The following is a 273,932-nucleotide window of genomic DNA, read 5'->3' as shown; positions in this document are numbered from 1 at the left end:
TGCCTGGAGAATCCCATGGCGGAGCCTGGCTGGCTACAGTCCATGGGGTCACAAAGAGTTGGACACGACTGAAGCGACGTAGCACACATGCACCCAAGACCACACTGCAATAAGTGACAGGGAGACAAGGAGCAGGGGACTCTCTTATCACCCCTGCCCCAGCCTGGGAACCTTCTCCTTCAAGGCCTTCTTCACCCACATGGAGACACAGAGGCACAGAGAGGGAATGTGACTGGTTCAAGGTCACACAGCAAGTCCTGGGCAGAGCTAAGAAAAGGACCCCAGCCCACGTCTCCCTCTCCCTGGGTTTCCCAGAAGGCGGCTGTCAGCCCACCATCCCGGATTCCCCAAGCCCGGGCCTCCCCGGCTGCAGCCACCCGTGGTTTATGACCCCCAGAAGTCCCTCCGAAGTGTCTCGGGCGGCGAGGCCCTGGGCCACAGGAGATGGGCTGCCCCGCTCGGGCCCCGGCGGCTGCAGATCGATTGTGCGTGCGCCGCCCTGGTACTCCATCTCATTAGGCTCTCGTTTTCATCTCCCGGCTTCCTGGCAGCCTTCAAATTATCCCATAAAATTTATTTACTATTTCATGAATACATAAGCAGCAGGCAGGCACAAGCTTTTTATATATTTACACTGTATATATTTCACGGGAGACTTATAGCTGTCTCTAAGGCAGAGCGGGGGAGCGGGGGAGAGGGGGAGCAGACGGAGCCGGCAGCTGGCGGCGGAGGGAGGGAGGCGGCGGGGAGGCGCGTGGAGGGCGGGCAGGGTTGAGGGTGGCCTCCGGTGCCCACGGCCATGCCGGACCACGCTGGGCTGGCCTGGGGCTGCCCCCGGGCAAGGGAGGGAAAGGAGTACCTCTCTGGGCCAGTCTTCTTGGGGAAGTGGAAGCAGGGCAGGGGGCCTGGGGCTGAGGGTTGGGCTAAGACCGATGCTCTGATCAGGGGTTCCTGGGGTGTGTGAGGCTCCAGCCTTGGATACTGGTAGGAACTGCTGGACTGCAGGGCAATTCAGACCCTAGTCAAGGGGTGGCCCCTCATCCTGGCCCCAGATTAAGCCCAGACTCTTGCTCCAGAATGTTCATTGGCAGGACTGATGCTGAAGCTCCAATCCTTTGGCCACCTGATGCGAAGAGCCGACTCACTGGAAAAGACCCCGATGCTGGGAAGGATTGAAGGCAAAAGGAGAAGAGGCAGGCAGATGAGATGGTTGGATGGCATCACTGACTTCATGGACATGAACTTGAGCAAACTCCGGGAGATGGTGGAGGATAGGGAAGCCTGGCGTGCCCGCAGGCCATAGGGTCACAAAGAGTTGGACACGACTTAGTAACTGAATAGCAACACAACTTGCTCCATACTGAGTCCTGACCCTGGTTGTAAGCTGAGCCCTGATCCGAGTCACAGACTGAGCCCTAAATACAGTCACAGATTTTTCCTGACTCCCCCCTCCATCCCAGTCACAAACTGAGCTTTGATCCCGGTCAAATACTCACTACTCCAAATCTAGTCCCAGACTGAGCCCTAACACTGGTCCGGGACAGAACCCTGACCCCAACCATAGGCTGAGCCCCACCCCAGCCTTGCACTCAGGCTCCGCCCCTTGGCCGGCCTCTCGCGGGAGCAGCACAGGAACAGCTCCTACCTGCAGCCACAGGCCCCTCCTCCTCCCTGTGGTCTGTACGGGGTCAGTAACCAGGATCATGGTGTAACCTGACTGATAACAGCCAGAAACCGCCTTCCCTCCGAAGGCAGCCACTCTGCACCGGCCCAGTCCTACCCACCAAGATTTTGCCCTCCAAAAGGGCCCCAGGGCCCAGGAGCCAGGCACCCTGAGCAGAAGGTGGATCAGCATATCAGAAACCCCCTCACATGGGGCCTGGTATTTACAGGGGAGGCACTCGACAAATGCCTGGTGAACTGAAAAATATGAGCTTTGCTCTCTACTGCCTCAGTCCTTTAGAAAGTTCCCATCATTCTGATACAATCAGAAGCCAGTTCGGACCCCTAAGGACAGAGCCTGTGCCCAGGGGGTTGCTCTGGAATTGAATCCTGCCTCCAGTATCAGCAGTGTGACCCTGGGAGAGTCCTTCCACTCTTACTGCCTCAGATTACCCATCTGTGCAACGGGGATAGAAATCCAAGCTTCTGGGTATCTCACGTGCTGACATCTCGCGAGATCTGGCTGGTCAGAGCCTCCAAATGCCCACGGCCGGTTCCCATTCGCTATCAAATGGGTATTTATCCGCTTACCATCCTGTCTTCATTGTCACCATCGTCACAACATCATCATCGTTGTTGACGTTTAACGAGCACGAACTATGTTCCAGTTCCAGCTTCTTCACTCATTTTAATCTTTACAGTAACTCTCTAAAGTCAGTTCTCACTCTTTCATCTCTCCATGGATTTATTGGCTATCCATCTAGTGATCTCATTTCTCTCTCTCTCTCCCCATCCTTCCTTCTTCCTTCCTTCAAGAGGCAGCCCAGTGCAGCGGTTATGAGCAGGGGCTCTGAGCCCAGAAATACTGGGTTCAGGTTCTAGCTCATCCCTCACTAACTGAATGATACTGAGTGATGGAAGCAATGCATCTGCTCAATGGAAACAGTAAAAGGCTTTCCCTCTAAGAACTGGTCCAAGATGAACGAGTGAATAGATGCAAACAGATGCTTAGAATAACGCTTGGCGAAAGTGAGCAGTTAGTGCATACCGGCTGTAATTATTCATAGAGCCACTGATTTACCTACTCTCCAAGCCCCTTCTCTGCACAGGACACCAGGCTTTCAGTGACAAACAAGACACAGGAAAGTAAACATCCACAGTGACCACTGGAGTGGTTACCGTATGCAAGACACTTTATACTTATTAGTTACATCCTCTCAAAAGCCCCATGAGATGGGTACTATTGCTGTCATCATTCTACAAAAGAGTGAACTGAGATTCAGAGAGGTTAAGTGACTCGTCTGAGGACACACAGCTCATGAGCCTAGACTGGAATGCAGAAGGCCCGGCTGTTGAGCTTGCACGCCTAACCATTGGGAGACACTGCCACCTTGTTATCATATGCGGACAGGCGAACCGAGTTCTCCCAGAGGGTGTGTGAAGGACTATGGGTGGGGGAAGGGACAATGGACTCTGCCCGGGGCCAGTGCAGGGCTGAGTTCCATTGAGCCAAACCATCCAACAGAATCTTCTGGACTCCCTTCATAAACAGTCAACCCCTAGGGATGTCTCCTGATCACTCTGCTTTCTTTGTGTATCCCTGACTCTTTCCTAACCTCCCAGGGAAGCTACGAATAAGCACACCATGGGGGCAGAGACTGTAAGAACAGACCCCTCCCCGTCTCTCCATGCAGAGCGGTGCTCTATAATTGCAAGGGGCTGAAATCAGAGGCAACATCGGGCTGCTTCACCGACACGCCTGCAACCTGGGCTCCAAGGCGCCCACTTCATTGTAGCTTCTTTGTCCAGACCATGTAGCATTTATTATTAATGGGAATAATAATTATAATTGCTTATTGATCTCCCCCAATGCAGTCGGCACTCTACCCAGCACTGAATTCGGGTCACTGCCCAGCAGACCCACAAATCTATGCCCAGTGCAATGCATCGCACAACGCTGGTGCTCAATAGATGTCCACTACTGTGACCACGTCTGCATGGAGGGTCCCTGCCTGCCACGTCTAGGCGCACACACTTAGCTGGCTCACAGCTAAGCAGATAGCATCCACTTCAACCGCACAGAACCTGAGTCTCCAACCCAGAGTCATTTATTACTTGCTTTATACTTTTAGCATTTCATTGGAATGAAAAAATGCTCTCCTGGAATATAAGAAAAATAAAAGGAGGGCACTCTGGTCTTTAAGGATTATCTAGGACCATGTGTCTTAACCTTTAAACTTCACTTCATCCTCAGAAAAAGTGCTGTTTGTTGAAATGCCTCCAATGACAGTGGGCAAGGCAGGGATGAGTATTCTTCCCATTTCTTAGATTAGGACACTGAGGCCTGTAAAGGTTTCATTCATTAAGGTGTCCATTCAGCAAGCATATGCTGGGTGCCTGCTATGCACCAGAGACTGTTAGGAAAGTGCCGTGCACAGGGTGGGGCTCGGGAGTTCATCGGGTGTTTTCTTAGCCATCACAGAGCTTCAGGATTCCTCAGGGAGCTTGTCAACACGCAGATTCCTAGGCCCTGCCCACAGAGATGGTGATTGAGTGGATATGGTTCAAGGTGGAGCCAGGAACCTGCGTTTAAAAAACAACCCCCTGCCCCAAATCCCAAAGGGGACAACAATTCAGAGGGAGACGAAGATTAGGGCCAGGAGAGAAGGGAAGAACAGGCCCAGGAATGAGTTTGAGTTGTACCCCAGGGTGAGGTTGGAGCTACCAGCCAGCAGCTTCTGGGCCAAAGGTCTGAACCTGCTCTCCTGGCTATCTGGTCTCCCAATGCCAAGATCCCCACCCGCTGTGTATCCTGGCTTAGAGCCACCCACATCACCCCGGTTGGGAGACGTTTCAGGAGTCTCAGGCCAGGCAGGGGCTGCAGCTCAGAGGTTTTAATTGGATAATGTACCTTTCCATCTGTAGCACACCCTCCAGTTTAAAAAGTACCTGTCCACACCACTGTGGAGCACTTCCCAGTTTGTAAAGGACTTTGCAGGGTGCTCTCACCCTCATCACTTTCCATCAGCTGCCTTTTAAGGGGGCTCCTCATCAGCCTTGGGCAGCTGAGAAGACTGAGTCTGGAGTAAATGGCCCAAGGGCCCCAGTGAGCTGGCCTTGGCTAGAACTCACGAATCTTTAGCTGAATTCCCATTCCTTGCTGATCAGGGAGCCATGGAGGATAAGACATTGCCCAGAGGTGCCTCCAACCTCAGAGGACCAAACCTGCCGCCCACTGATGGAAAAATTGCCCCAGTCCCAGGTGGGCACGTCTCCCCATGCCCCCCACTCCCATCTCTCCTGGCATCCTTGTGCCCCTGGCACTTGGGATGACAAGTCCTGGTTACTGCATGAGGCCATCTCCCTGCACCCTCCCTCCACTTTTCCAGAACCTCCCATCAGAATGGCAATCCTAGCCCTTTATTTCTCATTGTCACAGCCTTGCCCCATGGGCAGCTTTATACCTGTTTCACAGAAAAAGAAACAGAAGTTCCAGGAGGTCAGGTCGTTTGCCTGAACTCGCATCTACTAAGCAGATCTGGGTCCAATTCTTTTCAATTCCTATGTTCGGGTGCCTCATGCTAAGTCACAGTCTCTGCCCTGTCCAGGAAGGCCAGGATTCTGGCCACAGGTCTCAGAATCATCCTTACACAAGCAAGGATGCAGGCTGGCCCCTCCATCTGTATCTGTCCTCAGAGCTGAGGGAAGGGGGCTGCGATTCATCACTCAGACTGCCACCTGGTGGAGCCCACATCGCTGGGAGTTTGGGGAAGCTGTTATACTAGTGAAGACTCCAGCAATTAATGCCGAGGGAAACAGAGAGGCGAGGATGGAGAGACAGACAGAGAGAACTTTCTGGGCTGAGAGAGCCATTTTAAAGGTACCTCTGTTGGCAGTAGGCGGGACTAAGAACCAGCTCTCCCAATCAGTAGGCTTTTGCTTAGGAAATGATCAAAGGATGACCTAAGGAGATCAGGCTGGGATTCGGAAGATGTGGCAAGGTCACGGGTAGTTCAGAGCCTGTGAGCTTGAAACAAACCAGTCCTGGGGGGTCAGACAAGGCCACCGTGCAGAGCTGAGCAGATTGGTCCCTGCACAAAGGTCCTGAGCCAAGGAGAGAGATGCCTGGGGGTCCACTCACCAAACCGTTTCCCATGACCTAGGGCCATGCCCATCTGGGAGAAGGGAAATCTTTTTCTAGTTTTCACAAAAGTGCCATATGGGCTTGCGATGGTCCTGGCTCAGAGGCAGTGAGAACCTGGTGACTCACAGGAGCTGCCCCCAAGCTGTCAAAAGTCTAGAAGAAGAAGGCTCATTTTCAGGCCCACTGAATTATAAGGGAGAGAAGCAAAAATCGAGAAAATGGAGAGGGGGAAGATTATCAATTTGTTTTGACTTTAAATATCCTCAACTGCTTGAAGATGAGAGTCATCGGGCCAAGTAAATGTTTCTTCTTTATTTTGGTAAATTTTCTTCTTTCATAATGAAACTTAATTTCTTTCACTTCTTTCAGTTATAGCACTTGGGATTGTTTCTTCTTTCATTTTGATGGGAATAATATTTTAAAGTGGTTTTTATTGGAGACTTTGGTTTGATGGTTCAAAGTCTAAAATGGGAATGCTGAATCTTTCTCAAATCCTTTGGCTAAAATCCCTCTCCCCATCCATTCACTTATCCATCCATCCACCCACCTAATCATCTAACTACCATCTACCACCCATCCTTCCACACCCATTTACTCATCCACCTAACCATCCATCCACCCATCTGCCCATTCACACATCCATCCACCCATCCACCTAAGCATCCACCCATCCACTCATCCACCCACCCATCCACCTAACCGTCCACGCACCCATCCACCCATTCACCCACCCATCCACCCATCCACTTAACCATCCATCCATCCACTAATTCACCTACTGATTCACCCATCCACCCATTCACCCATCCACATAACCATCCATCCATCCACTCATTCACCTGCCCATTCACCCATGCACCCATCCACCCACTCACCCATCCACCCATCCATCCACTCATCCACATAACCATCCATCCATCCATCCATCCATCCATTCACCCATCCACCCACCCATCCACATAACCATCCATCCATCCACTCATTCACCTACCGATTCACTCATCCACCCATCCACCCATCCATCCACCCATCCACCCACTCACCCATCCTCCCATCCATCCACATAACCATTCATCCATCCACTCATTCACCTGCCCATTCACCCATCCACCCATCCACCCATCCACCCATCCACATAACCATCCACGCACCCATCCACCCATTCACCCACCCATCCACCCATCCACTTAACCATCCATCCATCCACTAATTCACCTACTGATTCACCCATCCACCCATCCACCCATCCACATAACCATCCATCCATCCACTCATTCACCTGCCCATTCACCCATCCACCCATCCACCCATCCACCCATCCACCCATCCACCCACCCATCCACCCATTCACCCACCCATCCACGTAACCATCCACGCACCCATCCACCCATTCACCCACCCATCCACCCATCCACTTAACCATCCATCCATCCACTAATTCACCTACTGATTCACCCATCCACCCATCCACCCATCCACATAACCATCCATCCATCCACTCATTCACCTACCCATTCACCCATCCACCCACCCATCCACATAACCATCCATCCATCCACCCATTCACCTACCTATTCATCCACCCACCCATCCAGCCTTTCACCCATCCACCCACCCATCCACATAACCATCCACCCATCCACTCATTCACCTACCGATTCACCCATCCACCCATCCAGCCTTTCACCCATCCATCCACTCATCCACATAACCATCCACCCATCCACCCACTCATCTACTCATTCATCCATCCAAACAATAATTCATCCATCTAAAAATGCATTCATTCATTCACTTACCAACTTAACAAATATCTGTTGAGCACCTACCATGTGCCAGGCCCTTTCTAGGCAATGGGGATCCAGTGTTGAACTGTGCAAATGGAATCTCTGCCCTTATGGGAGCTGATATTCCAGTGGGGAAAAGACAGATCATACAAAGTCAGTAAAAAAGCAAGATTATCTCACCCATGAGAAGGGCCACACTTAGAATTAGGGCACATCAATGTCCTAGAAAGGGATAGAGGCCTAACTTACCCCAAGGACAGCCTCCAGTGGCAGGCGGTGGGGGCGGGGGGGGACACGTACATGAGAACTACACGGCAAGCTGAGAGCTCTTCTTTGGAGAAAATCACCCGCTATTTGATCATTACAATATGGTCATCAACATCACCAACATTAAACCCTGCAGAACTTTTTTTTTAACCTGCAAATATTCACAGCTAGACCCATAATGGTTGACAAGGTCAGTCTCTCAAAGTGACAGGAGAAACACACTTGGTCTTTGGTGACTATCTTGAGCTGACATCAAAAACCATGTATTGATTATCACTGATGACAATGACATTCTCCATTTGAGGAGGGTGGAGGAGAGTGCAGTGGGGTGGGAAGATCACGGGGCTGGATCCCCCATCTCTTTCTTCTGCTGCTGCCACTTCTAATCCCCTCATGTCAAGCTGCTGACAGCATAGCCCTTGAGACCTGAGCTATAAATTCTGCCTCTGTCATCTATAAGCTGTGTGACCTTGGACAAGTTGCTTTGCCTCTCTGAGCCTCAACATACTCATCTGAAGTGGAAAACTTTCTACGTCCTTGTGTCTAAAACTTGTCCCACTCCCCCTTATTTTAAGGATTCTGAAACCAAGATCGGTTTTGGAATGCCCATAGATTGCCTGGTCATTGTTGTTAAATTGCAGATTTTGGTTCCGTAACTCTGAGGTGGGACCCAGATGCTATATTTCTAAACGAGTTCTCAGGTGACAATGGATGCTGCCAGCCTGTGGACCAGCTTCTGAGTAGCCAGGAAACCATCGCTTTATATATTTAACGTGCTTGTTATTAAATCGAGTTGATGGAATTTTTGATTTCAGGAAATGTATTAACCCTGTATTTCACTTTATTCCCCCAGTAACCCCAGAAAAATGTTTGTAAAGCACCAGCTTGGCCCGTTGAAAACATTAATAGATGTTCGCTTACTCATCTGAAAACCTTCAGTGCTGATGCAGGATGTAAAGGCGATCCCAGACTTGGAAGTCCATCTATAATTGGATGCGATCCCCATGGGGCCCAAGTGTAGGAGGAGATGGAACACTGGCGGGCTCTGCCAGGAGACAAATGTTAATTCCTCCCACTGTTCCCCACATCCCTCAGTTCAGGGACGTGTCTGATCAGGCCCACATTAAACAGCACATTTGCAAAAAGTCAAAACAGAGTGCAGGAGACTAGATCCTGTTTGAATTGGTCCCACTGTCAACCCAGCCACTTCCCCACCTCGACCTCCTTCAGGTAGATGCGTCCAAGCACTTGCTTCAAGCCATCCATGCTGAGAAGCACCTGGGCAATTTTCCCTGCTCCTAGGAGCTCGGAGAGGAGGGGCGAGGAAAAGCAGGAAGGGCAACCTGGGTTTTATTCGGGGACCAGGAACGTGGAGCAGAGAAACAGAGAGGGAGAGATGGGCTGGGAAGGGAATGGGGACACAGTGAGCTGTTTTATAATCTTGCAGACACTCATGATAAGAACGCCGCCTTGCAAGAAACATATTCAAGTTTGCACCTTCCAGTGCATTCTCTCGTCTGAGATAGGCAACAGCATTAGAAGGAGATGGTAAAGGGCCTTTTATATTTCAGCTGAGGAAACTGTGACTTGGAGATTTGGAGGAAATGATCCACAAGCAAGCGGTAAACTACAATCAGTGGATGCATGTGGTCCGGGTGGGGTCTGAGACTGCATTTCTAACAAGTTCTGAGGTGATGCTGACGGGACTGGTCCTTGGATCACATGCGGAGTAGCAAAGATGTACTGAGTGATATACTGAAGGGACACAAACCAGGAAATTGATCTGGTGTCACCCAGAATTTTATGTCTTTTAAAATTTCTTTTGGGCTGCACATGGGTTTTCTCCAGTAGTTGCAAGCGGGAGCAGCTCTCTAGTTTCGGTGCTTGAGCTTCTTATTGCAGTGTCTTCTCTTGCGGAGCACAGGCTCCAGGTTCAAAGGCTTCAGTAGTTGCAGCTCGTGGACTGAGTTGTTCCTCAGCATGCGGAGTCTTCCGGGACCAGGGATCGAACCCGTGCCCCTGCATTGGCAGGTGGAGTCTTAATCACTGGACCACCAGCGAGATGCAAAGCCTCACCATTTATCTATCTTGCCCATTAATATTAGGTGTTTCTCAACACCCGGGTGTTGTGTTGATACCAGAGAGGACAAAACAGGCCTGCTCCCTGGCCTGGTGGAATTTAGACAAGGTTAATTAAACCAGTAAGTTTAGAGCAGTAACTGAAACTCCTCTACGTTATAATAAGACAGGTTAGGCTTACATCACACTCTAGTACCAATATTTGGGAGAAGAATGTAATGTGCAGAGTGACCATTGCAGAGAGCCTCCAATCAGTGTATCAAAGCCAGGATGGTGACAGTCAGGTTCAAGTCCCAGGCCCCCTCCTCATCCTGGGTGTGTCTGAGTCTGTCATGCCGTGATACACCCATAAAAGTGGTGAGAAAATTAACCCAAACCACAGCCTAGATGTTGAAGCCCCGGCCCTTGGCACCATGAGACTTAGATCTTTGGATTTTTCATGTGGACAAGGAAGTCATCTGTCCCAGCGCTTCCCTATCTCCCTGGGCATATGGTTGCCAGATTTAGCAAATAAAATATTTCTGATAACAAATATATATATTTTTGGTTTAATTATATCCCACACAAAATTTGGATCATACTTATATTAAAAAGAATTTATTTGTTGTCTATCTGAAACTCACACTTTGCCAGGCAGCCTGTGTTTTACCTGACTACTGTACCTGGGCAGCCTTACAAAATACCATTGTTTGGGTCCCACACCATGATGTAGGTTTTCAAGTGGCATTAACGGTGTTTCAAAAGTCCCAAATGATTTTAACTAGCTAAGAGTCGTGATCCACTGACTGGAAACAGCAGAAGAGTCTACGCTGGTGGGAAGAACCAACTCCATATCGCAGCTGTCACCTGGTTTCACTGCGCCAACCCTTCAAGAGTCTGGAAGGTCCCTATATGCAATTTTAAAGGTGGTCTTGGGGTTGCATCAGATAATTTTCAGTGTTTTGCCAGTGCTAAATAAGAACTCTTTTGATGAATTAGCAGCTGTGAATGAGGGAAGCTGCTATGGTGAAAGAGCAACCAACTCCCTAGTTTAATATTTAATAATAATTTTAATAATTATTATTACAGTATTATGTATTGAGTCCTTACTTTGTGCCAAGTACTATGTTAAGCACTTTCAAAACACGCTGTTAGTATCATTTACAATAGTGAACACATGGAAGCAACCTCAAGGTCCATCAACAGATGAAGGGATAAAGAAGACGTGACATTTATATATATGTGTGTGTACGTGAAGCAGATTCAGTCGCGTCCAACTCTGTGCAACCCCATGGACTGTAGCCCGCCACGCTCCTCTGTCCACGGGGATTCTCCAGGCAAGAATACTGGAGGTGGCTGCCAGGCCCTCCTCCAGGGGTTTTCCCAACTTAGGGATGAACCCGGGTCTTCTATATCTACCTGCACTGGTAGGTGGGCTCTTTACTGCTAGTGCCACCTGGGAGGATACACACACACACACACACACACACACAATGGAATGTTACTCAGTCACAAAAATTATGAAATGTTGATATTTGTTTCAACGTGGATGGACTTGGAGGGCATTATGCTAAGTGAAATAAGTCAGAGACAAATAGTTTAAGATGTTGCTTATATGTGGAATCCAAAAAGTACAACAAACCAGTGGATATAACAAAAAAGCAGCAGACTCACAGGCACAGAGAAGAAAGAGTGGGAGCCAGTGGGAGGGGGAAGGGCCACATAAGGGCGGGGAGGTGGGTGGACAAACCATCGGGTACAAGATTGGCTGCAAGCGTGTGTTCTACAACACTAGGATCCACAGGAGCTAACAACTTTCCAGGGCTGAGTGAAAATGGAACAAGGTAATGTACGCAAATAGAGTTAAAGAGCTTAGAACAGGGTCCTGAAGATATGACGTGCCCAGTAAAGGCCAGCTATACTACATACCTGTAGAGGAGAGAGAGAAAAGAAGTGGAGGAGGAGGAGAGGGAGGAGGGGAGAGGAGGGGGAGGAGGGGAGAGGAGATGGGGAGGAGGGGGAGGAGATGGGGAGGAGGGGGGAGGAGGAGGAGGGAGGAGATGGGGGAGGAGGGGGAGGAGATGGGGAGGAGGGGGGAGGAGGAGGGAGGAGGAAGACAAGGAGGATAGGAGGTAAAGAAAGGGTAGAGAGAGACAGTGAAAGTGTTTCCCTCTCAGTTGAATCTGACTCTTCAGAACCCATGGACTGTAGCCCACTAGGCTCCCCCGTCCCTGGGATTCTCCAGGCAAGAATACTGGAGTGGGTAGCCATTCCCTTCTCCAGGGGATCTTCCCCATCCAGGGATCAAACCTGGGTCTTTCTTGCATTGCAGGTGGATTTTTTACTGTCATGCGGGAAGTCCGGGAGAGAGACAGGGTAAAGCCGAAACACAGACCAGAGAAAGAGAAAAGCAGGCAGACTGATCGGGAGACAGAAAGAGAGTCAAGGAGACACAGAAAGAGTGGCACCCAGGGCTCTCTGGTCCTCCCCTGAGAGTTGCCCCAGCTGTTCCAGCTTCCACGCTTTTCTCATCTTCCCCAACTCATCTCTAAAAATACACACCTTCCGCTTGCCCATACGTGGCTGCTGGTCCCATATCCATGGGTCTGAACTCTCTATGGTGGGAGCTGGCTGTCTCAGCGGTCATCTGCCTTGGACCCACCCAGATCCATTGGACCGAAGTACCATCGACTGCGCTGACCTTTCCCCTGGCCCCACCTGCCTCTGCCCCAGCCCCGTCAGAACTATAAACATACTACTGTCACCCTCTATCTGTCCATCACGCCTCCAGCTTGGGTCCAGGACAGCTGGGGCCACGGGAGGACGCTTATCCTTAAGTGATAGTCGCCTCCACCCTGCACCCATCTGCCAAGGGGATAACTGGGGGCAGGGGGCCCTGAGGGACCACCTTCGAGGGGCCCCACCATGGCCTCGCCCGAGGGCAGCAGTGACAGCAGCTCTGATGGACGAGCAGGCGTGCTACCCTCGTGACACCTGCCTCACTCCGCTCAATACGTTTCAGAGTGGATCCATTTATACTGGGTGATATATGGGCCCATCAAGGTGGCACTGGAGAGGATCCTGCCTCCACCTCCTCCTCCTCCTCACTGGCCCCTAGGGAGGGAGAGAGGGCATAAATTCAGCCAAATAGCTTCACTAGCCTTCTGCCCTTCTCTGGGCTTTGCCAGATGAAGGAGGCATGTGGGCAGTGGGAAGGTCAGGAAACATGCATGCCTGCTATGTGCCAAGTCACATCCTGTGATTCTGGGACCCAAGGATCCATGTTCCAGATCAATGGCCCATGCCCTCTGGGAGTTTCACAAGGAGGGGGACACATAGAAAAACAATTAAGGTCCAAAGGCAGCACGGGGTCACTGTCCCTTTGCGTTCTGCTATCGTGGTTGTCTATCGCTAATTGTGTCTGACTCTTCTGTGGCCCCATGGACTGCAGGCCACCAGGATCCTGTCTATGGGATTCTCCAGGCAAGAATATTGGAGTGGGTTGCATTTCCTTCTCCACAGAATCCTCCTGACGCAGAAACTGAACCCACGTCTCCTACATTGCCAAGCGGATTCTTTACCTCTGAGCCCTGTATTCTGCTATCATCTGCTTATGATTCAAATATTCCGTACGAAACAGTCATCACTGCTTCTGCACTTCCCTGGGGATGGCTGGGAGGATGCAACATGTAGAATGTCCACCCTGCTGCCTGGAACAAGCCTTCAATGAATAAGAAGCAGTTTCGCTGGAGAGGTGCTGCCTGGGTGCAAATTCCAGCCCCATCCTCAGCAAGAGCTGAATGTCTCCTTACCTCTGTTACCCCATTTGGTAAAATGGGACCAAACCATAGTAAGTTCCTTATCAGGTCACCCTGAGGGTGAAATGGGTTGACACATATGCAAAACTCTTAGGCTGTGAACAGGCACATCTGAGCATTGTGGAAGGGCCATCATTGTTGTCATTACATATGAGCTGTTGGTTTTATTTTCCTCAATGCAGTGATTCTTTGGGAGCTTGAGCATTTACCTGGAAAATGGGGATATTAACATATTTACCTTAGAGATTGATCAGTCGCTAAGGTGTGTCTGACTCTTTGCAACCCCATGGACTGCAGCAAGCCAGCCTCCCCTGTCCTTCACTATCTCCCGGAGTTTGCTCAAATGCATGTCCATTGAGTCGGTGACACTATCTAACCATCTCATCCTCTGCCCACCCTCTTCTCCTTTTGCCTTCAATCTTTCTCAGCATCAGAGTCTTTTCCAATGAGTCACATCAGGTGGCCAAGGTATTGGAACTTCAGCTTCAGCATGAGTCCTTCCAATGAGAGGTGAGGAGTCAAAGAGATCATGTATATAAAATGCTTGGCCTGCACATGGTGCTTAGAGAGCATGCAGTATACCGTTAGTAATTAACATAGGCTTCATTTGTTTTCATTAACCCAAAGCTTGCATTGGCATCTTTAAAGTATATGATGTCACTGTCCTCCAGAGTTCACAATCTAGTATTGAGACATATTAGGAAATTAACACATGTCTTAGTGCTTTAACCATATGAAACAAAGGTGTGTGCATCTGGGTAGCTCTGATGGGAACGTCCAGTCTTGTCCAAGGCAGTATATGCATCCCAGAACCTTCAGGCCTTTGTCCTGGCTGGTCCCCTGCCCCAAGTGCCTCTTTTCCCTGTATTGAATTCCTGGGGCTGCTGTAACAAACGATGACAAGGCGGGTGGCTTAAAAAAACAGAAGTTTACCTTGTATAGATCCTGAGGCCAGAAGTCTGAAATCAAGGTGTTGGCAAGTGTGGTGCCTTTTAGACAAGACACTCTGAATGAACGTGTGTTCTATGCCCCTCTCTAGCTTCGGGGAAAGCTGACAATCCTTAACTTGTAGATGCATGCCTCCAATCTCTGTCTCCATCGTCAAGTTGCGCCCCTTCTGTGTGTCTGTTTCAGGTCTTCCTCCCTCCCTACTTTTAAAAAATAAAGACATGAGGCATTGGATTGAGAGCCCACCCTAAATCCAGGATGACCTCTTCTTGAGATTCTTAAATACATCAGCAAAGGCCCTTTTCCAAATAAGGTCACATTCTGAGGTTCTGGATCGACACAAATCTGAGGGACTACAGTTCAACTAAGCTCACTCCCTGTCCCTTCTTGGCAAACCCACTGTTTCCCCTTCTTTTCCCCTCCTCTTCCAGCACTTGTCCTTCGATCTTAGCCCACGATTGTTCTGCCCCTTTAGCCTGGGAGGTACGGGGTCCTGCTCACAGAACAGCATAAGGTCTGACTCAGGAGAGGACCACTGGCCACTAACATCAGCAAGCTCAGAGGTAAGAATACAAAGGGAAGCTCACATACCATGGTGGTGGTGGTTTAGCTGCTAACTCATATCTGACTCTTTGTGACGCTATGCACTATAGCCCACCAGGCTCCTTTGGCCATAGGATTTTCCAGGGAAGAATACTGGAGTGGGTTGCATTTCCTTCTCCAGGGGATCTTCCCCACCTCAGGGATTGAACCTGGGTCTCCCTTTACCAACTGAGCCATATGTCTGAGTATTTAAAAGTTATAAGGCTTCCCTGGTGGTCCAGTGGTTAAGAACCCATCTGCCAATGCTGGGGATTCGATCCTCTGGTCTCAGAAGATCCCACAAGCTGTGGAGCAACTAAGCCTGTGTGCCACAATTACTGAAGCCCAAGCACTTGTAGCCCATGCTCCGCAAAAAGAGTGCTGTGCTTAATCGCTTAGTCGTCAACCCCATGGACTGTAGCCCTCCAGAGAAACCACCGCAATAAGAAGCTGGTGCAACAAACTCATAAATAAAATATGTTCTATCCTCCTGCCTGGACAAATATGTCATCATAACAAACCAGAAGGCTAGCTTTGAGTCTTGACAGTTCTGGGCCCACCTGTAGTGCCCCAGAAACAACCAGCTTCTGGCCTACAGCCTAACCCCAGACAAGTCAGGATTAGAGTGAAGCAAAAAAAAAAAAAAAAAAAGTACAGTTAGATGGTGTCTTTAGTTAAAATTGTGATATTTTGTACATCACGGATTCAAGCTAATGGCTTCATATTTATCATTTCATTTAATCTTCACAAGAGGCATAGGAGGGACTGTTATCATCCCCATTTCACAGATGGGAAAACTGAGGCTCACAGAGGTTATGAAAAAATATGCCCAAGGCTATACCACTACACAGTGGTAGGGCTGGGATTCACATTCATGTCTGGGTGATTCTCAATAGTCAATGCACTCAAACTTCCCCTGGACGCATCCTATGCAGAAAAAAAAAAAAAAACGTTTTCTACCTCCTCATCCCAGTTTGCCTCTTCCCCAGAGGGTGGGGTTTCCCATACCTCTCCCTTGCCACCACTGGCCTCTACCCTCTTTCTTTTTCCAGAAGCTGCCACAAAAGGTGTTTTCTCTCTTCATATGCCGTTTCATATAGCACAAATAAACTGGCATTTCTGAAAGGAACTTTGCTTTGGCTTTCCCTTAGCTTTGGAGAGAAGAAAATAGAAATTGCAAAAACATAGACAAGTTCTCAGACTGCAGATTACTGATCCTGAGAATTCCCTCCAGCCAGGACGGGTTGGCACTGCTGACTGGCACCATGCCTGGTTTCCCTTCCTCCCAGCTCCAGACCCCCACCTGCTGCGCAGCATCTTGTCTCCCAACCCTGGCAGAGGTTTGCCTAAAATTAACAGTACATGATGATCTCACTTGCTGAGGATGTCTGTGTTTTTCTTTTTACTTCTTACATTAAAAACACCCCAATTTCCTCACGGAAACTCAGCTTACTAGCTATCAGGCCAGGTGGCCTTGAAATGGCTTACCCTACCCCCGGTCCCGGGATAGGCAGGTGACCCCCCAGGCGGGCCAATGAGAGGGCCACATTCCCTCTGCCCATAGTGATTGGTTCAGGCATGGGCACATGACCCAAGATGAGCCAATCAGAGATAAGGAACAGGATATCTGATGTTTGCTGGTGCTCTTGGGTAAAAGTCACTTTCATTTTTCCTGTGGTTGGTGCCTGGAGCAGCTGGAGGACATCTTTGCCACAGTGTGAGGAGGGGCTGCCTGAGGATGAAGCTAACTCAGAGAAAAGAACAACTTTCAGAATGAAAAAAAGACAAAAAAATTTTTTTTGTTGAAGTATAGTTGCTTTACAATGTTGTGCCAGAGACAAATTCTTGATGACATTGTTTCAGGACCTGGATCCATCTGTACCTGAAGTCCTAGATATAACTGTAAACTTTTTAATGAGAAAAATAAATTGTTTTTGCTTAAGTCCGTTTGGGACTTAAGAATCTACCTCTCAATGCAAGAGACACAAGAGACTTGGGTTCAATATCTGGGTCAGGAAGATCCCCTGGAGGAGGACATGGCAACCCACTCCAATGTTCTTGCCTGGAGAGTCCCATGGACAGAGGAGCCTGGCGGGCTACAGTCCATGGGGCTGCAAAGAGTCGGACACGACTGAGCGACTGGGCATAGCACAGTACACAGTAAGCCACTTTGAACTGGGTGTCTATCACCTCCCTCCCCTTCCAGCTCAATCAAGGCAATAACTAACGTTTATTGAGCACTGTCTTAGCTTGGGTTCCCCTGAAAGCTGAGCTTAAGATGAGGACTGGGGTGCAGATGGTTTATTTGGCAGCTGATCTCTGGGAGCAGGAGTGAGGCACAGGGAGAGTGACTCAGGGAAGGAGGAGACTCGATATAAAGGCGCATTCCTGAGGTTGCTACTGCAGACAATTGGGATTTGGTTTCTCCAGGACATCCCGAGGAGTGCCGAGAATGCCTTCCAGAATTATCTACTGAACACCAGGAGGTAGGAGCATTATCCCCTGGCTTCTGTCCTCCACTGACGGGCTGACCCCATGAGAGATGTGATAGGCAGAATAATAGCCCCTAAAGCTGTCCACGTTGTAAACCCCAGAAACTGTGCAGTGTTGGGCTACATGGCAAAGGGGAATGAAGGTTGCAGATGGAATTAATGTTGCTAATCAGCTGACCTTAAAATAGGGAGACTATCCTAGATCATCCCGGTGGATCCAGTGTCATCGTAAGAATTCTTATAAATGGAAGAAAGAAAAACAAATAATGAATATGCATGCATAAACACGGTGCAGATGAACCTGTTTGCAGGGCAGGAATTGAGACGCAGACACAGAAAAGACGTGTGGACGCGGGGGTTGGATGAACTGGGAGAGTAGCGCTGCCGTGTATCCACTGCCATGTGCAAAACAGACAGGTAGTGGGAGTCTGCTGCACAGCACAGGAAGCTCAGCTCAGCGCTCTGTGACGACCTAGTTGGGTGGGAGGGAGGGGATATGTCTATACACATGGCTGATTCACTTTGTCGTACAGCAGAAACACAACATCATAAAGCAACTATGCCCCATTTAAATACATATATATTAATATGTGTGTGCGCGCGCGTGCGTAAGTCGCTTCAGTCATGTCCAACTCTTTGCAACCCTATGGACCATAGCCAGCCAGGCTCCTCTGTCCATGGGATTTTCTAGGGACGAATACTGGAGTGGGTTGCCATGCCCTCCTCCAAGAGACCTTTCCGACCCAGGGATCAAACCTTCATCTCCTACGTCTCCTGCATTGGCAGGCAGGTTCTTTACTGCTAGTGCCACCTGGGAAGCCCATATATACATGTGTACACACACACAGACATATATGCAGTGGAAGAGGGAGGCAAAAGATGGACAACCAGAGCAATGGCAGTGGGAGAAGGACTTGGCCTAATGTTGCTGAGTCTGAAGATGGAGGAAGGGGCCAGGAGCCAAGGAATGTGGAGTAGCTTCCAGAAGCTAGAAAAGGCAAGGAAGTGATCCTGCCCCTGGGCCTCCAGAAGGAATACGGCACTTGATTTTGGCTGGTGAGACCCATGTTGGACTCCTGCCCTCCAGAACCGTAAGATAATAAATGTGTGTTGTTTCTAGCCACTACGGCTGTATCTATCACCTCCAGCTCAACCACTGCAATAGCTACCATTTATTGAGCACCGTCTGAGCGTGGGTTCCCGTGAAAGCAGCACAGGAACTTGATATAGCAGTCACAGGAAGCTAATACAAAGCTATAACCTAAACGTCCAGGCTGCACTGAGTGGGAGTGGGTTTGCATGGCGTCAGACAAGATCTGGGGTGGGAGGAAAGACACAGAGAGATATGCTTAACATAGGATGCTGTCAGCACAGATGCGAATCTCAGCGTGCTTGCACAGACCCTGCACTTGATTAGAGGTGGGCTGAGGTGACAGGATGCCAGGACCCAGATGCAGAGGCCACAGCAGTCCCCACAGGGCCAGGCACTGTGCTAGGTGTACCACAAGCAACATTTTGATTTTGCTATTCCAGTCGAAAGGATATTCTGGGGGACTTCCCTGGTGGTCCAGTGGCTAAGATCCTGTGCTCCCAATGCAGGAGTCCCAGGTTCAATCCCTGGTTAGGGAACTAGATCCCACGTGCTGCAACTAAGAGTTCGCATGCTGCAAGTAAAGATCCCACATGCCGCAATGAAGAGCCAAGATCCCACGTGCCACAGCTAAGACCTGGTGCAGACAAATAAATAAACATTTTTTAATAGAAAGGATATGCAAATTCCCCAGGCCCCCAAGGGCCTCTCACCTAATGGGAGTTCCAGTTCAAGGTGTGCAGCTCACTGGAACGGCAATGTTGAATGACCCACCTACTCTCAGAAATGATCAGATGACATCTCCCTGCCTTCCAGGCTGTCAGCTCTGCCTGTCAGCCTTAGCTTTTCTGGGAGTCACCCTTTAGGTACCCATGTCTAGTCAGAGTCTAATCTCCCAGTAGTAAAAAAAAATATCCAGGAATAGCAAAATGTGGAGACAGAAACAGAAGAGGATTATCCTTTCCTATGGACCTGGAAATGAGTAAAATGTGGCTGGGTATAAGACGAAAGTGAGTGGTGGGGACTGTGGCAAACTGGAGACTGATGTTCTGCCTAAAAGCGGTGAGACTGCTACTGAGCTCTAGCAGGTTGCTGCCACGCAGAAGTGCAGGCCCAGCATGCTTAGACTTCTCTATTTTTTTTTAAAGAACCCAGAAATCCAAATATTTATATGAGGTCTCCTTGGCAACAAATGCAACTAAAAATCAAAACGAAATGAGACAGAACTCATTGGCCACGTGCTGATCTGACTCAGACTTCTCATTTTATAGATGAAGAGACTGAGGGTCTGAGCGGAGAAGTGATTGGCCTAAGATGTCGTGGGGAGGGTCAGCCTGACCTATTTTTCTGAGACCAGAAACAGGCAGTGCCTCTTCTGTGGGTCCCTATGCCCTGTCCAGGAATTTCAGGCCCAGGGAAATTCCCTGTCGGCGGGGGAAAGCAGAGTGGGAGGTGGAAGGGGAGCTTTTTCTAAGTGCTGAGCTCATCCCAGGGCCCCTACATTCAAGACGCATTTTATTTATCGAAGCTGGAGAGTGATTCCCAGATTGTGGATTCAGGAATCGTCTTTTTCACTTTGGCCTCGTCTCTCTGCCTCCGTGTCTCAGTATTTCTGTCTCTCGTGGCAACAAATGCTCTGGCCCCTTCCGCCTCTCTGTGTGCCTCTTTTCTCTTTCTGGGTCTCTCTGTCCCTCTTTGTTTCCCCCGTCGCTGCCCGCCGCTCGGTGCCTTCTGTCCGCGTCTCTCGGTCCATGTCTCGGTCTGTGGCCTTTCCGCCTCTCACATCTCTGCCCCTGCAGGTCCGTGTGTCTGTCTCTGTCTGTGTGTCTCTCCCGGTTTCCCTCGCCGTCTGTCTCTCTGCCACTCTCACTCACACCCCTCCCATGCCCCCTGTCCCCCCAGGCCTCCCCTCTCCTGCCCTCCAAGTCCCTCTGGCCACCACGGAAAGGTTACTGTAAGCGGGAATGAAGCCGAGGGCAAAAGTAATCAACCCCCTGGCTGACCTCCGCTCCCCGCTCCCCACGCCCAGGCTGGCGGAGCCGCAGCCTGCGGTCTCTGGCTGCACCCCCTCCCCCGCCCCCCCGCCCCCCCGTCCCCCTCCCTCCCCACCCCCAGGTCCCCTTGCTGACAAAAGGCCTATCTTCTCTCTGCCTAAATGATTTAAATTCTAATCAAACATCATTTATAGTACATCTCGGAGCCGTCTCCTGGGAGCTGCTCCCACATGAGACGTTGCCATGGCAACCGGGGGGTCTTGTTTCAGAAATGTCAGATTGTATTATTGTCTTCACACTTCTCTGATAACCTAGTGTCTCTCTCTCCCGCTCCCTCACTCACACCACCATCCCCTGGATTTTATTCCTCCTCTCTCTCTCCTTCTCCCTACCCCCATTCAGCCCCACCCCCGACACCCAGGCTCTTTCCAGGCACCCCCAGCCTTGCTCCAACCCCAGGAGAAAATGGTCTGATCAATTTCACCTCCCCAGCCTCTTACCAGGCCCGAGGCCCCCTCCTGTGTTTCTGGCCCTGGGGCCTCCCCGCTTTGGGAAAGGTGTCTCCCACCCCCACCCCTCGTCTTCGGCAGACACGCTTCCCCCTCTAGGGGTTTGCTAGAGTGTTCTGGTGTCATTTTATATTTCTAGATATGAAAATGTGACATAGATTTTTCCCAGCGATGCGTGTGTGAAGTTCTAATCTGGCTTTTCAGAATTTTTTTTTCTTTTGGGGGAGGGAGTAGCGGGGGAAGGAACCAGGCTCCTAAGAGGATGCACCCGGAGACGTAGAGCACAGGGCCAAAGTGCGGCGTGTGGGTGCACGCGGTGTGTCCATGGGCGTGCCTGTGTGTTTGTGATGCAGAAGGCACCTTGCACAGCCTGGCATGGGCACCTAATGCCTCTGAGGGTCTGGGCACTGCCTCTGCCTTCATGTGGTCCTTCTAGAACATAAATGGGCACCTCTGACCAAGATTCTCACATTCAGGTCAACTGCGTCACCATGTCTGCTGCTGAGATGTGTCAGCCCTGTGAATGGCCCTCAGATTTTCTACACCCATCAATCCCCATTCCACAGATGGGTACACTGAGGCCCCAGAAGGCGCAGCGGCATGATTAACGACTGAGATCATAGTAGGTGGCACTGGAGCCCACACTTCGACCTGTTAGGGCTCTGGAAGATGGGCAAAGTGGCCATGGCAGCTGGAGTATCACCTTCCTCGGAGCCGTGGCTCTTGGGAGGGGCCAGGCCAGCAGCTTGTGCAGCAGCTGCCCCTCGCAGGCCCTGTAGGGCTGGCAGTGATGCTCCTGAGGTGCCAGGCTCAGCCAGCACCTCTACGAGAATCATGTCCTTTAATCCTTGAAATAACTAATGGAAGGGTCTATCATTATCCCCCATTTTGCAGATGGAGAAACAGGCTCAGATAGGTGATGTGAAGCAGCCCTAGTTGGCTGAGGTGGGATTTGAACTTAGGACTCTGTGGCCTTAAAGCACACCTTTTCCATTCATGATGTTGCTTCCTGCGGTGGGGCCGGAAGGTGGGCAGAGAAAACCTTGCCCCTTTGAGCACTGAATACATGATGATGGAGCACTCTGGCTTTGTCTCAGACATCCAGAGGTCATGTCATGTGGCAGAACAGGGCTGGCGGGACGTGCAGGTGGAAGGGAGGGCAGGGGTAGGGGGTGGGAGGGAGAGCAGTGGTTCTCGGATGAGGCTGAGTGTGCCTGCCACCTGCAGTGACCAGGGGCTGCAGCATGCGGCGTAGGACCCGGTGTAGAGCGACCAAAAACCAGATGCCAAACGGCCCCCAAAAGCTTCTCCTCCCATTTTCCAGATGGGGAAACTGAGGCTCAGGGAGGGTCAGGAAGTTTCCTGAGGTCCCAGGGCTTATAAAAGCCACTGTGGCCCTCAGCCTGGTCTTAGTGACCTGGCAGTTTCTATTGTGTGCTTAGGAGTCAGAGGTTGTTGCTGCTCTTCAGTCGCTCAGTTGTGTCCGACTCTTTGTGACCCGATGAACTGCAGCACGCCAGGGTTCCCTGTCCTTCACCATCTCCTGGAATTTGCTCAAACTCATGTCCGTTGAGTCAGTGAAGCCAGCCAACCATCCCCTCTTCTGTCTCCCGATTCTCCTCCTGCCCTCAACCTTTCCAAGCAGCAGGGTCTTTTTCAATGAGCTGGCTCTTGGCATCAGGTGGCCAAAGGACCGGAGCTTCAGCTTCAGCACCATTGCTTACAAAGAATATTCTGGGTTGGTTTCCTTTAGGAGTCAGAGGACAAGGGTCAAATCCCAACTCTGCTTCTCACTGGCTCTGTGATCCTGGACTTGTACTGAACTTTCCCAAGCCTCAGTTTCCCCATCTGGAAATGGGGGTCGAATTGGTACCCACCTTGCAGGATGGAAGAGAGGATTCCATGAGTCAGTCCTTGGACAGCACTGAGGTGATGCCAGATCCGTGGGGAGCCTGGATAAAGTTTGCACTGTGTTGACAATTCTGCAGTCACCAGCACCCTCCTGGGGTGCAGACACCTTCCTCACCTGAAGGTTCCTTTCTTTGTAATGGCTGTATTTGGCCAGGGACCGCCTCCACCCCCAGCGCACACCTCCTATCCCGGAGCTTTGGGGAACCAAACACTTAAGAGATGCCAGTTTCCCCCTTTCCCTCTTTTTGGCCAATCTCCCAGTGAAGTGGAGGCCAGGAAGAGCAGTGAGTGGGGTCAGCGTGGGCCCTTGCTTTTCACCCCGGGGCGGGGGGCGACCGGCACCTCTGCCATCTGGGACCCAGCACACAGCTCCCTCTTGACAGACACCAGGGCGCCCCCTCCCGCCCCCTGCACCCAGTGCAGCCATGCAGGACCGTCTTCAAGGCCTTGACTTTGGACATTTTCATTTTTCACCGACCCCACAAAGTACCTGGTCCTGACTGAGTCACAGGGAGACACCGCGAAGAACGATACGTTGTGTCTCCGGTCCCTCACTTTTTCTGGGGGGGCTCTCTCTCTCTCCGTCTCCCTGGATGTCTCACCGTCTCCCTCCAGCCCTGTGTGTGTGCGGGGGGTCTCTCCCTGTCTCTCCGGCCCCTCGCTGACTCTCACGGCCCCTGGTCTCCGGCTGCAGCAGAGGCAGCGGTGGGAGCGGGGCAGACGCGCGCAGCCGGGCGGCGGGCGGAGCGGGTGTTTGTCCAAGAGGCGCATTGATCCCGCGGCCGCGCCGCCATCGGAGGAATCCCGGCCTCGGTAATGAACCTCCCCACACGCCGCTCGCAAAGCACACAGCAGCCCTGGCCCCAGCGGTTAATATTTAACTGAATAAGGGCCATAAATATGGAAAATGGGACTTTTAATTAAATAAGCAGCTTTTAAAAGGGCCCTTGGGCGGGAGAGGCTTTTGTTTAAATATGATTGATTTGACATGTCCTTCCGCTCGCACACTCTCCCGGCTCCCTTCCGACGTTAACTCTTGGCCTCGGCCGGGGGAGCAACTTGGCTGGAGGCAGGGGGCTCCCTGCTGGAGGAAACGGGTGCAATGGACAGGAGATACCCACCGAGGCTGGGATTAAACATCTGAGCTCATCAGAGACTGCTAGCATCGGACAGAGAGCGGGGGCTGGTGGTGGTGGCGGAAATGTATATTTCATCTTCTGGAAGGAATGAGCTAGTCGGGGTCAGGTTCCTCCAGATCCCCAGGGCGCCGGTTCCCAAAGACCTGGGTTTAAGCCACTAGTCAGCTGTGCGCCCTCTGGCGGCCCGCCTGGTGGTCCTTCCCTGTGTGCCTCAGTTTTCTCATCTGTAACATGGGATGATAGTATTAAATACTTTACAAGCCTGTATACTGATTAAGTGTGTTCCAGTCCGCGGTGGGAGCTGTAGAATGTTAATTTCCTTTCCAGGTGTTTAGCAGGAATATGACTGGAGGCTGGGTGATCTCTGAGAGGCCCAGAGAGGCAACTTGGAGGGCACATTTCTCCGCCCAGTGCCCACCTCATGGGTCCGTATTTTGTAATAGTACAGAGCACCGTGCTTAGGAGGGCCCCCTCCTTGTTTTCAAGCTCGGCTGTCCTTTTGAAGTCCTTAATAATTTTTAAACAAAGGACCCCATATTTTCATTTTGCACTGGGCCTTGCAAAATACCCGGTTCTGTCTATACCCATCAATATTGGTGGCTTGGGAGAAGGTAACTCATTTGAAGAGCTTGGGGCTCTCTAATTCCAGGGCTGGAAGGAGAATCAGCAGACAGGATGGCCTGTCTCCTGGCTCCATGCTGGTGGCCTTTAATTCCAAATCTCCCCCTTCATCCTATTTATTCTCAGATGAATGTTTATGAGGCACTTTCTGCATATCTGACTCTGTGCCTGTCTGACTTCAGAGCCCTGTTTGTCTCCCCACTTCCTGGGTGAGGTACTTGATGCTCAGAGAAGCCAAGTCATCAGCTAAGGAACCCAGGCTTCTTTGCCACCAGTGCTCAGGTACTGGGACTTCCCAGGTGACACAGTGGTAAAGAATCTGCCTGCCAACGCAGGAGATGCGGGTTCGATCCCTGAATCAGGAAGATCCCCTGGAGAAGGAAATGGCAACCCTCTCCAGTATTCTTGCCTGGAAAATTCCGTGGACAGAGGAGCCTGGCAGGCTACAGCCCATGGGGTTGACAGAGTCGGACAGGACTGAGCACACACGCCTGTGTATTTTCAGTTCAGTTCAGTCGCTCAGTCGTGTCCGACTCTTTGCGACCCCATGAATTGCAGCACGCCAGGCCTCCCTGTCCATCACCAACTCCCGGAGTTCACTCAAACCCATGTCCATTGAGTCAGTGATGCCTCCTTTTCTTTTTTGGTTGCTGTTTCTTTTAAACTTTTATTTATTGATTGATTTTGACTGTGCTGGGTCTTCACTGCTGCGCGTGGGCTTCTCTAGTTGCGGCAAGCGGGGGCTACTCTTTGTTGCGGTCCGCAGGCTTCTCATGGTATTGGCTTCTCTTGTTGCAGAGCATGGGCTCTAGGAGCATGGGCTCTAGGAGCATGGGCTTCAGTAGTTGTGGCTCACAGGCTTAGTTACCCCACGGCATGTGGAATCTTCCTGGACAAGGGATCAAACCCGTGTCCTCTGCATTGGCAGGTGGATTCTTAACTGCTGGACTAGCAGGGAAGTCCCCAATGTTGTTTAGCCTGATGCAGGCCCATATCCTGGGACTTGTGTCTGTTTTGGTCTTGACTCCTCTGGGCTGACATAGAAGTCACCTCCCTGGATAATTCTGCCATTTTCCATTGCCCAGAGAGGGGTACCAAGGGAGTGAGGTTGATAGTCACTTGGTTTCCTGATTTATCAAGATGTTCCTCCCCCACCATTTTCCTCTGCCTGCATGGGTAAGTTCTTGCTTGTTCCCACTCATGGGCCACTTCTTCCAGGCAGCCTTCCCAGATATGTTCTGTTCGTGATGGTATATCTCCTTCCTTAATCTTCCAGTATTGGTGATGCTTGGTATTTAACCATATGCCTTTGTATTGCTTTTGCAATCATTCATTCATTCATACAGGCAGTTACTATTGATTGTTGACCTATTACTTTATTTCCACAATTTTAAGATCAATTTCTTTTTTTTTTCTTTTTAGCATGTTGAAACTAGGCTGTATTACATATATAATACCCACATCTATTTGCAGAAAGTACTATAATTAAATGGATGCCTCTTACAATGATGGCATTTTCAGACTCTGAAAATAAGAGTTTGTGCCCTGTTCTGGGCTTTGGGAAGATTGGGATAAATCAAACAGACCTGCTTGTTACCTCATGAAAGCTTACAGTCTAGTGCAGTTAATATTTTATTTCGTTATTTTATTTTTTCAGATCATATTTTAAAAGCAGCCTTCTTTATATCTCTAAGAACACCTAGTTTTGACTTGTTTACTCTTTTACAATTTTATTAACGGTCTGAGTGTCCGTGGCTCTGTGACCAGCAATATGTGCTTCTCCTTCTGAGAACAAGCAATTTCAAAGAAGGAAAGAGTGATGAGAATTGAACACACTTATGCTGTGCCAGGCACTGTCCAGTATTATCTAACTTAATGCTCACTTCAATTCAATAAAATGAGTGCTAGAGTGAACACTCCCAGTTTGCCGATGAGAAAATGAGGCCCAGAGACGTTGAGTTACCAGCCCAAAGTCACATAGCTAGTGAATGACGGGGTCAGATCAAGCACACACAGAGACCAGAGCCCACACCCTTAATTTTAATTATTTTGACGTTCTTTCATCCCTGTCTACCCTCTGTGAGCACCAGACCCATCACAGAAAGGAGTTTCAGGTGAATGTCAGTCAGTCCAGGGCTTGGGGCATCATCTCCCATCAATACAGGAGGGGAGAGGTCCAAGGAGAAAATAGAAGCAGACTGTCTTCCAGAAGGGACCATAATCAAAGGCATCATAGAAAGATCTGGAAGGACCCAGAGACTATTTTTTGCCATGATGCAAGACATGTGGGATCTTAGTTCCCCAACCAGGCATTGAACCCATGCCCCCTGCAGTGGAAGCTCAGAGTCTTAACCACTGGACTGCCAGGGAAGCCCTGGAATGACTTAGAGAGCTCCATCAGCAGGGTGGCCTGATGCTTTTTGTCTAGTCACAACCACGGGCAATCCAGTCAAGTTCCCCAGTGCCAGCTCCAAGGAGAGTTGACAGTTCATGACTTCTGTCAACAGGGCAGCTAGTGGGCTGGGTATGGGTCAGTAAAACTCCCCGTTTTGCTGTGCCAGCATGCTTGTTGCCATGGAAATTCCTCCTGGGCATCACCAGATTCTGGGTCTGTTTCCTGGGCTCTCTGTCGGGGGTAGGCAGGGCTGAGGCCAGTGCTGGATTTGGGTGGAGACACAAGTCCATTTCTACTGGTGATTTCTAATTGCCAGTTTCGAGTCACTCGTGGTGGGCTGCAGTCCATGGGGTCGCAAAGAGCCAGACATGGCTGAGCGACTGAACAAGTCACTCATGGCAGGGACACGGGCAGTGAATGAGGTGCCTGATCTGTTTGGTGAGGAAAACATTACCTGTGTGTATGCACTTGGGAAGGGGCCTTGTTCCTAGACCATCCCTCCCAGTACTCCTCCATGAGCCCTAAGCGTCCACCTTCCCAGTTTCTGTCTTATCCACGCTTCACTTCCAACTAGCACCCAAATTCAGCCATCAGCATCTCCCCACAGGATGACTGCAGAGATCTGCTAACTGGGCTCCTTGGCTGGCAGTCTGCCTCCACGTAGCCATGTTCTACCCAGAAGCTAGCTAATTTCTCTTGCATCAAAGTGAAACTGTGCAACTCAGATTGGGGCTTGAATCCACGATCTTTTAACTGAGATCTCACCCCAGGTCTCAGGACGTAATGAAGCTCAGGTTCTTGATGCCTCATAGCAGAAAGAATTCAGTGAGAGACAAAGTGATAGGTGAAGTGAAGTGAAAGTCATTCAGTCGTGTCCAGCTGTTTGCAGCCCCATGGACTGTAGCCTGCCGGGCTCCTCTATGCGTGGAATTCTCCAGGCCAAAATACTGGAGTGGGTAGCCATTCCCTTCTCCAGGCGATCTTCCCAACCCAGGGATCGAACCCTGGTCTCCTGCATTGTAGGCAGATTCTTTACTGTTTGAGCTGCAGGGAAATTACTAAATGTCCATTAAAGTTCTAGCGGTTCTGACTGCAAAAAACAAAACAAAACAAAAAACCCTTTTGATTATGGGCAGCCTTGGATCTATCACGGTGCCTGTGGGTGTGTCACTTAGCTTGCTGATGTGTTACAACGAGCATATACTGAGGCTTAAGGGCCAGTGGAAGTCCACTCGTCTGCCATCTTGGACCTGTTTGATTCTAATCAGTTGATGTCATGTCCTATAGCTCTGTCATTCTTTTAAATGTTGTGCCCTGCTCCCTTAACCTCCTGTTTCAAAAGGTTTTCCCTTCTTCAGGCAGCAAACACTGGCTCTTGCAGCTCTGCCATCACTCGGCCCAGGCCACGTCTGTGCTGTGGGCAGTGTGAGTCCTGTCGGGAACGCTGGGATTCAGGGAGCCAGGGAGCAAAGGTCAGGGTGAGGCCGGCTCCTTTTGACGTCAAAGAAGATTACGAGTCCGGCTCTCAGAGCTGAGTGCCGGGTCCGGAATCAGCCTGTGATCCCAAGCGAGCTGAGTTCAGAGGCCACCAGCTGGCTCCTTTGTGTGTCAATATTAACACGAGAGCCACCTAATTGGGGTGGGTCAGCTGGTGGACACTGCGAGGATGCTCATCCGGAGAAGAGAAAGGGACCGACAGTCCCCCAGGCTCTGTGTTGTATGCTTGACATTATATTAATATTCCTACTAATAATACTAATATAGAAGTAGCAGAAAATAGCAGCAGCCACGTACATTGAGCACCTGTTAAATTCAGGCTTGGTTCCTAGCATTTGATTAATTGAACTGTCTCCTCTTTCCAGCCTCCCTGTGAGTTAGGTTTTGTTGCTACTGCTGAGGAAACTGAGGCACAAAATGGGAACATTAGGTGTCTGGAGTGGCGCAGCTTGAATGAAGAAGAGGGACTTGGATGCAGCCAATTTTCCTCCTCCTGACACTAGAAGGCAGGGATGACCCGCTCCATTTTACTGATGTGAAAGTAAGGATCAGAGAGGTATCAAGCTTGTCCAAAGCCACACAGCAAGCTGGTCATTGGCAGAGCTGAGTGGCAAACCCTCCTGAAGTATGACTGCTCCAGAGCCTGCAGTAGCACGGCGTCTCCTTATTTTAAGCTCGTTTCTCCCACAGATATTTTGGAGGCCTCTTCTGTTGGCCAGTGTTCCTGCCTTTCCTTTCTGGTCCTTAGGGGGTGCGTGCGTGCTAAGATGCTTCAGTCATACCCAACTCTTTGTGACCCCATGGACTGTAGCTCTCCAGGCTGGGGATTCTCAGGCAAGAATCCTGGAGTGGGTTGCCATGCCCTCCTCCAGGGGATCTTCCCAACCCAGGTATCGAACCCAAATCTCATGTCTTCTGCATTGGCAGACGACTTCTTTACCAGTATCGCCACCTGCGAAGCCCCCTTGGGGAAAGTGAGCTGCAGATCTGCAACCGTTATTTATTTATTTATTAAATTTTAGCTATTCTGCGTCTATGTTGCAGCCTGTAGACTTGGTTGCCCCGTAGCCTGTGGGATCTTAGTTCCCTGACCGGGGATCAAACCTTCATTCCTTGCATTGGAAGGTGGATTCTTAGTTACTGGACCACCAGGGAAGTCCCACTTTTAGCTTCCTTCCTTCCAGTTCATAGAATGAGGTGCCCCTATGCATACCTCATTTTATCATAATTATGATTGAAATATTCCTTAGACATCGATCCAGCTGCCCACTGGGAAGCAGAGGGAATGTAGGCATTATTAAAAGTTAATCATTTATTCTACGGCACAGTCTGTGAGAATCGGAATGGAGGAGTCCAGCAGCAGTCTGGGATGGGACCACAGGGCAGCTGTGGGAAGGAGACATCCCACCTCGGACACCTTCTCAGCAAAGCATATTAACATAATCTCATCAAATCCTCCAACAGCTCTGTGAAAGAGGGATGAGGAAATGTAGACTCAGGGAGGCAAGGTGACTTGACCGAGGTCACAGTTCCGATGTAACAGAACCAGGATTCAAACTCAGGTCTATCCGCAACCGACTCAAGGATCAATTTCAAAACCACGAACTTTCAGGGTGTTCCATGATTTACATAGCTGGTTTTTAAAAAATAATTATTTATTTATTGGGCTGTTTCAGGTCTTAGTTGAGTCATTTGGGATCTTTCCTGGCTGCCCATGGACTCTAGTTGTGCAGTGAGGACTCAGTATTGCAGTATGAGGGCTTAGATGCTCTGTGGAATGTGGACTGTTAGTTCCCCAACCAGGGATTGAACCTGTGTCCCCTGCATTGCAAGGCAGATTCTTAACCATTGGGCCACCAGGGAAGCACCCCGCCAGCTGACTATTGATGGATCAATGTATAATCGGTTTCCAGTTTTTTTTTAGCAGCACTGGGCATTTGCACAACTCTAGGAATGAGTGTGCCCTTTGTACACCCTAGACACCCTGCTTGCTTTGGAATAGCAAACAATACCTTGTTCAACAAGTCTTTATTGAACACTTATGGGCTTAAGTGACTCCCTTTTTAGGTAGAGCCTGGGATGGGGATTCACAGGAAGTGTTATCAAAGGGGGCGTTTGCAGAAGAAATCTGTAAGAGATGAGGGGAGCAAGATGGAGCAGGGGAATGTGCTGGGTGAAGAAGTGGTTTTAGCGAGAGTCCCGTGGGGAGCTCAGGATTGGGGATGTGAATGGTATCATAGGGTTGCCCCAGCTCCTGAAACGGTTGAGCTCTTGTGTTCCTGTATCAACTAAGCATTGGCTGCAGACTGCCCTGGGAGATGGGGTGACAAAACCAGCTACTCAAGGGCAGCTCTTGTTGGCTAAGGGCACGTTTCTGGACCTGGAAGCCTTTAGCAGCCACCTTGATAGTGGGGGACCGATGCTGGGGAAAGGGATCTGGGGTGGAGGGTGGTTGCCAGCTGCATCTGTTACACCTACGATGTGTAACTATCTGCCCCACAGTATTTACCAGCTTCTCAGAGAGTGACTGTCACATGACCCACATTCCAGACCCATAACCGCATCTAACTCTCCCCACAACTCTATGAGGCAGAAACAACCCATTTTACAGATAAAGTTGAGGCTCTGTTGGTCCCAGAGATGAGCAGATTGCATGGCTGCCCGCACTCGAGTCCCCAGGCCTGGCCAGCTCCCTGCCATGCTGTCCGCGGCCTTCGAGAAGGTCAGCGGCCAGGTGGAGACCCAGCCAGCGGCGGGCGGGAGCTGCAGTGGAGACCAGCTCTAATGGCCCTGGCATTGTCTGACATTTGGGTTTTACTCTCTGAGTGAAGTGCACTAATTACTCCTGTTCGCTTATGAGTCCCACTTAACTACCACTTGGATTTTATGCAGTTCTCTGGGGTTGCCATTTCTGCGTGACTTCTGGAGACCACGGTGCATGAGGCAGACGAGTCCTCTTTCCCATCTCCGGCTGGTGACTACTGTGAACTCGAACCAGGTAGCAGCCGCGTGTGGGGTTGCCTCCCTGACCTGCTGCCCTGTGCTGGGCACATACACACACACACAGCTCTGTCATCCTCTGATCACCCCAGGAGGTAGGTACAATGACTCATCCCCCTTTTACAGATGAGAAAACAGAGGTTCCGAGAGCATTGGTAGCCTGGCTCACACACCAGCTCTGTGAATTCAACCACCTCTCTGAACCTCAGTTTCCTCATCTGTAAAATGGGAGTAAAAATAGTACCTGCTTCCCAGGTTATTTGAAGGATGGAATATAAATGCTTAGGGTGGAATATGATGGTTGGAAAGTTCTGGGGACAAGCTGGTGACTATTATAAAGATGACTCCAGGGACTCTCCTGATGGTCCAGTGATTAAGAATCTGCCTTGCAATGCAGGGGAACATGGGTTCAATCCCACATTGGGGAACTAAGATCCTACATACCACAGAGGAACTGAGCCTGTGTGCCATAACTAGACAGTCCAGTGCCACAACGAAAGAGCCTGCAAGATGCAATGAAAATCTTCCATGCTGTAATTAAGACCCAATGCAGTCAAATAAATAGAAAAATAAGTAAATAAATGAAGGTGACTCCAGGGTCAGCTTGGGGAACTCGTGAAGGTCTTTGCCTCCCTGGGCTCTGCTTTTACCTCCCCATTCCCATCATGGGAACTTAATTCCTTTCTCTCAAATAGTAACTGCTCTTAAACACTCCCACCTTGGCAGGTGTCCTGAGTCTTCATGACTGGGAACCAGCAAGTCTTCTGCCTTTTGGGGGAATATTAGGCTATAGCTTAGGGAATCATATTCAGGGAAAAAGAGGAGTTCTAAGTCCCCCCAGCAAAACCACCACATGCTAGAGCAAAGAGGAACAGTCTTGTCGGATGACCCTGCCTCTGTTCCCACACCCCGTTTTATAGACAGGGGAATGGTATCAACCAGTATCTGCTGATGACTGAATGAATCAGTCACATGTGAAAAGCTGGGGCAACACCTGCCAGGCCCTGAGCCGAGCTTCCTGGTAAGTACTGAGCGTGCGCTCTGCACACCTTCCAGGGGTGTTGGTCACGAGTCACGAGGTGATAGGTGGCCTCGACGGAGCAGGGTAGGGGCCCTATGTCTAAGACACAGTCTTTGCTCCCAAGAGCCCAGAGGTAGGTAGGGGAGACAAAGGAACCGTTTGCTGTATGATCATAACTCTGGAAGGAAGCCCTGCACAGCATTTTCTGAGCACTCACTACATGCGAAGATGGATATTACCACCCCCATTGTACAGATGAAGAAATGGACGCTCAGAGAGGTTAAGCAATTTGCCCAAGGCCACACAGGAAATGGTTGACACAGAATCCAAACCTAAGCTCCTCTGGCCCAGGACTTTGTGTCCGGGACAGGGGAGTGTCCACCTCTTTAGAAGAGGAGGGAATGTGAGGCCAGAAGCTTTCCCCCTGGAATGTGCCGCACTGGATGGGCAGCGGCCACAGCAAAGTCCACTCATTGAGTCAGAAGCTTCTTAGCCAACTCCCTCCTTTGCCCCTCCTCAGGGGATAGAGTTGAAGCTGAGCTTTGCCCCTTTGTGTTGCGTCTGGAAAGCGGATGTTCTGCCCCCATGGGGGCTCTGGCTTCCGCTCCACCCCCTGCCAGTCCCCAAATTCCAGTGGCTTTCAGCTCCCCACCAGGCCTTCCAGACAGCTGACATTTTACACCGCCCCTGTGGTCGGCTCTGGGCAGTGATAACAGGATTAGCCCCGTGGAGGCAGATCACTTAATTAAACTTGGGGAGGAAGAACGCTGTCTCCTCTCCTCTTTTCAGCCCTGGGGGAGGGGAGCGGGGGCTCCTAACTATCCGGGCAGAGGAATTTTGCCCCAACCCCCGTAATTATGACCCAGCCAAAGGCCAAGAATATCCATCTGTCATTCCTTCACCTGTCTTGTTCATCCCACAAATATTGACCGAGATCCTCACCTATGCCTGGTGCTGTGCTATTGCGGACGTAGATAAATGGTGGACCAGACTGGCTTCCGTGCTTGGTTTGGCCAAGAGTTTATTGCAGAAGTTATGCTACACCAGCTCTGAGCCTAGACCTCAAGAGACCTTAAAGTTTCAGCTTTCTCTCATAGCCCTGCCTCCACCTGGAGAACGAGCCTAAGCAAACTTGCTGCTGGAGTGACCACATGGGAGAGACCTGAGTCCTCCCAGCAGAAGCCATTCTAGCTCAGCTGTCAGTCAGCTGATCCTCAAACATGTAAGAGACGCTAGTCTCCATCAGCAGAGCTACCTACCTGACCCGTGGCAGACAACAGAGGCTTGAGACAGCCCAGACAAAGCTAGAAATGTGACCCATAGACTCACAAAGCAATACTTACTACTTTTTGTTTCAAGCCACTGAATGTTGGGTTATTTGTTCTGCAGCATCATCATCATAGTAGCTGGCTAGTACAGCATCCCTTTGCCTTCTGTATTCATCCAACCTCCCCCTGCTCCTCATGTCTTCCTGCTCTTTCCTTCCCTCTTCACTTTGTTCCAGCCATGTTTGGCTTCTTGCACTTATTTTCTTGTAAGGATCTAGCTTTTTCCTGCTCCCTGTTCCTCCTCACCATGCAATCTGGCATATGGGAGGGTCTCAATCAGCATCTGTAAAATGCATGAATCAAGTTACATGGGTTTACCACCCAGTGGAGGAGGTGATGCTATCAAATCATAAACTCTCCATGCTCTGAGGGAGACTATCAGGGCAGGAGAGGCAGGCTGTCAAGAAAGGATTCTTGACACCTGAGCTGAGGGTGAGGAGGCATTGATTAGGTGAGGAGGCATTGATTAGGTGAAGAGGCATGGAAGAGCATTTTAGGCAGAGGGAAGAGTAGATGCTGAGACCCTGAGACAGGAGGAACATGATAAGCTCAAAGAAATGAGAAGTCAGAGTAGGGGTTTTGATTATTTTTTAATAAAAAAATCCTTTCTTCCTTCCTTCCATTTTTTTTTTTTTTAAATCAGAGAGGAGAGAGGGAGAGGAGTTGTGGGGAGGAGGAGAAGAGGAGGGAGAGGGAAAGAAATTCTATGAAATGATGAAGAGTTGGCACTTTTGGAGACCTGCAGTCATGATTAGACTAGGCATGCCTCACTCACTATTTATAATCTTTCCGGTGGCCCTGAGAGGTATCACAACCTGCTCTTTGCAGATGGGGAAACCAAGGCCCGTGGAAGTAAAGTTACTTGCCTGGGGTCACACAGTGTGTGGTAGAGCTAAGACTCAAACCAGTCTCTTTAAGTTTAGGAGCTATTTAAACACACTCACACACAGGAGACTTTGAGACTCTAAGGCATTACCCATCATGAATATGGGCGACTGTTCGTCACTCCCTTGTGATTTTTTTAACTTGATATTTTACTGAAGTTTAGTTGCTTTGCAATGTTGTGTTAGTTTCTGCTATGCAGCTAAGTGAATCAGCTATACATGTACATATATCTTCTTTTGTGGATTTCCTTCCCATTTCCCTTGTAATTTTTTACCATTTCTGTCGTTACTACGACTTCTTGGTGTTTAGTTGCTAGGTCTGATTCTCTTGTGACCCCACGGACTATATGCAGCCCACCAGGCTCCTCTGCCTATGGGATTTCCCAGGCAAAAATTCTGAAGTGGGTTGCCATTTCCTTCTCCACAGGTTCTTTCCCACCCAGGGATTGAACCCTGGTCTCCTGCATCAGCAGGCAGATTCTTTACTGTTAAGCCACCAGGGAAACATATTATTATAATTGAGAGATTACTATATGCCAAAGGCATTATTTATAGTTCTCTCTTCGTCCTCTCAATAACCCAGTGAGATGGCTTGTGTCATTATCCCCAGTTTAAGTAGGTGCCCTGGGGTATGTGGGATCTTAGTTTGGTGATCAGATTCAAACCTGCTTCCCCTGCATTGCAAAGTGGATTCTTAACCACTGGACCACCAGGAAAGTCCCTGGACTTTGTATTCTTATGGTCCACATTCTCCAGAACATTCCCATCTGTTATCTGTGGTGTGGGTGAGAGGCGCAGGTGGTAAGCGGAGGAGGGGGTTCTTGATGGGGAAACTGAGGCCCCACGAGGGGGACGTGGGTGGCTGTCCGGCTGGGGCAGTGGGCCTGCCCTCCCTCCGGCCCTCTGCAGCTCTCCCTCTACTCCTGGCCCCTTGATCAGAGCCCAAAGCCCTATCCCTCCCTCACGCCCTCCCCCAGGCTCATCCTCCCAGGGAGCGCCAAGGCGGACAGTGATGGATCTGGGCCAGCCTTCATTTTCATCCTCTGCTCTCGCATCCCGGCTGGTTCCCCCACCCTCCGCTTCTCCTCTTGCAGACGGATGACAAGTGAGAATGCCTGTGACCCAGAGAAATTATCTTCCCTTCTCTTTCACTGCATAATTTTCTGCCCTCTCGTCTGGACAAGCCTGGGTGATTTTTAGCTACAAAAAAAAAGGGGGGGAAATTATCATTCAGGAAAAAAAAATAGGAGGCTCCTAGCGCTCCGATAGACAGGCTGTCTTCTGGGTGAAAATGAGAATTTCCTGCCTTGTGAACTCTGGGGGGACTCGGGGGAGGGGTGTTCACACTCGCAGGTGACTGTGGTCCCCCTGGAGGGCGAGGCCCATGGCTCCAGCAAGTTCCAGTGGCTTGTGGCCGCCACAGGTTTTTCTGGGGAGACCCCCAAGGCCTACTCCCCAGTGTAAGCACACACCTTGAGGACATCAGGGGAAGATAGCATGGCCCTCAGTCACCTGTGAGCACAGATACACACACACACACACACACACACACACACACAGAACTCCCTGAGTTCCTCACCTAGCAAGGCCACTTCCTGTGTGACCTTCGATAAGTTACCCAACATCTCTGAATCTGTTTCCTCTTCTGCAAAATGGGTATCACTTTGTAATCCAGCCTCACGGTGCCTGGCGCTTGGGCAACTTTCCCCCGAGCTTGTGACTTTCTGGAAGTTTCTCTCTCTACCCCAACACACAGACACACACACCAGCACACATAGAGTCACACACTCAGGACCTGCTCCATGGGTCAGCAAGAAAAGTATTATTGACTTTCTTTTTAAAAATCTCTGTGCTGTCTTTCTGATTGAAAATTTCAAACATTTCGGGTAAAGAAAGGCTCATCTTTGTTCTCAAATTTGTATGTGATCACTGCCTATGATTTGTGTGTGTGCATGCTAAGTCGCTTCAGTCTGTCCGACTCTTTTGTGACCCCCTGGACTGTAGCCCACCAGGCTCCTCTGTCCGTGGGATTCTCCGGGCAAGAATACTGTAGTGGTTGCCATGCCCTTCTCCAGGGGATCTTTCCAATCCATGGATGGAACCCAGGTCTCTTATGTCTTCTGCATTGGCTAGCAACTTCTTTGCCTCCTGGAAAGTGCCCATTTTTTCAGACTTTTCCATCAAACATGATGATTATAGACCATGGGTTAGGAAGATACCCTAGAGAAGGGTATGGCAACCCACTCCAGTATTCTTGCCTGGAGAATTCCTTGGACAGAGGAGCCTGGCGGGCTACCGTCCGTGGGATCACGAAGACTCGGACATGACTGAAGCGACTTAGCACATGCAGGCACACAGACACACACCCACACACAGAACTCCCTGAGTTCTTCATCTGACATGGCCCCTTACTGTGTGGCCTTATATGAGTGACCTCTCTGAATCTGTTTCCTCATCAGGAAGATGGGCACAGATATGAACTGTACATGGGAGGGAAAATTTAATGAAGTAATACACGTCAAGCGCTCAGAACAGCACCATGCTTCTAAGATATGTTCCATAGACATTAACTGTTACTTCGGTTTTCAGATCGTGCACCTGGAGCCCTGGGACTCTATGGGCGTATTATTTTTTACTCTTTTTATGGAGATAATCTTACTCTATTTATGAAGCACAAACACACACACAGCACATAGAAACAGATCTACAGTGTATCTGTGGTATTACAGTCTCAATGATGGGAGAGGATAAGAAGGGATTGGGGGAAAATGTTTAAAAAGTCTTCTGAGAAGGATGACGATGGAAGAAGAGAAAACCGCTGAGAAACCTTGCTGGTGGAGCCTGGTGGGCTGTAACTGATGGAGAGAAGTGTCGGTCAGAGGCTGTGACCTCTGGCAGAAGGATACAGTGCTGGTGACCCCACAGCACGGGGAGCTGATGAATCCGTACCTAGTCACTTTCTCCTCCTGGCTCTTGTCTTCTTCCAGAGCTTCACACGCACCTGGGGGCCTGAAAGGGGTCCACTGATGCAGTGCCTCTGGCCCAGCCTCCCGGGCTCATAGCAGGTGGATGGTAGCTCTGGGCAAAAGGATGGTGTCCAGCAACTGATCCTGAGCTAACCTCCACCACGTACAAGCTGAGCCGTTTGGGGTCAGATCTATTTGACACCATCTTCAGCCTGACTTCCCATTGGAAACTTTATCCCTTTCTTCCTGCTGACCCAAGAAATGGGGTCAGAAGGTGTGGGGTTCAAAAGAAGATATGTCAATGATGGTATTTGGGGCAGCTTATGGTTTAATAAGGAGCCAGGCTTGCAGAATGGACAGTCTACCGCTGGAGGGAGGTAAGTTGAGGGATGTACAAAGATCATGTGAGGTGAGGAGGAGGAGGAGGAGAGTCCAGGGAGAGATTCCGGCTGGGTTAGGCACTAAGAGACGGGTAGTGCCCTTCACAGTGAGGCTGGTCTGCTTCTGTGCTTCTGTTCATGCCATTCCACCCTGGAATGCTTATCCTTCCACTCTCCCTCTGCTTTCATTTGACCCGTTTAACTTGAGATCTGTCTTGTCCACAAAGCCTTTTTTCCCCCTGAGGTCTGTGCCAACCTCTCGCTTGAGATTCTTTGGAGCTAGAGGCCACCATCCCAGCTTTCAGTCACTTCTGATATCTTTGGGACAGATGGAACCACCTGGAGGGCGGAGGATAGGGCTGTTCTTGAGACAGAAGCCCCAGGTTGGAAGCTCCATGCGTGGCTGTGGATTGGCTCATCAGAACAGCGGTTCTCAACCCTGGCTGCTCATCAGCATTACCTGGAGAGCCTTGAAACATCACCCATGTCCCAGATGAGTTATTCCAGAACCCCTGGGAATGGGATCAAGGCATGTGCTTTTATTTTTAATTTTTATTTATATATGTTTTTAACATGTGCGCTCTCTCAAAAAATATTTAATATTTTAAATATTTTAAAAATATTTAATATTTATTTTAAAATATTTAATATTTTAATATTTATTTTAAAATATTTAATATTTTAATATTTATTTTAAAATATTTAATATTTTAATATTTATTTTTAAAATATTTAATATTTTAATATTTATTTAAAAATATTTAATATTTTAATATTTATTTTAAAAATATTTAATATTTTAATATTTATTTTAAAAATATTTAATATTTTTAATATTTATTTTAAAAATATTTGGCTGCCCTGGGTCTTCGTTGAGTTGTCAGACTCTTGCGACCCCCTGGACTGTAGCCCGCCAGGCTTCTCTGTCCATGGATTCTCCAGGTGAGAATACAAGCGTGGGTTGCCATTCCCTTCTCCAGGGGATCTTCCTGACCCAGGGATCGAACCTGGGTCTCCTGCATTGCAGGCAGATTCCTTACCATCTGAACCACCAGGAAGCCCAATTTTTATTTATTTACTTATGCTTTTAAAATATACTTTATTTTTAAAAATATTTATTTCATATGTTTAATATTTATTTTAAAAATATTTATTTGGCTGTGCTGAGTCTTAGTTGAGGCATACAGGATCGTTAGTTGTGACACGTGGGATCTAGTTCTGTGACCAGGGATTGAACCCAGGCCCCCTGCACTGGAAGTGCGGAGTCTTATCCACTGGGCCACCAGTGAAGTCCTAAGGGCTGTGTTTTATAAAAATATTTATTTATTTATTTTCGGTCGCATTGGGTATCAGTTACGGTATATGTGATCTTTCAGTGCTGCTTGAGGGCTCTTCATTGTGGCATGCAGATTTCTCTCTAGTTGAGGCGTGTGGGCTTAGTTGCCCTGCAGCATGTGGGATCTTCCCGGACCAGGGATCAAACCTGTGTCCCCTGCATTGGAAGTCGAATTCTTAACCACGGGACCACCAGGCAAGTCCCAGGGATGCATTTTAAAGAAACTCCAGGGTATCCTAATATGCAGGAGAAGGAAATAGCAGCCCACTCCAGTACTCTTGCCTGGAAAATCCCATGGACGGAGGAGCCTGGTAGGCTGTAGTCCATGGGGTTGCTAAGAGTCAGATACGACTGAGCAACTTCACTTTCACTTTTCACTCTCATGCACTGGAGAGGGAAATGGCAACCCACTCCAGTATTCTTGCCTGGAGAATCCCAGGGACGGGGGAGCGTGGTGGGCTGCCATCCATTGGGTCGCACAGAGTCGGGCACGACTGAAGTGACTTAGCAGCAGCAGTAGCAGATGAATCACATAACAGGTTTTATAATTGGATGACACAGATGTGATTAACTATGTATTTCTTTTTTTAAAAAATGGAGACATAAATTAAAATGCACATCTATGAATTTTTAACCTGTGTAAATACCCACATAACCACAACCCAGACCAAGATATTGAACATCTCCAGTCCATGGTCTGCTTCCCAGGTGGCTCAGTGGTAGAGAATCTGCCAGTCTGTGGAGGAGATGTGGAGACTCGGGTTCAATCCCTGGGTGGTAAAGATCCCCTGGCATAGGAAATGGCAACCCGCTCCAGTATCCTTGCCTGGAGAATCGCATGGACAGAGGAGCCCGGCGGGCTACAGTCGATGGGGTCGCGAAGAGTCGGACACAACTCAGCATGCATGCACACACGACCAGCCACGGCAACCTCCCTGAAGCGCCTCCGCCACTTTCAGTCCACAGGGAGACCTACTCTTCTGACGTCCATCAGCAGCTGTGAGTTTGGCCTCTCTTTGAACTCTGGACCAAGTGGAATCGCAGTGGTTTTGTGTGTGGCCTCTGTCACTCTGTCATGCACTATCTGTGAGATTCACCCGTGCCGTTGGGTACGTCATTTGTTTCATTTTCATCGCTGACAAGTATTCAGTTGTGTGAACACGCCCCAGATTATTTACCCATTGTACTGCCGGTCGACATTTGGGTGGTTTCCAGCCTTTAGCCCCTGCACCCTGAGCTGCATTAACATTCTGATACAGATGTTTTTGTGTCTGTGCCCTGATTTCAACGCTATTTTATTCTTTTCCTCCTTCATCTTGCTGTTTGTTGTTCACTCACTAAGTCGTGTCCAGCTCTGCGACATGACAGGACACAACTAACCCCAAATCTGATTTTTGATGATAAATTTGTTTGCACTAGGGAAAAAGGAAGTTAGAATACTATGTGGCCACATTCCTCCAGCAGTGGAAAGGGCTGAGCTGTAGCAGAGCAGGGCAGAAAGCAGAGCCGAGTCCAAGGTACGTGGGGTTTCTGCATTTCTCCTAGCTTCTCTCCTGAAATCTTTGTATTTTCAATAACAGCAAGACCCTGGGATACTTCCTCCAAACTGCTGTACCTTAAAACATTCCAGAGGATGCTAATATCAACATTAGTTTGATTGTCAGCGCTTATGCCACTTCTGGCGTTTTCCAGGCGTGGAATGATCACGTCCTGGTTGCGTGCTCAGTTGCTCAGCCGTGTCTGACTCTGTGTGACCCCATGGACTGTGGCCCACCAGGCTCCTCTGTCTGTGGGACTTCTCAGGCAGGAATACTGGAGTGGGTTGTCATTTCGTCCTCCAGGGGCATCCTGGTTGAGAGGCAGCTAGAAGCACACTTTCTTGCAGAGAATGTAGCCGTCATGATGTTCTCAATTCTCAGTCCTGGCAACTACCTTGACAGCCACCTTTTATGTTAATAATCCTTTGCACCTAGATGACTTCAACACTCCAGTCAGTATGGACATAGTAGGTCTTCAACACGTTTGTTGATGGAATGTCAATGTGCCACAAGCTTAGGCAAAGAGCGGTGGGTTCAGCATCTGAGCTGCAGCGTTGGCCCCTTCCTGAGGCATGATGGCTTCTCTTGGTCTACCTGGACCTTGGTTTCGGCTGGAACCGGCTTAAGAGGGCAGAATCAGAATGGCCCTGATGCCAGGTTCCAGGAACCAGTGCTCTGTGCTCATCCCATCCTTGTCTGTGCTTTCAACCATCACATTTCTGAGGCCTCAACTCTAGGAACTCTGAAGTTTGTGGCCATCATATGACTTCTATTTTGAGGCATACCTTCACTTATCAAGGATTTACTGGGCCTCTTGAGAACACAGAACAGTGAATAGTTTTTGTTTTTTGTTCCACAACAGTGTTTATTGTCACAATGTCCCTCAAACCCCACAAATCCAGGAAATAGCTTGAGGGCCTCTGGGGGCTTGTGCAGAAAAATCTTCTTCCTCTCATTCTCATTCACCCTTCATCTCCTTTGGCTTTTTCTCCATCAAAGTTCAATAAATACATGAATTAAAACCCAAAAAGCAGTCTTTCTGAAAGAGTGATGTCTGTCCACAGACAGTTTGCTTTTGGATGAAATAAGGATCACATGTAAATAAAGGGTGTGTATCGATCTTGATTCATCTCCTCTTAGCCTTTTCTGATAAATATGGCACTTGAAGCAGAGAGATTCAAGTAAACAGTAGGTTCATTTGTCAAAGATGGCTCTTCCACACTTGGTGCTCCATGTTAGAATCTCAAGGCTGATGTTTCAAAAAATATATTTTTATTTATTTATTTGGATGTGACAGGTCTTTAGTTGTGGCATGAGAACTCAGCTGTGGCATGTGGGATATAGTTCCCGGACCAACGATCGAATCCAGGCATTGGGAGTGTGGAGTCTTAGCCACTGGGCCACCAGGGAGGACCCAAGTCTGACGCTTTTGAATTCAGACTCATCCATATTGTTATTCACTTCTATTCAGTTCCAATTCCCTACTCTGTGTACCAGCCCAGAAAGGCTTGTGACAACATGTAACAGAAAAACCAGCTAACTGTGTCTTAAATGAACGACACGGCGGGGAGGGGCATTCTTCTCATATAATAAAAAAATCTAGAGGGAAGTGTGGATTATAAATGGTTTGTCTGTCTTTATGATTCTCTTGACCTTGCCCTCAAAGCTGCAAAATGGATGCTGCAGCACCAACCATCACATCCAAGTTAAAGGCAAAAAGAGAGATGCTGCAGTTTCACTCTCTCTTTGTCAGGAAAATACAGACTTTCTATTAAGCTTCTAGCAGATTTCTGCTTATGTCTGATTGCCTAGAATTGTCTCTCAGATGCTTCCAGCTGCCATGGGGAAAAGGGAGTTGGGAAAGCAAGTGGAGGGCAGCACAGGTGAAGGAGATTGGAAGCAACTGTTTATCCCCCAGCATCTGCCTCATCTTGTCTCTACCCCACCTCCCACATGTCACTGTTGAAACCTTCATGTCTTTCCTATTTGAGAGAATGGCGAGTCCTCGACAGTTGCCTCTAATTATCTCCCATGTCCATTCTTTATATCATCCACTCTATTCCAGGAACCCTGGCCAACTTTCTGTCGTCAAAGAAAGGCTCCCCTGCTTCTTTGGATTCGATTGTCTCTCTGCCCGAGACCCTGCATCCCACCTCCACTTTCATCATGCACGAGTTGTTTCTTTTCAATCTTCAAGTCTTGGCTTAAATGTCACTTTTTCAGCATGCCCTTCCCAGACCAAAGTCGGCCCTTTCACTAACTCTCATCCCTACGTGAAATCATCCATGTATTTGTATGATTTGCCTTATCATCTGTCTCCTCACAAGACTTAGGGAGAGCAGGATGTTCTGCTCGAGCAGTATGTCTCTCCCCAAAATATTTGCTGAATGAATAAATGAAAAGGTAGAGGGGAAAAATGTCAATAGTCTCAGAACTGTTGGCAGATACGGGCAAGTGGAGACTTTGGTTCAGATAAAATCAGACCTTCAAATGAGAGCACTTTTGTTAGGAGTAAAATGCGTGCACACACACACACACACACACACACACACTCTGAAATAAGACAGAAGGAGAAAAAAGCAGAGGAATTTTGAGTCATAATAAAGGCACCCTCATACTTGCCATCAGCCTTTTTTGCTTCACTCTTGTCTTGAGGACCACAAGTGGGATGACGGGTAGCATCCATGGGCAGATAAACAGAACTAATCATTTGCAGAGCTCTCTTATTTTTAGGCATTTCTTTTTTTAAAAGGCATTTCATTTATGCATTTCTTTTCACATGGTCCCAGCGTTGCTGCTGCTGCTGCTGCTGCTAAGTCACTTCAGTCGTGTCCGACTCTGTGTGACCCCATAGACGGCAGCCTACCAGGCTCTGCCGTCCCTGGGATTATCCAGGCAAGAACACTGGAGTGGGTTGCCATTTCCTTCTCCAATGCATGAAAGTGAAGAGTGAAAGTGAAGTCACTCAGTCGTGTCTGACTCTTCGCAACCCCATGGACTGCAGTCGACCAGGCTTCTCCATCCATGGAATTTTCCAGGCAAGAGTATTGGAGGGGGTGCCATTGCCTTCTGCCCAGTGTTGCTAGCTTGTGCTAACTGGACCACGGCATGGAGGGACCTGGCTTTATTTCATGCAAAATGCACGTGGGGCACCTTTGTTTGAAAAAGGCTTGCCTGAAAACCACCCAGCCCAGGCTTAGCAGGGTCTCAAGGCATGAGTGGTTCCTGGCCCACAAAGACCACTGTATCTGCCCCGGCTTCCACCTGGCAACCTGCTACCTGATGCCCCCCTTCTAAAGGACCATCTGCACACAGAGGTCATGCCCAGTATACTTTAACCCCTTGAGGCCTGGAACACGTCTATCATCTTTGCCACCTTGGTGTCTGGTGCCGAGTGGGTGCTTATTGAATGCTGGTTGTCTTCCTGTTAGAAACCCATTTTCTTCCTACCTTTGGAATTCTCTGTCCCTCCAGTAACCCCACACCCCACTGGAAGCTCTGTTTAGCACAGTGTCTGTGGCTCTGCCCCTTGGTACCCAGCCTGCTGAAACTGCAGAAACAGACCCTTGGGAGCAGCTCTCAAGATGCTAGATTCAGGGACTTCCCTGGTGGTCCAGTGGCTAAGATTTCACACTCCCAATACAGAGGGCCCGGGTTTGATCTCTGGTTGGGGAACTAAAATCCCACATGCCACCCGGCATGGCCAAAAAAAAAAAAGTAACTGAACTTGCACTATGGCATATTAAACAATATTAAAAAAAAAAAATGCTGGGTGCAAGTCCCCGGTCCCATGAACGCAGAGCAAAGGGAGCTGGAGCGTTTTGTAAAAGGAGGTTAGAAAGAAGCCTGGGGATGTCTCCCTCAGCCCCTGCTTTGGCCTCTGGAATGTTCTGGGTTTGAGAACATCAGTGAAGGGAGACGTGAGAGAAGCAAGTGGGCAGAGGGGAGCAGGGATCAGGGTCTGCAGTATGGCTTCACATCCCTTCGAGGGCCTCTGTGGGTGGGACTCCCGGACCGTTCTTCAATCTCCTTCCTTCCTGGACAACCTCTGCTGGCCGTGACATCCTCGTCCCTGCGGACAAGGTTCAGCTCCTTCAGTTGCTGGGTCCCCTCTGGTCCAGCCAACCTTGCCACCCGACTCTGCTCTTGCCCCAGTGTTTGGGGGTCATCCAGGAAGGGGGACCTGGGGCACTGAACAGCCACAGCTGGGGCAGAGCTGACTTTGCTGCGTGTCTGGGTGGTCCCGGGGGATGTCCAGGGGAGGGGGCTGTAGCCAGGCAGGGAGTGGGCGGGGCTGGGACAGCAGCTCTCCTTCCAAGGACGAGAAGGACAGGTGGGAACACCTGGGCCTTGCCCAGAGCCCACGGAGGAGGCTCAGGGCTATTCTCTCCAGCAGTGGCCGTCCTCAGAAGCAGAGGAAGGAATCGGAATAAAAAGGAGCCGCAAGGAGAGAGTTGCCCACACCCCTCCCCCCCACTGTTTCCAGGCGACACGCGGTCTGTCGCGGTCGCTGTCACACAAACCCTCTTCCCGTAAGACAGCGGGTCCCATGGGGAGAAGGGGTGAAGTGGAATATTTTATCAGCCGTGTACATATGTAACCAGAAGTGGGGCTGAAAAGCAAAACCTCATTTCCTTGAATAGGGGGAGGGGGCGCGGGGGTGGAGAGGGCTGGCGGGGTGGCTGGAAGGGACTTATCTCCAAGAGGTCAACAACCAGAACACGGCTGCGACCGTGGTCTTCACTCTCCGTGTTGTCAACTCGAAAAACCTTACCACTGTGGGCTGTTCTGGGGGCGAAGTTTAAAAGGCATCTTGTTTTTGTATTGAAAATAAGAATCTGATATAGATAGAAAAGGTGAAAGAAAAAAAAAACAGTAATATTCGAAAACTGAGCCACGAAAGGAGGACGATTCTCTGGGAGAGAATGGAGTCGGGTTTCCTGTTCACTGGCCACTTCTCACCCGTGGTTTGACAATAGTTTTGCTCCTGTGGGGAGCAAGCTCTAAATGCTGGCTTCTTGGCGGTTGACATTCCAAGTTCATCCTGCAGCACCGGTGGGTCAGTGTGGTGCTTGGGTGCAGAAAATTGGGCATCCTTTGGGGGTCGGAGGAGCCAGGAGGTTGTCTGGGTACACGGAGTGGAAGGTACAACCTCTCCTCTGCTCCGGAAAAAAGGCAGCTTCTCTCCCCTGCCTCGGTGAGTGCCATCATTCAAGGGCCTAAAGAACAAGGGGGGACAAATTAAATAATGTCTTGAAATCTTGCTTTGCCAAGGATTTAGCGTGAAAGTAACCAACCTCAGAAAGAGTTACCAGCCCCTCTGCTTGGGGTAAGTGACCACTCGCACAGCGTGTCGTGAAGGAGGCTCGTTTACTTTGTAGCTTAGTCTTTTGTGCTAGTTGGGGCCATGGAGCGGGAGAGGGCAGAGACCCACAAGCCGGCTGGGGGGCAGGAACGAAGTGTTCTTCTGAGGACCAGTCGTATGGCCATTTCCGAAGAACAGAGCAGAGACAGATCAGATGGGCAGACAGCACAGCCTCCAACAGCTCTGCCCCGACTCAGGCTGGGGTCCGGCTGCCAGCTCATCCAGAAGTTTGTGAGATTATTAACGTTAAGTGAGGAGGGGTGGAGAGTGGGCACGAGAGAGAGGCAGGGAGAGAGGGGAGAGGGGAGAAGCACAGGAACCCATCTGGGCAACGCACCACATTGAAATTGCCCCGCATTAAAAATTCACCAGCCAGTGAATTTTCAAGGGATTTGTAGTAATTAGATGACAAAATGCTGGCAAATCTCAGGCTTGCCAAAGATGTTACTCAGGGGTCAAAGACTCGACACTTTCGGCTGGGTAATTTGTAAGTGTCAATCACTTGCTGCCATCAGAGAGAAGGGAGCGATCTAACGGCTGCATTCTAACTAAGTGGAGGCGCGAGCCTTCAGCCGGCCGTCTGCCAGCAAACCCCAAGACCCCGTGGCCGCTCCGGCTCCGGAGCAGACAGCGGCTGCAGCCCCGCCCGGAGCCCCTCTGGCCAACTCAACTTTCCAACTTCTTGTCTGATTGTATTCCCCTTTGTCACTTTCAGAAAGCAGCTTGCCAAGAGTTGGATGGACATCCCTCCTTCACAGAGGGGAAATGGTCCTGTGACTGGCTGCCACTGGAGGGCGAAACAACAGGGGGCTCTCTGTGCCTGGGCAGGCCCCAGAGCCTCAGTCTTCTCATCCGTGAAGTGGGGGTAAGACTCGCCTGGCAGAGCCGTCCCGACTGAAGGAGAAGGAACCTACTGGCTACTTGCAGAAATGATTCCTTTGCTGGGTATCCGTACGCCAGGTGATGTGCTGGGCTCTGATGACTTACCAGTGCCCAAGAGGACACATCTGCTCTCCGGGAACATTCTAGTTGATAGGGAGGAGGGACGAATAATAAATCATCAAAAAGGATGTCTGCGGGTGCTAAATGCTAGGAAGAAAATGAAACAGAGTCAGAGCATAGAGCGGTTGGGTAGTGCTGCTACTTTATACGGTGGAAGGAAAGGCCTCCTGAAGGAAGCGAGGGCAGGGAATGCTCACTGGAGGGGCTGCAAGGCGAAGCCTCAAGGCCCCAGCTGGATGATTCTGTTCTGAGAAATATCGCAAGGCTGGAGACTGGGACAGGCAAGGATGCAGCAGGGCCAGACTCCTCAAGACTTTGATACTTCGAGGTTCCATGAGGCCAGCCTCAGTGCAACCAAGCTTGGACAGTCCCTGGTTAAATCTGATTCCGGTTCTAACAGGGAGGAACAGTGTTTGGAGATGCCCATCCATGGCTGGCGGGTCTGGGCCAACACTTGCTGGGGGATCTCATTTCAGCTGCTCTGGCTGATTGAAAGTGAGTTGCAAAGGGACCCAGGGAGCCGGAAGGTAAGATGATGCTGTCAGGACTGTGGCTGGCCTGAGACTGCCTGGACCCAACATGCGGGACCCTTTTCAAGATAATGGGCCCAGAAAGACCCCTCTCTCCCTCACTGCTCCCGCCCACCAGGGTATTTTTTGAAAAGAGCACTGGCCATGGAGTCAGATAGACCCTGGGCTCTGAAGGCTGACACTGCTGTGTCTGAATTGTGTAATCCTGGGAAAGGTACTCCATGTCTCTCAGAGCCTCAGTTTCTACATCTGGACAATGGGTACATGACCTCCACTCACACGGTACAGATGGGCATTATTCATAAGAACCTGGCTCAGGGGAGGTTCTCAATAGATGTGCTTTCGACTCCAACACAGCTCTGATACACAAAATGATCAGACTCTGGTGGGCCACCTAAAGAGTATCTCTATGAGCAAAAGAAGTCGGCAGCTGAACCACACTTAGGGGGATGAACCAGCAGACAAACCTCTGCTTTCAAAGAGCTGGAACAGGGTGTCTTTGTACTGTTTGCCGCCTGGTTGGCAAAATAAATGTCCAAAGCGGAATCTATAGGCTGGGAATATTTATGTATTTGGCAAATACTCATAGTGGGTCCCGGGAGGGGCCAGGGCCAGTGTCTGTAAATCACTTTCTCCCTTGAGCTCTTCCTGGTTATTTCACATTTGTTGTTGGTGGGGGCAGGGCGCCGTGCTGGGCGTATTTATTCCCTCACCCTCCTCCTTACCCGGGCCTGGGTCTCCATCCCATCGAGCCTTCACCGCAGGTTTAACTGGGCTGTGAAACTGCTCAAGGGGAAAATGAGAAACTACCCAGTGTTTCATGGGAGGCAGTGGGCTGGGCTTCCCAAGCCCCGATGGCCGACCCTCACCCTGCCCTCTCCCCAAGGAATGGGGGAAAAACTGGAAGCGCTGGGACCAGGAGGCAGGTGCCCGGGCACCCGCCACCTCCACGTGGAGCTCCCCTGCAGCTTGGAGGCCTGGAGACTCACTTGAGATGCAAATGAAAACCAGCAGCAGCAGCAAGTCGTCTCAGCTATTCCCCAGGGCCCCGTGTGAATATTGCCCGGCTTTGCATTTTCAGCTGGGGAATTTGAAGCTGACCTGGCGTCTCCTTAAGAATCGATGGAACCGAGAACCGTGAAGTGAACAATGCTGATCGCCTCCCACGGCCCTGCCGTTTACTGAGCACTTACTGTATGCCGGCCACTGAGCTGAGGTCCCCGGTGGACTTCGGTTCAGCCGGGCCTCACAAGGACCCGGGGATGGTGGGTGGCTGTCGCCTCAGCAGTGAGCCGGCCCCCGAGCCCGTGTGAAGGCGTCCCACCTGCCCACTTCTGGTGTCCTCTCCTTGCTTTGATCTCCAGCCCTTCCCTCTGCCTGATCTTATATTACAGGCCCTTCAGGGATGGACCCAGACTTTGTTTGTGACAAAGGCATCTGACCTCTTCACCTCCTTGGGTCACAGAGGCTGTGGTCTGTAAACCACCGGTTTGTTGTCCTGAATCAGAGAAACAGCCTCAATCAGAGTGGTGGGGAGGGGCCCAGAGGATGCTGGAAACATGTCCTGCTTGCTGTCTGGGCAGCAGAGGTGGCGGCTTGTGCAGGGCACACAAATTTCTGAAGCCAAAGCTAAGCTCTGGACGAGGCAGAGTGTGTGTGCCTGGCTTCCCTGTCCTGTGCACACTGGACGCACAGACACACACACACACCTCCTCAGAACCGGGAAGATCCCCAGTGTCCCCAGGGCATCCCCCTGCTCAGCAGTCTCAGCTGCCACAGTCCGACTGTCAGCTCCTGCCCAGCCCGCGGGCCCCGAGTGAGGCTGTGTCTGCCCTCTTCTCCGTGGACCCTGGGACCCGGCCTGGGGAAAGTGCCAGTCAACCTTTTTTCTCAAAGGCCTTGGCTAGTGGTCTGGGGCTCATGGATGAATGTCAAGAAGACCCGGCAGGAACACCCCAGCCTCTAAGGAGCCAGGAGACTCAGGGGACGTCCCTGACATAGCTCCGGGCCTCAGTTTTCCCATCTGCAAAATGGGGGGAAAGAGCAGTGCCCATGGGCCGCAGGGCTGTGGTGAGGATTCAGTCATTGATCACTGGACTGAACTGTATCATTGAATCCCCAGGTCCAGGACTGAGCTCTTAAAGAAAGACAGCTGAGTCATTAGGACCCAAACCTCAGTCCTGAGACTCTCACAGGTGTGCCCGGGAGGCTCAGGGTCTTCTAATGTGGGCTGCTAATCACTCAAGCCCTTACTCTGGGCCGACCACCATCCCTGATGGAACTGACTGCCTTTGGAGACAGAGCGCAGGTTCTCGGTGGGAGTCTGAACACGGATGCCACCCCCAGAGCCATGCTGAAGAGGGGGCGGGAGGGCAGGTGCTGCTTCTTGAACAGATTGCATCCTAACAGTTAGGGACTGTGGCACCAAGGTGGCAGGACCCCAGGGAAGTGAAGGATGTAGTCTCTGCAGGCCTCCCCGAGCTCTGGTTAAAAATTCAAACACTCGGACTTCCCTGGTGGTCCAGTGGCTAGGACTGTGTGTGCGAAGTCGCTCCAGTCCTGTCCAGCTGTTGTGACCCTCTGGATCATGTAGCACGCGAGGCTCCTCTGCCCCAGGCAGGAACACTGGAGTGGGTTGCCATGCCCTCCTCCAGGGGATCCTCCCGATCTAAGGATTGAACCTGCATCTCTTGAGTCTCCTGCCTTCGCAAGCAGGTTCTTTACCACTAGCACCACCTGGGAAGCCCCAGTGGCTAAGACTCTGCACTCCCAATGGAGGGAGCCTGGGTTTGATCCCTGATCAGGGAATTAGATCCTGCATGCCATAACTTAGACCTGGCGTAGCCAAAAAATATATATATATAAAATCTAAACACTCCAGGTGCAAGAGGAAAAGGGACGGGCTCTGGTTGCCATCAGCCTGGCTGGAGGGAAGATTCCAGCTCACAGGAACAAGCAGGAAGCGAGGCTCAGAGCCTCACCAGGGCTTTCTCAGATGGCTGGGCCTGTGTTCCCATGTTTGAGAGACAGCAGGCAGAGGCAGACACGGAGGATCAAGGCTGGGTGCGGAACAGCACATCTTGGAGTCGGCTGTCTGCTTCCAATTCCGACTCACCTTGGAGCTGTGTGGTCTTGGGCACGGCAATTAACCTCTCTGGGTCTCTGATTCCTCAACTGGAGATGAGGATGGTGATCATGGTGCCTATCTTGCGAGGCGGTGAAGGATTAATAGATCTATTGTTAGAGCAGTGCTGCTGCTGATGGCCACTTACAACGGTGGATGAGCCAAGACCACAGTAGGGGAGGCCGAGGGAAGGAAGGAAGAATCTTCTCCCAAGGCCCACTGTGTGCCAGGGGCTTTATATCTCTTTCAGCCTACAAATGGGGTCAGTGCTCAGAGAGGTTCAGTGTCCTGCCCGAGTCACACAGCGGGGCGATCACCCACCAAGGCCCGCTCACTGAATCCTCCAAGGTGGGTGCTCCTGTCATTCCCATTTTACAGAAGAGGAGACGGAGGCATGAAAAGACCAGGCTCACAGAGTTCACGGTCAGCTGTCGGGCTGGGGTCCAGCAGTCTGGCCCTTCCCGCTCAGCTGTGCCCGATTCTGAGCCACAGAACTCGGGCTGTGGGGAGGGTGGGGGAGCCGGGCGCTCGCGGGACGTGCCCACAGCTCTCAGGACCAGGCCTTCCTCACTTGGTGCCCCTGGCAACATGTCTCTCCTGCGGTCTCTGGTTGGTCCCCGTGACCGTGGTCAGGACATCCCCAAGAGAGGCTGACCCGGCTCTCATTTGGGGTCCCACACCCTCCATGCCTGCCAGCCACCCTCAGTGACAGCAGCATGGGTGCCATCATCTTCAAAAGAACGGTCCCCTCTCTCCAGCCCCTTTCACGTGCTCTGGGTCCAGGGCCTCCCCCCAGCTCCCCCAGGGTGCTGGCTGCTGTGTAAGGGGACCCCCCCACTCCCCAAGCCATCTGGCAGCCCCTCCAGGGTGTGAGTGGCCACGCGTGGACCGCCTTACCGTCTGCAGCCCTGCCGTCAGGTTTCCCGATTCTGGTCACATTGTGACCACACCTGCCTGCCGCCTCACGCCTTTGCCACTCTCCTTCCCCGGGCCCCGGTTTGGGGTGAAATCCTTGCTTATTAGTCAATCTGGAGCCCACTTACTGTGAATTACCAGGCCTGATTGATATTCATGAGTGGATATGTCTGAAACCTCAGTCAGCTGCCATGTGACTCTGCCTTGGGGAGGCAGCTGCTCTGAGGACGCGGGGACCTGAGCTGCCCCGCACGCAGCAGCGGCCCACGACTCACAGCTGTCCATCCCCGGCCGTGGATGGACCCGGAGGTGAAGCAGGGCTTTCCAGGCTGGATGGTGGCAGAGAGGAGGGGCCGGGCAGACGGTGGGGAGCAGCCGGATGGTTTCCAGACACTAGGAAGTTCAAGTCTGGCCTCTCTGAGCAGGAACCAGGAGGAATCACTTTGCAACACTCCTTCTCTCCCCCCACCACCCCCCACTCAGATTGCCAGCTTCCAGAGGCCAGGGCAGGTGACCTAGGGATCGGACAGGAGCCAGGCTGCAGAGGCTAAACCCCAAACTCAGATTTTAAAATTCAAATGTTTCCCAGAGAAAATGGGCTTTGAACGGACTGAGTCTTGGGAACTGGAATGAACTGGATCTGGGTGTTGAAAGAACCTGGGGGCTTTTTTAAAAATGAGGGGATGGGAACCATGTCCCACACACAGGACGCTCAGGTCGCTGTGGGGAAAGGTCAGCTCCCCTTTGAGGAGGATTGGGATTGAGCTTCCCCCAGCTGGAGGGAATCTCCCAGTGACCCTGGGCAGTGCTGGGGCCAGCTGTAACGATCAGAGGGCAAAGAGCACAGACTCTTCCAGCAGGAGGCTATAAACTCGCTGGTCCACCGACACCTGGGGGCTTGATGAGCTCCATCTGGGTCCCTTGGCAGTGCAAACGCTCCTCCAATGAGAAGACACATCAAGGAGGCCAGACTCACCTACCTGGCTAGAATTTTTCTGGTTTTGGCAATTTAAAGAGTCTCTGAATGGCCTGCTTCTCCAGAGGCTGCACTAAGGATGACCTTTTTTTTTTTCAAATATGAAAACGGATATTTATTATAGAACAATTTTTAAAGATTAATTAAAGGCTTTAAACAAAAAACAAGCAAAAACATAATTCCACACACTGACAGTGACTTGGTAGCATGGAAATACTTCAACCTGAAGAGGCATGTTCGTCTTTGATGAATTTACACATAATAAATTCTCATGACATGATTCCCAAATATATGTATGAACCAACGTGATGTGATTATAAACATAAGCGAATTTAAACCCTGGTATTAGTTTACATGAGTTCAATTTAAGGTCAGTGACTTGGTGGGAACCCCACACTTGCGGACAAGCTCTCGAAGGCTTCCTTTTTCCTTTTTTTTTCCCAACAAAAGCTCTCACGTGTTCATCACAAAGCCAGAGCCCTCATTGAGCAACAGCCGACAAGAGAAACAGCCTTCCCATCTGCCCCATGACACACGTGCCCGTTCAGACAGCGGTGACGTTCTCTCTACGGCGATGTGGTCAGACACAGGTGGCCTTGACCCACATGCATGGGTGTCACTTCATATGCGAGGCTCCTCATAGACCCAGCCTGGTTCTTCTCCAAGGTCTTCTCTTGGGGTGGTACCTGATTTGATTACCAGTTTTCATTCGAATGCACTGGAGAATGGGATGATTCTGCTTCTGTTTGCTGGCCAGGAATTGCCTGAGAGTCTTGTGAGAAGACACGGTGAGGAGCAAATTCAGCCACACATGGGAGGGCTGGGAGGCTTCCCCAGCGGCCAAGTGGTAATCCACCTGCTGACACGGGAGATCCTGGTTCGATCCCTGGGTTGGGAAGATCCCCTGGAGGAGGAAATGGCAACCCACTCCAGTATTCTTGCCTGGAGAATCCCATGGATAGAGAGGAGCTTGGCGGGCTACAGTCCACGGGGTTGCAAAGAGTTGGACTCAGCTGAGCGATTGAGCACAGCATGGCGGAGACCAGAAGACAGCTTCCTTGAGTCAGCCTCCATCTGCTTTAAAACCGTGGGTTTTGGGGTTTGTCACAAGGGGACATATACCCTAACTGCTGCACCGCCTGTCTCAAGGTCACCACAGCTGGCTGTATTCCTCGCTGGCTCCTGTTCTTCGATTGAGCACCCGAAGAAGCAGGCTAAGCATCTCAGGGTCTACAGAAGGTCTCCCATCTCAAAACTGTGGCGCCATGTTTATTCCACAAGGGCTGGGCATGGAACTCAAGAGTAAAAACCCTGGGGCGGGAGGAGCCCCACATCCTAGCTCCTCTGGGGAATACAGTTTGAGAATCATTAAAGGCACCAGTGTTTTAGGCTGTGTCTTCTGTGGCCCACCACTTCTCAAGTGTCCTTCCTTCTCCCAAGGAGTCAAAGCTTTGACTGTGGGGCGGTGGCCAGTGTAGATGCCTGGAGGGAAGGAGGCCTGCCTTGTTCCAGCACCTTCCTGGAGTATTAGGGGTGGGAGGCTCCCTTCAGTCCTCAAGCCTCAGTTTCCTCATCTGCCTCGTCTCAGACGAAACTCAGCCCTGCGAGAGCGACTTGTAAACTGCGGGCGGCACCCATGTGCACGGTGGTGGCAGCATCGTGGCCTGAAATCTTCTGGGGGTGGGGGGACCAGGAGAAGGGAAGGGCTCGTGACAGTTCCCAGGGAAGGAAGGAGCAGCTGCCATCCAGAAATCTGCACAACTACTGAGAAATGCGTGCTGCTGGCCTGAGCCCAAGGATGGGGCACCGCAGCCCCAGCGGATCGTTTTCATGAAAGCTGCAATTAAGGGGAAATGGGGGCTATTAAGGAAGCTGGAGGGGATGTAGCCCTGGCTTCCGGCGATGCTCTAATTAGATCTCAAGGCTCCTATGATTTTGCCGCTGAGCCAGAAGGTCCTGGGCTCGGGGCTTGTGCTGGGTGGTGGGTGATGGTGAGAGCCTGCCCGGGCTCAGAGGGGCACGTCTGCTCCTAGGGGAATGGGGTAACTACAGTGCCTGCTTGTCTATTGCGCGCCGCGTGGCAGGGATCACACTGTACCCGTTTGATTCTCTCAACCTCGGGAGTCGCCGGGCTGTCGTTCTCAGTTCGTGGATGAGAAGACTGAGGTTCAGAGAGGTTGAGGAGCAAGCTCAAGGTTGTGCTGTAGGTAAGCAGCAGAGCTGGGGTTCCAGCCTGGGGAGCCTGGCGGGGTCTGGGCAGAGGCGGCAGGGTGAGGAAGGCACAGAATCGGGGGCAATGCTGCGGTGTGACCTTGGGGAAGCCACCCACCCTCTCTGGTGCTGGCTTGCTGAGCTGTAAGATCGGAAGGGCTTGCTTTAGATCAGACAAACTTGATGTAGAGGGCCAGACAGTAAATATTTTGGGCTCTGCAGGTCATACAGTCTCTGTTGTATTAATAACTACTCGGTTCTACTGAATCAGCAGGAAGGCAGTCTAGACCATCAGGAAGCCAATGGGTGTGGCTGTGTGACAATAAAACTTTATTTACAGAAACAGGCAGCAGCTTGACCTGGTCCACGGCTGCAGCGTACGAACTCCCGCTTTAGGTCATTCACGTTCCTTCTCTACCACTTCTTTATATCACATTCATGTTCTTAAGAATTTTCTTTATACAAATTCACTTCTTTTTTTAACCTGCTCCTTACAGTTAAGCAAAACCATCGGCTTGATCAGCTAGCTGTATATTCCTAATTGTAACATACATGTGAAAATAAATCCATAAGTTTAAAAAATAAAAGCTCATGGACTGCCTAAAATCATCTCGTGTACCATGGAAGGGGTTTTCCGGTGGTTCAGTGGTAAAGAATCCACTTTCAAGGCAGGAGCCACGGAAGACGTGGGTTCGATCTCTGGGTCAGAAAGATCCCCTGGAGGAGGGCATGGAAACCCACTCCTGTATTTTTGCCTGGAGAATCCCATGGAGAGAGGAGCCTGGTGGGCTACAGTCCTTAGGGTCGCATAGAGTTGGTCATGACTGAAGCACTCAGAACTCAGGCCACGGCAGCCTGTATTCCATGCTTCATGAAGGTGAGAATGTTAGTCGCTCAGTCGTGTATGACTCCTTGCAACCCCATGGATTATAGCCCGCCAAACTCCTCCATATGGGATTTTCCAAGCAAGAATACTGGACTGGGTTGCCATTTCCTTCTCCAGGGGATCTTCCCGGCCCAGGGACTGAACCCCGGTCTCCCACCTTGCAGGCAGACGCTTTACCATCTGAGCCACCAGGGAAGCCAGGGCCTCATGAGACATATATATCAGTAGTTTCCTACCCACTCAGGTACCGAGGGGAAGGGTGAGCACATGGGAGCCAGACCCTGTATCCTGCCTGACTTTGAATACAGCGGTTCTGTTTTCTCCATTGGGGTTCTGCCTGAGGCTTTTGCTTGGGAAAAGGGGTCCTATGATCCAAAGAGTTTAGAACCCTATAAAAGTAGCTTCAAAATGAACTGGAAACTGGTGAGCTCCAAGCGAGGATATCCCAGCTCTTCCTGCATGGGGCTCTGAGTACCACGCTGCTTTTTGGATTTCTTAAAGGGAAAAACAGATGATTTCCCATTATGCCTTTGACCCAGTCCTCTCTCCCGAGCTGGAGATACACACCCACCAGGAAGCTATTCATCTCCACCTGATGGCTGTCTCCAACCGAACGTATCAGAAACCCAACTCCTGGTTTCCCTCTGGGCCAGCTCCTGTACTGGGCCTGTCTCAGCACACACTGCCTTCTTTCTTCCAGTTGCTAAAGTCCCCAAGCATGGCTCCACAGAGCCTACAGGCAGACTTCTAGTCTGTCCCCTGGGCTCCACCTTCTTGGACCCTGCCACCTCTTTTGCTGGTCAAAGCTTCCACATCTCCCCTGGATTACTGCAAGGGCCGTACTCCACTCCCCAAACCAAAATGAGCCTGTGCAGTGGGCTCTCCCGCCCCAGGGACCTTGCTTCCACTGCCCTGCCACTTACCCCCTCCGCTCTCACACCACCTCCTCGGGGAAGCGCCCCTCGACCCCTCCAGACACCTCCACATGGATAGCAGCCTCAGGGGCACCAAAGGAGAAAACATTTGCTTGCTGTCTCTCCATATTCCACTGACAGCTCCTCAGGACCCTGGAGGGTTGCCCCCAGCACCCAGGGCTGGGCCTAGTACACAGACGCCTCAGGAAACATCTGTGGGATGCACGCACCCAGTTGTTTCAGGTTCAGCCCTCTCCTTGGCTCTGCAGCAACAGGAGCTACCAGGGATGAGGCCACGGGCTCTGCCTTCGGGAGCCATCCTCCGGGAGTCTCAGGGGTTGCCCCATCACCCCGATTCTCTACCTGGTGCCCTCTGCAGCCACACTGAGCCCCCAAGAGGCTCTCGTGTACTGGGGATCAATGGTGTTTGATGGTGTTAAAAACAAACTCAAAAAGCCTGTTGGGGTTCATGGCAAGTAGATGCTGAGCAAGAAGAGCCTCACTGGGGGGAAAGTGATTTGATGGCTTTCATTCCAGCTGCCCTGAGATTGGGTTTTGAGTTCCAGCACACGTTGCCCTTCCTTCCCGTGTCTCAAGCTCCTCGCCTGTAAAATGGGGACAGGAGTGCCGTCCACCCCAGACACAGGGCAAGGAGAGGAGGGCGTGCATTCACATCCTGCACAGGGCCAGGCTCTCTGGCGAGCATGTGCTATCCTGGGCAGAAAAGTGCAGAGCTGGGCGTGTGTCCCACGGGCAGCCCCTCGTGTGGTGTCACCTGGGGCTACATCGCCTGCCCCTCTGATGCTCCCTTTCTGTACATCTCATAAATTTCCCTTCCACAGTGGCTGGGAGGATCAAGCAGCATCCATTCCTTCATCAGATATTTACAAGCACCTCCAGTACTCTGGCCTGGAAAATGCCATGGATGGAGGAGCCTGGTAGGCTGCAGTCCATGGGGACACTAAGAATTGAACACGACTGAGCGACTTCACTTTCACTTTTCACTCTCATGCACTGGAGAAGGAAATGGCAACCCACTCGTGTTTTTGCCTGGAGAATCCCAGGGTCAGAGGAGACTGGTGGGCTGCTGTCTATGGGGTCGTACAGGGTCGGACACGACTGAAGTGACTTAGCAGCAGCCGCCGCCATGGCGCTGGGGGTAAAGAACTTGTTTGTCAGTGCAAGAGACTTAAGAGATGCGGGTTTGATCTCTGGATCAGGAAGATCCCTGGAGAAGGAAATGGCAACCCCCTCCAGTATCCTTGCCTGGAGAATCCCAAGGAGAGAGGAGCTATGGTTCAGTGTTGCAGTCGGACACGACTGAAGCGCCGTAGCGCACACGTACTCACCCGCCAGGCACAGAGTATTCAGTGGGCACAGAACAGGTGCGGACCCTGCCCTCCGGGGGCTGACAATTCAGGAGGGAGGACAGAGAGGAAACCTGTCACAGACAACCATTTATAGCTGTGACAGGGGCCAGGATCTGCCTGCAATGCCGAGGATCTGGGTTTGATCCCTGGGTCAGGAAGATCCCCTGGAGAAGAAATGGCAATCCACTCCAGTATTCTTGCCTGGATAATCCCCATGGACAGAGGAGCCTGGTGGGCTACAGTCCATGGGGCCGCAGAGTCAGACACAACTGAGCAGCTAAGCCCAGCACAGGTGCCAGGAGGGCGCTCAGGTGTTATGACGGCCGTTCTAACAGGGGAGCCTGGACTGTCCAGCGTAGGGTTTGGAAAAGTCAGCTTGGGGAAGGTGCTTATTTCAACAGCTGAGGCAACACGGGAGAACAGATTATTATTAAGCCAGGATCCTATTAATCCGCTATTATTAATACTGCTTTAAAAAAAAATGATCGCTTATTATTAACGAAGCTCAGCAGAGAGAACCCGAGAGACTTATTTTTTTTTTGGTGTGTGTGGGATGGGAGCACGTGTTCCATTTCTGCGAGGAGTACCAAAGGGTTAAAGTCATTTTCATTAAAATTTAAATTTCAGCAGGCGCTCACTCTCCCTTCGCCGTCCTTTGAACGTTTGATTGGCAACCATTTCATATTTCAATCTCGGCAGAACAAATTGAATTAGATGTTGAAACCAAACTCGGCTCTGTTCACCAAAGCCTGCATGCTCAGCTTGCACTAATCCCCTCCTAGAGGCTGCGGAGCTCGGGCGGGTGCTGGGAGGGACGGGTCCTGCCACAAAAGACAAAAGAACCCAAGGAAGGCCGTGAAAGGAAAGGAGGAAAAACCATGGGGGCAAAGGCCGCTGGAGATTTGCCTTCTGCCTTGTTCGTGGGTCCCAGCCTGGGAGACAGACCCTTGTCTGGATCCAGACCATCCTGGGCACCCAGCACAGAGCTGAGCCCACAGGGACGCCCAGTGTGCAGTGGATGGATGAATGATGGGTGAAGACCGGCGGTTGGCTTTGAGGACTTCTGCCCCAGCCTCTCTCTGCCTCTGTTCTCTGCCCTCCCTCCCACCCCCATACTCTCCTTTCTGAGACTCCACAAGATGCCTGGCGTCCTCCCCAGGGTCAAGGTGCTTCCGTTCGGACCTGGGTTCTCTCTGGTCTCGTGATCCTCCATGCCAGCCCCTGCCTGCTGTGCAAACCTGCTGCAGGATGTCAGTTCGGCTCTCCCGGGAGGAAACAGGCAGGCCTCACACCCTGGCATCACCCCAAGGCTGAGGGCCTTTGCCGGCAGGATGCTGACCAGGGCTTCTTTAAACGGCTCAGGTCTGTGCAGTGGCCCAGAAGTGCTGACACAAGGACCTGAGCCTGGCTTACAGGCGACAGTGGTAGGGGTGCTGCTGCCCACGGTGACCCCGGATCGCAAGGGTTAGGAGCACAGCAACACCTAGGCAGTGGTTCCTGGGGAGGGGCAACTGTGGGCCCCTCCCGCGTCTGCTGTAGGCTTTGCATGAGGAGTGACTGCCTAAGTGCATGTCAGCTGGGCAGAGGCTGCCTTCCAGGATACCGGGGCTCCTTGCCATCATGCCCTGCCTCCTGTTGACTCCCACCCAGTCCTGCCTGTGCTGCCAGCGTGGGCCCAGATGGCCTGGCATGTACACGTGAGGTACTGACTTCCTTGGGCATTTCCTGGGTGTAGCCCCGTAAGTTTTTTCTTTGTTGAATAATAAGGATCATGATTGCTACTACTACTACCGTTACTTATGGAAAAGGGAATGGCAACCCACTTCAGTATTCTTGCCTGGAGAATGCCCATGGACAGAGGAGCCTGGCGGGCTACAGTCCCTGGGGTCGCAGTCGGACACGACTGCGTGACTATGCTCACTCACTCACCATCACTTGTGGTTCACTAGGTATGAAAAATGAGTGTTAGTTGCTCAGTCGTGTCCGACTCTTTATGACCCCATGGACTATAGCCTGCCAGGCTCCTCTGTCCATGGAATTCTCCAGGCACGAATACTGGAGTGGGCAGTCATTCCTTCTCCAGGGGATCTTCCTGATCCAGGGATTGAACCTGGGTCTCCTGTATTGCAGGCAGATTCTTTACCACCTGAACCACCAGGGAAGTCCAATAGTCTGCTAAATCCTTTCCATCCATGATTTTTTTTTTCCCCTTTGGTTGCATCACGTGTCTTGCAGGATCTCAGTTCCCCTACCAGGGACTGAACTGGGCCACGGCAGTCAAAGCACCAGGGAATCTCCCATCGAAGATCTTCTAGTTAGTCTTTACAAAAATCCTGCAGGGCTGGTTCTCTTTAGATCCATTTTAAAGACATGAGAATCAAGGCAAGAGGTGCTGAGGTCACACAGGCAGTGGGTGGCATTGCCGAGGCCCCAGACCAGGCCTTCCTGGACTCAGGGCCCATGTGCTCTGCATCCCTGCCCGACTCCTGCAGGCTGACCCCCTGTGCTCTGCAGCAGGGCTGGGACCCTCCTCATCCATCGGAGGTGTCTGTCCCGCCAGGCTCAGGGGCCTCAGCTGCCTCTCCTTCTCCCGTCCAGGCCCCAGGTGTCGACACCCCGAGCCCACAGGCCTTGTCCAGATACAGATGGCCCCACTGCCCTCACACTCCCCAGGATTTTGGCATCACCTGCCCTCTCTTGGGCACCTACTCTAGTCCGGCCCCCATCAGGGGCTCTTCCTAGCTCTCCTTGGACCATCTAGGGGGACACAGCCCTTTGGGAAGGGGTGAGCCTGTCTCCTGTCTCCATGAAGATCAGAAGGCGCATCCTTCTTCAGCCATGATCTCTGTGCTTTATTTCTGGAGTCTCTCTCCGAGATCTTCAGCGGTTTGGGACCAGTGAAGTCCCATGATCATTCAAGCTCACCTTCCAGGTGAACCCAGTGACCATCAGTCTCCCCACTGCCTTGGTTCAAAGGCAAGAAGTCTCCCAGTTCACCCAGCACACGCTGGATGGATTCCTTTTCCCTAAAATGCTTTCACTTGGTCCCTTGTTCTCAAGGGGAAAAAGGTGCGCCACCTCTGGGCCGGCTAGGGCTGTATTATTACCTAGTAACACTTCATTCCACAATCCACAATAATAATGACGATGATTACGGTAATAAAAATGATGAGAGCTTTAGTAGTTCCTGTTTAAAAAGCTACTTTCAGGGACCTCCCCGGTGGTCCAGTGGTTAAGAACTCGCCTTCCAGTGCAGGGGACATCGGTTTGATCTCTGGTCAGGGAACTAACACCCCACTAAGTCTGCACACTGCAACTAGAGGAGCCTGCGTGCCACAGCAAAGACCCAGTGCAGGGGTGGGGATGGGGCTCAGTATTCCTGAGACGCCTGTTCAAACTCCAGGCCCTCCCCTGTGCCTTTCAGGGACAAGATGGGCTGAGAAGGGACGTGGGGGCAGGGGCTGGGCAGAGGGACCAGCTGTGTGTGCTGCTTGCGATAAGGTGGTCGGGGCTGACTCTGTGAGTGAGGGAGGGAAGCTTAGACTAAGATCTGAAAGTGGCAGGTTGGATGGGGATGGGGAAGGACACAGTCTGGAAAAAAGTGGGGGAAGGGCGATGTCCCAGGCAGAGGATAGAGGAAGTGCAAAGGCCCTGGGGAAGACTGTGCTGTGAGGGCCAGAGGGCCGTGAGTCAGGGGCAGGGCAGATGAGACAGGGCCTTCTTGTCTTGGTGAAGAGGGTGATTTTATTCTAAGTGTGGTGTGGGGGTTGCCAAAGGGTTTTAAACTATACCTATTATGATCCGGTTTATGGCTGTGTGTGGAGAATACAGTGCTTCTGGGTAAGGGTGGTGTCTGCTGTTGGCGTCTATGAGAGCCAGGAGTGGCACGAAGGTGGGGTGATGGGGTGCCCTGAAATCTCTAGGGGTGTGGAAGCAACTGCTCCTATTTGTTTATGGTGGGGGTACCCTTCCACTCCAGACTGGGAGCCCCCAGAGTGGGAGGCAGAGAGGCTAGGCTGGGGCAGGTAGGCAGGCAGGCAGGGAGGGGCCGTGGTCTCCCTGTGCGCGGCTGGCTGAGAGGCTGCAGCTTCTTCCCTTGCGCTCCCTCAGACCATCAGCTTCCTGACCCCCCTGCTCCCATGCTGTTCCTCAGCTTTCTTGGGCTGGGTCTGTGGATTGCAAGCTTTTTCTCTTGGACACAGGGAAGGCAGTAAGGCATGAAGGTCAAAGAAAGACTTGAGGCCCGGGCATCAGACGGAGTCTCATCATGTGGACCCCGAAGCTCTCTGGGTCTCACAGCACACCTGCGACGGAGGCGCTGTCAGCACCAGCCCACTTTAAAGATGAGGAGCCACACTCACGCGGTTGGTGAGTGGTGAATGTCACTAGGAATTCAGAATGGTCTGAATGCAGAGCCCAAGCCGGCAGAGCAAAACAAGGAGGTGGCAAAACCCTCTCTGGGGACATTCTGGTACCTTCATCTGGGTCAGGGAGATCAGTGCCAAAGTGCCTCCTTCCATGTCAGGCCTGCAATCTTATTTCAGGAGAATCCACATGGCCCCTAAGAGGACGAGCAGTGGGAGGGAGGGTATGGGCCCCAGCCCTGTCGTTCCTGGGACCCATGGCAACTCGGGAGCCTGGCCACCGAGGGTCCCTACCCAGACGCTGTGGTCTGATGTTGGGGTTGGGGGGACACCCCACTGTAAAGACTCGGTGAGACACACTGGGGCTGTGTCTTTCACTTCTGCTACACTCCTGGTATGGGCTAGGATGGGTTAGGAGGCACCTGCCTCCCGGGGAACCAGGGACACGCTCAGCCTCGCAGGGTGGTCAGTGTTGCGTGGTGTTGCCTGGATTCCAGGCCACTCTGGAAATTGCCAAATGTGGATCAGAAAGTCCTCCCAGGAAAACACACAGAGCAAATTTTACACAGCCAGTCAGAAGACCCCAGGGCTCTGACTCGGAGCCCCCCAGCCCCGCAAATGAAAAGGGAATGAAAATGCTGATGACTGCTTGCTCTGGGCTTTACTTGGATTGACTGATGTGGTCCCAGCACCGTCTGTGAGGTAGGCACAAGATCACGCCCATTTTACAGAAAGAGAAGCCTCGGCTCAGATGGAACCTTTCTAGTCTACAATCACAAAGCTGGGGGCGGCTGGGCTGAGATTCAGGCCCAGGGCAGATGGGCTACTGCTCTTTCCTGTCCATCACCCCCATCTTGGCATGTGCTGGGCTGGGATCTCCAATAGGTGTGGGCATGTGGGCGCCCCAAATCTGGGATGAGCCTTGGGACCCCGCTGGCCAGGGCTGGGGACCTGCTCGCATTTCGCGGGGTCCCCGGCCGTTGAGTAGAGAGTGTCCGCTATTAGTGGATGCGGCTGAGCTCCACCAATGAAGCTGTGTCTGGGCTTGGAGCCTGGTGCTTCGTGAGTGGCCCATGGTCAGCGTGGATGGACGGAGGATGCTCTGGTGACTAAACCACGGCTCGCAGTCCCGAGTGGCGAGGAAGGGGCAGGACAGAGGCCATGTCCCGGACTCTGAGCTGTCCATCCCTTGATGAGACGGAGAACTCCAGCTCAGTAGCCCTAGAAGGGGACAAGAAGAGAAGCTTCTGGAGCTGCCTTACATGCTTGGCACCGTGTCTGCGTTCTTTTTGATGAATTTGATTCTTTCGTGCTAAAGCCCTATGTGGTGGGAACCAGTTAGTGAAGCGGAGGCTGGGCCCAGGGAGGCGAGCTGCCTCGGCTGGGGTCCCTGGTCTGTGCTGGCCGGAGTGGGGTGGGGGGCTTCACTCCCAGACGGCCCAGCTCCACATAGTGGCCATCACCCTGGGGATTGTTCTGGGCTTGTGGACAGTGAGGCCTGAAGGTCCTTGCTGCCACGCCGTTGCCCAACCTGGAGTGAGCACCCCAAAGTCCCTCTGTGCTCTGAGCTTCACACCAGGCGGATGGGGCCCTGCCTGCATCGCGGGGTTGCTGGGAGGAGGAGTGAGTCGGGGGACTCGGGGCTGGGAGGGCTGGCCGCTTCTGGGTCCCTGTGCTGCCGTGCGGGACGCCCCAACACGGCAGTGCCCCGCCTGCTCTCCGGGCCTCCAGTGCCAGGCACAGGGCAGGCACAGTTAGTGCCCGCGATGCCCGGGGCTGTGAGCTGAGACGCTCGTCCCCTCTGACCTTGGACCAGTGGAGCGTGGGGCTCCCTCCCCGCCGCCCCAGCCCTCGTGGGAGGGGGTGCGGAAGCCGGCGCGGCTGCGCCCCTGTCCCCAGGGCCCCGTCGCCACGTACCCTCGGTGCCAGCTCACAGCTGAAGGGTCTGCTCCTCGCCGTCGTCCTCACTGTCTTCCAGCTGCTCCAGGATCTCGTCCAACACCACAGACCGCTTTTTCTTTGGGGGCTCTGTGGGAGCCCAGATGGCAGGAGAGGAGGAAAGAACAGCCGACGGGGTTGGGGGACCGAGAGGAGGAGGGAGGCGGGGGAGAGCCGGGGGTGGGGATGGGGAGGAGGGGGAAGAAAGTGAGAAAGACAGGGACGTGGCGGGAGATGGGAGCGCGGGTGCAGACACGAGGAGGAGAAGAGACAGAAGGAATAAGGCCGGACGAGAAATGGGGGCATGGGAAGGAGGAGGATCAAAGTGGGCATGAGAAGGGGGAAGAGAACACAGGGAGGAAGACGGAGAAACGGGGAGGGTTAGTCTCCGCTTCGCCAGGGTTGGCCCCTCTCCTAGCCCTGCCAGCCATCCCCGCCCAACATCCAAACACCCAGGAAAGAGAGGCAGGAAGGCCCTTCCCAGCGGGGGCAGAGGTTAGAGCATCTCTGCGGGGTGTAGAGGGAGCCAGAGGGGCTGAGTCAAGTGAGGGCGGAGGTTAGGGAACAAGTAGGAACTACTGTTTTCTTGGAGGTCATGGACTCTCAAGGGTAGGCAGCTGGCATACAGCAGGCGTTCAGGAAATGCAGGGTGACTAGATGCTTAAGGACTCCAGAGGAGACATGGAGGGAATAACAATTACAGGTGGCTTTAGAGAAGAGGGGTTATTTGACTTGGGCTTTGAAGAATGTGGAGGAGTTCTCTGTGAGAAGACGGGGAAGGGGACAGAGATGCACAGTGTGGAAGGACGGATGTGGTAGGCTCAGCAAAATGTATGTCTTCTGGGTCCCAAACACTTTTGATGACCTCCTATGTGCTACGGCTCTTATCTTCTCCACAATTCCACAGTTCAGTTCAGTTCAGTTCAGTCACTCAGTCGTGTCCGACTCTTTGTGACCCCATGAATCACAGCACGCCAGGCCTCCCTGTCCATCACCAGCTCCTGGAGTTCACTCAAACTCATGTCCATTGAGTCGGTGATGCCATCCAGCCATCTCATCCTCTGTCATTCCCTTCTCCTCCTGCCCCCAATCCCTCCCAGCATCAGAATCTTTTCCAGTGAGTCAACTCTTCACATGAGGCAGCCAAAGTATTGGAGTTTCAGGTTTAGCATCAGTCCTTCCAATGAACACCCAGGATTGATCTCCTTTAGAATGGACTGGTTGGATCTCCTCGCAGTCCAAGGGACTCTCAAGAGTCTTCTCCAGCACCACAGTTCAAAAGCATCAATTCTTCAGCGATCAGCTTTCTTCACAGTCCAACTCTCACATCCATACATGACCACGGGAAAAACCACAGCCTTGACTAGACGGACCTTTGTTGGCAAAGTAATGTCTTGGTCATAACTTTCCTTCCGAGGAGTAAGCGTCTTTTAATTTCATGGCTGCATTCAGCATTCGCAGTGATTTTGGAGCCCAAAAATAAAGTCTGACACTGTTTCCACTGTTTCCCCATCTGGCTCCCATGCAGTGATGGGCCCGGAGGCCACAGTTCCACAGGTAGCTATTATTATCACCCTGCACAAGTGAGGGAACTGAGTGCAGACAGCTAAGTCTAAGGTCGCTCAGCTAGGAAGTGGTGAAGCCAGGACCCGAGACACATCAAAGCCCATGGTCTTTCCTATTTTTATAAAAGTCTCTGGTGCTGCCGAGAGATTGCCAGGGAGACAAAGGGTAGGGGGAGAGAATGTGCTGGTCCCCTTGGCCCTCCATGGGGGAATTGCAGGGATGGGGGAACATTAGGCTCTGAACTTAGATCGACGCTGTCTGTCTCCTGCTAATCTAACCACTCATTCATGGTGAGCTTGTTTAGAGGCAGTTGTTAGAGGCTGTCCCAATCCCCCCTCCTCCTCTGGCTCAAACAACACCTCCTCTTTGAAGTCGTCCGGGTAGAACGAATCGCCCCCGTGACCCTTAGCGGCCATCTCCCCCGCTGGGTCAGGGGCTCCTGCAGGCGGTGGGTCTCCCCCGGGCCCAGCCCAACGCTTGCCCTGGAGATGGAGCATCTTGGGTCTCTTCCAGGTGGTCCTGGGAGAGTGACTCGGCCTCTGAGGTTATTTCTTCATCTCACTCCTACGAATCTGACGCCATCACTGGCCCTTCCCTTCTCCATGGCTACCTGCCTGACCCGAGCACCCCCACTTCTCAGCGGACTCCTGGCCTCTGCGCTCACCCTTGCGGCCATCTACCCTGTCCCCAACGGCTGTCCAACGGATCCTTCCACTTCTGCTCTGCTCCAGGAGCTCTGCTGAGTGCAGAAAGGCCATCCTAGGGTATCACCTGGACTGGCCCCTTCCTGGGCCTGCCAGGTGTGCTCCTACCCCGAGACTCCCACTCCCACGTCTCCTCCCCAGTGAGGACCCCCTGGGCCACCGTCTACAGGACCCCCACTCTCCAAGGCCCTTACTTCGAAGCGCTTCTCACCACCGATGGCATGCGTTTCTTCGTTTGGGGATAGAACTGTCCTGTTTATAGCTGTGTCCCTGCCTCAGCACACTGCTGGGCACTGAGTGGGGGCCCATGAGCAGCTGTCATATGGGAGGCTGAGTGAATGGGGCAGGAAGGGGTGACGCGGTGGAGCTGGCCCCTCGGGGAAGATGAAGAAAGGGTTGGGGGCCGGCATGGCCCACTCCAGCATCACCAGCATCGTTAGTCGTGAGGAGGAGGAGGGAGCGGGGACCAGACGGGCTAGGAGCTGAGGTGGCCACCTGCAGGGCAGTCAGCCCCTTCCTCTCCTCACCCTGGGTTTCCTCATAATCACCAGAGGTGCACAATGGCCTCCGGAAATTGAATTTGTGGGCAGGTAATAGGAGCCGGGAAATGGAAGCAGAGAGCCTGCAGGCCTGTCACTGACACCCCCTCCCAGAGACTAACAATGGGGTGGGCATGAGCTCTGGGAGCAGTGGGTCCCTGCTCTCCTGGGCTGGCCTGGGGTCCGAGGGGGTAGCTAGTGGCGGCCAGCGGTGGTCCTGATGGTGGCAGCTACCGTCTTCACTTTAGCAGAATTGTTTCTTCTTTCCCACGGCCTGACCCATGATTCTAAGACTGATACGGGGGCAGTGCCAGGCACCTGGTGCCTCTTATCCAGCTGGCCCAGGGGTGCCCTGCAGGTGGTGACTGTCGCTTAAATTCCCGGTGCCCCAGTGGCCAGCACAGGGCATCCCCAAGGGCACCGGCCCACCTGGGGGACCTTTCAGAGAAGCATGGCCCACTGTCCAGGGGCCTGGGGGCTCTGAGGGCCCTCTGCCACCTGTGTCCCCAGCACCACGCTGGCCTAGCCTTGCCAGGCTGAGCCTGGTGAGATGGGAACTGGGGTGATCTTGTCCCAGGGCTCAGCACACAGTAGGTCGTCATCTGGAGAACACAAGAATGGACAAATGAACGGGCAAATGAATGAGTAAGTCCTTCTTGGGCACTGAGGTGGGGAACTTTTAAATAATAAAACAGCAGTTGTCAGGACAATAATTAAACAGGTGGGAGAAAAGGTGCTGATCCTGGGGAAACTGAGGCCCGGTGGGGCATGGCTGGAAGAGGAAACACACGGGACAGGTCCTTTAGAAACAGGGTCGCACCCATGTCTTACACAGCTCCCCCGCCCCCGGTGTGAGGTCACTGCCCCCATTTCACAGATGGGAAAACAGAGGTGCAGCGAAGTATGCACCCCCGAGGCCCCCCAGCTAACACATGGTAACCCCTGGCTTCCACCTCAGACAGTCCAGTTTGTAACACGCATGCTCTGTGTTGGGAGGGGAGGGGTGTCTCCCGACGGGCCCCCCGGGGAGCGGGGATGTGTGGAGGGGCCCAGGTCACCCAGGACTCTGTGACAGGGCAGGTGGTCACAGTCTGGATTGAGGATTGGCTGCATTGGCCTTGGCTCTTCCCGAGCTGGGTGACCCTGGGCAGGGCACATGCCTGGTCTGGGATTGAACCCCTCACGTATAAAATGGGGGGACATGGCTGTTCTCCTACCCCTCTTCTCTGCAGCTGCCTTCCACTGTCTTCCTGACCTCCCTTGCGGGTGAGGGCTCCTCCTTCCTTTGAAAACCTCTCAAAGCCCCTGGACTTGTCCCCAGCACCTGCCATACCTGAGCTCAGGAATCGCGGGCACTGACCCCGCAGCCCCAAGCACTGACTGGAGGCTGGAGGCTGTGTGCCGCAGACTGAGCCCTTCCGGGCCTCAGTAGCCTCATCTGTAATATGGGCCACTAGAACTGCCTACCTCGGGGCTGCGGTGAGGACTGAAGGAGAGAAGAGAGGGCTCCACGGCAGCGCCGAGGCCACCACCTTTGTTACTATTACTCACATCAGAGGTGCTGATTTAACACGTCCCTCTACCATCAGGCCAGGGAGCGCCACTGATGGCGGGGGGCGGTGTGCTGTCATAGGAAGGCCAGTACATAGCAGGTGATCAATAAAAGGGAAATGAACGAAGTGATCTGGTTCATCAAGGCCAAAGTAAGCACAATCCAATCCCCCCTCCTCCAGTCAGAAACTGGAGGCACAGGGGTTTCCCCTGGGGGCTGTGGGGTGAGGGGTGGGGGAAGTCGTTAGCAACCAGCTGACTTCACAGCCCGGAAGTGAGACGGTCTGAGGGCACAGCACTGCAGATGCGCACTTGGTGACCTTGGGCAGGTCACTTGCGCTCCCTGGGTCTTGGCTGCCTTGTCGGTCCACTGGGGGTGGGCACAGGACTCATCTACCTCTTGGGGTGGTGGTGAGGATTAGCAAGTTTATGGGAGCTTGCCACCCCGAGGGCTCGGCACCTGGGGGGCCTGGTGTATCTGGCTCAGGTTGGGCCCGCAGCACTGCCCCCCCGGAGGACGTGTCAGGCCCCAAGTCCCCACCGAGCGACACCCAGCACCCTCTGCCGGCCTTGCCCACACGCGGAGCGCCCTGCTTGCCGGGAACAGCTGCTCAAATCCTATTTCCCTGACATCAAAAGCCTCAGTGGGTTTTCACCAAACAAACATAATGCAGAGCCGGAGAAAGGTGTAAAATAAATAAACGAAACAAGCTGTGCGTTTTCTTTCCGTATTACAGCTGCACCCGAAGATAAACAACAAATGAATGTCACCAAACATCAATACCCGAGAAATTAACTTGACAAAGAGCTCAGCCGTCCCCCAACAACCCCCCAGTCCTGCCCCCGTCCCCCCCACCGCCCCCCAACCACCCTCCAACCACCATTTTGCATTTCTGGAGTTCCCCATCTAATGATTTTATTTTTCAATTAATTCCTTGACAGAATGCCAGCCCGCGTCTCTCTCCCATCCCTGGCTGGCGCTGTCGCCCCGCGTGCGAGGCGGGGGGCAGGCAGGGGGAAGGGTGCGAGCGGGTGTGCGGGGGCGGGGGGCTATTGGGAGGAGGAGAGGAAGCTTCATGGCTGGTCAGGGAGGAGGGGGTTCTGGAAGGGACCCCGGTGTGGCCGGCTGGAGCCAGGCCGCCCGGATCACAGGTGAGGCTGCTGTCCCCGCTGGGCCACTGGGGGCCGGGGACTCCCTGCTCTGCGCTCCGTCTCGGCAGGTAGTGAAGAGCACCCGGCAGAGGCTCTGAAGGCCTTTACAACAGAGCCCAGCAGCCACGAGGCATACGGCAACGGTGAGCCCACCCCGACTGTCACTAGCGGATGCGGTGACCGAGAACCTGTGGCCCAGTCACCTCCCTCCCGCATGCGATGGATGAGAGCGGCGGTGCCAGCCCTCAACAGACAACAGTGGCCGTGGCGGCTACCCGTTCCTGGGGGTCACCCACGGCGTCAGTGGGCAACTTGAGGACATATTAATGGCTCCCTACTCACATGGAGGGCCAGGGGCCTTCTCTGGCTACGAGGGCACCCCCGGCCCCGGCATGGGGCAGGCTGGCAGTGTTGGGGACTGAAGCACCCTGAAGAGATGTCCCGGCTCCTTTGACTTCTGGGGGACGGTTCAGAGTGGCACAGCTCTGGGGGGTCCCCCGGGCTGTATACTGCACACACACTGCTCACCGGCTCCCCTCGCAGCTGCTCTGCTGGGAGCCTTGCCCACATGTCGGGGGCTGCTTCGGGAACCCAAACTAAGGCTCGCAAATGGCAGACATTGTGTCTACAGGTGACCAAACGGCACGAAGCAGGGCCTCACGGGGCCGGCACACTGAAGAGTGTCTGGATTGCTGACATCACTGAACATTAAAAAAAAAGTTACTAACACGGAAAAATGGGAAAGGCTACACAAGAGTCTCCATTTCTAGTTTCTCTTGAAACTGGCTAACCTGGCCACACTGGGCCCACATCCCCACCTAAGGGTAACTGATGGGCTGTGTGCTGGTTGCCCCTGGAGATGGAGGCCTCACTCATTTGGGTGTTTTCTGTCTGTTCCAGGAGGCCCCAGGCTCGCTGCTCCCCGAGACAAAGGGCAGGTGAGGCAAACTGTAAGGTGCAGGCCCGTGTAGCAGGTTTCCCCCATTAAACCCGAAACACAGGCGACTCCAGCAGGCTGGGGGCGGCGGGGGAAAGGGCAGCACGTTTCGCCTCTCTCCCATCTGTCCCTCGAGGGGAGGAGGGAAAGGGGCTGGGGTGGGGGGTGGAGGGTGGCATTCCAGGTGGGGACAGGGCACCATTGCCCTCAGATGGCCTGCTGCCCCAGGCCATCGAGGACATGTGGGTGCTGGGGAAGCAGGGTGGGGTCCTGTCAGTGGGGGTGCGGGTGATTCGGGCACCCCGAAGGCTGGCCTAGCGTCTGAGGCTGCCTGCTCCTGGAGAGCCCTGCCTCCCACGCTCCAGACTGGCTGACCCCATGGGCCAAATCCTCAGATTCCCAGACAGGTCTGCATCCCAGGGCTCTGTTCACAGTAGGCGCACACTAGATGCTCACAGAATAATGGGCACTGTGTACAGACAGGACCAGCCTGGCTCCCACGACCACACCAGCGGCACTTTATTGGTACAAGGAGGCTGTTTCAAGGAGGCACCTTTTCAAAGCACAACTGGTCCCCAAAGAACCACATGTGATCTGAAAGAATCTTCTCTGAGCCAGCAGGTGGGAGACTGGGCCCCAGGCCCACCTCTGCCACCTCAAGGATTTAAGGGAGCCGCTTAACTCCATTCCTCAGTGTTCCTATCTGTTAAATGGGGATAGTGCCTGCTCTCTCTGATCTCAGGCCTTGAAGGTTCCAGCCTTTAGTCATTCATAGCAAGTAGTCGTTGAACACACACACACACACACACACACACACACACACACACACACACACTAGTAGTCATTGAATACACACACACAGTATTCACTGAATACACACACACTAAAAGTCATTCAACACACATACACAATAGTAGTCACTGAATACACACACACACACTGTATCAGGCCTGGTGTTGGGGTACAGCTGCCAAGAAAACCGCAAATGACAAACCAAACCAGCAGCCACAGGGGCCATGCTGGGGTACCGGGGCTGGCAGAGCTGGGCTGTCAACTCTGTCACTCACAGGTCCCCAGTCACCTCTGATCTACTCAAGTCTCACGCTCCTATCTATCGAAAGGGCGTGACCGAAGTGGCCACTGCAGAGGAGTCAACAAATAAGGTGTGGACACACACAGCCCAGTGCCAGGGACACAGAGGTGTAAAAACACAGGTATCTTCGAAGAACACCTGGAGGGCGGGCAGTGCTCAGGAAACGGGGAAGCCAGTGGGCTGAGATGGAGTCCAGAGAACGCTGCATCCTTGGGCCTTGAGCCCAGCTCTCTGGGCTGCGGGCAGCAGGTTGGGCGTGGACTCACAGGCCTCCCACGAGCCGGGAGATATCACTGCCCCATTTTTCAGACGTGGTAGCAGCCGTTCTAGGGCATTGGGGAAGACGCGCCCATGTGGGGCTCTGAGCTCAGATAGGGCTGGTCCCAGGGCCTTCCTGTCATGCCCCAGAGACACCTGTGTCCCCTGGCTCTGCTGCCTGCCCTGCAGGAGGAGCCAGCGGCCCAGACTCCTCAGAAGGCACTCTTAGACAGGAAGGGCGTGAAACAGACGCAGGCCACGTGGCAGCAGCCCCTTGCCTGCATCAGCTGTTTTTCTTCTCCAGGGGCTACTGAGGACTTTCTTGGTGGTCTAGCGGCTAAGACTCTGAGTTCTCAATGCAGGGGGCCTAAGCTTGATCCCTGCTCAGGGAACTAGATGCCCACATGACGCAACTAAGAGTTCGCAGGCTGCAACTAAAGACTGTACATGCTGCAACTAAGATGGTGCAAATAAATACATAAACAACAAAAAAAGAAGCTGCTATTGATTCCCAACCCACAGCCTGATAGAATCATCTAGAAAAGCTCTGATACCTGGACCCTACCCCCAGAGGTTAAGATGCAAATGGCCTGGGGCTATGCAAATCATAGCCACACTATGATTACTCACAGTGCTTAGGACTCTGGCTCCCGGTGAAGCCCAGCAGGTCGACCTTGCTATGCTCTGAGCAATCTGGGGGCCTAGGAGTTACAGGTAGCTGGGCTAGTGGGTTCCCATCCACGGGGGTTGGTGAAGCTACCTGGCCTGGATTATTGTGGATTAGTCCCTGGCAGGGCCTTGGGGCTGGGCTAAGCCTGGGGACTTTGGGGCTTGGTCCAGCACGTGTTTGCATTAGTTACAGATGCTGGAGAGGCCTGTATAGGCTGGGGAGGCAGTGGAGAGGCCAAAAGAAGGTAACTCACTGCAGAGGACAAAAAAAAAAAAAGAAACCAGGAGAGGCAGAAGGTGCCTCCCACTTTCCTGTCTCGGGCCTGGAGGGATCTTCCCATTTCTGGGGGCTTGGTCAGCATTAGATCCCTGTCCCTTTCCTCTTGGCAAAGTCCCTGGATTGGGAGTAGAGGCTCAAAAGAATCAGTAATGTCACCTCAAGGGGCCAAGGTGGGATGCTGTATGCACCAGGATCTGCAAGTGCAAAGGCTTAAAGGGGCCACGGAGGAATGTGATGGAGTTAATCGGTCTGAGTGGTGACCACAGGGACGGATGCGAACTGTGGCAAAAGGGGGAAAAACAACAATAAAACAAACAGTCTATTTGTTAATCCGGCCCCAGCGACCCTATGGGAATCAGGACCAGGAGTGGTCAGATCTTATTTTTCAAGAGAGGCCAGCAAGAAGAGAAGCTACTGTAATGAGAAGCCCAAGCACTGCAACGGGAGAGGAGATCCACGAGTCCCAACTAGAGAAAGGCCCGGGGATGGCAACGAAGACCCAGCACAGACAAAACTAAGTAAAATTAATAACAATATTAATTCAAAAAACCCACCTTATTTTCTTTTTTATCTTCTAGGCAAAATAAAGACCCACGATCTTAGTCAGTGACTCACCAGTGCGGCCTGATTTACCCTTTCTCTCCCCTCTGCCTATGGAACCCCAGAGTCTCACTTGTGGTCCTGAAGCAGTAATGGCAACCTCCTTGTCTGTATGTTTTCCTTGGGTTTCTCAGGCCTGGGCCAGCCGACGGTTCAGAAACAAACCCGGCCACCCCCTGCTACCAGCCACAGACCTGGAGGCAAGTCCATCCTCCTCCAGCCCCTATTTCTAGCACTTTGGTCCCCAGGTCCCTGAACCTTCATCCAATCTGGGCTTGGCCCCTTCCCCTCCCAAGTTGCTCTGAAATTCTCCTTCTGTCAGTTTAATTCTGTGATCGATGAGGAAGAGCAGGAGAAATGGCCCGGCACAGCTGGTTTCCCCGTTAGCCCTAGCAGGGATTCCTGGCCTCGCTGGCGATGGCTGAGTGAAATGTTTGCCGAACGCAGAGAACACAAGTCAATAACAATTTAGCTGGATTGGGAGCAAGTACCTTCTCCGCACGGACAGCCACTCCCGGGGGAAGGCGGAGACAGTGTGCAAGATATTGCCGGAGCGCTTGGAAATATTTCCAAAACACCACTCAAAGAAGATCGGGGCATAGGGGGGTGGGAGGAAGGGGGAGGGGGTGCCCAGGGAGACACCTGCTCTGGCTTGCTCCAGGCCCCCTCCAGCCTCCCCAGTGCCTCTGCAGGGAGGAAACACTCAGCTCTCGGAACCTGGATCCCTCCCCACGGCCCAGCCACTTGTACCCTCGCTAGCAGATGTCACCCCGGAGCCACCGTGACCAAAACAACTCCTGCTTTCTGATTTTTGTTCTCTCGATTCTGCCTCCATCAGCTGGGGTGGCCAGGGGCGTCTGAGGAAGAGTGTGTTTTCTGGTCAGTTTCAACCTCTCCTGCTGTAGCCCGTCAACATGGCTGGGAGCAGAAGGAACTAAATTCAGCACCCTGGACAGGGGTGGGCAGCCACTTCCAAGGGGCAGGGGTGAAACACCTCCTGTAAAGCGCCCCGGGGCCCATGGTGGCCTTTACTCCACTGGGACCCTTGGTGGCAATCTAGGACAGTCTTCTCTCACCTCCTGGGTCCTTCGAGACCTCTGGAACAAGGGCTGCCAACCACGAAGCCTTAAGGCGGGAATGAGAGGCACCCAAATGGAAGAATAAAAACGAGGTGAGGAGAGTTAATGGGAACCTTCTGTCTCCAGGTAGCTGACAAGATCCATGGCAGAGGGATATTTTGAATAATAAATTCTGTGACTCCACATACTTGCTCGAACTTTCCTGACTGTGATTTTTAAAGCCTGAAGATTATGTTTTCATGGCCAAGATCAAGGAGGCCATTTGCAAGGGCTGGCGTGGGGATAACAGGCTCTCCTGGTCCCCGATCTTTTGAAAATGTGCCGTCCTGTGAATGATTAAGTTACAGAAGGGGAGGGTTCGGTGAACTGTTGCGGGCTTTAAATATCATCTGTATGCTGATGACTTCCAAATTTATATCTCTGCCTGGACTTCGCCCCTGAGCTCCGAACTCATATATCTATCTGCTTGACATCCCACGGTGAGTCCTAATAGGTGTCTCAAACCCGACGTGTCCAGATCACCCCCCACCCCCACCCGCTCTTCCCAGCTTCATCATCACGTGGCACCATCATCCTCTGAGAGGCTTGCTTTGAGCAAATATCTCCATTCTGGCCTTAATTTCCCCTCTGCCTTTCAGAGGCAAGTCTGGCCAGCTCTATCTTTATCGCATATGCTCAAACCACTGCCTTCTGTCCACCCCCTGGTCTCCATCCCTGCTCAGACCACCACCCTGGCTAGCTGAGATGACTACATCGGGACTCCTATTCCATATTCTTGCCCGTGTAGCAGAGAGCATGCAGTATGAAGTGTGATGCGACAGGCCACGGCACTCTCCAGTTTAAATCTTCCAGGGACTTCCCATGTAACTTGACGAAAAGTCACCAGCCCGTAAGATCCCACCCGACAAGATCCCACAAGGGAGCCCTGCTGGCCTCTGTGGCTTTGTTTCCCACCACTTTCCACCCGGGACTTCTTCTCCAGCCACAATCGCCTGCTATGAGCAACCTTCTGCCCTGGGACCTTTGGACCTGAGGCTCCCTCTGCCTGGAAGGATGTCCCCCCAGTTCTTGGGCTGGCCGGCTTCTTTCCCTCACACAAAAACAACAACTCCTGGGAAAGACTTTCTGCATCTGTTAGGGGAAACGCTGACTGAAGCGGCCCACCCCAGCCAGGCACTGTAGTAGCCATTGCATGAATTATTTTACAACAGAAGGTCCCGGTAAGGAACACAGAACTAACAAACCACTACCAGACACAAGAATTTGGGAAAAGTCAAAAGGAGAGAGGAGACGCCAGTCCATATGTCTGACCCACCTTCTCAGGATCCTCCTCACTGGAATCCATCTTGGCTGAGCAATGCATGTGCCACCAGGAACAGTGAGTCAGAATGATTGGCCAGAGACAACCCGGAAACTAACCCCATCGCCATAAAACCCGAGACTACATGGTAGAGCCACACGGCAGAGCAGTCCTGCTGGGTTCCCTTACCCTCCTGCTCCCCACCTAGGCGTCCCTTCCCAATAAAATGTCTTGCTTTGTCAGCACATGTGCCTTCTTGGACAATTTCCGAGTGTTAGACAGGAGCCCACTCTTGGGCCTTGGAAAGGGTCCCCCTTCCTGCAATAAAGCCACCACATTTGGAATCTGTCCTCCCTCTTCCCACCCTTGAGGAGAATAAATTAGCCTTCTGCATTTCCTGCACAGAGCTTGCGATCATCAGAGCTTTCCTGTTATTACTTTTTAAGTCAGTAGTCTCTCCCACTCAAACACCAGCTCCATGAGGGCAGGGACTGTCTCTTCTGGTGGCTGCTTTGTCCTTGCTGCCAAGTTAAGGCTGGACAATTAGAGGATCAATGGGGAACTGAGGGTGTGAATGACTAGAATGGGAAGCAAGGCTCTGGAGCTTCTGCTCCAGGAAAAGCTGGGGGATTCCCAGGCAGAGGACTCGAGGTGGGAGGATGAGACTGTGATTATGATGCCTCTAAAATAGCACACTCTCTGAGAAAGGGGACTATGTGGGAGGAATTAGCCACCCACATGGCCTCAGATATAAATGAAGGGCAGCCTTTTCACAAGCCCTAGGGGCTGTAAGCTTTTTCTGTAAAAGGGGAGACAGTAAATATTTTAGGGCTTTGAGGGCCGAAGAGCCTCTGTCATAACTACTCAACTCTGTCCTTACAGTGTGAAGACACAGCTAGAGACTTCATGTGAAAAATGGGCATGGCTGTGGGCCAAAAAACAGCTGTATTTACAAAAATGGGCTTGAGGCTGGATCTGGCTGTGGGCTATAGTTTGTAACCATGGTCCTACCTGGACCATGGAACCCAGATCTGATAAAAGGTAGGGGGATAATTAGGGATTTAGGAACTGCTGGGGTCTAGGCAGTGGTGATAGGGTGAGCTGTCCTATAGTGTGCAAAGATGAGTGTCCTCAGGAAAAGTCACTTGACCCTTCTGGGGCTGTTTCACCTCAGAAAAGCAGGAACAGCACCTCTCTCTAGGGACTCTTGAGGCTACAAGTGAGACGGTGCATGAAGCCTCGCACTGCCCCTTGCACATGGTACATCTTCAACAGAGCTCTCTCCTCTTTCTCTGACTTCATCTGTAACAAGGTGGCACTTGACTGCCTCTCTTCTGACCGGTGGGGTTTCAAGGGTCAAGGTTAGGGCTCCCTGGCAGCATACCACACAGGGCTGCTCTTGCAGAGTCCAGGACATTTTAGACGCTCCAATGAAAGGGGCCCTTCTGATGATCAGTGTTTTTCTGTTCACTTATTCACCCCACAGGTTGTTAGTGAGCACCTGCTCTGGGCTAGATGCTAAGACCAGGTAGGGGATGGGGAGAGGACCACGTCCCCTGGGGGATCAAGTCTCTGGGGAACAGCCAGGTTAAACCGCAGAGGTGAACACACAGCAACAGAGCAGGACCCGAGGGGCCTTCCTAGGACGGGCCCTGCCCCATATCCTCTGCTTCAGCGCTTCTCTGAAGGGTCCAGACAGCAAGATTCGATGCAAATTTCTCCAGCTGTTTTGCAGATGTGAACACCCACCCCATCACACGGAGGATGTTAACTACTTGATGAGATGAGAGACAGCATCAGCGACCCAATGGGCATGAGTCTGAGCAACCTCCCGGAGACAGTGGAGGACCAGGGAAGCCTGGCGTCCTGCAGTCCATAAGATCACGAGTCAGACGACAGAGCAACTGAACAACAACAACCTGGTTACCATGAGCTCACAGCCCCAGGCTTCCTGGAGCCCAGGGACCGATAAACTGAACCCTGTGACACCGCCCTGTTACCTCACCATCAGCCAGAAAGTTACACATGATCTGATCACGGATCCGGTGATCCCCTCCTCCTACCAGGCTTTTAAAAACGCTTTGCTGGAACCCTTAGGGGAGCTGGAGGGTTTTGGGGTCAGAAGCCACCTTGTCTCTTTGCATGGCCCTGCAATGAACCTTTCTCACGTTTCAGTCTGGCCTCACTGTGCGTCGGGCACGGGAACCTGTGTTCATTAAAGTGTCAGGGAGATGAGGTGTGGGGTGTGACACGGGAACTCCCAGGATGGCAGGTGTCGGGGAGAAGTCCAATCTCTGATACTTGGGCTGAGATCTCAAGTTACGGGTGGGTGGGCCAGGCCGAGGGAGCCAGGGGCCCTGGAATCGGGCTCCTTACTTCTCAGATGGCAGCTCTCGCATCCCAGGCTGGCCTGGCTTAGCCAGGCGGGGGGAGGGCGGCGCTGCCAGCCACTTGCCATGCTGGTCATGTCTGCGCTCCTAGCTCCAGAGGTGAAAGGTGCAGCCGCTAACCACAGCCCATCAGTCTCCCAGCTGGAATAAGACAACGCTGGGAAGCAGAGCCACGCTCCCGACCAAATAAAAGCCTGTTTGCCCCGGCCTCCCTGGCTGTGCGTGCTTGAAAACAGAGGGTTCTGCGGGCGGATTGCTTCCGTACCATTATATTCTGTCGGCGGCGCTTGCAGGTACCGCAGCCTGCCGGGCCCTGAAAGCTTCTCAATGCCCTGACCCTGCTGCTTTGTAACACGCTCGGGAAGAAAGGGACACAGCCAGTGGCCGCCTTTCCTCTTTCTTCCCTCCGTGCTCTCTCTTTTCACCTTCCCGCACACAAGGCACCAAAGAATAGCACTTCACCTGCCGGGGGCCTGAGGAGCTGTGGATGAGATGGCTGATTCCGGCCAGGAAGGGAGGCAGGGAGACGACGGGGAGGCGGGACTGAGGAACGGGGTGGTCGTGTCCGTCTCTAGGCATGAGCGTCGCTGTCTGGGGTCAAGGGCTTTGCCTGCTCAGGGCAGCTTTTCCAATGACTTTCAAAGACCTGCTCTTGGCCGGTCCATTTGATGGGTGTTTTGTTAAGTGTCAATTCACCAGGGACTATCTAATGCCCCACATGATCAGGGACACCAGTGGATGAAATGAAGACTGCCCACCCCTGCCTTGGGGAAGGGGCACTGGGGGGTTTGCTCAGAGCTTTTGTGGCTGCCGATAAGGGACCCTAGGTAAGTGGCGAGGTTGAGACAGAGGGGCTGAGGGCATTTAGTTCCCACGATCGCATTGGATGGCAAGACAGCACGAATTTTTATCAGTGAGGAGTCCGTCTCCTCCTCCCTGTTGTTGCCGTGCACTGAGAAGCACCTTCTGCGTGCCAGGCATGGGGACCAGGTGGCATCCAGGATCAGATGCAAACGCACCATCCCATGCCCCGCCCAACTGACGGGCATTTTCATCCTCATCCCCTCTCCCTCCCTCCCTCCCTCTCACACATTCCCTGCTGTCCGCGCTTCTAAAAACTGGGATTCCTCTTTACATCTCTTTCCTTCCAGAGAGCATCCTCCTTTGGCCTGGCTCCAAGGGAACGCAAGGAAAACACGACGCGTAAGCGCCTGGCAGGGGAGGGGAGAAAACAGTATCTGCTGCCTTCTCACTGGGCACCCACAGATTCAGAATCATCATCTCCTGTAAGCTCCGCCCCCCTGATTCCCCTATGAAGTAGCACCCGAGTCCCACTGTACAGATGGCAAACCGAGGTGGAGCAACCTGCCTGAGGTCACCACACAGACTGGGGTGGAACCTAAGGGGCCATGTGCACAGCTGCTCATGTGCAGCTGGCAGGATGGCTAGAGGCCCAGCTCTGACCCCTGACTCGGCCACTAGTGGCTGTGCGCCCCTGGGGAAGTCACTGGCCCTCTCTGGGCCTGTTTCCTCATCTGGGAAATGGGACATAATGATGGTATTTACCTGCCAGGATTCTGCAGGATTAATACCTGTGAAAGCCCACGGACAGTACCTGGCATGGAGTGAGGCTTAACAGGTGAAGGTTGTCATGGGAATAATAACAGTAATGAGCATTACTTGGCCTGAACTGCTCGTGGAGCTGTGCGCCTTGACCTCGGCTTTTCAGGGACCGACGGGGGAGAGAAGGGCTGGTCACAGGGCCTGGGGAGCCCTCGGCCCAGCAGCACCCTGTCCCCACGGTCTCCCCCAGGGGAGCGGCGGGCCTGGTGGAGGAGCTGAGCCCCGGAGGTGAGGGTGAACTTGGGGTGACGCACGCTGACTGCACCAGCCATAATGGCGGGCCTCCATCACTCTGGCCACCTCGGAGGCCACGGTGTCACCAGCGAGCTCCCTGCCAGGTCCCCCCAAATGGTGAAGATGCTGGCCTTTCATTCCGAGGCCCGCCTTCCCCAGGGAGCCTTTGTCATGGCCTCGGTGCTCGGGTTGGGCAAATGGGGCTCGGGGCCTCCACCTGAGATCTGAGTGCCTTCCTGGCACAGATCGGGGACCGGGAGGAGGAACTGGGCATGGATCCCACCTGCCCTCGAAGTCTGCCAGGGCCCTGGAAGCTCTGAACAATGCGGATTTTGACACAAACGAGCTGGGTATTTTTCACCATGGGGAAGGGGCAGAGCCAGGAAAAGGGTGCAGCCACCAGGGCTGGAGGCCAGCAGCCCTCTTCTGAGTATTTAGGGCCGCTGCAGGTACCCCCTGTTCCCAAGGAGATCCAGCAGACAATGGGAGGTGGGGTGAGAGGGCTGACATTTTCAGAGCACCGGCTTTTGGCTGACGTGTCTGCCCTGCTTCCCCCACAGCGTTCTGCCTACTGGGGAGGGACGGAGGGGGTGTCACTCCAAGGATGGGGTACTACAGCCAGGCTGTCCGAGAGTGCAAACTCTGTTTCCACCCCCTACTATCTGCGTGACCCTGGGCAAGTTCTGTCATCTATGTGAGCCTCAGTCCCTTCATCTGTAAAATGGGGTGATTGAGGGCATCTACTCCTGGTGGCTCAGAGGTAAAGCATCCACCTGCCAATGCAGGGGACAAGGATTCGATCCCTGGGTCGGGAAGATCCCCTGGAATAGGAGATGGCAACCCATTCCAGTATTCTTGTCTGGGAAATCCCATGGACAGAGGAGCCTGGTGGGCTACAGTCCATGGGGTCGCAAGAGTCAGACACGACTGAACCACTAAACAACAACAACGTTCTGAGGGTGCTGTGTGGGTGGGAAAAAAGGCAGCTGGTGCTGTTCTTGTTATCACTGATCATTTCATGACTCCATACAGGGGAACTATTCATATCCTCATTTGTGGAATGGCAAACAGAAGCCCCAGGGGGCGCAGTGACTTGTCCCAGGACGCCCAGCGAGGGGACGCTCAGCAGGACCTCTCCATGCCTCAGTTTCTTTATCTGTAAGATGAATACTCTGGCTACCCGATGTGAAGAACTGACTCACTGGAAAAGACCCTGATGCTGGGAAAGACTGAGGGCAAGAGGAGAAGGGGGTGCATCAGAGGATGAGAAGGTTGGATGGCATCGCTGACTCAATGGACATGAGTTTGAGCAAGCTCCAGGTGAAGGACAGGGAAGCCTGGCGTGCTGGCGTCCATGTGGTCGACACGACTTAGTGACTGAACAACAAGCTGGGGACAGCAGTGCCCACAGCAGCAGGGTTGCTGTGAGGATGAGCGACGACGTGCATCACATACAGACGACGCCCCGGCACAGAAGAAGTCCTCATTATTAACACACAGCAGCTGCCACGAGCCCCTCTACGCTCAGCTGGTCTCAGTTCCGTCATCTGCACGATGGGGCTGATCACACCCACTGCACAGCGCTGAGAGCACACACGGGAAGGTGATGCAAATCCACTGCTGTTTTTCCCGCTAGTTGCATTAGGTTGACCAGAAGGTTCATTTGGTTTTTTCCCATATCATCTTTTCCAAACCACCGTCAGGTTTTTTCAAAAGATAGCTCGTGAATGAACTGTTTAAAACAATGTGTTTTTGGCTGCGCTGGGTCTTGGGGGCTGCACAAGGCCTTTTCCTCTAGTTGCGGCGGGCGGGGGCTACTCTCTAGTTGCAGTACTCAGGCTTTCCATCGAGGTGGCTTCTCTTGTTGCGGAGCACAGCTTCTAGGGCACGGGCTCAGCAGCTGTGGTGAGTGGGTCTAGTTGCCCCGGGGCATGTGGGACCTTAGTTCCCAGACCACGGATCGAACCCGTGTCCTCTGCATTGGCAGGTGGATTCTTAACCACTGGACCACCGGGCAAGTCCCCCAAACTAACTTTCTGGCCAACCTAATACCTGCCCCTGTCTGGGCCTTGGCCTGCAGTTGACCTGGGGAGATGGCCAATCTCACAGAAGCGCTTCCGGCTGCAGCTTTCTTCTGGGGGGAGGCAATAACGCTGTCTTTGGAGATCAATCTATTGAAGGGGGCCGCTCTCCAAGGCAGGGCAGGACTGCTGAGCCTGCACTCGCCCTCTGGCCCCAGGGAGGGGAGGTAGGGGGGACGGAAGAGTCCCTTACACAAACATTTGCCGATGGGTGCATTTGGGCCTGTCAGTGGCTGTCGATAAAGACAGGATTTGGGGACTTATTGAGTTGTGTGCTTGTGGCTGTGTACTTAGCCCTAACGTCTCTGGTTCCTCGTTTGACTTTACTTATGGATTCCCCAGTCTTGGACGGGCCCCGGCTGGCATGGGGGCTCGGAGACCAACCCATCAGTGACAAAGGTGAGCCCGGTGGTACAGTCTCCACCATGGGAAAGGCGCTGATCCAGTGCGGAGAAGAATCGTAAAGAAATACGTGACGATACGGCAAGGAGATACAGGAACACAGGTGGAAACAGCAGAGGACAGAGGCATTACTGATAACCTGGGGAGTGGGGAAACGGAAGGCTTCCTGGAGGAGGTGTCCTTTGCACTGTGCCTTAAAGGCTAGATAGGCACTGACCAGGTTGAAAAAAAAAGTTGAGGCAAGGCTTTGTGAGCAGAGGGAAGAGCATATGCAAAGTCAGTGTCCTGCTGGGAATTCGGGGATGGTGACCTCCGAGGGAGGTGTGGTAGGGAAGGATTAGGCGGGAGAGGCCCCTGGGGTGGGCAGGGGGGTGTGTTCTAAAGAGTCTGGTGGGCAGAGTTACAGTCACAGGGCTTCCATTCCACTTCTGGACACTGTGCTGGAGAAGGCAAGGCTTGTGTAAGCCCCTCCGGCCACCCTTTCCGACTCCACCTGCTCCCGCCACACTGGTCAGCTTGTTTCTCCATAAGTCACACTCCTAACAACCTTGGGGAGCCCTTCTGTGGGCACAAGCGTCACCTCTGCTGGGAGGCCTTTCTGGATCCAGCGCCTTCCACCTGGACCCAACCCCTCACCACCCGCCCGGGTCAGTGCTGCACTGCTGGCGGGGGACACGGCAGGGGCTCACTAATAATTAGTGGGGGGTGGGCTGAGTCATTGGTGAAGCCGGGTGATACCACCAAGGTTTGTGAGAGGCGGGGCTTGGTCCTGGCAGCAAGTACATGGTGCTCTAACAGGGTAACTGAGGATGGACAAGCGGCTGGTAGCGGGCGCAGGGAAATCGGGGCAAGGGGCCCCTGGCTTGGCCACTGGACCCCGGACAGAGAGCACTCGCTGGGTGGAGAGGGCCACTGGACGGCAGCTGTGGCTTTTGGTGACAGTGACAGCCAGCTGGCAGCACCCGGACAGGTAGGGAGGTGGCGGGGGTGCGGGTGGGGTAGTGAGGATGACCACCCTGACCCGGGCTCCCCTGCTCCCTGACTTCCTGCCAGGCCTCCCAATGACCGGACTCGACGGGCAAACACCAAGGGTGTGGAGGCCACTGATGCCACCCACAGAGGTCAGCACCCCGCACCGGCTCGGAGAAAGCAGAAGGAATACAGAGAGTAGGTACAGAAGAGACGGCGGGGCGGGGGGGACCAGGCGCCTGGCTCCCCGCAGTCCTCTTACCGTGGAAGTGCTCGGCCGTCTTGCGCCGCAGGGCCTGCAGGCTCACCTCCGAGTCAGCCCACTCCAGCACCAGCCTCCGGCCGTACAGGTGGGTGCTGTGACACAGGGCGTTGAAGGCTCTCTGGAGAGAGACACAGCGCATGAACAGACACCTCCCTGCAGTCTGGCGGCCTGCTCCGCACACCTAAAGGCCAGCTCTGGCCCCGGGACACCCGCTCCCTGGTTGGGGGGTGAGGAGGCACTGCACACTTCTCTTCCACTAGGGGGTTAGGTGACCAGGGACAGAGCTACAAGTGGCTGGGTGGTCACAACAGCCGCTGTCCTGGCCTGTGATTGGTGCCTGGGCCTGGCGGCCGGATCCCCTCCTGGGTCATAGCCCATCTGGAGATGACGAACCTGTTAGTCGGCCCCTCAATGACAAGCACATGGGCCCCTTGCTTACACTGGGTGGCAGATACGTCCTCTGCCGACCCTGGGGGTTCCGTCCCCCGGCTCTCTGCTGCCCTCTGCAGAACCATGCTCAGGGCCGCCAGCATCCACCCGGCTCTTCCCCTCTCCTGCTTTCCACTCTTCCCGACCCTCCCCCGCATGCTGCCTACTTCCCTCTTTTTGATTTTTGTTTTGTAACAGCTTTATTCAGAGAAGGCAATGGCACCCCACTCCAGTACTCTTGCCTGGAAAATCCCATGGATGGAGGAGCCTGGTAGGCTGCAGACCATGGGGTTGCTAAGAGTCGGACACGACTGAGTGACTTCACTTTCACTTTTCACTCTCATGCACTGGAGAAGGAAATGGCAACCCACTCCAGTGTTCCTGCCTGGAGAATCCCAGGGACGGGGGAGCCTGGTGGGCTTCCGTCTATGGGGTCGCACAGAGTTGGACACGACTGAAGTGACTTAGCAGCAGCTACAGCTTTACTGAGATATAACTCATCTACCACCCTAGTCACCCATCTACAATGCAACGGCTTTTAGTCTATTCACAGTCACGTGACCATCCCTACACCCGTTTCAGAATAGTGATAGACATGGACATTTAGAGCTCGTTGAACGATCATCACCCCAAAAGGAACTGTAGACCCACCGGTAGCCACTCCCCATCCCCCCGGACCCCCAGCAAGCACTAGTCTGCTTTCCAGGTCTGCAGATTTGCTTTTTCTTCATATAAATGGAATTGTATGGCACCGGCGGGTTCCGTCTTCAGTATCACCAGGTCCAGAGCTAAACGGCTCTGGGCTGAGGCCCTTCCCAAAATACCCCTGACGTATACAGAGGCTGGTGGCGCTTGATGGCCAGGAGTCTGGGCTCTGAGGCCACTCTGCCTGGGCAGGGCGGGTCCTGCACTTCCTAGTCTCTGGGTCTTGGGCTAGTTAAAGAAACCTCCCCAGCCTCAGTTTCCTCATCTGTAAAATGGGTGTTTTAACAGCACCCTCCTCTAGGGTTCTAGAGTAGCGTTAACACGCAAAGTGCTCAAAATAGCCTGGGGGCACAGAGCAAGCGCTCAATAGATGTTAGCTCTCCTGGTTGTGGTGTTGCCACCACAGACAGCTCTGATTTTTTTTTTTCTCTTGGCAGAAGGGCCTTGGGTTAGCGCTGAGTTTGAAGAGGGCAGGTTCCTGGGCGCTGTCAGCACCGGGGAGCAGCAGTGGCTGGCAGCAATGCCTTGCTTTTTGCTTCTGGGTAGCAGTCAGCGCCATCTGCTACGAGAAGAGACACTGTGGGGGTTTGTCCCTCTGGCTTCTCTGATGCTGTGAGGAGGCAGCGTGTACCCAGGAGTGGTCTGGACCGGAACCAAGCCCTCTCTAACCTCATCTGTACTGTGATGGTTATGGGTTGGATTGGGTCCCTGTCTCAAAAGAGATACATGGAAATCCTAACCCTGACATGGGCGCCCCCACCCACCCCGACGCCCCAACAGGTTGTGACTTTATTTGCAAAGAGGGTCTTTGCAGCTGCAGTTAAATTAAGACAAGGACATGTTAGGGCAGGGTGGACCCCTGATCCAGTGTGACTGGCATTCTTACAAGAGATGGCCACGAGAAGACACAGAATATGCCCATGAGGACCAAGGCTGGAGTGATGTCCATAAGCCAAGGAATGCTGGCTGTTACCAGAAGCTAGGAGAGGCCGTGGAACACAGATTTCCTGAGAAGAAACCAACACTTGTGCACCCTGATCTTGGATTTCTGGCCTCGACACTAAGGGCTTCCCAGGTGGCGCTAGTGATCAAGAACCCTCCTGCCAATGTAGGAGACATAAAAGATGAGGGTTCGATCTCTGAGTCGGGAAGATCCCTGGAGGAGGGCATGGCAATCCACTCCAGTATTTCTGCCTGGGGGATCTAATGGACAGAGAAGCCTGGCGGGCTATACAGTCCATGGGGTTGCAAAGACTTGGACACGACTGAAGCGACTTAGCAAGCATGCACCATGAAAGAAGACATTTCTGCTGTTTTAAGCCATGGCAGCCTAGGAAGACAAGCGTGACCCTGGGTAAGCCAAATGCCCCACTATAAGCCTCAGTTTCCTTACCTGTAAAATGGGGTTACTTGTGTGACTTACATAGTACAAGTGCCGAGTGGCACAGGGTAGGTATTTGATAGACAGCTGCATCTGAAAAGTACCTGGGAAAGGTGGGTGGGACACGCTATCTCTTAAAAATTAAATGTGGGTGGGGCCAAATTAAACAAATGCTTTTGTTCTTCTCTGTGCTTTTCTGAGTGGGGCCAGGTGCGGGAAACTTTCTTTCCGTTTTTTTTAAAAACGTTAATTTAAAAACTCTTTCTGACTGCCAGCCGAGCCTCTGCATTTTTTTTCCCACACAGATATAAAAATGCATCTGGACTCCGAGCCGAAATGGCCCATTCAGAGCTTTAAAACACACGCGTTCTCAGCTGGCAAGGCAGAGAAACAGCCTGACTGGGGGAGCTTGGGTTTTATGAGGGGGGAGAGAAACTGGTCGGGAGTCTGGCATGGTGGGTACTCCATCCTGGTGCCAGGGTCCCTGAGGAGCGGTGGTCCTGGGGGCATGGTCGGGTGGGGGTGGCCGAACGGTGGCCTCTAGGAAGGGCTAAGTCAGTGTCCGAAGAAGTGATAATGGAGCCTGGAAGAAGGGTCCAGGCGTGATGCTCCAACCCCAGCCTCTTTCTGGCTCCAGTCGCCACATCTGTGATTCTTTCTTGCCCGCTCTCCATTCCAGCGCCGCACAAAGCCTGGAGCAGTCTCTGTTCACTGTGATGGTGGTAAAGTCATTAAGTCGTGTCTGACTCTTCGCGACTCTATGAACTGACTGTAGCCCACCAGGCTCCTCTGTCCATGGGATTCTCCAGGCAAGAATACTGGAGTGAGTTGCCATTTTCTCCTCCAGGGGATCTTCCCGACCCAGGGATTGAACCTGTGTCTCCTGCATTACAGGCAGATTCTTTACAGCTGAGCCACCAGGGAAGCCCTGTTCACTGAGGGAATTGCTAAAAATTCCATCTCCCGGCCTCCCGTCACCCCTTTCAAATTTTCATCCCCTCCTCTTTGGAAGGGCTTTTCACTTTAAGACATGAGGGTGCATGGCAGTTGAGGCTGGGGGCTTGGACCTGGGTTGTGTCTGTGTGTTAGTTGCTCAGTCGTGTCTGAATCCTATGACCCCATGAACTGTAGCCCCTCAGGCTCCTCTGTCCATGGGATTCTCCAGGCAAGACTGCTGGAGTGGGTTACCATTCCCTTCTCCAGTGGATCTTCCCGAACAAGGGATCGAACACGAGTCTACTGCATTGCAGGCAGATTCTTTACCGTCTAAACCTACTTATGGTTCAAATCCCTGCTTCATCACTTGTACGCTGTGTGATCTTGGGGCAAGCTGCTTAACCTCTCTGAGATTCAGATTTCCCATGTGTAAATCTAGAGGTAGCAGAGAAGAATGGCTGATTCAATGAACTATTAAGTCTAACACTGCACTGCCTGGCGCACGGTAATTCTCACTAAAGGCTGTCTGCTGTCTATTATGACGTGTGCCCCCTGACTTCCCACTGCCACGCTGAAGAGCAGGAACAATAATTAAGTAGGCTATGAAAGCTCTTTTGTATTTGAGGTTAGAGCACAATATGTGAGTCTCTAAAAATAGCAGAACCACCCCTTCCTGGTTCTAATCCCCTCAGGTGAGTAGGAAATCAGGTTGTGTTTCCAGCTCCACTGCTGCGCCGGTTGGAATGTGGTGGCCTCAAACTGTCCCGGGCAGGAAGGACAGTGATTCCTGGCTAAAACTGGCCTTGGATAATCCTGAGTAATTTGGGCTTCCTTAAAAGAGCCCGTGGACTTCCCTGGTGGTCCAGTGGTTAAGATTTCACCTTCCACTGTAGGGGGTGCAGGTTTGATCCCTGGTCAAGAGGCTAAGATCCTACAAGCCTTGGGGCCAAAAACAAAACAAAAACGAAACATAAAACAGAAATGACACTGCTAACAAATTCAGTAAGGACTTAAAAAAACAAAATGATTAAGACTTCCCTGGTGGTCCACTGGTTAAGAATCTGCACACTAACGCAAGGCACGTGGGTTTGATCCCTGGCCTGGGACATACCATGTGCCGCGGAGCAACTAGGCCCACACACCGCAACTACTGAGCCTGTGCTCTAGAGCCTGGGAGCTGAAGCTCCTGAGCCCTCGAGTCTAGAGCCTGTGTTCCACAAGAGAAGCTGCTGTAATGAGAAACTTGCGCACGAGGAAGAGTAGGCCCTGCTCACGGCAACTAGAGAAAGCCTGCACACAGCAAGAAAGACCAGTGCAGATAGAAATAATTAAGCCCAGAGGAGCCTGTTATATGTGAGACAGGGGAATGGTGAGGGGGAGACCCAGCCCCAGACCTTGGAGCTTTTGGGACAGTGCAGGGGAAGGGTCCAGGCACAGCTTCAGCCTCTCTGGACTGCTGTCTGATAGCAACTGCCTCCCAACCCACACCACCTTCTCCCCAGAGAAAAGCCTCCCAGACCTCAGCTCCAGGCACGGCGTGCCTGCAGGGCCTGTCATGGTGGGCTGCCCAGGGCTCCGTGCAGGACTGGGTGTCCCAACGGAGGAGGAAGTGGAAAGTCAGCTGTTCCCAGCTCCCTGCTTCTCGCCAAATCCTGCTTCTGGTGCCCGTGTTCTTCCCTTGCCATCCAAGGGGCTGCAAACCCAGGATTACAGATCTCCTGGGCTCCAGAGAACTCTAAGTACGTGACCTCAGCCTACTCATCAGGAGACAGGTCATGCTCCCATTTCAAGGAGAAGAAAACTGAGGCCAAGGTTTGTATGCATGTCAAGGTCCTTCTAGGGCTTCCCTGGTAGCTCAGCTGGTAAAGAATCCGCCTGCAATGCAGGAGACCCCGGTTCTATTCCTGGGTCGGGAAGTTCTCTTGGAGCAGGAACAGGCTACCCACTCCAGTATTCTTGGGCTTCCTTTGTGGTTCAGACTGTAAAGGGAGACCTGGGTATGATCCCTGGGTCAGGAAGATCCCCTGAAGGAGGGCACGGCAACCTGCTCCAGTATTCTTGCCTGGAGAATCCCCATGGACAGAGGAGCCTGGTGGGCTACAGTCCATGGGATTGCAGAGTCGAACATGACTGAACGACTAAGCACAGCAGAGCACAAGGTCCTTCTTATTTATCCTTTCCGCCTCTACGGTTCCATCCCTGAGCCTTCACAACATCCTCCTCAGCCTCAGAAGGGCTCCCCTCGTCAGAGCCGACTTGCTGCTGGCCCCCTGCTCCTGTCCTACAGACTGCAGCCCCCCGCCCCATGCTGTGCGCTGTGCCCCCAGCTGTCTTCCAGCACTTGCTTGTGTGCTAGGCTCCCCAGCGTGACCTGGACCTCCAAGGGAGGTCTCTATCCATACTATCCCCTGCACACTGCTCAGGGCAACACGTGCTCAGCAGACACAGAGCAAATCTCGGAGTCTTCTCTACCGAGGATCTCAAAAACATCTCCAGACCGGGAGGGACGCTGAGATTGGTCCCAGCTGGAGATAGAGGGCTGCTGAGACTTAGGAGTCCTGCCCCAGCTCCCCCAGCCCCTGGATTCAGTCTGTGTAGGTGGCAGAAAAAGGAGCACGTCTGGTCCATCAGGCCCGAGGCTCCGCCTTTGGTTAGGCCAAGACCACACACACATACACACACAATCTCCTGGGTGTGGCACCGAGATGGACAGGAGACCCTGCTCCCAACATGCGTGACTTTGGGACCTTGGGCCGGGAAGTCACCCGGGCCACTAGGACTTGGCCGAACACCTGATCGATCCCCTGGTTGGGTAACCGCCAAAGCCCGAAGGTGCAGACCAGAACTCTAAGGATGCAGTGGTTTGGCAAAGAGGAGGAGGCCACAGAAGACAAGACGCCCAGCCCTCACTGGGCCACTTCGGGGCCACTTCCTGTCATGACCCCATGTGCCCCTGCTGGCTATTTCTGCTCCTCCTCCGTGCCCCCTTCTCCGGGGTGACTCTCCTGTAGGGGATAACCAGGGCTCATGGGCCCTGGGTTCAATTTAGGACAAGCATATGGGAGGCTGGAGGGAGGGGTCAGAGAGGTCGGGGGACTTTCTCCCTCGCTCCCTCCTCTGAGGATGACAGCTCCTGCCGGTGGCTCCCCCTTGACAGCTCAAGCCCTCACCTGTCCCTTCATGGTCCCTTAGCCTGAGGTGGTGGCAGCTTCCACTGTCACTGGCCCTGGGAGGAGGGTGGGTTGCATGGTCCCTGGCGAGCCCCTGAGCCCTTCTTATCCCTTCACGAATCTCTCTTCCTTTGAACCATCTGGGGTTGGGTTCTGTTTGCTGACGCAGATGGCTGCCTGAAGTCCCTCTGCCTTGACCCGGGCAGATGGACGGCCCGCTTCAGACAGCAGGTCTCAGGCCTGGGTCCGGAGCTGTCCCCATCACCCGGCTCTCTGCCCTGGCCGTCCCAGAAGCATGCCTCTTTCACCTCCTCTGACCTAAGCCACCAACTGCGGGCCCCGAGAGCCCTGGCCTCCAGCGCCGGCTAGGAGGTCTTTCCCTGGCTCTCCCTGAAGACAGGCTTCTGCCTCCTGGCAACAAAGGCCCATTCGATGCCCTTGGCAGGACTCCCGTCTCAGGGACACAGGCCAGGCCTCCTGTCCCGAGAAGACCAGGGCATCTCTCGGCCCCTCTGCTGTCTCCTGCCGAGAGGGAGGGCAGCATCTCTCAGCACATGCCAGATCCACCTGAACGTGGATGCCGCCAACCTGTCCCAAACCATCTGTGCCCCCGATGCCTGGAGGAAGCACGGCCCGTGCCAGCCAAGAACGACCACGTGAGCTTGGAGTGCCAGCCCCGCTGGGACCGTGGCTCCTTCTCGGCCGAGGGCGTCGGACACCAGGGGCCGGTGGCTCCTGGGAGGAGGGGCTGCCGCCCTGGAACATTCGGTATTGTCTCCTTGTGGACCGCACTCCTGAGGGACCCATCATTTCTGTCCCTAGGCCAACACTCCCGGACTCCTGTAAGCGAGCTCTTGGCAAATCTTCCAGCTGCTTCTGGCCTCCACGGGGGAGGAGCTGGCCCCCTGAATAAGTGGGGTTCTTTGTACAACACTGGTGACTCCGACTGGGGGCCCCCCCACTTAGCACCTAGGGCCATTCCAAGGTCCGATATCGTGAAGCTGAGGGCAGTTTTCTAAGGAACGCCCAGGGACCCATTTTCTAGGCTGTTGTGTCTAAATCTTTCAGAAGACTAGATGTCTCTACCTGGTATCCATCCACCCACACAGCTCAACTCTACTCAATATCACTGGAGGACCTACTAAGAGCCCAAATGAAGGTTTGGAACCAGGGAGGTGACACACGACCTCTGACCTCAGAGACGGAGAAAAGAGCCACCAGAAAAAGAGGGGCCCCCCTGGCACCCGAGGGCCCAGGGTGGCCAGGCAGTGGGGTGCGGAGCCTGGCGACGGCCACGGGTTTCGAGCGGCGTGGAGAGCTTGGCCTTGGTGCTTTCCCGCCTTTGACCTGATGAGAAACGTCTCAGTGTTCACTTTCTCGATTACAAAGCGGTGGAGCATCAGGATTCCTGAGGCTGAGAATACACAACTAGGCATCTAATCCAGCGCCTGGCACACACTCAGGGCCTGTGATTCCCGGGACCTGTGATGCTGCCTTGGTAGTTTCGTTTCATCATTACTTTTTTGGGCTGTGCCACAACAGCTTGCAGGACCTTAGTTCCCCGACCAGGGACTGAACCCTGGGCCCTCAGCAGAAAAGCCTGAAGCCCTAAGCACAGAATTGCTAGGCAATTCCTGGTAATCTGATTTTAAGATGATGATGACTTTGTGCTGCTGGGAGGGAGAAAGGCCGTTCAGCTAGGCTGGGCTGGCTACCTTTCCTTGGAAACTGGTCTAGATCCTGAGTAAATCTGAGATGAGGCCATCTGAACCCGAGCCCTTCTCAGAGCGGTGGAACCCTGTGGCCTCCACTCTGACCCCACGGGGGTGGGGCAGCTTCAGGACACACGGAGGGACAGAGGGATGCAGGCAGCACACGGGCATGCTTTGGGCCACTCATACCCGGTGATGATGGGTGAACATTTGCTAGCTGGAGGAGGGTGGCTTGTCCTGATCCCGGGTTTTCAGCCCATAAATGTGTTGGCTGAGTCCAAATCCTTGCTCTGAAGTGCAAGGCTCAGGATTCAAAGGTATTTTCTTTTAGCCCCGGGCCCTGATGATAGGAACTAGGCAAAACTTGCAATTAAAGTACAAGCATGAGGATGTCCCTGTTGGTCCAGGCAGCGGTTTAGAGTCCACCTGCCAATGCAGGCGACACGGGTTCGATCCCTGGTCCAGGAAGATCCCAGATGCTGTGGGGCAATCAAGCCTGAGGGCCACAACTACTGAAGCCCACGCGCCTAGAGCCCGTGCTCCACAACAAGAGACAAGAAAAGCCACAACCATGAGAAACTCTGGAACCACAACTGGACAGTAGCCCCCGCTGGACACAGCTAGAGAAAAGCCCACGCAGCGATGAAGACTCAGTGCAGTCAAAGCTAAAGATAAATAAAAAACCCACAAGCACGAATACACACCCTTAACACACATGCTTCAACAGACCATGGGGACAGCACCCTCATTCCTGGATTTGCATCCAGTTTAGGAAACAAAGGCAACTGACACCCAGGCTCCAAGGTGCAGCGTGCCCACCCCACAGGGGGCCCAGGGCACACCACTGCCTCTCTTTCTCTGGTGCCCTCTGCCAAAGCCTATGGCAGTCGCTTGGCCCGCCTCCTTCCACTTAACCTTCATAGCTGACTCAAGTGGCAGTACTATTATTTCTGGTTGTGGGAATGCGTAACCTGGGGTGCGGGGACATGAAATCCCTTGCGCACATTCACACAGATGGAAGGAGGCGGCTCTGATCTCACAGGCCACGCTGCTAACCACCATGCCACCCTGCCATTCTAGAACATGCCCCGCCCGGGGGAGGACACAGCCTGGATTCCTCATCCCCATGGGACCACGGCCCCTTCAGTCCCTGGCTGCACTCCCTTGGAGGCTCGGGGCAGGCTGTACTCTCTGCAGTCCTTGCACTCGGATAAGCAAATGTGTGCAGACCGCGTACCGTCACTAGCGACGGCGGTCGCTGCTGATGGCACTTGCACTGCAGCCAGGCACCCAGCGAGGAGGCAGCTGTCTCCGCCTTGAGAAGCTCTGCCTGGCTCACTCGCCATCACCTCTTCCCACCACCGGCCTTGTTTTGGTGGGATTTGCAAGGCGAGGTCCATAGGTGCGGAGAGGCCCGATGGGACTCCCCCTACGAGACGCTCAACATCACCCCAACTGGAGTGGGCCTGGGGCCATGTGCACACATCACCCCTCCCTGCCCTCTCCCCCACCCCGGCAGCATGTGAAAAGTGAGAAGTGGGAAAGGAGACGTCAACTGGCGCGACCCCCCAATTAAAGCTGCGGCTGTTTACCAGTGAGAAGAACGCTGCCTGCCAACCCGCCTGCCATCCCATCTCCCTACTGCCGGCTCCCCCCAAGTGTTTATTTAAGCCAACACATTGCTCTGCTAATTGGATAACATTCCATGTGAAAATAGACCTTTTAAAACAACAGCAGCAGCGGCAAATAAAAACAGCTGCAACTGCAAAAGTACAAAGGCTCGGTGGGCTCGGGGAAGGGAGAAATTAAAGGCGCATGCATGGGGAGGAAAAGAAAAAGGAAAAAAAAAAGAATGTTCTGGTTGCTGAGCCTCAAGTCTGCTCTTCTTCCTCAGTGACTGACCAGCGGTCCAGGTAAAGACGGAGAAGGTGGCGGCTTCTACATGGAATCCCAATGGCTATTGGTAGCCTCTCGGCCAATGGGTGGGGACACAGCTGGTCTGGAATCCCAGGTCGCCTGCCCAGGTAGAAAGCTGCTTTGTCCGAGGCTTGGGAGGGCTGGATGCAGACTGGGGCTATGAAGGCTGCTATAGGGATGCCCGCTACTTCTCTGGGGCCCCCGGAGGAGCTGATTCCATCCTGGGCCTGTTCCCAAGAGACGTTTTAAGGCCCAGCCTTTTGGCCTTCCTCCAAATGTCTAACTGGTGAGTCCTTTTCTTTGGGAAGGGGTTGGGGCTGGCTGGGGGTGTGAGGCAGAGGGGCTGGGCACACTGTCTGGTCTCAGCCAACATGCGCTCTGAGTGAATATGAGCATGAAGGGAGGCAGTGCTAACACGTGGCTTTTGGAATCAGATGGACATGCGGGGTTTCTCAGCTCTGCCCAAGGGGCCCCATCCCTTTGAACCTCAGTTTTTCCATCTGTCAAACGGTTTCCTTAAGCCTATGCGTGCGAACGCCCAGATGGGCTTTTAGAAGCGGATGTGCTTTTTAAATCGGTGCCAAGGGGCTCCCCTTCCAGAAACATCATCAGGGCCCAGAGCACTGCGTGGGCCTGTGATGCTGCAAACACCCCTACCCCTGAGGGCAGACCCAGGCCGCGGGAGGAGACTGCTGAATGTGGGACTTCCCATCTGCCCTCACCAACCTTTATCCCTGCTTCCTTCCAGCACGTGGGAGAAAGTTCTTTGAGACAGGCAGGCTCATTGCACCTGGAGGCTCAGATAATAAGCAGCCCTTTCAGAGGGACTGACATTTATGCCTGGGGCATCAGGGGGCTGGTGAAACGCCCCAGGTTTGGGAGAACCTGCCAGTTCTGGGAGCCTGTGACCAGGGCTGACAGCCAGGTCCCACCCCCAGTTTAGCATCTCAGCAGGAGCCAGGTCCCGGCTTCCCACGGCCCTGTATGCACAGAGCTCAGCCAGTACTTGGAGAAACCGGGGAGTGAGTTAATGCAAACCTCTCTCACATTCCGGGGTTGCCGCAGGTTGGGAGGAGACAATGCGTGTGCCGAGTACGTGTCACACACAAAGCCTGCCCGGCTGTTGCTGGAGCCTCCGACTATTGTCCTCAGTTGCTTGGTTACCCTGAGCTCTCTGTGGAGCCTCGTGCTAGCATTATCTTTCCTGTTTGGGGGTGTGTGCTTGACCCTGGGGGTGGGGGGCAGACAGATGATGGAGTTCCCCAGGATATGCTGGGTTGGAACACGGACGGGGTCATGGAGCAAGGTCAGAAGACTGAGAATCCCTGGGTGTGGGGAGGACGCATGTGGCCCGTGCTCGGGGCCCAAAGAGAGACCTGGGTGCTGTGGGGATACCTCCGGGGACGGACCGGGAAGCCTAACTCTCTCCTCTGCCAGCTGGTGTCAGGGAGGAGCCCTGTGCCCGGAGTCACACACTTGGTTTCACAGCCCTCATCTCTCACTGCTCCCCAGACCCAAGGTGCTGCAAGAGGCCTTTTCCTCCCTGCCTCCGCCCCTCAGAGGAATCCCCCTCCCCCTTCTTTCCTCCTCTTTGCCTTTTCTCCTGTCTGAGGACTTCTTGGGGCCCCCATGGGGGGCTTACATCTCCAGGTTCAGACGTTGCTGATGCTAAGACAGTGCCTGACTGCTCATCTTCACATGGGGGAGGAAAACAGGGATGAAATGAAGCCTGTGGTGAGGGAGCCGAATGGTTAGGGTTCAGTCAAGACCTGGACAGGTTTTCTAAAGCAGGTCTTCAAAGAGAGAACCGCTGGGGGTCGGGAGGGTGCTTGCCCTGAGAAATGGGGGAGGGGGAGAGGTCCTGAAGGCCCCTCTGCCAGCCCTGGGATTCCCGTGAGTGCTGTCTTTGGAGAAGAAAAAAAGAGGATCTCTGGGGTTTTCTAACTCAACGTCTCCTTCCAGCGTTGCTTTGCCTCTTCAAACTCACGCCCACCCTTGAGCTAACCAGGTATTTACAATATTCAGAATCCTATTCACCGATATGCAGTGCGCACGGCACTGTGGGTCAGCGGAGAGCGCTAAATGTTCCACTCGGGAGACAATAAAGTTCTTCAGACAGACGGGGAGAAGGAGAGGCAGAAGGCACGGCGGCTTCTCTGGGAAGCAAAAAGAGCAAAGGGATCTTTGCAGGAGAGGTGCGCTCCTGGTGGGTTCAGACTTCATAGGAGACCAGATCACTCCTCGGCGGCACAAAGGGCCTGCCGTCCCGACACTGAGTGGGGCCAGGACAGCTCTGGAGCCCAGCTGCCGCCTGTCTGAGGTGAGGGGCAGCGAGAGCCAGTCCCGGAGGGGTTTGGGGTTGCGTCCTCGCTGTCCTCAGCCGCCCTTTCTCCTCCTGGAGCTCAGGATGGAAGGGAGGGAAGGGGCGGGGGCGGGGGTGGGCGGGGGAGGAGGAGCCACCTCCATGAATTGGCAGAGGGCTGTGCTGGGCTTGGCAGAGAACATTTGTAGCTTGGCCTCTGGTGCGGGGCACTGGCACTGCCCTGGCCCACCTGCGGACCCCCACCCCCCTGCCCCGTTCTAATGATCCCAGGGAACAAGGCGATACTGACTGTGTCCTGGGGACAGGGGCACGTGGAATTTCAAGGCTGGGAGCTCACATCTGGTCCCACCCTTTGGGCCCTGAGAGCCACGTTAATTCTGCCGTCAAGCTCTGGGGAGAGGCCTCGGCTTCCAGCTGGAGGAGTGCTGACAACTTTTCTCTTTGCTCCTTCTATGCCTTCTTCTCAAATCATCACCACCACCACCCTCACCATCCTCCTCCTCATTGCAGCTAACACACAGAGCTCATGGAGGCCAAATCCCGCTCTGACACTATCACTTCATCCAAACCTCACGACCACAGAATGAGGGAAACCCCATTCTTGTTTTATACGGGGGGGTAACTGAGGCATGTAGGACCCCCCTCAAGGTCACACACACTGCAGGTAAGTGCTAGGATCCTGGCTGTAGAGTCTGTGCCCTGACACCCAGCCCTGGCTATGCTGTGTCATGCTAAGTAGCTTCAGCTGTGTCCGACTCTTTGCGACAGCATGGACTGTAGCTCACCAGGATCCTCTGTCTATGGAATTCTCCAGGCAAGAATATTGGAGTGGGTTACCATGCCCTCCTCCAGGGGAATTTCCTGATCCAAGAATTGAACCTGTGTCTCTTGCATCTCCTACGTTGGCAGGCAGATTCTTTACCACTGAGCAACCTGGGAAACCCAACTGTCCCTGAATAAAAGATGTGATTTAGGGACCAGGAGTGAAGCCCCTTCATTTCTCCTCCACAGTCTCCCTGACATCGAGCAGATGACGGTGGTTCTGCACAAACACGGAAGCTCAGGGCTTGACGGACGCAGAGAAGAAAGCACTACCTTGCAGGCCTCTCCTCTCCTGTCTGCGGACGGAGGGCTGGTGGCCCTGAAGGACCGGGGCTGGTGCGAATGAGCACCGCCTGCCAGGACCTTGTTACCATCCGCCTTCACTCCGTGACCACGGGACCTGGCATCGTCCCGCTTTGTACAGACGAGGAGACTGAGGAACAGGGCAGAGCTGGGAAAGCAGAGCGGCCAGCTGTTAAGAGCTGTGCTCTGGACTTGCTGTTCCTGGCTTCCCGCCCAGCCAGCATGGGGACCCCCACAGGCGCACCCCTTGCTGGTGCGTGTCAAGGCCGTGCATGGGCCGGCTGCATGCAGCCGGTGCGGTCTCTCCTGCCACGAGGACGGGAGGCGAGGGAAGGGCTGCTGGGGGAGAAGAAAGAGGAGCAGATGTCTGGACAAACATGGCCACGTGTCAACAAAGCAGGCACTTGAGTTCAAGACGCTGACAGACAAAGGTGGCTGGCTGGCAGGCTTGCCGGGGTCCCGGGGCACCCTCTCTGCCTGTGCGTGTTTCCCAAGGCCCACAAAGGCCGCAGCTGTGTCCCTGAGCTGCCACCTCCAGCTCCACCCCTGGAGCAAGCCAATGGGTGTTCTCCCAACCAACACCCTGTTTCTCCGAAGACGCCTCGTTGCAGGCGGGGTGCGTGCCAGCCCTCAGTGTGAGCTGCTCTTCCCCGCTGCACTGAGCCCCCAAGGGAAGACAGGCCGGGGTGGGGGCGGGCAGGCTGTGGCACAAACACAGCTGAATGAACCCCAGGCCACAGAGCCTCTGCCTCTCTCTGTGGCTGGGGAGAGAGGACGAGGACTCAGGACCCCTGTGTGACGAGCCCCAAACCTGGAGAGGCCGCCTTGCTTCAAAAATAAAAGCTCTCTCCAAGCAGCTCTAAACCCGTGCTTACACACAGCAGCACCTGCCTTGCCTGATCTCCCCTGAAAGCAGCACAAAACAGAACCCCCAGGCACCAATGGGAAGAAGTGGGGAAAGAGGTGACCCTGGGGTTCCCACTGGGCTGCCTGGTGGCCTCCTCACTGACACCACCCACCGGCTCCCCTCCACAGCCTCCACTGTGTCTTCCAGGCTTGCTGTCTGCACTGCAGTAGCCTGGACCCTGAGCTGCCCCTTCCTCCAACACGAAACCCAGGGTCTTCTCTTCCAAGGACGTCATACAAATTAGCAGGGTTGCAGGGAGGAGGGGAGAGGAAACCCACATCGGCGGGGGGTGGAGAGGGGCACCCACATCTGTTAAGAGGCCTTGTTGCTTCTTTGGCAAAACAGCCCACAAAGGAGAGGCTGGGTGGGAGGGACCCCGGTCTCACCTTTGCGTCCTGCTTGGTGAGGAAGTCGACAAAGCCGAAACCTCTGTGCGTGCCCGTCCCGGTCATCTTCTTCGGCAAGCGGACGGTCTTCAGCTCCCCGAAGGTGCTGGAACAAAAACATGCGAGTTTTAGAACTGCCTGTACTGGAGCCGGGTGGGGGGTGGATATGAGGGTGGGCCAGGACTGATGCCCACTCGCTGATCCTTGCCAGTCAGAAGAGCGGGGTGCTTACAGACCGCACACGCTCGTGTCAGTGCCAGCTCCTCACTGGCCAGCACGTGCCCTGGCGGGGGCACGTGGCTGTCCTCCTCCCTTCGGGCCGTGGTCATCACGCCGGGCAGCAAGAGGACGACCCGGCTGATGGAGACTTCTCCCTTCCTTTCTAATGGGCGGACACACTCATTCTCCCTTTGCCTCTGGGCAGTTGAGGGGGCAGGGGTAAATATTCAGGAAGTAGGGGGTGGGGATCCAGCCTCCTGCACACCTGACTGGGCTGGGGGAGGCACTGGCCAGGGCCAGGGCCTGCTCATGTGTGTGCGCTGGGGGCCCCCGGGCTCGGGGTCAGCACGGTCTCCTGTGCTGAAACCAGCCCCACGGCTGTGCTGTGTAAGCAGGATGAGCCCCTGATCCCAGACATGGGACCTGAGATGCTTCTTCAGCGCTTGGCGCTTGAATGACACACAGCCACACCCTCTGAACTCCACTTCTCCTGCCTGCTTCTGGGTTTTGATATGTGGAAGATCCCCTGGAGAAGGAAATGGTAACCCACTCCAGTATTCTTGCCTGGAGAATCCCATGGACAGAGAAGCCTGGTAGGCTACAGTCCACGGGGTCGCAAAGAGTCGGACACAACTGAGCGACTGGACAGACGGACGGAAGCGAAGTCAGGCCAAGCTCTGCAGGAGAAAAGGGCTCGTCCCCCCGCCCCCTCCCGACAGGGGTCAGACAGGTAAACACGGTCCCTGGCCATCCCCCAGCCCCTCCCCTGCTTTCTACCCCCTGCCCCCCAAGGATAAACCTTTAAGAAATTCCAGGACAAAAGGATGAGGCCTCCCTTGCTTTTACCCTGTCCCACTCCCCCCGGCCCCACCCCGTCCTCAGGTCCATTTATCAAACATACACACAAGATTGCCGCCGATAAATATTTAATGCACGCGGCATCTGAAGAGAGGTGTTATTTTATTTGAAAATCTACACACACTTGCGGGTGCCGGGGCATACGCACCTACCCACAACGGTCTAGGATGCCTTGGGGCCAGAGACAGATTGGGCGAAAAAAACACAGTAAAGGCTGTAAGCTCTCATGAAATGATCTAAGCTAAATCCGAGGAGTTAACCCGCGGCCCTGCCAGCATGACCAGGCATCGGCCAGCCCAATTTCTGGAGGCAGGATGGTGTGTAAATGCGGCATTATGAGGCCTCAAAATGAATCTGCACGTCTCCCTGGTGCGCGCCCGGCCGCTCCGCTCCCCCTCCTGGCCTCTCTCTGAGCAGGGGGTGGGGGTGGGGGTGCTGCTGGTGAGGAGGCTGGCCTGCCCGAGAGGGGAGGGGCTGGGGAGCACCCAGTCTTCCCAACACCCCCCCAACCCCACCCCTAGTTGGGGCTCATGGCCGACTTCGAAGGGCCCAGAGGCTGGGCAGGTGGGGATGAGCAGGAAGGTGAAGTGGGAGAGAGCCCAGCAGAGCCCAGTCCACAAACCCTGCTTTATTCTGCCATCTAAAGGCCGACGTGCCCCACGACAGACAAGCCGCCTCTTTCTCCAGCGAAGCCCCAGCGCCTCCTCCAGGGCTGGCCTTGGACATGGAAGGCAGGGGATACACACACTTTCTGGTAGGACCCTTTGGGTAAATATAAGCGGCCCTCTGGCCCCAAGTTCTTCCGAAAGCCACGAGGGCTGCAGGGGCAGTAGCATCGGATGGATCCAAACCTAATCTGAGGAGGCTCCTGGGCACGGGGGGGTGGGGGCAGGCTTGGCAAGCACCCATATGTGTCCAGGCCATGCTGGGTGTTGGACAGACACAACTTATGGGTGTGCTGGTCTCTCCGCCCGGCCCTCCACTCCTGCCCCAGCTCCCAGGCTCTTTCAGGCCTTGACTTAAGGCAGCAGCCTGGGCTGATCTACTTGGGGTTCGAGGGCCCACTGTGCTTCAGGGTGCTGCCATGTGGACACCCGAGTAATTCTCTGCCTCCTCCTGGGGCTGGAACCCAGCTCTGCAAAAGTGGAAACCACATCTTTCTATCTTGCTCATCACTGGATCTGTGGCGAGGCACCCTGGGCCTGGCCCAGAGTGGATGTCTGAAGGTAGTTTTGGAATGAAGAAACAGTACCTCTAGTGGAAGGGGGACATGACCACTGGGACATCACACCCACACCTGGAGGGTGAAGGAACCAGGCCACGGGGTACACACACCCCCAGCACAAATGTTCATTATCATTGGTCTCCCCATGCCCATCTTACAGATGAGGAAACTGAGGTTCGGGAAGGCAAGTGGTGGCAGGGCTGGAGAATGAGCTGGGGAGTGTCTGATGTGAACCCGGAGCTCTCTCCACTGCCCAATGTTTCACCCCCTTTAGTTATCTGGAGGTGACCACTTTCAGGAGTGGGGACTTTCTTTCTGTCCCCGGGGCATGGCCCCACCTGGCATGAAGCAGGAAGGCCAAGTGTAGGGGGCGGCAAGGTTTGACCCATGTAGGCTCTGAGGGGTCCAGTGACTTGCCCGAGATCGCAGTGAGGGCGGCTGACTGAGTTCCAGTTCCTTCCACCTTCGCACTGTGTGCAAACCCCCTGCCTCTGCCCGTGGGGGCTCCAACCTCCTGTGCCTGGCTCCTTTCAGGGGAGCTCGCGCGCGCGCGCGTGTGTGTGTGTATGTGTGTGCATGAGACAGATGAGGGAGAGACTGGTGAGGTTAATTCCTTCCTCTCCGCAGAGCACTGCAAGCTGTGGACGCCCCATGCATGGTAAGCAGCTGAGGGTCCGGAGAAAGCCGAGGAAAATAATTAAAAGGTGGAGAATAAAGCTGATGGGGAGAAGCTGAAGGAGCCACGCTCACGTGGCCTGGAGAGGTGGGATATGAGAGCTCGGCGGGGAAAGCCTGGATGGAAGGGCAGCCTCAATCCATAAAGGATGAGGGCGGGGACCAGGGAGCTGGGTCCTGTCCCAGGGAGACGGTGAGCCGAGGAGGTGGTCACAGCCTGTCTGGGCTGTCCAGACAGACATTGGCACGGCCAAGGAAACGCTGTGTCCCAGGACCCGAGGAGCTTAAAAAAACAAAACCAATACTATTCTTTGCGGGGTGGGGGCTTCCGCGGTGGTTCAGATGGTAAAGAACGTGCCTGCAATGCGGGAGACATAGGTTTGATCCCTGGGCCATCAAGATCCCCTGGAGGAGGAAATGGCAATCCACTCCAGTATTCTTGCCTGGAGAATCCCATGGACAGAGGAGCCTAGTGGGCTACAGCCCATGGGTCATAAAAGATTCAGACCTGACTGAGAGACTGGACAACAGCATCCTTTGGGGACTGGGAAAGGGTGATGGTGGGCCCATCTGTTCCTTCCTTCTGAGAATGCGACAAGAGAGAGGGCAGGCTTCTGAAACAGCTGAAAGATTAGGGTTAGATCTTAGAACCGCTACCTGTGAAACCCCAGAATGAATGGCTGGAGTGTCAAGACACTGTCATTGTGTCTGTCACCCCAGCGACCGACAGAGTGCCTGCGACGTGCTAGGGCTTTTAAACATACTGTTTCCAGGTACAACAACTGTGGGTTAAGAGTGGCTGCCTCCTGTCTTCATAGATGAGAAAACTTAAAGCACCAAAGAGGCCAAGTGGCCCGCCTAAGCCCCATGGCCCAGGACATGAAACCCAAGCCAGTTTTTGCTCCTGGTGGAGAAAGGATGCTCGGGACATGGATGGCTTTGGTTGAAACTACTGTGTGGGAGAAAATAGAGCCAACACTAATGATCTCAGAGAGATACTTAAAGAGAATTAAAACAGAGAAAGAAAAAAGGTTGGTGTGGTGGGACAGGGGTTGGGGGGGGCAGCGGAGAAAATCAATGAAGTACCTTTAGCTCTTTGGAGATAAGCGATATATAAATACCAACCATTATTAAGGTTCTTATCTGACAGCAAAGCCCAGGGAGCCATGTTTAAGAGTGGCTTTTGCAGGAAGTTGTATGTGTCTCCTGGGAGCAGAGGCTTGGGTGAGGCTGGGCAGGGCCACCAGGGAACCAGAGAGGGAAAAGATGACAGGGCACCCAGGAACCCCATCCTCCCACCCGCCCCTATCCAAGTCCAGACTCTACTGCTTGGGAAGGAGACAAGGATGCTCCCCACTGTGTAGATAATAGAAACCACAAAATAGCAATTACTGTATCAGAAGCTGTGAATAAAGAGGACATACCAGGCTTTTAAACATGGCCCGCCTTCCCTCCCCCACCACGCTCACACTTCAGTAACAAACTCACACCTCACTTTTCCAATTATTTCATTCACCTCGGGTTCACCGATCACTCCCCCCACGCCGCAGCCCCACCCCCGTCCATGCCACGCTGGGGAAGCACGTGACTGGTAGGGGATTCGGGGGCTTTCGACAACTGGAGTTTGTTGTCACGTTTCTCGTTTCTTTCGAGGTGCGGTGGGGGTGGGGGGTGGGAGGGGGCGCAGAGGTGTGGAGCGAGGCAAGCCAATTATGCCTGGGCCTCATAAACAAGTCCAGGCATGCAAATTGTGTTTGCACACAAGGTCTGAATGTAGACACAACGTGTGTGTGTGTGTGTGTGTGTGTGTGTGTGTGTGAGCACACGTGCGTGTGCGTAGGGATCCCCTCCGTTGAGGCTCTGTGACCAGACCTGCTGCAGTTCTGGATGGCAACTTTGCTCGGCGGTGGGGAGTGGGGGGTATTTTTGGCTCTGCTACTGAAAGGGATGAAGCAGCCTCTTCTCCACCGAAGTGATGGGATGGGTTGGGGAGGGGAAGGAAGTGAGGGGCAGACTGAAAGGGAGAAAGCCCTCCAGAGATGCCGAGCCTGATGATTTGGTAGCTACTCTGATGCCTGGCTTTGGGGGCTTCATGCGCAGGCTAACCTTCTGGCCCACACGCTGACACCAAGTGAAGGTCAGGCACGCCCTAGGGGGCCTCGGCCCTTCTGCTCCCAGGACACAAGTCCTTATCGCTGTCCTATTTGGATCCACTGGAGGAACCGGGGTCCCAGCAGAAGTGCTGAGTCACGTGGGGGAAGTCTGACATCTCTCCACCTGTGCTCAAGGCATTACTGGGGGGAGGGGGTGGAAATCAGCTGCCACCCAAGGCATCCAGAATTGGAACAACACTGTGGTCTGAACGAGAATGAGATGAAGGGCTGGTTGTGTGGTAAGAATAAACTGCAGGCTTCTTTCTGTTCCTTCTAGAGCAAGAAAAAAAGGGCTAAATCTCTTGGCATTAGAAGCCTTTCCAGTATATCGCTGCCACCACCAATTTTCTAACACACATGACATATCCATCCATTCCTATGGTCTTTCTCAGTGCTACATGCCCTGCAGTGTGTTAAACATGGGCTGCACATGATCTCACAATAGCCTCATGACCTAGGCACTGTTGTGCCCATTTTATAGATGGAAAAAACTGAGGCTCAAATTATGTGATTTCTCCAAGGTCACCCCCTGAGTCATTACCTGTGACAGGAGGTGAAGTGACCTGTCGTCCCACAGGTGGTCATGAGCCAGGCTGAACTCCAAGTGGGCAGTCTGTCCCTGAACCTTTGCTCACCGGGCGTTTGCGTGGTCTGTCTTGTCTATCAATAATTGGCCAAAGGGCTCTTTGTGCAAGGTGCCAGGTGAGAGGTGAGGGTGGGCCATACATCAACTTTGTTTTTAGGGATCCTGGGCTGGCAGGGAAGAGCTACAGGCAGGTGGTGAGCTCCCCCACCACTGCCCAAGGGTCCAAAAAGAGGACTCTGGGATCAATCACCTCCCCATCTCAACTGCTTAGTGTCCACAGCTTGGGGCTTCTGATCTCTGCTCACTGCTCTCCCTCTGTTCCCGCATGCTGGTGAAGAGTCCGTCTGTGAATTCACGGACCCACGGAGTAGTTCCCACCAGGTAAGTGAACGTGGCAGGTTGGCAGTTGCTTCACCCGGCATCCCGACTCATGGCTCCTCTCCTTACTGAGTTGCCATGTGGCTAAGGGCCCCAGCTTAAGCAGGATGGGGGGACAAATGGGCTGAATGGACACCTAAGGACAAACCCATCTCTCCATCTAGGACAGGTGGGTTTCTGCAGCCAAGGGAGCCTGGGCAACATGACCCATCACTGAAACCTCCAGTTTCTGGAATGTGTACAGAGCAAAGCCTCTACCTGAGGCTGCCTCGTCCAATCCTCCGGCCTCATAAACTAGGAAACAGAGGCTAATCTGACCACTCTGGCTCTCCTCCTGCTCCCGAAGCCAAGTTTGGCCTAGCCTCAGAACCTATGACCCTGCTTTTCCCATAACCCAGAACTCTCCGTGCCGAGCTGTTCCCACGATAGACCCTCTTGTCATCCAGTCTCAGCTTGAATGCCACCTTCTCAATGAGGCCTTCTGCGTTCCAGGCAGAACCCAGACTCTAATGCTGCTCCTCCGCTGCACCAGCCACGCTCTGTCACCTCTGAGCACTGTCTGGAATGGCTTGTTTACCTGTCTTTCCCTTGCCGTTCAGAAAGAACCACAAGAGACAGAAAGAACACTCTAAGACAGCAGGGTCTAGTCTCTGCTGCGTCTGCGGAAACTTGGCCTGCGCCTAGCCCACAGGAAACACCCTGGGAACATTCACAAAAACACGCACTTGACATTGACTGAGTCCTCGGTGAGCGCCAGGTCCCCCTCCTTCGCTCTGATCATCTCACACAAGGCATATGCTATTGTGACAGACACCGGTGTGTCTGGGGCCAGGCCAGGACAAGCAGTCCTTCTGTCCTCAGGATGCTCTCTCATGTTCCACAACCACACAGTATTACAGGCAGTGTTTGACCCCTGGAGGTCCATGCTCCTTCAAAAGTAGCCACAGGAATTCCTTCAACTGCAGGGAGTGAGTAACAGCCGGCAAAACGGGGGTGGGGGGAGGGGGGGCTGGATTACTTACCAAGGGACCAGAGCCCAGACAACGGGGTTCAGAATTCTGCCCTGCTGGGTCGGAGAGCAATGACATCGTTCCCTCCAGACAACCCTGGCCAAGCTGCAGCCAGCAGCAGGGGGTCTCGATGCGAGGCTCCACCTGCAGTGACCACTCCCCCAGAAGGTTATAAAGGTGTGTGTTGCCCCCCAGTCGGGCCTCTACTCTGTCATGGGGGATGGTGGTGGTGGGGAGGGGGTGGGCAATGGGTTTGGGAGTCAGTTCGTGGAGGCATATTTAAGCTCAGAGTTGTTCCTCCTTCTTTTGTTCTCGCTCGCTTTTTAAAGAGTGCCTTTTAGAGTGAACTTTTCCAATTACTCACCACTCATCACAGTGAGAGCTGGATGTAGAAAGGTTGCCTTATCGCCATCGGCGCACTAGTCCTTTCATTCTTGCCTCTTGGAGGCTGAAGAATGGCCTGGTTTCCAAGAAAGGGAGAAAGGAGGTGTGGAGGATAGCGCTTAGCTTTTCTCAATAGCCTTTCACAGGGTCCTCTGCAGGCAGGCGTGACCCTCTCGGGGATGAGCAGTTAAATGGTATCTCTGAATCAGATTCAGGGCCTGCATTCCAGGCAGAGCCCAGACTCTCCCGAGAGGCTCTGGTGCAGAGGCCCTGGCCCGGCTCTGCCCTCGCCACCGGTGTGACCCTGGCTGAGTCGTTTCCAGGCTGGACTGATAATCAGGGGAGAGAGAGAGAGAAAGGGAGGAAGGTGTATAAGAACATCTTGAGATGTGCCAGGGCCAGGACAATTAGGGACAGAATGCTGGCCCTCGAGTCAAAAACCTCTGGGGCCAGACGGACGACAGGAGGCGGCCAAGAGCAGGGGCAAACTGGCAAAGTCCCAACTCTGGGTCAATCTTGGACCAGCAGCATCAGTGTCATCTGGGAGGCGTGTCAGAAAGTCTCAGCCCATCCCTCTCTTTCTGAAACCGGAAACTCTGGGGGAGATCCGGCAGTCCAGGTGGTAACAAGCCCTCCAGGTGAGGGTGCGCCTGCCCAGGTTGAGGACCACTGCTCCATCAGAGTGGGCAGGGACTCCTCAGCCCCATCTCAAACAGCCAGCTGGGAGATCTTTTTTCTAAAGAGGTCTGCAGTCCAGACTCTTTGAAGAAATGGAGTTTTCAAATACTGGTAAAAAAGTCAAAACATTTTCAGCGCTGAGTTGCCAAACATACACAACTCCCCGTTTTTAGCATCCCCACATGTAAGTTCAGTTCTGATCCCATCCTAAGTGATCAGAAGGGCTGGTGTACTTCCCAAGTGATTGAGTTTCCTCCCCTCTTTATTACCCCAGATTGGGCCCCTACCCTACCCTTCCTGGCCCCCTTGGGCTCCCTGAGGACAGAGAGGGTTTTCCCAACGCGTTTGCCATGCAGCACCTAACCAGGCATGGACACCTTTGTGGGTGGCTACACATGCAGCCAATGAACTGCCCCTTACCATTCTTCAGGACGCAGCCCCAGAATGAACATTGTCTGTTGGATCCAAGTACAGGCCTCAGGCAGAAAATGCCATTAAAAAAAGACATTTTTGAAATATCAGGTAACTTTTTAAAAAAACAACATTTTTCAAATTTGGCCTAAAAGTCCTAAAATTCAAAGTCCCAAAAGATGTTTATAAGTATTTTGTGTAAGAAGACTTCTGAAATTAAATACATGTAGGAGAGATCTGGCTAAACAGAACTCAGCAAGCTTCTCGGCTGCAGACCTTGTCAGTGCCTTTAAAATATCTCAAGCAGGGATGATTTATAGGAAGAGCGAGAGAGAAAACACAGCATTTCTCAAGCTCATCCAGCCATTGAATCTCTCCTCCCTTCAAACGAGCATCTCCCAAGACACTGGTATTCCACGGAACACAGTTGGGAAGTCCAATTTGGAAGAGAAAGAGAAGACCGTCACACACCTCCAGGTGAAAGGCCTTTGTCTTGAACACTTGCGTGAAACCTCAAATTCACCCAGGACTATGCAAAGTGGGGGAATGCTCAGAATGAGTTTAGTTTTGACCACAAGGGGCCAAGTCACAGCATCGCTGAAAGAATCTAAGTCTGGAGTCAGATGTGGCTTCAGATTCCAGCCCTGCATGTGATATCAGCTTTCTGAGGCTCGGTTTCCTTATCTGTAAAATGGGAATAATTAGCCCGCCATACAGGGGCTGCTGATGCCATGGTTCCCGCATATAAGGAAGAAAGGAAAGCTGTCTTATCAGTAACACCCCTGTCTTCCACACAGATCTGTACTGGGGCCAAGAGAGTGACCCTTCCCAAGCTCTTATGATGTGTCAGGTCAAAGCTGAGAAGGAGTAGGCGGGGCGGGTCAGGGCCCCTCCTGAGGGGAACCTGGGCGTTTCCTGCAAGGAGAAGAGGTTAAGAGGGCCAGATGTGACTGTGTGATTCTTGGAGCCCTGAAAAAAGCAGCAGTGCTCCATCTTCTCCATGTGTCCTATCGGTGTTACAAGATAATCAGAACTGTCCCCAAGGAGGCATCCTTCAGCCAGACCCAGGCTCCTCCGTCTTCCTTGGGCCGAGCGAGCCTACTGGGACAGCCTGTGTCCCCTCTTCCTCTCGGAAGGAGAGCTCCTAGACACGCCCGCTGGCCTGGAGCGTGCACTCTGGTGGGTTGCACGCCTCTGCCGGGCTGAGCTAATGGAATACGTGGCGGACACTCTCCCCACCACCTTTCTTCCCCTCTGGTCTTCAGCTGCCTCAAGTACAGCTAATCCCATTACAAGAAAATAAAGTGGATAATTCAGGCTAATGAAATCGTTACAAGAATGTGGGCAGCTGGAGCTGGACATTCAGAACCAATTTAACACCCTTTGGTGTTAAGTCTCAGTACAGAAAACATTCGAGAGGGAGGAAAACAAAAATCAGAAAAAAAAAACCACCTTCCTCTAAAACCGAGCCTCTTCCTGGTGGGCTTACATCTGATTAAAGAGTGAATTTGCTGCGTATCTGACTTCCTGCAACGGTCTCTGTGGCACCCGATATTTCCACGGTAGCTGCAGAAAACAGGAAATGAGGGTGAGAGCATCCAGGAGTCCGAAGTCAGGGTTAAACGTGGGTACAACTTGATGCCTTTTGATACCTGGTGCCTCTGCCCATCGCTCCTGCTGCTCGCTCAGAGAAGGACCACTCCCAGGCCCCCCTCGCATCACCAGACTCTGAGCCCTCTGATACTGGATTAGAATTGTACCCTCCTGGGGTCTCTATGAGGCAGGAAAGGGTACAGTTAGTTCCCATGCTAAACAGGGCAGGCAGCTGGACCCACCTATCCAGGGTGGGCATGGCATGCTGGGCAGAGAGACACCCCTTGCCCCTTGGCCCAAAGCCCTCATGATGCCCGCTGCCAGGTCACTGCCAGGCCTCCGGAGCAGGCTGAATGAAGTGTGGCCACCCCGCTTCTCAGCCCCTGGCTCTACTGAGTGCCCACCCTCTGCTCTGCCACAGCCACACCCACATAGAAGGGTACCCGCAACGTCATTTCTTTTGGATCCATCCTAACGCTCAGAACCCTAGGAAGGACTGCATGTCATGAAGCCAGATGACCTCCGGTTGATTGCCATCAGGCCCACACCACTCTCCTGCACTAACATGGCCTGTTCTGACGCCTCAAGCTAAGGGCACAGGTCTCCCAGTGATCCACAGGATCCTAACTGGGGACTGTGGACGGCGGGTGGACGAAGATAAGGAGGACGAGAAGGAAAAAAAAAAGAGAAACCAGATCTTACAAACATGGGGAGAGCTTCCGCTGAGCTTGTAAGGTTTGGAAGGGATCTTAAGGGGCACACGTGGTTAAGCACAAAAGTTCTAGTCACTGGGGTGGATTACAAACTCTCCACTGATGGTCCCCCCACTGCAGTGCCAATCAGCAGCCCACAGCTGCCAACAGCATCTCCCACTTCCTGATGCATCAAGAGGAAGGCATCCCAGGGAGACTGAACATGGACCACAGAGCAACTCGGGGCTGCCGGGGCGCACCAATGAGCATGCCTGCCTCACGGCTGCAGGGTCCCGTCTCTTCTCATCTCTCTGGAGAAGCATAAGGTGGCAACTCAGCATCCAGACAAGCCTTGAGTGTCCCGAAAGCACCTCCAGGAAAAGGGGCGGAAAGGTGAGAGCAGCATCCTGCACGGGTTCAGGAATCGGAGCTCCTATGGGACGCAGGTCAACGCCACCACTTAGAGGCCGAGGACAGAGACGCGGGGAGCAGGGGGCTCAGAGCATGGCAAGTCGCACACCATCCACACCACGCAGCTCCTGCGTCCTGCAGGAGATGCTGCCACGTGTTCGTGCAGACTCCAGAAGGAAGCAAAGAGTCCCACGGGCAAAAGAGAATGACGCCAGGAAGCCCACGCACTAAGCTTCCGCCGGTCACCCATGGGAGGGCCCTGGACCCTGCCCCCTCCCACTAAAAGCCTGTTTGCTTTTACTTGGCAAACTCGTTAATCTAATTTCTTGTCCCAGAGCAGCTGAGAAGGGCCAAGAGGTTAATAAAAGGCCTCAAGAAGTGAGGGCTGACCAGGGGTACACGCGCTTCCTCGGCACAGAGTCAGACAGTCTACAGTTTTGCCTTTACAGCCTCTCAGCGCTGCCCCTGCAGTGTGTCAACAATCAGCTATGTGCCAGTGAGGCTTTATTAGCGAAGGCAGGGGCTGTGCTAGGCTGCTTCGGTGTGTCTGACTCTTTGCGACCCCAGGGACTATAGCCTGCCAGGCTCCTCCACGGGATTCTCCAGGCAAGGACACTGGAAAGGGTTGCCATGCCCTCCTCCAGGGGACCTTTCTGACCCAGGGATCGAACCCGTGTGTCTTGCATCTCCTGCATTGGCAGGCAGGCTCTTTACCACTAGCCCCACCTAGGAAGTCCCAGGGGGCCGGCATGTGACCCTTAGTTTGCTGACCCGTGTGAATCCAAAAAAACCAAAACATGGTATTACAATAACTGGCCAAGCACAGCAGCCCGGGGCTATCAGGTGCAGGGGCAAACGGCAGACGTATCTACACAGCCCTGACACGCCTTCTGTAATGTGTCCTGGGCTCAGCGACTTGGGAGGTCAACACAGACCCATAAGCCTGGCTGTTGCCCCACAAAACGGTGAGTGGGACAGACTGTCAGGTGGAGGATCCTGAAGGCTTCCCACCTGGCCCGCTGACATACACCAGCTTTGCCTCTGCCGTCACCTGATGCACGCCTCTCCCTGGACCTCACCGACTTCCACCCATCCATGTATCCTGCTCTCTCTTTGCTTAAGGTCCTTCTTCCCTGCTGGACTACTGCATGGCCAGGGCCCGGGCCGGGGCTAGTGGCGCCCGGTGTGTGGCAGAACAAACCACGTGCGGTCCCTCTTATGACCCAGGTCCTTGATGCCAGAAACAGGAAACACAGCTCAGGGAGGTAAACAGGTGCCCGGGGCCTTGTGGGATGCTCTCATCCAGGGGTCCCCAGTCTCTGGGCCGTGGACCCCTACCTCCTGTCAGATCAGTGGCAGCATTAGATTAAAGTGCACAATGAAAGCAATGTGCTTGAATCATCCTGAAACAACTCCCACTCCCCCAGCTCCGGTCCAGGGGAAAACTGTCTGCCAGGAAATTGGTCCCTGGCGCCAAAAAGGGTGGAGACTGCTGCTCTCATTCACTGCTGGGAGCAAGGTTCATGGAGGCTGGGCTCCCAGAGTGTATGTGACCTCAGGGGGCCGTCTGTCTGAACCCACAGGGCGATGTCCAGGGCTGTCTGACCGTGGAGTTCCCCGACTTCTTCCTCTGCTGTACTACGTCCCCAGGCCACCGCAGTAACCCACTTCTGTTCCTGCACCCCCTCCTCGGGTTCTCGCTGGAGCCTGCCAGCCACTGGAAGGCCATCAGGCGAGTCATGGGAAGCAGCCGAAAAAGAGGCTAAGGAGATGCTGACAGATACGGAAAGCAGCTCCTGAAGAGCTCAGCATCCTAAAAGCTTCTGACACCTGCCGTTAGAAGGAATGCTCCAGGACCCCCACAGCGTCAGGAAGCTCTCCATCCCCTTAGCAAGCGTCCTGAGCATCCGTCAAGCCCTACTCACGGCTGGGAAGAGGCAGACAGTGTGGTTGCCAGGTCTGCCGGGCAGGCCCCCAGACTGACACCTCACACCCGGAAAGGACCCCCTTCTCTGGTCCAGAGGGTTCAGACTGGATTGTGCCTCAGATAACCGAGCAGCCTCAATATCTGAGCTTTCCAAGAAAAGCTGGCAGGTTGTCACCAGGGGGAAGAGAGTTGACACACCCTCACAGACGATGCGGGAGGCAAATCCACAGTGTGAGCCTTTGATCGAAGGCCTGGGAGGCCCTTCCAGGGCCGGCGGGAGACAGGGAGTGGACGGTCCCCTGCTGGCGCCGAGAGGGAGGGTGACACTCACCCCGACTGACTGGGACAAATAGGATTTTTAAAAGCCTGGGAAAGAAAATGACAATAAAACAAACCAAGCTTGGGCTGGCTGGTGAGTTCTCAGAGGCGGGAGAGGTGGAAATGGATTGGTGTGGGGGAGCCATCTGTCTGGGGCCGAATAAACCAGCGCAGAGCTTGGTTCAATTACAGGAGGGAAGAGGAAGTTTAGGAGCGAGGGTCCAGTGGGAGCCGAGAGCTGGAGGGGTCTGGCATCGGGGACGGAGAGAAATGGCCTCCGGAGAGCGGGTTCCAGTGGCTCTGGGGGAGGAGAGGGAGAGAGTCTGGACGTGAGGGCCACGATGGGTCCCGCTGTGGGGTGTATCTTGGTGTGTACAGGTGTCTTGGGTTGAGGCGGGGAGGTCTTTCTGTGATAAGAAACCCAATTAGGGCCAGATAGCATTCGGGGTGTAAGAAAACCGATGCGCCCCAGGCAGAGGCGATGGGGAAGGGAAGAAGAGTCAGTCGTCAGTAGGGACAGGTCCCCTCCGCAACAAACACTGTTTATCTCCCCAGCGAGTTAAAGAGCGTCCTTTGCAAAGTTGGAGAGGAGGGAAGAGTAAATTATCCTGTCTCTGGCAACGTACAAAGCCCTGGACGTGCTTTATCTCCCGGCTGCCTCTCGGCACATGGGGTGTGGATCTTGGCTGCGTCTCCCACCCCCCCCGGCTGCCCCCATTTCATTTGGAAGACAGGGAGTGTGGCTGCAGCTTCTTCAGAAGCAGCAGAGCTGGGGCGACGCGCACCCTGGGGTGGGCATGGGGAATTATTGGGAAAGAAAAACAGTCAAAGGTTTTCACGCCCTCGTGGGGCAAGATGGGAGAGAAAAGAAAACCAGGCTTGGCTTCTCTGGCTCCATTCTAGCCACCCCCCACCCTCCAGTGAGACAGAAATTCTAAACAGATCAGATGTCTGGTTTCCCAATCCCTGGTGGGGAGCTGTTCCTCCAAAGACAAGGATGAGTTCGCACCCCATGTTTGGGGTGGTCCCCATTCAAACCAGGGCTTCCCAGGTGGCTCAGTGGTAAAGAACCTGCCTGCCAATGCAGGAGACATAAGAGTCGAGGCTTCGATCCCTGGGTTGGGAAGATCCCCTGGCGGAGGAAATCGCAACCCACTCCAGTATTCTTGTCTGGGAAATCCCGTGCACAGAGAAGCCTGGCCGGCTACAGCACATGACGGGGTCACGAAGAGGTGGACGTGACTGAGCGACTGAACAACAACGGCCACTCGACGTGGGGCTCAGGGCTCGGGAGGCACAGGCGGCGCTGCAAGGGGTACACGGGGTCACGGTACAAGCCTGGGGGTCCGGCTGCCTCCCCATCTGCAAAAATGGGGATACAACCCCCCACACTCAATAGAGCTGTGGTGGGGCTTAAAGGAGACATGATGTCTAAGGGACAAATGAAGGGGAGGATGACAGAGTCAACACAGGGGACCAGGTGAGGCGGGTAAGGGTGCCCCTCTCTGGCAAGTTCTGACGTTCTGTTCTCTCCAGTCCTGAGCCAACGCAGAGCAGTCCTGGGACTGCAACCCACCTTACAGATGAGGAAGCGGGGGCAGGCCCCAGCCCCACCTCCCTTCTATAGGTCAAGTGGCAGAGGTGCTCTGCCATCACCCACAGACTGATGACGCTCAGCATCCACAGACTGATGGATGTTCACCGGACGGCTGCCCCAGGGCCCGGGGATGCTAGAGTTCACCCTCTCCACTTGAAACAGCGTAGCTGCGCACAGGTGCGGTTTGGACCCTCGGATTCTGCAGGGGTGTGTGTGTGACTTCCCTGGTGGGGAGCAGCTCTGCCAGTGATCATTACTATGCGTTCTGGGGACACTGACTGATGGTGTATGGGCTGGACTGGGGGGTGGGGTGGAGGTCAGGTACTGCAGCAGAGGCATCACCTGCTTTCCGGTATCCCTGTCTATTCTGACGAGGAAAAAGCAACTGGTTCTTTTAAACCAGGAGTTGGCAATCTACCACCCACGGGCCAAATCTGGCCTATTACCTCTCTGGGTTGGTAAGGTTTCAATGGAGCACTGCTCTGCCTGTCTGCTTACAGTCTGTTTAGGCCTGCTGGAGAGTCAGACAGAGCTGAGTATCTGTGATGGAGACCACACAGCCGTGAGGCCGAACATACCTACTCTCTGGCTCAGGGTTCTCCAGAGAAACAGAGCCAACAGGTTATCTACCTAACTATGTATATATCGTGCGTTGGCCAAAAAGTTTATCTGGGTTTTTCTACAACATTGTAGGGAAAACGTGAATAAAGTTTTTGGCTGATTCAAAACAGAGAGAAAGACATTTACCAAGACAGACTGGCCCCCACAATCTGCCACCTGCAAGCTGGGGGCCCAGGAAAGCTAGCTCTGGTCCAAGTCCAAGGGTCAGAGAACGAGGGGAGCGATGGTGTTTAAGTCCCAGGTTCAAGAACCAGGGGCCTCTGGCGTGAGTCTGGTCTGAGTTCCAAGGCCTGAGAACAAGTAGCAGCAATGTTTGGGGGCAGAAGAGCAGTGTCCCAGCTCCGGCCAAGAGCAGAGTCCCGCTTCCAGTACTGCTTTGTTCTATTCGGGCTCTGGCGGAAGGCCATGGATGGTGCCCGCCCCCCGACTGGTGAGGTTCCTGCCCTTTACTTAGTTTACCAAGTCAAACGCTCACCTCTGCCAGAAAGGCCCTCACAGACAGAAATGACACTTCACCAGCTTTCTGGGCACCTGGTGACCCTGTCAAGTTGATGGTTAAAGTTAACCATCACAGGCTCTTTATAGAAGTTTGACAACCCCAGTTCCAGACCAATCTCATCCTCTGGCCCAATCCCATTACCCTCGGTCATCACACCGTCACTGCCCGCCCTCACCCCCCCTCACCCCAGCTCAGAACCTTCCCCCTGCACAGCCGTGTCCTCCTAACATCACCTTGAAAACCAGGTGTCTTTACCTCCTGGCTTCTTCCTGGGTTAGTTGTTTTCCCTGATCAGATATTTACAAGCAGACCTCGTTTTCCTGTGGTTTGTAAATATAACAGCACTTTGTTTCAAAACAAATTGAAGATCTGCGGTAACCCTGCGTCAGCAAGTCTACTGGCACCGTTTTTTCCAGCAGTATCTAGTTACTTTGTGTCTCTGCATCACATTCTAGTAATTCCTGAAACACTGAAAACTTTTGCACCACTGTTATATGGGTTGTGGTGGTCCGTGATCAGTGATCTTGGATGTGATGACTGTAATCATTTTGGTATTTTTAAGCAATCAGGTACTATCTATTTATTTATTTAGGCCACGACGAGTAGCTTGTGGGATCTTAGTTCCCTGATCAGGAATTGAACCCGGACCCTCACCAGTGAAAGCACTGAGTCATACCCCTTGGACTGCCAGGGATTTCTCAGTAAGGTACTTTTCAATTAAGGTAAGTACATTATTGTTTTAGATACAATGTGTTGCACACTTCATAGACTTTCTTAATAGCAGAGTGAACACATAACTTTTACACGTGCTGGGAAACCAAAGAGAATATGTGTGCCTCGCTTTATTGTGCATCTCTTGATTGATGTGGTCTGGATCTGAATCACAGTATCTCTGAGGTCTGCCTGTATGATCAGGGGGCACTATCAGAGGCTGTGAGAAAATTCATGTTGGCTGGTAATTAGGGAGGTTTGCAGAAAGTATCATTAGGCCTCCCCACCTTGCCCTCCCAAGGCGACATCCACTGGAGGAGACCCTAATAGGGGATGGTTTCCCGGGAGCTTGCCACTGCAGGTGGCTGGGCCTGGAGACACTCCATCAGCGCCCAACTCAGCTTTTCTAGGACTATGAGAAGAGAATATCCGCCTGAACACTCTGTCCTTGGAGGGGAGGACGCTGTGTTCAGAAGAACAGGGCACTCCCCTCTCCCCACCGGGCACACACCCTGACCCTCCCCTAGCCTGCAGCACCATGGACAGCGACCTCACAGCGGAGGAAGGCCATCCAGGGTCACCTATTCCGGGGTGCAGTTAGAAAACTGCTCCCAAAGCAGACTTAGCCAAGATAGTCGATTAAGTGGAAGACAATATAAAAGAAGACAAAACCGAGAAACAGGTGCCAGGGAGTTAAAAAAAGAAAACAAAACCCAGCAGGGAGAGGGCAGGACACCGGAGGGTATATGCTCACAGTACTATTTCTGGAGAGAAGCACAAGCCACCAGCTACAGTGGCTGCCCGTGTGGAGAAGCACAAGGGACCAGACTCTGGGTCACACACCCCCTCCCCAGCGCTGGCGTCTGGCTGCAGCTGTGGCGGCCGGTCCCCCGAGGACTCCGACACCCCCTCCCTGCCAGCACCCCGCTCCGGTGGCCCCTACTCTGCTCCCGGTGCCTGCTCAATCCCAAGTGCAGGGCAGCCCTGGCCCCGGGGGGCAGTCCAGCAGGCAGGTCGTGGGCTCTCGGGCGGACTGTTCTGAAAAGGCCGTCTGTACCCATCTCAGGAGTCTCCGTGGGATCAGGCCCTGGTGACACAGTGGCCTCGGCCGCCCCCCTGTGTATGACTGCTCCTTCCTGACCTCCCCTCAATGATCCTGGGTCACCTGCTGATCTCCCTATACCTATATCCTTTCTCCAAGCTTCTGGTGTGGGGAGAACCAAATGAAGATCTCTGTGGCTGTGTGCTCAGTCACTTAGTCATGTCTGACTCTTTGCCGCCCCATGGACCTCATCAAACGTCACTTGGTCGGACTTCCCTGGAAGTCCAGTGGTTAAGAATCTGCCTGCCAATGCAGTGCACATGGGTTCCATCTCTGGCTCAGGAAGACCCCACAGGAAACCGGCAACTAAGCCCATGTGCCCTAACTAGTGAGTCCACGCACCCGAGACGCTGTGCTCTGCAACGAGAGAAGCCACTGCAATGAGAAGCCAGAGCACCACAACTACAGAGGGCGTGTCTGCTCAGTCGCTTCAGTCGCGGCGGACTCTGCGACCCTGTGGACTGTAGCCCACCAGGCTCCTCTGTTCATGGGGATTCTCCAGGCAAGGATACTGGACTGCGTTGTCATTTCCTCCTCCTGGGGCATCGTCCCGACCCAGGGATCAAACCCATAGCTCTTCTGTCTCCTGAATTGACAGGCGGGTTCTTTATCACTAGCGTCACCTGGGAAGCCCAGAGAGTAGCTCGCTGCAACTAGAGCAATCCTGCATGCACTGACGAAGACCCAGCATAGCACCACCCTCAAATAATAATAAAAAATAAAAATTAAAAAAAATTTTTTTTCACTTAGTCTGTAACGCTCTTTAGTTTTTGGCCTGCCAACCTAAGCACCTACATCACCTTCCAAATGCCCATCCCCCCAATCTGCTTCGTTACTTGGGCAAGCTTTGCCCTAACTGGGGCATTGCTCTAAAGGGTGTGTGGACATGGGAGGGAGCTTTGGAACACTCACTGTCTTGGATTTCCTGCCCGGCCCTGAAAATGACTTTTCTCAACCAAGTTTCTCGGCAACCGCGGCTGCAGAAGAAAATGATAGAACCGGAGGCAAGTACAGTTGCCATGATACGGCTGCTGCGGTCATTTAGCCTGAGCACTGGCTCCCATGGAATAATTTAACGATCTGTCATGGGAACGGAGGAAGGAGGACGAGTGTCGTGTGGCCTGATGTCCCCACCTCCAAAAAATAATCGAAGCGCCCGCAGCGAGAGAAGGCTCCCGACTGGAGAGATGGGAGGCTGAGAACATTTCTTCCCAGGACCCAGGAGGGCATGCCTTCCCTATCTACCTTTGCAGCAGAGAAACAAGTGAATTAGAAAAGCTGTAGGGACATCCACTCCCAACTGTGCCTTTCTCTGGCTATCAGCTACGTTCCTTTTATATCCAGAGCCTCAAGGGTCTTTCTTTAAAGCTGTGCATGCGTATCCCACTCTTTGTGACCCCATGGACTGAAGCCCACCAGGCTCCTCTGTCCAAGGGATTTCCCAGACAAGAATACTGGAGTGGGTTGCCATTTCCCCCTACAGGGGATCTTCCCGACTCAGGGATCGAACCCATGTGTCTTGCATTGGCAGGCAGATTCCATACCACTGTGCCACCTGGGAAGCTTTCTTTAAAGCCACTGCCTGTCAAAGCTTTTGAGTGGCTTCCTCCCTCCTTTGGGGGCCCACGGATGGAGGAGGAAGTTCGGGACGGGGGAGGACAGGATGGTCAGGATGCTAGGTGGCAGTGTGGACGGAGGGTGTGGATGAGAAATGGAGCCACATTGTGGCATTGTGACCTCCTGTCTCCCTGACTTGAGTGGAGCTTGCTTCTAGGCGCTGGAGAAACCCTTCATTCTACAAACCACCGTTGTTCCTTACACCATTGACTTTGGAAATAACAGTAACTCTGGGGGTGGTGAATGGCTCTTTTAGGTGACCAATCCATCTGGATGGAAGCCAACCCAGCCCACACGGGTGATGCAGACACCCTCCACCCGAGGGTGTGTCCAGGACCACACCCGGTGGCCAGCACCCCAGCTGCTATGTCTCTCATAACTGCAACTCCCGCTGTGAAATCACCAGGGCCCATCAGCGGGCAGGGGTCCTGCGAAGTCCATCCTGGAGCTGTGTGGGGATGTGTCGGGGGAGGAAGCGCTGAAGCTGGGGGGCCAGACACCAAATGGCAGTAATACAGGAGGAGATACAGTGCTGCGGGGGGGTGGGTCTCCTGGCTTGTGGTGAAAAGGAAAACCTCTGGACTTCCCTGGTGGTCCAGTGGCTAGGACTCCCGGCTCCCAAGGCAGGGGGCCTGGGCTCAATCCCTGGTCAGTGGTCAGGGAACTTGATCCACCATGCTGTAACTGAGACTGCACATGCCACAAGGGAAGATCCCCCAGTGCAGCCAAATAAGTAAATATTTTTAAAAAAGAAAAAGAAAATCTTCACTCCTCTTGGAATGGACACACTAACAGGCTGCCTGGTTCTTCACGTTTTAACAGCTTGTTCATCAGAGACATCGGCAACCTGGCCTGTGGGACTCTGGGCGATGAACACGGCGCTGATCCATGTGTGAACTGGCCTGGAAGGCCCAGTCACCTCCACAGGGGTTCACAGAAGGGCTCTGCAGACTGTGAAGCCTTATCCCAATTCGCCATGGCTCTGTGTTCTAGCATCACCCTCTGCCTCAGAGGTAAAGGAACCAGGACCAGCACACTTTATTTTAAATAAGGTCATACTAAAAAAGAGTTGCAAGACAGAGCCTGCTGGGTACCAGGAGGGATGTGAGCAGGCACTGGGGTTGGGGTGAATTTAAAATGAGAGCTCTAGGCAGAGGGAGATGAGAAGGCTTGGAGAGTTTTGGGGAGGGGAGCTGGGCTAAGACCACGGACGGCTCCAAGGAGTGACTTGGGGGTACCTTAGCCCTCAGAACTTTCAACTGTCCCCATGCCACCTGCTCTCTAAGTAAGACATATGCTTCATTACCGTGTGCAGACAGCTCCCACATGAGTCCCTGCAGACACCCTGTCTCTCCCACTGGAGAAATTCTGTAACTGCCACTGCTTCCAGACAGTAAAATTCCAACATCTAGCACTAAAGGTCAGGGATGCTGTTAAATGTCCCACATCATGTAGGACAGCCTCTATCACAGAAAATTATCCTGCCCTAAAAGAGCTAAAATCCTGGTCCAGAGGCCGTGAGAACCCTGAGCACACCCAGCATCCAGATCGTGGTATCTAAATACCACCACCCACTGAAAAGGACTAGGCTCCTTGGAGACTGGCTGGTTCCAGGGCTGGAGCTGAAAAAGTACAAGATGAATCTGCAATATCTTGTTACACCAGAAGATAAGGAAGTACTCAAAGAGGAAAAAAAAAAAAGAGACATGTTAAAAGGATACACCCCAGCCTGAAGGGGTTCCCACTGGCCAAACTGGGAACAATTTCAATAACATAATACATAATGATGACCATGGGTTATGACTCACTGAATAATCCTTAAGCCTACACTGAAAAAAATTTTAAAAATAAATATGCGTGGGGGTGGGGGAGAGGGCAGAGAGGCTCTTCCCAGGAGATTACCAAACAATAAACGTGGGCAATGAATGAATTACAAAATCACCATTTGTTAGCCAGCACAGCAATGAATAATTCAGGCACCATCAATGGATGCTAACCGCAGTATGGCGAGCCCAGACACAGGATATTTGCAGAGCCCCAAAGCACCTCCCGAGATGAGATATTTACTATTAACATTGATAATTGCAAAGGGAACAGTAATAGGTTATCAGTGCACAAACTTGGCAGAAACTACTTTAATCAAGTGATCAAAGAGAACATCACCTGGTGTCCAGTGGTTAAGAACCTGCCTTCTAATGCAGAGGGACGAGGGTCTGGGAACTAAGATTCTACATGCCACGGGGCAACTAAGCCCTTGCAACGCAACTAGACAGACACCTGAGCACTGCAACCACTGAGCCCTTGAACCCTCGAGCCCTTGAAGCCTCGAGCCCTCGAGCCACAGTTAAGATCCTGTGCAGCCAATCAAATAATTAAAAAGAAAGATAACATCATCCGCAGTGGGACAAAGCGGAGATGCCTCCTGACACTGGGCACCTCAGAGGACGCCACTTCTGGGGTTATCGCCACCAAAGAGCCTCGATCCAATCTAATCCCGAGGAAGCAGCCTGCAGACACAACTGGGAACATCTACAGGACAACTGGCTGGCTGCTCCAAAATTGTCATGGTCATGGAAGGCAAAGAAATGCCAGGTAATGTCTCCAAAATTAAAGGAAACTGAGTTTCTCTAGTGGCGCAGATGGTAAGGACTTTGCCAGCAATGTGGGAGACTCAGGTTTGATCCCTCAGTTTGGCAACCCACTCCTGTATTCTTGCCTGGAGAATCCCATGGACAGAGAAGCCTGGTGGGCTACAGTCTGTGGGGTAGCAAAGAGTCAAGACACAACTGAGCTACAAATACTAAAGACATGAGTAAACTAAATGCAACATGTGATCCTGGATTGAATTTTGAATCAGACCTGGCCCCTCCGCCCCCTCCCCAAATAAAGGACATTATTAGGACAACTGACAAAATGTGAATAAGGTCTGTAGATTAGATAAGATGACTGTATCCAAGATAATTTCATGACTTTTGAGAAATGCACTGCAATGATAAAAACAACACTGTTTTTGAAGAAATACATTCTTACTTAATTGTTAAAAAAGAAAAAAAGCCAGTACCCAGAGGTTCCACTTTAATAGGTCTGGGATGAAGCTCTGGCTTCCCTACTTTTAAAAGCCCCTAAGGTGATCTGGATGTGCAGCCCACTCTGCCGTTGGTTCTCCGACTTACTGCCCACTCCCATCCCCCCATCACCCCCCCAAGCTGGGGACAGAGAGACGGCACAGAACCTCGCTCTATTGAGATTCTGGGTTGGGGGGACTTAACCACTACACCCATGATGCTTTTTGTATAAACTCAATGTTTTAAAAAATGTCCCCCTTGAAATACCATTATACAACCAGTATGTTTAATGACACAACATGTAACAGTCCTGAAGAAGCCAGCATCCGATCACCCAAAGGGTATTTGAGACAGCCATGTGGCCACTGTGCATGTTTGAGCCCCAACTTCGTCGAGCTTTAAAGGTGATCTTCCAAGCTCAGATTCCAGGGGCCACTGACTCAGCTGATGACATGGGTTCACAAAAAACACTTTTCACTGTTCAGACGGCTTTAGATTCTTGGCAGGCAAATAATCACTACAATTTCCTTACATCTGTACCCTGTACTTTTCCAAAGGCCCTTTGCATGTTTTCTCTCTTAAGATTCTCAGGAAAACATCTGAGATGGGAGGATGGGTATCACTTCCATCCATTTAACAGGTGAGGAGACTGAGGCTCCGAAAGGATCGGTGAACAGAGTGATTGAGACTCTGGCCTCTGACAGGTCTGGGTTTTAACCCTGTCTTCCCTGCTTCTTGGCTGCAGGTAAGGGCTGTCACCTCTCTAGTCTTCATTTTTCTTCCCTATCCTTACAATGGAGGCAAAACATCGACCTCTTGGGACTGCGGTAAAGACTAAATATAAAAAGGGATGTGAAAAGGGACTTCTCTGGCGGTCCAGTGGTTACGACTCCTCGCTTCCAATGCAGTGGTCTCTGGCTTGATCCCAAGTCAGGGGAACTAAGATCCCACATGCAGTATGGTGCAGCCAAGAAAATGAAACATTTAAAAAAAAAAAAAAAGGACACATAGGACATTAGCTTGCCACTGGGCACACAGTCATGACTAAAAACAAAGCTGAAGTAGGGTTTTTTACAAATTTTACTTTTGGCTGCTCTGGGTCTTCCTTGCCCCGCTCAGGCTTTCTCGAGCTGCAGTGAGCGGGGCACACTGTCCAGCTGGTGCAAAGGCCTCTCACTGTGGTGGCTTCTCTGGCTGTGGAATACTGGTTCTAGGGCATGTGGGCTTCAGGAGCTGCGGCTCTTAGGCTCTAGAGCATTGGCTCAGCAGTGGTGGTGCATGGGCTTAACTGCTCCAAGGCATGTGGGATGTTCCCGGACCAGGGATCAAACCCATGTCTCCTGCACTGGCAGGCAGATTCTTTACCACCGAGCTACCAGGGAAGCTCCCAAGGCAGGGATTCGTAAGGAAAGAGGCACCCCTTGCCCGGAAGGGGGCTGCTTTTGGTTGTCACAGTGAAGGCGGGGGCATCAGTGGCACTGCTTGAGTGGCAGCTTTACAGATGAAACACCCCTCAGACTCGCCTCATCCCATGCCGACAGCAGCCCTGTTTACAAACACTGGCACACTCACAGCTCCCCTGCTGTTTCCTCTGCAAATAAGGTCCCTTTCCCTACAGTCCAGGGATTCTCCACCCCGGCACCACCCTCGTCTTAGGCGGGATACTCTGCTGTTGTGGGGGGGCCGTCCTGCGCCCTGGAGGATGTCTGGCCTACACCTGAGACCACTAGCACCCTGCACGCTGCGATGACCAAAAACGACTGCAGACCCTGCCGAGTGTCCCCGCTGGGCACAGACGCCCCGGCGAACACTCACTGCTGATGCTGTTCTAGTTCAGTCGCTCAGTCATGTCAGACTCTTTTGCGACGCCATGGACTGCAGCCCGCCAGGCTCCTCCATCCATGGGATTCTCTGGGCAAGAATACCGGAGCGCGTTGCCATTTCCTTCTCCCGGGGATCTTCCCGACCCAGGGATCGAATCCCTATCTCCTGCATTGGTAGGAGGGTTCTTTACCGCTAAGCCACCAGCGAAGCCCCGGTGAGGCATCCTGAGGATGTACCCCTTTTCAGTTCTCTGGGTACCAATGGGTGAGGGAACTCTGCAGGGAGGAGGTGGGCACCCAGCTATAACGCCCAAACCATCTCAGCCCCGAGTCTGACTGCTGCGGCAGAAACCCAAAGTAAGAGACCCCCATCGTGGAAGTCTGAGTTGACTGGGAATTTTTTTTGGCGGGGGAGGAAACAAGAGTGACACATGGGCTCCCTTGCCTGGTACATAAAGATTACATTCTCCTGCGGTCACTGCGTCTTTGCGACTATCCCACGGACCCTCGATTTAAGGCAGAAGTGAGCTCGCTTCCTGATCACGAAACAGCTGCTCTCTGGTGTTGCTCACATTTTTCTCTCTTCCCCCCACACCGCACCCCAGTACTTAAAGAAAAAGAAGAGGAAAGAATGAATTTTAAACTGCTTAGGTAAAAGGCAGTGAATACAAAGCATTATTTATTCCCTGCTTGGATGCACGGCGCTTAGAAACAAACACGTGGAACGACTGATATTACAGAGAGAAGGAAGCTCTTCAAGGGAGAAGGGAACACACACACACACACATTCCTCTGCACTTCAGTTGAGCAGAGGGAGGAAGGAAAAGAAAAAAAGCCACCGTAATTGACTGGAGCGCCTGGTTCTCTGCTCGGTGCCGCCCTCCCCAGCTCCAGGCTCGAGGCTGCATCCAGCCCAGCTTTGCGGGCTGGCAGCTGGGAGCCCGGGAGTGGTAACCTCGCTAATTCAATAAATGAACTCTGACAAGCCTAAATGGTTGTTTGGATGGATCCTCTCTCATCCTCCCCACCCTCGCTGCCCAAAAACCTCCAATAAAATAAATTACACAAAATGCGAGACACAATCTGAGTCTTTTATGGCTGTCTTCTCTAGCGGGAGTCGGAAAACATGCTATGGGTTCTGGATGCTGCCGGGCTGAGAGCCGGGCTGGCTGCCTTGGGGCCTTGAGTGGCCAGGGAGGTCCCCCTTCTCTGCTCTTCTGTTTGCGTTTTCTCCTCTTGGCGCTCTGGTCCCCCCGGGTCCCTGGCTGGGGCGGGGGCGAGATGGGCTGGGATATTACTCGGCACTCTGCCATAGGTGTCTTCAGCCAATCGGAGGCGATGGCAGCTGCCTGCACCTTGCTGACAGCTGCTGTCAAAACACTCTCACGACCGGCGGCTCGATAATAACTCGAAAATGAGATACAAATGAGTGACTTCATGAGCGGGACGCACCGTGGTCCTCCCCCACCCTGCGGGTTTCTGGGTGCGGCGAGGAATGGTCAGGGATGCTACAGATAAGAGCGCTGGCCCGGGCGGAGGAGAGACGGGTTAAGGAAAAAACCCCAAACCACCAGGACGTGGAAGACGGTCCCCATTCCATTCCCCTTAGAGGGGGTCCCACGGGATTTCAGAACGGGGCCACCATCCTTCCCCAAAGGGAATGCTGCCCACTCCGAGATGTGGCTGGATGTGCCGATGGAATCTCTGAGTGCAAACAACCCACAGGGGTGGAGGGGGGTTCTTTTCTGTCCACCCATCCAGGGAGGCTGAGTCAGAAGCCCCAGGGAGAGAACAGGGGAGGGGGAGTCTCCTTCCCGGGATGCCTCACACCCACCCCCTGCCCCCTCGCATCGCCATCTGCTGGGCTGTGTTTTTATTTATCAAGCCAACTCTTTCCTTCAAACTTAGGCTGTTACTCCCCTGGGGAAGCCAACATGAGCACAGCTTGTACAGAAAAGCACAAATAAGCCCTGGGGAATACAAAGTGTGTGGTCAGCACTTCCCTGTGTTCCCTAGGATGGAGGAGGCTTAGAAAGGATCTGAAACTCCCTTCTCATTGGCTGGGACCAGTCCTCGCCTGGGATCTAAGGCAGGGCTGGGATCCTCCAGGTGGGAGAGGAGGCAGAGGTGGTAGCATTCATTCACTTGAGGACACGGAATGCCTCTGAAAATTCCAGAGTACACGCCACACTCTGGAGGCCCTTAGAAATCCACTGTGATTTTTTTTTATTAAACCATTCTGAGTTGAGCTTGTCTATATTCAGAGAAGTGGAGGTGACGGCTCAGGCTGGGGTGAAATTAACAAAAAAAAGCACTTTTGCGAACAAGCCGTGGAAGGGACTTTATTTAAATTCAAGGTAGGCAGAGTATAACTGTCCCAGGGAAGTGCAATCATGCTGCCTGGATTAAAACCTCTTCCACATGACTCGCTCCCTTTCTTCCCACTCATTTCTCTGCAGAAAGCCTTTATTCCCCTGTCTGTGTGTCGGGTAAACATTTAGCTTACACCGTTGTGTGTGCGACAATGCATGTCTTGAATAACCCCGTCTGTATATCACCCGTGCCTAGTTTAAAGAGTAAACTCCCATAAAGAAAGGATCAGCCCGGTGTGACTTACTCTGTGAGCTGAGCCATTATAGGAAGCTTTTAAGTGCCGCACTCGGAAGGACAAGAGGCTCTCAACGTCCCGTGAATAGGTGAGGAGCCTGTTTGGGGGCCACGTCAAACCTCACCTACAGAGCCGGGGAAAGGACTCAGACTAGAACTCGGGCTTGGGCTTGGTTCTGCCACTTAACCAGCCATGAGACCCCAGGCGAGGCACTAAACCCTCGCTGACCTGCTCTCTCCTCATGTGTGAGACGGTGATATTAATACCTGCCCTGACTGCAGAGCTGTAGGAAAGGACGCGGGAAGGCACCCGCCAAGCCAACTGCTGTGTCTTGTGGTGGGGAGGGAGGCGGTTTTCTTTGGCTTGTGCTCGGTTTTCCAAAGGCTCTGGAATGAGGTGACTTTTCTAATCAGAAGAGAGAATTTTAAAAAGCGTAAAACTCTGCCTTGGGACTTTCCCTGGTGGTCCAGCGGTTGAGACTCCGCGTTTCCCGTGCAGGGGGCCCCGGTTTGATCCCTGGTGGGGGAACTAGGATTCCCCACGTGTAACTAAAGACCCTGCATACCGCAACTAGGACCCGGCGCAGCCAAAACAACTCTGCCTCACTCATAACAGAGAGACAGCAACAGAGTTTTGAGTATGAGAGAGTTTTGAAATTCTATAAAGTGCTGAGCAAAAAAAAAGAAAGCCCCACTAAAGTGGTATATTATCCTGGCTCTACTGAATGCAAATAGATTAAAAAAAAAAAACTGTTGACTTTGGAGTTCAAGGGCAATACGGAACAGAGATGGGGAAGAGAGAAAGCTAGGAGCCACTCAGAGGATCTATTCCAAGTGAACGGGGTCTTGAGTTTGACCAGAATATTTCAAGAAACATCTTCCACCCTCCTGGCCCCTGAAACCCACAGCAATAGATAGCCATCTTCTTCTGTCTTATTTTGAAGAACTACTTTTTCTTCTGAATCTAAAGCGACCTTCACGTTCATGTACGCAATCTGCCGAACGCACAGTACTGCAGAGATGGAAATAAGAAGTGACAAAAACCCACCAATAGTGACTGTTATTCTGGAGCACTTTCTTCCTGTCTTTTTTCTACCCATGCTTACTTGGAGATTACACTGTGCCCTATCTGGATTCTTGCTTCTTTCACTTAATTGCTGGACAAAAGCATCTCCCCTCTGGCCTGTGTTCTTTGTGAACGCTGTTGATGTCTCCCTGGCACTCCGTTCAAAAAGTTACGCAACCAACCCTCTCTCACTGCTGAGTGTTAACAGTGTTTCCAGCTTTCACTGCCATGAAAGATCCTTCACGGCAGATCCCTGTGTAGCAAGTTCGTCCCTACCTCTGATCATTTCTTTAGGATAAAACTCTAGAAACACAATCACCAGATCAAAAGGTATGAACGTTTTCATACTGCGCTGTCCGGTATGGCAGCCACCACCACATGTGACTACTTCAAACTGAGAGGAGAAACATTTGCTATTTCAGGGTCAACTAAACAACACTGAGATTCAGTTCCTCAGCTGCACAGGCCGTGTTTCAAGCGCTCAATGGCCACATGGAGCTGATGGTCACCAGAGTGGACACATTTCCACGGTCGCGGAGAGTGCTACAGGACCGTGCTGCCCTCAGAATGCACCACACGTTCACAGCATGGCTGGGGCACTAACACGAGCTTGGTGTGAGGCTGTCACTGGGTCTCCTCCTGACCTGGCACCGTCTTCCTTCTTTCATGCCCCTCTTTCTAGCCCTTTCTCTCCACTTACACCTGAGACTTCTCAAGACTCCTCAGTGATGCCCGTAATCCCAAAGGGCAGACAAGACAAGACTCCATGTATATAACTCAAAGTTGTCTTGTGCTCGTTTTAACGTTTTGTGTAAACTTTGTATTCTGTTTCAGAACAGGGCTATATATTTGTGCAAAAACATAAATAAATTAAAAAAAAATTCATCTTGCCAGTCCTGTGGGAGCCCTCCATGGGAGCAGTGGTCTGAACGTTAGCTTAAGAATTAGCAGGCACTGGTGCTTTTCCCCCTTCTTGCTTTGACTGCTAGGGAGCTCAGACTTGAGTACCCCTTTACTGAAGGACTCCCCAGTATGGGAAGTGTAGTTTAATTTTCTTCCAGTTGACAGTTTTCTTACATTTCTGCAGTGACTGAGCTGAGGTCTTACTCCTTCTGCAAGTGGGAGAGGAATCTACTTGTAAGCAGAAAAAGACAAGGTCCCTTTACAGATTCCTAGGCAAGCTGCCGGCACTTTGAAGCTCCCTCAGCTCTGAGATTCCTTTTCCCAAAAAAGGAAGAAACTGCACATCTATTCCTTCAAATGAGTGAAGGTCTGGGCTGTGACAAAGGCCAGCGGGGTCTGACTGCAGAGTCCAGACTGGCTGAAAGTGCTCTACAGAAGCTCAAGTGGGACACACCCAGTGGGACGATGTTAAAGGCTAAGCTGGGGAAGCCATCCCCCCCCCCCAGGTGTCCCTGAGCTTTCCAATGCTGGACAAGGACTCTTTCTCTAAGCCTGCTTTTCTGGCCAGAGGACAAGGCCTGTCACAGGGGACGGGCACACCATGAGAGTCGCTCAGGCCAGCAGCCAGGACGCCCTGTGAACTAAGGTTTCTACCAGCGCTCAGTGATAACTGAGATCTGCAATGATGGCCCAGGGTCCTGCAGGCCCCAATCATCAAACATTCAATTACGCTCCACGGAGTTCCAACATGATTCTGCTCTAATTCCTTGGAAAGTGGCCATCTATGCTATCAGTTGTAACTCTCCATTTACCTGAATGATGGGAGTGCCAGGCAGCCCCGTTGGGTTGGAGGGAGTTATACATCAGTCTGTAAACAATGACCGGGAAGGCTGCTGGCGGGGAGAAAATTCAGCCTGGGCTGGGGAGTCAGAAGTGGCTTTGCCACCTCCTGGCTCTGTGACTGTCTCTAAACTCCACTTTCCTCATCTGTAAAATGGGCTGCGTGACTCCCACGGAGTAAAGCGACGACGTAGGACATTGGCAAGAACGAGGCAGAGCTACAGGGACTAAGTTAGAAAGATCGCCGAGATCCATTTCAGGAGGGAAAACCTCTTCATGATACATGAAACACGGCACCGTTTTTGTCTAAACGGACCAGAGCAATTGTGTATGCTGTCTTTAGGTTCAAACATATATAGAATGCACAAGAAAAGACCTAGAAGAGGGGATGGGGGTAGGGGTGGGTGGGTGGCCAAATGGATCATATAAATTTCTCTGGGGTGGCAGTGGTTAAATGTTTGGCTTTCAAGCTTTCTGTCAACAAGGAAAACATATTTCTGTTTTAGCTGTGCAACTAATTTTTACTTGTTTTTTAAAGGAAAAAAATTTAATAAAAAGGGAGATCACGAACATGTGTGCATGGAACCGACAGTTGCATGGAAGGTATTCAATTAAGGATGAACAATTACTTAGGCTGAACTAAGTAAAAATGTTGTTTTTTGCCAGTCAAAACTGACATATTGGCATGCTCATAGAGTTTAACCCTATATCTGCACACTAAGGCGTACTCCCAGTCCTGCCAGATGATCAGAGGTGGCTAGGAGGAAGAGAATTAAAACAAACCACAGCAAACCAATTCAGTGGAAGCACTGATGCTGAAGATGAAACTCCAATACTCTGGCCACCTGATGCGAAGGGCTGACTCATCAGAAAAGACTGTGATGCTAGAAAAGATTGAGGGCAGGAGGAGAACCGGGCGACAGAGGATGAGATGGTTGGATGGCATCACTGACTCAATGCACAGGAGTTTGAGCAAACTCCGGGAGATAGTGAAGGACAGGGAAGCCTGGCCTGCTACAGTCCATGGGGTCGCAAAGAGTCGGACACAACTTAGTGACTGAACAGCAACACCACCACCTCCAAACCACACACACAAAATGCTGGGCCCTGGGTTCACATGCCTTCCCTGCAGTGTGCTGTGTTCGCCTGTCCCAGGGCAGGGAAAGCCCAGTAAATCCTACCCCTACCCCTGCCCGCCCAGGAAAGTGGTCCCCTCACATATGCTGCTGTGGGAGCTCTGGGGATTCCACAACCAGGGGGAGCATGTCCGATTCAAAGGCTTAGGGTGTCAAGGCCATCCTCTGCACAAATCAGGTGGTCAAGGTCACTGCCTCTCCCCCACCCTGGAGTTGAGACCTTGGGTACCAGCCTTCGCCAAGAACCCTGTAAGGCACATGGATGCTCAAGTGAATTCATTTCCTTCTAAAGACTTTTATGTTTCAGACACTTCACAATACCCCTTTGAGATGACTGCGGGCAGCCCAGGGTTTTTCACAAAATCTCAGCTGGGAAGTCAGTGTTCTGAAACGCATTTCACAAGCGAGCAGAGGTGGAGCGAAGGGAGGCAGGGAGGGAAGCTCAGGCATCGAGGCACCGCTCCCACACGTGCAATGCACGAAGAGCTGAGAAGAAATGGAAGCGTGGGGCTGGCACGGCCTTTCTGGTTAAATTGTAATAAAACTGTCTCCTTTCTTTATCAAGCTGTGACTTGTACCAAACAGTAGGCCACAGATTCCCAAACGTTCTTGGTTCATGCTTGGTGTCCATGACACTTCAGTAATTTTCTCATGGTGTTCCTAGGTCAAAAGAGACACCTAATAGCTTGGTTATAACAGCTTGGGCTTCCCCAATGGCTCAAAGAATCTACCTCCAATGCAGAAGACACAGGAGATGCAGGTTCGATCCCTGGGTCGGGAAGATCCCCTGGAGGAGGAAATGGCAACCACTCCAGTGTTCTTGCATGGGAAATCCCATGGACAGAGGAGCCTGGCGAGCTATAGTCCACAGGATCACAAAGAGTCAGATATGACTGAGCACTGAGAGAGATGGGAATACCAGACCACCTGACCTGCCTCTTACAGAAACCTGTATGCAGTTCCGGAAGCAACAGTTAGAACTGGACATGGAACAACAGACTGGTTCCAAATAGGAAAAGGAGTACATCGAGGCTGTATATTGTTACCCTTCTTATTTAACTTCTATACAGAGTAGATCATAAGAAACGCTGGGCTGGATGAAGCACAAGTTGGAATCAAGATTTCTGGGAGAAATATCAATAACCTCAGATATGCAGAGGACACCACCCTTATGGCAGAAAGTGAAGAAGAACTAAAGAGCATCTTGATGAAAGCGAAAGAGGAGAGTGAAAAAGTTGGCTTAAAGCGCAACATTCAGAAAACTAAGCTCATGGCATCTGGTCCCATCACTTCAAATAGATGGGGAAATAGATGGGGAAACAGTGGAAACAGTGTCAGACTTTATTTTTCTGGGCTCCAAAATCACTGCAGATGGTGACTGAAGCCATGAAATTAGAAGACGCTTACTCCTTGGAAGGAAAGTTATGACCAACCTAGATAGCATATTAAAAAGCAGAGACATTACTTTGCCAACAAAGGTCCGTCTAGTCAAGGCTATGGTTTTTCCAGTGGTCATGTATGGATGTGAGAGTTGGACTGTGAAGAAAGCTGCTCGCCGAAGAATTGACACTTTTGAACTGTGGTGTTGGAGAAGACTCTTGAGAGTCCCTTGGACTGCAAGGAGATCCAACCAGTCCATTCTCAAGGAGATCAGTCCTGGGTGTTCACTGGAAGGACTGATGCTAAAGCTGAAGCTCCAATACTTTGGCCATCTCATACAAAGAGTTGATTCACTGGAAAAGACTCTGATGCTGGGAGGGATTGGGGGCAGGAGAAGAAGGGGACGACAGAGAATGAGATGGCTGGATGGCATCACCGACTCGATGGAGATGAGTTTGGGTGAACTCCGGGATTTGGTGATGGACAGGGAGGCCTGGCGTGCTGTGATTCATGGGGTCGCAAAGAGTCGGACACGACTGATCGACTGAGCTGAACTGAACTGAACTGAAAGAATTGATGCTTTGAACTGTGGTGTTGGAGAAGACTCTTGAAAGTCACTTGGACTGTGAGGAGATCCAACCAGTTCATTCTAAAGGAGATCAGTCCTGGGTGTTCATTGGAAGTATTGATGTTGAAGCTGAAACTCCAATACTTGGCCACCTGATGAGAACAGCTGACTCACTGGAAAAGACCCTGATGCTGGGAAAGATTGAGGGCAGGAGGAGAAGGGGACGACAGAGGATAAGATGGTTGGATGGCATCACCGACTCAATGGACATGGGTTTGGGTGTGCTCCGGGAGTTGGTGATGGACAGGGAGGCCTGGTGTGCTGTGGTTCATGGGGTCGCAAAGAGTCGGACACGACTGAGTGACTGAACTGAACTAAAATGAGGACGTTGTAACAGCTTAACAGTCTAACCCGTTAATGTGCCTTTTGCTTAGTCACTCAGTCGTGTCCGACTCTTTCTGACCCCATGGACTGTAGCCTGCCAAGCTCCTCTGTCCATGGGGTTCTCCAGGCAAGAATACTGGAGTGAGTCGCCATTTCCTCCTCCAGGGGATCTTCCCAACCGAGGGATCGAACCCAGGTCTCTCACACTGCAGGTGGATTCTTAACTGTCTGAGCCACCAGGGAAGCCCATAAACCATTAATAGGTATAAACAACCGAAGCTGCAGTTGGCGCCATGACTGATGATGTCGCTGTGTTTTTCTTGAAAAACCCACAGTGCACCTCTGAGTTCACTGAGGCACCCTGAAGAGCTTCGGTGCCGTTTGGGAAGCACGTCACTTTCACCTTCACCCCCTCACTGAATCCATAGTACATAAGGGTGTACTATGGTCTCCATTCTACAGATGCAGACCCTGAGATGTGGGGCATTTAAATGACCTGTTCAAGTCTGACAGCTGGTGAGGAAGGGGCCAACAGCGAAAGTGCAATCTGATGGACTCCCAGGGTTGCCACACACAGTGGTACAGGTTGAATACTGCACAATTCTGGAAGTGCCACTGACTACAGTGTGTGGTGCTGTGAATTATGAAGCTAATGGGTGGTGATGGATTCAGCACCGGCCTCCAGCTCTGGCAGCCCCTGCGCTGAGCAGCCTCTTTAACATCTCCAATTGTCTTGGCCCCCATCTTTCCCCAACACATTCGGAGCAGGGAGGGCAAGCTCCAGAGCTCCAAAAGCTCCACCGAACTCTGCGTGACCAGGTAAGTGACTCCTATTGCACGAATTGCATAAAAACACTGCAGCATTTCAACTGCAAGCAGGCTCGCTAGAGAAAAAGATCTACAGGGCTAAGTGGACCCCATAAGTGCCTTGGACCTGAAATCTGTACTATGGTCAGAACCTACTCAACAGAACTGGGTTTCTCATTGTAAGGTCTGCTGCCTCTTTGTTCGACTTGGGGACATGTATGAGGGTAGGGGCAGGGATGTGGACAAGTTAGCTCCTTTTGTAGGACAATTAAAAAATCTTCTGTCTGTATTCAGAAAATGTAATTTGTCTTAAATTAACTTTTATTGGGGTATACTTGCTTTCCAACGTTGTGTTCGTTTCCGCTGTACAGCAAAGTGAACCAGCTATATGTTTGTATACATATCCCCTCTTTTTTGGATTTCCTTCCCACTAAGGTTGCCATCCAGTGCTGAGCAGAGTTCCCTGTGCTGTACAGCAGGTTCTCAATAGTTACCTATTTCATACGCATGTATCTGTGTCAATCCCAATCTCCCAATCCATCCCACTCTGTAATTTTTAATACACGCACACATAAGTGAATTGTAACAGTGCTATGCAGGGTCCCGTTACAAGAGTGCTAACCTCAAAAGACCTGTACCGGGGTAGACAGCACTTGGGTAAGCACAGATGCTGCTTCATGCTGAACTTATCTTCACACGCCCCAACTTGCAACAAGAAAACGTTTAGCCGGAAGGAACAATGAAACACTTCTCTGTCCTCAAGTCAACAAGAAACTGGTTGTCCTATTCATTGATATTTTCAGTGACATTATAATGCTAACTTTTATTTTTAAGTGATGGAGATAGCTTTACAGAACCACTGAGCGACGCTGCCTGAAAAGGGACGTCTGATGACTGGCTGAGATTCTGGAAAGAGAGAGGTCTGATTATGCTACACCGGCAAATAAATCCTTCCCCTCCTGCCCGTACTTACTTATGCAAACAAGCATCCTCCACATTAGTATGACTGACGGCAAAGTAGGGAAACCGACTACAGATCTGGACCTGCGGCAACATCTTCCTAATATTAAAACCCACATTCTGAATTTGGTTTCCATAAAACAACATCATCCATCACACTAAAAAAAAATGTTGTTAATTTGAATGTTATTGATTTTGAATTTTGTTTGTATTTAATGTGAAAATGTGTTTGGTTATATGGTCCTAAGAGAACCGTAAGTGTTCAGTTGTTGGTTGATGCTGGGGTTCACATTTGTACACAGTTAAATAACATCATAATAAAAATATTTGCATCACTGCTGTGCGGGGAAGGGCCATGAGATTTTTCTTTTAAAAGAAGGGCTGTTTATATATTTCTCAAGTTTGAGAAACATGGCCATGGCCCATGACTTTACAAAATGCTCTTTAGAATGTAAAATCTTTCTGGAGACCTTCGTGCTGTTAAGCTCCCTCATTTCTGAGTATCCTTGGGAAGGAGCAGAAAGACAAGGTAAGTCTTCTAAGAGAGTGCGGCTAGTTAGCAGGAGGGCTAGGAAGAAGCAGTGCCCTCCCAGTGTACTGTGGGAGTTCTGGGTACCAGATACAGCATTCTCTGGACTGGAGAAGGGCCAAGCGCTTCACCAATAGCATTGACCTTGTCCTTATGGCAAACTGGAAACAGCTGTTAATCCTGCCATTCTACAGAGATGAATGGACTTCCCTGGTGGCTCAGCAGTAAGGAATCTGCCTGCGATGCGGGAGACAATGCAAGAGATGTGGGTTCAATCCCTGGATCAGGAAGATCCCCTGGAGAAGGGCATGGCAACCCACTCCAGTATTCTTGCCTGGAGAATCCCATGGACAGAGGAGCCTGGTGGGCTACAGCCCGTAGGGTCGCAAGAGAATTGGACATGACTGAAGCGACTTAGCACGCACCCACGCACAGAGATGAGCACTGAGCCCTGGAGAAGCTGAGTCCCCAGACCAACCACGTGTATGAGCTGCCCTCTGCCCTGAGGGCTCTAATGGAGGGAACCCTGGATGCACTTCTCCCTAAACCAAGACAGTCCCTTCCCTTTCGGGAATTCACGTTGGTTTCTGTAACCGGGCACCTGGCACAGTCCCTGCCTCATGAGAGACGCTTTGTAAGTATTTGCTGAACCCACGAGGTATTTCTTAACTAAAAAGCAGTGTGGCAGGACCCCCTTTCCATGGAAAGCTCCAAGACGGGAGAGGACTCAGAAGCGGCTCTTACTCTTACTCTGAGGCGTCCCGAGGTTTCCTGGGGCTCCCTCCCCGCTGCCGTTCACGTCAGGGCATGGGAGACGAGGACACAATTACCCACGGCAACAATGAGCCGACTGCCGCCCTCCTGCAAACCCAGACAAAGCATGCGACCTTGTAACTGAAAAGGCACGGGATGCGGAGCCAGGCGGCGGGGGCAGGCTGCTGTGGGCGGGAGCCAGCGCCAGAGCCTCCTCCCACCCCCCACTGCGAAGCACACGGTTCCCCCCGGGTGTCCCATTCCACCGGGGCCTCCTCACCCTATGCCAGAATGAGTCTGGGCATGGAGCGATAAGAAATATCGGCTGTGCTGGAAAACCAGATCACAGAATCACAAAGGAAGGTAGAGAACACCCACCAGAAGAAACAGCCTCTCAACTTCTCAGCTCACTCTTATTTTTTTAGAGAGGAGAGCGAAGTAGGCTTTCACACAGGCCAGGGCTTGAAACTGCACTACCACTCAGTCGGGCAGATGGAAATGTAAGAGCTCCAGCGATGGGTGATAAATACCATATTCTTTGGCGGATACCTCCAGTTGCTTGCCTATCACAGACGCCGCGCCCGCGTCCGGGGCAGACATCGCTAGTCAATTACAGTGCCATTTCCTGCAGAGCCCAGGCAGCCTCACAATCCTCTCAGACCAAACTCCAGCAGCCATGACCAATGGGTTTGCGCTGGCTCATGAGAGGAGGAAGCCCTCTGCTCTGGCTGGTCTCACCCAACCCCAACACTGAGTCATTCAATAAACAGATTCTCTGAGAAGTCACCAAGTGCCCAAGTTATGGAGCGGGTGCTGGTGGAGCTGAGCCAGAATTCGCCTGACTCCCTGGCCAGGCATTCTCACTTGGAAAATCACACTGGCTCCTTTCCAAGCTCACGGCCAACTTCTGATGACTGGGGGACAAGGACGGTGTGGAAAAGGAGAACTCAGGTGACCTGAGTACCTCTTGTGGGCAAGCACCGCAGTCACTTTTACAGCCTCTGACTGCCCCTGACTAGATGCACTGGTAGAGAGGGAGAAGGGTCATTACAAAAAAAAACAAAAAACAGAAGCAGAGTCTGGCATGGATTTTCTGCAGAGCAGCCCTCAGCTCACATGCCAACCAGATCCCTTGGGCTCCCTGCCTAGCCTGCAGGACTGACGACCTGGACGTGGATCTGCAGATGGACAAGAGCCTAAGGAACTTACCTGCTGGTTCCCTAGCTCTCCAAAAAGGGTGCAAAAACAGTCAAAATATTCACTCACACGGCAAACAACTGAAGCTTACTATTTTTCCATAGCTAAGTTTATGCATAAACCCGGTGGCTCGGATGGTAAAGAACCCGCCTACAATACATGAGACCTGGGTTCGATTCCTGGGCTGGGAAGATACCCTGGAAAAGAGCATGGCCATCCCCTCATGTTTTTTTGCCTGGAGAATCTCATGGACAGAGGAGCCTGGCGGCCTACAGTCCATAGGGTCGCAGAGAGTCAGACATAACTGAAGCAAATTAGCACATCACAAAGGACTTCCCTGGTGAAGTAGGGGAAGTATTAGTCCAGAGGCTAATACTCTGTGCTCCCCAATGCTCCCAAACACCAGTTTTGCGTGTATCCATGTGTGTGAATATTCCGTCCCATGCAATTTTATCACACATAGACTCGTTTGCCCACACAAGACACAGAACCAGCCCATCACAGGATCCTTTCCTTCTTGCCTACCCAACTCCAGGCAACCAGCCATCTGCTCTCCACCTCTGTCATCCTGTCATTTGAAGAACGTTACAGCAATGGAATCATGCAGTATGTAACCTCTTGGGATAAGCTTTTCCACTCAGTAGAGATTCATCTGGATTGCTGCCTGTGTCGATAGTCTGTTTATTTGTTTTTGGCTGCTCTGGGTCTTCAACGCTGCATGGGCTTTTCTCCGAGTTGTTGTGTGTGGGCTTTTCATTGCGGTGGTTTCTGCTGCAGAACATGAGCTCCAGGGCACGCAGGCTTCAGTAGCTGCAGCTCCTGGGCTCCAGTAGCTGTGGCGTACGGGCTTAGTTGCTCCACGGCATGTACAATCTTCCCGGACTAGGGATCAAACCCGTGTCTCCTGTATTAGCAGGCAGATTCTTTACCACTGAGTTACCAGGGAAGCCCAATCTGTTCTTTTTTTAAAAAAACATTTACTAATTAATTTGGGGGCAGTGGCGGCACTGGGTCTCCGTGGCTGTGCACAGGCCTTCTCTAGTTGTGGGGACCGGGGGCTACTCTCTAGTCGCGGTGTGTGGGCTTCTCTTGTTGCGGAGCACGGGCTCTAGAGCTCAGGCGCAGCTGCCCAGAGGCATGTGGAATCCTCCCGGACCAAGGGTTGAACTCGTGTCCCCTGCCTTGGCAGGCAGATTCTTAACCTCTGGGACAGCAGGGCGTCTTGGTTTGTCCTTTTTATTGCTGAGTTGTATTCCATCGTCCAAATGCATCACAGTTTAACCACGCGCCCACTGAAGGACACTATGAATGAAGCAGGTGTGAGTTTGTGTGTGCCTCCTCCTCCCTTCCTTCCAACAGCTTATTGAGATGCGATTCACACACCATACAATTTGCCCAAAGTGTACAGTTCCAGTTTTTAGTGTGTTCAGAGTTGTGTAACCATCAACATAGCCATTTTAGAAAATTTCATCAGCTTTCACATCCCTTAGCTGTCACCCGCAATCTCTGCCCCATCCCTAAACCACCATTAATTTACTTCCTTTCTCCGTTTGCCTATTCTGGACGTTGCATATAAATGAAATCGTGTGATATGGGGTCTTTCGTGTCTGGCTTCTTTCACTTAACATATTGTTTTTGATTTCACCCATGTTGTCGCAGCCAACAGTACTTCATTCCTATTTATGGCAGAATAACACTTCAGTGTGGAGACAGACTACATTTGGTTTATCCACTCATCAGTGGTTAGACATGTGTAAACTTTTTTTCTTTTTTGGCGGTGCTGTGTGGCTTGCGGGATTTTAGTTCCCTGATTGGGGATGGAACCCGGGCCCTCGGCAGTGAAAGTGCGAATTCATAAGCACTGGACCACCAGGGGAGTCTTGCGTATAGGTTTCTGTATGAACACACATTTCCATTTCTCTGGTACAGATGCTCGAGAGTGCAGTTGCTGAGTCACGAGATAAGTGTCTGTTTCATTTGTCTAAAACTGTCCACACACTTTCCCAGGATAGCTGGACCATTTTATATCCCACCAGCAATGTGCTTGATTCAGTTTCTCTGCATCCTCGCTGGCATTTTGTGTTACTCTTATTTTGTTCTTTTAGCCATGCTGACAGCTGTGTGTATTTGCTTGGTTTTCCCCCGAGCAGAAATAAGATGCCCAGTAACATCTGCTGAGAGTCTTGCCCTGCGGTCTCCTCTAATCAGCTATAGCCTGGTTAGTTCATGCCTCTCCCTTCTAAACCAAGAGGCCCTTGCATTAAAAGCCTGAACTGAGATGTGGTCACCCCATAGGCTGGGCTGGGAGGGACCTCTGGGATTGGACCATGTAAGGCTGTTGAGCTGTGTTCTACAGCTGGTTCGTGGAGTCCACTCAGAACCCTGGATCTTTTTCAAAATAAAGAGAGGTCAGGCAAGGACTCCTTCATTCTGTCTTTGGGACAGTCCCTTAGTGGAAGAACAGATTCCTTTGTATTTTTTGTTGTTGTTACTGCCTTAAACTATAATCACCTTCCCAGGTGGGGCCATCATGTCCTTAGAATGTAGTGATCCCAGGGACAGAAGCAGGCTCTTTGAATGAAATGGGCACAGTACCCAGCTTGCAGTGAGCACATGTTAAGTATTTGTAGACTGGCCTTGACAAGCATCATGGACATGGAAAATCACGGGCATAGTATAAGGACTAAATAGATATAAGCTACATGAATATGTGGGGGCTTCCCTGGTGTCTCAGTGGTAAAGAACCCACCTGCCAATGCAGGAGATGAGGGTTTAATCTCTGGGTCGGGAAGATTCCCTGGAGAAGGAAATGGTAACCCACTCCAGTATTCTTCCCTGGGAAATCTCATGGACAGAGGAGCCTGGCGGGCTGTAGTCCATGGGGTCGCAAAGAGTCGGACACGACTGAGCGACTGAGATGAGCACATGAGGCAAGGCGCGTCTCTTCCCCAACTCCGTAATGGGAAAGGTGGCAGAGAAAGAGAGTGACTGGGAGCACGGATCCGACGCTGCCACTTGCTTGGGGTTTTATGGCCGCACGGCCATCTGCCTCATCAGCAGCCGTTCCCCAGGCTTGTGGGGGGAGGAACAGATGAAATCGTGAGCACAAAGGCACTTCAGGCCCCGGCAGGGCCTGCTGGTAAAGGCTGTGCGAACACCCGACTGTCAACAGCCCTCCCTCTCACGGCAGAGAGCATGCCCGTGAGGGATATTGACACAGCGATGCTGCTGCTACAGCTGACACCACACAGCTAACGGGCGGCCCTGAACCCCCAAACACATGCACGTGAGTGGACAGGTCAACTGAGCAGTGCTCTCTGGCCCCTGTTACATGTGCTGTATCACGGGCGAGGAAGCGGTGGGTGTGTGGAGTGGGGCTCATCCTCCCTTGGACTGCCCTGCCCCTGGATCATCTGGTTCATTGCTTAGGACCTAAATACAGGGGCCATCCTTGACTCCCGTTGGCATTGCAGTCCTCATTAAAGCCATCAGCAGGACTCTGAAAACGCACCCCCGTACACATCTGGCACCCCACTTCCACGGCTGACACCTGGTCCCAGCCACTGTCACCTCTAGCCAAGGGGACTACAGAAACCTCTCAAGTCTCCTTACAAGATCGTTCACAGATCTAAGTCAGATCCCACCACTCCCTCTGCGCAGAACCTCCAGCTGCTGAGGAATAAAACATACAGACCCGAGGAGCTCGGGGGCCGAGAACAGCCGAGGCTGTCACGAGGAGCAAAGACACTGCGGAGCAAGCTATTACAAAGCCACAGTAATTAAGACTGGGGGTATTGGCACAAGGGGAGACAAATAGACCCATGAAACAGATTAGAGAGTCCAGAAGCAGACCCTCGCATACGCGGTCACCTGATTTATGACAAAATCAATACTGCAGAGCAGAGGGGAAAGAATGGCCTTTGCAATAAATGATGCTGGGCCGACTGAATATCCATGTGGGGGAAAAAATGTCCCTTGATCTCTACCTCACGCCATACACAAAAATCAATTCCAGATGGATTGCATAACTACAAAGGGTCAAAGATTTCAGAGGAAAACATAGGAGACCGTCTTCGTGAGCTTGGAGGCGGCACCGATTTCTTAAACAGGACCCAGAAAGTTCTAACTAAGAAGGGGAAGAAATGACAAATTGACAGTGTTTAAAATTAAGAAACTCAGTTCATCCAGGGACACCACTAAGCTACCCACAGAATGGGAGATGAAGGGCATGCAATCCTACATCCACCAAAGGACTCGAATCCAGAATATGCGTAATTATGTAAAAAGTAACTAAGAAAATCAATAATTAAAAAAAGCAGACAACCCAATTAAAAAAAAGTGGGCAAAAGATTTGAACAGACATTCCACAAGGGTATATTCAAGCTGGAGTTCCAATGCTTTGGCCACCTGAAGTGAAGAGCCAACTCACAAGAAAAGACTCTGATGCTGGGAAAGATTCAAGGCAGGAGGAGAAGAGGGAGGCAGAGGATGAGATGGTTGGATGGTGTCACCAAGTCGATGGACATGAGTGTGAGCAAACTTTGGGAGATGGTGAAGGACAGGGAAGCCTGGTGTACTGCAGTCCATGGGGTCACAGAATCAGACGTGACTTAGCGACTGAAGAACAACATATTCAAATCACCATAAAAATATGAAAAGGGATTTGATTTCCTTAGCCATCAGGGAAGCACAAATTAAAATCATGTGATGATGCTACTATATACACACCAGATATGCCTAAAAAGACAGACACTACCAAGTGTTGACGAGGTCAGTGGGCAACTGGAAGTGGAAACTGATAGAACTGATTTGGAAACCATCTGAGTAATGTTTACTGAAGCTGACAAATGCTTACCCATGAGCCAGCAATTCCACTCCTATGGGTACACCCTACGGAAAAACATGCACGTGGCTACAGACAAACGCAAGAATGTTCCCAGGAGCATTTGTTATTCAAAAAAGACAAAACACCGCAGTCAACAGACACTGAGTCCAAATGTCCCACTCTGGTGGGGACGCTGCTAGTTCAGGAGGCTGCGTATATACAGGTGGGGCTAGGGGTACGTGGGAAACGTCTAAACCTTCCTCTCGATTTGGCTGTAAACCAAAAACTGCTCATAAATAAAAAATCAGTCCTACAACCAAGCAAGCACACAAACAAACAAAAAAACTCAGCAGAGTTGGAGGAGCAGAGATACCCTGATGAAAAAAACGGCATGGGTGCAGTGTGCAGAAATGGACACTGCAATTCCTAAAGCTGAGACCTCACATCCTGTCTTCAGAGGGGTCAGCGGGGCTCTAGCATTACCTGTCACGTTTGTATTTTTTGTAAGAGGGGGAAGAAAAAGCTACTTTCCGCGTATAATAAAAACTAGAAGACAGAAACAAAGCTCCTTAGGGCATGCCCCGTCTCCCCGCAGGCCCCACGATCTTTCGTCCGGGGGTCAGCCAACTTTTCCCATGAAGGGCTGGACTGTTAGTATTCCATAACCTTGTGGATCTTATCATGCTCATCACCACCCAACTCTGACGCTGCTGCAGGAGAGAGCAGCCGTGGACAAAACAATGAACGAGCATGGCCAGGTCTGATCAGCGGATGCAGAGCCTTCTTTTCAGGGTCGCTCTGTGGGGATGGCACTTGGCAGGAGATGACGGGGATGGGGGAGGGGCGACCTGGGGACAGCTGTGCCCTCCTCACCCCACCAGCTTCGGAACCTGGCTGAGAGTTTTCTCTCCCCCTGCCTTCAGGACTGGTCCAGGCTGGCTCTCTTGAACGGCCTGAGCTGTTTTTTGCAGGGCTTCTCCCTGGTGAAGGGGAAGTGGCCCCAGGCATCTTCCTGGGCCTCTGTGGAGAGCAGATGACAGGGCTTGAAGCTTCTGGAAAAGTACTGCGGATGACCAGGAGTTAAACCGGCAGTGACCCCGCCCCTGGCCAAGGGGAGACGGGGTTGGGGGGAGCATGACAGAGGAACTCGGCGGGACCTTCCCTCCACGGTCCCGGTCGCGGTAACCGCGTCACTGCGAGAGGAAATGAGGAGAGGGGGCCGGGAACGGATGGACGCTGTCCACAAAGCGGGCACAACAGGTGCGCTGGGGACGGGAGATGCCAGCCGAGTCATTAAGGCCTCTAGACACCTGTTGTCAGCTCACCCATTCACGTACCTGGCAGGTGGTTCGCACCTCTGAGGAAGGGGAAAAAAACGCTCAGATGGGAAAGCGTCCATCTGCAGCCTGGGGCCGAAGGCCCAGCCTGCCCGAGGTGGCTGCGTTTCTGCCACCTGACATCCTGACAGGGGAGGTGAAGGAGGGGGCGTCTAGAGTGAAAGCCACCCGGCTGTGCCGCTGCAGAGCTCTGTGATCCTGGGCAAACTCCTTAACACGTCTGTGTCTCATGCCCTGTCTTTATCAGATCCCATGCAGGAAGGCTTTGCAGTTAAATCCAGGTGCTCAACACACATTTACTGGGAACCATCTATGCACCAGGGGCCTGTGGCCTCCACAGTGAACCACAGATCAACCCCAGAGCCAACCCTGAGAGCAGCGGGGAGGCCCGCTTGACAGGAGACAGGGGTTCGATCCCTGGTCCGGGACCGACTCACGTGCCACGTAGCAATGAAGCCCACTGGCCATAACTATCGACCCGGTGTGCTAGAGCCCAGAAACCGCAACTACTGAGTCCACACGGCCTAGAGCTCGTGATCCACAACAAGAGAAGTCACCGCAGTGAGAAGCCCACACACCGCAACTCGAGAAGAGCCCCTGGCTCGCCATAATCAGAGAAAATCCTGTGCAGCAACGAACACCCGGCACAGTCAAAAAAAAAAAAAAAAAATGGACATACTGCAGAAAACTTCCAAGGATTCGGCACTGCTGTCAAAGACACAGGCTCTGTCTTGAGTCGGTCCTGCTCTGGGTTCCCAGCCCAAAGCCACCCTCTTTGTGCTGTTTAATAACCACAGCGAACGCTGATTAACTACCCACTCCGTACCCGGCACTGTATTAAGTGCCCCACATGCATAATCTCACTTAATCCTTTTAACAGCCCTTAAGGCAGGCACGTGGTGAGGGAGCCGGGTGCCAGCCCGAGCCGTCTTGACGACCCGGTGGTAGGACTCTGGGCTCCAGAGCTGGTTTTTTTACTGGAGATGATGATGACAAGCACTCTGCAGGGCTGTAAAGAGCCAAAGCACTTTAGCCCATGGTGCCTGGCGCAGAGGTCGGGCTCCAAAAGTCTGCTTCGTGATAGGGATAAACACTAGTGATTATTACCGCGGCATCGTTATCAAAATTCGCAGCACACGTTACCAGCAGTATGAGGACTGTTATTTTATGTCAGAGGAACCTGAGGTCCAGAAAGGGGGCAGCAGAGAGGGAACTGGTGTGTTCTACTCCACTGCTACTCCATTTACTCTTTAAAAAAAGAAATTTTTTTTTTTGATGTGAACCATTTTAAAAATCTCTATTGAACTTGTTACAATATTGCTTCTGTTGTTTATTTGATGGTTTTCTGGCCGTGAGGCATGTGGGATCTCAGCTCCCTGATTGAACCACACCCCCCTGCACTGGAAGGGGAAGTCTTAACCACTGAACCATCAGGGAGGTCCCACCTCCCTGACTTTTCTAAAGGGCAAGCCTTGAATTGGCCCAGAGGACAATTCTGCGGAGGCGTGGATCTGCAGGGTCTTTGGGCACGCGTCAGGCTGGGTTTCAGAGGCTGGGGTCTGGGGCAGTGAAGCCCAGATGGAAGGCTGGTGGCCTCCAGGAAAGGCCCAGGACAACACTGCCTCAGTGGAGAAGCTGCTGCCCCCAGCTCACGGGCAGGGTACCCCCAGGGACTAGGGAGGGCAGGGGAGTTGCCGCCTCTCAACAAGTGGTCTCAAGAACCAGACTGCACTCTCCCACGGCCCTGCACTTCAGTTTTCACCCCTGAGTGTGTCACTGTCACTTTCCTCCCTGGTCCTTCATGAACAGGAGCCCGTCTCTCTTGACACGGCTCTGTGCCCAGCACCTAGCGCAATGCCTGGTACAGACACACCCTCCAGGGTGGCGGTTCTACTAAAATGATCTGGGGGACGGTAACTTCTTCAAGACCCAAGAGAAGGATTAACAGGCCAGGCCCAGAGAGGCGCGGTTCCAAGCCAGGGCTCTGGGTCAGACCGAGGACACCCCACTTCCAGCTCAGCCGTGTGGTCCTGGGCTGGAAACCTCGTCTCTCCACGTCTCCAGTGTCCCTCTGGGTACAGAAGGGATAACAGCACTCCTCCTTTGCAGTGCTGCTCTGCTGCTTAAAAGAAAGATACAGCACAGGAAAGCATGGTACAGAGCCCAACACACAGTGAGCTGTGCTCACGCCTGGTAGGATAAGCCCATGAAACTTGCCCAGCAAAACGGACTGGACTGGTTCCCCTGAACCTTGACATCTTCCCCTGCCTCTGACCCTTGCGGGCTGCTGGCTTTGTCTGAAACTGGGTCTGGTTTCCTGGCCCAGCTTGTCTCTCCGAGAAGACTCACAGTGACCCCTGCTGCCCACGCTCGGAATGGTCTCAAACTCCCAGCTGGGACAGACAACAAAGCCAGGCTCCGGCTTTCAGGGGCTGATGAAAACTACTGCCAGGAGTGGCAGGAAGAAGAGACGCCGTGTGGAATGAGGTTTGGGGAGGGACACTAATTCCCTGTCTTCTCAAAACAATCAAAACCGCGAGACCAGACAGTGCTCTTCCTTCTCCATCCCGGTCTTTGGTTTCCCTGGATCAGCGTCATTCTCAGACGGCAGAACCAAGCGAAGCTGTCATTTCGGCGAGATGCGACTCTCGGTCCACATGTGCGATCCTGGTTTGATCTGGCAGTTTGTAAACTGGATTCCTCAAAAAGCGGGAGCTCATCGAAACCAGCAGCCACGAGGCTCAGGGTACATACCTTCTCAGGATGGCAAGCTCACTCCTCTTGACTCGTCTCCCCAGATACCGGGCGATGGAAAACAGCCTCCCCGTTGTGACTTCACCTTACCTTACCAGAAATTATAGCTAAGACCCTACTACTCAGAAACCAACAGCACCGGCACCTTCTCATCGGCACCGCGCTGACCATGTCTGTTAACAAACGGCACGCCAGCGTGTGATTCAGATCATGGGGAGGAGGACAGAAGGTTTTAAAGCAAATCCCTCAAGAGGCTTCCCATTCTTTAAACCACTGAGTAAGAGCAAAGAGGGGAGATTTCACGCAATGATGATACATCCTTTCTAGTCTCCAAAATCTAGGACTTCTATCTTCCATCCACAGCTTACCTGGCAAGAAGCTAATGGGTAACCCTAACGGGGACTTAGCTCTACTGATCCTCGTGCCAGAACTGGACAAATGCGGGATCAACAAACAAGGTCTAATACACAGAATCCTAAATGCCCCACCCCCACCCTCCACGTGCAGGCCAAGGAGCTCCAGGTTCCCAGAACACTCTAAGCTTGCATCCAGGCTTCCACGGTCTGCTGGGCTGGGGCCAATGTCACCTGCCCTTAGGTTCTGAGAGCTTGGTGGCTGCTTCTCTGTGCTACGTGGCACACACCAGGAGAGCATGCTTGCTTTAAACATTTCCCCCTTAGGCTCTTTCCCTAAAGACACTTCATCCAGGGCTTGGTACTGGGTGATAGCTAACTTACCTGAACCAACTGGTGCAATGTACCAGCACAGGGTTGCAAACCTGTGGCCCCGGGCTCTAGCTAGCCCACGCATAGACTTTGTTCCACACGAACTGTTTTTAGAAAGTGAATTAGTTGCCAACTTATTCTCCGTAAGAATCCAGATTGCCAGTTTCTCTTTCAAAACCTGAGAGAAGAACCTAAGACACCTAGATTTCTGCTGGCCCTCCAGCCCGTCAGTCCCCACCTGGCCAGCTCTCCCAGGCTGTTTCCTTCCTGGCCTTTGAGAGACCTCTGAGTTTTGATTCCTGTGTTAGCAGCTGCCGATGGACTACATAATGTAGGTACGCGATTTCCCCTCATTTCAAAAGGGGATTTCCACAGACAGCAATGTAGACCAGGGGTCCCCAGCCCCAGCAGGTTATTGGAATCCCCTGGGGCACTCTGATCCCAAGACCAACATCTGGGCTCCACCCCCAACAAAAGGAATGTAACTTTCTGGGGGCGGAGTCTGAGCAAAGATGCGTTTATCAAAGTCACTAGGTGATTCGCATGTGCAGAGACGGCAGTGGACTGCCGGCTTAAACCAAAGGGTGACTTGGGTGGCAGGATTTTGGGCCCATCAAGGGAGGCGCTGGGCTTCAGTCCGCCTGGTTCCTGCCCCTCCTGCAGGTCACCGGTGGGGATGGAGAAAAACTGATCTTCCCATTTGCACACCTTTCTGCCCAGTGCTCTGAGACAGCAGTGTCTGAGATTAAGGAAGACACATCATTGGCGGCGGGAACATGACCTTTGAGAGGCCACTGTGACGGCCTTCGGCACACCATCGAGGACCCGAAGGCCCAACCAGCTCCCACCCAGACGCAGCCTTGCCTCTTACCTGAAGAGTTCTCGGATCTCGCGGCTGTCAGCCTGGAAGGGGATGTTCCGCACCAGGATCTTGGAGGTTGTCTGCTTTCTGGGCGCTTGTTTCTTCCGGGCTGATGTTAGGGCTGGCCTGGAGCGTCAGGGAAGGCTTTGGGTTATTTGGGACCTCGGCACAGCTGTTGCCCTCCGTTGATTCCACCACCACCACCCGCCACCAGGACTGATGCTTTCGTCCCCTGCTCAGGTGAGGGGCTCACGGAGTCAGCGTGGATAAGGCTGAGAGGAAGGGTAAGGGAAGGAAGGCTCCCCTGGGTGGCACGCAGCCTAATTCTCATCTCCCTGCTGCAGCTGTGGATGTCCAGGTGACACATCCTACCCGGGGGGTGTCTGCTGCCCTTCATCTGGGACTAGCAGACCCTTGAGAAAAGAACTCTGATGGGGGCAGCTTCTCCCCAAACCCAGTCTCCTCGGCATCTCTGCAGGTTCCCAGAGACTCTGGCTGCTCCCCAGGTCTTGCTGGAGACGTTTCATCACTGACGGGAAGCAGAGCATACAGGGGCCTGGTGGTGGTGGTGGTGTAGTCGCTAAGTCGCGTCCGACTCGTACAACCTCATGGACTGTAGCCTGCCAGGCTCCTCTGTCCATAGGATTTTCCAGGCCAGAATACTGGAGTGGGTTGCCATTTCCTTCTTCAGGGAATCTTCTGGGCTCAGGAATCAAACCCAGGTCTCCTGCATTGCAGGCAGATTCTTTACCAACTGAGCAACGAGGGGTCTGAGGCAGCTTCTAACCACGGAGGCCGGTCAGGGCCGTGAGAGGAAACTCTCCACTGAGGTTCAAGGCCACCTGGAACCTGTCCCCCTGCTCTCCTGCTCCGTGGCAGCACGGGAGGTCATGAGCAGGGGCGCGACTCAAGGATCTGAGTATGAGACTCTCGTGGCCGCTTAGAATCTGTGTGACCGGCCTCTCCGGGTCTCAGTTTTCTCGGCTTATCACAGGCCTAATCACAGTGCCAACCTTGTCAGATCGTTTGAGGTTTTAATGAGAGGAAGGTGTGTCAAAACACTCTGCACTGCGCCTAGCACAGGGCAAGCCCTCCATAAACAGCAGCCGGTATTAAAATGACTTGTTCTGACTCATCTGAAGTCTGATCCACATCACCTGCTCCCCATCACCACTAGAAGAGCAACCCACTCCCATCCCCCGGCTCTGTTCTTCTTCCTGGCACTCGTTACTGTCAAAAAAATTCATTTGGGGTTTTTTGGTTTTTAAACTTCCTTTATTTTCACTTGGCTGAGCCAGGTCTTGGCCGCAGCACACGGGATTTTCTATCTTCCTTGCGGCATGCAGGGTTTTCAGTTGCAGCACATGGGATCTTTAGCTGCAGCGTGTGGAATCTAGTTTCCTGACTGGGGATTGAACCTGGGCCTCCTGCATTGGGAGCATGGAGTCTTAAGTCCCTTTACATACTTAGTTGTGTCTCTTTGCTCTCTGTCCTTTAGGGCTGTGCTGTCCAACACGGTAGCCACCAGCCGCATGTGGCAAGCAAGTAAACCGCAATTAACATGACACACGCAAAAAATTCAACTCCTCAGCTGCTGGGTCACCCAGCCTCCATGGTGGTCCCCAGCGGCCGCTGCCTCTTGGTATTCATGCTCCTCGTATGTACTCCCCTCCTGCTCGCCTGTGAAGCCAGGTCATAACAGACACTGCCACTTCCTCTCTTGGGTCACTTGCTCTGGAGGTAAACCAGAGGCTGTGCCGTGAGGACACTCGGGCAGGCCTAGGGAAGAGGCCAACGTGGTGAGGAACTGAGGCCTCCTGGCAACAGCCGTATGAGGGCATCATTTTGGAAGTGAAACCATCAACCTCAGCTGAGCCCTCACATGAGACTGCAGCCCTGCCCAGTATCTTGACTGTGACCTCCTGAGAGACCCCAAGGCAGAACTTTGCAGCTAAGCTGCTCCTGAATTCCTGACCTCCAGGAACTGTGAGATAACAATAAACGTCTATTGCTTTGGTCTGTCAAGTTTGGGGATGCTCAGTTATAGTGGGACAGGCAACTAACACGGCAGTACCCGTCACATCTCAAGTGTTCAAACGCCATGCGTAGCAACAGTGCAGAGAACATCACAGGATGCTTCCACCCTTGCAGAAGGTTCTATCAAACAGCACCACTGTAGAATGAAAACCCCACAAAGATTCTCCCTCCCCAGCTCCGGGGAAGACTGTCTGGTGCCCAGCAGACTTTCTGTAATTTTTGGTTGAATGAAAGAAAGACTAAATAAACACGGCCTAGGAGTTGAGAGCCTGCAAGATGACTTCAGCCTGACTCCTGGAGTCCTAAAGAAAAGACCAGCACCACTAGCTGAGTGATCAGGCGCAGGGCATGTGCTAAATGCTTCATGCATAATCTCATTTTCGCATTTTACGTGATGGGCAAAGTCACTCACCCAAGGTCATGGAGGCCCCTGGATTGGAACCCAAAGCTGTGGGGCTCAAAGCGTGGACTCTCTCTCTTAAGTCATGGCTCAGGAGCCTCTGTTAGCTTCTGGGGTCTCCCGCACCAAGCCTGCTTCTGGCTGAAGATGCTCAGCACGGCATGGACCAGGATGGGTGGAGACCACCAGATGTGGCCTAGGCAGGCTTCACAGGGAGCATCAGAAAAACAGAGTAGGAAGAAACAGCAGCAGCTTCAGGAGAGCTCACCAGCAACCAATCTGCTCAACGACCACAGTGAGGCGGGGCGGGTGGCTCTGACAATGACAACGATGATAACGTCTGATCCCTTACATGCCGGCCGCTGTTCAAAGCACGCCTGGTGTACGAGTTCACCAACGAGGCTGTGCGAGCGGGTTCAGACGCAGGGACAACACTAACCCCCCCAGAAGACCTCCACTATGTCACGAAACTGGTCCTTGGGTGCGGTGGTCTGCTTCCCTCTCTAACACCTACTGAACCTCTTTTTGAATTAAGCAGAGGCTGTCTCTGGGCACTGTTGTCCGGCTCCAAGAAGGAAAGCCCCGTAAAGACGTAAAGAATAAGACTTCTAGGTCTTACTGCTGCTTTTGGTTCATCAAAGCGCCAACAACTCGCGACTGACTCTGCCTTGACTCACTGATACCAGCAAGAACAAGCAGGCTTTGCTTGCTTCTCTGGCCCGTGTTCCTTGTGTATTATGTTTCTACTCTGGGGACTGGCACCATCCCAGTTCACCAGGGGAAAGGGCATCGAAGCTGGCACATGGGGCATTCCCTCGATCAGGAAGGGGCCCCAGGGGTGAGAGGGGTCGGGTCGGGGAGGATGTTAAAGGGCCATGAGACGCCCTCTGCAGCACCAGCATCAGGGCTAGAGGGACGGATTCAGATCCGAGGGACGGGGCGGGGGGTGCGGAGGGAGAGATGGAGACTTACTTGGTGGCTCGTTCCGAGATCCTCACTTCCAGCTTGTGGCCGTCCACGACATGACCCTGCGAGGGGAGACAACAGAGCCTGTCCTTCTGTCTTAGAAACACGCGCCCATAGCCCTATCCTTTGCTGGAGTGGGCTTTGGCTGAGCGAGGGGAATGGCAACGCCAGGGGCGGGGGCGGGGGGCTGGCTGTTTTGGGGCAGAGAAGCCCGCTGGGGTCAAGGACCAAGAAGGGTTTCTCCTGGAAGTGGCTCCTGCCAAGCATGGGCAGCAGCTGCTGGTGATGGAGACCCAGCCCTCCGAGTCCTCTCGAGCCAAGAACGGCCTTGACCTTTAAGCCATTCGAGGGGCACAGAATTTTCCATCGTTTATAAGCATTTTCAGGCCAAGTAAGCCCCTTCGGTCTGGCTTCCAGAGAGAGACTTCGGTTTGAATTGTAGGCTCTTGGAAAAAAAAAAAAAAAGAATTCTAAATCACAGCAGAGACGCCTCTAAAGCGAGGCTCTAACATGGGTCCCTTAGGCAAAACTGGTGTATTAGCAAAATTACCCTTGAAAATCCTTTAAATCTCCCATAAAATACAGCACACTTAGCCTTGTAGAAATGGTTCTGGGTGGCAACATGCCCATATGTAGCACACAGCAAGGAACAGAACGTAACTCCAAATGTGCAGGGGGAAATCTGAGACTCCTGGATTACACGGACGAGAAAACATGGACCACTGGGCGCGCCCAGCTGAAATCCACTTACAGGAGTACATGGCATCTAACGGCACAGCTGGATTCCCAGTGTCTCTTGAAAAAAACCACAAACAAAACAAAAACCAGAGAAGGTGTGGTATGGCTGGAGCCCACGTGCCCGTGAGGCAGTAACTGGCTGAGGCCAAGACGTGGCCCCTTTGGATTCTGCTCTGGGTGATGCCAGGCCCTGGGCTAGTTTACACAGCCACCCTGGCCCTGTGGGCACCTGAGGAGGAGAACAGAGAGCCTTTCCCGGTGGAAGCAGAGGCCACCCCCACCCCAACCCCCACCCAAACCCAATTCAGCTCTTTTGGGAGTCACCTCGGGCCAAGGAGAGAGTCATCAAAATTCTACAAAAATGTCTACAAAAACAATCAAATGGGCTAAGCGCCCAGTTACATTTCCTTTAACCCGTAAGGCCTTTCTCTTGACCAGCAAGCTCTACCGGGACAGACTCCGTTGCCTGGAGGGTCCCTATGATGAAGCCTGGCTCCCCAGAGAGGCGGCCTCGTATGGGTGCCCTTACCACCCAGAGTCCAGCCAGCACACGTCTCAGAACGAGGAGCCGGGAGCGCGCGGCCCTGGCTTGTAAACTCCGCCCTGGTCAGCTCCATCTCATACTGCCTGCCCGGCCTGGACAGACACAGGCCGTTCCAAAGACTGGTTGAAGGGATCCCAGACCCCGTGGGTTCCTCCCATGGTTGAAGGGATCCCGGACCCTGTGGGTCCCTCCCATGGTTGAAGGGATCCCGGACCCCCGTGGGTCCCTCCTATGCCCCCTGCATTTAGAAGCCTAGTCAAGAGGCATAAGCACGAGCACCCAGCCTGTCCACAGTGCCCCCCCGACCCGTCACCGCCGCACATGGCAGAGGGGATGGCAGGCGACAGCGGGGAGCAAGGGCGTCTTCAGAAAGAAGAGGTGCACAGGAAAGCACTGGCCCTCGTCCCCTTCCTGCCAGCCAACCCCAGCCCTTCTCACGACCTGGTCTTGGCGCTACTTCTTCAGAGGGCTGCTTCACCGGTCTCCCCGAGGCCTGGCACAAACCAGACTCTTGATCAAGATAGTGAATGAGAGCACTGCAGGGACTGGGGGAGCTGAGGAGGCTGCAGGGCCTCGGCCCGCTGTCCCCTAGGGCTTCGGAAGATGTGGACTTGCCTGCATTCCTGCTCCATCTTGGAGGCTGGACATGACACCCGCCCCACCGCCTGCCCAGCGCCGCCTCTGGGGGACCTCGGCCGAGACTCCCCGCTTACCTGGAGCTGCTTGAGAGCTTTCTGGGCCTGTTCCGGCTTCCTGTATTCCACGAAACCAAATCCCATGGATAGCAGCGCTCCTGAAAGAGACAGAGCCGGGAATCGCACCAGGGTGCCGGGTGGGGAGGAAAACGAAGAAGCTGGGACAGACCAAGTTCAAGGGCTTCCAGGGCCCCCTAGATGTCCCCTCAACCCTTTTATTTCTTCATGCCCCTCTTGGTTCCCAGAAAGACCCCAGCCCCTGGTCTGCCGTTTGTCACTGGTCGTCTTGAAGAATTAGCCAATGCGGTTACAGAGCCGCCACCTGAGGCCTGGCGGACTATTAATTAACAGATGATAGACACGATAATTAACTTCGTGATAGAATCCCGTCTTTCAGAGGGAGGGATGACCGCCTTTGGGCCAAGCAGCAAAAAACTCTAACCAGGCAGTCCCCTGCTTCCATACATAACACACAGAATGGACACATGCGACAGAGTCAAGTGCGCCAGGGGCTTACTCTCCAAAGTGCTGACCGTAGATGACCTCCGGTTCCCAGGTTTCAGACATCAGCTTGGGACAGGGAGGGTGACTGTGTTACGAGAACCCCTCTGGCTCCCTACTGCTGGGGCGTGAGTAGCAAGAGTTCAGAAAGCTAGGGATAGTGCAACCATTTATAGGGAACTTGGCTTCCTGTACATAAACGTGTATAACAGCGGGCACGTACGAATAAGCTCTCTCTTGACATCTTGCCTTTTTGACACAAAATGGGATGCCGGTTACTGACTTTATTCTGTATTCTTTTTCACAGCTGCATTCAGAGAGGGCTGGCTCAAGGCTGATGGACTCAAAGGAGGTTCAAACGTGTATCATTACTGACTCAGTGGTCCTCATCTCTGCATCTCTTCTTTGTGAGACTGCGCCTCTGCCACATGTGCCTGCTTGTTTGCATTTCTGCTCACCACCATGTGTCATCACAACAGGGGGGCCCAAGGCAGGAAGGCATTCCACAAACAGCCCAGATGTGCCTGGCTCTCTGGGCAACGCCAGGGAGGCTCAGATGGAACTTCTGGCTGACAGGCCGCACTGCCCTGTGGGGACCTCCAGTATTTGTGTCAGAGGATCTGTGCGAGCTCTGTTATCAGGGCCAAGGGTGTGGGTGGTAGGCGAGGGGTGTCTGTGCACACAGGCTATTTAAAAAGTGCATCGAGACGGTGCAAAAGGCAAATACACGAAGTCAAGTTCATCACCAAGTCACTGACACTGTGCAGATCCTTTCTGCCCTTCTCCTGCCCTGGGAGGCTGACACCCACAGACAGCACAACCGGGGCTCCCTGGCCTTCTGGTTTCCTGTTGGGTTTAGCCGATCGGAAGCCCTGATTCGAGATGGGTGGGTGGAGGAGAGAGTTGAGGGTCCTGGTTCTTTCCAAGCACTCCACTGTCTTTGTGCTCTGGTGTGTTCTGGCAGCACCACACCCTTGGCTCCGCTGGTGGCTCTTCTTCTTGTTTGAGTATTTATTTGGCTGCATGTGGGATCTAGTTCCCTGACCAGGGTCGAGCCCCGGCCCCCTGCACTGGAAGCATGGAGTCTCAGCCCTCTGCCCGCCCTCCATCCCCAGGGAAGTCCCTGGGGGCCCCTCTTCTATGGCTCTAGTCACACGACTCCTTCCCCCACAGCCTCTGGGCTCAGCAGGGGCGGGGTGCTCTCCCACAGGACCCACTGCCTCGGCATCCCCTGTGGGTCTCAGCCCAGCCCACACTCAGGCACTTGGCTCCTTCATTACAACTGGCCCCTTGATGACCCCAGCTGAGCCAGCTTTCTGGTTCCTCTGGAGCCCCTCGCTGGTAACAGACACCGATGGATGAGCCCCAGAGAGCAGGGCCCTCAAACAGAGGCTCTTGAAAGACAGTGTGGCTTCTGAGAGCTGCTCACGATGCCAGAAGACCAGATAACTGCTCTAAAGCTCAAGAGTGTTATGGGGGGCCGGGAGGCAGGCTCCAGAGGGGCAAAGTGACCCCAAAACCCGCAGGAACAGCCTCAGGTGGAGCGGGCAACCCCTCTGCCAGCATGACTCACGCCCTAGACTTCAGGGATCACCTCTTTCCCTGAGCCCCGCACCAGAGCCTTCATGATGTTCACCTGATGCTTACGTTGCAGCCTTTCCTTGTAGCCTAAACTATGTATGCAGTTCCTGGGGGAACAGGGATGTCATGGTTTGAACTGTGTCCCACCCTCCACCCCACAATGTGTATGCTGAAGTCCTAATCCCTGCCTCTCTGAATGTGACCTTATTTGGAGACAGGTTCCTTACAGAGACAATCAAGTTAAAGACAAGGTCATTAGACTTCCCAAGTGGTGTTAGGGGTAAAGAACTCTCCTGTGCAAGAGACGTGAGAGATGAGGGTTCAATCCTTGGGTCAGGAAGATCTCCTAGTGGAGGGCATGGCAACCCACTTCAGTATTTTACCCTGGAGAATACCCATGGTCAGAGGAGCCTGGTGGGCTACAGACAATGGGGTCTCAAAGAGTCAGACCCGACTGAAGTGACTGAGCAGCATCAGGCTAAGCCCTAATCCAACTAAGACTGGTGTCCTTATGAGAAAGAAAATGGGTGGTGGGAGCGGGTGGGATCTGAGCACAGGGCAGGTGTACATGAAGACCTTCACCTGCAAGCCGAGCAGGGAGGCTAGAACACATCCTCCCTGACAGCCCTCAGAATGAAGCAACCCTGCCTGTACCTTTAACCTGGACTTCCGGCTCCCAGAACCATGGGAGGGTGAACTTCTGCAGTGGAATCCACCTGGTTCCTGGGGCTTTGTGACGGCAGCCCAAACCGATAAGAGGGGGAATGGCCCAAAGTCTACGCCACGGGTCTGCTTCAACCCCTCCAAGGTGCCTCTGGGAAAAAGCCCAGACCCCTCTCCCCAGGAGGAAGCCCTTCTGTGATGTGGAATCCACCTACCTTTCCAGGAGCATCTTCTGCCCCTTCGGTACATTCCCGGCCTGCTACCACAGCCCTCTGCCCCCTCCTTCAGCCACACACCCCGCTAACTGCTCCGCCTCCCTCCTCTGAGTCTTGATCTGACGTGGAGAACCCTGGGCTGGGCTCCTGTCCAGCCAGGCCCTCAGGGCTCTCATCACTAGTTCATTTATTTCTCAGGACACAGTCGTGGGCTGACCCACATGGCATCCCTACAAATACCCCAAATTGAAGGGATGGGGACTCTGTGGCTGTAATTTAAAAAAAAAAAAAAAAGCAAGGGCTGAGGGCCTGTCCATCATCTGTAAGAAGCCAGGGCTGGAAAAGAAAAACAGATCAGAGGCCAAGGGACTCGTGAGAATGCCCAAGGTGGACTGGAGGGATGAGGGTGGTGTCTGCCCAGCCCAGGCACCCCAAGGCCAGTGAGGGGCGTGGCTGATGACTCGGTGGAGAGTTTCAGGTGCCCCATATCTGGGTCGTTGGTCTTGGGAGGGAAGCAGGAAAGCCTAAGATGGGTCAGTTCCTGCTCCTCCCTGGAGGGAAGATCCTCCAGGAGCACAGAGATGCTGGGAGGATGGAGAGGTGTCTGCCGCTGAACAGGGTCAACCCTGCCAGCCCCCTAACAGCCCTGCTCCGAAACCAACCCTGACAATCCAGGGTGGCAAAGGGTCTCGATTCAGGAGAAGGTGATGTGCATGGCTGCTCCCACTGGAAACCGCGCGTCTCCAGGGACTCAGAAAGGAGGACCATTTTGGATGAGCCAGACGGGAGAGTGTGGGGCTGGCAATGCTCCAAAATGAAAGGAGACCTTCAGAATGAGTGGGCGAGAGGCAACCTCACCCCCTACCCAGAATAACACCATTTCTTTCACAATTGTTTCTCTCTGACTGAGCTTTCATGTGGAATACCTGCTTTGTTCTTCTTCTTGGAAATGGAGCAGCTCTTCACCGCACCCACTTTGGAAAACACCTGGAAGAGAAGGTTGCCATGTGTCACCAGCTAATCCTGCAACTGGTGCAGGCGTGTCTTGAAACAGGGGTCCTCAACCTCCAGACTGTGGACCGGTATCTCCAGTCAGATCAGCGGTGGTGTTAAATCAGAAATAAAAGTACCCAAGAAATAAAATGTGTTTGAACCATCCCGAAACCATGGCCCCTGTCCTGATCTATGGAAAAACTGTCTTTCACAAAATCGGTTGTTAGTGTCAAAAAGGTTGGGCCCACTGTCTTGAAAGCCAGAGGGGACCCAGGCCACCGCAGGCGTGGGCGGGACAAGAGCAAGAGCAGAGGCTACTGAGTTCCCCATTGTCTTCCCCTCTGCCCCCTCCGATGAATGCAACACTCTCGGCCATCAGGGTCTCCTGGCAGGGCTGCCCCAGACGTGCTCACTGCTGTGCCCCTGCTTGGCTCTGCCAAGGCAGGAGACTGCGCTGGCCTTACGTCAGCCTCGCAGACACCACGTGGGGAGGGGCGTGGTCTTCTGACTACAGCTTCCACACCGCATGCGCCTCCGAGGCACCCGACAGGCCCTCTTGTGTGTCTCCGGCGCACGCGGACGCCCCGCCCAGCCCCCAGACTGCTCTGGCCATGGCTCAGATCTCTGGGTGAGACGTCTACCACACAGCCTAGCAAAAGAGTCAAGCGGGTGGCTGTAGGTTATTCATCTACACGCTGCCGCAGGTCTCGTTTTCTGCCGAGGGGGTGGGGAGTGGGAAATAGATGCAGGGACCACAGGGATAGATCAGCAGATCGGAAGTCCCGCCCCCACCCATTCCCTCTGGGCCAAGAAGTCACTCACTCCCTTCAGCGTCTCCTCGGTGGTGTCGAAGTTGAGATTTTTTATAAACAGAGTGCACCCGGGAAGGCTCTCTTCCTCCTCCTCTTCCTCTTCTTCCTCCTCCTCTTCCATCTTTGCTGAAGCTTCGTGTGCTGCTCCGTCTGTCGGCTGTTCACCTTCTGGGGTCTCACAGTCTACACAGGGCAACACCCCCCACAAAAGAAATCCATTAAATGATGTCTTATCTGCCTAAGCACCAGGACCTAAAGCACAGAAACTGCTAGACCAAGGGGGATCAAGAGGGTTCTGTCTCTGAGTTGCCAGCATCAGGAAGGGATAGGACTCTGTGACTCCGGCTCATGCTGGGTTTTAGCAACTCTTGGGGGGCCAAGTAGGGGAGGAGGAGAAACCATCCTGCCCCTGTCTTCAAGAGAAAGGAGTATGCAGCACAGACCAAAAACCAGGAGCCCTAACTTAGATGAATCAACATTCGTCTGAAGGAACAGCACTGCAAGAGAAGGGAAGGGCAAATGTGAGGTTGTGAGTTATAGGGTGGGCGTATGGCTGCAACTCGGGCCACCGGTCAGCCCTGGTGGCGAGTGTGGAAGCCTTTTGAGGCTGGGAATCGCATCAAGAAGTTATGCTGCTGGGAAATGTGTTCTATTTGGGTCAACGTCCCTAGTTTCTCTCATGATCAGGGTCTGGGGACAATCACCCTTCCCCCACATACAGATTTTGGAAGCTCCTCCCATACCGACCCCCACCCCCACCAACCACCACCAACCCGGGGAACTCAAACCTCATCTCAGCCATTCTCCAAGGCTGTTCATCACCACCTCGCCAAGGCTCCCTCCCCCACCCAAGTCTGAGCCCTGCACACAACGGGGACCCTCCGTTCTCTTTCGAACACTTGCATTCAAGTAGTTCAAGCCCAAGGGAGCTGCTGGGGTTTCAAATCCGTCCCCTGCATCCTCATGCTGAGCACCAGAGCCATTCCCGTACCCCTGGCCCTTTCTGATGCAAGCCCACTGCCAGCCAGTCCTAATTAAACTTCAACCACTTTGTCATGAAACAACCCTTTCAAGTCCTAATGGAAATAGCAACAGTGAGGACTTTGCCGTTCCACATCAGTTGAACGGGCAGCCTCTGCTGTTGGCACTCCCTTGGAGGTGAACCTAGAATCTAGACTCTCGCTCCAGAACAAAAAGGAAGAAATCTACATGAAGGCTCCCTCCCCAACCCGAGAAACTCACATAATTTACCCAACAAGTGACTCCGTGGGGTGGCCATTTGTCCTCAAAACTCAACTTTCAAAGCAAAGTGAGGTGGAAAAAAAGTATTGTTAATGATGGGGAAGAAAGCTATGCAGAGAGGCTGAGACTCCCGGTTCTGAATGGGAACTTCCATCAGGAAGAAGACCGTGACCTTCAGCTTTGAAGGTCATCTGCCCCACTGGCTCTCCTTGTGCCTGATGGAGATGAAAGGAGAAAGGGAGAGATGCTGATCAGATGCCCCACTGCGTGCATGGGCTGAGCCAGGCACTGTGAAGACGCTATCCCATTGCTGACCACAGTGGCCACATCACCATAAATGGGAGGGGCCCGAAGAAAATCCTGGAAATCGCTGCATCTGAACCCTAAACCCTGGGCATCTTCAGGTTGGGAGAGAGGTTCATGGGAGACTAACTGAAAAGAAATTTTTTCTGCAGAAAAGACTGGTGGGATTGACGGTGACTAGGAGAGCTCACGGCCATTTAAATGGCAGCCTGTTCGTGGCACCAGCCAATGGCTACCACGTGGGAAGATGGACCCAAGTTATGGACAGGTGCTCAGAGTTTTCACAAGAAGCTGTGGGGTCATGGCTAAGGGCACAGACCGGCTCTTTACAGATGTGAGACTTTGCAGAAGTCACTCAACCTGTTTGGGCTTCCTTCTTTCCATTCAGAAAAGAGGAAGGGCAAGCACAGTTATTAGAATTAATGCACAGAAGCCCAGTTAGAACAGTGTCTGGGCCAGGGGAAAACGCTGTGAATCCCTAACTCCAAAGGCCCATGGTCGTGAGAGGCAGGCTGGCCCGTGAGAGGCAGGCTGGCCTGTGGCAGGCTTTAGAGAACAGCGGGTGCCACAGCTCTGAGTCCCTGGGAAGGGCTTCCTCCCCGGGTGGCCAGGCCCTGCAGTGGCCCATGCCCGCGTCTAGAGAGGCACGCAAATGGCCGAGGACGAAGCCAGAGGTCGTTGGGAAGTGCGCTTCCACCCCTGACCTCCAGTGGGCAGAGGACAGGAAGACTGGGAAGGAGAAAGGATGTGTCATGAACCAAATAGAGGCTTGCCAATGACCTCACTAGGATCGAGGAAAAGAGGGAAGAAGCAGGAGCAGGATGGGGCCGGGGGTGGGGGTGGGGGTGCTGGGACCGGGGGAAGGCTTGGAAAGCAAGGTGGGGTGGAAGGGGGCTGGGAAAGGCGGGGGCTGAGGGGTATGCTTCCATCTGTGGTTGGCACAATAAAATCCAGTCACGCGTCGCCACATGGGGCTTTATTATAATCGGGCCGCAGAATTTACGGTGGCTCCCTCCCCTTCCCGGCTCTGGGCGCGGAAGGCTGACAGCACAGACTGTTATCAGTTGCAAGCAGCTTTTCAGGACATCCCCCCATTCGGAGTCCTTTATCTGGAGGTGAGGGTCTTGGTTGTGGAGAGATAAAACACACTGTCCCCCTCCCTCGAGACGGGTACAGAGAATGGAGGGCTTTGCAGAAAAGAAGGCGGGGGCAGGGGGAGGGGGGATAGGGGCAGTGAACAAAAAACTCCTCCATCCATTCCCCTCCTGCGTGCCTTCCTGGGGAGCCTGGGAAAATCCAGGGCTGGGGGCTGGCTGAGTCCCTGGGGCCAAGGGGACAGGGAGCTGGGGAAGCTTCGCGGACAGTGTGTAGAGGGCGGGCGTGGGGGAGGAGCGGGTGAAAACGAACAGCTCGGGGACCGTGTATGTGATACGAGTAAGAAAGGGAACAAAAAAGGGTGAGCGGAGGCCGGGAGATGAGCTCTGTGGGGATCTGCCTGCCAATGATGCGGGACTCAGTGGGGCCTGAAATCAGCACAGGCGTGCACAACTTCTTGGCCCCAAATCCCCTGTATTTGCCACAACTACAGGCTTCCTCCTCCCTGCTCCAAGGCCGCCTCTGTGTGAGTGGCGGCAGGACCTTGGACAGCAGCCCCTTGGAGCGGGCAGGGCCTGGTCTGGGATGCTCAACCCTGCACTCTGGGGGTGGGCGGGCAGTCCTCTACCTTCTGACCAGCGTCCACTATTTCCGCAAAGCCTCCCCTTGCAGGGCTCCAGAACATTCTGCATCCAGGGCCCACGTCTATGACTGTGACATCTCGGCTACCCCCTAAAAGCTCCCCCTGTCCCCCGACCAGCCCGGGAGCTTCTGGGGAAAGTGGTATGTGTTGGGCCCATCCTGATCACCCCAGCTCAGCAGCTGGCATCTGGCTGATGCTCAGGGCTGAGTTCAAGACCATCCACTTCAGCTGACGGTGATGAATTAGGCAGGACGTGGGTCAGAGTAACGGTGATGGATGGGCGGCTTCTCACCGCACTCTCACAAACGCTTCCTGCCCGATGTACAGATGCAGAAGCAGCTGGTGGCCTGCCCGGCCACAGGGCTAGGAAAGGACAAGGAAGACAGAGGCTTCCCTAGGAGCCGTAAACGCTCACATCCGGAGGACCCAGCGTGCTTAGGGCAGGGCCTGGCAGGCAGGAAATGTGGCTTTGGCCTGTGGACTTGCTCAGCAACCACTTCCTGCTCTCCCACCAGACACTGGGCACTGCTTTCCCAGGGGCTGGGGTACAGCAGTGTGCAAGCAGAAGCGGCGCCCGCCCTGCGGGATGGACGGCTAGTGAGGGAGTGGGACGGACAGGAAGTGAAGCCGTACGGATGCACATCTGGAAGTGACAACCGTTCGCAACAAAGTTAAGAATGAGGTGAGGACTTCCGCGGTGGTCCCGTGGTTAAGAATCTGCCCGCCGATGCTCATTCCCAGGTCAGGAGAGACTCCACATACTGCCTCAGGGCAACTAAGCCCATGAGCCCCAACTACCAGCCCATAGGTCCTAAAGCCTGTGCTCTGCAACAAGAGAAACCAACGCAGTGAGAAGCCCGAGCACCACGATGAACAGGAGCCCCATCCGCCGCAGCTAGAGAAAGCCCGCAGCAGCCAACACCCGGCACAGCCAAAACTCAATTAATTTTAAACGAAGAGGGAGGTGAGGGGTGGGGGCAAACCGGCACCCCTGGGGGGCCACGGCGAGGACTGCCACAGGTAGCGGCACATGCTGAGGCGGAGCTAATGACGGCGGACCAACCTGCCAATTTCACCAAGCTCCACGACGTGCCGGGGCTCGGGCACAAGGGCAAGGGTGGCCCAGCCCCTGCTTTTCACAGGGGGAGACAGAGAAGCACAGAAACCCTCTCCTGCATTCATTCACTCCTTCGACTCACCTTCATCGAGCCACCCTATGCCTGGGGCCCCACGGGGTGCTTGGCACCCCGCAGCGAGTGAGATGGCGGCTCGACGCCCTCGTGGCTCACTCTCCAGCAGCGATGGATGTTAAGCAAGTGAAACGAATGAACAGACAGGACAAATACAAACTGTGACGAGTGCCACAGAAGAGGAGGATGGCGTGACAGGAGGGGAGCACCAGGGCAGGGCCAGAAGGGGCGGCCACCACGCTCAGCGGTCCCACCAGGGCAGGGAGAGGCCTCCGCTGGGTCTGTTCCCAGGACCCTCGCTCCTGGCAAATCCGTGCTCTATAGGAGGACTTGCTTTTGGCCAAAAAACAAGAGTCACGTCCAAGTTTAATAACTTAAGTGAATATCAAAGTTGACGATAATTTGAGGCTGACGGCTGATTAAGAAGAAACCGTGATTACATAAAGAAAATTGCTTTTGAAGACAGCATAAGCAGGTTGGAAGAGAAGGCTAATCCAATCTGTAGACAAAAATAACTCAGACGGGGGCTAGTGAGGGACTTCTGAAAGAGCTATATCCATGGTCAGTAACTCCAACGGGGAGGGGTGCTTTGGGGGCCCTAGAAAGCAGAGACTGAGGAATTTTCCTTCCTAACAGAAACGAGGCTTCTTGTCCAGGGGTTCCCGTTGCCGTGCAGTGACTGGGCTAGTCCTGAAGGAGGTTTTACCAATCCAAGATGAACTGGGAAATGCAGACAGCTTAGGGAGGTTTGTGAACAGTGAGGTCTATTCAATTAAAGGGCTGTTCTTTCATCTGAGAATTTTGTTTCCCACCACTCACTTCTCCCACTCCTATAACACCCATTCTTTTATTAGGGGTAGATGGGAGATGCAGTTCTTTAATCCTTATTTGAATAAACTGGCAACCTGATTGTATGATGGGGATAAGGAGGAGGAATATTACCAACGGGAGAGATCTTTTTTAAAAAATTGTTTCTGGTTTTTATCTATTTTTGGCCAAACCGTGTAGATATGGGATCTTAGTTCCCTGACCAGGGACAGAATCTGTGCCATGCCCCCTGCAGTGGAAGCCTGGAGTCTTAACCATTGGATCACCAGGGAGGTCCCTGGGCAAGATCTTACTGTCTGGTTAAGGGGCTGCCGGGTCCTCTCTAAAGATCTCAGATTCTAGTACGGAATCATGGAACTCTGACCAAGTGGTTCTCAATCGCGGGCTGCACTGTCCCCTAGAGGACACCTGGCATGCAGGGGACATTAAAATTACAGGGGACACTCCTGACATTCAAGGAGCAGGGTCAGCAAGATGTCTTACAATTCAATTTGCACAACAGGGCTGACAAGGAAGAGCTGGGCTGCGGAGTGCCAGTAGTACCCCCCTCCCCACCCAAGCATGAAGCGGGTGGGGTCTCAGGTCCCTCCCCTTTCCTGCCTTTGCAGTCATTGGACACCAGAGGGCACCATACCATCCCAAGGACCCAGAGACTGAGTATCTCTTCAAAACGCGACTCACCTATCCTGGCAGATGTATGAACTAGAAGGCTTTTTTCTCTTGCCCTGTTCTGAATTGCTCCTAAAAGATTCTAGCTGCCTTTTTCCCCCTTTCACAATCTTTATTTGACAAATCAAAAAACATCAGCCTACCTTAACCATACCCATCGTTCTGTTTTTTAAGGACATTTTTCGTGCCTATAAAATCCAAGAGTTGGGCACCCACCAGACTCAGGATGAAAAACACTTTCAACCAAATACCTGACACACAATCTGGTGCTGCCCCCAGCCCTCCGTCCTTCCCCTGCCTGCTGCCTCAGGACACCCTGATCTCAGACCTGGCTCTCACCTGTCTCTGGCTCCATCCTGTCCGTTCCCGCTGGTTCTGCTGGTGCGTCTCGGGGTTCTTCTTTCTGGGGGGTTGGGCTGGAAAAGACGCCCATTGGAGCCCACTCCAAGTAAAGGGGGACGTGGTGGAACTGCAGAGAAGCGGGGAGAGGGACTCAGTCCACAACAGAGACCAAGAGCCTGAGGCTCAGAGTATGGGGGACCCTCTCCCCCCACCCCGGGACTGCAGTCAGGAGGAGGGGCACAGCCTACAGCCCTACGTGCCGCCTGAGCCCTGAGAACAGGGGGCCGTTGCTGCACCTCGGGGCTCAGGGGAGAGGTCAGAGCATCTGCTGTCACTGGACACATCTGTGTCCCCTCAACCCTCTCTAGCGGGGTGTGCATGGGAAGCGGAATTGGGGGCAGAACCGTGGATACAGGGCAGCCCCCTGGAGGAAGCACGGCACGCCGTGGGACACCCGGCTTTCTCCCCTTCCACAGACACACACTCACAGACAGTGCTTGCGTACACATGTGTGTGCAGAGGGTTTTTTTTTTTTAAGGATAAACAAGACAAACAGTCTGCAAAGCACTGAAGTGCTTGATAGAAGTAGCTACTTGCAGTGGGTTGAATGGTGGCCCTCCCAGTGATAAGTCCATGTCCCAACTCCCAGAACCTCTGAATGTGGAAAAATGTTTGCTAACTACATGATTCTGAGATGAGGTCACTCTGGATTATTTGGGAGGGCCCTAAATCCAATGACAAGAGTTCGTGTAAGAGAAAAGGAGAGGGAAGATCTGAGCCAAAGAAAAGAAGAAAGCTGTGTGGACAAAGACTGGAGTGATGCAGCCACAAGCCAAGGGATGCCTGGAGCCACCAAATGCCAGAAGCGGCCAGGAAAGATTCCTGCCCCCACCTCCAAGAGCCTTCAGAGGGAGCATGGCCCTTGGCCCCTGAACAGCTTGATTTCAGAGTTCAGACTCCCAGAACTGTGAAAGAAAACATTTCTGTTCCTTTAAGCCACTAAATTGGTGGTATCATGGCAACCACAGAAAGGAATACACTAATATATATATTTTTTTCTGTAATTACCAAAGGGCTTCCCAGGTGGCATTAGTGATAAAGAACCTGCTTGCCAATGCAGCAGACATGAGACATGGGTTCAATCCTTGGGTCGGGAAGATCCCCTGGAGGAGGGCATGGTAACCCACTCCAGTATTCCTGCCTGGAGAATCCTATGGACACAGGAGCCTGGTGGGCTGCAGTCCATGGGGTCACAAAGAGTTGGACACAACTGCAGTGACTTAGCATACACCAAAAAACAGGACGTAGCCTGCCTTTCGGCTTTCAACTAATTGTAGGTACAAGCCATCCAAAGCACCATGATGGTTCAAAATCAAGGGGCACTAGAAAGCTGAGGGACCCAGGGTCGTCAGGGAACCAAGGCAGGCTTCCTGGGGGATGTTTGGAGCCTGCCTTTCACATTTTGCATCCAAAGGTGTTCCCAGGGGCAGGGACAGTTGTAGCCTCGACAGAGACGGGTGGTTTCTAGCACATGGCGGGTCTAAGGTCTATGCCAAGACGGCCCATCCATCAGCTCCCTCTGTCCTCTCCTGGAAGCGGGGCTCGGGAAAGGCGGGGCCCTACCTTGGAGTAGGCCAGGTGTCGGAAGGCCTTGCGGGCCTCCAGCGGCTCCAGGAACTCCACGATGGCTGTGACACCGCCCTCCGGCAGGAGCACGCGGCCCAGGCTGCCGAAACGGCTGAAGATCTCCTGCAGCTCAGCCACCAGGGTGCCCGCGGGGAGGTTCTTCACCAGGATAACGGTCTTGCTTCGCTCGGCGGCAGCCTACAGGGAGGGGACAGCTCAGGTAGGATGATGGAAGGGAGTCACTGGCCCTCCAACAGCAGCAAGTGATTGGTGGGTGAATCGGATCAGGCACCCATGTGAGACCTTGGTTACCAGGCCTTTAGGAAGCTGGCCCAGGAGACCCTTTCCTCTCTGGAGGGGGATGAGGGGCAGGGATGAATGTGAGGGCGGGGTTGGACGCCCCTGCCCCCGGTCAAATTCCAGCCCCTCCACTTCTGAGGCGTGTAAGATTCTGACACTGCCCGACCACAGCCCTCGCTGGACCTTCCGGAACACTCCAGTCATGGCCGGGACCTGCATCCCTGCACTCAGGGTCTCTGCCAGGAACTGCAGACTGCCTGTCGCCACACGAGTGAGGAGTTAACACCAGGTGGGAGCAGCCCATGGTCCTCTGGAGTTGGTGCGTCCCCAGTCCCTTGGGTGGGACAACTCCGATGTGAGTTGGGTGGGTGTCCCCCCGGGAAAGCCTTAGCCTGCCGCCCCAGCAGCATGGCCTGTACTGGGCTCAATCCCCCCTCACCCTTCTCGCCTGCGTGTTCTGTCCAATGAACTACCTGCGCTTGAATCTGTCTCTGAACTGGCTTTTGGAAGAACCCAAACCAAGACACCAGGTGTCTGATCTTGAGACACGCACTCAGCTATGGCTCAGCCGATCACCCTTCATGGGGCCACTGCACCCATTTCATGGATTATTCCGGGAAAGGAGTCTAGCAAGTTGACATAAGCAAACTGATTCAGTATGAGCCGGCTAATGTTAGCAATTATTTTCTTAAAAATGAATGGCAGATGGAGTATAAGAGCTGAAAAAATTAACGGGAAGAATTCCAGGCATGGGGTCTATCTGGGTGCAAGTCTCAACTCAGCCACTGGTCTAATTTGAAACCTCTGATCAAGTGTTTTTCCTCTAGGCCTATTTTCTTTTCCTTTGTTTTATACTGGAGTATATACTTTGGCCACCTCATGCGACGAGTTGACTCACTGGAAAAGACTCTGATGCTGGGAAAGGTTGGGGGCGGGAGAAGGGGACGACAGAGAATGAGATGGCTGGATGGCATCACCGACTCTGTGGACATGAGTTTGAGTGAACTCCGGGAGTTGGTGATGGACAGGGAGGCCTGGCGTGTTGTGATTCATGGGGTCACGGAGAGTCGGACACGACTGAGTGACTGAACTGAACTGATACTTGGTAAAGAATCTGGACAGAGGAGCCTGGGGGGTCACTAAGAGTCGGACGTGACTGTACAGCTAAACAACACAGCTGACTTACAACGTTGTGTTAGTTTTCAGGTTATAGTGAAGCGATTCATTTATACATACATTCGTTCTATTTCAGTCTTTTCCCATATAGGTAATTACAGAATATTGAGTCGAGTTTCCTGTGCTCTTCAGTAGGTCCTTCTTTTTTAAAAAAACGTGTGCTTATTCTCTGGTCATGTGGCTTGTGGGATCTTAGTTTCCAGACCAGGTATCAAATCCATGCACCTTGCAGTGAAAGTATGGAGCCCTAACCACTGGACCACCAGGGAAGTCCCTAGTAGGTACTTTTTGGCATTTTTTTGGCCACACCACTTGGGTACTTAGTTCCCCAACCAGGGATCAAAACCACTCCTGCTGCAGTGGACATACAGTCTTAACCACTCTGGACCACCAGGGAAGTCCCACAGTAGAAGATCCTTGTTGATTATCTATTTTATATACAGTGGTGTGTATTTATCAATCCCCAAACCTCATTTATCCCTCCCCACCACATTTCCCCCCTGGGAACTGTAAGCTTTTCTTTGAAGTTTGTGAATCTGTTTCTGTTTTGTAAGTCAATTCACGTAATTTTTTAAAGATTCCACATGTAGGAGATACCATGTGATGTTTGTCTCTCTGAATTAATAATCTCGAGGTCCCTTCATGTTGCTCTAAATAGCATTACTTCTTCTGGCTGAGTAATATTCCATTGTAGGTATGGACATCTTCTTTATCCATTTATCTGCTGATGGACATTTTGGTTGCTTCCATGTCCTGGCTATTGCAAATATTGCTTCACTTAATATTAACATGAATCTTTTCAAATTAGGGAAGACAAAAGGAGAAGGGGGACCCAGAGGATGAGATGGTTGGATAGCATCAACTCAATGGACATGAATCTGAGCAAACTCCAGGAGACAGTGGAGGACAGGCGGCTGGCGTGCTGCAGTCCGTGGGGTCAGAGTTGGACACAACTTGGACTGAACAACAGTAACCAGATACACACCCAGGAGTGGGACTGCTGGGTCATGTGATAGCTCTGTTTGGTTTTTAAAAGAACGACCATACCGTTCTTCATAGTGGCTGTGCCGATTTACATTCCCGCCAGTGGTGTAGGAGGGTTCCCTTTTCGCCACAGCCTCTCCAGCATTTATTGTTTGCAGATTTTTTTGATAATGGCCATTCTGACTAATGTCAAGTGATACCTCATTGTAGTTTTAATTTGCATTTACCTTCTAAAGGAGATCAGTCCTGGGTGTTCATTGGAAGGACTGATGCTAAAGCTGAAACTCCAATACTTTGGCCACCTCGTGATGAGTTGACTCACTGGAAAAGAGTCTGATGCTGGGAAGGATTGGGGGTGGGAGGAGATGGGGACGACAGAGAATGAGATGGCTGGATGGCATCACCGACTCTATGGACATGAATCTGAGTGAACTCCGGGAGTTGGTGATGGACAGGGAGGCCTGGCATGCTGTGATTCGTGGGGTCGCAGAGTCGGTCATGACTGAGCGACTGAACTGAACTGAACTGAATAATTAGCAATGCTGAGTATCTTTTCAAGTGCCTTTGAATATACAGTTGAAGAAATGTCAACTGAGATTTTCTGCCCATTTTCTGATGGGGCTGATACTGACACTGATTTTTGACATTGCGCTGCATGAGCTATTTGTTTATTTTGAAGGTTAATCCCGTTGATCACATCAGCTGCAAACGTTTCCCCCCCATTCTGTGGCTTGTCTTTTTGTTTTGATCATGGTTTCCTCTTCTGTGCAAAAGCTCTTGGGTAATTAGATCTCATTTTTATTTTCATAGCTCTAGGAGGTAGATCCAAAAAGATACCGCTGTTATTTATGTCAAAGAGTGTTCTGCTTACGTTTTCTTCTAAAGGTCTCAGTTTGTGCATCTCCAAATTGGGCTAATGGCAACACCCACCTTTTAGCTATAGGCCTCCCGTGGTTGCTGTGAGGGCTGAGTGAGGAGAAGGGGATAGAAGCCACCGGCAGTGGGGGAAAGGCTGGGCACCACAGGGTGTTTAGGTGTAACTCAGGTCGCAGAGTGCCCCTGTTAAAAGGCATGGACTCTCGGGCCTGCATTCAAATCCAGCTCCACCATGACCCAAGACGAGTGAGTCTGTGATTGTGGGCCTTTCTGCACAACCGGAGCACAACGGTGCTGCCTCTCTGGGGTTGCAATGAGGGTGAAAGAATTAATAAAGCACATTAACGTAAAAGAGTGCTTTGGGAAGCCCTAGTGAACGTTAGATACAAGCACATTTTCTTAATTCATCCATCTGCTCACCCTCGAGATGCCCCTACCCATCATTCCCACTTCCGATGCGCCCACTTACCATCCAACCATGTAAGTATCCTTCCACTAGCTACCTGTCCTTCCACCTGAACCATTCTTTTATGGTGAAACGCTAAGCTTTGGTGAAGCTGAGAAAACTGCAGATTGGGGGTGTAAAGCCCTGAGACTGAGTCCAGGCTCCTGCAACAGACTCACTGTCTGACCTTTTGGTCCTCCCCTCTCTGCCCCCAGACCTCAGGCTCCTAGTCTGCAAAATGAAGTGTGTGTGGGGGGGGGGTGGGGGTGGGGGGGTGGCGATGTCAGGTGTTTCAGCAGGCCCTCGAAGACTTCACTGTCCAGACACCTAAGAACCTCTACCAAGTGGTGCAGAAGCACGTGGAGGAACCTCCCCCAACGTGGCTCAAGAAAGGTCTCAGCCCCCAAACACAGCACAGGTGCTCTTAGTAAGGTACTGGCAGGGCCAGGGAGAGACAGGATGAAGGACGCTTAGGGCTCCCCGCAACCTGTGTAAGGGCCTCCCTGCTAGCTCAGTTGGTAAAGAATCCGCCTTGCGATGCAGGAGACCCTGGTTTGATTCCTGGGTCAGGAAGATCTGCTGGAGAAGGGGTAGGCTACCCACTCCAGTATTCTTGGGCTTCCCCTGTGGCTCAGCTGGTAAAGAATCCGCCAGCAATGCAGGAGACCTGGGTTCGATCCCTGGGATGGTGAGATCCCTTGAAGAAGGGAAAGGCTACTACCCACTCCAGTATTCTGGCCTAGAGAATTCCATGGACTATATAGTCCAAAGGGTCGCAAAAAGTCAGATATGACTGAGCGACTTTCACACACACACCCAACCTGTGTGCAGAAACTCTTGCCTGCCAGCCCTCAAGAGACACCATCCAGCACTGACAGGCCAGGAATCTGAGCCAATGATCCTTCTTACTTTAATTGACAGCTGCAAAGTCAACGATGATCGTCTTTGACAGACTCGACCCTCCAACCCTTGCTCACATCCCTTGATGTTGAGACTCCCACCCCCGAGGGCACCCACCTGACTGAAGGAGTCCAGACAGACCCCGTTGTCGAGGAGGAAACGCCGCACTTCCTGGACGAGCTGGGTCTCCCCCAGGGCCACGCGCACAGCCACGCTGCCCTTGGTCTCCTGCAGGAAGGAAAGGGAAGATGCCCTGTCGGCTGTCGGGCAGGTAACAGGTCAGCTGTCACACCTCCTAACAGTCCAAGAAGGAGGCATGGATAGAGCGAGACCCTATGGATGCTCCCCGTGAATGCCCGCTCTGACTTGATGGTTCTGGATTCCACGTCTGTCGGGGTGAATCAAGGACCCCACGTTCACCCCTCCACTTGTACGTAAGGGTCTCATGTCAAGCTCATTCTCTCTTCGGGGATTCTATACAGACTCAGCTCCACCCTCTGTTCAATTTCTGCTAGAATCTCTCAACCATGAGCAGCCCACTCACTCACTCTGTCCCCCTACTTGGCTGAAGCTTTCTTCAAGTCATCACGCCAATGCACGGCGCCTGAGTTAATGACCTCATCTCCTCCTCTGCTGGAAGGGTCAAGAAGAGCTGGACTGTTTCCCCTTATGGCCCTGCTGCCTTCCGCCCAGAACCACTCCCCAAGAGCAGGTCCAGAGTGCACCCTCCCCTGCCCAGAGCAGGGGACACGTCAGACGGGGAGCCCACTCACATGGTCGAACACTTGACTCTTGGTGGCGCTGTACTTCTGGGCGATGGCGTCGGCTACGGCGTTGGGGCCCATGAACAGCGTGTTCCAGTTGTGAGAGCTGGGGCAGGACAGAGGTCAGATGGACGGTGAATGGGGGAGGCTCTTTTCAGATGCAAAGCCTGTAAGAAAGGAGCTCCTGGGCCTGCCTCCGTAAGTCCCCAAGGCCTTCTCCTGCTCCATCTTGCCTGGTGTGGGCCAAACCCCCAGGGCCCACAGACAAGAGAGCCACGATGATATTAACACCCCCTCAGGTCCATCAAGCGCTCAATCTGCACCAGGGACCAAGTGCTTTGCTTACGTTAACTCACTTGGTCCTTACAATACCATGGAAGTGAGGCCCCACTGATTCTGATTCTCCCCATCTTGCAGATGGGGAAACTTAGGTGCAAAAGGTTACGGATGAGGGGCTAAGGTCACCACGAGGAGCCGGGACTGCAGGGGGCAGGGAGAGGAGGGACGAGGGCAGGGGAGCCCGGGTAGGAGGCGGGTACGGACCTGGAGCTGTTGGCTTTGTCCTTGGACTCTTTCTTCTTCTTGTAGGACGAGGATCCCGGGGTGTCGGCATCCTCACTGGCCTCCTTCTTGACGGTGGATGGTAACACGTGGAGCATCCTGCCCTGGAGGGGGGACAAGAGGAAGGAGGTGAGGACAGGCAGGGGGCTAGTGCTTCTATATCCTGCCCGGGGACGCTGGCCTCTCCACGCAGGGGCTGGACCAGTGCTGAGACTTCTGTCTTAAGACGGGGGCCTCAGGCAGAACACCCACGAGGTTAGCACAGGGGTCTGACACCGCCCCACAGAGTATGCTGAGCAGTTTGTAAGCAACACCTGGAGGGCTCTCCACCCCACCCTGTCCCTGTGAGCACGTGTGCTCCATGTGGGCGAGGATCTGGTCCGGCCTGGCACCCACAGGGGATCAACAGATCACTGACGAACGAATGAGTGACAGGAAAGGGAGGCGCGTGTGCCCAGCACGTTCCTTGGAAAGAGGAGCTTCTTACGTGCTATACTGTGGCCATTTCAGCGCCCGGTTCAAAACTCCTTCCTTCTTTACGCCTCCTCCAAGTGGCATTTCTCAAGCCAGAGAGCATGTTCATTTAATCCACAAACACTTTTTAAAGGCCAACCACATGCCAGGCGCTCCTCTAGGCGCTCAATCAGGGAGCAGAACTGAGCAGACCCTGCCCTCGGGGGGGACCCTCCCAGCAGCTCGGATCAGGAGGTGTCTTCATGGGCACTGGGTGTGCGTCCCGAGAAGCTGGGCTGCACGTCCGTGCCTGTGCACGTGATGTGCACACACTCGCGGCCTCCTCCCACCGCCAGGGCCCACCAGTCACCCGCCAGCCCACGGGCCATCACCTGGAACACCTGCCCGTCCACCTCCGCATAGGCCTTCACAGCGTGCTCCGGGAACATGAAGGTGATGAAGGCAAAGCCTTTGGGCTTCTTGGTCAGGCTGTCAATGGGGTAATGCAGCTCCGACAGGGGGCCTGAGGGCAGGAAGGGCGTCAGTGTCCTGTGGGCCGGGGCCAGGTCTGAACAACGGGCAAGAAAACTCTGGGCACTAGTCAGGGGAGGGGTTTTAACCAGTGAGAGCATGAAGCTAAGGCGGCTGCTGGGCCCAAGAAAGACAGCGGCAGGGGGCTGCTGTGAGACCCCCACCTGACAGGTCAGGGCGTCCTTCCACAATCCTTCGTGCGTCTACCCTGAAAGCAAAGGGTCTGGGCTGGGCCCTGCCTCCACCACCCACTCCCTGTGTGGCCACACAGCCATAGTCTGCTGGCCAGCCACCAGTCTTTACGGGGCTCAGTCTTCTCATCTGTAAAATGGTGTCATGAGTCCTCAGCTCAGAGGGCAGCGGGGAGGATTAAATGCTCTAATACATGTCATACACTAAACAGGGTCTGGGGTCACACAGGGTCTCAGAAGCATCCGCTGGGACAGTATTACAATGCTCGTGTTAAAGTACACCCTCTCCACTGTGCACACCAGGGTGCAGCCACGTCCTCCTTTCCAGATGGATCACAAGAGTCTACTGAGCACCCTCTCTTCTGCGCTGGCCCCGCCGTGTAAACCAGGGCCCTGGCCTGTGTGGGAGGATCTGGCAAGCAGGACACAGGCTGGAACGTGACACCCAATTTGCCAGATGGCTGAATCCTACTCAGGGTTCCCTTCTCCTTCAGACAGGGCCTCAGCCAAGCTCCTATCCTTCTCAATCCACAGCTGATCTCCAAACAGAAGTGGAGATCCCCCTCTGGGGGATCTTAAAAGCATCTCGACCTGGCCCCTACCCACCGTTTTGTATCCCTACTTCTTTCCTTCTCTTCAACAACCATGACCTTACAAACAAGCACAGCCCCGTGTGCCAAGCTCAACTACAGTCCGTGTCCGGCAAAATAATGCTAGCAGCCACAAGGAAAAGAGCCCTCGCTGGCAAACCTATCTGGATGCTTGGTCTGAGAGCAGGACTATTTAGACAGCAGATTTCAGACTGGAGAGCACTTCATATCCACACACAGTGAATGGGCTTCCAAGACCAAAGTCAGGATTTGGACACCAGGGATATCTCAGAAAACCATACCCAACCCTGTAAATTCTGAGTTTTAATGAGTGAGAGCTAAGGGAGTCTGGGTTCAGATCATGAAAGGTGGCTGTGATGCTGTCTAGGACTTCAAGCTCCACTATCTACATCCTGTCTGACTGATAGCAGCTCAGAGATCGTGAAGCCCATTTTGTGGATGAGAAAACTGAGACCAGCGAGGGAAGTCATCAGGCCAAGGTTAAGCCTCGGCAGACAGGGACTCAGACCACTTGCCCTGGGTGCGTGCGGTGAGCTGGAGGCCACTCCCCTACCGTATCTGGAGAAGAGCTTCTCCAGGTCCTCCTCGGAGCTGGTGTAGGGCAGGTTTCGAACAAAGAGTCTCCCGGAGTCGGCCAGGTCCTCCTCCTCTTCGTGCTCCCCGAGCGTCCGGCCTTGCCAGGGTTTGGCACCATTCTTCAGGGGCGCCTTGGCCGCGGGGACATTCCTTTCCCTGAACACCTCGATGTAGCGTCCGCCTGGGTGAGGGAAGGCCGTCAGGGCCCGGCTGGGGGGAGGCCTGGAACCTGCCAGCTTCCAGACTCATCGCTGCTGCTGCCTCCCAGAGGCCATGACGAGGGCGGCTGGGGACGGCACTGTACGCCAGGCTCTGCTCACCAGGGTGGCAGCCCCAGCTGAAGTCGGGCCTGAACGTCACTCAGCCTGCAAGCTCGGCTTCAGCCCTGGGGGAGCTGGCCTGGGTCACGGGGCTGCATCTTCCTGATTCCAGGACCCGGTCCCTGGCGCTGCCCCTGGGAATCATCTCGGGTGACAGCCCCATCCTGGTGCTGCCACTCAGCTGTGTCTGCATTGCTCTGAGCACCTGACTAGACCGCAACCACCACCTTCCCTCTACACGCACATAGTAGCTGCTCAGTAAATCCTACCACCTGGCCTGCGAGCAAGACTCCTTAGGTTACTCCCTTCTCTAAGAGAACTCGTGTCCTCACATGAGTTCTCACATGATGGCTGGATTTGAGTCACCTATCCAGGGATGGGTCAGAGATCACGTCCTTGTATAAAGTCCAGAGACCTCCCAAGTCTGGACCTTGCACTTGCTGTTCCCTGTACCAGAATGGCCCCGCCCCACAAAGCCAGAGCTGGTTCCCTCGATTCCTCCAGCTTTTGCTCCAACGTCACCAGCTCAACATAGTCCAAGCAGATAAGATTCTGCTTCAATGCTCCAATCCCGACCCTTGCCTGCATCTGTCCACAGCATGGCCCCTCTGGTTACCGCCCCTCTCCCCCCTCTCAATGTAAGTTTCCTCTACAGGAAACTCAGCCTCATCTCTGGCCTAGGAGGGCAGGGGCCTTATCCTCAGTGCCCCGGGCAGTGCCCGGCAGCGCACAGCAGACCCCCGACGTGACCTTACGGAGCAAGTGAATGAAAGAAGCCCTGCCGCCACGCGGCCATCCTTACCCATGTACTCCCTGTCGCATTTCAGGGCCTTCCTCACTTCCTCTTCACTGCTGAAATCCACAAAGACGTACCCTGCGAAAGGATCAGGACAAACGTAAGGTCGGGAGGCTGCAGACGCTCATGGGAGCCACGAAGGAACACTCACCCTGTGCTAGGTGTTTGGGGAAACCTACAGTTTTTGCCAAATCTCACAGATTCTTCCTTCCACTCCCCTCTCCCCAGGGCAAATTTCCCTCTGCAGGAAGTGTTCTGACCCTGTGGCTGGCTTTCGGGAATGAAAATGCTGGACTGTGGGAGTCACAAACACGGGCGATCTTGGCCTCCCTCCTGGCCTCACCCCATGCTGACCAGTGCCTGCTCCTTGGCCTTCTCCAGACAAGTGTCTGAGGTGGCAGGGCTGTGCCCAGCTTGGCACCAGAGGGGCCACCTGCACAGTGACTGCCCGTGGCTCTGACTGGCACAGACAAGGAGGTGCCTTTCCAAGAACCAGGTGCCTTTCCAAGGAATCTTTCCGAGAACGAGAGGCCTCGACTTCACTGGGCCTCAACCCCAAGAGCCGCAGAGGGGCCTCCCCTCCCCACTTTTCTAGAGGCGTGCTAAGACCGAGGTCTCCGACCTTTTGGGCCCCAGGGGCTGGTTTTGTGGAAGACAACTTTTCCACAGACTGGGAGTGGGGATGGTTTCAGGATGATTCAAGTGCATTGCATTTATTGTGCACTTTATTTCTAATATTATATTGTGATAATGTGGTAATTTGAGTGATGGGAGTGGCTGTGAATACAGACGAAGCTTCCCTTGCTCATCGGCTGCTCAGCTCCTGCTGTGCAGTTCCTAACAGGCTTTGCATGTGTACCAATCCATGGTCCAGGGTTAGGGAACCTGAGTTAAGTGATGTGCCCACGGACACATGGCTAGCAGGTGGCAGGGCCGTAATTTGTGCCAAAGGCCAGTGTTTTGGTGTGTATCCCAAGATCATCCCCTTGGGGACTGCAAAAGCCCCCACCCCAGCCTACCTGCCTCCTCAAGCCCTGCCCCGGACCCTCCTGTCACCAGCCAGGGGACCATCCTGAGTCTGATCGTGGCCTCTTCTTGCTTTCAGTCCCCGGGGGTCCCCAGCCCCTGGGCTGAAGGCCGCAGTCATTACTGAGACCCCAGGCCTGGGAGCCGGGCCCTACTTCCACAGCTGAAAACCTCATACCAGGATGCCCGCGGCAGGGGACAGGCGGCAGACCCTGTCCTGAGGACTGTCACATTCACTGAGGTGGGGACCACAAAGAGGATACGCAATCACTGTTCCCAAAGCATCGCCACAGTTCAACTGCCCCAACCTTCCAGCCCAGGCACCTGTCTAGCCAGTCCCCCCGGAAACAGCCCCGGCCTCACCTGTTTTGTTCCCATGAGCATTTCTCACTATTCGAATGGCCACGGGTTTCAGAGGTGCCAGGAATTCCATGACATTTTTCTGGAGGAGAAGAAAAAGTTTTCGTTCCCCATTTCAATACAGATTCGGTCTGTATCTCGTTAATTACCAGTGAACTCAAGCATCTTTCTGGGCCATTGAACTCTTTCTCTTAGAAGATATCCTCGCTTCCATCTACTTTTCTGTTGGGTCATCCACAGCTTCCGATTTCTACTTACCTGTTTGTAAGTTAAAGAAATGAGTTCTGTCTGTTGTTTGTGTTATAAATGCCTGCTGTTTGCCTTTTGACTTTATGATACAAAGCTGCCTTCAGTTCAGTTCAGTTCAGTTGCTCAGTCGTGTCCGATTCTCCGCGACCCCATGAATCACAGCACGCCAGGCCTCCCTGTCCATCACCAACTCCCGGAGTTCACTCAAACTCATGTTCACAGAGTCGGTGATGCCATCCAGCCATGTCATTCTCTGTCGTCCCCTTCTCCTCCCGCCCCCAACCTTTCCCAGCATCAGAGTCTTTTCCAGTGAGTCAACTCATCGCAAGAGGTGGCCAAAGTATTGCAGTTTCAGCTTTAGCATCAGTCCTTCCAATGAACACCCAGGATTAATCTCCTTTAGAATGGACTGGTTGGATCTCCTTTAGAGAAGTTTTAAATGTTATCTAGTCAATTAATCCATCTTCTTCTTATGACTACTGACTTCTGCAAATTACTTAGATGAGATGTCATTTTGACCTGTCGCACTGATAAAGAGGGATGCCCAGGGTTCACAGGCATTCTCATACACTGCTGAAGGGAGCATAAACTGGCCAAGCTTCCAGAAAGCAACTGTCCTTCTGTATCCAAGCCTTAAAAATGTATGTGCAGGAGCTTGTATAAAATACTTATACAAGCCAGGGCTGGCAAACCATAGCCCACAGGTCAAATACTGCCCACAGCCTACAAGCTAAGAATGGTTTTTACATTTTCAAAGGATTATAAGAAAAAAAAAATAAAAGCACAACAGAGATCATGTGCCCACAAAAACCTAAAATGTGCACCAACTGATGTCGATAGAGAAAAGCCTGCTGACCTCTGATCTCAAGAAATGTGCTGACTGCATCATTATTCAAAACAGCAGAAGACTGGAAACAACACCCACGTCTCAGTTTAGGGGGCTGGGTATAAGAGACATACGAGATGTGGGGTTCGATCCCTGGGCCCAGAAGATCCTGAGGGAGGGCATGGCAACACAACCCAGTATTCTTGTCTGGAGAATCCCCAGGGAAAGAGAAGCCTAGCAGGCTACAGTCCACAGGGCTGCAAAGAGTCAGACATGACCGAAGTGACTTAGCAGCAGCAGCAACAGCAGTGAATATAACACAGTGCATCCAGGGTAAGGAATAGCACACAGGGGACGTCGCTGGTGATCCAGTGGTTAAGAATTGGCCGTGCAATGCAGGGGTTCGATCCCTGGTCAGGAACTAAGATGCCACTTGCCCCAGAGCAACTAAGCCCACATGCCACAACTACTGAGCCTTCGTGCTGCAACTAAGACGTGATGCAGCCAAGTAAAGAAGAGCATGCAACGTGAAAAACGGTGTTGCAGCAGAATATTCAACATTCAGAAATATTTATGACGTAATATGATGGGGGGGAAGTTTCAAAACAGTTCCTGCTGTAGGACTGCATTTTAAAAAGGAAAGGCATAGGTCAGTGTCTGTATACAAAGAAAAAAAAATCTCTAAGAAGATACACCCAGAATTTATTAGTGGTTGTCAGGGAATGGGAAAGAGATGTGGGGCTTGGAAGAGCCTGCTCCAATCTGCCTGGGAAGGTCAGTCTTTCCACCGATAGGACTAGACCTCTAAGTCATTAGTCCTGCATCCTAGTATCCTCTCTACTTACCACTCCCCTCTCTCAAGGCAGTTGGGTTGGCAGTTTCTATAGTCATTCCAGCAATAGGCCATTTTTGTTTTTTTGTTTAGCTCCACTAACAAAATTTCCTACACTGAATTATACTACTTTCGTAAGGAGAGAAACTTACAGAGTGTTCTCTCTTGTATAGATTCAGAGCCAGCAAACTATAGGATGCAGGCCAAATGCGGCCCGCTGCCTGTTTTTGTAAATAAAGTTTTACTGGCACACAGCCATGCCTACTGGATTACCTGTCATCTAGGGCTGCCTCTGCTACAACAACAGGGTTGAACAGTGGTGACAGAGATCAGATTGATCACAAAGCCTTAGGTATTTACTAGCTGGCCCCATTTTAAAAGTTTTTAGCAGAGATAAGCTTGCCCCCCCCTAGTATAGATGATCAAGGAGGGAGCTCAGTCTTTCTCTGTCTCGGTATAGCCATCTCTGTTTTCTGACCTTGACAATGCCCAAGACTCTATGTCTCAGTCTTTCTGGCCCCCAGTTCCCTCCAGCTCAAGTCCTCAACTGACCCCGAAGCCCCTGTGCAACAGAGGCTCCAGGCACCCTCAGCTTTGTCTCCCCCTCCCCAGGGGCTCGCTGCCTCGCCCGGTTCCTGGCACTCACCTCTGTGACGTTGAATGGGGCTCCCCGCAGTTTCACAGTGTGGGGGGTGGTGGGTTCCTTCTGGCTGGCTGGTTTCTCGGTCTGAGTGATGGCAGAGAGCAGAAATGATTGCACTGAGCTCCCAGGTGCGCCTGCAAGAGGAGCCGGCCTGGGCATCCCAGTGAGCGTGCTAAAACCCCTGCCACTAGGCAAACGGGCGATGCCCGAAGCACTGTGTCTGCCACGGATGCGGAGTCTGGTCAGGGCCTGGTAGGAGATTCCAAGCCTCCATGTGGCCCCAAGATGAGGGTCGGAACCACAGCCTGGCTCACGAGCAGGGGCCACAGGCCACACGGAGGGGCAAGAGACTTGGAAGGAGCCCTCAGGTGACATTTGCCACCACGGATTCAGGGCTTACTCTATGCCAGACATCGTACAAAGCACTGTGCAGACACAGCCGTCCTCCTGAATCTGTAAAACAATCTTACAGAGGTTACAGGTTTGGGATGTCTTCTGTAATTTTAGAATGGAAACAGCTCTGAAAAAAACTTAATTTGGGGGTTAATTCCTTTGGTAATAAAACTTTCCCTGATTTGGACTCATTTGCTGGTAAAATCTGCTCTGAGATGTTCCGGCACAATTTAGGGTTTACAATTATCCCAAGTAGATGAGCGATCAGGTCTAACATCACTGCAGAAAGAGTCATGTGCTTTTGTGGGGTGCTGCCCTGCATGAGTTATGGGATTCCTCCCTGAAGCCTGCAACTTCTGAGTTCCAGTGCACACTCAGGCACGGGAATTGACCTTCATCTAAGATGAGGCTCAGCGAGTCCTGGGAATCAGACACAGGGACCAGGGCTCGCTGAGCCTCATCTCAGGTTAAGGTCAGAGGCCGGAGGAGAAGCACTTCACCTCGGGACCCATGGCTGCTCCAGGTCAGAGCTTGGAGTTGAACACACAGTTCCCTGACTTAGCCACACCTGACTATCTCTTTTGAATATGTATTTTTAGGAAAAGAGAACAGGAGACAGAAATTATGAGAGGCAGAGAAAGAAAGGAGGGAGAAGAGAAAGAGAAGGAAGGAGAAGAGGGAATGAAGACCCACAGGATGCGGGACGCTGTCCTGAGCAAAGAGAAGCCTCATGTGGGAGACGGGATGGCCGTCCTGGAAGGCAGCGCCCACGTTCTAATCTAGACTCCAGAGCCTGGCAGACCTGGATCTGGGTCCTGACTCCCACCACTACCCAGGCATGACTGTGGGCAAGTCCCTTCCTTTCTCTGGGCCTCAGTCTCCTCACCTGTAAAATGGGACAAGAAACTCCAATCCCCCATGACTACCATGAGATTCAGTGACAAAACAACATGCCTGGTATTGAACTTCACATGTAGTCAAAGCTCAATTAATTTCATCTACTCTTGCAGATCGTGGGCTCACACCTGCCTCCTTTCCTACTGAATACTAAGTATAGTATATTCAAGATCCGTTTTCAGCTTGTTTACATCCCCCCAACTCTGGAGTGGCAGGTAGCCTCTCTCTTAGCGATAGGAACCAAATTCAGAGAGGGAGTGTGCTTGCGTGGGGTCATACAGAAAGCTAGCAGCTGGGCTGAGAGCTAAAGACAGGTCTCCAGGGTGCTGAACTATTCTTCCTTAATGTTAAACTACCCACAAAGGGGCTGCAGGGAAGGTAGCCGAGGTTCAGGTCTCCCTCCCCAGACTCCTCACAGATCCACACACCTTGGCTGGGGCTGCCTCCCTGTCCTGCTGTACGGGGGCAGCAGAGGAACCCTCTTCCTCTGACTCACTCCCCTCTTCACAGTTCACAGCTTCATCTTCACTCTCCTCTGAGGATGGTGACTCAGCCGCCACCACCTTGGACTTCAGGTAATCCATGTCGGACAGCTCCTTCTGCACGGCTGCCTTGGGTTCCTTGGGTTTGAGGCCATCCTCCTCTGGAAAGATGGAAAGACTGGGAGTTGGTGATGGTTGTGAGCAAATCAGACGGCTGGGGTGGCAGACAGCGTGGTGGTGTGACAGATTAGGTGCCAAGCTCACAGTAACCAGGGGCCCCCGCCAAGTCGCCCTGGTGCCCAGCAAGCCCTTGGATAAATAACTAAAATGACCGTGTTCTGACAGTTTCCATGCTCCATGTGGAGAACTTCAGGGCTCTCTCACCAGCCTCTCTCACCGGCCAAGTGTGAGGCTGCATGACTTTTTGAGACCCTAGAGAGGATTTTTACTCCTTGAGCCAGACCTGCCGGTGGCTCCCAGGCCTAACAAGGAGCTCGGGTTTTACCCCAGCTGCTCTTTCAGGGGAAATCCAAACTCCTCGTGGGGTCTGGTGAGCTCACTGGCTTCTCTGCCGGCCCCCTCTGCTGCAGCCGCCCTGAGCACGTGGACACCCCCTGGCTCCTGCTCTTCCCACTCATTTGCCATGCCTTTCCCTCTGCCTGGAACCCCTCCTCACCCTGCACCCGCTCTGAGTCCCCCCAACTCCCACTGAGTCCTTTGGATCCCAGCTTTGCACAGAGACTTTACCAGTCACAAAACTCACCTTAAATTCACTCCTTTGCCTTTCAACCAAAGTTGATTCCTGCCTCTCGATCACCGCACTCGCCACGCTGAGCCCCTCATGGCCCCTTCTAAGGACAGAGGCTCATCCCTCACCGCCTCTGTTCAAGGACCACCCTTCTCCGGGGCCTCTCCCACCCCCCACTTCCTGCTTTCTCTGCAGCACTCATGTTCACATCATATACTGAATCCTGAATAAAGCAATCAGCCTGATTCCTTTACTGTTTCTTTCCCCACCAGAACGACAGCTCCACGGGAGCAGACTCTCTTGTCTTTTGCTCACTGCTACATCCACTGCCTGGCGCACAGCAGGTGCTCAATCTGAGTAATCCACCGACTGAATAAGGGACCAGGATCGATCAAGTCCGACGTACCCATGGTCGGGATAATCAACCCTTATGGGGCAGCATCTGATTTGCTGACTCTCAGGTCCAGCCCGGAGGGGTCCCAGGTCACTCGTGCTCAGGTGCGGGCAGGTGCAGGGCGCACACTATAGCGGGGAGCACACCCTCACCTTCCGAGTTCTCCCCATCTTTCTCCTCCTCGCTCTCTTGCCCTGAGTCGGAGTCAAAGTTCAGGTAATCATCGGCTGGCTTGCTCTTCCCCTTCGAGGGCTCAGCATCCAGGGCATCGTTCGCCCAGGTGGCCACCTGTGTCCGCTTCTGGTGAACCGACAGGAACTCCTGGAACTCATTATCATCTTTCAGCTGTGGGCGCCGGAGAAGCGGCAAGAAGACAGAACAGACAAAGGTCAGGGAGGGCTCACCCTTGCTAACTCTTTGGAGAGTAAGCACGTTCTCTGAGGCCATGTTCCGCCAATCTCCAGAGGACTCCCGGGGGCTGGGCTGGTCCTAGGGAGGGTGGCACTGGACAGAAAGACGAAGAAGCCACAGAGATGTGGCAAGGGGAGACGGGCGGCAAGGGTCGTCTCTGCTGCCCACCCTCTGTGTGGTCACCAAGACAGACCCACCTTCTCCAGTTCACCTGCGACCTTCTTCTTCTTGTCATCCTATAAACAGAAGGCACAGGTGCGAGGGTCAGAGATGAAAGGAGCTGGAACCCCACTGCCCTGGGAGGGCTGCTTTCGGGAACCATCCAAGAGGGATTCCCAGATCCCTCTACCTCCCACTACCCTGCCTTCCCGGGGTGACCGGTCTGCTGACACCCGGGCTACGGCCGGGAGTGACTGTCCACGCACTTTCTTAGCTTCCGTGGAGACGGTGTCTTTGTCTTTTGGGGGTGGCTTGGACTGGCTCGGTTTCTGAGCATGCTTGCTCCAGGCTCGGGGCTTTGTTGGGTCCCCAAAGGACTTGCAGAGCTCCACCTGCGAGAGACAGAGAGGGTGATGGCGACACCGGCCACTACGCCCAGCACAGGTGGGCGCTGACCAGGGGCAGCGGATGGGTAACGTAGACCAGTGCTTCTCATTCGGGGACCAGTGGCAACACCATCCCCTGTGAGCTTGTGAGACACACAAATTCTTGGCTCCTCTCCCCCAACACAGGGGATCAGAGACCCTGGGGAAAACTGCTTCACAAATGCTGCAGGGGATTAACAAGCACAAGGATCTGAGAACAGTGAGGAAGACCAAAGGCATCATGGTCTGGGAGGGGCCAGGCACTGGTCTCGCACATGGACAGAAAGAGCCAGGGCGGCCCTGGTGACAGGCAGGTGGGGGTGAGGTCCACGCCCGCTCACCGTGATCCGGGACGTGTCGATAAAACTCTTGTTGAGATGGTTCAGCGCTGTCTGGGCCTCTTCCTCGGACTTGAAGCCGATGAAGCCAAACTTGCGGAACTTGCCATCTTTGGTGAACTTGAGGCTGCAGTCTGTCAGCGTGCCGAAGGCAGTGAAGAGCTGCCGGAAACGCTCCTCCTTCATCTAGGACAGGACAGGAATGGTGAGGGAGGAGCCGGGAGGCCTCAGAACCAAAGGGACAAAATGGGCTGGGAACCCGAGACCTCGGGATTCCTCCCCTTAGGCGGGGCAGTGGCAGAGCATGCTTTGTGGTTGGACCTGGTTCTAACTCTGGCTCCAACACTTATCTGCTGTGTGGCCTTAACCAAGTCCCTTCATCAATGAGGAAGTCAAGACTCAGAATAGCTGCACTGAAATCCTTCAGGCCTGTGGGCTGCTAGGAAGTTAATGAGACCTGCTATGCCAGGAGCCCAGCATCATAGCTGCTACAATGTAAGCATCTAATAAACACCTGTCACAGTAGATGTGTGAAATAAGGAATATGGCAAACTACACAGTGTTCGCTGACTGTGGTAGACAGGAGTAAGCATCTTTACAGCTTGCTTTCAGGACTCCTCATAAGCACCGTTCTATGTCCCAGCAATAAGCTCTCAACTTTGTTTCTTGGCCTATTTATACCCCCAAAGACTATCTGCTGACTCCCACTATGAAAGATAAGAAACCTACCTCATCCACTCCTCCCTTCCAGTCTCTGTTATTTATTGTTTTTTAATGCTTTCATCATTTACCCTAAATAGGTTACTTTAAAAATATCAATTATCGGGGGCTTCCCTGGTGGTCCAGTGGTTAAGAATCTGCCTTGAAACGCAGGGGACACGGGTTCAATCCCTGGTCTGGGAAGATCCCACACGCTGGGGAAGGACTAAGTCTGTGGACCACAACCTGTGAGCCCTTGTTCTAGAACTTGTGCTCTGCAACAAGAGATGCCACTGCAGTGAGAGGCCCTCACCCTGCAGCCAGAGAAACCCCCACTCAGCGATGGAGACCGAGCGCAGCCAAAAGTATATAAATAAAAAAAATATTAAAAAAAACCACATCTATTACTGATCCATCCTTTAGCTTTAGGCAGCATCTCTTGATGCCTCACTCTGATGAATGAGGATTTCAGTATGGCGACCCTTTCTTCCCCTCTCAGCTACCACCTCATTTTGCTTCTCAGTATGGCGTGTCTCTTCCTATTGCATGTCTTGTCTGATAAATGAAAGAATTAGTTACAAACAGTTGAGGTAGGAGCTGACAGTTTGCAGGCTTACTGTGTGATGACATTAAGGATTCTGAGATAAGGAACTTGTCAAGAGATGCAAGTCATAAAGATGGTTACTCCTGGAGATGGAGGTCAGGACAGAACAAAAGTCTCTGCTTGGTGGACCAGTGGCTAAGACTCTGCGCTCCCAATGCAGGGGCTCCTGGTCAGAGAACTGAATCCCATATGCCACAACTAAGAGTTCAAATGCCACAACTAAAGATCCCACAGCCAAATAAATACAAGAAATTTTAAATAAAGACTTTGCTTCTCATTTTATACTGAATTTTGATAATCATATGATAAGTGCTCCCAATCTGCCATGGAGAAAAAAAAAAAGGTAAAGTAAAAAACCACAAAAAATGAAACAGAAATGGCTTTATGTTCTTACTCTAAGGAGTACAGATCTCTCATGCCATCCACATGGCACATTTTGTACCTGGGGAATGAGCTTACTGGCCACACCAGAGGTGGAGGGGCCTCTCCATCCAAGGAAAAGTCACCGTTAAATAAGTACAGATAATCCTCTGGGGCAGAAGGCATCTAGCCATCTGACACTTCACATTCAACTATTTTTTCACTCATTTATTCAGGATGCTTTTATTGGAAGCCTAGTTCATTCTAAAGGAGATCAATCCTGGGTGTTCATTGGAGGGACTGATGCTAAGGCTGAAACTCCAGTACTTTGGCCACCTCATGTGAACAGTTGACTCACTGGAAAAGACTCTGATGCTGGGAAAGATTGTGGGCGGGAGGAGACAGGGACGACAGAGGATGAGATGGCTGGATGGCATCACCGACTCGATGGACATGAGTTTGAGTGAACTCCGGGAGTTGGTGATGGACAGGGAGGCCTGGCGTGCTGTGATTCATGGGGTCGCGGAGAGTCGGACACGACTGAGCGACTGAACTGAACTGAACCACAGTGCCAGGTTCTGTGGGCTCTAGGCAGTACGGGATTAAGTGGTTTAAAGCCTTTCACAGTCACTCAGTTTTCTTAGAACTATTCATTCCTACTGCCCTCAAGGCGAGAACCGGGAACCGTAACGCGGGTACCCAGCCTATTACACCCCATTTTCCTCCCAGACAGAATCCCAAATGGAAGAAGAATACAGGTGCGGTGTCTAATTCAGTCAGAAGTCAACAAAAAAAGTGATCGAACAAGAGGGTTACGGGAGCAAGGCATTCGACACGACGTGGGGACTAGCATCTCCCTGGGAAAGAGGTTTCGGGTACCAAGGGGCCCGATGTAAAACCTTTAAGAAGCACTACCCGTCTCTCCCAACTGTCAAATGAATCCGCCGACAACCCTGCGGAATCCTCCGGGAACCCTGCCCGAGAGAGAAAGCCCCTTAACTCTCCCCAGGCACCTCCCTCCCAAACTCCAACTTCTCGCTGGGTCCCAATTTCAGATTCTCAAACCCAGTCTCTGTACTCACCCCATTCGGGAGGTTCTTCACGATCAGTCGCGACATGGCCAACTGTCCCACTGTTTCGATTTCAGCACGAATAGGTAGCGACTACCACCACCAACTTTCACGCTACCGCTCTGGGCGCCGCCATCTTTGGCAAGCCGGAAGAAGGTCACGTGCTCGAGACGTAGCCCGCCTCTACGGAAGTAGGCGTGGCCGAAGACCTACCCAAGGAAGTCACACCCTCTAAGGGGCGGGCGTGAGTGCTTGCATCCTGCGCAGGCGCAAGCTGTTTGGCGGCGCCTGGATAGGATATCGTAATGGCTAGGCCGGCAGGGGGCGCTCGTTCGTAACATTGGCAGGGAATTGACTGTCTGGAGCAGTGTTTGGGGCTGTGCTTAAGCGGAAATCGTTTTAGCTATCTTTTCTATTTTATTTTTTTATTATTATTGAGCTTTTTACTGGCCCTGTGAATGGGGGCAGGATTAGGGAATCTAGCCTGTCTTTGAGACGTGGGCTGAGGCTCAGACAGGCTGCCAGGTACCGTGAATCATTTACTGAGCATCACCTGTGAACGTTCAGTTCAGTTCAGTCGCTCAGTCGTGTCCGACTCTCCGCGACCCCATGAATCACAGCACGCCAGGCCTCCCTGTCCACCAACTCCCGGAGTTCACTCAAACTCATGTCCACAGAGTCGGTGATGCCATCCAGCCATCTCATTCTCTGTCGTCCCCTTCTCTTCCCGCCCCCAACCTTTCCTAGCATCAGAGTCTTTTCCAGTGAGTCAACTCGTCGCGTGAGGTGGCCAAAGTATTGAATGTGCCAATTGGCAATGAACAGCCCATTTTGCAGACAAGTAAAGCAGCTTGCTCAAAGGCATAGAGCTGTTAAATATAAAGTCATATTACGTGATAGGTATGGACAAGGAATATTGCCTGCCAGTTCAGTAAACAGTGTTTGCAGCTGCAAAACCATCAGCCACTGCAGCTGCCCCCCAAAGGTGCCCCCTGAGGGGAATTCAAGATGGAGAAAAACAGGATCCTGACCCTAGGTGGCGAAGATATCAAAGGAATAATTTCCACAAGGCCAGACTCTTGCATCTTTCCACACATAGAAAATCGCTACAGTTGTTAATTTAAGATGTCTGTTTTTCCAGAAAGTCCTATGTATCCTGGCTCCTCCCTTACCTCTTCGGAACCGTGCCTCAGAGCTATCTGAGAAGCCCTAAGCTCCTCGGCTTAAGTCCTCAGTAAATCTTCCAAATAAAACACAATTTCTACTTTGTAGCTTGTGCATTTTTTGCCAGTGGGCATAGGATCTTGGGGTGTTTTGGTTTCCCACCACCTGTCACAAATTTCCAGAGACTCAGTGGCTTAAAACAACAGAAATGTATTCTCTCACAGTTTTGGGGTCCAGAATTCCAAAATCAAAGTGTCTGCAGGGCTTCGTTGCCCCCAGAGTTTCTGGGGAAGGATCCTTCCTGAGTGTCCCAGCTTCTGGTGGCTCCAGGGGAATCTTGGCTTCGTGACTGCATCACTCCATTTCTGCCTCCATCTTCATATTTGAGTCAAATCCATCTTCTCTTTTTTTTTCATGAGGATACCTGCTACTGGATGCAGGTCCCATCTTTTTTCTTTTAAAAGTAATTTTTATTGGAGTATAGTTGCTTTGGGAGGCTTCCCATGTGATGTTAATGGTTAAAAAAAAACCCACCTGCCAATGCAAGAGATGTAAAGAGATGTGGGTTCGATCCCTGGGTCCGGAAGATCCCCTGGAGGAGGGCTTGACCACCCACTCCAGTATTCTTGTCTGGAGAATCCCAGGGACAGAGGAGCCTGGCAGGCCGTATAGTCCATAGGACCGCAAAGAGTCAGACACAACTGAAGTGACGTAGCACACACTCATAGTTGCTTTTCAATGTGGTGTTAGTTTCTACTGTATAGCAAAATGAGGGGCTTCTCAGATGGTATAGTGGTAAAGAATCCGCCTGCAGTGCAGAAGACACAGGTTCGATCCCTGTGTTGAAGGGCATGGCAACCCACTCCAGTATTCTTGCTTGGAGAATCCCATGGACAGAGGAGCCTGGTGGGCTACAAGCCATGGGGTCACACAGAGTAGGAGACGGCTGAGCAGTCACGCACAGCAGAGTGAATCAGCTATGTGTGTACACATATCCCCTCTGTTTTGGATATTCTTCCCACTGAGGTTACCACAGAGCATTTAGAGTCCCCTGAGCTATACAGTAGGTTCACTTATCTATTTCAGCCATAGAATCAGTAGTGTATATATGTCAATCCCATCTCCCGATTCATCCCACCACCCCCTTTCCTTCTTTGGTGTCCACACGTTTATTAGGGCCCGTCTGAAATCTAGAATGATCTTATCTCAGGATTCCTCAGTTGAGATCTATGAAGACCCTTTTCTAAGTAAGGTCACGCTTGCAGGTTCTAGGGAGTAGGAGGTGGGCATGTCTGTTCAACATATTACTTGAGGATTTACTTGCTTGGTAGTAGGTTACTCCGAAGGTCATACTTCACCCTCTCCATGTCTTACTTAGACTGTCTATGTAAGACATACTGTGTGTTTCAAAGAAAACAGACACCCCAATGTAAAAATGAACCCTCAAGTCTAGAGTAGGTGACAATGGGTCACTGTGTTTCCAAGACATTCAATTTATCCAACAGTTATTTATTGATGGGTATGAAAGTGCTCTTTAATTAAATGACAATTAGGGGGTTGTTTTCTGCACTCCACAACCCTGGTGGGGCCCGGCCCGAGCAGGCTTTACAAGGGAGCTCTGAGATCTTAGCCTTTTATGAGAGGGCAAGTGTGGGTTGCCCAGCCAGGCCTGGTTTCATGTACTTTTCTTTTATTATTTTCATGAACTGCCTTTATTAAAATGTGCAACTAAATGTAGCCTTCTCTCAAGAAATTCACAAATCAGAAGGCTTTTCAAAGGTCTTAAAAGAAAATGGAATGCTCTCGGCTAATCACACAGCCCAACTCTGGACCAGAAAAATATGGTCCCCACATGTCCAGGAAAGGAAGAACCTGTATATCCTGATGCATTTAATAAACAGCTACGTTGTAACATTATTATTAGTCTTCCTGCTTTCCTGCCTTCTTGTTTTGTCTGCTGCCTCTTTTTCCTTCCCAGCAGATATAATGCAGGGGCACCTGGATCCTACCAGGCTGGCCTCTCTGATTACACCTGAGGGTTAAAAAGAAAAAAGGCAGGTAAATCTAAACTGACTCCCATCAATCATGCTGCCTTCACAAAAGTTCTCAGGCAGTGAGAAGTCTGTCTAGACCCTGCAGTAACTCATTTCCTGGCAGGGAGGGGCCAGTGGTGGGGAGAGATCTCAGAAGGGTTGGAGGATGGAGAGAAGAGAGAAACTTGGACCCTTGATTTCTTGCACACGAAGCTTCTGATTATGAAAAAAACATCAGACAAACTCCAATGAGAGGACAGCTTACAAAGATCCCTGATCGGAACTCTTTCAAGCTGTCGAGGTCACCCAAAGGAGAGACGTCTGGAAAACCATCACAGCCAGGAGGAGCTGAAGGCTGTGGGTTGACCAACTGGAATGTAGAATCTTGCATGAGATTCTGGAAAAGAAAAGGGACATTGGAGGGGGGGATTGAGAGAGTCCGAACAAAGCGCGGATTTCTGTTAGTAATAATATGGGGTTAGCCCAAAAACTCATTCGGGTTTTTCTTAAGATCCGACAAAAAGCCCAAAGGAAATGTTTGGCCAATGCAATATATCACTATGGGTTGGTTCACTGTGACAAACATACCAGAGTAATGTTTGTGGTAGGAGCAACTGGATGCAGGGTGCATGGGAACTCAAATATTCTCACATTTCTGTATATCGAAAATGATTTTAAAATAATCTGTTAACTAACTATGTCTTTAAAAAGATATTTTGAAAACTAAAAGAGAAGGATGAATACTGACTCAATCAGTATTTATAGAGGTGGAATAATCGCCAAGGCATATTAAATAGGGCAAAAAACATGGTATAGAAGGATGTTCCCCTTGGTGTAGAAAAAAACTGGGGGGGGGGCATGTGGTCTTTCTGAACACCCACTTCTGAATGCAGGGCAACAAACCATGTCCTGGGCTGGGTTTGGCCTGTCCTGTCACTGTTTTTGTAATGACTTCATAGCTAAGGAGGTTTTGCACGCTTTTTTAATTTTAAATTTGTTTTGTGATTCCATGTGGCTTGTAGGATCTTAGTTCCCTGACTAGTGATCAAACCCAAGTCCCCTGCATTGGGAGTGCAGAGTCTTAACCACTGGACTGCCAGGGAAGTCCCAAGGTTTGCAAATTTTTAAGTGGTTGAAAAATAATACCAAAAGAAAATCTGCATTGTGTGACCCATGAAAATAATGTAAATTCACATTTCTGTGTCCATCAGTAAAAGTGAACTGGAATCGAGTCCAATATGCTCACATATGTCATGTCTGTGGCTGCTTTTGTGTGACGACAGCAGAGGTGAGACAGTGTGACATGCTTGCAAAACTGAATCTATGGACTGCCACCTGGTTCTTTATAAAAAATATTTGCTGAGCCACTGCTTGGCTAGCTCTGGGGGAACAGGTGAGGAATTGGTAACAGTTTTCTCGAGGAAGAAGAACAGGATGGCTGGGGGGAGGTGGGGTAATTGTTGCTGGGTGCAAGGTTGATTTTTTTTTAATTGAATTCATTTACCAAATGCAATGTTGAAGAGGAATTTGGGCTTTTTCAGGCCCATGGGTCAGGGGCTTGAAATATTTTAAGTCTAAAGAAAAAGAGCAATGCCCAAATGCTTTTAAGGCATTGATTATTTGACTGTTTAGAAGGGCTTTCCAAAGGTAGTACCCTGGTCAAGGTGGGTCAGCGTGCAATCAAGAAAGGCTTCCTGGAGGCAGTGAGCCTTGATAACTGGCAATTGATGTGTTTGGACTTAAAGGCAAAGTTGTGATTAAATTGAAGAGGAAGAGCTGAAACTCTGCATTTTGCTGGACATGATCCCTGATCCATGCTGCTCCTAAGTCCCTTCAGTCATGTCTGACACTTTGCAACCACATGGACTGTAACCTGCCCAGCCCTCTGTCCATGGGATTCTCTAGGCAGGAATACTGGAGCGGGTTGCCATGCCCTCCTCCAGGGGATCTTCTCGACCCAGGGGTCAAGCCTGTATCTCTTACGTCTCCTGAAATGGCAGGAGGGTTCTTTACCACTAGTGCCACCTGAGAAGCCGCCCCTGAACCATGGATAATTAGCTAGTATCCATGTTTATCTGTTAGAAGAAGTGAAGGGAAGCATGAATGTCAGAGCTCAGAAGTCACGCAGCCACGATTCTAATCTGGCTGTGATGGAGCGAGGGTAAGGATGACCTCGGTTATTCCCTCTTTTCTCCCATCCTCAGTGTAGAGACTCAAAGTCCTTCCCATCAAGAGAAAGCCCATTTCTCCTTCCTGCATTGGGACAGGCCGGCTGGGGGACTGGTTCTGATGGACAGAACGGGGGGGAAGTGGTGGGACTATATCTGAGCCTTGATGATAGGGGGCTCACACGTTGCCATCTCTCTGGGAGCCCCTTCCACCCTGAGGACAAGGCCAGGTCAACCAGCAGGAGGAGAGACACACGGCCTGGTCACTCCACCGTCCCAGTTACAGCTTCCTGACTGCCCAAGAGGATCACCAAGGAGGCATGGCTTGAAAAGCTAGTTCATTTCCTGACTTCGGCCTCAAGGTCCTATGAGGTCCCTCCACGGACCACTGTTCCCGCTCCACTCAGCTCCAGCCACGCCAGCCACTCTCTGCTTCTCACCTGTGCCAACCTTGTTCTCACCTGCCAGGGGCTGAATTATGTTCTCCCCCCCACCCCGCCCCCCGCAAAAGATATGTTGACATCCTTGGAACCTGTGGATGTGACCTTATTTGTAAGTGAGGTCTTCACAGATGTCATTAAGTGAAGGATCTCAAGATGAGATCTTTTAAGATATAGGGTGGGCCCTCATTCCAAAGGCTGGTGTCTTTATAATGAAGCCACATGGAAACACCGACCCGAAGGGAGAACTCTGCAAGATGACTGAGGTGGAGCCTGAGCGATCCAGCCACCATCAGACTAGACGAGGAACGTCAGGCTAGAAGAGGCACGTCCCTGGTGGTCCAGTAGTTAAGACTCTCCCTTCCAGTGCAGAGGGTGTGGGTTCCATCCCTGGTGGGCTGAGGAGCTAAGATCCCTCATATGCTAAATGGCTTTAGTCGCATTCAACTTTTTGCGACCCCATGTTCTGTAGCCCCCATGGACTCTGTTCATGGGATTTCCCAGGCAAGAATACTGGAGTGGGTTGCCATTTCCTCCTCCAGGGAATTTCCCTGACCCAGAGATCAAACCTGTGTCTCCTGCATTGGCAGGTGGATTCTTTACCACTGAGCCACCGGCGGAAGTGAAAGTCGCTCAGTCCTGTCCGACTCTTTGCGACCCTATGGATTGTAGCCTGCAAGGTTCCTCTGTCCATGGGATTCTCCAGACCAGAATACAGGAGTGGGTAGCCGTTCCTTTCCCCAGGGAGTCTTCCCAACCCAGGGATTGAACCCAGCCACCAGGGAAGCCAATCTTAATCAAGAGAGGTTTCCCTACTCATCTCGTCTGTGCTGCTCATTTAGAAATCTGTCTGCAGTTCTAGAGATTGACCAGCAAGTGGCGCCAGAGGATCATGTGCAAACACGTTTAGGGCGGCAGGATCAAGGGGGGAAATTTGTGAACCTGAATTCAAAGTGGGAGATTTCAAGGACACTGGGCCGCAGGAGCCCTAGACATATGGGCCTAACCTGGTCACAATTGATGGGGCTTATTCCTGACTTGGCCTCATTAGGGAGACAGAAGACTGCCTCCTTGCCAGTGGAAGCCTGCTCAACAGTGCGGCTGGCGTTTGTCAGTAAATATTTCTGGATAAATAAATGGGTTTGAGCCCAGAGGAAGTGCAGGAAAGCTGTCTAAATGCAGAATGCAAGAGGGAGTGTTCTGTCTGGGAAGGAAAGAAAGGACACTGCTAAGTCAGGGTCGCAAGCAGAGAAAAGACCCTGGAGGTCTTGAAGACATTGGATACAGGAACCGACTAGAGTCATGGGCAGGGTTAGGAGATGCCAAGGATCTGATAAATGGAATATTTCCTGCCACATCAGTAAACAAAGGATGTCCCAGCCATCAGCGATGCCACCTTTGGAGGTGAGCCCGTGAGCGCTGAGGAAATAATACCTGCCATCTAGCAGCCATCAGACTGTATCCACTCCCTTGAGTGGTGAGCCCCGAGGAAACTCAGGATGTGAAAACACGATACTGGCCCCAGATAGCTGAGGTGCATAACAGAGGAGTTATTTCAGTAAGCCCAGACTCTTGCATCTTCCCATACGTGTCTGTATGCATGCCTAGTTGCTTAGTCATCCCATTCACTGTAGCCCCTTCACAGTCATCCTGTTCACTGTAGCCCACCTGGCTCTTCTGCCCATGGAGTTTCCCAGGCAAGAATCCTGGAGTGGGCTGCCATTTCCTCCTTCAGGGGCATCTTCCCGACCCAGGGATCAAACCCTTGTCTCCTGTGTCTCCTGCCATTAGATTCTTTACCACTGAGCCACTTGGGAAGCCCTTTCCATACATAGAAAAGGCTAAATTCCTTAAGATAACTGATTTTCCTTAATTGACAATGCTATTTTGACATTTAGGCTACCTGCCTCTTGTCGCAAAGCTTCTATATAACCTATCTTCTCCCATTGCCTCCTCGGAGCAGTTCTCTTGGTCCTGAAGTCCCCAAATTCCTCTGAATGAAACATAACTCTCAACTCTTATTAGTTTGTGACTATTATTTTTAGTTGACAGACCAAAGGCCCCAGAGCAGAAACAGTGGAGTCCATGGCAGGCTGAGAAATGGCCCTGCCGATTAGATATCCTGGCCCTGATCCTTGCAATCACTTTGCCAACAGACGTCTGTATAGTCAAAGCTATGGTTTCTCCAGTAGTGGTGTTTGGATGTGAGAGCTGGACCATAAAGAAGACTGAGCACTGAAAAATGGATGCTTTCGAACTGTGGTGCTGGAGAAGACTCTTGAGAGTCCCTCGGACTGCAAGAAGATCAAACCAGTTCAATCCTAAAGGAAATCAACCCTGAATGCTCATTGGAAGGACTGTTCTGACGCTCCAATACTTTGGCCACCTGATTCGAAGAGCCAACTCATTGGAAAAAAACCTTGATGCTGGGCAAGATTGAAAGCAAAAGGAGAAGAGGGCAGCAGAGGATGAGATGGTTGGATGGCATCACCAACTCAGAGTCTGAGCAAACTCTGGGAGATGGTGAAGGACAGGGAAGCCTGGCGTGCTGCAGTCCCTGGGGTTGCAAAGAGTCAGACACGACTGAGCGACTGAACAACAACAAATCCTTGCAAACTGAGAATACCACCTTATTGGGGAAAAAATATAGTGGGGAAAAAAGTGTCTTTGCAGCTGTTATTAAGTGGTTTTAGATTTCTGTGTGAAGCTAGAAGAGGGAGGCTGAGGGAGATTTGATTCCCACAGAGGAGATGGGCAATGTGAAATGGAGCAGAGGGTGATTTTAAGATGCAGTTTTGAAGATGGGAGCGATATAGCCACAAGCCAAGGAATGCTGGCAGCACCCCTCACCCTCAGGATGGAGGAGGAAAGGAACGGAGCCTCCAGAGGCAGCATGACTCAACAGAGTCTGTCTCCCCAGTGAGACAGTCTCCCCAGGTTTTCGACTTCTGACCTGCAGAACTGTGAAAGAGTAAATGTGTATTTCTTTAAATCAAGTTTGTGGTAATCTGTTAACAGCAGCCATAGGAGACTAATACAGAGACCTTGCTACTGCAGGAGTGAAGAGGTAGAGGGAGTGAGGCGACCACGAACTACTTAAAGAGGAGCTATGGGTACAGAGAAGGAGAAGGAAACGGTAACCCACTCCAGTATTCTTGCCTGGAGAATCCCATGGACGGAGAAGCCTGGTAGGCTACAGTCCACGGGGTCGCATAGAGTCGGACACGACTGAGTGACGGAACGGAACGGATGGGTACAGAGAGACTCAACCACTGTCTCCGGAACCTGTGCAGGCTGGGCGTGGCTGGGACCTCTCTGCTCTTTGACCCGCCTCCGATTGTCTGATGGTGCCTCCCATTGGCTGAGTCCAACAGGCAGGTGAAGGACGGATCAGGGGGCGGGGCTGGGAGTCAATGGACCATAGCCCGCCGGCCAGGTCTGTGCCCTGCAGCCGAGATTGCCCATTCCTAGGACGGGCCCCATAATTTGGAGGATTTTCCTCTCTTTCACAAGACAACATACATACTTCACATGATGGTGCCTCTGGAACATTTCTGCAATATATCTTTACTGATTAACTTATTTCCGACTTGGCAAAAATTTAAAAAAAAATGTAATAATTAGTATTGGTGATGGTGTTGGGAAATGGACCTTCTATAATATTCTGATAGAAGTGGTGCAAACTTGTTACTCTTATTTTTTTGGAAACTACATAGGAGACTTTTCCACAGTGGTTGCAGTTCTTGGAGCTTATTTTAGGAAGTTATTTCACTCACGTATTAAAGCTTTGAGTATGTGTTGTTTATAATAGTGAAAAAATCAAAGCTCTAGAAATGGCCAACCATCAAGAATTGTTTAAAACTTTAAGAAAAAATATTTAAAACTCCGAAATTTTCTTACACAATGATATTCACTTAACTCCTAAGAAGAAGACCATGAGAAGATGTTCGATATATATTCATTGCAGGAAGAAAGCAGTGTTCTAAACAGTATGTAGAGTATAATTCCATTGTGGTTTAAAGACCGTACTATATGTACATGTTTATTTTTACTATAATAAGTGTCTCGGTGATGGCTTCATAAATGCATCCATTGTTTTAAATTTATCTTTTTTATGAGGGTACCACTTGTGTAACAATATATCAAATGCACACACATATGCTCACATATGCATAGACTACGTCTGGGAAGATACCTAAGAAACTGAAAGTGGTGATGTTCTTATCAGAGGGTGCTGACGTCCACCCACATTCCCTGGGCACGGACCCCTGGTAGACTGCTTCGGCAGCCCTGTCTCCCCTCTGAGAGCTTCCCACAGCTGCAGGCCCTACACACCTTGGCACTAGGCAGGCTTTTGTGATTATTCTCACTGAGTGAAGTGGGTGGGTACATGTCCCAGATTCCCTGTCCCTTGGTGAGCGAGGACATCTCTGAGGCGTGATCTGTGTAGTTGCCCAGACACTTCCAGCTGGTCTGAGCGCTTAGCGTCCACACCAGCATCATGCCCACTTCAGGACTCCTAACTCCTCTGGGACCTGGACACAGTAAGACGACTGCTCCCCCCATTAATACAATTATATATATATATGTACATATATATATGAAATTAAAAGACGCTTACTCCTTGGAAAGAAAGTTGTGACCGACCTAGATAGCACATTAAAAACCAGAGACATTACTTTGCCAACAAAAGTCCGTCTAGTCAAGGCTATGGTTTTTCCAATGGTCATGTATGGATGTGAGAGTTTGACTGTGAAGAAAGCTGAGTGCTGAAGAACTGATGCTTTTGAACTGTGGTGCTGGAGAAGACTCTTGCGAGTCCCTTGGACTGCAAGGAGATCCAACCAGTCCATCCTAAAGGAGATCAGTCCTGGGTGTTCATTGAAAGGACTGATGCTGAGGCTGAAACTCCAATACTTTGGCCACCTCATGCAAAGAGTTGACTCATTGGAAAATACCCTGATGCTGGGAGGGATTGAGGGTAGGAGGAGAAGGGGATGACAGAGGATGAGTTGGCTGGATGGCATCACCAACTTGACGCACCTGAGTTTGGGTGAACTCTGGGAGTTGGTGATGGACAGGGAGGCCTGGCGTGCTGTGATTCATGGGGTCGCAAAGAGTCGGGCACAACTGAGTGACTGAACTGAACTGAACTGATATATATGTACGTGTGTGTTTGTGTATATACATGTATATACACATGTATCTCTATATATGTATGCTGTGTTCGTGCTTAGTCGCTCAGTCATGTCCGACTCTGTGCAACCCCACAGACTGTAGCCTGCTAGGCTCCTCTTATCCATGGGGATTCTCCAAGCAAGAATACTGGAGTGGGTTGCCATGCCCTCTTCCAGGGGATCTTCCAACCCATGGATCGAACCCAGGTCTTCCACATTGGGGGCAGATTCTTTACCATCTGAGCCACTAGGGAAGCCCCTATATATGTGTGTATCAGTTCAGTTCAGTTCAGTCGCTCAATCGTGCCCGACTCTTTGCGACCCCATGAATCACAGCACGCCAGGCCTCCCTGTCCATCACCAACTCCTGGAGTTCACTCAAACTCATGTCCATCAAGTCAGTGATGCCATCCAGTCATCTCATTCTCTGTCGTCCCCATCTCCTCCCGCCCCCAATCCGTCCCAGCATCAGAGTCTTTTCCAGTGAGTCAACTCGTCGCATGAGGTGGCCAAAGTATTGGAGTTTCAGCTTTAGCATCATACACATATATATATATGTCCTGTGCATAATAAAAGATACATATATTTATATATATATAATTATATGTTATATACAATGTATACGCATACCATGTAGTGACTTCACTGGTGGCTCAGACTGTGAAGAATCCACCTGAAATGCAGGAGACCTGGGTTCTAGCTCTGGGTCAGGAAGATCCCCTGGAGAAGGAAATGGCAACCCACTCCAGTACTCTTGCCTGAAATTCCAAAGACAGAGGAGCCTGGCAGGGCTACAGTCCATGGGGCAGCAGAGTCAGACATGACTGAGTGACTTCACTTTCACTTTCATAAATGCAGTCACAAAATAGATATATGACTATTGCAATAGTTATATGACTAAGTACGTTACATATCATACATACCACATGTTATATATATATATACACACCATATGTGTGATATATATACACACATCTACAATCATATGTTACATATATGTTATACATGTATGATACCTAGTATACACCTAGTATGATACCATGTATTACCTAGGTATATGTATTATACCTAGTCATATAATTATTGCAGTAGTCATATATCTATTTTATGACTGCGTTGGTATAAAGATAAATCTAACCCAGACTGGATTCACAACTTTATATTCATTACTGTTATGTTCATTTTTTTCTCCTGATTTTATTTTTATTAATAATTAAAAATTTTTTTTAGGCTGAACCACACAGCGTGTAGGTTCTTAGTTCCCTGACTAGGGATTGAATCCATGCTCTCTGCCGTGGAAGTGCAGAGTCTTAACCGCTGGATTCTCCTGATTTTAAAAGAAATTAACCCTAAATGACCCATGACCCATTGTACCATCTGTCCTCTTGAGGTTGCCCTGTCACAGTGCCCTTCTCAGATCTGTGAGTCCTTTGTTATTATTATCACCCTTTCATGATAGGAATCTGCTTAGAGAGGTGGATGCAATGGCCATGGTCACACAGCATCGTGATGACAATGGTCATGCTTCTTGAGTGTGTACAATGTGCTGAGGACTGTTCTAAGCACTTTAAGGTGCTGCCTTTTCATATGAACCTTCCCTACTAGGGAGGCCCTAGTAAGATTCCCATTTTATGGAGACTGATACTCAAAAGGGGGAAGTGACTTGCCCAAGGTCACACAGCTAGACAGTAGGATGATCTCTAGCACCTGCCCCTGTGCTTTTAATTACAATGTCATGCTGTCTTTCTCACAAGCAGAGGCAAAATATTTGCTCCTTTAAACACTTACTAAACTCCTATCTCACCCCAAGTACTTTCCATTCATGATCCTATTTATTCCTGTGCAAACTACTGGCTTTGAGAACTACAGTTGGTTACCTCAGATATGCAGATGACACCACCCTTATGGCAGAAAGTGAGGAGGAACTCAAAGGCCTCTTGATGAAAGTGAAAGAGGAGAGTGAAAAGTCTGGCTTGAAGCTCAACATTCAGAAAATGAAGATCATGGCATCTGGTCCCATCACTTCATGGGAAATAGATGGGGAAACAATGGAAACAGTATCAGACTTTATTTTTTTGGGCTCCACAATCACTGCAGATGCCGATTGCAGCCAGGAAATTAAAAGATGCTTACTCTTTGGGAGGAAAGTTATGACCAACCTAGATAGCATATTAAAAAGCAGAGACATTACTTTGTCAACAAAGGTCTGTCTAGTCAAGGCTATGGTTTTTCCAGTGGTCATGTATGGATGTGAGAGTTGGACTGTGAAGAAAGCTGATCGCCGAAGAATTGATGCTTTTGAACTGTGGTGTTGGAGAAGACTCTTGAGAGTCCCTTGGACTGCAAGGAGATCCAACCAGTCCATTCTAAAGGAGATCAATCCTGGGTGTTCATTGGAAGGACTGATGCTAAAGCTGAAACTCCAATACTTTGGCCACCTCATGCGACGAGTTGACTCACTGGAAAAGAGTCTGATGCTGGGGGGGATTGGGGGTGGGAGGAGACGGGGACGACAGAGAATGAGATGGACATGAGTTTGAGTGAACTCCGGGAGTTGGTGATGGACAGGGAGGCCTGGTGTGCTGTGATTCATGGGGTCGCAAAGAGTCGGACACGACTGAGCGACTGAACTGAACTGAACTGATGCCCATTTTATAGTGGAGGAAGTGATTTCCAGAGAGGTTGAGTGACTTCCCCACAGTCACACAGCTGGAAAGTGGCAGAGATGAATTTGAACCCGAGACTTTCTGACTTTTGGAGCTTGGGCTTTTGCCCTTGATTCTGCCTCCAAAGACATCACGCTGGGGCGGGGCTTGGGGGATGACATGCCAAGCCCAGAGGGCATGAGAGAGGCAAGGCCAGCCTGCCTCCTCTCCAGACTCTGTCTGCCCCTGGGACCCCGCCTCACTCACACAGCTGCCAGGGATCAAAGTCCTCTCTGAGATGTATTTGCTGCGAGTTCTAAACAAACGGGTGTTAGCATGGAGCTAAGAGAAACATTGGGAGGACGCGGTATATGAAAGCCGACTGGCCTTTCAAGTCCCGGTGATTGATCAGCCTCCTCTTTGGTCTCATGCTCTCAGGGGGGCAGGATGGAGGGGTGGGTAGACTCCAGTCCCGGAGCATCAAGGCTGAGCAGTGGGCTACCAAGTTGGTACCTCGACACCGCCCAATTCATCTCCCTTCCATCCTGGAGAAAACTCCCTTTTCAGTCGACGAGCCCAGAAAGCCAAAACACACAAAATAATAATGAGAAACTACCAGTTATTAATGGATTGTGCTAACCATGCTAAGCACTTCACATGCATTGCTTCTTTTAAGCCAAATCACAAGGCATGTGTCTTTATTGACCCATTTCACAGATTAGGCTAAGAGCAGAGAGCTATTCACTAGTGAGACTGGATTCTACTTGGCACACAGCAGATATTGACTGAGCAAGTCTGTGGGACACAGTTCCTGTTCACCACTTGTTCACACTCTTCATGTGGCAACAGAGAGAGAAAGAGACCCTTGTGGTCCAGCCCTGTGAAGAGGCAGGGCTAGGCAGAGAGGATGTTTGGTATGGGTAGCCTGGTTGTTTATACTAGAATTACTCCCTCCTGATTGAGTCAGAGTCAGTTTTGATGGGTGTTTATCCCAGGCTTGATGGTTAGATTTTTTTAATTTAAAATTTTTAGTAAAATATAGTTGATTTGTAATGTTCAGGTCTACAGTAAAGTGATGCAGCTTACATATTTTCTTTGTCAGTTTCTTTTCCATTGCAGGCAATCACAAGATATTGAATACAGTTCCCTGTGCTGCACAGCAGGTCCTTGTAGTTTATCTGTTTTATATACAGCAGTGTGTATCTGTAAATCCCCAATTCTAAATTTATGCCTTTCCCACCCTTTCCTCTTTGGTAACTGTAAGTTGGTTCTCTATGTCTGTGAGTCTATTTCTGTTTGTTAAATAAATTTATTTGTATCAGTTTTTGGGTTCCACATATATCATATAAACTTTGTCTTTATCTGACTGACTTTTCTTAGTATGACAATCTCGAGGTCCATCCCTGCTACTGCAAATGGCATTATTTCATTCTTTTTTATGGCCGAGTAATATTCCATTGTATATATGTGTCACATCTTCTTTATCCCACTCGTCTGCTGATGGACAGTTAGGCTGCTTCCATGTCTTAGCTATTGTAAACAGTGCTGCTATGAACATTAGGGTACACATATATTCTTGAGGTAGAGTTTTCTCTGGATATGTGCCCAGGAGTGGAAGTGTTGGATCATATGGTAGCTCTAGTTTTAGTTGTTTTTTAATTTTAAGAACCTCCATATTATTCTCCATAGCGGCTATACCAATTTACATCCCCACCAACAGTGTGGGAGGGTTGCCTCTTCTCCATACCCGGTCCAATATTTGTTATTTGTAGACTGATGATGGTCATTCTGACTAATTAATTAGATATTTTGAATATCACTTCTTTTGGTGGACAGAGGAGAACCTTACCTGTCCAGGCAGCTCAGAGAAGATAAACCTCTAGGGATGGTCAATAACCCGTGTGTGTGTGTTGAACAGAAAACATGGCATTTGAGCACCTGAGATGCTTGGAGTGGGCCTTCACTTTGCTGGGGTGTTTGAACATTCACCAAAGGGCTCTGGGCTACCCCATCAAGATCTGGGGCAGGGAAGTGATATGGTAGATCTAATTTCAACCCTTGTCGGCCACACATGGTTCCCGGCACCCTGTGAAGTCAGCTGCTTGCACCAGGATGTCATTCTTGCGTTCCAAACTATGCAGCAGCGACCTCTCTACAGCTGCGCTTATGTCTTAGGAAATATTTGGGGACAGGAGGCAGATACAGTACCTAGTGAGGAAGAACAAGGCGTGGGCTTCAGCTCACCCGTCTATTCTCAGGGCTCAGGAGTCACGTGATGTTTGGCTGGGTCTTGAGGGGAAAGAGAAAACTGAAGTGGCTGAGTTTTCCTAAATCCATTTGAATGGACAGACATGTGCCACGGGGCATCTGTGAGATAACTCTCTTAAAGGGTTCTTCTGTACATTCCTTGGTGTACCTCCATGCTCCACAATCCTCTCAAACATCGGGCAGTTCTCAGCTGTGACAACCGCCATCCATCCCCCCAAGAGGGCTGGGGTCAGGGCTGGGACCACTGTTGAAATCCTGCAGCATCAATAGAACAGGATGCAATTCATGTACTTTTCATTCCCCATAGAACGATTTCTCTCCTTCAGTTCAGTTCAGTTCAGTTCAGTCGCTCAGTCGTGTCCGACTCTCCGCGACCCCATGAGTCACAGCACGCCAGGCCTCCCTGTCCATCACCAACTCCCGGAGTACACTCAAAACTTATCTTTTATTTCTTTATGTTCCTGAAAGATGTAGCACCATAGGCTTAGAAAACAGACTTAGAGGTCACAGTGTGGAACTCTGACTGGGGCTGGGGTGACTGCGATTCAATGAAGGTGTTAGAGCACAGGTTCTGTGCTTGTCTATTTCGAATCCTGGCTCTACCGCTGACTATAGTGTGTGCCGGTAAACATTTCACAATGGCTCTTGGGGAAAAAAACAAAACCCTGTCACGGAGCATGTGCCAGCTACCATGGTGTGTGTCCCTAGTGGCTGGTGTGTGCCAGTGTCACTGCATGTGGAGCTGGGACGAGATGCACAGTAGCACCCCACAATATAAACTTTCTACCAGACAGGGACTTCCCTGGTGGGCCAGTGGTTAAGACTCTACTTTCACTGCAGGGGCAGGGCGGGGGGTGGGGGTGGGGAGGATGTGTTCCATAAGATCCTGCATGCTGTGTGGTGTAGTCAAATAAATAAATAAAAATTTTAAATGACTTTATATATTTAAAAAAAAAAGAGGTGTAGGCTAGGGTGAAGATTTAATGAAATTAATAATTAAAAAATTTCCACCAGCTAGAAGTAACCACAAGAGCATGTATAACAGCAAAATGTACTAAGATCATTAGGAAGTGATGAGTTTGGAGTTAATTTTCAGTTAGAGTTTGCGGCCTTGGGGTTTCTGAGGACGGGGACACAAGCTTTTCTAACATAGCATACATTTCTATTTCTCTCATGGGAAACAGACTGGGACGAGGCGGGGGATGGGGTTTGCCGCCTGCCACATTGCCACGTGCTGCGGGCTCCTTGTGTATTTCAGTGCTTTTTTATTTTTCCCTAGCCTGATATATCTTATCTATCTATCCATCCACCCATTTATCTGCCTATCTGTCTACCTATCTATCTATCCATCCACCCATCCATCCATTTATCTGCCTATCTATCTATCATCTGACTCTATGTGCACTTCACTTCAGTTCAGTTCAGTCATGTCCAACTCTTTGCGACCCCATGAATCACAGCATGCCAGGACTCCCTGTCCATCACCAACTCCCTGAGTTCACTCAAACTCATGTCCATCGAGTCGGTGACTTAGTCGTGTCCAACTCTTTGCAGTCCCATGGACTGTGGCCTGCCAGACTCCTCTGTCCATGGAATTTCCCAGGCAAGAATACTGGAGAGGGTTGCCATTTCTTCCCAACCCAGGGATCGAACCCAGGTCTCCTGCATTGCAGGTGAATGATTTGCCACTCAGCTGCCTGGGAAGCCCTTATCATCTGTCTGCTTATCATCTATATAGTTAAATTATCTTCCAGGAAATTGCTATCCAAGTAGCGACACAATTTTATATTTTGCTTAAGTTCCAAAATTCTCATTATAAAAATAGCATATATTAACTCTGCAAAATAGATATAAGCCAGTCTCTGGAATCCAGCAAACGTTTACTAAATCTTAGGTACTATTCCTTGAGAATACGCCCATCCATTTTGTTGAACTGATGAAAGAAGATGAAAAGTAAGCATTTTCTCCCAACCCAGATGCGACCACTGTAAGTTTTCTTGTGTAGGCGCCTCTACTCTGTTCCTATAACTGTATTAAAAAAAAAATCAAAACTCACAGGACTATCTGGCACATGCTGTTTCATGCTCTGTTTTATTTAATTAATTGTAAACACAGAATGCAGCTCTCGACGACCTGCAAGAAAAGATGGAGTCAATGGGGCGAGTCATGTAACTGCAGGGAATTACTGTCATTATAAAAGCTACTGGCAACCTCCACATTAATCTCTGAATTTTTTTTTTGCCTCTGATCTGCTTCTGAGGTTCAGGCCCCTGAAGCTTCCGCCTTTTCAGAGTTAAGGCCATAGCCTATCCGTCCTCGACATCGACATCTCTGCCCAGCGCCGGGCCCTTCTGAGACCTGCGGGGACAGGGGCCCGGGGTCCCCCATCGCCCCGCCGAGCCGCGCCCCGCGCGCTGCGCGGTTCCGTCCGTCACGTGTGCGTCCCTCGCGTCCACCCGCCTTTCCCCTCCGTGCGCGTCTATAATCTTGCGCTCTGGGGAGGGTCCTGGGCAACAGCTGCCTTTGATCAGCCCAACATCTGGGAGACTCGGCACTTCAAGAACGCTGACTGGTGATCAAAGATGAGAACGCTGTGACAGCGGAGACTTGGCTAGGACCCAGCCTGGCTAAATGCACCGATGGGGGAGGGGGAGGAAGGCTGGGGGGAGTGCCGGGTGGCTGGCGGGGCGGAGGCGGGAGCGAGGAGCAACCCACCCAGCCGCGAGGGCTTGGCTGCAGGGGCTGTTAGGAGCATGGGCTTTGCTCCTGGGACCTTGACTCTCCATGCCTCAGTTTCCTCCTCTGCAAAATGGGCGTTATTAGCGTGAGGACAAAATGGTTGAGAAGAGCGTTTAGAACAGAAGTCTGGCTCCCAGTTTGAGCTCATAAATGCCAGCTGTCATTGCGGCTGTTAGGGCCACTGGTATTCCTAGAACCAGATCTTGGAGGGACTGAGCGTCTGCATATTCCCCAAAGCTTTAGTGCCTACTAATTTTTTTTTTTTTTTTAATTTACTTATGTGGCTGCGCCAGGTCTTAGTTGCAGCATGAAGGTTCTTAGTTCCCTGTCCAGGGATTGAACCTGGGTCCCCGGCATTGGGAGTGAAGAGCCTGAACCACTGGACCACCAGGGAAGTCCCAGTGCCTACTGATTTTTAATGATTTATTTAGAGTCTCAGTTTCCCCATCAGTAAAATGGAGAACCACACAAGATGTTGAAATTCAGCAAGGATTATTGCTTTTCCAGGTGGTGCTAGTGATAAAGAACCCACCTGCCAATGCGGGAGATGTAAGAGATGCAGGTTCGATCCCTGGGTCGGGAAGATCCCCTGGAGGAGGACATGGCAACCCACTCCAGTGTTCTTGCCTGGAGAATCCCACGGGCAGAGGAGCGTGGTGGGTTACAGTCCATGGGGTTGCAAAGAGCTGGACACGACTGAAGCGACTTAGCACACATGGCTTTTCCATTTGATTGGTGGAGAAACTGAGGTCTGGAGATGTGAAGTCATGCAACCAGGAAAGAGCCCAGGATCTACCCTTCTGGGAACTGGTCCTAACTGGAGGGTTGGGCTGCTGCTCCATGGGCCCAATGCAAAGCCACTGGGATTTTTACTCAAGCCAAGAATTCTCCCTTTTATCTCCTGCAGGCTGGGTTCAGTAACATTACTACCAAACAGCGGCGGGTTATTTTTTATTTTATCTAGATTTTTTTTTTTTGGATGTGGACCATTTTTTTAAGTCTTCATTGAGCTTGTTACAATATCACTTCTGTTTTATGTTTTGCTTTCTTGGCCCCAAGGCATGGGGGATCTTAGCTCCGCAACCAGGGATCAAACTCACACCCCATGTATTGGAAGGCCAAATCTTAACCGCTGGACCGCCAGGCAAGTCTTTATATTATTTTTGGCTTTCAGTGTCTTATTAAAATACAACATACACACAGCAGAATGCATGTATCAACACACTGAATGGGCCCAAACTAAAGGCACCCATGGAACCAGCAACCAGATGGAGAAGCAGACATTCCCAGCTGCCCCTCCCCCAACTCCGGAGACTCCCTCATGTGCCCTTCCGGTCACTAACCCTCTCCATGGAAACGGCTTAGATTGTTTTTATTTATTGCGTGCTCACCAGGAACTAGGACAGACAGGAAATCGCCTGGCAGGCCTTGGCCTCATATGAACTTGCAACAACACTCTGAAGCTTGCCCTGTTAACATCCCTATTTTACAGATGAGAAAACAAAGGCACGAAGAGTCGAAGGAACTTGCCCAAGGTCACACACTGGTCAGTGAGGCTTCAAAATTGTATGCCCTGGCTGCAGGGCTGTAAGCTCTTGCTGTTAGAGGGATGATGCTCTTGGAAGTGGTCAGTACAGAAAAAGTGATAGTTGCTCAGTCGTGTCTGACTCTTGGGACCCCATGGGCTGTAGCCCACTAGACCCTTATCTGTGGAATTCTCCAGGCGAGAATACTGGAGTGGGTAGCCATTCCCTTCTCCAGGGGATCTTCCCAACCTAGGGATTGATACTGGGTCTCCTGCATTGCAGGCAAATTCTTTACCATTGGAGCCTCCAGGGAAGCCTGGTTAGTACAGAGAGTGGTTCTGATTTTTGGAGGAGAAGGGGTTTTAGGGAAGAAGCAACTTACATACGATAATTGTGGTGGCTTTTAGGAAATAGAGCTGCTCCTATTTCAGTGGCCCCGTGGGCTTTTACCGATGCTCCTGAGCTGCTGATGAGCTGTGGTCAGTGGCTTGCCTCCAGGGACTGGATACGGCCACCGGACCTCTCTCCTCTCACCCGTTCTCTCCTCCAAGAGCTTCGTCAGTTAGTAGAGGGGACATGCAGATGGCACCAGAGAGAAGCCCTCTGTCCTGTCCCTGTGGTCTCAGCCCGTGTCTGAAAGCAGAGCTTGAGGCAAGGGTTCATGTACAGGCATTTGGCTTGGAAAGTGATGCCAGGGAGGAGGAATGAGGGGCAGGGAAGGAAGGAGAGCCAATGTAGGCATGTGTCACTGATTTGGCCATGGCTACAGGCAGTTGGCAGGGCTTCCCAGGTGGCACCAGTGGTAAAGAACCTGCCTGCCAGTGCAGGAGACGTAGAGACATGGCTTTGATTTCTGGGTCGAGAAGATCCTCTGAAGGAGGGCATGCAACCCACTCCAATATTCTTGCCTGGAGAATCCCATGGACAGAGGAACCTGGCGGGCTACAGTCCATGGGTTTGCAAAGAGTCAGACACGACTGAAGCCACTTAGCATGCACACACGTATGCACAGGCAACTGGCGTGGTTGCTGGAGGACCAAGGAAGCCTCATGGAATGCCTCTCAGAAGCATCTGCGCACGACATGAAGAAGGGAAAGCATTTCTCCATTGGCTCCCATCCGCCACTGGTCAAGGTGACCTCATGATTAACTGCCTCCCACTTTTAGGTTGTGCATTGGTGAACCAGTCCCCACATCAGTGGCAGAGGTAAGAGGTGGATTTGAGTAGACAGAGGAGGTGCACAAAGAATCTGAGAACCTGGATACGACACCCCTCAGAATCTGTGGGCTGGAGCTGGCGTGTGCTCTCCACAGCCAACTGGTCAACCTCACCTGTTGTCCTCCCCCCCTTCTACTCTCCACCCAAGTGAACTCCCTCCCTCCATCCTTTGCTTTGACACCATCTCTGACAACACAAGATGGCACCTGCCTGACTTTAAGACATCCTTGGTGACTTCTCTGGTGGTCCAGTGGTTAAGAATCTGCCTGCCAGTGCAGGTTTGATCCCTGGTCTGGGAAGATTCCACATGCCACAGGGTAACTAAGGCCATGCACCACAACTACTGAACCCACGTGCTGCCACTACTGAAGTCTGAGTGCCCTAGAGCCTGTCTGCAACAAGAGAGGTCATCGCAGGAGAAGCCCAAGCAACACATCTAGAGAGTAGCCCTCTCTCATTGCAACTAGAGGAAAGCCTGTAAAGAGCTTTCCTCTAAGAGCACACACACACACACAAAAAGACATTCCTGACATGTATTTCGCAGATATTCTCATTGTGAAATTCTAACCCCTAGTCCCTCAGAATGTGACCTTATTTGGAAATAGGGTCACTGCAGATATAATCAGATGACGTCATGCTGGTGCAGGGCGAGCCCCCATCCAGTATGACTGTTGTACTTCTACAAAGGGGAACATGGGACATGGACATGCCTGCAGGGTGAACACCGTGTGAAGGTGAAGGCAGAGATGGGAGTGAAATGTCTGCAAGCCAAGGGATGTTGAAGATTGCTAATCACCCCACCAGAAGCCAGGGTAGAAGCCAGGAACAAACAGACCGTCCTTCATATCCTCAGAAGGGACCACCCTTGCTGACACCTTGATCTTGGACTTCCAACCTCCAGGACCATGAGAATAAATTTTTATTGTACCAGCCACCCTGTTGATGGTACTCGGTGACAGCAGCCTTAGCAGACTAATAAACACCCTAAAATAGAAAATTTCAGTGCTGCCAAGGAGAGGAACTTCTCTTTTCAGCTGTGTTTTGGGTCATGGGCCATGCAAATCATCAAACAAAATGACAAATCCTCTCTACAAAAATCTCAGGTGCACGTAGCATTTTGGGAAGAAGGTTCGGAAATTCTTGAATATTGGAGACATGTTACTGCTCAGAGGAGAACAGTTTTAGGCAGACATGAAGAAGCATCCCTGAGCTGATTAAGTCAAGTGGATTTGATCTACAGATGTTCTTTGTATGAACGACCTTTGTTGAAACATAAATCATGAGAAGGGAGAGAAGCCCGAAACCTTTCATGATGGAAGGAGTGTGAATGGCAAGAACCGTGGGCAAGGGTTTGGCATGAATAAAGCCCCCTTGAGTCATGTCACAGCTTCTGGCTCCCAGGAGAAGCTCTCCAACGCTGGTCCCTTTCTGCCAGCCCCTGGAAGCTAGGGACATATAAACAGGATCTGGCACTTGCAGACCAGAAAAAAATTACATGGGGCTGTTCATTTTAACCAGATCACCAGGTTTTCAGCAGATTTGCACCATCAATGCCTTGTTCACATTCCCTTCACTTTTTTTTTTTTTTTTGGCATATTCTGTGCGAACATCCTCTGGCTTACTTGAACTTTTGCTCCTCAAAGCTGCACCTGGAGCTGTCTTTGGAAGTCTGCTCCCAGGCTACCCGCTGCTCTGCTTGCAAACCCAGAGTGCTGAGATACCAGGAGATAGACTATACCCTGGGCACCACCCTTAGCCATCAACTGACCGGTTCAGGAGTGTGAAAGCTCGATTTCTTTGCCTTGATGAGTTGAGACAAGCTGTGAGGCAAAATTTATACTCCTGAGCTCCCCACAGGATCAGGCTAAGCTGAGGCTGTGTGGAGACCTCACCCTGACTTGGCTTCTTACCTGTCCTCCTTCTTCTTTCCCCCATCACCTGTTGCTTCCTCCTGGAGCACTTCCTTAATAAATCACACGGCAGGAGACTTCTAGTGTCCTTTCCTACTTCTGTGAACCTGATGTCAGTGGGGGTGGTTTAGTCCGTTCTGAACATCACAAACACCTTCTCAAATAGCCTGGACTGTCTCCTGTGGGCTTGATCCAAATTTTGCTTAAGCAATAAGAGGAGAAAGAATAGCAGGAGATAATATTATGAGAGATGAACCAGGAAAAACGTCCTTCTGTTAATAAGGTGATCAAGGCAGGAGGTCTGAGCAGAAGCCAGAGTTTCTCCATCTCGACGTTACTGACATTTGGGGCTGGGTAGTTCTTTGGACTGGGGGGCTGTCCTGGGCATTGGAGGAGGTTGAGCAGCCTCCTTGGCTTCTTCTCACTAGATGCTAGTGACTAATTGCGAGCACCAAGAATGCCCCCAAACATTGACAGATGCCCTCTGGTTGAGAACCACTGCATTAAACCAAGACCTGAGCGCTGAGTAAGACTTAGCTCAATGGAAAGCAGCATTCTAAAGAGAGGAAACAGCCTATGCAAAGGCCCCGAGGTGGGAAGGACTCGGATTATTGGAGGAAGAGAAGGGAGGTTAGAGAAGGGAGGTTAAAGAAGGGAGGTTAATGTGGCCAAGGGCAGTGAGCGAGGGGGGAGGGGGTTCCAGATGGAGATGGGCTGTGCGTATATCACGCAGGGCCTTGTGCAGCAAAGGCTTGTGATATTAACTTAAAAGCAACAGAAAGCCATAGAAGTGTTTTCCCCTTCAACTGGATGTGTATTTATTGAACATCTGCTCTGTGCCAGACGCTGTGTAAGTGAAAGTTGGAGAAGAACTGTCAGAGGAAGGATCACAATGAATGGTGAGGTCGTCTCCCGATATGACATTGTCGTTCCCAGTTCCAGACTCAGGAAGGTCATGCTGACACTTTGAAATTGGCCACAGAAATCAATAGGTGCTGCAGATTAGGACTTCAGCCACCATGTAGCCCACAAGAGCGTGTCATCCACAAGTAGAAATAGTCTATCTTTCTAATCTGGTTGCCTTTTCTTTTCCTTTCTTTTTCTTCTTCCCTCCCTCCTTTCTTTCTTCTTTTTGTCTAATTCCCTGGCTGCAGCTTCTAGTACAGTATTGAATAGATGCAGCAGGAGTGGCCATTCCTCTCTCTTTCTTCTTCTTTTTTTTTTTTTTTTAAATATTTATTTGTGTAGCTATGCTGGATCTTAAGTTGTGGCACGTGGGATCTAGTTCCCTGACCAGGGATTGAACCTAGGTCCCCTGCCTTGGGAGCGCACAGTCTTAGCCACTAAACCACCAGAGAAGTCCTGTCATCTTTGTCCTAATCCAGATCTTAGGGACAGTGGGGTATGCTTGTTGTGTACCATCATTAAGCCCTCATCATTGGTTGACTCGTTAAAAAAAGTCCCTGATGCTGGCAAAGATTGAGGGCAGAAGGAGAAGAGGGTGTCAGAGGATGAGATGGTTGGATGGCATCACCGATGCAATAGACATGACCTTGGGCAAACTTCGGGAGATGGTGAGGGACAGAAAGGCCTGGCACGCTGCAGTTCACGGGGTCACAAAGAGTCGGACATGAGTGGGTGACTGAATAACAACAAGCCTGACACTTGCTGAGGGTTTCTTGTAATCGGGTTGAGGATGTTTTCTTCCCATCCCTCTCTCCCCCTCCATTGCCCACAAAGGGTGTTAAATTCCAGAAGGATTGCAGAGGAGCACCTTGAACAGAAATTTACATTTTTAAAAACAATTTTAAAAGTCCCTTCTGGCCATTTACAGGAGAGTGACCTGCAGAGGGCAGGAGTGGAGGCAGAGAGGCGGGGAGCAGACCGTGTGGTTGTGCAGGTGAGGGACCCTGGTGGCCTCAGTGCTGGTCTTAGCCATGCAAAGAAGGGCAGCGCTCTCAGAGATACTGGGGTGGGAAAGATGACAACGAGCAAACCCAGCCATAGGCTTGGTCCCAAGTCAGGATTTCTACAAGCAGAGCCTGAGGCAGGGATTCAGGAGCTACTTGATTGGTTGCTAGAGACCCCTGGGGTCGGGGAGAGGGAGTGAGGCGTTCAGGAGGGGGCAGGGGCAGGGGCCCAGCCAGGGCGTGGTCCCAGGTGAAGTCTGGCCTTGGCCTGACCCTCAGGGGACTCTGGAGCATCACATGCATTACAGAGTTGCCCCCATATCCGCTGCCCCCAGAAGAAGGAAGTGTAGCCTCCCAGGGGTGTCCATCTCTGGGTGAAGTGGCTTGATTCAGTCCAGTTCAGTTTCTCAGGGAATGTTGCATGGTTGTGAGCCTCCTGAAGCAACTCGGGAGTGGATGCATCAGGGATAACGGGGATGTGGGCGGAGCTTTGGCCACGTCTATCACCTTTATGGAATGTACATAGGGCTCCCCATGGCGGCTAACAGGTCCAAAAGGGTGTGGGACTAAGTTTTGCAATTAAACCACCAAAATCCTTAAAAAAATCAGGGGTGGCATAGCAGTGGTGTGTGTATCTGTGTGTGTGTTTGGGATGCCTAACCGGCCCAGCCGCTTTTCCCAGGCCCGAGGGATTTCCCAGGAGGCTTTCAGGGCTAAACCCAGGAACATTCCAGGCAGTAGTCACCCTATTAGTGGAAAGTAACTTATATGCAGAGTACATCATGAGGAATGCTGGGCTGGAAGAAGCACAAGCTGGAATCAAGATTGCTGGGAGAAATATCAATAACCTCAGATATGCAGATGACACTACCCTTATGGCAGAAAGTGAAGAGGAACTCAAAAGCCTCTTGATGAAAGTGAAAGAGGAGAGTAAAAAGGTTGGCTTGAAGCTCAACATTCAGAAAACGAAGATCATGGCATCCGGTCCCATCACTTCATGGGAAATAGATGGGGTAACAGTGGAAACAGTGTCAGACTTTATTTTGGGGGGCTCCACAATCACTGCAGATGCTGATTGCAGCCATGAAATTAAAAGACGCTTACTCCTTGGAACGAAAGTTATGACCAACCTTGATAGTATATTAAAAAGCAGAGACGTTACTTTGCCAACAAAGGTCCATCTAGTCAAGGCTATGGTTTTTCCCATGGGCATGTATGGGTGTGAGAGTTGGACTGTGAAGAAAGCTGATTGCCGAAGAATTGACGCTTTTGAACTGTGGTGTTGGAGAAGACTCTTGAGAGTCCCTTGTACTGCAAGGAGATCCAGCCAGTCCATTCTAAAAGAGATCAATCCTGGGTGTTCATTGGAAGGACTGATGCTAAAGCTGAAACTCCAATACTTTGGCCACCTCATGCGATGAGTTGACTCACTGGAAAAGACTCTGATGCTGGGAAAGTTTGGGGCGGGAGGAGAAGGGGACAACCGAGAATGAGATGGCTGGATGGCATCACCGACTCTGTGGACATGAGTTTGAGTGAACTCCGGGAGTTGGTGATGGGCAGGGAGGCCTGGTGTGCTGTGATTCATGGGGTCGCAGAGAGTCAGACATGACTAAGCGACAGAACTGAACTGAACTGAACAAGCTATGGTCGGAGAAGGCAATGGCAACCCACTCCAGTACTCTTGCCTGGAAAATCCCATAGGCGGAGGAGCCTGGTAGACTGCAGTCCATGGGGTCGCTAAGAGTCGGACATGACTGAGCGACTTCACTTTCACTTTTCACTTTCATGCATTGGAGAAGGAAATGGCAACCCACTCCAGTGTTCTTGCCTGGAGAATCCCAGGGCTGGGGGAGCCTGGTGGGCTGCCGTCTATGGGGTCACACAGAGTCAGACACAACTGAAGCGACTTAGCAGCAGCAGCAGCAGCAACAAGCTACAGTGGCTCAGACGGTAAAGAATCCACCTGCAAAGCAGGAGACCTGGGCTCGATACCTGGGTCTGGAAGACCTCCTGGAGAAGGGTGTGGCAACCCACTCCAGTATTCTTGCCTGGAGAATTCCTGTGGACAGAGGAACCTGGCAGACTACAGTCCATGGGGTCGCAAAGAGTCAGACAAGATTGAGGGACTAACGCTTTAATACATAGAAGCGTAATAAAATAAGCTTTACCAACAGACTACATGCCAGGGACATGCCCTTACACAGTCTATTTCTAGTATTTAGGTGGTGATAAACTGACCAGTGGGACGTAGTTTCCAGACGTGGCCTAATTTTCTTCTAAAGGTATCAGAAGATGGTGGTTTGGTGGGGGTGTAGTCAGGCCCTAGTTTTGAAAAGGGGGAGATACTGATGAAGTCTTCAGCTCTCCTGTGCCCTCGTCGCGTGGACTCCTGCATCTGCTTTGTCACTGTGGTCTGGACAGTGGCAGGATCCTGACATCCAGCTATCACGCCTCCCACCCTTCCCAGAATCTCCCTCTCCTTCCCTTTCCACCTCTCTTTCCCTTTCTCTCTCTCTCTCTAAAAGCAGAGACTGACCGACTTAGGTCCTGAAGTTTTCAGATTTCTGCTCCACAGATGGCGCCAGTCGTCTGGGGGCTCTCCTGGCATCGCTCCTTCACCTACACAGATGGCAGACGCAAATGCCCACCTTGTGAAACAGCTATCTCCCAGACCCTCTTCCCCACTTTGCCAAGATACACAGTCTCCAACCTTTCCTCTTGTGCCCGGTGCCCAGCCGTCTCGGAGAGAATGAGCCACTTGTGAGTCCTGCAGGGCAGCCCTGCCTGCCCAGGGTGGTCCACTGGCATCTCCAAGAGCCTGACCTCCTCTGCCCTGGGCTCGGCTACCTCATGCCAAAGCTGGCCTGACACCCTCCCCAGCTCCCGGGTGGCGCCTGCCCAGCAAAGGCCACAGCACCTCCTGCTCTGGTCAGAGGACTGAGTTTTCTTGGAAGCCTCTGAAGACAATTTTCAAAAACCTTATTTGACTTCTTTTCCAAAAAGAGCCCAGAAAACAATCTCCCAGCCAAAGGCAATGCCTCTTGCTTGGGGACCGCCCTTGCACAAGCAAGCTGCTGAAGAGAGACTTTTCCCTTTTCTTCCTAGTGTGTGTATGTTTTCATTGAAGTGTAGTTGATGTACAATGTTGTGCCAATCTCTGCTGTACCGCAAAGTGACTCCGTTTTACTCCTACACGCATTCTTTTTTAAAATATTCTTTTCCACTATGGTTTATCCAAAGAGATTAGATACAGTTCCCTGTGCAATACAGTAGGAACTTGTTGTTTATTCATTCGAAATGTAAGCAAGTTGACAGCAATTTGATTTTCTGATCTCAAATTTTAGGAAAAATGAAAGTGAATTTGCTCAGTTGTGTCCAACTCTTTGCGACCCCATGGACTGTAGCCTACCAGGCTCCTCCGTGCATGGGATTTTCGGAAAGTTTTTTTTTTTTAATATCTTATCTTTCTTTCTCTCATTACAGTTGATTTACAATGTTGTGTTATTTTCAGGTATATGGCAAAGTGATTCAGTTTTACATGTGTGTATATACAGATATTCTTTTTTTTCTATTATAGGTTATTACAAGAAACTGATGCAGTTCCTTGTGCTGTACAGTAGTCCCTGTAGTTAGTCTGTTTTCTGTACAGTAGTTTGTATCGTTAATCCCAAACTCCTAACTGATCCCTCCCCTCCCCTTTGGTAACTGTGAGTTTGTCTTCTCTGTCTTTGAGTTTACTTTGTAAATGAGTCCATTTGTATCATTTTAAAAGATTTTACATATAGGTGATATCAGAAGTTTGTCTTTCTCTGTCACCTTAGTGATCTCTAGGTTTTTAGATCCCAGCTTATCCCCTCTCCTCCGTAAGGCTCTGTGGGCTGGACTTCTCAGGTGGCTCAGTGGTAAAGAATCTGCCTGCCAATGCAGGAGACACAGGTGCGATCTCTGGTCTGGGAACGATCCCACACGCCGTGGAGCAACTAAGCCCATGCATCACAAGTACTGAGCCTGAGCTCTAGAGCCCAGGAGCTGTAACTACTGAACCCACGTGCCACAACTACTGAAGCCTGCGCACCCTAGAGCCTGTGCGCCACAGCAAGAGGAGGCACTGCAGTGAAAAGCCAGGGCATTCCAACTAGAGAGTAGCTGCCCTCCACCCCCACCCAGTCACTGCAAATAGAGAAAAGCCTTCCCAGAGACAAAGACCCAGCACAGCCAAAAATAAATAAGTAAATAAAAGGTCCCGCCCTTTTGAATAGAATTGGAATAGGTACCTGTCACAGCAATGTGGCATGTTGGGTTGGGTGAGCTATGAAGGCTGAGAGCCTGCACCTGAGTCCCTGTAGCCCGGAACCGCAGGCCCTTTGCCTGTGTGAGATGAAGCAGGGTCTGGGAAGGCTGGCTTTTGCTGCAGAGCAAAGTGGCCAAATTGAGTGGCTCCGAATACCCACCTGGGAAACTATCCTTTCCTAATATTAGTTACTTGTGGTTGAGGCAAGCCAGCCAAGCATATCACACACATAAAAGTGACCTCGGCCCCCCGGTCAGGACGGATCAAAGACTCAAATTCCCGGGTTGGGAGGTGTCTTGGGCTGGACTGCTCCAGAAACAGACCCTGAGCCAAGGGATCAAGTGAAAGGATGTTTGGGAGGTGATGCTAGGAAGCCCTGAGCCAAGGGGAGGGTGTTGAACAAGTTGCAACTGGTCAGACAGGGAATCAGGCCTTCTTACTGAAAGCAGGGTCCTGTTGCTCATTACTCAAGAGCCAATAGAGAAGCCAGGCTGGTGCAAAGGAAAGCTTGCTTTATTCTGGATAAAGCTGACAACTGAGGATAGCGGGTGGGAAGAAGGGCCGATGTCCATTCAAGGGCTGACTTCCCCACCCCTAGCTCACCACCATAATCAGGGCGTAAGAGCTTTCAGAGATGGGGCTGGTCGGGGGTGGGGGTTTGCTATATGCAGAAACAGCACAGTCAGCTTGGACAGTCATCTTCAAATTGGTCATCAGTTGCCTGACCAGTGTCATTTTGGTTATTTTAGGCACAATTAATCTTCAGTTCCAGAGTTTCCGTTTCTTTGAGGTCAGTTCTTGGAATTGTGGCAGCTTATGCCTGGGTACAGTCTGGTCGTCATGCAGTGAACATCTTCCAGCTGGTGGGAGTTTTAGTATCTAAAGACAGCGCACAGGATACGGCTCAGAATATTATCAATATCTATAGCCTTTGAGAAGGAGCTTAAAGGTCCTCAACTGTGCCTAATGACTACATTATGATTAATTTGTCTCCTTTAACCATTTTACTTTGTTCCTGCATTTTTCTCACTTTTCTGATTAAACTTACTCTTTGGCTAAATTTTTTCAACAGACAAAATGCAGGCCGAGGACATGGCTGGCAGGGGAAGCGGTGGTGGGTGTGGGAGGTTGCCAAGGACCATAGGATCCTGCTCCATTTCAGCCTGAGGCTCTAGAATCCTTGTCTTTCACTCTCCTTTCCCAGCATTAAAAGCCTCGATTTGGTGACTGGACAGCCCTGTGTTAAAAACAAAACTAAGTTGTCTGAAATGCAGCATTGTTTGAATATGTGTATGATATCCAGAGAGTCCCTTAGACTGCAAGGAGATCAAACCAGTCCATCCTAAAGGAAATCAGTCCTGAATATTCATTGGAAGGACTGATGCTGAAGATGAAACTTCAATACTTTGGCCACCTGATGCAAAGAACTGACTCATTGGAAAAGACCCTGATGTTGGGAAAGATTGAAGGCAGGAGGAGAAGGGGATGACAGAGGATGAGATGGTTGGATGGCATCACCAACTCGATGGAGTTGAGTTGGAGCAAACTCCGGGCGATGGTGAAGGACAGGGAAGCCTGGTGTGCTGCAGTCCACGGGGTCACAAAGAGTCGGACATGACTGGGCAACCGAACAACAACAATGATATTGTTAGTTGGCTCCAGCTTTCATAACGAAGTCCTTAAAGAGAAATTAATTTTCTCACAGTTCTGGAAGCTTAAGATGGAAGTCTCAGCAGTTTGGCTTCTTCTGAGGCTTCTCTCCTTGGCTTACAGACAGCCATCTTCTCTCTGCGTCTTTACCTTAATCTCCCTTCTGTGTGTATCTGTCTAAATTTCTTTTTCATATGAGGACCCCAATCATAGTGGATTAGGGCCCACCCCGATGACCTCCTTTTACTTACTTACCTCTTCCTGATGTCCCAGGGATTACGAGTTTAACATATGAATTTCAAGGTGACACAGTTCCATCCATAACAGATGTTGACACTGGAAATTGCATCATAAACCATGGGAACCCTTTTACCCAATATTAGAATGGCTAAGTTTCCAGTTCCTCCCTGGGGGTATGTTTATCCTCTACAATGCAGCCAGTTTATTTCATTGGGAGACTTGACCAACTGTATAGCACAGGGAACTCTTCTTAATACTCTCTAATAACCTACATGGGAAAAGAATCTAAAAGAGAGTCAATATATGTATATGTATAACTTTACACTTTGCCGTACAACAGAAACTAACATAACATTGTAAATCAACTATACTCCAATAAAAAAATTTTTTTAGAGGGACTTCTGTCTGGTGACATCCAACACATGCCATGCTGAAGACATCCTCCTGGGGATAGTTACTGAATCCCCCTTGGAATTAGGGATTTAAGTAAATGAGGAGGAACTTCCAGGTGACTTGCACGAGCATCGTCTGCAGGGACTGATTGTGTCAGCAGCCCATACTTCTCAGACTCAGATGCACACTGGGTTCACAGGTGCCTGGCCTCCATCCCTGACCAGTTGTGTCAGATTCCCTGCACGTGAGACTAGGGCATCAGAATTTTTCAGTTTCCCAGGTGATTCCGGGGTGCTGCCAAAGCTTGAGAAACACGTTTCTAGGCTATTGTGTCCCCTAAGAATACTTTGTGGTTCAAAATAAGAGTTGAGAAGGATCCTGTAATAAAAGGACTCTGTAATAATTCATATATAAGGTGAAAGACGGGCTTCCTTGGTGGCTCAGTGGTAAAGAATCTGCCTGCCAATGGAGGAGACAGGAGATGCAGGTTCGATCCTTGGGTTGGGAAGATCCCCTGGAGAATGAAATGGCTATCACCTCCAGTGTCTTTGCTTGGAGAATTCCATGGACAAAGGAGCCTGGAGGGCTACAGTTCATGGGGTCACAAAGAGTCGGACACGACTAAAGGATTAATGGATAAGACATGCAGACACAGCCATAACTACCATGAAGGAAAACAATTATACTCAGAAATACCTAGAAGCAGAAGGCACAGCACGGCTCGTAAGGCCATGGGATGCACCAGGGTCTGTCGGGAGGCAGAGCGGAAGATGGGCAAGAGCCTTTCTAGTGGTTTCTGCAGGAAAAACAAGCCACAGTAGGCAGGTTAAAGTTTGGCCAGTTTGACAGGTTCTAGCAGGTTCTGGGGCATACAGGCTGTCCCTAGTTGCCTGGTACCTGGCCCCTGGGGGTCACCTGGACTGTGAGAGCCCAGTAAAGGAAGAGGTTGGGGTATAGGCTCTGGATTGGTTGGTTTGCATAGAAACACTTACAAGCAAGTCCTTTTCCAGCTCTAGAAATCAGCCATCCCTGGGAGGGTGGTCTGTCCAGAATAAGTATGCCCCCCCACACACCTGATGTCAACACATCAGAAAATATAGCAAATTTTAAAATGTGATGACTACCCCTTGCAGAGAGAAACATAGAAGGTGACCTGCCCCCAGGCCAGGTGGAGGTCTGGTTAAATTCTACTTAGCATAAACATAATCATGGGGTTTCTAACGTCCCTGCAGGTCCCCCAGGTGGCACTTGTCCACTAGCCAAGGGCTGGGGAAACGGTAAGGAAGGAAATCAAGACGGAGGAGCCACAGATGACCTAAGAGCACCACGTCCAATCAGACAGATGGGTGGAGAAGACTAGGTGGCCAGGTTATAGTCCCCAAATGGGCAAAACCTGCCGGGACCCTACAGTGCCGAAGGTTCCAGTATCTGAGACCACCCCGGATCAGACAAGCATCCAGGGAAGGAGAGATGGACGGCAGCGAAGAGAGAGAAGAAAACAGAATCTCTGGCTGGAGAATCCTGGGCAGTTCTGCAATTGACAGCCTCACTGTTCAGATGGGAATGCTGGATCAGAGGGGCGGGGACTCCCCCAGTGTCACACAGGGAGGGGCAGGGCAGAGCAGGGACTGCGATTCTGATCTTTCAGTGACAGAGGCATCCCCGTGGGTCCTCCACAGCTCCTTTCTAAACACAGCAGGACCCTATTATAGGTACTGCCTGGGTTTCCAGCTTCCACTGGAGATGTGAGACAAGAGGGCAACATCAGCTCCTTGCTCCCTGCCCGCTGTGTCCCCAACACCTCAGAGCCTGGGTCAGAACCTTTCCCTGTCTGGGGCTTATTTTGGTTCACACAGAACCCAGGCCCAGTACCTTCTCTCTCTGAAGCTGACCCTTACTGTAATCAACACAGGGTGTTAACAATAGTGCCAAGGTTTGCACTCAGCCCGTGCTGAGGACCTGTTTGAATGTGCCCCTGTTTTATCTCTCATCCTCCTCACTCTAACCCTACAGGGTAAATTTTATTATTATTTCCACTTTACAGAGACGGAAACTGAGGTCCGTTTCGTGAATATGCCCAAAGGGAGGCACACACACAGACCCTCTCCCATCCTGGGTTCAACATGTGCATTTGAGCGGCTCCATCTTTGGTGCTTGCGCTCTGTCGTGTCTGACTCTGTGAGACCCCACGGGCTGTAGCCCACCAGGCTCCTCTGTCCATGGAATTTCTTCCAGGCAAGAGTACTGGAGTGGGTTACCATTTCCTACTCCAGGGGATCTTCCTGACCCAGGGCTTGGGTCTCCTGCACCTCCTGCCTTGGCAGGTAGACTCCTTACCCCTGACTTCCATCTCAAACATTTCCTTTTGTTAAACACATGCTGCTGGGCACTCAACATACATCATGTCATCTCATCTTTGTAATGACTTCATGAAATTGGCCCCACTGACACCCCCATATAACATATGGGACAGGAAAGAGGTGACGTGTCTTACCCTAGGGGACATGGCCGTCCAGACGCAAAGCTGGGGTTTGAACCTAGCTCTTCTTCAAGCACAGCGACTCACCTACCTATGTTGCACAGAATGCAATTTAGCCCTATCTCTTTTCCTTTCTCTTTTTTTGCGCCAGCATCCTGTTGCCATGGACACCAGCTGCATCTGCCAGTAGCCAGACAGAACTTCACCTCATCTGTGTTTCCCGACTTTTGCTTTCTTCTCTGTCCATGGCAAAAAGTTCTGCCATGTGGCCAGATTCTCTGGGAAAACCCTGACTCATGGGATCAGAAGCTGGTGGGTTAATATTTCCCACTCTCTCTCTTCGTGTCTTGGGTGAAAGCATTTGAGGTGTGTTCTACGTGGTTTTTCAGACAGGGCCCAGGTGGGACAGAGCCCAGGTATCCCGAATGGCACCCAGTTCAGTAATGCACCTTTGAGTTGGCTTTCTCTCATCCCTGTTTCACCCATTCGGTCCCATGGAGGGGACATTCAAAAATGCACTCAAGTATTTCCCATTAGGGCTTTCAAACTTCCCGCCTCTCCCCACACTGCACAGATCCGGAGGACAGGCTCAGAGGAGGACTGGTCCCTGGTCTGAGCCACATACAGTGTAGTTTTTGCCTATTTCCTTCACCTTATGGTGGGTAGGATCCAAGAGGCAAGCTGTTGCCCCATTGGGGTCACACAGAGTCGGACACAACTGAAGTGACTTAGCAGCAGCAGCAGCATCAAGGCACAATGTGTCTATAAGATTTAGAAATTCTTGTCAAGTTGGTAGCCACTGACCCAGATCAGAGAACTGACTGAAACCCCAGAAAAGTGTCCCCAGATGGTTCCGCCTCTCCATGTCCAACACGGGCTTCTGAGTTCCTACTTCCGAGGATTTTTAGCTGCTGTTCATGAGCGAGCTTGGAGGAACCAGAGCGCGTGTGGCCAGTGACTCACCTTCTGTAAGACACAACTGAGTATGTGAAGGTCATCTAGTCCAACCTCATTTTAAAGGCGGGTATACTGAGCCCTCTCCAGTAGAGATTTCTTCTCAAATAGTATGATAAAATGCATTTTTAATCTTTTTGTAGAACCGTGTTTCTCTCCAGAGGAAAAATAAAGCATTTAGGCTTATTAACTATGGAAAATGCAAGTAAGAAGACTCATAAAACTTGCCTATAATTAATCTTACCATTGGGGTATAACCATGCAACACTGATTTAATATATGACTCAAAGGATGTAAAATGTAGTTTGTGTCTGTTAAAGATGGATCAGCCGAAAATGATTGTTTCCAGCCCTCTTTTTTTTTTTTCCATTTATCCCTTTCTCATTTACTGAGATCTACTAAGTGTCAGGCACTGTGCTAATTCACATTGTTTAAAGAAAAAAATATGAATAAGTTAATGTGAAGAGGAAAATTTCCCCTACTTCATTGTTTGAATAAGGGACAAGGAGTCTTCCTCAGCAATTATGCAGAGCAGTGTTCTTTAAACGACCTCAGATGGATTCCTGTAAGAGTGTGTGCATGTGCGTGCCCCTGCTCTGTGAGTGTGCATGCTCTGTGTGTGTGCTGTGTGTGTACACATACGTATGCCTGTCCAGTCTGAATTTTCATGAACCTCCTGAAATCCTCTTTCCAAATCCTTAGCGATCTGTGACACCGGGTTGAATGGCCTCTTGAATTGCATCAGATAAATCAATCTATTTACCCCGTCTCTTGTGGGGGCCGGTTTAGGTTCTTGTCATTTTTTACCTTCTTATAGATGCTGAGTGAAATAGTTGAGGCTGCCTTCGTGGGAGTCTCTCCTTCCTCTCCCCGCAGTGGGGGTGGCGGGGGCGGGGGAAGTCCCTCCTGCTCATCTCTCTGCCTCTTCCCCATCAATCCTGCCCTTTTCTGTTGGGAGCTGTTTTCCCGTGAGGCGAAATTTTGCCACAAGGGGTCCTTCGTACTCTTTCAGCGGAAGCAAGTCTTTGTTTCAAACAGAAAGGGATTTGGAGCCCAAGAAACTCTGGTTTACATCCCAGCTCGGCCACTTGCTCTGCCCATGGCTTTGGAAAAGGGATTTGACCTCTGCGCCCCTCAGTTTCCCTGACTGAGAACTGGGAAGAGCAGCCCTTTTAACCACATTATCTAAGCATCAGAGCAGCCTTGCAGGAAAAGTGTTCGGTGTGGTATCCGGTGCACGGTAGGCACTGGATAAGTGGCAGCTCTTCATAGCAGGCTCTGCTGCTCAGTTCTTGGAAAATGGGGATTAAAAGAGTCCCTGGTTCATGGGGGTCACGGGCAGGATTAAATGAGATAGTACACATCATGTACCCAATCAAGAGTTTCAGTTGATTGAATTATTACCTTTTTGAAAGTGAAAGTGAAAGTCACTCAGCCATGTCCAACTCTTTGTGACCCCATGGACTGTAGCCTGCCAGGCTCCTCTGTCCATGGAATTCTCCAGGCAAGAAGACTGGAATGGGTAGCCATGCCCTTTTCCAGGAGATTTTCCCAACCCAGGGATCAAACCCAGGTCTCCTGCATGGCAGGCAGATTCTTTACCGTATGAGTCACCAGAATCTCCCATTATCTTTTCAACCATTAATAAATAATATTGTTGTTTTTATTATTGTAAGGTCCTGGTCTGCTAATGTCCCCATTTACATAATAATATAGGAGATAAATTAGGCTAGGCCTTTGACAGGAGGTCAGATGGGGCAGTGCACTTTCTGGGGACCCAGGAGTTGATCCCCCATCACCATCTCCTTCTCAGCTCACTGGCAAGTGGCATCTGCTGAAAAATGTCCTGGGAGTCCTCCCGTGCTGGCTTCCCTAAGAGCAGCAGCCGCCCCAAGGTCACTGAGAGACGCCCCCACCCCAAGGCATGCAGGGTAAGTCGTGCCCCTCACATTTGTGCAGCAAAATGACCCAGTCCTTGCCCATCCCACAGAAGACCAAGTACCCACCCTGAAGCATCGAAACTCCTGAAGCAGTCCTGCCTGCACCCTCTTCTGTTGCTGGAAAAGTTCATCCAAGTGGCCCCTCATTTTGCAGGGACACTTTCGCACTGTGGGGGAAACTTTCCCAGCCTCCCCCTGGCAATCATCTGAGGAGACCTGGTTATTATCTAAGAGGGCACTGTGGTTTGAGACCAGGTCCAGTCTGAGTTCAACTCAAGAGCTCCTATTTACTATTTGAAAGAGAATTGCCGGAAAGAGTAAGTACTCTATAAATATTGGCTCTGTTCTTTATCTATATACCTATTTATCTCTCTATTATATTGATTCTGCTCTAATCTATCTAAATAAAATATGTAAAATATACTTATAAATAAAATATATAAATTAGATACATTAGAAAAGAGCTAATGAAATATATGTAACATATGTATATAAATATAGATAAGAGAATGTTTGCGTGCTAAGTCACTTCAGTCATGTCTGACTCTTTGTGACCCTACGGATTATACCCTGCCAAGTTCCTCTGTCCATAGGGATTCTCCAGGCAAGACTACTGGACTGGGTTGCCATGTCCTTCTCCGGGGGATCTTCCAGACCCAGGGATCAAACCTGTGTCTCCTGCGTCTCCCGGTGCTTTACTGCTAGCGCCACCTGAGAAATCCAGGTAAGAGAATATATATAAATACGTATGTATATCTATATATGAGGATATAGCTAAGAGGTTAGATGGATGCATATATGAACACATGTATGCATATCATCTTAGGGTTATTCCAGGTGGCGCAATGGTAAAGAATCTTCCTGTCAATGCAGGTTCGATCTCTGGGTCTGGAAGATCTTCTGGAGTAGGAAATGGCAACCCACTCCAGACTTCTTGCCTGGAGAATTCCATGGACAGAGGAGCCTGGTGGGCTACAGTCCTTGGCATTGCAAAAATTTGGACATGACAAGCTCAGATATCATCTTACACCCCATGCACAATTAAAAAAATTTTTTGATTGTACTTTTACTAACAACAATTAATAATACTTTCTGTGAAAAAAATAAAGCAAGATAAGGGGTTAGAATCTGACAAAGTAATTTAGAGTAATTTAGAATCTCACTATAGACAGCACTATGTTATTCATTACTCTTTCCTGGCATTTTTTTGGGGGGGCTGTGTCTTGTGGTTTGACACACAGTCTTTTGATCCTCTCAACAGTCTATTGAGGAAGGTACTATTATCATCATCCCATTTCACAGATGAGCAAACAAAGTCCCAGAGACATCAGCACGGTCTTCAGAGTCCAAACTCTTAACTGTGCACTCAGGGAAACATTGAAGGGCTCAGCGCAGTGCCTGACACCCAAGGACTCAGCGCCTGGTGGCTGTTTTCCTGGGAGGCTCTGAAGGGTCCAGAGATACAGCCTAAAGGGTTCCTCCGGGTTGATGCTTTTTTAACTGACCTTCTGCAGGGTGGGGGCATGGAGCTGGGTTATCTCACGGTGGCCTTTCAACCTCTGGGAGGGCTGGGGTCAGGGCCGGGGCAGCAGGCCTGCTGAGGGCTGGAGGGTTGGGCGGCAGGGAGCCTGTCAATGTGAGACATCCCAGGAGGACCGGTGGGGAGGGCTCAGGGGGTGGCAGAGCAGTGGGGGGACCCTGCCCTGCAATCCACCATCCAGCCTGGGACAGCAGACGAGGGCAGAGGGGCAGAGGGGAGGCTGGTCCTGCCCCTCTCCATGCTCCTCCTTTCACCAGCTATCTTCTGGGTTTTAGTTTTTTTTTAAGATTTTTTTGGCATGGCCCAGTTTTAAAGTCTTTATTGAATTTGTTACAATATTGCTTCTGTTTTATGGTTTTGGTTTTTTGAATCTAAAGCATGTGGGATCATAGCTTCCTGACCAGGGATCGAACCTGTACCTCTGCATTGGAAGGCAAAGTTCTAACCACTGGACCGCCAGGGAAATCTCCAAGGCTTTTAGGGTCAACGCTTCATCTTGTAAGTCTGAATGGCGCTCACAATATATCTTTAAGGAAAAGTGAGAAAGGTAGAGGGCCTCTAGCATCCTCTCACCCTGAGCTAAACAAGAATGACTGGATATGTGGCCTTCCCCAGCTTCTTCCCCCTCCAGATAAGAAACATACAGACATGTAGGAATTCCCCCCTTTTGCAAAAATTAGATCACACCCCACTGTTACTCTGCAGCATGCCTTTATCACTGATTGGCCCCGGATAGTTTTCAAGTTAAAATGTCTGTGTCTGCCTCATTCTTTTTAGGCATTGCGTAATATTCCACGCTGTGGCTGTACCATCACTCAGCCATTTCCCAACTGATGGATGAAAAGGTCACACCAGGTTTGTTGCATGTTATAAAACGTGCTATGATCAAAACCCTCATCTGTGTTCCTTGAGCCCTGACTGCTACTTCTAGAGTTTCAGAAGTGGGTCAGACACCACGGAATTTTGGAATTCTAGTAGATTTTTATCAAATTGCTTGCCATAATGGCTCTTCCCCCCCTCCCATAAACTTTTTATTTTGTATTGCAGTATAGCTGATTAACAAACAATGTCGTGATAGTTTCAGGTAAACAGTGAAGGGACTCAACCATACATATACGTGTATCCATTCTCCCCCCAATTCTAAAGGAAATCAGTCCTGAATATTCACTGGAGGGACTGATGCTGTGGCTGAAGCTCCAATACTTTGGCCACCTGATGCAAAGGACCAACTCATTGGAAAAGACCGTGATGCTGGGAAAGGTTGAAGGCAGGAGGAGAAGGGGACAACAGAAGATGAGAGGGTTGGATGGCATCATTGACTCAATGGACACGAGTTAAACTCCGGTAGATGGTGACGGACAGGGAAGCCTGGCGTGCTGCAGTCCTTGGGGTCACAAAGAGTTGGAGATGACTGAGTGACTGAACAACAACCTCTGTGCTATACAGTGGGTCCTTGTTGGTTCAGTTCAGTTCAGTTCAGTCGCTCAGTCGTGTCCGACTCTCTGCGACCCCATGAATCACAGCACGCCAGGCCTCCCTGTCCATCACCAACTCCCGGAGTTCACTCACACTCATGTCCACAGAGTCGGTGATGCCATCCAGGCATCTCATTCTCTGTCGTCCCCTTCTCTTTTTGGTTACCCATTTTAAATATAGGAGTGTGTACATGTCAATCCCAAACTCCCTAACTATCCCTTCCCCTAGTCCTTCCTCCCGACCCCGGCAACCATAAGTTCGTTCTTTAAGTCTGTCTCTTTCTGTTTTGTAAGTTCACTTGTATCATTTCTTTTTAGAGTCCACATATAGGGAATGTCATAGGAGCATCCTTCTGTCTGACTTACTTCACTCAGTATGACAATCTCTAGGTCCATCCACATTGCTGCAAATGGCTTTATTTCATTTTTTTTTTAGTGGCTGAGTAATCATGAGGTAAGGGCCCTTGCGATTCACAGTGCCTCCAATGGTCTGCTCAGGTGTGTGTTTCTATGCAGCCTGAATGTTATCTGTGTGTGTGTGTGAGAGAGAGAGAGAGAGGAAAGGTGGGAGGGAGTAAGGGAGGAAAGGAGGATGCCTAGGATCAATGAATCTGGTAGATGAAACCCAAAAATTGAAAGAAAAATTATATTTAAGACTTTTACGTCATATGCCTTTGAAAGCAAAGGTTCTGCCATTTTTAAGGGGAGAAGATAAAAGTCATGGTATTGTGAAAGTGAAGTCGCTCAGTCGTATCCGACTCTTTGCAACCCCGTGGACTGTAGCCTACCAGGCTCTTCCGTCCATGGGATTTTCCAGGCAAGAATACTGGAGTGGGTTACCGCTTCTTTTTCCAGGAGATCTTCCCAACCCAGGGATTGAACCCAGGTCTCCCACATAGTAGGCAGATGCTTCACCATCTGAGCCACTAGGGAAGTCACTATTGTAGCCACATAACCAATCACAGAGGAGACTGTCATCCAGAAGGGAATGACCTGGCCCTGTGACTAGGGCAACGGTGTCCAGAAGAAGGGACGCAGCCTGGGGTCGGGGGCTCAGGGGCACGTTGCCATCAACTTGATGATCCAAAGGCCCGGATGAGGGACTTCCCTGGTGGTCCAGTGGTTACGACTCTGTACTTCCAATGTAGGGGTGATGGGTTTGATCCTTGGTTGGGGAACTAAGATCCTATATGCCTTGTGGGCAGGCTGAAACAAAAAGCAAAGGGTGGGTGAGATGCTCAGAATGGAAGCAGTTAGGGTTGGCCTGTGGAGAAGACCCCGGCTTTCCCTCCCCAGGTCCCTGGGGTGCTGTTTACTCTGCCTGAGTCCCCATCACTGCTGGTGTCTGTGCCCTTGTGCTCCTATTGGCCTGGCTCTCTCCCTCCCTCTGGGAGGTAGCCCCTGGGGCGCTGGAATTGCTCTGTCCTCATTGGCAGAGAGATAGAAGGTTCTGGAACTTCATGAGCTTCAGGGCAGCTCTTAGGCTGTGATGGATTGATGGGAGGTAGAGAAACCAGCTCCCTCTCCTGAGCTGGGATAAATTCAGAGGCATAGTTCAAACTGCAGAACGCCCGCTGGGATAAATTCAGAGGCATAGTTCAAACTGCAGAACGCCCTGCGGGATCGGGTTGAGACTTTGCCTGAAGTTGCATCCTCACAGGACCCCCTTTCCTGCTTCTCCTCCCTTACAGGTTTCTCCTGGGGACAGTCCATTAATAAATGCCTGGCACACAAGTCTTGTCGCGGGCTCTGCAGACCTGGGCACGGGGACAATAGCAATTCTGCAAAGCCCCCTGTTGGGAGCAATGTACTTCATTCCACCGTCATCCAAACTCCAGATCTCAAACTCCGCTGCAGCAGAACGGGTAGATTCAGTCTCCCAAAGCGAGTTTGACAGTGTGAACCAGGAAACTTAAAGGCTGTATCCCTCTGGTTCTTTTTTGTTGTTCAATCGACAATCATGTCCAACTCTTTGCGACCCCATGGACTGCAGCATGCCAGGCTGCCCTGTCCTTCACTGTCTCCTGGAGTTTGCTCAGATTCGTGTCCATTGAATCCTTGAGGCTACCTACCCATCTCATCCTCTGCCACCCTCTTCTCCTTTTGCCTTCAGTCTTCCCCAGCCTCAGGCTCTTGTTATCCTACCTCTAAGAATGCAGACTGAAGAAAGAGCTGTCACTCAGCTCAGCGCTTGTTAGCTAGGTAACCTGGAGCAATTTGCTCATTCTCTGTAATCCTCAGTTTTCTCACCTGTGCAACTCAACAATGACAGTGTCTATATCATAAGCCTGTGAGAATTAAACAAAATAATGCATTCACCGCTTATATTCCAGGGCCTGGGTAAAGAGTAAATTCTAAATAAATGCTGCTGTAGATCCTGCTCACCGCATGGTGGTTATGTTTCCAAACTCAGGAATTAATAAACTGTCAACACTTACCATGAACCAAGCCCTGTAACATCACTTGGGTAACCCTGCTGACACTGGGTTTTTACACCCTCCGATGCTCTTTTTAATTTTAAGAATATCAGTACAAAAGGGAAAGAAATTCAGAGTAAAAGTCCTCCCTGTCTAAATAGCAGCGCCTACCTCTCCTGTTTGCCCAAAATGACCATTGCTAAGAGACCTTTACTTTCTTCCGGGAAAAAAATCCTACTTAATAAAGTGCCATCATAGTTATTATTATGATGGCAATTAATAAGAAATTGCCATGAAAGTGCATGGCAGATCCAGGGAAATCTGGAGAAGAGAACAGCTACCCACTCCAGTCTTATGGCCTGGAGAATTCCAAGGACAGAGGAGCCTGGTAGGCTACAGTCCATGGGGTCACAAAGAGTCAGACATTACTGAACAACTTTCATTTTCACTTTCATGGCAATTTCTTATTTATTGCCATCATCATAATAAATATGATGGCATAGTATTAAGCAGGATTTTTTTTTCCTGGAAGAACATAAAGGACTTTTAGCATTGGTTATTTTGGGAAAACAGGAGAGCTAAGCCAACGTTGGTACTTAGACAGGGAGGACTTTTACTCATCAGGACTGTGGTGAGCTTTAAGCAGAAGGTCAGATCCACGGCCTTGCCTGGAGTAAGCTCTGAGTCATGTCATAACTCACACTTGGGCACAAGAGGACAACCTAGTGAATTCCAGATGCAGGGCCAGGAGAAAGTGAAAGCTGAATCACTCAGTCGTGTCCAGCTCCTTGCAACCCCATGGACTGTAGCCCACCAGGCTCCTCTATCCGTGAAATTCTCCAGGCAAGAATACTGGAGTGGGTTACCAGTCCCTTCTCCGAGGGATCTTCCTAACCCAGAGATCGAATACAGATCACCCGCATTACAGGCAGATTTTTTACAGTCGGAGCCGCCAGAAGAGGAAATCAGATAATCTATGAAAAAAACAAAACAAAACAAATGCAGCAATAGTTTTAATGATAGAGAAGCGAAAGCCAAACAAAAATATATAGAAAAAGCTTCTGTGGACCCTCTCCAGAGGTTACCACTGGGACTAGTTTGGGTAACTCTCCAGTCTTTCTTTCATTTTTTATATTTCAAACATAAATGTACACCCAGATAATCTGGGAAGTATGGATCATATTCTACCTATTTTTCAAGTTAGTGATTTTTGTGTGATGTGTCTCAGAATGGGGTGGAACATTTCAGCATCAGTACCTGTGGCTCCTTTAGCTTTCTGTCCTGTGAAATACCACTCAGTAGTCAGTGCTCATTTACCGACTCCCCCTCAGAGGGACACCTAGGTTACTACCCACTTTCTCCCCTGGAAGTCGTTCTATGTGTGAACATCTTATGCTTGTTTTTCTTTATGCACCTGTGGTAGTAATTTTATATAGTACATCTGCTGACTCCCCCTAAAGAGCCCCTGAGAAAACCATAGGTCAAGAAGGCTAAGTTTATTTTTTAAATACTTTTTATTTCGCACTGGAGTATAGTTGATTAACAGGGTTGTGACAGTTTCAGGTGGACGGCAATGGGACTCAGCCATACATATACATGGATCCATTCTCCCCTAAACTCTCCTCCCAGCCAGCCTGCCTCATAACATTGAGCAGAGTTCCCTGTGCTATGCTGCAGGAACTTATTGGTTATTCATTTGTTTATAGTTTGAGTTTTTAAAATTTTTAAATGAAATGAGCATCCAGGATAATGTTCAGGAATATAAAACAACATGTATTATATATGTATTTGGATTTAACACTAATTCTAGATTTTTTGGGAGAAAGAATTTTATTTCTTGATTTAAATAGAAATAGCCAAGTCATACTATTTCCTCAAGGGAGTTAAGATTAGTTTGAAAGTAGTTGCTTAATATAATTTCGTGATGGCTATTCATTTTAAATACAGCAGTGTGTACATTTCGATCCCAAACTCCCTAACTTTCCCATCCCCTCATCCTTCTACTCTGGCAACCATAAACATTCTCTAAGTTTGTGAATCTGTTTGTAAGTATGGCCACGATCCTATGGACTGTTGCCCACCAGGCTCCTCTGTCCATGGGGATTCTCCAGGCAAGAATACATTTCCTTCTCCAGGGGATCTTCCTGACCCAGGGATTGAACCTGGGTTTGCTGCATTGCAGGCTGATTCTTTACCATTTGAGCCAAAGAAGTCCTCTGTTTTGTAAATAAGTTTATTTGCATCATTTCTTTTTAGATTCTGCATATAAGTGATGTTAATATATTTCTCCAAGAAGGCCAAGTTCTTTTTAAATTTTTACTTTTTATTGGAGTATAGTTAATTAACAGTGTTGTATTAGTTTCAGGTTACAGCAAAGTGGTTCGATTGTAATATAGACGTACATCTATTCTTTTTGAAATTCTTTTCCCATTTAGGATATTGTATTGAGCAGAGTTCCCTGTGCTATACAGTAGGTCCTTGTTGGTTTAAGATAGAAAACCAAGAAGGCTAAGTGTATTAGACTGACTGCAGTAAGGGATCATATTAGCCATGTCTCGAAAGGGAAGTCCGGCAGAGTATTGATAGGGTTTTAAGAGCTGAGCTGGATGATTGGAAAGCAGGAAGTAGGTTGACATTTGGTAGAGTTGATGACATGATGGCTCTGGATGGGTGAACACAGCGAGGCTGGGATTTGGGGTGAATCTTGATGTGCAAATTGTCTTGATAAGTACATTATCTAGCCTCTTCTTCTAGGGGCAAGCATGTCCCCAAACCAGCAGCTGGGTTGTTTCTACTTGGCCTCAGCATTTCAATTGATGTTGGTTTCAATTTTCAATGCCTGCAAGGTGAATTTTTTGCATCAAAAGTATGGCTGCTTAGAACTGCCAGCATATAGCAGTAATAAAAAGCAGACCAACTGTTCATCGATTTTATTGTTGTTTTTCTTTACAGATAAATGTACCTTCTTATTGCCTGGGGAAGCCACTTCACCGCACCCCTCCCTCAGCTCCCAACAGTGTTCCAGTGATTGACACAGAAGTATTTTGGAGAGGAGCTGGCAGGAGACAATAAAACAATGTCCATGATAAAATAATTCCTTTCTGCTGTTGCACACACCACCCTCTCGAATACAGTATTAGTTACAAGTTATATTTCTGCCTACAATCTTAGAGGTTAATTATTTTCTTATACATTTTTTTAAAGTGTTGGAATAATTTTAGACTTATGTCACAGTGGCATAGATAATACAGAGAATTGCCATATATATGGGCTTCCCTCATAGCTCAGTTGGTAAAGGATCCGCCCGCAATGCAGGAGACCCTGGTTCGATTCCTGGGTCTGGAAGATCCACTGGAGAAGGGATAGGCTACTCAGTCAGGTATTTTGGGCTTCCCTTGTGGCTCAGCTGGTAAAGAAACTGCCTGCAATGCAGGAGACCTGGGCTTGATCCCTGGGTTGGGAAGATCCCCTGGAGAAGGGAAAGGCTACCCACTCAAGTATTCTGGCCTGGAGAATTCCATGGACTGTGTAGTCTGTGGGTTCGCAAAGAGTCAGACACGACTGAGTGATGTTCACTTCACTTTATACACACACACACACACGCACGCACGTGTAATGTAGATGGCTAGTCAGAGCAGCTCTATGGCACAGGGAGCTCAGCTCGGTGCTATGTTGGCATCTTTTGACATCATGGAACTTTCGTCAAAGTTGGGAAACCAACTTCAGCATTCCACTGTTATCAAAAAGTTATCCTAACTTTATTCCAATCCCACCACCTTTTACACAATCATTTCCTTTTTTCCGTTGATCCATGTCTCATCCGGGATCGCACTGACATTTACTCATCTTGTTTCCTCCAGACTATGACAGCTTCTCAGTCTTCTGCTGCTTGTGACTTTGACCGATTTGAGGAATACCACTTACTGGTCAGGCGTTTTGGAGAAGGTCCCTGCACTGTGGTTTTTCTGACGTGGTTCTCACAAGTAGACTGGGGCGATGGATTACCGGGGAGAAGACCACGGATGTGGGAACCGCATCCATCACCTGCCCTCACAGGTGGCAGTGACCTTCATCATGTGGTCAAGGTGGTGTCTGCCGGGTTTCCTCATTGTGATGCCACCATTTTCCTCCTTCCCACATTCTTTCACGTGTGGGGAAGGTCAGGGGGAGGAGAGAGAAGAGATTGAACTCCACCTCCCGGACAGTAAGGCAGCTACCTCTCATTCTTTGCTTTCTCCTGTAATCAGAGCTTGTCCCACTTTCCTCATCAATCACTTTTGTGAAAAGAGAATTTCTCAAATTCCACCAAAATACCTATCTTTCTCCATGATGGATAACCGCATGCTTGTTGAATTGAAGATCACCACCCCACACTCCAATTTCACTCATTTGATTGATTGGAGTTTCCCCAAAAGCTCTCAAGCAAGAACCCCAATATTCCCCGAGCTCCTTCTCAGGGTCCCCGGAAATCCATCTGGGGTCAGGCATCCAAGGGGTAGCAGGGTAGCATCTTAGATGGGGCCTCTTCCACTGCAGTCCCTAGACCAGCTTCAGCATCACCTGGAAGCCGGTCAGACATGCAGCATCTCAGGCCCCAGCGAGACTGCCTGATTCAGACTCTGCATGCGAACGAGCCACCCAAGGTGGCTGGGGCACAGGCCCGTCATTTGAGAAGTGCTGTCTTAGAATCCCAGAGCCCAGAGGAATGGGGCAGGGGGTCAGCTCCAGTAAGGGTGGTCTTATCTCTGTCACTGCCACACCTGCCATAGTTCTGGCTCTGGAGACTTGAGCTGGAGGACACGATTAGGAAGGGCCGAAGCGAGGGTCACTCAGGTAAGGGGGGAGAGGCAGGTGGAGCAGAAAGAAGGCTCAGGGACAAGCCTGAGACTGGAGGAGGCTCGGGGGGCTGGGGAAGGTGGGCGAGAGGCGGGTGGTATCAGCCACTGATAGATGAGCGTGGTGCCTGGGATGACCTTGAGGAGACGGCTGAGAGCCGGGACTCAGTGATGGATGAGCTGGGGTGGGGAGGCCGTTTGACAGCTGCGAGGAGCAAAGGGCTCAGGGTTCAGGAGTCCACTGTGGGTGGCAGCAGAGCCCAACAACCACGAGAGAGAGAGAAGAAACCTCTCTTTCCGCAGCAATGTTCACAAAAGTTCACCTACTCCGCCGTTATCTCTTTAAAAGAATTTTTAAGTGCATATTTGCAGTTCGGTGGCATTCAATGCCTACACTCTATAGCCCAACCGTCACCACCAGCCGCCTCCAGAATGTTTTCATCTTGCAAAGCTGGAGCTCTGCACCCACAAAAGAATAAGCCCCCTTCTCTCCCCAGCCCCTGGCAACCACCACTTCACTTTCTGTCTCTTGAGTTTGACTCCTCTAGGAACCTCCTATGTGTGGAATCCTATAGCATCTGTTCTTCCAGGATCTCTTTCCAGCTTCATGATTGCCTGCCAAACCAAATGGAGCAGGAAATGTTAGTCCCATTGTGGAGATAAGGAAACTGAGGGTTGGGGTGAAATCCCTGGCCCTGGATCTCACATCTAGTAAGTAAGTACCATGCTTGAGAGTCAGGAGTCCAGGAGACCATCCTGACTCTGTGTGGAATGTGAAGGTGAGCACCCACTGTGAAGGTGAGCTGGGAGAGAAAGGAACAGAACCAAGGCATGTGTGGAGGTGGGGGATCACCTCCAAGTTCAGGTCTCCAAGAGACTGTAGCTTTAAATCTCCCCAGTACCTGCCTTGGTACCTGCCATATGAAAGATGCTCAGACGTTTGATGAGTGAGTTAATGTAGACTTTCTTCATTCCCATTTTAACTATTGATAAGAATGAGTTTGCTAAGACAAGATGGGGAATCTATTCAAGGGAGCTGGGGTAATACAAACATGGTGGCTTTAGTAAAATCAAGTCCATGGTGAATTCAGAGGGCGTTCTGAAATTTTGCTGGGCCTCCCATGCTTGTCACTGACCACCCAGGGCTGTGTGTGTGTGTGCTAAATAGATATCGGGGTTCAGTGTGCTTCAACAAAACCATTTCATGTTTGCCTTTTAAAATAGATACCACAGAATTCCCTGGGGGTCCAGGGGTTAGGACTCAGCTCTTTCACTTCCTGGGGGACCAGGTTAAATCCCCGGTCAGGGAACTAACATCCTGCAAGGTGTGCCACTTGGCCAAAAATAAATAAAATGACATAATATAAAATAGAAACGTCTGAAGTGCACATGTACCCTTTCCTCTAAAGGAGTGTCACTTAGGGGCTTTCATACTGTGTTCTAATTAATTCAGACACTGGACGTTATTAATCACTTACCACATGCTTACCTTTAAAAAAACTGGGGTTGTGTGTAATTTCTTCCTACCCTGTCATCTAAACAGCTTAAACTTATTTTACTAATCCTAATATGCTTTATCCACTAGACCAGGGGTTGGTAGGAGTCCCTTTATAAAAAAAAACAACAACAATAACTTATTTATTTTGCTGTGCCAGGTCTCAGTTGCAGCACACAGGCTCTTCATTTGGCCTTCATTGCAGCATGTGGGATCTTTAGTTGCAGCATGAAGGATCTAGTTCCCTGACCAGGGATTGAACCTGGGCCCCTTGCACTGGGAGTTCAGAGTCTTAGCCACTGGATCACCAGGGAAGTCCTTTTTATCTGTGAAGGGCCAATTGGTAAATATTTTAGACTTTGAGGGCTGTACATTCGCTATTGCAACTGGTCAGTGCTGCCTCTATAGTGGAAGGATACCGTAGACAAGATGTCAGTGAGTGAGCATGGCTGGGTTTCAATAAAGCTTTATTTACAGAAACACATTTGGGCCACCAGCTGTTGTATGTTGACCTTGCACTAGACTATGAGCTATGCTGTGCTGGTCTTTGAATCTCCGTGACCCTAGAACCAAGCTGTGCTTCCACCTTTGGAAACAGGAAAGTCGCACTTGCCTTCAGTTCACGTGTCGCCTGGGAAACAGGCTGGTGTGACTGATGGCAGGGGATGCTCTGTTGGCCTCCAGATCTGCTCCGCACCTCTTTGCTTAGGTTGACCAGTGGGGTCTGATCACCTGGGCTCCCTCTGTCTCTGACTTCCATGGGGGCTTTGCTATTGGAAGGCGAGGCAGCATATTAGAAAGAGGAGGAGAGAGGGCCCTGTACTTCCCCCTGGGCTTCCTCCAAGCTGGGCCACTGGTTGGCCAGTGGCCGCCCTCTCACCAAAGGCTACAGCCCCCATCAAGCAACCTTCTCCATATGGCTCTTTCCTCCATGTTCCAGGAACTGCACCCTCCCTCCTAGTCAGTTCTAGCTGCTGTAACAAAAATACCATCGACCTGAGGCTTGAACAACAGACATTTGTTTCTCACTGTTCTGGAAGCTGGAAGTCCAAGACCAAGGTATTAGCAGTTTCTGTGATTGGTGGGAATCCCTTCCTGGTTCACAGTTGCCATCTGATCACTGTGTCCTCACATGATGGAGGGGGTGAAACAGTGCTCTGGGGGTCCCTTTTTTTAACAAAAAATTATTTATTTTGCTGTGCCAGGTCTCAGTTGCAGCACACAGGATCTTCATTTGGCCTTCATTGCAGCATGTGGGATCTTTAATTGCAGCATGAAGGATCTAGTTCCCTGACCAGGGATCGAACCTGGGCCCCTTGCACTGGGAGTTCAGAGTCTTAGCCACTGGACCACCAGGGAAGTCCCTGTGGGATCCTTTTTATAAGAGCCGTAATCCCTTTCATGAGGGCTCTACCTCACAGCCTGATCACCTCCCAAAGGCCCCACTTTCTAATAACATCACTTAAGGGGTTAGTTTCAACACATGAACATTGTAGGGATAAAAACATTCAGTCTACAAGTATATATTCTTCAGGTAAAAGGACATTAACAGCACCTGCTGATGCTAGCCCCGGGGTACTTCACACCCCCCATTTTTGCTTCTAAGCTCCCTCTCCACCTCTCCGGGGGCAGGTTTAATCCTTTGAGTGTACCTTTTGTGTCCGGCCAGGACCCTGAAGGCTAGGAAAATTAGACAACCCAGGCGGTACACTGCTTCACGTACATCAGCTGCTTCATTCCCTCACTGTGAGCGAGGTAAGCCTGGCCCACAGGCTCTAGGATGGACCCCAGTGATCCCCACCTCCTGGTGTTTATGCCCTTGTAAAACTACCACTCCACTCCCTTGACTGTAAGTAGGACCTGGGACTTATTTCTGAGCAATAGCACAGGGCAAAGAGGATGGGATGCTGCATCTGTGATACGTTACATGGATTGTAACTTCCATCTCGATGGCAGACTTTCTCCCTTGCTGCCTCTGATGAAGCAAGTGGCTACACCAGTAAGCACACGTGGCTAAGAACCAAGGGCAGCCTCCCGCCCACAGCCAGTCAGGAATGGAAGCCATCAATCCTACAACCTTCAAGAAACTGGGTCCTGCCAACAACACAGGAGATTGGGAGTGGATCCTTCCCCAGTCGAACCTTCAGATGAGACCCCAGCTCTGGTTGACCCTTTGCAGTCTTGCCAGAGATCTTGTCCCTGACGATTCAGCCCAGCAGTATACCAATTCCCCCTAGAAACTGAAAGAATAAATGTCTGCTATTTTAAGCTGGGTTTGCGATAACCTGGTCATCAGTTATAGATAACCATGCAGCAAGATAACTGCCTCTATTTTACGGGTGAGGACGGTGAGCCTCAGACATAAGCTAACTTGCTCAAGGGGACACAGCTGGGAAATGGGAAGCCCAAGGACTGTCAGGCATTGGTTGCTAACTGCCCGCCCCCATCCACGTGCTCACAGTTCCACCACGTGGATGTCCTCTCAAGTGTCACTGCCCTTGGTGAACGATTTGCCTCTGAGCTCCTTCCTGCTCTGCCCGGCACCACCCGGGGAGCAGCAGGAGGCCAGGGTTTGTAAAACACCATCCAGCTGTCAGCACTGGCATTTGTCAAAGGAAGTGACTGCTCTCGGGCCCGAGCACCGTTCCCAAAGTGGACACCGCTTTTGAAATGTGCTAACGTACAAGCTTGTCAGGCTTGGCCGATGCTGGGGGACAGACCAGGGGCAGGCAGCTGCTGCCACAGAAAGCCAGGCATTTCTTTCCTTAGTTCACCACTTGTCCAAAGCTTCTTTCTCCAAAACACTGAGGGGCTGGGTGAGCAGAAACTACCTCCCTTCAGATCTTCATATTCTTAGGACCCAGAGCTGATGGAGAATCCACCTGCCAATGCAGGGGACCCGGGTTCGACCCCTGGGTCCCTTTATATTTGAGGAGATTGAGGCTGAGGGATGTGATATGACTTAGGTGACAGGGCTTGTTAGCGGTGGGGCTAGGTTTTTGTAACAGAGCATGACTTCACAACCCTTTTAAATATTTATTTATTGGCTGAGCTTGGTCTTCATTGCTGTGTGGGCTTTTTTCTAGTTGTGCTGCGTGGGCTTCTCATTGCAGTGGCTTCTCTTCTTGCTGAGCACAGGCTCTAGTGTGTGTGGGCTTCAGTAGTTGCAATGTGAGGACTCAGTAATTGCCATTCCCATCTCTAGAGCACAGGCTTATTATCTGTGGCACATGGGCTTTGCTGCTCTGTGGGATCTTTGAGGATCGGACCCGTGTGTCCTGCATCGGCAGGCCAACTCTTTACCACCAAGCCACCACGGAAGCTGATTCACAGCCTTTTTTGTGCTAATATTCTGGATACAGATCTGTGACTCGATTGTTGAAATCTTCCTTTTCCACTAATTGACCCAAGTGGCCAAAGGGACAGACTCTTGTCAACACCTCCACACGATCTCTTTACCATCATTTTACGGGTATAAATTTGATTATTGGTAGATGACAGATAATTGGAAGCATGTAGGTTCAAAACATCCTTTCAGTTCAGTTGCTCAGTGTGTCCAACTCTTTGCGACCACATTGACTGCAGCATGCAAGGCCTCCCTGTCCATCACCAACTCCCAGAGCTTACCCAAACTCATGTCCATTGAGTCAGTGATGCCATCCAGCCATTTCATCCTCTGTCGTCCCCTTCTCCTCCTGCCTTCAATATTTCCCAGCATCAGGGTCTTTTCAAATGAGCCACCTCTTTGCATCAGGTGGCCACAGTATTGGAGCTTCAGCTTCAACATTAGTCCTTTCAATGAATATTCAGGATTGATCTTCTTTAGGATGGACTAGTTGGATCTCCTTCCAATCCAAGGGACTCTCAAGAGTCTTCTCCAATACCACAGTTCAAAAGCATCAATTCTTCAGCACTCAGCTTTCTTTATAGTCCAACTCTCACATCCATACATGACTACTGGAAAAGCCATAGCTTTGACTAGACAGACCTTTGTTAGCAATGTAATGTCTCTGCTTATGCTGTAATGTCTCTACCTATGCTGTCTAGGTTGGTCATAACTTTCCTTCCAAAGAGTAAGTGTCTTTTAATTTCATGGCTGCAGTCACCATCTGCAGTGATTTTGGAGCCCAAAAAAATAAAGTCTGCCACTGTTTCCCCATCTATTTGCTATGAAGTGATGGGACCAGATGCCATTATTAGGACAAAGGAAATCCACAAGGGATGGATTAATTAAACCTCACATGTCCCTCTCTGTGGATGAAAACTATATCAGGTTGGCCATATCTGCAATGGAAAACAAATGGTAATTATTATAGTGGCTATTTCAAAGCTGTATTTCGAAGGCTGCTGCTGCTGCTTAGTTGCTTCAGTTGTATTAGACTCTGTGCGATCCTATGGACTGTAACCTTCCAGGCCCCTCTGTCCATGGGATTCTCCAGGCAAGAATACTGGAGTGGATTGCCATGCCTTCCTCCAGGGGCTCTTCCTGGCCTAGGGATCAAACCTGGGTCTCCTGCATTGCAGGCAGATTCTTTACTGCTGAGCCACCAGGGAAGCCCATACTTTGAATACTTATTGTCAAAGGTCACGGGACTCCTGAGTTACAAAGGACTTTTTACTCATAGCACAGCAAGCAGGAGGATCATGGTGTCCCCATTGTCCCTCAAAGAGTGATCCAGGTAGATGCTGTATGCTCAATGAGTCTGCATCCCAGATGAGAAGCCCCAAGTTTAGGGAGGGCTTCCCAGGTGGCACTAGTGGTAAAGAACCCACCTGCCAAGGCAGGAGACATAAGAGACGTGGGTTTAATCCCTGAGTTCGGAAGATCCCCTGGAGGAGGGCATCCACTCTAGTATTCTCGCCTGGAGAATCCCATGGACAGAGGATAGCCCATTGGGTCACAAAGAGTCAGACATGACTGAAGTGACTTAGTACGGACTCATATGATTATACATATATTCATGTGTATGATATACCTGCGAATGAATACATGCATGCTTATACATGTACTTATATACATGTGTATCTTTGATTTATATATATATGTATATCTTTGTGACCCCATGGACTGTATAGTCCATGGAATTCTCTAGGCCAAAATACCTGAGGGGGTAGCCTTTCCCTTCTCCAGGCTATCTTCCCAACCTAGGGATTGAACCCAGGTCTCCCACACTGAAGGTGGATTCTTTACCAGCTGAGCCACAAGGAAAGCCCAAGAATACTGGAGTGGGTAGCCTAGCCCTTCTCCAGCAGAACTTCCTGACCCAGGAATCAAACCAGCGTTTCCTGCACTGCAGGCAGATTCAATTCTTTACAAACTGAGCTATCAGGGAAGCCCATAGTTAAATATGCATATGTGTATACACGAATGTATGTGTGTGGGTAAACATTCACGTATGTTTCATGTTGTATTGTGTATCATATACACACATGACTATAGCATAATATATACATATAACACATACATATATATAATGCACATATCTTGTTTTATGCCCTTTGCAGATAATTGCATTTTTTTAAAAAACAAATTGCAGGTTTGTGGCAACTCTGCATTTGAGTAAGTTTATTGGCCACGTTTTTTCCCCACAGCACCTACTCGTTTTCTTGTCTCTGTGTCACATTTTGATATTTTCTCTGTATTTCAAATGTTTGTATCCTTATTCTATTTATTACGATGATCCGGGATCCAGGATCTTTGGTGTTCCTGCTGTACTTGTTTAGGGGAGCCACAGTCCCCGCCCATATATGATAGGGAACTTAACTGATGAATGTCTTGTCTGTTCTGACTTCTCCACCCACCTGGTCTTTCTCCCTCTCCATGGGTCTCTTTATTCCTCAAGACACAACAATATTGAAATTAGGCCAATTCATAATCCTACGGTGGCCTCTACACGTTCAAGTGAAAGGCAGAGTTGCACATCTCTCACTTGAGATAAAAAGCAAGGACAGATTAGCTTAGCGAGGAACGTGAAAGTGTTCGTCACTCAGTTGTGTCTGACTCTTTGCAACCCCATGGACTGTGGCCCTCTGTCCATGGAATTCTCCAGGCAGGAATACTGGAGTGAGTTGCCATTCCCCTCTCCAGGGCATCTTCCCAACCCAGGGATCGAACCTGGGTCTCCCACATTGCAGGCAGATTCTCTACCATCTGAGCCACAGGGGAAGCCCCAACATTAATGAGGAAGGCACATCCAAAGCCAAGTTTGGCACAACTTTTGGCCCAACAGGTGGCCAAGCTGTAAATGCAAAGGAAACATTCTTGAAGGAAATTTGTTGTTCTAGGCACCTCATTATGGGTATGGGAGCTTCTCAATGCATTGTGGCCAAGAGAGGGGCTCCCTGCCCTGCCTGTGTGGTCCCCATCCTCTGCCCTGATCCCCTGAGCACAGCAGGTCTCTCAGAGCCCACCCTCTAATCTGTCCTCGGCGGGCAAGGCTGCTGCCACACAAGGCATGGCCCCACTGCCTCGTCAACCCCAGGAAGCAATGGGCGTCGTGAACCTCACGCAGTTTCCTGGGAAAAGGGCAGCTACAGCGGGCTCAGCCCCGGCACAGTTCTCTGTGCTGCTGTTGAGAGATCTGAAGCCCCACCTCTGGAGGCAGCACTCTTGTCTGCCTCAGGGCAGTGGAAAAGTGCTGACTTTCTGCTAGAGAGTGATCCCTTGCCACATTCATTGTGTCTGGATGTAGGTGTTCCAGACGAGAGCAGGAACACCCAGCTTCCTGGAAGCTCCCTCCCTTCTCTCTGGGCAGCTTACCTGCACAGAGTGACATCCTGGAACTTTCTTCCCTCACGGCCGCCCCAGACTTTGGTTTCATCTGCTCCTGGGGCTCCCCACTTCCGGCTGGCCAGCCCTGCAGTCTGTCACCGACAAGATGGCCAACCTCAGAGCCGGGTGACCTTTCAAAGGCACCAGGATTTGTTTAATTTTTCAGAATTCACCTCTCTTCATCCTTATCAGAGGCAAGCCAGTCCCCAGCTGGGGAGGCTGTTTGGCATCTTTCCCTGAATTTTGAAACAGATGGGCTGGGAGCTTCTGGGATGGTATCCTTTTTTTCTCAATGAAAAGGAACAGAAAGAAAGGAAAGAGAATGACAGGACAGGATGGGGTGGAGTAGAACTCCCTAGAGAAGAGAGGAAACAGCAGAACACACACTTAATGACTATAATGCCTGATGCATTATCATAAAAATCTTCATTACTGCACTTTCAGAAAAAGTTCTTACCTGCACTTAACTGCAGCTTATGTTTGCAGAGCTTTTTCATGTTTGTCCAGCATCGTCTCCACTAATCCTTAGAGCAGCACCTTGAGGTTTTATTATTCCCATTTTACAGGTGAGGAAACTGAGGCAGAGTCATTGCCCAAAGCTATGCACAGTGTGTGAGGGTCCAGTGTCCAAACATATCACCATGCACTCTGAAGTCTGTACGTGAGGCAGGTCTGAGTAAACCTCGCCTTGTCCTTACAGTAATTTGGTGATGCTGGTGGCGGGGTGAATGGACCCTCCCCATTTGATATGATTCTCAGGATGTCACTTTTATTTTCAAGTCACACAGCTAGCAGATGTCAAATACAAGAGGGACAATAATATAATAATGAATACTAGAAAGTGTACAGCACAGGGGGATTCAAAACCCTTTACCATCTCTGGATTTATTTTTAATCCCAAAAGTCACTTCAGTCGTGTCTGACTCTTTGCAACCCCATGGACTGTAGCCTGCCAGGCTCCCCTGTCCATGGGATTCTTCAGGCAAGAATTCTGGAGTGGGTTGCCATTTCCTTCTCCAGGGGATCGTCCTGACCCAAGACATACTATGTCATGGTACAGTTATTGCTATTTTACAGGAGAGAAGAAAAAAGCTCAGGGATATCCAATGTGTCCGAGAGCAAATTGCTGGTGGGTGGTAAAGACTGGTTGAAATTGCAGCCACCTGACCCTATAGCCTACGTCATCCTTGACCATCAAACCTTCCTATGCAGGCCATGGTCAGTGGGCCTGCAACCTCAAGGTCTTTCTCCAGTGGGGCCACCTGGTGTTCATGGATGAACAATTCTGGATGCCTAGCTATAGCAGATCCTATGGAGTCATGTGCCAACTTACCTTCCTTCCTTTGTCTTTCTGCTCTGACCGGTCCAGACACCCACACATGGCCCCTAGAAACCACAGGGACATTTTGAGGCTGGTGCAAACTGGTTCAAGTGGGAAAACATCTTTTAAAGAGGGAATAGCTGTAACAGGCTACACCAACCAAATCAGGAAGGGAGGACAAGAGATTTTATAGAAGGGAGGCTGCTGGAAGGAAGCTATGCTGAAGAATTGTGAGCATGTGCCTGTTTTTTAAAATTTTTTGAATATTAGAAATAGTACTTCTTTTTTAAAAATAGGAATATAATTGCTTTACAATGTTGTGTTTGTTTCTGCTGTACAATGAAGTGAATCAGCCATATGTATACATATATCCCCTCCCTCTTGGACCTCCCCTCCCCCATTCAGAAGCCAAGCCTGAGAGTTTGACGACCAAGCTCACTCCTGGGCATGAAGTGAGAGTGGTGTAGGGTCCCGCTTACTGGAAGTTAGGGGAAAGCGCTTCCGTGGCCTCTTGCTGGCAACTCTAACCCTGGGAAGATGGGTAAATAAAAGCATTTTCCTTCTGGAGTCGAGCTACCTCAGTCTGAAGACATCCAGGTATCTGAACCTAGACGGTCACCAATGAGCTTAAACACACAAAGGAAAAAGAGCTCAAGACTGATATCATGCTTCCTTTTAGTCGGTTAAGTTCTTAGCTCTTCTTCTTTCTTTAAATATGTTTTTATTTGGCTGTGTTGAGTCTTGGTTTCAACACGCAGGATCTTTAGTTGTGGCATGTGAACTCTTAGTTGGGGCATGTGGCATCTTAGTTCCCTGACCAGGGATTGAACCTATGTCCCCTGCATTAGGAATGAGGAGTCTCAGCCACTGGACCACCAGGGAAGTCCCTTAAGTTCTTAGCTTCTTGACTTTAGAATTTTTCCACCCATTTTCTCCTTATGTCAGACCATGATGGTATCATTTGTCATCTTAGCTTATACCTCTTGTCAGGTTCTAAGCTCTAGCTTATCCTTTGTTGGAGCTTTTTGGGTCTAGGGAGCTCATTGAATAGAGCTGCCGGCAGGGAAATGGTGAAGATGCCTAGTTAGCATCTCTTTGTGTGGAACACAACATTGAAGGTGGCAGGCTGTCCCTACATTTCTCCTCTCCCGGGCACCAGGAAGGTGTCAGCAAATACACGTCCATTGTAACCGTGAGGAGTTCCAGTGAGGGGAGTGTGGGTGTTTAAGAACATACAGCTAAGGGTCTCAACTCACTCAAGGGAGTTGTTTGACTCTAATTTTGTTATTTTAACCTCTTCTACTTTTATCCTCCTCTTTAACTGGGTTGATTTTATCCTTTGTTTGGAATGTTACCCATTTAGAATTTTATTCTTAGTTGATGGAGCAGCAGGCAGGAAGTGTGGGTATAAGGTGACCATGGCAAGGAGGGTCCACACTCTAATCAAGGTGGCCCAGCAGCTCTGCGTAACTTGACACACACACACTCTTCAGAATTCTGCGGGATCTGAGTTATCAAGAAGACAAATTTCTCAGCATTTACACTTGAACGGCTGGAACCAGATTACTCTCTCAAATATATCCTTCTCTCTCTCTCTCGAGGTCATGGTGGTGTATACTACATGATCCCGAGATCCTAATTAAAGTTTCTGACATCTGCAAATATGCCGTGTGCCACAGTCACGTCTCACCTACACACTGGCTGTAGCAGCAAAGTGTGTATCCATTTTCAGATGGAGACAGAAGCTCCTGCAAGGTTGAGAAACTTGCCCAGGGTCACGTGGCTCTCGTTAACGGAGGCAGCACGTACCGCGTGGTCTCATTCAAGGGACTGTGATTTCTTAAAGGCTGAGATTGTTACTGAAATGAGATCCCTTCCCATTATTGTGACCTGGGTTGATCCTCAGTTTGTGTTCATGATATGGGGATGTTATTAACTCCTCCCTTATGAGGATCAGTTTGGGGATAAAATGAAGACCATGGAAGGAAGGTATGTTCAGGGTTATGCAGGAGAAGGTATCAAAAGTATCAACTTCCCTGGCAGTCCAGGGGTTAAGACTCTGCCTGCACTTCCACTTTAGGGGGCGTGGGTTCCATCCTTGGTCAGGGAGCTAAGGTCTTGCGTGCTGCACTCCATGGCCAAAAATTAAAAGAGATTATGAATTAAAAAAATTAAAAAGAGTTAAAAAAAAGTGTAGGACCTGCTGAGACAGAGTAATAGGTCACTTCCAAGCAAATGAGCGTTGGCAAAGGTGTGGGTGAGTGGTTCTCATAAACTGTGGGTGGAATGTCCAGACTGTTTTGGAAACCATGTTGGCATCATTCACTTTTTCTGGGGTTTCCCCTGCTCATAGGATGTAGAAATGTGCTTGGCACCCAGTATTACTTTAATGCTATGATGTGGACCCTATTACTTGTTTTCCACGTGAGGAAACTGGGCACAGAGAGGCTGAGTCATTTTCGTAATGTCACACAGCTAGTGAATTGCAGAGCTAGAACTTGAACCTGGGCAGCCCGGCTCCCAGAGCCTGAGATCTGGGCACCATCCTGCCCTTTGATTCCTAGGGCTTTGTATGCAGTAAGCACTCAATGGCTTTACAATGAATAGCCCTCAAGGGAGGAAGGGAAGACAGGAAAGCATCCTTTTCCCCACCCCTGGGTGGCCTCAAACCCAGTAGTCAAGAGGAAGGCAGAGGCTGCCCCAGCTGCAGGTACCCGGACGTGCCAATGGACCACAGGTCGGCACACGTGCCCGCATGTGTCTACATGGTACCCCCCTACTGGAGCAGGTCTTTCCCTGCTCACCATGAACCCTCCAGTTCTTCCCCTGCCCCCTTCCCAGCAGCCTGCTTGGGGTCTAGGAACAGAACAACCCCATCAATTCATCAGGGGACGTCAGCCTCACCGAGCGGTTTGGGGCATAAATCAAACCATGAGGAGGAAACGAAAAGGGAAAAAAAGAGAGAGAGAGAGGTAGTGAGGAGAGAAAAATCAGGGAAGGGGGTGGGGAGAAAGAGCGATGGAAGGAGGTTGGCGGGGCGGGTGTGAGATCAAAGGCAAAAATTCATCAGAGATAACGAAATTATTTATTTTTCCTGCTCTCAGGCTCTGGGCCTTTGAGGCCTCCACGCTGATGTATTTGGACATCTTGGGGCCGTCTGTTACGGAGGCCACCCCAGCCCCCCGAAGGCACGTCGCTCCCATCAGCCGCGGCTGCCCACGGAGCCTTTTGAAGTGGGTCCTGCTGGTGTTTACTCGCCTTCGAGTACGAATTGTGTGCGCAGGCCGGCGGGGCAGCTGCCCGCAGCGGGGTCGGGGGTGGGGAGCGGGGAGGGGATCCCCTCATCACTCACGAGCCTGTTTATTTGGGAACCAGAGCAGCACTTTCTCTGGTTATTACTCAACGTCCTCTGTAGACCAAAGGCTTTCATTCCAGAAGGTAGGGTGGGACTAGCACACACACTGCCCACTGCCAGGCGCGCCCATCCCGCCCGCCCCCGGTGCACTTGGCTTTTGGAGAAGCCTTCGGCTGAGAGGAGCATCTTCTTGGCCCCTCATCTTCAAGAGGGCTGGTGAGGATCACAGGTCAGGGGCCAGAACTCTGGGCTTCAGATGCTGGTTCTCTTAGTAGCTTTTGCAACAATCACGGGCAAGTGAATTCTTTTAATCCTCAAAACAACTCTTCTTCCTCACATTACCGATGGGGAAACGGTGGTTCAAAGCGGTGAACACATGCGGAGGTCTTAGATGTGTGATCAGTACCTAGGAAGTCCGATATAAATGTGACTTGAAAGTCAGTAAGTCAGAAAGAGAAAAACAAATGCCATATATTAACACAAAAATGTGGACTCTAGAAAAATGGTACAGATGGACCTCTTTGCAAAGTAGAAATAGAGACAGAAATGCAGAGAAGAAACACATTAAGGACACCAAGAGAGGAAAGGGAAAGCAGGAGGAATTGGGAGATTGGGACCGACATACAGAGACTGCTGCTGTTGCTGCTAAGTCACTTCAGTCGTGTCCGACTCTGTGTGACCCCATAGACGGCAGCCCACCAGGCTCCCCCGTCCCTGGGATTCTCCAGGGAAGAACACTGGAGTGGGTTGCCATTTCCTTCTCCAATGTGTGGAAGTGAAAAGGGAAAGTGAAGTCGCTCAGTCGTGTCCGACCCTTAGCGACCCCACGGACTACAGCCTACCAGGCTCCTCCATCCATGGGATTTTCTAGGCAAGAGTACTGGAGTGGCTTGCCATTGCCTTCTCTGCATACATAGACTACTATGTATAAAACAGGTAACTAATGAGAGCCTCCATATAGCACAGGGAACTCTAAATGGGAAGGAAGTCCAAAAGAGAAAGGATGTATGTAAACTCACAGCTGGTTTACTTTTCCGTACGACAGAAATACTCATAATATTATAAAGCAACTATACTCCAATAAAAGTTTTTCAAAAAGAAACCCAGAGGTTGGCTAATATCAGCTCTCCCCACCCCACCCTCAGTTTTTAGTTAACTGGTAGATAGCTTAAGACAAGATTTCATAAACCATTTTAATAAGACTGTAGTCTGAGAAGCTATGGGCTAAAAAGTCGGCGATTTGAATGGATAGTGTTGAAGCTGGTGGTCAGTGAGGCTACCAATACGAACTGCCCACATTCAAGGAGAAAAACCATCTGGCGCCAAGTCACCAAATCAGTTAATGCAGCATGAAGCTGGAGGTTGGGGCAAAGACCAGAGTCAGGCTGCTGAGCTTCAAAAACTCGGAGGCTGCCGTGGGCTGGTTGTGCGACCTGCGAGGCACGGAGACCCCAGCTTCTTGTTTCCACATTGGTAAGAGGGAGATGCTAGCTCCTTCCTCTGTGAGATTTCTCTGAAGACTCAGGGGGGCGTTTATTAAATAATGTTTGTAGAATATGATGAGCCAGGCTCTGTTCTCACTGACTGATAGAATATATGCTCATTTAATCCTCAGAACAGGCCTCTGAGATGTGTACTATTACCTGCAGGGCATTCAGGCACACAAACAGGAGGGAGAGAGGACTATTCTGGAAGAGGGGTGTGTGTGTGTGTGTGCTGAGTTGCTCAGTCGTGTCTGACTCTCTTGCGACTGCATGCACTGTAGCCCGCCAGGCTCCTGTCCATGGGGATTCTCCAGGCAAGAAGACTGGAGTGGGTTGCCATGCCCTCCTCTAGGGAATCTTCCCAACCCAGGGATTGAACCCGCGTCTCCTATGGCTCCTGCATTGCAGGTGGATTCTTTACCGTTGAGCCACCGGGGAAGCCCCACTGGAGTGGGTAGCCATCCCCTTCTCCAGGGGATCCTTCCAACCCAGGGACTGAACCTGGGTCTCCTGCATTGCAGGCGGATTCTTTGCTGTCTGGAGCAACATGGAAGCTGCCCTGAAAGAGGCATAGGAGGCTGCAAAGGTCCTCTGCTGTGGACTGGAGATGGGAAGGTGAGGGTTGGAAATTCGAGTCTCAGTGAAGAGGTGACCCAGCCTGTCCACTTGCCCCTCCTGCAGTGGCAGGGACCAGAGTCCCACTGGAAGGGCTGGGACCAGCCACATCCTGACTGTCGGACCTCAGAGGCGCATGGAAGCCAGGAGGAAGGGGGCTCCCCTGGGAATACGCAGGGGCGGTCAGGCTGCTCCTTGGGGGAGAAGCTGGTCTTGTGCTGGGTCCTTGGTTCTCAGAGGCAGCAGGGAAAGTGGTCCAGCAGATCCCAGAGGCCTGCCAGGACCTCTCGGGGGGGGACAAGGGATTTCCCAGAGCTGGAGGGGTTGTTGGAGTTTCTGGTTGGAGTGGCCTAGAGCTGAGACTTGCTTCACACCATCCTGGCTTCCCTTACAAGCCCGCCATCAATCCCAGGACAACAGAACCCACTGGCATCAAGTCAACAGATTTTAGCACTGTGGAGTCAATGTTTTTTTTTTTTTTAACAGAAGTATATGTCTTCAATCTTTTCTGCATTATGGGTATTCCTGGAACCATGGGAGTAAATGCATCTCAGACTTTCTCATTCAAATCCCGCATCATCTAATCCCAGCCTTGGGATCGTCCTTGCAGAAGCAGCAGGACCAGACGTGGCCAGAAGCCCACTTTGTGAGGCAGTGATGGGCAGATGGATCCTCAGCTCATCTGCCTTGTGCTAAGGAGGAAAGGCATGAGAAGCAGCTCCATGAAGGACAAAGACCCCCTGCCCAAAAGCCCCCAGGTGGGGGTGGGGGAGGCTGGTGCTGGTGAGGTGCTTGGTCAGGCGAGAGGCCTGGTCTGGTTTTGATTAAAAAGTCATCATTTACTCGCGGCAGAAACAATGCTGGGGAAGGCAGATTCACGTGACCCACAGGCTGGGGTGGGGGACGGTAGCTCTGCCAACCCAGAAAGTCACGATGTGGCCTCCACTTTGTGCAATGGTCCCGATGTGTCTGGAAGGCCTCGTTAAATCCCCATGATGCTCCTACTGCAACAGAAGTTTTTCAGGAGCTGTCCTTATTCCTCTCAGGGGTATACTGACATCCAGCCTCCTCTCAGACTGAACAATCCACCTCTGAGATCCGACAACCGGGATCTGTCCGGTCCACTGCCAATGACAAAACTGGGACTCGAATTAGATCCCAGCGTTTCCCAGGTTTGAGTTTACTATTGCTACATTATTTTGAGGATTAAGTCAGAAATTAAGTCATCAAGAGTCACAGCCTTTTCCTTCCCCTTTTCCTAGCTCAACCAGGCAACTTTGCAGAAAAGGATGTGGTTCAAGACTCTCCCACTTGGGGGAATAATGGTGGGTGTCAGAAATGGAAGCAGTCATAATGAATCGTGTCTCAAAAATTGATGCTTTCATTTCAGTCACAGTGAATTCTTATCCCTGTGACTGCGAGCACCGTCATTCACATTTTGTGAGGAGACGGAGGCTCCCAGAAGCTCCTGAGGAAGATTTACCCCCAAATCCTTACATCCTTGCAGAGGATGCATCCTGAAGTCCAGTAATTCTTGATCCTGTAACTTCATGAAGGGCAGGGACCTTGCCTGTCTTCCACACTGTAGAGCAGTGGTGGACACAAGGGAGCTCATGCGTGAGATCTCAGCCTAGGATCTGGAAGCTCAGAGAGTTGATGGGGTTCTAGTTCTTCCTTAGAATGGAAGCCATGAAACAGCTTCACAGCTCCCACTAGGTCACACTGACAAGGACCCAGGTGATGAAAATGGGGTCCCACATCCAGGGCTTTTTCATAATTTGAGGTACATTCAGAATGAGCTAAAAGGGACCTCAAAGCAGCACCAGCTTTGGTGGCATCTTTTCATGGCATCAGGACACACGTGTCTTGGGTTCTCACCCTCTTCTCTGTGTAACCACTGTAGGGGTGTAAGACCAGCCTTCAGGCAGAGGCAGGTACCACAATTTCCAGCAAGCTCCTGAGCAGTCAAACAGCCTCCCTCCTCTCAGCCAAGGTTCCCAAAACTTCATGAGCCCAGAACCAACAAGGGTTCTCGTGTGTGTTCTTTCCTTGATCAGAGAAGTGGCAAGTGTCTAACTTTTTAACATCTAGGAAAGACTGAGCACCGAACTTACCAGTATTACTTACAACAAGCTTTACTGGAGATAAAGTTTGTTGTCAACCTTCTGGCTCAGATGGTAAATAATCTGCCTGCAATGGCAATAGACCCACATTCGATCCCTGGGTCGGGAAGATCCCCTGGAGGAAGGCATGGCAACCCACTCCAGTATTCTTGCCTAGAGAATTCCATGGACATGGAGCCTGGAGGCTACAGTCCATAGGGTCGCAAAGAGTCCGACATGACTGAGCCACTAACACTTATTGGGGATGGCTTTCCAAGTGGTGCTAGTCATAAAGAACATGCCTGCCAATGCAGGAGACCCAAGAGATGAGGGTTCGATCCTTGGGTTGGGAAGATCCTTTGGAGCAGGAAATGGCAACCCATTCCAATATTCTTGACTGGGAATCCCATGGACAGAGGAATCTGGCAGGCTACTCCACTGGGTCTCAAAGAACTGGACGTGACAGCATTTATTTGGGGGTAATTTTAGTATTTCAGAAATTTCACAAAAATAGTCCAGAGATCCACCCCCCCCCATACATGCTTTCCTTAATGTTTCACATCACCACGGGACATTTGTTAGAGCTGAAAACCACAGGTCCATTAATGGTAACTCACTCCAGGCTTTATTCAAATTTCAGCAGTGTTTCCACTGCTATCCTTTTTTCATCGCAGGATCCAATCCAGGGCACTACAGGACACTTAGAAGAGTGCTCATTTACACTGAGTTAGCCAAAATGTTTGTTCAGGATTTTCTGTAACATTTTATGAAAAACCTGAACTTTTGGCCATCGCAATATAATACAGTAGTATATTTCCTAAATAAGCCAGAGGGAAGCCAGAGGAAAAAAGAGGGAAACTTCCCCTGTGACTTCTGGTCTCCTGCCCCCATACCATTAGGTTTTCTCTGTACCTCCTAGACCTCTGCCATTCAATATGGTACCCACTTGCCAATGAGGCAATTTCCATTTCAATGTTAATTCTACTTAATTCCTCAGTCACACTGGCTACATTTCAGGTGCTCAACAGTGTGTGTTACTAGTGGCTATGGTGCCAGGCAGCAGAGGTGTATATAGGTTTCTATTATTGCCTAAGGTTCTGTTAAACAGCATTATCCTAGATCTTTTGCTGTGTTTTCCTACAAATACTGATACATACTTAAATACATGCCTTGAGTTTGAGATAAATATCTTAGGTTACATACCACCTCACATTTTTACCTGATGTGTTTTAACCATCAATACATTTTTACTTCTTATCGAAGTATAGTTGATTTACAGTGTTGCGTTTTATGTATACAGCAGAGTGATTCAGTTATTCATGCATGCGTGTGTGCTAAATTGCTTTAGTCATGTCCAACTCTTTTTGACCCCATGGATTGCAGCCTCCCAAGGCTCCTCTGTCCATGGGATTCTCCAGGCCAGAATACTGGAGTGGGTTGCCATGCCCTTCTCCAGGAGATCTTCCCAACCCAGGGACTGAATCCATGTCTCTTACATCTCCTGCTTTGGCAGGTGGTTTCTTAACCACTAGCCCCACGTAGAAAGCCCTCAGTTATATATATATATATATATATATATATATATATATAAATGTTCATTTTCAGCTTATTTTCCATTATAGGGGTCTTCTCAGGTGGCTCAGTGGTAAAGAATCTGCCCGCCAATGCAAGGAGATTCAGGTTCAATCCCTGGATTCGGAAGATCCCCTGGAGGAGAAAATGGCAACCTACTCCAATATTCTTGCCTGAAAAATCCCATGGACAGAGGAGCCTGTAGGCTACAGTCCATAGGGTAGCAAAGAATCGGACATGACTGAGCACATTACATTATTACTATTAACTGAAAACCAGAATTTAATCGGATTTCAGCAGTGTTCCCCCTCTTGTCCTTATCACTGCCCACCATGGACCAGGCTCAGGTCTGTAGGGATTTGCTACATTTTACAAAAGGTGGATGGAATATTGGGGAACTGTGTTTGCCAACCCAGGCCTGTCCAAAGCCAGGCTGTGATCTGACCTTGCTGAGCGATCCTGGAGTTTGTAGTCTCAGCTGCTGGGGTAATGATGTGCTATAGGAATTAGGCAAGGCTTCTTGAAAAGGGAGATTAGAATTGGGCCTTAAGGACTGGGGAGTATTTGGAGGGGGTGGGGCACGGGAGTCATCATTGATTTAGGCTGGAGACCTCCTATGTTCCCTGCTCCAGAGAGCACAATTTTAGACCCAGTAAGACTTAAAACTCAATAGCTGAGAACCCCTGAGCCTGGAAACTTCAGGCTTCCAGATCTTTGTGCTTCTGATCAAATTCAGCTGGCGATTCGTCCACGTGGCTCAGATACAGGGTCTGCAAACCCTCCGGAAGCACTCTTGCCGTCGCTGACTGCCTAGCACGCGTGGGGCGGTCCCTCCACCCTGATCCATCTTCTGAGATGGTCAAAGGCCGCCCGTGAAACTCCCAACCACAGGCATCCTCAATGTGGCTTGTCATAGCGGAAGAATATTTTACTGTGGTTTCAGTCCCACCCCTCATTTATCACAGAGGGCTTCTAACCACAGGCTCGTGCAGAAAATGGCTCTCAAGACATGGGGTGTGGTTTTATTAGTATCTTCTGGGATGCTCTTAAAGCATCCAGGGGCCTGGGCCCCGCTCCAGACCCAGTGAAATCTTTCTCTCCGGCAATGGGGCTCTGGCCTCTGGATTTTTACAATCTCCCAAGTGACGGATCAAAGCCTGTTTGAGCCATGATTCTGGATATGTTTCCCAAGATTACAGGAATCTTTTCAAGGAGTGGTTTGGGAAGAGGCACCTCCTTGAGTGTGCCATGTGAACTGGACCTCTGCTTGGTGTTACTCCTGTACTGAGCCACGCCTCTCACCTCTCCTCCCACGAAGGGTTTCCTACTGCAGGCAGAGCAAACATGTCGCTTTACAAAAATATTTTTATTTATTATTTGGCTGCCCTGAGTCTAAGTTGTGGCATGTGAAATCTAGTTCCCCGACCAGGGATTGAACCCCGGGCCCCTGCATTGGAGTCTGTTAACTACAAATTGGCTCTTGCCTGTCAACTGTGAATTGGCCCTTGCCGAGAGCATTTGCCAGCGACTGAACAAGGGCATTTGCCGTCTGCCTCTGTGGAGAGTGAACCTTGTGCTGCTGCAGCTGCTGACCTTCAATGCCCCCTGAGGGGAATTTAGGGTGGAGAGTGAGGCAGGCACTCTGGTCCAGGGAACCTGGTGGAACAGTTTAGAGAACAGATATTCTCAGGAGCTGATTTCATGATCACAATCTTTACATCTCTTCAAAGTCTAGAAAGTCATTAGATCCCTTCATGGTGACATCAGCTCCTTGTGACTAGCAGAAAACCTTTTGTAAAGTAAGTGCTTGATTGCACTGAACTCCCCCTTCACCAAAGTCTTATATATGGACCTTCTCCCACTACCTTTTTGGAACAGTTCCTCAGAGCTATCTGAGGTGCTGGCTCCCAGGCTGCAGTCCTCATTTTGCCCCCAAATAAAACTTAACAAAACTCTCACGTTGAGCATCCTTTGAAGGCCGACAAGTCCAGTGCGCAGTCTCAGCCATTGGGCCACCGGGGAAGTCCCAAGCATGTCACTTTCTTCACTGTATTGATGAAAAACTGCATCCCACCTATGGAACAAAGAATGAGGATGGAATGATGGTGCTTTGCCGAGAGTATATAAAAGGTTCAACTTTGCAAAAGCTCCTCCACCCAAGTTAAGCTTGTTGTCAAGTGCGTGCCTGTCGAGTGCACAGGATGACTAATGTACACACTCATTTTGCCTCACATTCAGGACACTTGGGCCCTGAATAAAAACTTCAAGAGCCCTATGCATAGGGATCAGTATGGAAATCACATTCTCCCAAAAAGTAATGTATATATTTGGATACTAATAGTGTGAGCAGGAACCTTTAGGTGCATGGGCTTTCTGCATTTTTAAATACCCGATCTTTAGTTTTTAAATTATATTTATTAAATCAAGTATACAAACATCTCAACATCTCTTCCTCTCCCCAAACCAAAGCAATATAACCTTTAAAAAGTCAATTAATAAAATATCCTACTCCCCTAATTCTGCTACCCTGAAAAATTCACTGTTGATATGTTGGTATGTATCTTTGTCTCCAGGGCAAAAAGTCACCCCAATTATGAATTTTTATGGGCTTCCCAGGTGACACTAATGGTAAAGAACCCACCTGACGATGCAGGAGACTTAAGAGACTCAGGTTTGATCCCCGGGTTGGGAAGATCTCCTTAAGGAGGGCATGGCAACCCACTCCAGTAATCTTGCCTGGAAAATCCCATGGACAGAGGAGCCTGGGGGGTTAAAGTCAGACATGACTGAAGTGACAAAGCACACATACACACAAGAACCACTATTCTGGGATTTCCCTGGTGGTCCAGTGGTTAAGAATCTGCACTCCCACTGCAGGGTGGCATGAGTTCAATCTCTGTTTCGGGAACAAAGATCTTGCATGCTGTATGGGGTGGCAAAAAAAAAAATAAATAAGTAAAATATCTTAAAGAGAACCACTATTCTACATTCAGCAATGCCTAGAGATACACCTGAAGGCTGCCACTGGGGTCAGTGGGTAGGGGTCAGGAATGCTGTGAAATATCCTACAATGTACATTCAGAACAGCCCCAAACAAAGACTTATCCAGCCCCCAACACCTCTAGTGCTGGGTGGAGACCCCGTTCTAGATCTGATCTGTGCACCTAGACGTGGGCATGCGCACTGTAACTTCTGAATTCTGCTATTTTGCACTTAATGTTGAGGACATCTGTCTATTCTGATGAATGCACGTCCCACAGAGCATCTTAGAAAACTGGAAACAATCTCAGGCCTATTACCTACATCTTTGCACATTTATCCACTGAGTCCCAGTTGTCTGAGTTGTTGCAGATGTGTTCTTTGGATTCAAGAGACAGGACCCTGGAACACCACTAACAGGAAAGCTGCTTCAGGTGGGCAGAACTGTCTGCTGCGTGGTTGTGTGTCTGCCTGCATGAGTACTCAGAGAGCCTTCCGGATCCTTTAGGTTTCCTTGGAGGAAACCTTCTCTCCAGAAGGGAAACCTGTGTGGAGGGCTCATTGCTGGAGCTTGCTCCCTGGTCCTGAGCCTGGAAATGCACATGAGTCATGGCTTTGAAATCCACCTCGGATGCCAGCTGAAGAGAGAGGCTTTGCATAATCAAGTTGACAGATGAAGCCAGGCCTGCCCTGCTAGGGACAGGCTCATCTATATCCTGGGTTAAAAGAAATATTGCGTTTTTAAAGAGGAAAGAAACATATTTAAGAGATAAAGGCGGGGGGGGGAAAGAGAGAAGAGTTTTCTGGTCATTAATTATAATAAAACACAGGGGGAAAAATTCACTTTAAAGGCAGGCTAAAGCCCCATAATCTTCAAAGAGATAGAGGAGGCTCAGCTGCCCGGAGAAGGGTAAACTTCTCTGGGGCAGACAGCATCATTTCTAACCAATTGCAAACAGCTAAAGCGAGGGCTGCAGTTGGTAGAACAGCTTGGGCTGGGAACAAGTTTTCTTCCGGCCGAACTCGGTCAGCTGTTTCCCACTGGGTGCTGCACTTCGGGATCCCACCATGTGTTGTGGAAAGGGGCTGGCTTCCCATCTACCCCAGGGTCATCATGCCCCAAACGCTCACCCCTGTTTTTTTGGGATCTCAAACTCTTGCTCCCTGTCAGGATCTTGGTCTTCAGGGCAGAGTTCCCGTTGAAGGCCATCAGGACATTACCAGGCACAGATGCACCTTGCCAGGGTTTGATCTCAAGATACCACTCTCCTGGCTTTTATGTCTCCCTCTGGTCTTTGCCATGCTCAGTGTTGCCAGGCTCTGCTCGCAAGAAGTCCAACTCCAGGTTTTTGAGTCCAGTTTCCCTGGTTTGCACAAGCCAAATGACACACCTGCAGCTGATTGGAGCCCTGCTGTAACCAGTTGGCCAGTTGTTGAAGGTACTGGAAGCCTTACGCCATCTTGAGGGAGTTGATTTCAGTTAACACCAGGATATTAACGGCAGCGGCTTCCCAGGTGGCTCAGTGGCAAAGAATCTGCCTGCCAAAGCAGGAGACATGGGTTCAATGCCTGGGTGGGGTAGATCCCCTGGAGGAGGAAATGGCAACCCACTCTAGTACTCTTGCCTTAAAAATCCCACAGATGGAGGAGCCTGGAGGTCTACAGTCCACGGGGTCATGAGAGTTGGACATGCAGGCACACATTAATGACAAAATATGGCTTTATTTATCCAGTGAACTCCTGGCTTGTTTACCTAACCCATGGCGTTGGAAGAACCCAAGAGTTTTATACAGCTGGGGAGGGGACAGTATGGTACTGGATAAGGGAAAGACTTGGATGCTTTTTGGGAATTAAATCTTCACTTCAGTCTCAATGTGCTGAGAAATGTGTTTGCAGTCAGGGAGAATTAGGTTGTCCAGCAGGAACCAGTTCTGTAGAGGGGCTCATACCAAGAAAAGAGGTTATTTGCAAGAGTTTTGATGTTTTAAAAAACCCAACTTTCCACTCATCTTTCTCTCCTCATATCCTGAATGAAGAGATCTTGGATGACCCTGGAGGGGTGGGAAGATTCCTGTCCCCAAACCCTCCTTCACACTCTGCCAAGCAGTTAGTTGCTCAGTCATGTCCAATTCTTTGCCACCCCATGGACTGTAACCTGCCAAGCTACTCTGTCCATGGGATTCTCCAGGCAAGAATACTGAAGTGGGTTGCCATTTCTTCCTCCAGGGGATCTTCCCAAGTCATAGATCGAACCCAGGTCTACCCCCTCCTAACACACACGCTTCAGACTGCAGGTCAGGACTCACTCAGTTCAGTTCACTCACTCAGTCGTGTCCGACTCTTTGCGGCCCCATGGACCACAGCACGCAGGCCTCCCTCTCCATCACCAACTCCTGGAGCTTGCTCAAACTCATGTCCATTGAGTCGGTGATGCTATCCAACCATTTCATCCTCTGTCATCCCCTTCTCCTCCTGCCTTCAATCTTTCTCAGCATCAGGGTCTTTTCAAATGAATCAGCTCTTGGCATCAGGTGGCCAAAGTATTGGAGTTTCAGCTTCAGCATCAGTCCTTCCAATGAACACCCACGACTGATCTCCTTTAGGATGGACTGGTTGGATCTTCCTGCAGTCCAAGGGACTCTCAAGAGTCTTCTCCAACACCACAGTTCAAAAGCATCAATTCTTCAGCACTCAGCTTTCTTTATAGTCCAACTCTCACATCCATACGTGACTACTGGAAAAACCATAGCCTTGACTAGACAAGGCTTTGTTGACAAAGAAAGGTCTTTGCTTTTTAATATGCTGTCTAGGCTGGTCATAACTTTTCTTCCAAGGAGCAAGCATCTTTTAATTTCATGGCTGCAATCGCCATCTGCAGTGATTTTGGAGCCCCCAAAAATAAAGTCAGCCACTGTTTTCCTATCTATTTGCCATGAAGTAATGGGACTAGGTGCCATGATCAGGGCTCACTAGAGGATTTAAAACTCAGTGACTTGAGATGGGCTTTAAAAAAGTGGTAGAGAAATCAGAATCCCTCCATATAATAAGGGGCAGGTATTGCTCCCGGATACGTGTGCATATGTAACAAATGTATGGAAATGCTGGGGCCTGGAGCTGGCTTCCTACACACTTATGAGCCCATATTGCCCATCTTATCCCAAGCCCCCATTCAGTGACTTCAAAATGATAATCTGACATTGGTCATGGTGGGAGCATTTACCGCATGGAAATTGGCAAACACACACATCAGAACGTTCCCCCCAGAGAGCTAGTTGTTTACACGTAACTAATGGCACACTGCTTGGTGTTAAGGATGGGTGTTGAACTCTTCAATCGGGTAGTAACAAAGTCACATGTTGTCAGCTGTTTCCTGGGATTTGCATGCAGGTGGATTTTCATCCTGGGTAGAACCCTTAGCTGGAGAAGGCAATGGCAAGCCACTCCAGTACTCTTGCCTAGAAAATCCCATGGATGGAGGAGCCTGGTAGGCTGCGGTCCGTGGGGTCGCTGGGGGTCGGACACGGCTGAGCGACTTCACTTTCACTTTTCACTTTCCACTTTCACACATTGTAGAAGGAAATGGCAACCCACTCCAGTGTTCTTGCCTGGAGAATCCCAGGGACGGGGGAGCCTGGTGGGCTTCCATCTATGGGGTCACACAGAGTCGGACACGACTGAAGTGACTTAGCAGCAGCAGCAGCAGAATCCTTAGCATAGTACCTGTGGAAGCCAAAGAAGAAGGGTTGTGCTTCTCCTGGGAGAAACAGGACTGAAATGCAGCTGCAGAGGCCTCGGTGGACCCCGCAGGGGAGATTTGGTTCAACTGTGAAAAGCCATCCTGGTTTCAAAGTGGAGAAGAGGTGAGCTTTGTGCTCTTCATAGACTAGCCGGTTAAGGTAGACTGCCTCTTAGATGGTAGCGGATGTTAGGAAGAGATGTTCTCTTTGGCCAGAAGCCAGTTCCCAGAGGACAACTGATCGGTGAGCTATGAGCAGCCCAAACTTGGAGCACCCGGGGGCATATTTCCCTTTGGAAAGGGGAGATCTGGGTGGAGCACTGGGGCACCTACTACTCCAGCTGAAGCAGACATGCTCCCATGGTGTGGATGAACCTCAGGCTAGAGAAAGAGCATGAGGCCCAGCTATCCCAGCCACAGCCAACCTATTGCCAGTTGGTCCAGTACATGAGGGGCTTGTCAGGTGGTGCTAGTGGTAAAGAACCCCCCTGCAATGCACGAGATGTAAGAGACGTAAGTTCAATCTCTGGGGAGGGAGGATCCCATGGAAGAGGGCATGGCAACCCACTCCAGTATTCTTGCCTGGAGAATCCCATGGACAGAGGAACCTGGAGAGCTATGGTCCATAAGGCCGAAAGAGTCAGACATGTTTGAAGCAACTGAGCACACACACACGCCAATACATGAGAAAGCCCAGAGTTGCCCAGCTGATGAGAGATGCGTGAGTGGGCCCAGCCAATACCAAAATACCCGCCCAGCTGAGTCCCTAGACTCAGCAGAAATCATGGACACTTATCTTGAAGCTCAGAGTTGAGCTCAATATCCTGTATAGGAGGCCTTTCAGAAAAAAAGAATGGACTTGATTCTGAAGGTAGTAGTGAGCCATAGAAGGTTGTTGAGCAAGAGTATCCCCCCAAACTGTCTTTTCGGAGTCAAACTGTTCCAATCAAGATTTATTTTTGGCTGCTAGAAACATTCATTCAAGCCAGCTCACAATTTTAAAAAGTAGGTGGGGGGAGAGGGTTTGTTTTTTTTTAAGGATATGGATCTCAAAATCTCAAAAGGACAAGAAATGAAATGTCTGAACTTGCTAGAAGTCAGAAGACTGTCAGTGACAGAGGCTGCCTTCCCTCTCCCTGTGTCCACATGGCCTTGCCCCTTTCATCCCAGGTGGTCTGCTCCCTTCTGTTCCTCTTTGAGAGAGTAGAAACTGCCATCTTCAAATATCTGAATACCTACTGTGTGCAAGGCCAGGACTGCTCTGCTGGTCATTACCTGTTTGGTTTTTCATCACTTCTCTTCCTCCCTTCTGCTCAGCCCTGCATGTAAAGACAGCTGCAGACTTCCTGGGCTCCTTGGCAGCTGGCTTTGGTTTGGGTTCATCCAACGGGCACAGAGGAGATGGGGAGACCAGACTATTTCTCTCTGTTCCTCTCTTTCTCAGGTGTTATCTCGTCCTTATTTCCAGGTCCTGATAGCAGCTCTGCCCCTCCCATCATCAGCCACTGGTGGGGAAATCCAGTGCCTTTCCAGATTCAGCCCAATGGCTCCAATCAAAGGAAGAGGTAAGCCCACCTCTCCTGCCCTCCATGTTCCCCAGCAGGGGCCCCCGCTATGGCTAATACCTGAGTTGTCTTGCTAGAGCAAACAGGGTAAGTGACATTTTGAGTGTGCTCAGTCGTGTCTGACTCGGCAACCTCATGGATTGTAATCTGCCAGACTCCTTTGCCCATGGGATTTCCCAGACAAGAATACTAGAGTGTGTTCAGTTCAGTTCAGTCGCTCAGTCATGTCCAACTCTTAGCGACCCCATGAACCACAACACGAAAGGCCTCCCTGTCCATTACCAACTCCCGGAGTTCACTCAAACTCATGTCCATCGAGTCGGTGATGTCATCCAGCCACCTCATTCTCTGTCATCCCCGTCTCCTCCTACCCCCAATCGCTCCCAGCATCAGAGTCTTTTCCAGTGAGTCAACTTGTCGCATGAGGTGGCCAAAGTATTGGAGTTTCAGCTTTAGCATCAGTCCTTCCAATGAATACCCAGGATTGATCTCCTCTAGAATGGACTGGTTGGATCTCCTTGCAGTCCAAGGGACTCTCAAGAGTCTTCTCCAGCACCACAGTTCAAAAGCATCAATTCTTCGGCGATCAGCTTTCTTTACAGTCCAACTCTCACATCCATACATGACCGCAGGAAAAACCATAGCCTTGACTAGACGGACCTTGGTTGGCAAAGTAATGTCTCTGCTTTTCAATACGCTATCTAGGCTGGTCACAACTCTCCTTCCAAGGAGTAAGCGTCTTTTAATTTCCTGGCTGCAATCAGCATCCGCAGTGATTTTGGAGCCCCAAAAAATAAAGTCTGACACGGTTTCCACTGTTTCCCCATCTATTTCCCAAGAAGTGATGGGACCAGATGCCATGATCTTTGTTTTCTGAATGTTGAGCTTCAAGCCAACCTTTTCACTCTCCTCTTTTACTTTCATCAAGAGGCCTTTGAGTTCCTCTTCACTTTCTGCCATAAGGGTGGTGTCATCTGCATGTCTGAGGTTATTGATATTTCTCCCGGCAATCTTGATTCCAGCATGTGCTTCTTCCAGCCCAGTGTTCCTCATGATGTACTCTGCATATAAGTTAAATAAGCAGGGTGACAATATACAGCCTTGACGTACTCCTTTTCCTATTTGGAACCAGTCTGTTGTTCCATGTACAGTTCTAACTGTTGCTTCCTGACCTGCATACAGGTTTCTCAAGAGGCAAGTCAGGTGATCTGGTATTCCCATCTCTTTCAGAATTTTCCACAGTTTCTTGTGATCCACACAGTCAAAGGCCTTGGCATAGTCAATGAAGCAGAAATAGATGTTTTTCTGGAACTCTCTTGCTTTCTCCATGATCCAGCAGATGTTGGCAATTTGATCTCTGGTGCCTCTGCCTTTTCTAAAACCTGCTTGAACATCTGGAAGTTCACGATTCACATATTGCTGAAGCCTAGCGTGGAGAATTTTGAGCATGACTTTACTAGCGAGTGAGATGAGTGCAATTGTGCGGTAGTTTGAGCATTCTTTGGCATTCCCTTTCTTTGGGATTGGAGTGAAGACTGACCTTTTCCAGTCCTGTGGCCACTGCTGAGTTTTCCAAATTTGCTGGCATATTGAGTACAGCACTTTCACAGCATCATCTTTCAAGATTTGAAATAGCTCAACTGGAATTCCATCACCTCCACTAGCTTTGTTCGTAGTGATGCTCTCTAAGGCCCACTTGACTTCACATTCCAAGATGTCTGGTTCCAGGTGAGTGATCACGCCATTGTGATTATCTTCATCGTGAAGATCTTTTTTGTACAGTTCTTCTGTGTATTCTTGCCACCTCTTCTTAATATCTTCTGCTTCTGTTAGGTTCATACCATTTCTGTCCTTTATAGAGCCCATTTTTGCATGAAATGTTCCCTTGATATCTCTAATTTTCTTGAAAAGATCTCTTGTTTTTCCTATTCTGTTGTTTTCCTCTATTTCTTTGCATTGATCACTGAGGGAGGCTTTTTCTTATCTCTCCTTGCTATTCTTTGGAACTCTGCATTCAGATGCTTATATCTTTCCTTTCCTCCTTTACTTTTCGCTTCTCTTCTTTTCACAGCTATTTGTAAGGCCTCCTCAGACAGCCATTTTGCTTGTTTGCATTTCTTTTCCATGGGGATGGTCTTGGTCCCTGTCTCCTGTACAATGTCACGAACCTCCGTCCAGAGTTCATCAGGCACTCTATCTATCAGATATAGACCCTTAAATCTATTTCTTACTTCCACTGTATAATCATAAGGGATTTGATTTAGGTCATATCTGAATGGTTTAGTGGTTTTCCCTACTTTCTTCAATTTAAGTCTGAATTTGGCAATAAGGAGTTCATGATCTGAGCCACAGTCAGCTCCTGGTCTTGTTTTTGCTAACTGTATAGAGCTTCTCCATCTTTGGCTGCAAAGAATATAATCAATCTGATTTTGGTGTTGACCATCTGGTGATGTCCATGTGTAGAGTCTTCTCTTGTGTTGTTGGAAGAGGGTGTTTGCTATGACCAGTGCGTTCTCTTGGCAAAACTCTATTAGCCTTTGCCCTGCTTCATTTCGTGCTCCAAGGCCAAATTTGCCTGTTACTCCAGGTGTTTCTTGACTTCCTACTTTTGCATTCCAGTCCCCTATAATGAAAAGGACATCTTTTTTGGGTGTTAGTTTTAAAAGGTCTTGTAGGTCTTCATAGAACTGTTCAACTTCGGCTTCTTCAGCATTACTGGTTGGGGCATAGACTTGGATTACTGTGATATTGAATGGTTTGCCTTGGAAACGAACAGAAATCAACCTGTCGTTTTTAAGATTGCATCCAAGTACTGCATTTTGGACTCTTTTGTTGACCATGATGGCTACTCCATTTCTTCTAAGGGATTCCTGCCCGACGCGAGAGACGCCGGCTCAGTGCAACTGACCACGTGCAGAATCGTGGCCGAGAGGAGCTACCCCATGCCCAAGGTTAGGGCGGTGGCCGAGAGGAGCTGTCCCACGTCCAGGAGGCGGTGGCTGCGTGGGCACAGGAGGGCCGAGAGGAGCTACTCCACATTCAAGGTCAGGAGGGGCGGCCTTGAGGAGATACCCCTCGTCCAAGGTAAGGTACAGCGGCTGCACTTTGCTGGAGCAGCTGCGAAGAGATACTCCACGACCAAGGTAAGTGAAACCCAAATAAGAGGGTAGGTATTAGGAGGGGGCATTAGAGGGCAGACACACTGAAATCATAATCACAAAGAGTGGGTTAGGGGCTTTGAAATGGATTTTCTATATTAAATTCTCTGGCATCCCCCCACCACTGCCTGGGAACTTGCTGATGGGTCTACCCGATTGGGCCACGCAAGTGTACCTGGCACACATCCAAGGTACCTCTCACAAAGTGTCCACTTTGACCTGTTCATTACTATAGCTCCAAGTGGGGGACACAGCAGTGAACACAATGAAGTCTCGGTCCTTGTGCTCAGGCTCCAAGCTCATATTCCCTATATTGGAGGAGACGGGTCAGCCAAACAAATGCAAATTTAGTTGGTCATAAGAGCTATGAGGAAAAATTAAGCAGGAACATGGGAGGAGGTGAGGGGGTGGTACGTAGGGTATCAGTTTCAAATATGCCTAGAAAAGGAGCACGAGTAAAGACCCGAAGCAAGCAGAAACCATGCTAGTATCTGGGGCAAGTGCTGCTGTTGGAATCAGTCCATGACCCCAACCTCTCTCTCATTCTCATCTCCTGCCTCCACCGACTGGACTCCATAAGGCTGCCAAGGAAGAGAGCGGAACGGGCACAGGAAGAAAGTGAAAGCGATCTGGTCCAGAGAGGACGTGGAGATACGGACGTGGGGATTGATACCCAGGTGTCTAACAGCAGGACCTAGTGTGTAGGTCTGTGTGTGTGTGTTTCACTTGACAACCACCCCCGCCACACACACATACCCAGAGCAGAGCCACAATGGAGATGCATCTCCTGGGTCTCAAAAAATAAAATAAAATAAAGAGCTTTTCTTTCAACTGCAGAAATGTGGTTCAGCTGACAGTTTGGGGATCAGCCTCAACTTTCAAGCTGATATCACGCTCTTCCTGGGCAGCTCATTGGCAATGACCCAGTGAGCTAGGGTGACTGGGCCTTTCTGGCTACTAGAAGCATCCCGCAGTCTTCGCTCAAGCTCCTTGTTGGGTTAACTAATACTTCATCAGCTCTGTTTTGGAGGCTGAAGCTCTCCCTGCCAATTCTTCTTCCCCCGGCTTATCTGTGGTATGATGGAAAATGGTTAACTGTTGGCTCTGACTTATGGTGCTTGCCAGATTTCTTTGGCGTAAATACTTCCACCCCAACTAGTTTCAGCCTATCTGTTGGGCATCATTGAACGAAGAGTTGGGAAGTGATGTCAGCCACAGTGTATCCCTGGGAATTGCCCTAAATAAGTCACTTTTCCCTTTCCACTCCATCTCTGCCTGACTTTCTGAAAGACCAAACTAACAAGACTTGAGGATTCTAGCTTACCAGGTTCTCTTCCCACATTCTATCTGTTCACAGGGCACAACTCAAATACACCCTGAATCTGCCCACTTCGTTCCTGTTGACTGTCCTAGGGAGGACGTATGAAGACCAGGTGGCTTCACCCATGATGATGATGTTTTAAAATCTCATCTTGGGACTTCCCTGTTTCGAGTGGTTCCTGGCTTCCCAGTGGTTGAGATGCCATGCTTCCATTGCAGGGGGCTGAGGTTCAATCCCTGATCCAGGAACTAAGATCCTGCATGCCACACAGCCTAAAAAAAAAAAAAAGAATTTCTTGAACTAGTTTTAAAAGATGAAAATGCAACACACCACCTTTAAAAAATTTTAATAAACTAGAACTGAAAAAAAAAAAAAGCTCACCTTAATGCTTCTACTAGTTTCCCACTGGCCTAAAAATGAAAGCTAAACTCCCTTCTCTAACCCACAAAGTTCCACACAATCCACCCCCTTTGTCTTTTCCAAAGGCGTCCCCCAGCCACCCTCCATCAGCTGTATTTGACTTTCCCACGCTATGACGACAAACCCAGTCACCTCTTACCCTCTGCTCCTCTTTGTCCCCTTGACCTGGAATGCTCCTCACGCCTGCTGTTGGCTTATATGCCTTCCTCTTCAGATCTCAGCCTAATCAGCTGCAGGAGGCCACCTCAGATATTTCTTATTTGTCTGAAGATCTAGGGACGCCAAGTAGGCTGGTGTGATGAAGTGGGGCTACATACTATCGGGTCAAGAAAACTGAGGCTATTTCTTGAAGATAGGAGATTGCATCTATAGTCTCTAGGTCTACAATCTCAGTACCTCCAACAGTGCTGGAACATAGCCATTGCCTCAGTACCTGTGGGCTGAACAAATGAAGGCTGCTAAAATGGTCCAAGCTGGAGTTCGTGGACCTGGACTCCTACGCAAGAACTAATCAACCCAAGTTTCCAAATGTAGCACACGTTCCCTATATCCTCCTGCCCACCCTGAAGTTCACCTGCAATGTCAATGGACAGCTCTCTTCCCGAGGCCTTCCCACTTCTAAAACTCCTGCATCTCTGTCTGAGGGCTTTCTCTGGCCACAAAAATTGTAAACAGTCCAGAAGTGTTGAGAAGTTAATACCCAGAGTGATCCTCTGAGCCGATAAAAGCCTGGGGTTAGTGGTTAAACGTCCCCAGCTTTCTTCTTAAGAGAACAATCCTGAGGTTTGGTCTAAGCAGTTTCATGAGAGGTTCCCAATAGAATAAACCCCCATTTCTCAGAGTGGTCGTCTTATTAACAGCCCCTTTAATGGAAGGTCATTCCAGAAAGCATAATGGAGTGGGGAAATATGACAGAGAAGGGAAGAAAATGTGATTGCAAAATGCAAATTCCTGTCTCAGTCCGGGACCCCTCAAACAGACCCTTTGCTGGCAAATTGGCTAAGCTGGTGCAGGCATGAGCCTAGTGTAGGGGAACGAACTCAAAGCCTTGCTGATTCAAGTCTCTGATGACACTTGGTTCTAGAACTGATCATGGCAGTTTGGCATTTCTCACACAGCCAAACCAGGTGTGCTCAGGAGCTCTGGAAGGTAAGGACCACCTTGATCCACTTAGCCCTGCCATCCTGGGCTGGAGATTGTAGGAGCTGCCTCCACCCCACACGTGGAAGCCTTCAGAGGCAAGTCTGGTGCCCGCAGATTTATAGGTTGCAATCTCCTGCCTTGATCCTGGGCCATTCACTTCCCGTGCCCTCCCTGCTCTGCATTCCCTACCTGCTCTGAAGTTATTGGGGCCTGGTGTGAATTTAGGGACAATAAAACCATCAAAGGCCTTAGTCCTGAGAACAATCAGTTGAGGAGTTTGCAATAAAGGAACATCCTGCCTGGGGAAGGTGTGAGACTTCAAGGCAAGCTGATGAGAGACCTCTGAAAGCGCCTTCTCTGGGGGAGTCTGGCATGGTCCACACCTGGGATGGCTTACGGTGCCATCTGGCCTGGAGACAGGCGGATGGACCTCATCAGCTGCCTTGGAAGTCCCTGATTCTCCAGGGTTCTGGGAGGCAGGTCACCCTGTCCTTCTGAGGACATCCATTCCAGGTGTCAGCACACCTGGCAAGGCATCTGATTGAACCGAGTTTTCTAAAAAAACTCCTCCATGCCAACTTCCCTGCACATGATGTCATCTCCCAGCTTACCACCTGGCCCTTGCTTCTCTCCGATCTCCTCACTCACTTGGTCAAAGCCCTTGACTTCAGCCAAGTATGTGTATGCACTGGGGACGCTGAAAACACTAAGTGGATGCCCAAGACAGCGCCCTTTGGAAGCTTCCTGTTCTTGGGGAGAATAAGCATCACAGAAGACAGGTCACATTACCTCCCTATCAGGGAGCTATGAGAGCTGGGAACCCTAATTGGCTAAGGGATAGAGGGCAGCAGGGGCCATTTTAGAGAGCCATCAGCTTGAAGGTTGTCTCCTTAGAAAGGCTTTCTGAATGTAGACAGGGAGTGAGCCATACAGGCATCTAGGAGAAATGAGTTCCTAGGGCAGAGGCTTGAAATAGGAACATGCTTTGTATGTCCAAGGTCATCAATGGAACTGGTGTGTCTGCTTTCTTCTCCCACTTGCGCCCACTCTTCGCTTGTGATGTCTGTTCAGACTCTCCCTCCAAGATTTTCAACTGGCCAAATCCTACTTCCAGGATCTTTAAGAACTCAGCTAAGATGCCACCTCCTCCAGGAAGCCCTCCCTGGCCTATCCCAACTCCAAATATCAGGGAGGTTCCACCCGGATCCCCTTTCATAGATCACATCAACTGCAGAGAGCTCTTCAACCCAAAGTTGTGTTCTCGCACGTGTAGCTCACAACCAGTGACAAACCTGTGCAGGGGTATAAAGGCCAGACCATCCCAGGATACCTCGGAATGGTCATTCTAGAGCCAGGGCCCCCATGGGGTTGGCCGGCCCTGTCATTGGTTCACAGTGGAGATCAATTCTTCCTCCTTCCACAGGGGTTGATCCCAAGGTCACCCTCTAAACCAAGGGTCCCCAACCTCTGGGATCTAATGTCTGATGATCCGAGGTGGACCTGATGTAATAACAGAGAATAAAAGTACATAATAAATGCAATGTGCTTGAATCATCCCGAGACCATCCCCCTTGCCCCAGTCCAAGGAAAACTTTTCTTTCACGAAACTAGTACCTGGTGCCAAAATGGTTGGGGATGGCTGCTCTAAACCCCACTTCAGTCCATTTTCTAGGAAACTCAGCCTGTGACATTCCAGTGTTACTTGTCCCAGTCCATTGTAAATAGTAGCAGCCATGAACAAGTAGACAGTTGTAGCCTCGATAAAAGTTCACACAGCATCTGGCATGCTAGGCAGTCTGATAAGGACTTGATGTGATTACAGAGATTTGCAAAGAGTGTTTGGAGTTGGGTAACTTTACTCCCATTTTATAGATCAGGCGGAAAAGGAATCAAGTAGCTAGTCCAAGGTTTCCTAGCAAGACAAGAGGCAAGTTAGGGGTGCTTCCCAGGTGGCACTAGTGGTGAAGAACCTGTTTGCCAATGCAGGAAATAAGAGACGGAGGTTTGACTCTGGGTTGGGAAGATCCCCTGGAGAAAGAGATGGCAACCCCCTCCAGTATTCTTGCTTGGAAAATCCCATGGACAGAGGAGCCTGACAGGCTAAAGCTCTTGGGACCACAAAGAGTCAGACATGACTAAACGACTAAGCACAAGCAGCCCATTCAAGCAACAAACAACAGCCAATGCAGGAGACACAGGTTCGATCCCCGATTCAGGAGGATCCCACATGCTGAGGTGCAACTAAACCTGGGGGCCACAACTATTGAGCCTCAGCTCTAGAGCCTGGGAGCCGCAACTACTGAAGCCCGTGCTCACGCTCCGCAACAAGAGAAGCCATCGCAGTGCGAAGCCTGAGCACCGCAACTAGACGGTAGCCCCCACTGGTTGCAACTAGAGAAAAAAGCCTGCTCAACAATGAGGACCCAGCACAGCCAAAAAAAAAAAAAAAAAAAACAGCATATTTAAAATGAAGTGACGCAGCAGCAGTAGCAGCAGCAGCAGAGGATTAAAAAAAAGTGGCAAGCTAGGGTCTGACACTAAACCCATCTCCTCAAGCACTAGTCAACACAGCTCTCGATTTCTTGGCTGGCCTATCTCCGTCTCATTCCCGATCCCAGGGTGGGTCGCTGACTTGGCCTTCCACTTACAAGGTTCCAAGGTACCTGCAAGCCTGGGGTGGACACCATCAGCCAACCAGTAGCCGTTACCTAGTTTCCTTGGTGTCATTTCATGTCTCATCTTTATGAATTTCCCTGGACTGTGGATACACACTTCTCCTTTCCATGCTTTTCGGTGTAGACCTCATGACCGGCATCTGTTGCAGTGGGAGGTTCTGCCCCTTGATGAGCCAGCATACCCTTTCTATAAAGATTATAGGATCTGAGACAAGGGGTGTGGTTTGTTCTCCATCACAGAGCATTGGGGTGGCCTCACTTCCATCTCAACAACACAAGATACCTGTGCTTACAGGGACTTGAATGTATGAGAGAAAGCAACCAGTCCTGGCGTCTGATCCAGCAATGAGGATCCCGTGGCTGTGCTAGCAAGCTATAGGCTGAGATCCTTTGGGGCTCAAGGTAGAAGTAAGTTTCATGTTATTGGCACATCCTTTCTACTCGGCACTGGGGGCAGCTCTTGGTGTGCCAGGAAAAGCGATGGATTAGGGGGTCAGGATTTTTAATCACTAGTCCTTCCAGAATGCTGTAGATGGACAAGTTTCTTACCCCCATTTTACAGCCAAGAAAACTAAGGCTCAACCAGGAGATGGGCAGGCATTGTCTGTCTTCTGTCTCGAAGATTAAGTGCCTCTGATTCACAGCTTGCATGATGCACACACACCTTTCTCAGCAACCCTGTGTCTTACTGGGGCTTGAGCAACTGTGGAAACTGGTGTCTCCTCTTAGTAACATGAGGTCTACACAGAGGAAAGGTGTCTTTCATATCTCTTCTGTTCTAAGAATCCTTGCTTGAGAAGCCAGAGGGTACTGGGTTGGCCAAAAAGTTTGTGTTTTTCTTAACCATCTGACAGAACTATCCAAATGAACTTTTTGGCCAACCCAATACTTTGTGTGCCAAACATGGCATTGACTGACTTCTGTTTGTAGAGACAGTCGATCAGATTGTTAGTAGCATAAGGAAGAACAGTGTTCAGGGTAAGGCTGATCTATCTGGCTTTGAATATTAGTTTTCTCTTACTAGTCCTGTGACTTCAGACATATGACATCACAACACCAAAACTTTGTTGTTGATGTTCAGTCACCCAGCTGGGTCTGACTCTTTGCGACCCCGTGAACTGCAGCACGCCAGGCCTCCCTGTCCCTCACCATCTCCCAGAGTTTGCCCAAGTTCATGTTCATTGCATCGGTGATGCCATCCAACCATCTCATCCTCTGACAGCCTCTTCTGCCCTTGATCTTTCCTAGCATCAGGGACTTTTCCAATGAGTTGTCGGTTTGATTCAGACGGCCAAAATACTGGAGTTTCTGCTTCAGCATCAGTCCTTCCAGTGAATATTCAGGGTTGATCTCCCTTAAGATTGGCTGGTTTGATCTCCTCGCTGTCCAAGGGACCTCCAGGAGTCTTCTCCAGCACCACAGTTCAAAGGCATCAATTCTTAGGCATTCTGCCTTCTTTATGGTCCAACTCTCACAACCATATGTGACCACTGGGAAGACCGTAGCTTTGACTATACGAACCTTAGTTGGCAGAGTAATACCTCTGCTTTTCAACACACTGTCTAGATTTGTCATCGCATTCCTGCCAAGAAGCAATCATCTGCTTTCATGGCTGCAGTCACCACCCACAGTGATTTTGGAGCCTGAGAAGAGGAAATCTGTCACTGCTTCCACCTTTTCCCCCTCTATTTGCCATGCAGTAATGGGGCCGGATGCCGTGACCTTAGTTTTTTAATATTTAGTCTTAAACCAGCTCTTTCACTCTCCTCCTTCACCCTCATCAAGAGGCTCTTTAGTTCCTCTTTGCTCTCTGCCGTTAGAGTGGTCTCATCTGTATATCTGAGTTTATTGTTTCTCTCGCCTATCTTGATTCTGACTTGTAACTTATCCAGCCCAGCATTTCTCATGATATGCTCAATGTACAGGTTAAACAGGTGACAGTAGACAGCCCTGTCGTACTCCTTTCTTGATCTTAAACCAATTCAGTTGTCCCATACAGGGTTCTAACTGTTGCTTCTTGACCCGCATACAGGTTTCTCAGGAGACAGGTAAGATGGTCTGGTATTCCCATCTCTGTAAGAACTTTCCATAGTTTGTCATGATCTACACAGTCAAAGGCTTTGGAGTAGTCAATGAAACAGATAGATGTTTTTCTGAAATTCCCTTGCTTTTTCTATAATCCAGTGACTGATGGCAATTTGATCTCTAGTTCTTCTTCCGTTTCTAAACACAGTTTGGACATCTGGAAGTCCTTGGTTTTCATAACGCTGAGGCCTAGCATGCAAGATTTTAAACATGACCTTACTAGCATGGGAGATGAGTTCTAGCACCTTCTTTGGTACTACCCTTCTTGGACTTCCCTGGTGGCTCAGACAGTAAAGCGTCTGTCTACAATGCGGGAGACCTGGGTTCAATCCCTGGGTTGGGAAGATCCCCTGGAGAAGGAAATAGCAATCCACTCCAGTACTATTGCCTGGAAAATCCCATGGACAGAGGAGCCTGGTAGGCTACAGTCCATGGGGTCGCAAAGAGTTGGACACGACTGAGCAACTTCACCTTCACCTTCTCGGGAATTGGACTTCGCTGATAGCTCAGTTGGTAAAGAATCTTCCTGCAATGCAGGAGACCCCAGTTCAATTCCTGGATTGGGCAGATCTGCTGTAAAAAGGGATAGGCTACCCACTTCAGTATTCTTGGGCTTCCCTTGTGGCTCAGCTGGTAAAGAATCCACCTGCAATGCAGGAGACCTGGGTTCGATTCCTGGATTGGGAAGATCCCCTGGAGAAGGGAAAGGCTACCCACTCCAGTATTATGGCCTGGAGAATTCCAAGAACTGTATAGTCCATGGGGTCTCAAAGAGTTGGACACAACTGAGCAACTTTCACTTGCACTTTTCTTGGGAAGTGGTCCTACCCTTCTTGGGAAGTGGAATGAATGATCCCTACCTTGTCATGGTGAAGGGGCTTGGTAACTCAATGAAGCCATGAACCATGAAGTGCAGGGCCACCCAAGATGGATGGGTCATAGCAGAGAGTTCTGACAAAACGTGATCCACTGGAGGAGGGAATGGCAAACCACCACAGTATACTTGCCGTGAGAACATCATGAACTATATAAAAGGCCAAAAAGATACGACCCCAAAAGATGAGTCCCCCAGCTCTGAAAGTGTCCAAGATGCTGAACCTTTATTCATCTGTAAAATGAGGTCCTCTTTTCCCAGACCTCACCATTGGTATTTCAAAGCTGGAAAGCTCTTTGCAATCCTTTGCCCAGACCGAGTTCCTTAAGGAAACAGGAGCCATTGATTTTGTCCATGGATGTGCATGCATGGGATGAGGGTGGGGCCAACAGCTCCCATGGCATCAGGTGGGGCAACTTGATTGAACAGTCTTTCCCCCCACCTAGGTGGCTGGTGAGTTGGTGCTGATTATCGGTTCCTTTCCAGATGGGCCTCTCCTCAGGGAGGCTTGGGCTTCCTCACACCATGGCTGCAGTTCCTAAGAACAGGCATCCTAGAAGAGAGTGCCTGGTGGGAGCTGTATCTCCTTTTGTGATCCAGTCTCGGAAGACACAGGGTCATTTCAGCCATACATATTTTAGCAGTTGGGGCAGCCACAAAAGCTGATTTTTTAAAGTCAAGTTTTATTAAAGTATAATTGCCTTACAGTGTTGTATTACTTTTTACTGTACAGCAAAATGAATCAGCCATACATATACACACATACCCTCCTCTTTTGAACTTCCTTCCATTCAGGTCGCCACAGAGCACTGAGTAGAGTTCCCTGTGCTATACAGTAGGTCTGCATTAGCTATCTGTTTTATACAGAGTATCAAGTGTATGTGTGTCAAACACTGCTCCAGGTTCAGGACTGGGGATGTATTAATAGATCCCACCTCTTGATTGGGTTTGGCAAGACAGACAGGAAATATTATAATCATTTTGGGAAAATGCGATCCGTCACTCCAATGTCCTGAGTTTAGTTCAGCTGGCCACATCGAGCATTGGAGTCTCTGCCTCTTTGCCTGGTACTTTTCTCTGCCTTGCTCGGCTTTGGGCTGAGCCAGCACTCAGCACCAACCTGAAAGCACTGGGATTTGACAGAGGGTGACCTCAACTATTGGGCTTCCCAAGGTGGCACTAGTCATAAAGAACCCACCTGCCAATGCAGAAGACATAAGAGATCCCTGGGTTTGATCCCTGGGTTGGGAAGATCCCCTGGAGAAGGAGGGCATGGCAATCCACTCTAGTATTCTTGCCTGGAGAATTCCATGGACGGAGGAGCCTGGCAGGACACAGTCCATGGGGTCGCAGAGAGTTGAACACGACTGAGGTGACTTAGCATGCATGCATGCAACCTTAACTATCAGGTCACCTTTCTGTCTCCTTCCCATTGCCCCTCTTATGCTTTTTGAGTCTTCAAAGCAGACACTTGGAAATATTAAGGTTTAGCAAATGGCATAACTTCAGACTCTCTGACGTTTGGCTTTTC

The 273,932-nt window shown here is 51.1% G+C and overlaps 1 protein-coding gene across 1 annotated transcript; it reads right to left on the bottom strand.

Moving 5' to 3' along the window:
- Positions 1-63,660: 63,660 nt before the first annotated feature.
- Positions 63,661-186,470, bottom strand: RBM19 (RNA binding motif protein 19). Its single transcript, XM_055404341.2, has 25 exons — positions 186,327-186,470; positions 183,585-183,767; positions 183,085-183,210; positions 182,857-182,895; positions 182,401-182,593; positions 181,053-181,267; positions 179,338-179,418; positions 176,788-176,866; positions 175,405-175,476; positions 174,260-174,463; positions 172,766-172,896; positions 171,903-172,024; positions 171,369-171,465; positions 170,713-170,823; positions 165,912-166,112; positions 164,286-164,415; positions 157,987-158,159; positions 157,098-157,158; positions 153,230-153,309; positions 151,241-151,296; positions 147,841-147,957; positions 99,646-99,751; positions 84,652-84,772; positions 64,942-65,052; positions 63,661-64,245 (listed from the first exon to the last, which is right to left on the bottom strand). The coding sequence occupies exons 1-24, from the start codon at positions 186,360-186,362 to the stop codon at positions 64,955-64,957; spliced, it is 2,832 nt and encodes a 943-aa protein (XP_055260316.2). The 5' UTR covers positions 186,363-186,470; the 3' UTR covers positions 63,661-64,245; positions 64,942-64,954.
- Between the last annotated feature and the right edge of the window lie 87,462 nt (positions 186,471-273,932).

This window comes from Moschus berezovskii, chromosome 19 (assembly GCF_049115385.1).
Source record: "Moschus berezovskii isolate FMDL1 chromosome 19, NW_MosBer_1.0, whole genome shotgun sequence".
Taxonomy (NCBI): Eukaryota; Metazoa; Chordata; class Mammalia; order Artiodactyla; family Moschidae; genus Moschus; species Moschus berezovskii.
This window is presented reverse-complemented; position numbering and strand designations above follow the sequence as displayed.

Coding starts and splice junctions, on each gene's coding strand:
- RBM19 (XM_055404341.2), bottom strand. CDS start 186,362: ATGTCGCGACTGATCGTGAAGAACCTCCCGAATGGG. Junction 182,896..183,084: donor TCTCCACGGAAGCTAAGAAA/GTGCGTGGACAG, acceptor TTCTGTTTATAG/GATGACAAGAAGAAGAAGGT. Junction 181,268..182,400: donor AGATGGGGAGAACTCGGAAG/GTGAGGGTGTGC, acceptor CCATCTTTCCAG/AGGAGGATGGCCTCAAACCC.